Below are 288,358 nucleotides of genomic sequence, written 5' to 3' on the forward strand. Positions count from 1 at the left end.
TCAGCTGGCCACAAAGAATCCGTTTCCATCAGTCTGGCTGTCATTTAAGTCCCAAGAGCGCTCGTGCTTTCACTGTGGAAGCCAAAGCCAAGGATACACCAAATTCTTGGAAATGCCAAGTACAGAGAGCACCAATCAGAACAGAAATACTACCTAGAGCAATGAAGACACAGCAGAATTCACACTGGACGGCAGCCAGAGAAATTACCAGGGTGAGATATTAGTCTTTTACAAAAAGAAGACAAGAGGTATCTTTTATTTCCCTCCAAGGCTATTGCATATTATTAGGGCTTTGCAGTAGAGCAATCCAAATGAAACACATGATGCAGCTGTTTTTGTGATTTCACTTCTTGGCCAGAAGGTTTTTGCAAAATCAGCCATTTCTTGATAATTAAAAATCTTCAACCAGTCATAGAAACAGACCAGATAATCCAGGTGCTTGACCTTCCTGCAGGACGACTTCTAAAACTTTAGCAAAATACCATAAACTAACTTTTTTTCTAACAGGATCCATTGTAGATCTGTCTTCCAAAAGGACCTTACTATTACTAGAGCTTAGTTTTGCCACCAGTTGCATATTAAAAAATGCCTCTGTTACAGACAAACTGTTTTCCATTTCCTATTCCCATCTGCAATGAAACTGGAGGCTCTGCCAATGGAGGATAAGTCAGTGACTGGATGTGGTCTCCCCAGTCTTTGTGGCTAGACCAGTGGAATGCACAAACTGTTCCTAGAATTTACATGCTGAAAGAAGGATTTAGCTTTTATATATTTGATATTTTATTTGCAGATGGAGGTGACAGCTAATGAGCTGTCCTCTCTTTCCAATATCTTTCTGATTTAAGCTTTTCACATGAAAGAACCAAAGTATGCATTATACACGTTCCCTGTGTTTGTCCATATGAGGCAGAAAGATTAGCTGCAAACCAGAAAGAATCTTCTTGAAAAATAAATAAAAGCATCATTTTATTTTCTAGGAACCAGCTGGTTCCATGGTCCTGTCTATACCTGTCTTTTTTTCACTCCTCTTTTTCTTTCATTTCCTTCCCCACTTTTGATTTTCCCCACCCTGTCTGTCCTTGTGTGGACATGAAAAGGTACGTGAAGAAAGAGCAAGCTTGCATCCTTACAGCAAACCAGCCATAACTGGATACTGTTGTAACAGCGATATAAATCCTCTGAAGCCAAAACGAATACAGCGCAGCCAACAACAGCACAGTCACCAAAAAAAAAAGAGGTAAATAAGTGTCTACGGCATCTGCAGCACTTGGGCAGCCAGCAGATCTGAGGTGGGAGAGACGCAACAGCATTCCCATGAGAAGAAAGGGTTACCATGCTCATTCTGGTGACACTAGCCCTTGCCAGGCTTTCACCCTTTCCACCCACACACTCAGTTTGCTCCCAGGAGCACTTCTGCAAAAAGATTCCCAAGTACTTACACTCTGCACCTCTTTCTGTCACAAATTTGGGCTTAAAGAATTAAATGGATTGAATTCCAAAAATAAGATTAGATACCTGAATCCTATTTTGAGAATTAAAACCCTTCCAGTGGCATTCGCACATTTTTGTTTGCCTTTATACCACCTTGCACAGTTCTGGGTTGTCTGCAATGTAATAAGGAACAATTAATGCTAAACAGGCTGTCAAGACCTCACATCTTTAATAGAAAATGCATATTGTTTAAAGCAAAACAGAGTGGGGGGTATTGTGGGGGAAAAGACTGAAATATGTAGTCTGAAAAATCCTTTGCCTCCTTTGCTTACCTGCCAGAACTGAACTATAGGGACTTTGTGTTGCCTATTGTATTTGATGACTTCCCTAACACCTAAAGTACTCCAAGGAATGCAGCTCCGGGCTCTTTCAGGTGTTATTTGTGTCACCTGCTATTCTAGGGAAATTGGAGGAGTGCGAGGCCCTGAACTTAGGTCTTGTAAGGTAAGAAATTTTCAGTTCTCTCTTAAATAACAGTAATCTCAAAGGACTTAAAACTGTATTGTTCAAGGTGGTGGGAGTTTTGACATTGAATTTTTTTGAGAACAAGCCAGGGTCCTAGGAAGTAGTTAACAGCATCTCTTCAGGAACTCTGAAAATTTCCTTTCTCATGAACATTACAAAAGTATGTTGAGTGATTCTCAGATTTGCATGTCTGCATATGGGGTATTCTCCAGCCTTTGGCAAGACCAGATCTCCATTGCCATTACTTTAATTTTTTCAGTCAGACATTTGTTTTTGTAAACCTGGGAGAACTACATCTGTGAATAAATATTGTGAAACTAGCAAATCTCCTGAATAGAAAGGTTCTTTGAATAACTAGAAACAGCATTTTGTATTGTTCCTTTGTTTGGTTTTGATCAATTAAGAATTAAAGTTTGGGAACCTGAATAGGAAGTGTTTGAACTCTGATTTTCCCACTTCTCTTTCAGTCCAAGGCAATACTCTTGCTTATTTCATGCTTTCTTTGGGTAAAACACTGGCCCTGCTGAACTCAGTGTGAGCACTGCCATTTATTTCAGCAAAGCCAGCACTTCCTTTTCTGTCTCTTGGAAGATTCTGTGGGGTACGTGCAAGTTAGCCTGCAAACAGTAATTAACTGCACTCTCTCTCTCTAAATCATTATAACTTCCCAGGAGCATAAAAACTAGAAATGTTTATGCTTTGTTTCTTTCTCTAAGCTGTACGAAACCTTAATAGATAACCAACTGATACAGTGTGCAGGCAACTCTTAGGAATTTCCACTGAAAAGGAAGATAAAGCCTTAAACTAGCACTACTCAAACCATCGGGTTCTTCCAAGAACTACACCAACTTGGAAACAGCCTTTTTTTAAAACTGCCTGAAAAATAAAGGCAATCGCTTTCCACCCATGACCAGCTACTCTTTCTCTTTCATAAGGGCAAAGGTTTTAAAGGGAGCACCTGGGTCAGAGGCTCCGAGGCCACTGAGCGCATGCAGCCACGCTGGACACTTTTAGCCCAGCGTGGCCTATGGAATCTCTTTTCCATGATTCCTCACGTACCACAAAATATTCTCTCGTGCCCTCCAGCAAGCTGAGAAAAGGTTAGCTCCAACATCAAAGCATCTCAAACCATGATGTAAACTTTTTCTCTTCCTGTGACATCTTCTGTGTCCTACAACCTTTGCAGGGGAGCTCAACACACACAACCTCACTTTAACCAACCTCCACTTCAAGTTATTTTAACTAAAAGCCTATTTTACTGGTAGAACCCGTAAAACAGAAAAGCATGAAATTGAAATGGAATAAGTTATAAACACGGCTTGTTCAGCACAGCTAACCGGGCACAAAGTTTATGCTGTTACAATCTACCAAAATGTAACTTGCATCAGAAAATCCTTGCTCTATCCAAGTATCCAACGCATCAGGATAATTGTGTCACATCTCACAGCAACTATCTGTCAGAGTGTGATACCCGAGAGATTCCTTGCCCACAGGTCTCAGAGGGAACTAATCTCTGCTTTCTGTCAGATAAAAGGGTATTTATTTAGGAAGTGAAAAAAGCCTACAATGACTGTTGTTGTGTTCTGGTACCTCACTGTGTCATCATCCAAAAAGCATCTTTATCACAAGTTAACCTTCAACCCAGTCATCGCCAAAACAGGGTAAAAAAACTGATCTTCCAATTTCATTTGCCTAGTCCTCAGCCACACTGACCATCTATTCACACTTTCAAATTACAGTATTTTTGTAACAAGTGATTTCTCCCTAATGGAAAGCGGAATACACAGGCCCTTATCTTTACAAGTAATTAGTTTATTCAATGGCATTTTCATGGTGCTCAGTGCATTTAATGAGTAAAAAAATCAGCATTTTAAAAAAAGGCACAGAAATAAACCAGTATGGTTCCAAAACTCACTCTCTCTCTCCCCACTGTTCATCGGGCCTGATGCTTAAGTCATAATTTACAGTTTGGGGTGATCTCAGAACCTGTATGGACTGTATATATTCACAGTCAGGCTCAGTTTAGTTTCAACTTCTTGAAAGGAGACACATGAGATGTAAGAGGATGCTGTTACCACTTTAGAGAGCTTCCGCTCTCCAAACTGGAGCTTACTGAATCCAAGGAGACTAGCAACTCTACAAAATACAACTCATGTTTTACTTCTAACTCCATGCAAAGCGTTTGAGTCTTGGGTAAAATGATCCTATACTACGAAGAAATTGGTGGGAATTTTGCCTCAGAGATTTACTTTCTGAACATCCTATAGTGCAAACAGGCTGGTAAGTAATTAACAGTTGAGACAACAAATTTCTTTTACACGATGCAGCTCAGTATGTACTTTACAATCTGCTTGTGCCTTGGCTCCTGGGCCATGGCAGACTCCTTAGAGACTGCAAAGCAAATCCCGCCTCTCCTGGAAATTATTGCAAGCTGTTTTCATGGTATCTTTTCTCTGGTCCATGTCCTGGGATTTCTAGAGGTCGGTGGAACTGCTGAAGTAGGTGTTGTCCATTTAGGTCGGGGACTTTGTGTGCTTATCTAGGCTTTCATGTTTTCTTTCTGCCCCTGCCCTCTTCAGTTCAGGACTTCCTGAAACTATAAAAACCCCTACCAATTCTCCTCTTTTCAGGCTCACTCTTCTCAAGTATTCACTTGCTTCAGGACTTCAAGTTTGCCTGTCCTCTGTGACTTTTCCCAAAGGACTAGGTACTAACCTCTTCCTAGGAACAGCATGCAAGAACCTAATCATTACCTTAATCGTTCTTAAGTCAGCCTGAATCAGAAAAGAGCCTGAGTCAATCAAAAGAGTACAGTAACTATTTTGCAACATTTCCTGACTCAAAGTCCTCAAAAAAATTACTTTCCTTACCTAGTCACTAACTGTTCCTTAGGGCCATCCTTTTCTCTTCTAAATAATTTTTGAAATATTTGAGACAACTTGTCTCTCTCAAACATGGACCAATGGAGCCAAAAATCTTGCAAATCTTAAACGAATAGGCTCCCGCATAGTTATTTTTAGGTCTGCTTTTGAATGTACGGCAGTCAATAGCAAGAGTCAAAAGCAGCATGAGCAAATCATACTGTCACTGCAAGAAATACCTGAAATAGCCTGCCAAGTCCCCCTGTCTTGGATTTATTTTTATGCAGTCCAATATAGCACGAAGACATACGTGTATTATTCCAGCTATTTAATATATGACACTTTTTCTACCAAATTAATCCACTGAGATATTCACAAGCTGAAAATTCCTTAGAACGGCCACACTTCCATTGAAATACCTACTGATTCAATAAAAATATGTCTGGCTTATATATTGCAAGTCTAGTTGAAACCACAGAAGTCAGTAATTCACATGTTCCATGGACCAATGCAGAAATATGACGCTTATTTTGTGAGATTGTGACCTTACTAATATTACCTGATTAAATATTTGCATTCAGCTATATGTACTCATTTAGCCATTAGCCAACTAAAATCTCATTGAAGACAATGGAATTTAATGACTTAAGACTGAATTTCATATTCATTTACTCATTCCATGTACAGCACCTGCATCTTCCAGCATTTTCTGTGTTAACTGAACAGCTAGAGAGACTAGACAACTCATGTGAAGCAGAAGCTCGTAACAACCTGGCATATGAAAAAGATCAGCATTTGAGCACTGACATTTGGGTTTAGAAAAGGAAAGCATTAAAAAAGGTTTTTCTGCAACTTTGCAAAATATTTTACCTGCTAAGATGAGTTCTATTGTAACAAGACAGGTTGAAGTCTGAAACTCAGTCACAAAGTTTAAAATCAGACTTTTACCACTTTTTTGAATAACTCAACAGACAAGAAAAGGAATACATATATTCCAGAAAAAAAGTTGCTTCTCCTCTTTTGGTGGTAGAGGAACAATATTCTGTAGGTGAAGGAAGTTCTTGGGTCTTTGTACCAAAAGCAAGACTGGTGACTTTGACGCTATCAACTTCAGAACCATCAATGACAGAGAATGTTAAATCCAAGTTGCCATTTAAGCATACAAAACTTGCAGAGGTGGATGGGGTTCAAACAGAATTACAGCAGAAGGAGTATTCCCCTGAAATTTTATTCCTAATTCCAAAAAGTACCCTCCATAAAACATCCACTTCTACTATATTATATCTACTTCTACCGCCCAGGCAAAGGCTATGGAAGACGAGGCAGCCCAGATCTCTCTCCATCGCCCCACATGCATTTTCTGTGAGCTCCGATGTCTTAAGTCTTCACTAAATTGTGAAGGAGAAAGGGTTAGCTGCTCACAATCTCATATTCTGAAATACTCTATGAAAATGATAATTTGAGTGTTAATAGATTGCAAGGCTCTTCGTTTCAAATATCATTTAACTTCCACAGCCTACAACTGATGCCTGGGAGAAGTTTGTTAGTATCGAAAAGTGCTTATTTTTTCTGAAGAGCCACAAAAAATGGCTCACCCATATGATAAATATATGCATTATGTGAATACACACTTTCTCACAAGTTTCAAGAAGCATATACTTAAGTGCCAAGGAATACAATACTCCCTAGCACTGACTGTGAACATCACATAACAGCTTTTCAAAATATGTCTGGACAAAACACTGGAGAATTAACTACACAAAACAATCCTACTCTGGCATGTGTATTCGAATGATACTTCATAGTCTCTTTCCATCTGTAATTTCTAGGATTCTGTAACTGTTCAGGGATTCCAGATTCATAAATTCCTTGGCCAAATTGGCAACAGGCTGCAACGATTTCCCACCCTTAAATCAACTACAGACCACAGACCTCCCTGGGGAAAGTACAGGGGAATTAGTGTACCTGAGAATTCAACTTACAAGAGGATAATTTGCTGAGTCCAAGTCCTCAGATACATCCCATATACCTCCGGTGACGTCAACACATATATGCGGGGTGTAACAGCGCAGTCTGGGTTCAGTATCACAGTCAATGCTTCACCATGAAAGTTTGATGTACAAAGAAAGGAAGCATTTTATAAAAAGGGAAGAGGTGTTATCTTTGATATAAAATCAGATACAGTTACTGTGCTCCACTGATACATTAATTGACCATTATTAGTGAAATATTTAACCTTACTCAGGAATTCAACTTGTATTAGGACAACTTTTATGCTGATAAAAGCTGCGTTTTCAGAGGTAGTACAAAAGTAAGGCATTTAACAGAACTCATTAAGGAATTGTGATCCCCCTTAAGGTTAAGTCTTTGCTGTGCAGACTTTTGCCCATCTGAGGAAAGGGGCATTACAAAGCCAAATTCTGCCCCTTTATGCAGAAGGCTACCCCCAGCCCTAATGCGTAAGTGCAAGCAGTTTAACATAGCTTATGGGCTTTTAAGATACTGTTGGTTACAGGGGTTTGTTAGGTTCCTTATCTGCCCCATTCTCTCTCCAAAATAACCCCTCCACAACAAACTCCACAGTAACACACGCCGTATGTTGGGGCTAGAAGACAGCATCTATAGGGTCCAGAGTTGAAGTACGCCCTCCCAGAGTCCCTTGCTTGGGAGTTTGTACATAACTCCACTCCCCTTAATATTACTTCATGAGCAGAAACTCCACCCCCAAGTACTTTGCTTATTAAGGTCTAGAGCTTCATTATTAAGGTCTAGAGCTTATGCTATCAATTACATTAGTGCTTGTGAGCACAGGCCAAACAATCTTTAAATAGCTGTACTTCATGCATGCCTACACAACGATGTACACAAGTGTAAGCAAAGCCTACATCAGATTTTAGAGGGGGAAGAGCTATCACTATCATTAGTCTATAGCAGTAAGTATAGACCAAAAGTCTATTTGGCTTAAATACATTTCACACATTCTCCCTCTTCAGTCTAGCTACTTTTATAAAAACTGTAAGACCATATGAGCTAAAAGATCGGATCAGTCCAAAACACAATAGATACCTACAAAACAGTACAGAAAAAGGGAAAACATGCATTGAACATCCTCTAACACTCACAGTGATTTGTGCAGCAAGAACTCTCCAGTCTGAAGCACTTTCTTTGCACTTGATTGTTCTTGAGAGACTTTTCTTCCGTAAGTGTAGTCAGTCTCCTTTTTAAACCATGTAAGTTTTTTGTAGCCACTGAATCCTTCAGTAGGGAGTGCCACAGTTTATCGTCACATTATGGGAATAACTCACACTGTTTGTTTTGAATTTGTTACTTCAGTTATAGAAGTTCACGTCAGTATCAGCCAGTAGATTTAAGTCACGGCACAGGAAGTGATCTATTTGGGTGTATTGATGTTAAATAATAAAAGCAACTTCTGTTCCTTAATTATTTAAAAAAGAAAAAACAAAACAACAAACAACCAAACACGCACACAAATTAGTGTGCCTACACAAAATCCAACAGGCAGAAGGGCACACCCACTTGTGATATGGAAAATCACTGTATGGAAATAAAATTAAATGATATGACAGAGTATAGTACATGTCCTTGGCATATCAGCATAGGCAGTAAAACACTACAGTGTAAAGGGTGCAGACATGTTATTTCCTTCCCTTACTACATTTTGATGGCATAAAATAAAATGAAAGGTACTTTGTCATCACTATAAATACCAAGGAGAGAAACAAGTAATGGGATTAGCATAAGAATCATCTTTGGAACTAATGTATCACTTAAACACATCTATAGCATGCTGTATGTCAAACAGGAACAGGGAACAGAATTTGAATCAAACCTAAACCCAGCAAGATGATAAAAGAAACTGTCTCAAGAGAACCCACAGCTTGTCACTTAAAACTGTGACATTAAAGTATCTTACACATTTATCCATCATATTTTAGGGCGTTTTTCCTGGAATTTAAATAAAAGAGTCTGAGGCAGTGAGCGAAATTAAAGACCCTAACCAGAACAACATACAAATGCAGGATCTCTTAGCTAGCCCACCACACAATGCAGCCTACCTCGTAAATTATAGTTTAATAATACTTTTGTATATGATGATATGGGTTATTGGTCATTGGGTATTAACACAACGATGCCTGGAAATGGGAATTTTACGATCTTTTAAAATGCACTTATCACTTCACTTGGTCCAATTCATTGTTCCTTGCTGTTATGGATAATTATGGGTGCTGTGCTATAGTAGGCAAAATTACAATTGATGTGAGAGGTATTTTGATCAAAGGGAGCCTGTAGTTTCATGTCCTGTTTTACTTCATATAAATCGATACTAGAATTATTTAAGGAAAAAACAAACAAAAACCCCCCAAAACTAAACACCTGTTCCCATTCCTGAGCCCAAGAAATTCACATCAGCAGCAAGGTTTTCAATCAGCTTCAGTGAGTTTTGGGCTGAGCCCTTATACATGCACCTTCTGAGCAATGCTAATAGATACAAGTAAAGAAGCCAGTTTTTTATTCCAAAGATGTTCTCCTGAAATACGAGGTCACTACTTACCTACTTCCAAATTTGAAAGAGATTTACAGAGTTATCTACATGCACAAAAGGCAGGGGGGGTGCAGGGAAAATAGAAATTATGAACCCATTTTCTGTGGGGAGCTGGTGACACTTCAGTGCTTTGATTGTCCAGTGGTTGTCCAGCTGATTTAAGATGGTCATATTGTTGAATCAGTTGGAAAAAAAGGAATGAGAGTTCAAAACAAGTGTAAGTGGGAGGAAGATCAAACTGTGGCCTTCAGCGCTCAGTTCAGATGGTGTGCCTAAAGAAGCTCTTGGTCCTAACTATTGCTCAACACATCTGCTTTCAGTTACCGTCATCGTTGAAAAAGTAACAGACAGCAAAATGTGGCAGTGTTCTCATTTACTGAAGTTCACTGTTTAGCCTGTCAACTGAAATCAGCATCAGTTCAGCTCATCTTAATACAGGCAGTGAACTGTACTTGCTGAACAGAGACCATATCCTTGCTACCGTCTTTTTGGTAGGAAGAGCAAAGTTCAGGAAAGGGGAAGGACGTACAGCCACGAACAGTAACCTTTTCTGTTCCTGCCAGGTGACTCTCTAGAAATCATGAGTCAGAGCCTTACACACTCCATACACTTTGCTGATGAGGCTTTATTCCTCCCTGCATTTCATCATTTTCAGACTTCAGATATCTACAGGTACGCATTCATTACACAAATATTGTGAGACTGCAGCAGTCTATACCACCTTGAGCCTAGGTGTTCAAATATTTTAAAATGTTCAGTCTGTACAGCTTTGATTTTCCTAATCTGCCTTTATATTTGACTCTGGAGTCAAGAGTACTTCCCCCCGCCCCCCTTTTTAAACAAAGCAACATTTGCTGGAGTTAACACATGCACCGCATGTGGCTCAAGCTGCTAGTAAGCAGAAGGATAAACGTATTTACTTACACTCCCTCAAAAGTTGATCTTCTAGAATGGATTTTTATGTGGCTTGGTAGCCTTCCAAGTGCAAAGGATTAAATCACCAGGAAGTGCTATCTTTCCGTTTTCAATTCCCTTTTAAAATGTGTTATTTTGTGATGCCATCGGATATCAGTAGTGATGCTTGGCAACATTACATACTGTTTAATTGCCTTAAAAACTATTTCCCTAGTAGTATCATTAATAATACCAAGCCTAAATTGGATTAAGCACTACACCACTATAAAGTTAATTCACTGTGATACTAATGAAATGTCATGTGAAGCTTCCTGTAAATCCAGCTAAACAGTAACTGCCAAGGATCATTAAATCAATGGCATGTTCAGCTATTCTGCTTAGAAAGTGTTGTTTTAATTACTACCAGGTGATTTTCATTAATGTAAGCATCTTCCATTTGACTGGCTTTTTAAGTCTGATGGCATATACAGCCTTTTGTAGTTCAATAATGACAATACTTTGCCATTCCTAGGAAAGGAATGAAGCCCGCTTGAGAAGGTGGTTGAACTGGAATGGCAAAACTTCCATCAAATTATTCCACTGCATATTTATGAAGCACCCAAGACCTGCTCTAATGCTGAAGCAAGTTAGCAGCTTCTGGCTTGAACACCATCTGAAGCAATTCGAGATGTTAAGAATCTACAGCTCTCACAGATTTCCCATTGGACACCCAAGTTTGAAAAACCTCAGCCTTCACCTCTCTGCATCAGCTTACTCAGGTAAAAAATAGGAATAACACTTCCCTGCCTTTGTGAAATATTTTTAAATTCACTTAAGGGGAAGGAGCGCAACTGACATTGTAAGTGTTAGGCTCAAACATTGGCTAAAAATGTTTGCTAAGTGGCTAAAAGTTTGCCGCGATCTTGACCTGCACATCATGCTGCCTTAAGTTTAGCATTCATATTCTCAGAGAGGGGTGTCTTTGTTTTCAGTTTTGCCCAGAATCCCATTGGTTTTGTTCTGCTTTTTCTCTTATTTTCCAAAAAATACAAGCATATGTAAAACAGCCTTTCCAATTACAGTGTATTCTTTGTCCCCCAGGTTTGCTCATAGCAACAATTCAGAATCTGAAGATCTTGGCTACAATCTTAAACAAAGTTCTCAGATTGCTAACAGTTGGAGGGGGGGGGGGGGGGGGAGAAAACAAGCAAACAAACAAAAAATCCCTCAAAAAAAAAAAGAACCAAAAAAAAACAAAACCAAAAGGAGGACGACTACTTACTTAAACAGAGAGGAAAGGTCAACAGGAATGCCCAAAAGAGCTCAGGACACGCACACCAGCTGATACACTTTTCAGATTTATAGGGTAAGAAATACAGGTCAATTTACTGCCCAGAAGACAGGAGGGGAAATGTAGCTTTAGAAGACAAAGGTGAAGTTGTTTTACCCATCTCTGAGCCTGCCGGAAGTTACGCAGTGCCATTGCACTAAATTCCTCACTAATAAAGCTACCTCTCAGCAGTCTCTCGTATTAGCTTAATACCAGGCCCAGGCTGATGCAGTTAAATGGCTTCTTGGCAGAGTAAGCTTGCATCTGTCTGGAGAAGACTGTGCAAACATACGCTTTAGCATTGGCTGTTGGCTGATCCAGAAGCTGGAAAGACTCTTTCAGCCTTGAGTTACAGCAGCCTCTTTTAGATGTCCAGGAAAGGAGGATTTCCCAGAATCTCAGCATTACTTTCGGCTGTGCAAGTTACATCTTCTGAAGCACAGTCTTTCTCTCCCCAGACATGCACATGAGCAAGGCAAGGCAGCTTTGCAGTGTTGGCACGAGAGCTTAAGCAGGTCTGAGGTTTACAGAGCCCTCCTTTCCCACCAGCTGTGACAAAAAAAGCCAAAATTTGCATGATGATTCTCCTTGTCCCACACCATTTACTACTTACAAAAAAACCCTTTGACTTTTGATCTGTGTTCGAACTTGTATAACTTCAGATCTAGAGGAAACACTCAATAAACACTCGAGCATAGAATTTAAGAATGCATTCATCGCCACTTCTTTATTTTGGTCCATGTATTCTGTATTTTTGGTCCCCAGACTTCAATGGTAGCTCTACTCTAGATAAAAGGATATAGTTCATTCTGAATGTCTTATAAGCGTTAGTGGGAGAAAGCAGGATTTCACCCTACTTCACTGATACTGCACAAACAATGCAATGAAATCCATGTCTTCCTAAAGGAGAGGCTAATGGGGCAGAAATCTTACTCCCAATAATCAACTTCAGTTGCAAACACTCCTTTCTCCTTAACAGCCCTTCTGTATACTAACTTTCATTCGACTCAAGGCAATGATAAAACATCATTTCAAAGAAACCACATACATCCAAGGTCACTTTTGGTAATGACACTGCTTTAAATCTTGCTGATCTGACACATAAAATCGTTGCTAAAAATCTCCCTTTTCTCTCAGAGATATTCTTCAGCAATACTTACACTGAGCAGCAACATTCTTTCTCTTCTGTTATGACCCTGCCTGCCCAAAGCACTATTAACGTAGAAAAGCTGTAAATCACTACCAATCAGATCTCATTCCGTGTCTTTCTGCTTTGTAGCCACATTTCCCAATGAGGGGTCAGAGGCATTGGGCAATGTCTAGTAGTGGGGAAAGGCATCTCTGAACCACCTGTGGAGGATTTACAAGAACTAATATCTTTACCAGTGAAAATGTAATTCTCCTCTTAAGCAATAGAAGGACGCAGACCTGGCTTTCTATCCTCACATCCATTTGCCAACTTTCAGGGACATTTTAATTTTACATTTTAATAATATTTTTAGGGATTCCCCTAAGAAACCGAAGATTAGCCCAGAACACCATAAAGTCTGAAATCTTCTCATAATATTTCTTTGATCGTAAAAGTCTTCCTGGTTAAGCACCTGCCCTCTGAACTTATCAAGCAACTAATGAAAGTCTCGGGTTTCATACAGCGGAAGTCCAGTTCGCGTCAAGTACAGCAAAAGAGTCTCAGGGACAGCTGTGGCTGTTACAATTACTGCAAGCTCTTTGCTGGCCTGTGGATGTTTAGTTTGTCTCCTGAGCAGTCAGCATAGCCTCTTGCTATAAAGGAGGCAAACTGAATAACAAGAAAGTCAAGGACACTATAAAGGAGACTAAAAACAAGTTTTTTGGCACTAATTTTGACATCAATACTCCCAGGACAGGAAGGTGGCCTTAGTGTAAATGAGGAGCAGACGTTTAACGTCTTTGCCTTAGTTTTCACTTATGAAGCTATTAGATTTAGTTCATGTTTATAATCTACTATGCAAATTCTCTTATACTATACTACTCACATTCTATGCTGATTCTCTTTACTGATTTTTATATATACATATATGCTTGCTCACACTAGGAAAGTTAATTCAGAAGATAATAATCTAAGTATTCCATTTTCAGCACAATGCTCTTCCCTAGAAGTAAAGAAATGCTGGGTTTCCTTTTGATAGAGACCTATACAGTGGCAGTGATGTTTCTATTTTCCCATTCTTTTCACCAGGTCAGACTTAAAAAAAAAAAAAAAAAAAAAGAAAAAAGAGCACTCAGAATAAACACAACATCTATTTGTTTCCTGTGTTACCACCTCTTCAGTTCCATTTCTATGTAGCAGTTCTTCTTTTATCGTGAATGGCTTATCAAACATTGTCAACTCCATGTCTCTCCAGACAATTAAAGGCTGTAGATCGTATAATAAACTACTCCACTGTCAGCTGGCATCATAAACCACAAGGAGCCAGTTGTTCAGGATGTCATCCAGCCTCTGACCAGAGGCAAGGATGAAAGCTGAACTCTGACCTGAGCGAGTGATTGAGAATATACGGTTTATCACTGTCTATAGAAAACGTGAACTGCCTTCAGTGGCATCCAGACTTTCTAAATTTAGCTCCATGCTAAAGTCTTCAGATCAGTGAAACCTTTCAGAGGAGATGATAATGCTCTGTGTTTCACCCCAGGACAAAGTTTAATCATGTTCCTTCCCAGGGGACCTTACAGCACATTTCTGAAATAATAAAATTCTGGATGTGTAAATTTGGACAGGAGACAGTCATTCAGATTTTATGCTCATGTAAACGGGATCAGCAACCTAGGCTTGTCAGTTCAGGAATTCAGTCTACTTAAAACACTCCATCACAATATCTGGCAGTTCATCTTCAGATAATTATGGTGCTTTCTGTATGCGTTTTCAAATGCTGGCCTTCCATGCATATATTTTACACATTTCTTATGACTCGGGAAGAGCTGCGGTTATGAAAACATTTGAGTCAGAACTGAAAGCTTGGTGTGGTGCTTTGCAAGTTACTGACAATACCTGTCAGTCTTTGCTGGGCTTTAACATAATTTCTGAATGCCCTACCGAAGAGGATGAAAATGCAGTATCTCCTCTGAAACAGCAATTCTCAGCTGTCTCTCTCTCACCTTCTTCATCTTCCCTCCTCAGCACACACACTGGGAATTAGGCAGGGTGGTGCTCTCAGCCTTACCATTTGCTGCCTTTTCAGAGGGTAGCCTGTCGTCATTCTACACCACAGCTTGTCCTCCTAGTACCTACCTCTGTCCCGTTTCTCACAGCTCTCTCAAAAATAACTGGTGTAACCTTTAGCTTGGAATCCGCTGCTGTATAATGTGGAGCTCATCAAGTCAGAGACGGCAGTTTAGTATCATTGTACCATTTCTTCCCACACGGACAGGTCTACAAGATTTAAGCTAATGGTGAAACAGCAGTACTAGGATCCAGGAGCTTGATACTGTTTCACCTGCACCAAGAGCTATCCCAGCTTGTACATGGGATTTCAGCCCTCCTTGCTGAAAGTAACGGGAAGACTGAACTATGTTTAAAAATCTCGGATCAGATACACAGCTATAAAGGGTATCCTCTGTGGAACAGTCTACATGAAGCCTTCCAAAGAAGATAAAAGGAATTTTGTTGAATTTTTTACTTTTAAGTGGAGCCCAGTGGTTTTGAGTCCAACCCAGAAACTACAGAACATACACAATGTATGTATACATCTATAACAGATTTTTAATTACGCACATTTTAGGACACTGAGCCTATTATAACTCAGTATTAATGCTTTCTCCCCCTTCTCTGTGATGCTGTCTGCTTATGTGACTGCCCACTGCTGAAAGTTCAATATATAGAGATGGGTAGCACCGACTCATAGCAGCTTGTCACACAGTAAGAAACACTACAAAATACACATCTTTCTGCATGGTTATGCCATGAGGACTGACATCTGTGGGGCCCTGTGTGACTACAGGAGCCAGTCAGTATGCGTGAACTTGAAGGAGTAGAGTCTTCAAGTACCTAATTTAATGCACCCAAGCCAGTGGCTCAAGGCCAGAGAGAAAGTCATTGTCACTCTGACACAGAGGCTAAAGAGTCCTGACTCAGTCCTTTGAGCTAACCACCCAACCATGCTTCATTTCACAGCCTTCTCAAGAGCCATTAAATGTCTCTTCAAGTGCAACAGAAAATTTGCTGCATTCAGTGCCTAGTTTTTATTCTCATACCAAATTTATCAAATCTGATGTTTTATTAGGACCCCCAAAGAAAACCCCAAACCAAAACAGAAAATAAGAAATACCAAAAGGAGTGTCACTTATTTCCCCATTTTAGTGGAAAAAAGCAAAGGATACCTTCTTCCCCATAACATACTCACTAATTATATGCACTACCAATTTAAAACATAGCAAGAAACATTCTTTGTAATCACAGCAATAAAAGACGACCTTGCCAGATTTAAGTTGTACTTGGAACTCCAAAAATTGGTTTGGTGAACTCTCAAAAGATATTTCTGATACGAAAAGCCATTAAAGTGATCTGACACTGTATGTATAAAACTACTATGTTGCCTAGCAATTTCCAGCTGCTTCAAAATTAAGGTTTTAAACATCATTTCTTTCTGTTTGACAAGCTCAGCAAAATCCATGAGCAATGAATACTGAGTTGGTTCTCAAATTGTGAAACATTCTAGTGTTTCTAGTTTTCCACACATTTCTAAAATTACAGTATTTTGATTTCTATCTTTGCAGTTTTAATTATAAGACTAAAATGCTCTACTAAAAAAACAACCAAACAAAAAAAAAAAAGGTTATGTGCTTCACAGCTAACTTGTAATGCAATTGCACCTAGGTGTCAGTCAGGGACTGAGACTCCCTCCGCTACTTACTAAACCATAATAGGGAAAGAATATGTGTATATTTACTTTACTAACTTAGAGTCTACTGACTAGATCAGATCCAGACGACTGACCAGGCACCAGTTTGCTAATTCCTGGCTTCAGCACTGAGACCCCTACTTTGCACACCACAGCTAAAACATTAGCTGTCTGCTCTATGAGGCAATAGGTCCTAAAAAACTGCGGTACTAAACCTTACTCATTACAAAACAGACCTTCTGTGCAAGTTCCAAAGAAGACAAATCCCGTCTGATCTCCGTTTTCACCCTGATGTCCTATTCATCATACCACCATCATTCTATTATTTCGTGACCCAGCATGTATCCAGTGTGATTTCCACATCCACCATTCATCATTGCCTCTGTGGAGCTTAAAGGAGCAGTAGATGTTGCATACAGCTACAAGGGCAAAGGAAAAAAAAGAAAGATAGCAGGGGTTTGGAATCCCAAGCTGTTGCTTCCCTGTCAGTAAACTAACATCATTTGCGGTCAACTTTTCTTTTTTTCCTTTTTTGCCATTGTTGAATGAGTGACAGTATTGTACTAGCACGTAATCTGCAGATTATTAAATGAAGGAATTAGAAGAATTTTATTTTATGATGAGAAGTGGGCAGAGCTAACTGGCCAGAACTGACATGCCTTAAACTGCATCCTGCTGAAGGATACAGCCCCCAGGTTCAAGCAGTATGTTCATTTATAAATGTGTATTAAGTTTTCATAAAAATTCATTACTGGGAGTTACATGCTGAGGAGGAAGACTTGGGATTGTTAGTTGATGAGAAGCTGGACATGAGCCAGCAATGTGTACTCACAACCCAGAAAGCCAACCACATCCTGGACTGCATCAAAGGAAGTGTGGCCAGCAGGTCGAGGGAGGCGATTCTGCTCCTCTGGTCTGCTCTGGTGAGACCCCCTCTGCGGAGTACTGCATCCAGCTCTGGAGCCCCCAACGTAGGAAGGACATGAACCTGTTGGAATGAGTCCAGAGGAGGGCCATGAAGATGATCAGAGGGCTAGAACACCTCTGCTATGAGGACAGGCTGAGAGACTTAGGGCTGTTCAGCCTGGAGAAGCCTACAAGACAACCTTGTAGCCCCTTCCAGTACCAAAAGGGGGCCCACAGGAAAGATGGGAAGGGACTCTTTATCAGGGAGTATAGTGATAGGATGAGGGGTATCAGTTTTACGCTGAAAGAGGAGAGATTTAGATTGGATATTAGGAAGAAACTCTTTACTGTGAGGGTGGTGAGTCACTGGGAAAGGCTGCCCAGAGAAGCTGTGGATGCCCCATCCCTGGAAGCGTTCAAGGCCAGGCTGGATGGGGCTTTGGGCAACCTGGTCTAGCAGGAGGTGTCCCTGCTCATGGCAGGGGGGGTTTGGAACTAGATAATCTTTAAGTTCCCTTCCAACCCAAACCATTCTATGCTCAACAAAATAAAGCTAGAGCAGGGCAAACATTTTCAGTGAACAATTTATCTGACATTTTTACCTACTTCTGTGTGAGCAGTCTCTCTTCTTAGAGACAGAGTCACCCACTTCATTTTAAAATAGCATTTTGGTTTTGTGAACTCTCATGCATGGGTTGCCGTGTTGCCCCATATATTGCTTATTTGTACATGTGACATGCAATTGGTTAGACAAGTTATTCTCCAAGTTTGAATATTTGTACAAACACTTCCAACATTAGCAGGCCAGACCCATTCTCCTTCATTCACGCCAGCTACTTCACCTCCAGAAACATTATGCACATTCATTCCCACAGACGAGAAATAAAAGGGGACCAAAATATCATCCAAGGAAAGAAATGATCCTCATGCAAATACATATTTGCAAATACATCCCTGAAGAAAGCACACACTTGTGCATCAAACAACAGGTGGAGACACCCGATGGTAAGGTAATCATCTTCCTCTTACTTACTCATATCAGAAGAAACCGTTGTTCTGCAGCCACAGATGAACAACACAAGTGCTTTACAGCTGCAATGACAGTAACTAAAAGAAAGACCATGGTCGGGCGGCACCCAAATCCAAATCCGTAATTTCTACAAGCAGCAACCAAAACTTACACAGTAGTCGAGTAGATAATATCACTCTAAAACAGGTCTTTTTCATGCTGTTGAGGCATCAAGTGGGAGGTGTTCTGAACTGTAAACCAGCTCAATCTACTTCTGAAATCCCTTAAAATGGATTCTTCTTTCTCTGCCCAGAGATTCCCTTCAAATTCCCATTCCCTTCCAAAAAGTTTACTAACCCAAATGGTGGAAAATCAAGGTTATATTGACATCAAGAATTCATTCAGAAACGAAGTATTTTGAATTAAGAGGAAGCCACTTTCAGACAAAATGAAGGCACGAAAGAACTTGGCAGGGGGAATGACAAGAGGTGAGGAGGAAAAGAAGGGGAGGAATGAGGAAAATGCCCTAATACCTCTCCTGCATTAAGAACATATATCCTCATGAAAGAATTTCCTGCTCTTTAGGAAAGAGCTCTTTGATTCATCTGATTAGAAACAAAACATCAGTATGATCACAATATTTTCACTCCCATTCCTCCGTGCCCTAATTACAAACCCACTAGCTTTACTGACCTTAGCATGAAGGATGTCAAACGGTTAGAAAGGAGCCTTCATATTTTATTACGTTCACTCCAGTACACTAAACTAAATTACAATTAGTTACTACTCGTAAAAACTTAACAGCAGAAACCTGTTGCTGTGCATTCCAATGGTTGTAATGTTTGTCCTAGGCATCATATCACTTACAGGTCTGCTATTAAGCCCCTGACATTTTTGTATTAGGCTCCAACAATGCCACTAACCCTACAAATCTCTAATGCTTAGCTGTACTATGTACAGCTTTTAAAGAAAGGAAGGACTGACTTTGTGGAATCAGGACAGCAAACAAAAGTCTGGTTTTAACTGTAGAGAAAAAGAAAAAGCCCAATAAAAAGCATTTGCGCTCCACATTAGCTGTCCAATGTGCAAGGCACTGAAGTGTCTTCACCTGCCTTGTAACTCATCAGTTTGTGGGCTACTGGCCCTGTTCAGAAGCTAGTGGCTGGTCTACAAGGCATACTGGAGCCCTGACAGCGTGAGCTATTCTTGACCTCTTCATAGCGGACATAAGAGAGCAGAACTTTCTCTCTTCTGTTAGTCACACAAACTATCTGGAACTCATGAAATGAGAAGACCACTCCTCCAGAAGCATACAGATATATCATACCTCTTCTCCTCAGCAAGAAAACATTCATGAAAATTCATTGTCTTATCCTAATATAGTAAGCATTCCATATTCTGCTAACAAAACCTTAACCACTGTAAATTTTGCAGACACAGACTTCTGTGACAGTAGTAAGGCCTGCCATACCTCTGTGTGCTTCACTACCACATTTTATGCTGTAAAGCAGATTTATTCCACTACTGTATCTTATGCCAACAGCAACATTCTGTGGTGTACAGCATCCACCAATGTTCTGTCTTAGTCTTTAGCTATGGAGAGACAGAAGCTTTAGCTTCTGTCTAAGTCTTTAGCTTAGTCTTCCATAACTGCTATGGAAGTAGAAAACTACTACAAGTCACTCAAAACACACTTCCAGAAGGCTTCCCTGCTGAGTCAGTTCAAGAAAATGGAGAAATACCTAATAATATTAAAAATAAATAATTGAGATTTCTCTTACTTCTAGTATACTACAAAATCGTTTGGTCACACAAAACTGTGTCTAAGAGCAGCAGCAGGTCATGGTGAGAGGTTCATTCATTGCTACTCACCATAGCAGCAGTCACAAGCTCCCACCACAAAGCAAGACCCTTTTTTCTGGCCTCTGTACACATACAACAGGGAGATAGCAAAGCGGTACCTACTATTGGGAACATGCTCTACCAGCAGGCAACTGCATCATAGAGAAACAAGCTCAGCATAGTATTTTCTGTACCTTTAATCCAGAGGTGTTACTGCAGCTCTAACATTGGTCTTGAGATTCTCGCTGGCTTTGTGTTCCCATGACATCCTGTGGCCAGCAGGAAGGAGGTAGCATAGAAGGGCGGAGGGGGCAAGAATCATCCTCATAATATGTAAAACCTGTGGTGGAAATGATAAAGCACAAAGCAGCTGTAGTTAGCAATTATATTAAGCACCATGTGTCTACCCTAGCTGTTTGTTTAGCCACAACCACCTCCTGTGGGGAGAATTAAGAACAAATAACTCTGGGGCTAGGATTGGGGATTTAACAGTAAGGCCAGTAAGGCAAATAATGTAAGAGTCTTATGGTCCTCTTCCCTCACATTTGTAGAGAACAGTAACCAAATGATCTATTTACTGATAAATCAGACACAGATGTGGGCAGGCCCCTGGCAGCCAGAAACCCACTGCTTAGTTTTGCAGAGATTCCAGGGACACCTCACAGCCCCCTTAAGAACTAACTTTTGTTCCAGCTGCTTCCTTAAGGCCAGGTCCTCCGCAGGCATAAATCATTCCAAGCTCCAGTGAATTCCTTGTAAAACCACCCTGATTTACATAAACAGAAAAACCAGCCCTTTTTGCCTCTCCCTGCAATTCCAAGCGTTTGTTTCCTTTTTATCCATCAGTTGTGCTGCTGAATGCTAATGAGATGAGAGGTGATTCATTCCCAATCAACCATTTCCAGAGTAATTAGCTTGAGCATCTAACCTTCACTCCCCCTGCTTTTTCAGGTACTCCACAGCCTCTACTATCCACAGATATTGGGAAACTGCATAGAGTATTTCATCTGTAGCCCAGCTGTAATTATTTCCTCAAGCATTCAAGACATTTTGAAGAATCACAACCACCCCTTAGTGTTCTGATGGAAATGAAGTTGTTATTTTTCTATGTAATTATTTCATCATATTTATTACTTAAACCATCTCTGAGAACAAAAGCTACACAGCAAAAGCAAGGCTTCATTTCACCAGGTGCTCTCCTGACAGTTTGAGGAAAGCTATTTAGAAAAGAAAAAAAAAAAAAAACCCACAACAAAAAAAAACCCTTTTCTTTTAACATCACTGCTCTGACAACCACAAAGGCTGCCTGACAATCTTGATAGCTCTATTTATGATGTTACATTATCCTGCAACTGTGAGGAATGCTATTTCTACTAACCAGGCTTAGGTCTAAATAGAGCTGTGAGGCAAACTCTCTTTCCCTCTTTCCAACCGTGTGACCTCCTGGAGAGCGAACAAAAAGGGAATCGGAAACTACTGAAGGGTTGCAAAGATGAAAATAGTCAGTGTCCCACTTCTTCCCCCACCTGGAGGCCAGTGTGTCTAAGGGAGTCTCAGATTGTGAAGTTTCCCTGGTGGGGAAACAGCAAATCTATCACCAAGCTGTGAACAACTGCAACGTATAACACGATGAAGAAAGCCATTTCAGCAGCTTGTATTCTTTCTTTTATATGACTTCAAGTAGAAGACGTCTTGGACATTAGTGATGGATTGTGGCCTTTTGGAACTTTAGACAGAAAAAGTAAGGCAGTGGATTCCTGACCCAGCCAAAACAAGGGGATCCCAGCCTGTAAACCCCAGGTGGCCAGCTGCCTGCATTTACCAGATTTGCTCTCTCACTTAGGGATTTGTTGGGGTTTTTTTCATCAAATCCAAAATCATGCACAGAAGGTTTAGAAGGAGCTTCAGGATTTTCTCAGTGCCCACATTCATACAACATGTCTCTTAACCTCTCAAAAACTATAGCTACTTTTGGATGGAGCTCCATAGCCTTCTCTACAAGCAATACAATAATATTTGATGCTTATAAAGATTTTGTTTACGAAAAGTCCTTTACAAAGGACATCACAACCATTTATCACCATTTTACAAACGGAGAAAATGAGGTGAAGTGACTTCCTCATAGCAGAGGGCAACTGGAGCCAGATATTCCATGTTTCTGCAGGATAATGCTGCCAAATACTTCCTAGCAGAGATAACTTTTTGCTAATCCCTAGGGAGAGCTACAAGGAAGTTCTGTTAGGAAAAAAGCTGGATAAATAGAGCAAGTGAAAGGGATTAAGAATTTAAATCCCCTAACTTTAAGGCCTGTAAACTGTTCTTTTGGTTACACCCTTAAACAGGTTTAAGTCAATTTGCTAGCTTTTTTGAGCCTGACTTCTTAATGAAACAGGACTTTTGCGATTGTGCTGTCTATTCCTGCTTTGAATCTGCTAGCTAATTTAAACCAAATACAGAATAGGTGTGGAAGTTTCAAAGGTAATTATATTCCCATAGATCTTCAGACTGGTCCCAGATAGAGCAGAGTTGGAAGCAGATTAGTCCTGTCACTCAAAGACCCTGCCAGATACGGCAGCAGACAGAACTTAGAGAAGCAACATAACAGACGCATTAAAAAAATAACCTATTTTTTGGTGTTCATTAATCTTCAATTTCCTGTTGTTCACTGTATGTGTGAGTTTGTATTTCAGTGCAGAATAACAACAGCCTATCTACAAGTGCAGCAGATTGTCAGACTGGAACTGTTGCTTCAAAGCATGCTGAAATCCATGTAGGTGCGTAGTAGTAAAAATAACAGCTATTAGCTGGCTTTCTGGTTGATTACTTTCTTACCATAAAACAACTAATTCATCAAATTAAAATAATTAGTTGATCAGATTAGAAATTTCCAAAGAAATAAAGTTTTAAAGCTTTTACTTTTTGGTAGTTACAAGACAATTTACTACCATTTTTTACTACAATTTACTACAAACATTTTACAAATTCTATTCCATTACCTTCGGAACTGCTATAACACATCAGGAATTAGACCTTCAGTATATTATAAAATTTTTATCTTAATTTGATCAAGAGTTTCCCAAATTATATCTTCTTTTAAAAAATGACAGATATTAATATGCCAGATCTCTATTGTCATTTCCAGAAACCAGAATCAACAAAAAAGTCCATTGCTAAATTTGTGGAACAAAATCTGAACTCCCCTGTATGTTAAAAAGTAGCCCCTGTTGAAGCTGAAGCATTTGTAGGCCTATGGACAAAAATAAACTACTTCTGAATGACAATATAATCTAATACACAGTCTCACATAACGGCACATTTTGTAAAAAATACTCCATATAGTTTCTCCTATAGCTCCTGTCAATTATCACACAGCAAAATCACTCCCACCACAGCACTGAAGCTATTTTTAGTACTTCTGACTGTTTTCTATTAACTCTGTTAAAAACTGCCCGTTGCCCTTGAAGCTACATACCTAAATAAATGGAATAACTTGCTGAAACATGCCTAGTCCTAAACATTAATATACATCATTTTGACATTTGCATTTATCCACAAACAGTAATACCACAAGCACCCATGAAAATACTGCAAAAAGAGGACGGCAGTACACTTATCATATAATTATTCACAAATTAAAGAAAAGGTGCGTTAAACATTATTTTCTATTAGAAATGGTACAGCCCAGTCTCCTGTCAAAAACAAAGTTATCACAACAGTTTTCAGCTCCACATACACAAGAGAAATAGAAGCAACTGGTGATTTTGTGTAGAAATAACAACTACAACTACTCGCACAGGGTCAATATCCTGGACTCAGATTCTGACTTCCACTTCACTATAAAAAACCATGAAGTACATGTAGATGAGAAACTCTCCTTTCAATCCATGACAAACCTTCTTAGGCCAATAAGGCTGTGGCTTAAGTACAATCTTGGTATTTGAAATTCAAACGGGACGTGCAAAGTTTTCGCTTTCCTTCTTCAACCCCTCTAGAAGTCTGCTCCTTGCGTTGGTGACAAACTTTACACTCATTTGCTTTGCAGGAGAGCAGGCATGCAAAAATCCCACCAACCCATTAGTACATCCAACACAACACTCTACTAGGAAGATTAGAAATCTCTTGCCCCCTCAATTGCAAGCTACCTGTCTAAACTCAGGGCTGGATAGCCATTGCCTTACCGAATTCTCCCAAATGAAAAATTTTAGCAAAAAGATTTTTTTCCTCATAGAATATTCTGGGGTATTTATGACTTTTACAGTGTTTTCTACATGCATTTGATAGCCAAATAAAAATTGTAGCTATGGCTACCCATAAGTATTGAGGACTTTTCTGCCATCACAATCCTCTTGGCCACCCTTTGGGGAGGTGTCTGGTGTGTCACAGGTGGTTTGTCTTTTCTTCAGGATGCCATTCAGCTTCACTCATCCACATTTTTCTAAAGTGATAAAAAAACCTGAGTTTCCTAACCTTTAATAAACAGAAGTCTATTTTCAGAGTTTACAACCTACAAAACAGATCTACACCAATGCCTTGACTTCATCTAGTAGACTAACAGGTTTGCAAGGTATTAAGAACATTTAACTAGAAGCTGAATTACTGAATGTAATTATTTGCCGTTGCAAAACTGAGGACATCCATGAATGACTAGAACGGAAAATGGTATTTCTTCAGTGGAAGAATGCAGCTACATTCGTCAGCCCTCAGTACAACCCTGCTCAGTCCTTCAGGAATTCAAACCAGACAGGTTGAGCTGTAAGAACAGTTACAAGCCAGTTTGGAGGAAAATGCCTCCAACAATATTTACTTCAATTGTTATTTTAAAATCACGTTGTTCTTTTAGAATGTAGAATCTTTGTCTTTGAACTGCCTGCTTTCCTACCTAGGATCTAAATCTTAGTCTATGTATGGCCCAGAAGAATTGAGTGCATTATGAAAAATAGCAATTTATATGCAAATCTCCTGCTTTTTCCATGTAAATTATGTGGTAATATTAGTGTATGAAGACAAAGGAGATTTTCACAAACAGAACAGTATTCTGTAGCTATATGTAGATAAAGCCTACTTGGAAATTGTGATATTATTTTTTCCTTTCTTCCCATATTGTTTATCTGTAAAAAATAAATAAATCTGAACTATAAATATCAGACTTCCAACTAGAATAAAAGCATTCAGAAATGGAGTGAAACTCAACATTACAGGCAACATTTAAAAGTATTTGGTAAAGAATGGTGATACCTGACTTCCCTTTCATTTTTGCAGGAATCAAGAATTCAAATCTCCTATGAAGCTTCACAAATTCCACCTTATACACAGATGTTCCAGGAACACAAAAGCTACTGAATGTAGGTTATTGGCCCAAGAGCTTCACAGTTCATAAAAGTAGTTTGACAGGTGTAGCTTCGTATCTTGCTGTTTGTTTAACTGGTATCTTTTCTACCTCAGTTGTACTACTTTAAGACTTTATAAGAGAAAATCCTCTCTAATTTCTTACCCACTTTTCTTATCTGGAATCAGAATGGACTGCAGCAGATCACAGTTTTGTCAGAATGTGGAATAAAACTTATTCAGGATTACTGTGGAGATCTTGTGAAGTAGTTAATTTTTCAATTTCAAAAAGCTGAAGACACAGTCTAGTATCATCATCTGAGCCTGGGGCTGCGTGATCTGGTATGTTTTGCAACACTGATAGAGTTAAGCTATTTGCTCTTCAGACAGTTGCGTTCCTCTCAGCAGTTCTGACACCAAGGTGAAGAGTGGGACACAGATGCAATGCTATGTTCATTGACTGAGGTGCAGAAACGTGCTTTGTAGAAAGCACATTTTACTGGTACTTGATCCTAGAATGAAGTCACAAATGTCACAGACATTTTCTTTGTCTGTAGACTAGTCTTCCAGAGGAAGTGCCAGAGAGCGAGTTGTTTAGTGACATTTAAAGCTACGCTAGACAAATGGCTAGAAAATTCATTCCAGGAAATGATCCGCCATTGACAAGGGAATGATCTGTGTTACAGAATGGGGTAGATTCTGCTCACACTTATTTTGGATTAACACCAGTGTTGCTGAAATAAAATATGACCCCAAAGGCCATTTCCATCTCTCTTTCTCATGATCCATTTTCTTGCAACAGAGCTTTAAGGTTATGAATAGTGAGTTATCTGAAAGAGAAGCTGCTAGAGACAATGAAAAAAGTTCTTATTCAAACATATGGGTCTTCACTAAAAACAGACAAGGAGAAATTACTGTCAAGCTATTTGCTTTATAATGTGCTCCATTGTCTCTCAGAAATAAAGACTCCACTTTTCCACACTGGCATCTGCAATTTAGCCATTACTGTATTGTACTAGTTGGAATGGCAGTTTAAGAATCTAAATTTGTTAATTTTTTTTCTATCAAGGGGAAACAAACTTTCTGTCTCTCTTTCAGTTTCTTATTTCTTTTATCCCAAATTGTTCCATTTCACTGTAACTCCAGGTTTTTCTTTCAGTCCCTAGAAATTACCTTATTTCCCTTACTACCTAAACAAGGTTATCTTGTTCCGCCACCTAGTGAATCATGCGCAGAATAACAGGCTTTTTACCAAACAGCTAGAGACATCTGAAGAGCTGGTAACCAGTGTGATTTCTTTAAAATCTTTCTCTCCTATACATTTGTTGTTTCATAAAACCTACAAATAAAAGGTTCCATCGCGTTGTAGATTAATGTATCTTTTCCCTAAACAGCTAAACGTATTATTGTAATTTACCATTTGATTTACAAGAGGTTTAACGGGTTTCGTCTTGTGACAGGTAGTAATTTAAGTGTTACCCACCAATGTATTACAGCAAATGGTTTGACGCAGGCACAAGTGTCTCCTTTCAATAGGTATATTCCTGTGATGGGTACTTGTGGATAAAGGTTCTGTTGTGCTAAGGCAATTCAACTGACAATATGATGTTTCGATATTTACCAGGCTACATTGATGTTAACAAGAAAAGCTTTCTCTGAGGATATACCACAAAAGCAAAAAAATTTCCTGCAACACCCTGATCTTCCCTTTCGTTAGTAATGCAGATTTCAGCCTCATTTGGACTAGGTGGCCACTGGTTTTGTTATGTTAGATGACTGTGCTATACATACAACCTACTAATAAATATTTCTTAATACACTTACAGTCTGATCCAAAGCCCACTGCAGTCAATGAAAAGACTTTCAATGGCTTTAAACTGGCTTTAGTCCAGGTCCTTATTCTCTAAAGAATTTTTAACTGAAAATTGAAAGATGCAAGTAAAAAACCATCAGGTGGGAGAAGGGGGGAGAACGTAATCCTAACACGTGCTAGCTACTCAGGCACATGTTAGGATTAGATTGGAATTAAAACCTTTTAAGTAAGATCGTCACTCACAGAAAGCACAGTCAGCATGCAGCTCAAGGCACTTACTAACACAGTGAACTATGCAGTTTCTGTTACTATTGCAGAAACCCTTCTCTAAACAAACCTTGAAAACAACACAAAGGATCTAAGAAATCACTACAGGAAAAAAAGAAAAACATACCAAAAAGACCTCTCACGTTTTCTACCTCCTACATCTGAATTAACTTAAATAGAAGGTACATGGTCTTGGCCAATATTAGCAATTTCATCTTGCTGTTTGTGTGGGAATTTCAGAAACGCACCAGGAAATGTTTAAATGCGCAAACACACAGGAAAAAAAAAGAAAACTGATCACTTAAGTCTTTCATTATTACTATTTGTTTGGACAAGGGCAGGGGGAAATAAACAATACCCTCAAATCAAAAGATTTGGTCATTTTAGACATGCATTGCCATGTTAGCGTAATGCCTTTAGGGTCTGCCATGAGCTTTTGTTCACTGATAAAATCAGTACGCTTGAAGGTGTTTTCTGCCATAGAAGAGATTTTATAAGCAAAATTAGATTTTCCTTTGCTGTGAATGGCATAACAAAAGGTTTTGAGCTACACATATATACATAAATATATATTTCCCTAAGTCTAAAGATACAGGACAAACAGAGGGGTTAAAAAGTATGCTTGAAAATGTACTTCTAAGCTACTTCCAGAAAGATAATATCCTTAAACTAACTGCCTTAGATAATATCCTTAAACTAACACAGTTCAGTACCCACCAAAAACATAAACCAAACCCAGAAGCAAGCATCCATTTATCCTGCAGAAAAGTGCCCTGCATTATGCCTTACTTGCAAGCAATTCAGAAAAGCCAGTTTAACTCAAATCACCTTCCCCGTAAATGTGCTCTTTACACATATGTACGTATGTACATATTACCGTGTAGTATACAACCATGAGTAAAAATTACTGACTTTGTGGAACTCAGAGCTGCACTTGGTAATATACGGGGCTCTTTTCCTTCTCCATTTTGACCATAAAGTATTTCTATTTCTACTTCCTTCTGTCACATTCATTCGTAATGACATCCACGGCAGATTCCATTGCAAATTTTCCTGCATCAGACAGTTCCAGTTCATTCAAAACACAAATGATTCTTAGACTGATTTCCTAAAAATATGAGTTCCACGATCATATTCTAGATATACTTGTCTACTCTCTGTCCACTAATAAGTGTTGAACTTCTTGGCCAGTTCACGATTTGACAAAAAGGTAGGAATCCAAACAACACTATTTTTTTAAAATTACATCCAAAACCAGCTGGAATGAGGAGAAATAGATTTAGTGTCCTGGGAAGAAAAAGACTGCAAAAGGGATCATAGCCCTAACTATTAGATATCAGGTACTCTACTCCAGTGGTCCCATATTAGATATCAGGTCCTACCCCAGTGGTCCCATGCAGGACATAAATCTTGAGAAAATCAAGTTTCATCAGCTCTGCAGCTCACAGGAACTGTTTCACCTGCACTCTTGCTTGCGTTAACAACTCTTTCACGCTTTGGGCATGCCACTTTATTCCACGGCAACACTTGGGATGCAGCTGTGTGGGCCAGGCGTGGGCAGGCACAACAGCACAGGGAGGCATGCCTGCAGGCTCAGACACGGGAACCAAGATGCCAAGCATCTGAATCAAGCAGTAACTACCACTACTTCAGCAGCAGTTACTTTCAGTAAATTGCACATCTATCAACAGAAAATCTCTGAGCGCAGATAGTCAGTAACCGACAGCAGTGACTTAAGACACTCCAGTTGACTCTAGGAGCCTGGCAAATGAAACACAATGATATCAGATGCAGCAGGCTGTTTCCGGAAATAAATGCCTGCTTGCTTCAAATGCAAAATGTTAAACACAGAACTTTGCAATAAAATTAAAGTAAAACTCTCCTGAATTTCTCAATCACAAGGTTTTTTCCTCAAAGTTTTATTAACTTTTAGAGAAGATGGATATTGGTATCAAAGACATCACCCCAACCACAGATGCAGACATCTTCCAGCATGGGAGAAAACAACTAGCATCACAACATATAATATGCTAGTTTTCAGTATCTGAAGAAAGATGTTGCTAATGGATGTCCTACTCAGAGGACTTCTTGCCTGATCCTACTTTCACTGAAACCAAGAGCCCCATAGTTTTACATCAGTGGAGTGAGGAGATTCAACTCCAAGGGAGTGAAAGCGGCAGAGCAGGAATGCAGCCCCTGCACTCACTAGCGAAGGACGGCTGGTCTGCAGGGGCAGCATGGAGAGGAGCACATGAGATATGGTGATTCTGCAGGGTGGAAGGGACGGAAACTGTGTGCCTTGTCTCACACAAGCCACAAAGTTAACAGTCCATCTGACTAAATAGGCTGGATAATGCTTTGTCTATCAACAGTCACATTAAATGCGGAATTGTGTAACTTTAATTAATAGGGGTTTTATTCAGGTATTTATTAATGCACTGGGGATTTGCTTTGTTTCCATACAATTTGTTGAAGAGTCTCAGATCTAGTTAGAGATACGTATATTTTGAAGGTGTTTAATTTCTAGAATTTAGCCATTCATTTCTTCAAGTTTATGGCTTGAGGGAAATCCTGGGTTTACTAATCCACTAAGAAAACCCTCTCTTACTTCAATCTATCAAATGAAAACATAAAAGCATCTTGATAGGACAAATAAATCTAGCTGAAAAAGATTTTGCATATATGCAAATTTCAAACACATTTTATATACAGGAAAACAGTAATTGTGAAAAAGTCTATCCTCTTCTCAGGTAGAAATAAAGACATATTCATTTTACCACCCTCCCGTCACTTTCAGCAGGTGTAGTGGTGCCAAAAACCATGTTCTCACCTTTTAAGAATATAAATTGTTTGATAATACTAGAACGAAAAGTGGAATTTAAGCTTAAGTGCTACAATTCATTCCCAAATTCTGGCCAGAATCCAATCTACCAAACTCTCGATCTGGAACTGGAAAAAGAAAAAAAAAAAAAGAGGGACGGGAAACATGGACAGAAGGCAAGAGAGAAATATTTGTCTTCTGTGTTCTCCAAGGTTTAACATCATGTAATGTCAGCATCACGTCAAGCTGAAATTTGGCATAAATAGTACAACATATCAACCACTTCCTAAAAATCACAATACATTTTCTGTAGTTCACTATTCAATTCAAAAAACCAAAATACATGGAGGTTATGCTTAAGGGCCCTTTCACACATTACACTACTACATACATTATATTTTTATTGCTTTTTACTTCCTTATATTGTATTCTTTCAAATAAGTCAGAAAATATTCAGTAATTTTGTAGTTGGGACCAGAATACTAGGATTACGTAGGCTTACAAATTCAACTGCATCTTCTGTGTTTGTTTCCTACCACTGTCATCATTATCAGCAACAGCAAAATACTTTCTGAAAATCCCCGGTCCACACTCACTTCTTCACACTTCTCTACTGACAAGTAGCACAGAGCATATAAAACTATTTGTCAGTATTCGTGGCAGATAATGTCCTATGAGAAGCACCACAGCTCGATTTCAGGACAACATGACATAAATCAAGGTATGTATAGAGATACTGGAAATTAGCTAGTCTGGCATACCTGGTGATTAAAGGAAAATCAGTCCTAACCATAGTATATTTAGGACAGGAGGTACAGGGAGAAGAAAACCATCTAAATTTTAACTGAGTACAAACGCTGGGATCTATTTCTTCCCATAACTTGGAATGCAAGACTAGTCAGAGCTGATACCAGTGAGCAAAGAAGGAATCTTATTCCTTACAGCCCCTGCAGCAAGAGGGCATAACCGCAGTACTGGTATACTCGTAAGAGAGGTGCTAGGAACCCTGCATGACCCAGACAAAGGCCATGTGGTTTCACAATCTGCCCCAAGGATGGGGGGACCCTTCTAAAGGATAGTTGGATATTTTGCTACCAGACTGTTCAGATAAAAGAAAAGAATCCTTTTGTGCAGCGCTGGAGCTGATGTAGGTATTTCAGGTTTCTGGAAACACTGTTGTAATTATTCCAACTGGCTGGTACCAGGATCCTCTGCCTTGTAGAGACCAAGGCACTGCTGAATGGTGATACCACGTCCCTAGAGACAACCCACCTCAGTGATTTCAGAATCAAGTCTTTACTGTCTAGGCAGTTCTAGTTCTACACTTCAGATACTGAGTACTGTGTACCTGGCAAACTTTTGAAACTTTTTAGTGCCAGAAGGTTAAAAAAACCCACTAACAACAAAAAAAACACACAACACACAAAAAACCCCTGTACATTTTAATCCAATAAATGGCTGAAATATTCTGCACCACCTGATAAATGCACAAGACGCAGGGTCTGGAATGCGTCGAAGCAGTAAGAGCTGCTGACACAGCACATGAAGTCATTGCCGCTTGAGGAGATCCTGGCGCAGACTCCCACTGAGTAGCAGAGCAGGCTCCAGTTTCATGCTGATTGCTTGCAGCGGGAATGTAAATCAGGATGGTTCAAGAAAGGTGAATGAAGTCACCTGCATATCAGACCAATGTAGGAGATCACACTCAACACTTGCTCTCGTGTCCTCACCCAGTGCTGTGAAACACTTCACAATATTGTGTTCTCAGCGTGTCTCCTGGATACACTTCCTCCCAGGCAGCCAATTCTGCAATACAGTGTGAACTTTATCAAGGAATTTAAATAAGGAGCAACTGTACTGTAAATCCAGTGAAAAACCATGATGAAACTGAGCCTGTAGTTCCACTAGGACTGCATCAGTTCAGTGTGTTTGCAGGTGTTTCCATGTACTGTCATAGCAATGCAAAAGGAGAAGAGAATTAGGTGGGAAAGAAGTAAAGCAAATTGCAAAATAATTTTTTGCAGATCAAAATATTGATACTTCAATCTGCCATGCAGTGGCAGATTTCACATTAGAGCAACAAAACCCAACCAGCTGCACATTTCAGGAAACAAACATTGAGCACTCACCCCTTCTACCCCACCAATGCATTATAGCTTCTCGGTGCCCTTTCTCTCCATTACTGAAAATACAGTTGAAATCACGAGCCATCCCAGCAGCATTGCTTCCCAAGGCCTCTTGTAACTGATTCCTAACTTAACTGCCTAGAAGTGTGGCCAGCAGGGAGAGGGAGGTGATTCTGCCCCTCTACTCTGCTCTGCTCTGGTGAGACCCCACCTGGAGTGCTGCATTCAGCTCTGGAGCCCTCAGCACAGGAAAGACATGAACCTGTTGGAGCAGGTCCAGAAGAGGGCTGAGACAGATCAGGTTTAAGAGCGGGTAGAAGCAAACAGCATGAGTCTGTTTATCTACTTACTAAGAGCATGGCACAACAGATGACTATGGTCAAGTCATTTCTTTCTTAACAAACAAAAAAACCACCTCTGTCAGAGTGGCCTTACATGTGGAAAAAAAATAATCGCATAATGCATGCAGATGTCCACACTTCTTTCCTTCCCCCTTCCCTTTTTTTTGGTCAAAAGTAAAGCTTGACAGCAGAATAAAAACCCTGCGACTTCACAACTAAATGAAGAAAAGTGTGTCAGAACTCGAAGTGTGGGAAGCAGCCTGGTGTACAGTACTGCTGAAGCAAACAGCAGAGGCTTCCCCTAAAAGGCAACCTACAAAGTCTCCGCTGGCACGAAACGCAATTAGACAGGTGACTTCCTGAACCCTCTTCATATTCAAATGCATTTTTTAAAATGTCATGAGCTTGCGGCCTCCTGAAGTCACAGTCACAAGTTCAAAACTCAGGTAGCAATCTGATCTGCAACTTACAAACCCAATAAACAGAGAGAGACCCCTGCGCAGCCATGCCTCTCCCTGCAGGGGAATGGACGGTTTTTAGGCTAAACCAAAAGCCAGCAACTTCTCCACTAAGCAGTTTGGCTTCAGGAAAAACTATCAAAACCAGAGCCTCAAAACACAACAGAATAATGCAAGTTCTGTTTTAGTGTATTATTTCAGAAGCCAACATAAATAATTTTAATAGCGCTTTTGAAGATAGAAGGACTAGTCTTAAAGTTATAAAATCCATGACATTTCTCACTTTTGTTGCGCGGCAACACCTGCTTGAAGGATATGTTATTTGCTAAAAAAGTTGTAAAAAGACAGGGACATCAGGCCCTTCTGATCTCATCAGTTGCAGGCCACTACCCACACTGCACATTCTCCACTGATTGTCTCTTTAGCTTTGTTTTGTTTTAAACCCTTATGCTACCACATTAACTATAGCTTTAGACAGCTTCTTGGCCCGGGCTCTGAGACTTTTGTAGGGTCAGGGCAAAGCAGTAGAGCTCTTTATGATTTCATGACAGACCACAAAAAACACCGCATAGCTACCCGCTGGTTGTGTTTACACATTCTTTTACAAACGCCTAACAGCTCCAGTCGGCTCTGCTGGCTGTGCTGGCGTGGCTGGCATCACCCCCCAGAGGCCACGGAACCCAACTGAGATCTCTGAAGTGCTCTTTCTCATGCTAGCAGAGGGGACAGTCAGGACTGGAACACTGGCACTACAATACAGGATTGCAAAATACACATTTTGTGAATGCTTGTTCTAATCGCATGCAATTCCAAATAAAAAATAGGATGATAGCCTGGATCCACTGAGATCAGAACAGGGTTTAGCACGGACCTCAAGCCAGGCTTTCATGGACAGCATTACTTTAGTTCATTACTGTAAAAGAGATATACTATAGGAAATCAGTATCATGGAAGATTTAAGACAGCAGTGGATTTAGAAAATCCAGTATAACTATGTATCATGTCCTTCCTGGTCTGAAAACATGTTGCTAGGTTTTCTTATTGGAGTGACCGCACTGTGTGGGTTAGGACAGGGCTCCTCAGAGCACACCACACAACTCAAAATGGCTAATGGCAACAGAATTGGCTCCCTCACCCTTAATGAAAAGAAAACAACAAAATGCCACACAGTGACAGAAAAATACCACTGCAGCATGGAGGAGAGACAGTAGTAAACGTCATTTAGATGAGCAAAGGGAATGAGATAATGTGCTTTATGCTGGTGGCTGCAATTTTAAATAGACCTAGCTACTAAGTCAGCTAATTCTGTGTTTTAATTAAAGGTACATGGTAATCAAAGACTGTCTCTTACTTTGTGTTTTTTAAATGCCATTCCTGTGAGAATAATTAGCTTATAAATTGTCTCTTTTAACAAAAAAAGCAGGCAAATAAAACTTTGCTTATTGAGTGCCTCATTTTAGATATTAGTAGTTAATGACAACATTTGTTCTCCCTTGAAGGAATTTTGCATGGGAAAAATTGTTGGTAGTGAACTACTACGCATGAGAGGAAAAGCTACAGCTTCTTGCTGTGGCTCATAGTTAGGACTGTTTCACAGTAACTCTTCCACTGAAAATTGTTAGGAATTAATAAGCAATGCTTTTGTTTGCCAAGTTCAGTGTGACTGGTTTTTGTTAAGCCACTGTAAAATACAGTAAATAGATGACTAGATGAGCCAAGCCGACCATGAGTAATTTCCAGTTTTCCAGCCCATCTGATGGCACTGCCACCTACTATGGTTGTGTCAGGTCTTGCCTATAGCAACACATGGGACTTACACGGAACAAACAGACTCTGGGAGAAGACTTCACTAATCAATTACACCCGCTCTTGTATCTGGCCAACAGCTGAAAGACCAAAACGTGGTCATAAAGAAAAAAAAAGGGGGAGGGGTTGGGAACACACAAAAAAATTGGAAAAGCCTTGAAAGGAAATAATGAAACATCAACATCCTCCACTTCTCGAATTGTTTTATTTCACTTGAAAGCAAGTCTGTATAGAGTCCCATCTACCTACACAGGAATCAGTAAGCCTAAAGACAGGGGAAAAAATTAATTCTATTGTATGCTGAGGAAGTGCTTTCACTTATGACGACAGTAAGTCATCCACTCTCTAGGTAACTATGCATATCCTGTGTGCTGATAATTTTAATCGGAAAGTTTTATTTTTCAACAATATTTGCATTTATTTTTAGCAATGATTCCTCCTCTTCTGTATAATTCTCTGGGCCCTACGGAGAGCATTACCAGGCATGATGTACCCTTGAGATCTGTGTTTACATATGACCTGCCACCTTCTCTCTTACAGCCAAGGGGGGCCGATTACATCTGTGGGAGAATCGTGTTTTCCCTCAGAATCTGCAGGTGCCTCTGCAGAAAGTCCACTGGGAACTGGGATGCATCAGGCAGACTTGCAACATCTGCAGTCACCAACTTCCAGTTTAGTCTCCAGAAACACAGTGTGAAGTCAGTGGGGAGCAGAGCTAGGATAACTAGCCCATGCTCTTCACATAAATCTCCAGGCATCTCTAATGCCTGTGGTACTATACCCAGCTTTTCAAGCTCTGTTCCCCAACCGAAAAGTGGGAAAGAAGTAAAATATTTTTGCCCATCTATCCATTTGCAGAGACAGGAGATGTGAATACAGCCCAACTTTCCTATACTCAGGTGCAGTCAAGCACTCAGTAGGAACTGGCTACAGAATCCTGCAAACACTCTTCCAAATGGGAACAACACACAGAGAAGCAAGGAAAAAAAAAAAAGCTTTTAAACATATTATCTTTTCCCAAGAATCATGGAGGTTAGTAATAAGGCAGATCTACCAGTCCACTTCAAACACACTACCCCACAGACAGGCTACAACTGAAAAATGGTATGAAGCCTGACAGCTTGACTAAAAACCAGTTCTGTTTAGGGGCCAGTTTGGCAAGGAAAAAAACGGTAACTTAGTCTTCTAAAACATGAAAGAAAGATTTCAGATGTAAAAGATTATTTCCCGAGTGAGACCTAGTAAAAAAATTGCTCTTATAGTAGAAAGTCTTTCAATTTCAGCTTCAAAATGGTTCTTGGGTCTGTGATTACTCTAAATCCTTTCCAGGGATGGACACTTACAGAGTAGAAAGGATTAGATATGATTAGTGCTGATGTAACACCTCAGTTATTAAAGGATCCAGCAGTTGACCTGTGCTGTGTAGTCACTGTTACCTCTTGACAGGTATGGATTAACTGCAGCACACAGCATTTTGCCTCCCAACTCATACACACATTTTAGACCCCTGCAAGGTATGCCTGAAGCTCTGGAATAATCCATCATGTAACACATCCATCAGATACATATTACTGCTCATCTCCAATAAAATAAATTTGCTTTCAAACAAGCATTTTCTTTTTTGCACGCATCAGTCTTGGTGCAGTTATACACACGAAAGAAAATATGAGAGTAATAGAGAGCCTTGGAAGATCAAACAGTAATATATTTCACAGTAACCTCCAGAACAGATAAATGTTTGATGGAACAAAGAATCAGCCTAGGGCCTGTGTAAAAGATACAAGCCGAGTCATGACTGTCCCCCCACTACACTCATGAAGTCAAATTTATTAGCTGCAGGTTAGAACTTTAAAGGCTGTAAGAGAAGCACCTTACCATGACCCTCAAGGCAACCAGAAGTCAGACACACTGAAGCTTTTGAAAATCTTACTGGTAGTCTAACGTCGAGTGATTTTCAAGCTTCCTCTTTTGACAAGACAGTACAAGTGGGTCAGGATAAAACACCATTGTCGACTAGTGGAAAACAGCTTGTTTGAATTGATTTCAGTAGGATTAGGAACCCTGGCTTTTTTTTTTTTCTTTTTAAATATTCACACAAACAAGTATCAGTTGTTTCAATCTTTATGGGAACGTGCATATAAACTAAAGAGATGAGTTGACCCTAAACCTTTCAGTAGCCCTTAAGAAAATCAGCTCACTAACCTTAAGGAACAGTTTTCATTTCATCAGGAGGAGAGGGGAGACAAGAAAAAAACCAAACACAAAAAAAACCCCAAACAAACAAATAAAAAACCCCACAAACAACCAAACAAACCCACACATCCCCCTAAAAACTTGCCACACAATAGAAAATACTCTGTAAGAAATCATTTTTTTCCTTCCTTCTGCAATTTTCCCAGCAGACATCCAAATCTTTTTTTAGAAATTACTCTGCTCTGGGGTATCAGCAGGCACACCTTTCAGATGGGTTCCATTTCTCCTCTTTCTTAATGACTCATTAGCAATATGCATTCCTCCACATCAGCTTGTCCCTGTGGCCAATAAGCCAAAATGTAAATGTTAAGGTCGGTCATATTTACATGTCACCACTTATGCTAATAGCAATCCCAGTACCTTACTCTTTAAGGAATGTTATCAATCATCTTGAATATGATTAAGCAATAAAGTGAGCAAACAGCTCAGAAGGTGATCTCCCCTACTTCTCAGTCAATTAATGTTGCATTGTACTCCATCTGTTCAGAGAAATGCTTCATATTGAGTATTCCTTCCCTCCCCTCAACACACAAAGATGTAAACATGAATAGGACCATTTTATCATTATTCTTGATAGCACAGACATGTACCTCCAGCAAGCTGCAGTTCCCTGAGTGTGTGCTTTCCCAGATGTAGTCCAGATGCCTCCTAAATGCACATGGCAGGAAATTCTTTGCAATCTTTTCTGTTTCCCGTATATTATTGGTTTATAATTGCTGCTATCCATCATAATTTTTTTAGCTACTGACTACTGCCCTGCTTTGCAGGTGTGTAGAAGAAACACAGGCCTACCAAATGAGCTAGTTTTTACATCTGTCTTGGTGAGGAGCAGCATAGCTAGTCTTTAGTGTTAGCTTAAAGGAAGCCTTATTGGCAAAATCTAACATAAACAAGATGAACATAGTATTACACAGAGTCCAGAAGAGAAATGTATAGCTCCTAACAGACAATTAGGTTGTTTTCATGATAACTGAATTTATTTGACTGTTGCCTGGCTGGAATTGTGCTAATCCAAAGCTCAAGCACGCTGCCTGATAGGGAATAACAGCGTAACGCTACTCCTCTTCACAGATACACACTCTAGCTCTACGAGAGCTCACGTGTCTGTAGTGCAACACACAGATTTAATTTTTGATCCCAGCAGCAGTCTTTCTGTGTCAACATGGTGCTGTGCTCTAATTAACCTGCCTCTGGAGCTGACTCAAGGGTTCTCAGCAGATACAGGGAAATTATATCTGTCCCCAGGGTACAAGGCTGGGTTGCTCTTATGGCTGCAGGGAGCAGCGGGGAAGAGAAAAAGGACAGAAGTACTGTACAGGTACAGAACTGTATTACAGTACAGTCCTGGACATTAGAGTCCTGGTGAGCAAGGCTGGATACCACTGGAGTTGGGAGACACAGAGGTAGTTTATTGATGAGCCTACCACAGCTTCTGGAGGGAGGGACAGCTGTCGAGTCTGCTTGTTCCCAGCAGAGTACGCTAAGTGATGTCCTAATTTACCTTGAGCCCACTTGCTTCTCAGTGACTATTCTGATTCTGTGGTTTTTAATATGATTCCTGCTTTGTCTTGTAGTGCACAGTACAGACATACCATGAAAGTTATAACGAGATTCTGGTTTCCTTAGGTTATTCTATGACCTGCAAAGTTTTTCAGGATTTATGCCCTGAAACAGTAGCATCAGTGCATTTCTTGTGCTCGGAACCTGGAAAGAGTTTCTCAGACAACAATTATTCTGTAGTCTTCTCTGGAACACTTCACTGAAGATCCCACCAACCATTAAAACTTGTAACTATGGCTTACCCAGTTTTAAGTGATCAGAAAAGGGGTGAAAGTCTCACCAGGTCATTCTAAAGTTCTCAGTAACTGACTACGCTAAGATAAAACACCGGACCCAGTAAACACAAAACAAAGAAATATTCAGAAAGGAATTAACAGGAATAAATAAGATATCCATCTATCTCTGTAATTTTATTTTGTATAAAATCCTAAACTAGGTCCAACAGATAGCACTAGCTTCCTCTCTTTGAGAAGAGAAATAGCCAATAAGGGTTTGGAGTGTTCATGCTGCTTCTTCCCCATCACTTAACTCAGAAAGTTCAGCACTGTATTGACTTCTGATTGTGTCAGTGTACCCCTTACAAATCCTTCTCAGTCAACAGATTGGATAAGAACTGAGTGAGGACCTGGATCCATTATTAACTTTGCCAGGACCTTTAATCTTTCATAACCATAGGGGTTTGCATGACTAGCGAAGATGTATAGATTATTAATCAGAGTGCCTCTAACATCTTCCCCCCCTCATCAGATCAGCAAGGACAACTACTCAGCACTGATGTTTTTCTAATCTATTTCAGCTATTTTACATACACTTTTCAGAAGTCACAGAAGGTGTTTTTTAAGTTGGAAAGACATCTTAGAGTTTATTAAAATAAAATTTCTATACTTGCTACCAAAACAAATCACCCTCGCTAACATATCTCATGTGCAACCTTTACAGCACTTCCATAACACAAGTCATACACCTCCCTGGAGCACAATTTGTTCACCATGCTTATTCTGAACCAAGATCACATATTTGTTGACCACCAGCTTCAGTTCCTAGGTGAAATGATCAAAGCCTATTTAACATCCTGACAGTGTGCAAAGTTTAATAAAGTAGCATGGAGTTTCATTTGTGCCTCTCTTTTACCTGGATTCTTTTGAAGACTATTAAGCCAGGATAGACTAAAATATCATCCCACTCCATAAAAAATCCAGCCCAGAAGGCTTCACAGAGTCCTCAGTGACATTCAACAGCTTAGTTTGTCTCCTAGTGGTGCATATGTGGATGTGTGTATTCACGCACAGGTGGAGAGGAAGCAGTTCTCTTTCACAAAGCTCTTAGCAGGCCATACAGATAGTAAGTATGTGTAATATATATGAAAAGAGTTTTTAGGAATATCTTTCAAAAACTGCTTTCTTAGAAGAGAATTCTTATAGCAGGGTTTGAATTTACTGCTGTTTTAATATTCACACCCTAAGGTTTGCCTTTAAAATGCAACATTTACAGCTCTGCTGCCTACCAGAACAATACCCGCAGGAAATAGGCCTTTATGAATGATCACTGTCATATGCTCATGTTTTCAGTGATATTAGTTAGTTTTAGCAATCAGATAGGATGGCTTCAGAACTCAAAAAAAGATCATTTACTCTGGCGAAACAACGCTCATGAATTATAAAGAGAAATAAATGTGCATTGATTGCAAATCCTAATGTATCGTGGATGCACTGTGTTACAGTGAATTTCTTCAGTGTTGAGTTAATATAGTAACATTCTCCCTTTGGGGATCAAGTAGTAAGAATAAGTTACATCCCGCACCTAACCATGCAGTAAAAGATAACGAAGCCAGCTAGTAGTCACTCACCAGCATACATCCCTTGTCCTTGCTGTTTTATATTGTCACATAGGACATGCTGCAAGACAGAAGTCCAAGAAGAGTCTACCCTCTTCCCTCCTCCAGTGGTGAACTCTGCCATCACTGCAGTTCAAAAAAAAAAAATTAAAAAAGAAAAATCACTATAAGTAAGCAGAGTCTTTGGCTATAGATTAACACACACTTTAAAGGCAGCACTGCCCTCACGAAAAGCAGTCTTACTCGACAGCTGCTTCTTCCTGTCCTTCACCACCCCATTTCTCATCCCAGCAAAAGCATTTGTACAGCACCATGACAAAATAGACTGGGTAACAGATGCAGAATAAAAACCGGCCAGTCAAAAATAGCACTTAATTTTAACCCAGACTAGTTTCCACTAGTAAATGCCAGCTAAGAGTGCATATGGAATGACAGCCTTAGTCTTCTCCTAGTCAAAACCTATAGAGAAGACACAGACAATTCTTACAAGCATTCCTCATGAGCAAAGGCTTTCTAAGGGAAGGAAGTAGGCAAGGAATAGACAAAAAACTATGCTGTTTGTCACTGTTCACTAGAGTGGTCCCGGTCCCCTCTACTAAATCTAAGTAATCTCCTAAAGCTGTACAGAAGACCACTTTCCAGCTCCATGCTCTGCGGATGCTGCATCTCATTACCTGGGGGGTTTACGCTGTCTAATCTAAGGTAACTGATTTCAGTGCGAGAATTAAGAGCTTAATGCCCCCAAGCTGTTCATTAAGCCTCCAAAGTTATTTCAGGAAACACAAATACATGAGTATACAACAAGCTCTGGAGATTCTGCACCTACATAGAATAGGTAGGCTGACAATACGGGCCCCAAAGTGAGAGTTATATATATGCATGCATATCTATCCCAGTTAACATGCACAGAATACAGACAATAGATAGCCTGAAAAAACAGCCTGGACAATCCCAGAAGAAAAGCCAGCTTCACTAGAGGACAATTCAAAGCTCTATTAGGAGATTTGCCCTGACACACTGGTGTCACTTAGAAGTTTCCTTCAAGCCTTTTCATATAAGCCATTGCTGTCTTTCTCCTTTCCCTAATTGCTCTGTAACATCTTCCTGGAAAGGATCATCTCACTGTCATCTTTACCAGCCTAGTTGTGAATGCCTTTGTCTTTTGAGCCCTTTAATCTTTATTTCCCCTCACTCTCTTTCCCTCTTTATAGCACTTTGGAACATTTATTAATACCCTAAATGCACTTGGTTCTGCTGTTTGCTTGCCCAATCTCCCATCTATCAGCTCACACATTCTTTAATTCAGCTGCACATTCTCTCATCATTCACCAGTCCATTTACACATTCTTCTATCCGTCCTCACGTTCTCTCTCTCTCTTCTTCTCACTTGCTGTTCTGTCACCTCTCTCATTTTTACAGAGCTCTACTGCCTGTCTCCTGTGGGCTCTGCAACGCCAGTTCTCCCAGAGTATCAATGTGTCATTGTATACCATCTTGCACTCAAAATTACCATGAAACATTTCACAGCTAATCATACCTGCAAAGCGAAGTATGTTTTATACATTCAGTGGTCCTGATTCTGATTTTATTCACTTCACAGTAAATTAAAGCACTGCTTGTGGGAATATACAGGTGTAAAATTAGTTTAAGTAAGATGAAAAAGAACTCATATTTTCTACCAATAACATCAGTATTAAAGGGCTAAAAGGAAGTTGGGTAAGTCAAAATCCAGCAACTGATCTTTTGAGGAGAATGAAAGCCCCTGGAAAATTGGAGAATCATTGTTTTCTTAGCAGAAGCGTCATAAAAAAACACTCCCTGGGCTCACGTTATTTAGTCCCAGAGACTGTAATACAATGGCATATATCTAGCTGAATACAAAAAGCAAGAGAAAAACACACCGAAAATTTGTCCAAAATCCAGTACAAATACAATTGACTCCACAGAGATCCCTCTCACGGTTCACACACGAGCACCCTAACTAATGGAACTAACAGGCAGAAACAGTGCTTGTAACCAACATGAGAATCCATGGAAACAATGAAAAAAACAGAAGCAAAACGGACAACGTCAGTTACCTGCACGGGCCTTGCTCTGCTAGCAGTCAGGCAAGGCATGGAAAGGTGAGGCAGATTCTCCCCACAAACACAGATAAGAGCTCTTGAAACTGAGCTGATGGACTTGGCATCCACAAGATTTAAGAGACCAGATGAAGATTTAATTCGGACCTAAGAAATAAGATCTGAAATGGGCTGATCTAATAGTCTTCAGCATAGAGATAGTCACTGAATTCCGTTTGTACCAATAAAATTAACCAGGGACAAGGTTATTCACTGAAAATGTGCAAAGAAAACAGAGGGTTCTGTGTGCCACCCTCAAACAGAAAGGAAGAAGAAAGATCTTTCAAAGGGGGAGCTAGAGATGTAGCTGGAGTGCAAGAAAAGGACAGTCAGACAATATGGCACAAATGGGACTGACGGCAAATGAAAATCCAAGGAGGAAGAGAATGCAATGCCTACACGCAGAGAGTAACAACACACAGGAGGACTGAGAGGTGAAAAACACAACACAGTCTCAGAATGACAACCAAGGAACTGTGCAAGTGACTAAGAACCCATTCGGTTCCAATCACAAATGTAGAAAAGAAGAATATCCCTCAAATTACCAGGAAACAAAAATTTCTCATTAAAAAACCATGGAAAATACCACATGATCATGGAAAAACGGAGATAGATCTAGAGGTAATGTCAACACTACATAATCACTTATCATCAGGTTAAGAAAAAAGTATGATGAATGGACATTGCACATCACACTCCAAACACTGACCATAACATCGTGCAGAAGTTCTGTCTTTCTTCCTCTGTTTTACTCATGTCAGTAGTTTCACTGAATTGAACAGAATTTGGTGAGACAGAGGAATGAAATTAAAGTGGGTCTTTATATTAAAGAATAGAAAAACCAAACTTATCAATACCAGGAAAACTGAATGGGGAAAATCAAGACCACAGACAGACTAAAAGACGTGACAGAAAACACTCAAGAAACCAGATATCATCACAAAAGAAGAAATAGCATGATTTTGCTTCCACAAATAGCTACCACATCTTGGAGAGCTTGAAATGCATTGAAGTGGAACCCATTGGAGGCCACAGAGAGGAAGAGAGGGCAGCGGAGGTTACTTGAACCCAGGAATATGTGTCTTCACTGAGATACAGTCATGTTGAGCAAATGTTTTGGAGGTAATGGAATGCAGATTTAAAGATCATGGAAGAAGTAAGGGGCAAATGAGTTCAAAGAGACCTCATTGACTCTGCCATTCATTCTTGACCCCTGAAATACTTGCAGGTTATGATGAAAGCAGGGACACAGGCTTTGCCATAGCCTTGTTAATTAACTAATTATCTAAGGTCATAATCATAATGAGAGCTACACAAACAGCATTCAGAACATATTGTCATTCACCAGATCAAGTTACAGTCAAGGAAAACTATTTTTGTGGTTTATTTTCTCCCTTTCAGACTACTACAGAATTATGATGATGTGTTAATGGCTTAAAAGTACCTTTAGCAAGTTGGTACAAGGCTCAGCTTTCACTGATAATCAGCAGTTCGAATGAGCCCATAATGATGCTTTAGATTCAGTTCTGAGTGGCTGAGTGCCTTTTCCCTCTCCAGAGCATTCATATGGTTTTGATCTTGTTGCCTTCTCCAGAGGAGACTACCAATAGTTTGCAGGGATGGGGGAGAAGGAATTTAAGAGTGTCGTTTACATTTCTCAGGGGGTAGTTTTCTGGACTGAATGTTTTAGAAGCCTACACTTGCTTAATGCAGTTCAACATTTGAACAACAGAAATGACTGGGTTTTAAAGTGACCGTAACCACTCAGGAAGGAAAAAAAAAAAAAACAACAAACCCAACAACAACAACAAAAACCACACCAAACCAAACCCCAAAGCCCTATGTGTCAATGGATACCTCTGTTCAACGTGCATGAGTGTTTAAGAAAGCAAACCTGAGGCAGACTAAGGGATGGTAGGGATATGAATACTAAAAAGATTGCAAATTGCATCAGTTACCATTAACTTTTACCATGGATTAGTTAGTTATGTTCTGATTATGCTATGGACTAAACAGAAAGAAAAGTATTGCAAAGACAGTGAGGGGCACAACCACAGATACGAACAGGATTCTAAAGAAAGATCAAAATAACCAGAGCTACCCTCCAACGTAGCTGCTCCTTACCACATTGCCAGGCAAAAGCTGTAGGAGGGCCTATGGGGTGGGAATTGCTTCTTCATGAGCATCCTACCAGCTCAGAGTCACCACATACGCAGCACAACAGCCACTTAGCCATGTCCTTGTGGACTTCAGAGTGAGAGAGTCACACCATAGAGTTGGAAATCTTAAACTCAAACAGAGAGCACACAAATGCATACTAAAAGAAAAGGAGAATAATTAATAAACATTCTGAAAGACCAAGGGGGACTGGTAGAGGTTTTTTGCAGGCCAAAAAACAAATGAAATTAATTAAACTAAGCATAGAAGCAAGGATCTACCTTCCACCACCATGGCAGAAGTGGGAAGCAGTAGGGCGTGGGGAACATGATTGTTTAAATAAACACCTGACTTTGACACTATGAAGTTTTTTTACTTAAAAAGTTAAGTATCCTAGCTTATGTGTAATAGAACTTGTTGCCTTTGGTCTTCTTTGTGAAGAGGAGATCATGAGAGAAGGTCCTGGCATGTTTCTCTCACAGCTTTTGCCAACTGGGGTCTTGTCATTTCCCTTTACAACAGGAACAGGCGTCTGCAAGCCCACTCCATAAGGTCTATGGCATTTCATTTTTTGCACATATTCTATAATTGATGTCTCATTAAAAAAATGTTCTTTTGTGCTGTATTTCATGGCAGAGGCTAAAGGGGGGACACTTTCCTAGAGTTATGTTTGAAAACCAGTCTCAGATTTCTATTGCTGCATGTGACAGATGGAATAACAGAGATGAAAGGAGGCCATGGAAGTTTTGATGAATGAGGAGAAAATGAAATGTAGTTAGCCTTTGGAAATACCTTAAAGCAGCAAGCCTATATATTACTCTGTGTTCTCTCCTAGTTACACATAGAGTTTTTATATAGGATTTACCTCTGCATTACCTAAGCATTTTAAATACATCGTTTCCACAGCATTTTTCTGCGGCACACCTCACTTTATTTATCCATGCACACCTTAGACATGGAAGTGTTCTAGAAACAGAGTTTGGCCAGTGTTTCTGAAGAGAAGTCCACAACTGTGCCACTGGTTCCCACTGGAACACCATCCATTAGGGTGCTGCAGAGCATTGTTTACAACACCTCCCTCCAAGAGACACAGGAACTTGCTTTGGGACACACAGCAAGTACAAAGCAATGCTAGAAAAAGAAGTCCAACAGATTTAATTAGAACCTGATCTTTTAACCCTCTTTTTTTCCTGTCATCTTCCTGGACCAATGACTGAGATCAGGCATTGACAAAAAGAGCTTGAAACTGGTTCTAGGAGACAATTAACAAACTATCACGCTGCTAATTCTCTGCATGGCTAAGCAGGCATATCACCAACATAAACCTATCCAGATCTCAGGCTCTGTTTATCAAACAAGTTGTTTGAGGCCACCCAAATCACCTTGGGAAGAAGGCATGTTACATTAAAAAAAAAAAAAAAAAAAAGCATAGGTATTTTCTGAGAGCTGCACCTTCTGTGGACGATCAACATAACTTTGTTTCTTACCAGTTGTCAATACAACACTTTAAAATAAATATTTATTTTATTTAATTCACATATTAGGCTAAAACTGCTGGACTGGGATCCCGAATTTAAACCTGAAGTGGTATACATACTGTTCACTGTATTTCTGACATCTCATTTTCAGTGGTTGTTAACAAACTCATTTTTGTTCTCTCTGAAAGTCTGACCTCTCGAAAGTGCGATAACATCTTGGCCAGCCAAAATCCTCCGTTGCTCTCCACACTCTACATCCAAGAACATTAATATTAAATTTCACATTTCTCCTCACACAGACCACTGCTTACATGGCTATCAGCATGAGAAATAAAACAAGGAGTAATTTAACAAAGTGCAGTTTTGAAAAGAAGCAAAACTTTCATCAGTTTTTTCCTCACAGTTTTTTTTTCAGCAAAATCAAGGACTGTTTGAGGGGAACAAGTACCATAGAATAGAATCATAGAATCTTCATGGTTGGAAAGGACCTTTGAGATCATCAAGATCAACCATACACACAAAAAAACCCCTACAATCTCTGCCACTAGAACATGCCCTGAAGTGCCATATCTACACGTTTCTTAAATACCTCTAGGGATGGTGACTCAACCACCTCCCTGGGCAGGCTGTTCCAGTGCCTGACCACTCTTTCAGTAAAGTCATTCCTCCTAACACCTAATCTAAACCTCCCCTGCCCCAACTTCAGACCATTTCCTCTGGTCCTGTCATTATTCAGTTGGGAGAAGAGGCCAACACCCATCTCTCTCCACAACCTCCTTTCAGGTAGTTGTAGAAGGCAATGAGGTCTTCCCTCAGTCTCCTCTTCTCCAAGCTAAACATGCCCAGTTCCCTCGGCCTCTCCTCATATGACTTCGTCTCCAGACCCCTCACCAGCCTGGTAGCTCTCCTCTGGACATGCTCCAGCGCTTCAGTGTCCCTCTTGTACAGAGGGGCCCAGAACTGAACACAGTACTCGAGGTGAGGCCTCACCAGTGCTGAGTACAGAGGCACGATCACTTCCTTGCGCCTGCTGGCCACGCTATTCCTGATACAAGCCAGAATGCTGTTGGCCTTCTTGGCCACCTGGGCACGCTGCTGGCTCATGTTAAGCTGGCCATCCACCAGCACCCCCAGGTCCTTTTCTGCTGGGCAGCTTTCCAGCCACTCTTCCCCAAGCCTGTGGCGTTGCTTGGGGTTGTTGTGACCGAAATGCAGGACCCTGCACTTGGCCTTATTAAACCTCATACAATTGGCCTTGGCCCATCGATCCAGCCTGTCCAGGTCCCTCTGTAGAGCCTTCCTACCCTCAAGCAGATCAACACTCCCACCCAACTTGGTGTCGTCTGCAAACTTACTGAGGGTGCACTCAATCCCCTCATCCAGGTCATTGATAAAGATATTAAACAAAACTGGCCCCAAAACTGAGCCCTGAGGGACACCACTGGTGACCGGCTGCCAAGAGGATTTCACCCCATTAATCACAACTCCCTGGGCACGGCCATCCAGCACGGCCACATGGTCATAGAAAGAGATCAGGGTGGTTAAGCAGGACCTCCCTTTCCTAAAAGCATGCTGGCTGGCCCTGATCCCTTGGCTGCCCTGCACTTGCCGTGAGAGCTCACTCAAGATGATCCTCTCCATGATCTTTCCTGGTACCGAGGTCAGGCTGACGGGCTTGTAGTTCCCCGGATCCTCCTTCCAACCCTTCTTGTACATGGGCGTCACATTAGCCACCCTCCAGTCATCTGGTACCTCCCCCGTTGACCAGGATTGTTGATAAATGATGGAGAGAGGCTTGGTGAGCAATCCCGCCAGCTCCCTGAGTACTCTTGAGTGAATCCCATCCGGCTTCTCACTCTACTGCTTTACTCTTCTAAGTGACTTCCAGAATCCACCTCACAGTGATTGTTGTTCTAGGCTACCAAAAGATGCATTTCACCTCTGTCACACACTTCTTTCATTCCTGAAAGAGAGTACTGTATGTCCACCCCGTACTGCAACAATGAGACATGAATCTTTCACATCTGGACACCTGTGCTGCAACATGAAATCCCTACCACACCAGCTGAGAATACAGAGCCAAAATTATACAAAAATACCATGCATGCAGACAATGACAGAGAACAGTCATGATGTGGGTATAATAAAACACCAGCTGGTCTCAATGAGCTTTTTTTTTTTTCCCAATTTGTTCTGTTGTGAAATTTGTATTTTTGTGACTCACCTTCCCTTACAGACTTCATGACTGCGTGTCAGTTGTACTGAATTTCCAGCTGCCACAGTTCAACCCAGGGCTGTTGCATGTCAGAGTTTAGAATTAAACATGCAGAATGCAGCAATTACAATACATCCCTTATGATGAGAATGAAAATATAAATAAGGAAATTAAAAAGCCCATGTCTAAAAAAAAAAATAGCAGTCACTGCCATAGAGACCGTATGAGGCAAAATGAGAACTACATTTCAGCAAAACTGCACACACTCCTGTAGCCAGACAAGAAAAACCTTCTCCTTTGCTCAGTGGGATATTAAAGTTTATAGCTGTACTTCTTATTTTTAGATAGTTCTTTGAATGCATAGCTTCTGGCTTCCTTAATTTCTTTTGTATGTAAGATGTGGGGTTTTTTTGTTTGTTTGTTGGGGGTTTGTTTTTGTTTTTTAAAGAGCTGAACAGCCATAAATCAGTCCAGGCTGTGGAGGTCTTAAAAAAATGTAAAAGTTAAATCTGTAACATTCATAAATACTTTTATTATCCTTTCTAGGCTTGTCAAATGGCTTGACATTCGTGTCTCTAACTTGGCACAATTACCAGCATAATTATGGACATGAGCAAGCACACTAACACCATCTCATTTCAGACTGTTTAGCAAGTAGAAGGGCCTCTGAACACTCCTTACGTGCAGCAAGTGTTGTTAGTGCTATAAAGTGTGTGTGACATAACGCAGTAAAGGAATCTCATACTCATTTTTCACAGAGAAGAATCACAATTGTTAAAAGTCTGATTCATACTGCTGACAGACACATACAACACACCTACATGCAATCTGGTTGCTACTTCCAAAGAGTACAGGCATAAGGAGTACAGGCATGGTGGGGACCTTTGCTGAGTGAGTGCTAATGAACCTCTGGAAGAGACATCATCATGGTTCTCATAATGAGTTGGCTGGTGATCTTTCAGTTCCAGGAACCAAAGAAATTAAAATGAGTCCAAGTACAGGAGGTGTGATCCATATCCAAGGGTCAAGTGGGGGCCAGAAGGAGTGACCAGTTGTCTTAAGGTGTAGCATTATAATTGATGGGTCTCTTTTAGCTGTGAATGAAGGTCTGAATCATGTAATACACAGGATTTGCAAGTCATTTTCAGAAAATTGGTATTAAGCTCTCTCAGGAAATTTCAGTGAATTCAGCCAAGAGTTGGTTTTCCTCAAATGTCATCTTTTCCACTGGACACAAGTAAGCATAGGAATGTGTTTGATACCACAACAAGGTGAGTCTCTCAGCCACACAATCTATTAAATGTTAAGCTTTAGATGTAAAACAGGAGCATGCCACAAAACCACATCTAGTTCTAATCCTTATTTTAGGTTAGACAATTACCCTTTTATTATTTCTAAACTAAACATCTCCCTAGTTTTCAATCAAGTTCATTTGGTTCAAGTGAATGCTCTGCAGTTGTGGGAAATATCTGAAAGAATTAGTGGTTGCTTTGTAGGAATCTCAGAAGAAACATTCTGCATGTGGTCCTTTCAGAATGTCACACAGCAAAGGCTGGGGGGGAGGAAAACAACCCACAAAAGAAAAGTCCATGAGGAGCTACGTTCTTGTTCACACATGATGCAAGGTGTGTTGGCTGTTTCAAGACACGTGAGGGCAAGGATCAGGTTTAGCAAACAGAGCTAGAATTAGTGGAGAAAAACCCAAACACTATATACAACATTTGGAGAAACAACTGCAACACAATTTACAAGTACACAATGTAGGAACTGAAGCCAGCACATAGACTGCCATCAGCTAACCCTTTAAATCAAAAGAGTTGAAGAACTGAGTCTGGATTTGATTGCAGCTACAATTCTTGAGCCAAGTCAGAGCTAGTGCTTTGATTCAGGTTCTAATAATACCAACTTAAGTTACTTCCGTGACATCTGAGCACCAAAGAACAGAAGTCTTGAGATAATCTGTTCTTATGAGGTGACACAAGCAAGTACAGAAGACTTCCTTGATTTAGAACTTACACAGATTCCCCCAAAATTAACATTTACTACTGCAAAAATTAATTGCAATTGCCACGTAAGACACTTTATCTATCCTGAGAATGCTTTTGCAACATAATACCAATTATATTAAGGCTCCTATGACACAAACGGTGTTAGTACATGTACTATAGTCTACAAAAGAATGATATAGAACCAGGGGAAAAAAAAAAAAAATCAGATTACAGTTCCCAGTCTTCACTGCATTTGCAATTCATGCCAAATATGCTCACTGTCAAGCTGTCATTTTATATTAGAAGTTAATTTTCCTGCTATCGATCCTCTCTCTCTGCTTATTCTTTTTCTCATTCTTCAGCTGCGAGGATTTTGGAAGAGCAATAAACAACCAAAACTATACCAGAGAATTTGAAGACCCAAATAAATTTTGCACACATTCATTCCATAACTATCAGCCAGACTGACTTCTACAGCCTCATGCAAATTTTCATTAAAGCTGCCATACATTTGAATAATGAGTCACTGTTAAAAGAGAAAAGAGTAAAAAAGGCATCTTGCTTTCATGTTGAAGAGGAAGCTAAAATCAAATAAAGGTACTCCACAGCGTAGGTGTATATAATATAGTAGCTGCTACAGAGAACACGCCTTGTTTCTGAAAACGAAATCAGACGAGGACAGAAATATGGCCCACAAATCAGGTGTTAGATTTCAGTACGGAATTAATGAAATACACCATACAGGACGGATTGTTACATAAACAGAAAAGGAAAAAGAATTGTGATAGGTACAATTGAGACCAGTTCATCCAAGCTACATTCTATGTTCATTAGCAGGTCTCATCCAGATGGATATTCCTGGAAGTTAAGTGAAAGAGCCATACATACAGTCTTTCCATCAGCCTTTTCAAATACATCATTCTTTCACTAAGATTTGCACTTCAAGCTGGTTTTGGCTGAGAGATAGCACGGCAAAAAGTAGACCAAAGTATGTGTAAGCCCTAAGCATGTAAGATCTTTCTGGCCAGCAGTGATGGGACACCCTCTCCTGGAGAAACAGATACACTTTCCCTGCTCCATCAGTTTAAGAGTAGTAAACTAGCGATATTCCTGTAGTCTGGAGCCAAAGAGTGACAACAAATCTTGATATAATGACAGTAACTAGGAATGTTTCCCCTTGATATACATGAGATTCTTCCCAGGACTGGCAAAGGCAGCATTAGATACAGTAGTCATCAGAAAAAAAATCCCTCATTCACATTTAAATGATTAACAGTGTTAGGCTATATTAGAAACACAGTAGAGGAGAAGAATCTCTAGATGCGATCAATCATGAAATGAATTGACTCAGATTCAGACCTTCCACAAAAGGGATCCCACTGGTGACCAACTCCCCACATTTCAAGCTATGACACTTTGAACCTGACAGCATACCACCTCTCAGGTGGCTAGCTCCTGAAGTTAAAAACTAAAATAGCTCAGACTGAAACACAGGGTCGTTTTATTTGGCTAGAAGTCTTAGTCCTAGACATTTCCTCTTCCCACTTCTTTAGGATGACAAGGTTTCACATCTTTATGATTTATGGCAACATTCACTGATCCATTCATATTTGTTTAGAATGTCATCTGAAAAATTTATAAAAGTTAAGGCCATGAAGCTTCTTAAAGAGATGCTTCCAAGAGGCAACCTGAAAATAATTATCTATATGCTACTGCCTGTAGATGGATCACCTTTTAAAAGAACGCAAATAGAGCAGAGAGTCCTGGCTACTGGCACCACGAATAACTGTGACAGAACATAAGTTCCTGACTGATTGTAGCCTTCAAAAATGGAGGAACTCTACAAGTACAGGGTCCCCAGATGAGCAGCCTGCCCTCCAACGTTGCATATTTCCATTGGCAATAATATCTTATATGATACTGTGGAACAAACACCTAGGGAATTCATTTTTACACCCTGAGGTGGCTGGCTGCTATGCTATATGCATAAAGTGGGACATCTCTCAGTGAAGTTTCTGACCTGGACACTGCTGATTTGTATCTTAATTAGATGCAAAAAAAAAAAAAAAAAGGCGAGGAGGAAGACACGAAGTCACAGCTCAGTGTGGTCACTGATGTGAATTTTGGATTTTATTTGACACCAGTAACATTTCTCTCATTTGGAGAGCTTCTAACCGCAGCCTTCTGTGCTATGACACATTTTTAATAAAATACAAATGATCAAGCTCCAGGTACCTCTCTCAGTTTGCAGCCCAATTTAGAAACAGTCAGCAGAGAACACAGCAGCAGCACATTGCTCAGGCTACGTCTGATCAAAGGGGAATTATTCCTCACAGCTTAAGGAACGTTCAGTCACTCTTTACGGCAAGACAGGAATGAATAGCAAGGGTAAGGCACTGCAGCCCCTAGGAACTCCCTGAAGCCCTTAGAAAGTCTGCAGAGAAAATTTCTAAAATGCATTAAGCACAATGATTCTCAGTGCCCAAGGCAAATGGGAAAATATTCCCTCCCTCAAGTTACTTGAACACTAAAATAGTCACCTCCAGGCTGAAGCTGTCATTTCACTCTGAGTAGCATCTTACAGCGTCAGGAGTTCTACTCAAATCATTTACTCTCCTCCTCCCCACCCCAACATGGTGGTTTCTTATGGAAGTGTTAACCAAATACTGAATTACTTTAAGGAATAAGTAAGATTTACATTAATATATAACATACATTAAAGTCCTGATTAAATTCAGCCGTTGCCTTCCAGTCACTTCAAACAGTTCTACATTCAATTACAGTTTGGCGTTTATTTAAAAAAAAATATATTCTCATCATTTCCTTGTGCAAGCGCTAGCCTAAGAATGAGCGGTTTGTCTATAAACAGTAAGAATGGAACTTATTGATAAGATACTGCTGGTGCAAGATGCAAATTAAATACGACCGCATCAAAGATGCTTCTGTACTGCAGATTTTATAGCATCAAACTGGCACGAGGGGAAATAGCTGAGGTTCTGGTGAGGATCAGAGGACAAGGCTTTTTTTTTTTTTCTTTTTTCTTTGTTCACTGTCTAGTCAAAGCACTTTGTCCAGTTCATATTGGTAAAAGGGTCACCTCTCAGAGCATACACGCTGGTATTATGACAGTGGGATCTAATCTCACCTGGCAGTCTTGTGAGTAAAGCTACAAATACCTATTAAAAAAGGCAATAATAAGTCAGGAACTCAAATTATCATTCTTATCATGCAAGTTTTACTACTGGAGAAGAACCAACAGAGCAAACCACTATCGGTCTAGGGCAACAGGAAAATTTTTTTGAGTTACATACAAGAATTTAATGCAGTCTGTAATGTTCCACATCCAGTATAAAGCCAAAACTCAGGCTATAGACATTGGAAGTCAATGTTGGAAGTCCTATGCATTGCTGTGCTAGGAGTAGTGTTCAATTTGTAAATCACTATCCACAGCACAGTGAGCACTTACTTAAAAATAATGTAAATCTCTTAACTCTGTTGCACCATAAATTACAAACTGACTCCTTGAAGAAAAATCCTAAAAAAACCCCTGTAAAATTACAGTAAAGCCAAAGAGCCTGTCAGCAATCCACCGTGCAGACCCATCCTGTTACACCACGACCTACAGAATGACAGATACTGGGTAATGCCTGCATTTACAAAAACACTAATGAGAGATGGCACACGCTTGACATCACCCAACTGCAGATTACCTCTTTTTTTCATTGCCTTTTCTCAAAATAGAGGATTAAAAGCCTTTCTATTCAAGATAATCATGCAATGGGAGCACGTTCTTTCAGAGCTCGTACATACCTGACCAGTAAACAGACCTCAGCAATTGCTGGATCAATAAGACCTTTTTGCTGATCTACTGTCACAGGAAGAGTCAACCTAAGTTCCAGGACACTGGATTGATGTGTCTCTGTACTCATCATATGTATAGTGTATTTATGGTTTAAGTTTTAGCAAAACACACGATTAAGCATAAAACTTTATCATCCCAAAAAAGTTAACTCATCAACCAAGGCTGAGAAAATGTCTCTCTTCAAATAGTATCTCATTTCTGCTGTGTATTTTATCCTGAGGAATCCTGAAGTCTTTTGAAAAATGCAACAAAGCACTGTATAAGTTATATACATTATCATTTACCTCTCAGATGAACTCTAGCACCTGTTTGACACTGAGCACCATAGCTGCACAGCAGGCTACAGCTTGAAGAACAGCTTTGTATATTAAAACTGCAGGTGGAGTTCAGAACCAATGTAATTACAGAGTCTGGCATTTCATCAAAACGCTAGGGTTAAAATGCCTTTCACTACTTCTGGTAAAAGTCTGCAGAACTTGAATTAATAAAAAGGTTTCCCTCTAGCCACTCTTACTTTGAATTAACATTTCTTCACTCTACTGGCAATTTCAATGGTCAGTAAAATCACAGGTGAATCTTATTCTCAGTTAGAGCTTCCCAACAGACATTGCATGTTGGAGCGAGTTCAGGATTTTCAGTCGGGCTGCAGGTGAACCTCTTTATAGTTTGTTTCATACCTGTGAAGGGCCCATTCTTGTTTGCCTATACTGTTAGCGTCCACCAGATAAATTGCATGTATCATTTTTAATGCAAATACCACGCTAACACTTCCAGCAAGATTTGTCTGAAATTGCATCTTCTCTTGACACCAAGAAAGCAGACTGCCATGTCAAAAAAATAACTTGGAACTTACCCACCTGCTCTCCTTACAAAGACTCTTCATAGCAGGTCAGCTATCTGAGACTACAGTGCAAAGGTTGCACTACCTTTATGAACAAATATCTACCGATGGAGAACAACAAAGAAAAAAGTAGGTTTGGGATTTAAGAAGTCTGGTGTCTGTGTATTTTTATCTCATCTCTGATCAACTTCAGTGTCTTCAGAACATGCTTTAACTTCCCCTACAGATGGTGCAATTGAAGGATCTCTTTCCTCTGCCTGGTCATATATTGTCACAAAATCTGCAGAACTTGGAAACTTCTACATTCCTGTCAAACGTTGTTGAAATCAACCCAGGTTCAGAAGTTACCAAGGGGGAGACTCCTCCAAACAAATGCCAGGCGTGATTACAAAAAAACCCCTCACTTCTGTGTTAAAATGCTACGAATAGACCAGATTCAGCCAAGTACCAGATTAAAGTACCAAAACTTTATGTTCTTTTCTTCCATACATCCAACAAATAGGTGATTTATGGAGCTGCCCTAGCAGGGTAAAAGCAGCACATTGGCTGCTTTTCCATTGCAGCACATTCCACATCAGAATGAGGAAACCTCTTCAGTAGGTAAGAGAGCTGCTAAAAGTGTTTAAGGGGCACCTAACTCCCCCCTAATGGCAAAAGTCATTTTCTGTTCCTAACATCTCAGGAAGGCAATGAGCAGTACCTTTGCATAGCTTTGTGTAGATAAACTGTACACCTCCCAGTATTTTGAAAGAAACTGAATTGATAAATGCTGTAAAACAGCTTGAACATTTAGATCAATATTTAACAGGACAGACTGTAATCTCTTCTTGCAGGGAAGTGTCTTCATTGCAAAAACTACTTTCCCTACAGGGAACATTCCTGGAAAAATCACACGCAGAAATTTTGAAAATTCACATTTAGGAGGGCCTGAGGAAAGAAAACAGTACACACCAAATGCACCATTCAAGCCCGATTCTGACTTAACAGATTTGAGAGCCAAAGATAAAGCTTTTTTTTCCCCCCATATACTTATTTATAAGAATCCCCTATAAAAATTTGTACTTATATGCAGACACAGAAACAAATGCACATGAACTCACAGGCACCATTTGGATTCTGGAAAAACCAAACTTTGCATCAAGTTTAAATAAGTTTAAAATAAGTTTAAAAATGTGCAAGTAGTTTGCCAGGAAACTCAACAACATTTTTTCCCAGTCTTCACTGGCAATTATCTCTCCCCACACCCCTCAAGTGGACGGAATGCAAGATGTGGACTGGAGGGGTAAAGTCCTTCCCACTGTAAGAGAAGATCAGGTTTGTGACCACCTGAGGAACCTGAACATACAGAAATCTGTGGGACCTGATGAGATGGATCGCAGAGTCCTGGGGGAATTGGCTGATGTAGTTGCCAAGCCAGTCTCCAGAATATCTGAAAAGTCATGGCAGTCAGGTGAAGTCCCTGGTGACGAGAAAAAGGGACACATTGCACTCATTTTTAAAAAGGGTAGAAAGGAGGACCCTGGGAACTACTGCCATGTCAGCCTCACCTCTGTGTCTGGGAAGATCATGGAATAGATCCTCCTAGAAGCTATGCTAAGGCACATGGAGGACAGGGAAGTGATTTGAGACAGGCAGCGGTTTCCAAGTCCCCCATACAACTACCAAAATACCTTCATGATGGCCAAAGCTGGATGAAATCTATACCCTTATAGGTATAGGGAAATACACATTTGTACAAAAGCTGAGGACTTTCTTTCAAAGTGTGCCAGTGCTGCTTTACTCCCCCTACAGATACAACATAAATACTCTCGGGCAATTAAAAAAAAAAAAAATCATTTGAAGTTGGGGTACAACTTCAACACAGGATATGAACTCAACCTGCATCCAGATTTTCTGGATGAAGCAAAAGGCTGACTGGGGTGGCATTGAAGTTACCCAAAAGAAATACCTTCTGGGGATTTGCTGTTAGGGAGAGGAGATCCCCCCTCTCCAGATAAACCCCCGGTTTGTAAATTTCATGATAAATTACTGCTGCTAAGATTTTGTTTGCACAGGAAGTGAGCAAACACAAATACAGGGCACTGCAAATTCAACTGAAAGGAACATGCATCTTAGTCCACCATTTGCTCACAGAATCACATTCCACGATTTCTTTACTGCTGCAACTTAAACGCTAGCAACTTTGAAATGTGCTTAAGACATTATTTTACTACTATTTTCATACCTAAAAATTAAGCCCTAGTTGAGGTTATTATTTTTTTTTGCTGGTTGTGTTTTCTGACGAAGCTGTGCCAGTCCCGCAGCGGTGCTGAAGGCCCCGGCAGAGAGGCGGGCGCAGAGCGGGGTCTCTCAGCCCATGCTGGCCCATGGCTGCTGGCCCGGCCGGGCGCAGCGAGGGCCCACAGGCCTGCCCACGCCCAGCTCCCGCCTCGCGCTCTCTCACATTTTAGCAACAACTTTCCACGTTCCCCGTGGCTTCGCCTTTTGGATGACCAAGGCGCTATTATTATACGTCCTTACCAAAACCGTACCAGGAGGACGGACTCCATGTCGCTGCCAGTCACTTTCTTCACACCACGCGCCTCGCGGGGCGCTCCCTGACCGCTGGACGCGGCGCCGGCTGCTCAGCAGGGGGATGCGCGGGCCCGCCTGAGGCGGCGGTTGACGCCTTCCTCCTCCCTCCTCTCCAGTTTCGCCTCAGGACTTTCCAGCCGGCAGCTCAGGGCTTTCCAGCCCGGTACCGGCCGGGACAGGCGGTGACCGCCGAGGCGGTGCTGCCAGAGGCCCCGCGTTCAAGCGGGCTCGCCCGCCATCGCCCCGCGGCACTGCCGGTACGCTGGGCCGTGAGGGGAAACCCCGCTCCCCCGCCCGCCGCGGAGGGCAAAGCCTGGCAAGCAAACGGCTCCGGCGCTGCCGCTGCTGGAGCAGAGGCGTTATGAGGAGCGGCTGAGGGAGCTGGGGCTGTTCAGCCTGGAGAAAAGGAGGCTGAGGGGAGACCTTATCGCTCTCTACAACCACCTGAAAGGAGGGTGTAGAGAGGTGGGGGTCGGTCTCTTCTCCCACATAACAAGCGATAGGACAAGAGGAAATAGCCTCAAATTGCACCAGGGGACGTTTGGGATGGAGATTAGGAAAAATTTCTTCACAGAAGCGGTTATCAAGCATTGGAACAGGCTACCCAGGGAAGTGGTGGAATCACCATCCATTTAAAAGACAGTGTGGATCTGCGGCTGAGGGACATGGTTTAGTGGTAACTTGGAAGCACTAAGTTAACGATTGGATTTGATGATCTTAAAGGTCTCTTCCAACCAAAATGATTCTGTGCTAGGAAAACTGCAGGAAGGAAAACTACAGTTTTAAAGGACAGAGGAAGCCAGTGTATGCTGCAATTACAAAGCCCACAGGTAGCATTTTTCACACGCCCGCACAAACATCAGACAAGGGCAGAACTGAAAAGGAAAACAGCTACAAAAACAAGTGGGAGCAAATAAGCTGGATTTTAACTGCGTCACCAGCAGGAGCGTGGCAGGAGGCAGGCAGCGATGTGGCTGGTGAGATGCAGGGCAAGATCCCCAGCAGCTGCTGCCATCACCACAACCCCAACAGCCAGGGCAGAGGGCCAGACCGCTGGTGGCACAGAAGACCATCCTGCCAAGGAGCTATCAAGGACAGAGAAATGCTGTTTTCCCTCCGGCCACGTGCTGCCAGGATTTGCAGCAGTTTTTCCTCCCAGCGGGCTGCTGGACCGATAGACAGAAGTTAAGGTCTGTGTCCCGACAGAGTACTTCACAAAAATTAAAGATAGCAAGCAGTCAGTCCTTTGTGAAAAGGCAAGATTTGATCAAACCCTGTGGTTTCACATGGATACTGCTGTGAGAATTAACTCCCATTCTATGCCAGTCAGAATAAGCACTGTCAGAAGTAGCGCAGATGCACAACAAGCTCTTATAGTTAATGAGACCCTGTCTATCTCCGTGTATTTAAGCTGGCTGCCTTCCTCCTTATAACCACCACTTCAGAGCATGACTGCCTGGTTCCAGTCCCCTATTAAAAGCAAAAATATTTTTATCACTCTTCTGCAAGCTGATGCATTTCAGTCTTCTTTCTAACTGAAAACCCAATTACCACATCGCAGACTGAAGAAGTTAATAATTAACAGGCAAAACTTTCCATAAACCTACTTAACTGTGGGTTCACATCTAAAGTGTTGGGAACGCAGCTGAGAGCACAGTAATTGCTGACAAATGTCATCTTACACCAGCTCTATTACATAGTAATGGACATCATTTAAACCCCTATGAAAGAGGTTTAAGCAAAAAGATAACTCTCTGGCACTTGAGATAGGAATAAGAACACACTCAAGACATTATTGTTGCCCAGCTTGACAGCTAGTAATGTCAGTAGCCATTAATTATCCTTCTGATGCCTGAACTATGCATGTACGAATGCAGCAGAAAAGCACTATAGCCTGTTACTTACAAAGGTTTGTTTTAATTAAAGAGGCACTGAATTGGTCCAAATCCTGTTATAACTAGCATTGTCAAAGGAGAATATTCAAGTACATGACCAGTTCAAAAAGGAGAATGAAATTAGCAACCAGTGAGCCAATATCAGTTCATCAGAAACTAGGCTTGGTTCCCTCTCTGTTGCTCACTGCTTTTGTGGCTGACAGACTTTAAGGAAGAAACAGTTTAACCAGTATTACAGTCATCCTTCCTGTCATCTAAATCTGCAGAATTTCTTTTTGGATCACTGTTTCTGATGACAAAATTGTTTGGAGTTGCCAAATCCAGTAGCTCTACAGAAGCAAGACAGCCGCAGCTCTGCGTACCCAGGTCCAACGCCGCTCCAGTAGCCAGACAGCACTCAGCCTGTCTAGTAGCTGGCCCTGGGCCCTTTGATCTTCCAGTGACCTCACACACCCATGCGTACATGCCAGCTCTCACACCTACGCAGCACGGATACCCCCGTAACTGCCCTTAGATATTTAGTCTGGATCCTCAGTCTGCTGGCCGGTATGCTTAGAACAGCTGCCTGTTTGTATCTGTGCCAGGCAAGACGCATCCACAAATTTGCAACATTTTCCATTTCTGTTATCTATTTTCCTTTTATCTTGTGTGTCCTGTTTTGCAAGGGCCTTCAAAAGAAACAACTTCAGCTCAAACTTTTCCTCTCCACCTTCTCCAATGACCATTTTCCAACAGCATCTTAAAGACTGACAAACAGATGTGTTTTGGCTTTTTCCCCTACTGTAAAGACTATTCTTAGAGTAAAATCTGTATTGCTTTACATTTCAAATGAGACCACTCTTTTCACTTTTTTTTTTTTTTCTACTTTCAATAGAAGAAAAACTTTTTGTTTGGGGATCCTAAAGGAATACCTTAAAGACTAGCTCTAAATCACTTTTGAAAACAGCTGTCCAGGACTTTCGTAAACAAAGATCTTAATGGTATCTCTTTTCAGTTTGAGGGAATAACGACATAGTACACACAATGTGGCATAGCTCCTTTCATGCGGAAAAGTTGAAGAAACCAAACCGCAAGGCAAGCAAACTACCCGAGACCAAACCAGCAACTGACTGCTTCATAATTCCATGTACTATAGGCTTTACTAACTTCAAAACTTGCTCTGCTGGAAAGAGCAGGACTGAATTTGGTACAGAGGACAGCAAAGCTGTAGTGACCTGGAGAATACACCTGTGTTCAGCAATATGAACAATTTGCTTCAAAATAACCATCACAGCTGTCGTTATTCCTGCTTCACCGCAGAAGGTTTTGAGCATCTTCTATAAATAAATAACCATTCACTTAAACCATGGAGAAGGAGGCCTCTTTTTCAGTCTGCAGAATGAAATCCATCTACAACTTACCTGGTTTTAACTCTACTTTTCCACAGTGTTGCAATTTCCGAGCAAAGGCATATTTTATTCCCAGTTTAATTCACACAAACCCATTTTTGTACAGAAAACCGCCACGAGAGGGCATCCTATTTCTTTCTTTCTTCGAATCTTTTACTCTCAGCTAGCATTTTCAAAGACAACCTTCTTTCCGTACTACCTTGCACCCTAATATTTTGCATTTATATGCCTTCTCAGCCACTCCCAAATACAAAAATAGAACATGACAACTCAAACCAAGCCATTTGGCATTTGTAATGTTCAAGGAGCATTTAAAACTAAAGCTATTACACCTATCAGAACTGAAACAAATGGAGGGTAAAGAGACTGCGCATCAGCACTGCACTAAAAAATATGCTGAATTTTATGAGGAAAGACTGCACACATTTCACTCACACTACAAGTACTCAGCATGTTTAAACATCAGTTTCTAAATACTGTATTTAGCACACAAACAAAACATCCCACTCATACATCAATTTCAAGACAACAACACGATCTCCAACAGCATTCCTTAAAGCAGAAGCTTTTATTTCTGCTCCATCATTTGATTACACTGTGCAACTGCACAAGTCAATGTTTCCAGTTGGTAGGTCTCATTCATCGGTGCATCCCTATAGAAAGGGTATTCATCAATTCCCGGATAAATAAATTCCCACCGATTCCTCTTTCCATTGTTCAGGTGGTTAAATTTATTACTGTAAATAAATCCACTCACAATTGCAAATTGAATCATAAATTAGGCCAAACTTTAAAACCTAATAATTAATCAAGTTTTGATAATGCAGTTTGCTTATCATTTTGTCTTCATAGCCAAGCCAGAGGTTTGCGAGAAGGATCTCAGCCCTGCAGCTGTTTCTTTTAGCTCTTCCAGTGGCACTGGAGATGTATCAGGTCTTTCATTGCTGCAGATCCTCTGAGTATGTGACTTAGAAGAGGTGAGTGTATCTTAAGGAACTATGCATATACTTAGCATATAGCTTATTTTATTAATTAGCTTATTTATTTATTTATTTTACCTTAGAGGTTTGGTAATGTCCACCCACTGACCCTCAGATGTACAGGTAAGCAGGTGCTAGCAACATGGTAAGTTAGTTCTTGTTCTCACTGACTGCTACAGGAAACAAGGAAACTTATTTATGACATTAACACCAAAATACGAAAAGACAGGAAAAGATACCTTTCGCTGTAACTGTTCTGCACCTTCAGCCATCTAAGCAATATGAAGAATCTGACCCTTCTGTACCTTTGAAAATTTTGCCCCAGATTTTCCTTAAATTCCCCAATCCAAGTTTCTCACCACTGCCCTGACCATAGTGGAAGGCCATTTTGGCTGAGACAGCAATCGTGCTCTTTGTCACACCCAGTACAAGAGAGATGGAGCTACTGGAGGGTCCCCACTGAAGGGCCATGATGATGAAGGGGCTGGAGCTGGAGCATCCCTTACATGGGGGAAGGCTGAGAGAGCTGGCACTGCTTAGCCCAGGGAAGAGAGGGCTCAGGGGGGATCTCATCAATGTGTATAATTATATGAAGGGAAGGTGTAAAACCGGCATTTTTTCAGTGGTGCCCAGTGACAGGACAATAGGTAGTGGGGACAAACTGACACACAGGAGGGTCCACCTGAACATAAAGGAAGCTTCTTTTTTTTTTTTTTTAAACAGTGAGGGTGACTGAGTAATGCCACAGGGTGCCCAGGGAGGTTGTGGGGTCTCTACATATATATACATATGTTTAAAGTAAGGGAACTGTAAGAACACAATGCAATGACCTGCATTTCCCTTAGAAACAGCAAAAGCTACTTACCTGTTAATTTTCATGTAACCTTGTTTCTTCTTCAAATGAAGGACAAAAGCATGCAGGAAGAGCAACAACTGGAAACAGTCAAAATAACGTAGGTGCCTTTTCACTAAACTGCATGGACATGGCCCTGATCATACAAACTGTTACAGAGTGGGTGCCCAAAGAAAAACTGACAAAGACATCAACAACTATTAAGTGCACTGCTTCCTTCACCTTGTTACATTCCATTATGGCCACACACCTCTTTTCTTATACATTTCTCTATGCACAAAGGTTACATTCAGCCTGTGCTCCTCCATTTTTATACTGTACACGTGTTTGTTCTTCATAAGTCACTCAGCACCACACTGACTTTCTTAAAAACATGATGTCAGAGATCATGCCTTTATTCAGAGACTGTGCAGTAAGGAGTGACAGCAGGGGGAGCACTTGGCACGAACAACGCTGGAAAGAGCATGAAGTATTCCTACACCCACTTTTTCACCCTCCTTAAACAACAGAAGTTTGCGGGTGACAGTGACGCAAAGGTTGAGGAAGAAAAAACAGAAATGAGGAATGAAATACCAGTTCCCATATCTCTCTAAGCATAAAGAGGACTCTGGCTAGAGGTTAACAATACTTCATATTCATCATTACCACCATTACTAGGGATACCTTTCAACACAGCAGCATTGATTGAGATTAGACATCCAGAAAGGACAGACATTTGACATCTGGGTCAACCTGAGGAACTTCAGCTACTAAAAGAATCTGATCTTTCTGCATCTGTCTCACTTTCTTCTTGATGTATGACTATACACATGAACGCATTTCCTGGCATCCAACTTGACTGATTTACCTAGGGGGATTAATCCCAAGGTCTACTTACTTGAGACTTCAAGTAGAATGCTTATTAGTTGACCAGCAACCAAAGGTCCATAAAATCAGTGCATTTTTGCTGCTATAAAAAAGAGTTAAGCTAGAGGTTTGGAAAATACCTGCAATAGCCATTAATATCTGGGACCTCAGTACTTCTTTGAGCCCAGCAAATGAGAAATCCATCCAAATTCATGTCTCCTCCAATTTATGGCTGCATCTCAAAATCCCTACAGCAGACACGGGGGATCTTTCTGCAAAAGGAAAGCAAAACAAAACACTTCTACGGTCTGTCTTCAGAAGAAAATTCCTTAGCAGAGGATTTGAAGACACCAAGTCTGGCATTTGCAGAAGCTGTTACGGGTTCAAAGTTTCTAAATAACACACTTGAAATACCAATGATATGCCTATGGTAACGTTTTCTGCACTTCAGCATCATTCCTGCAAATGGTCACCAAACAGCATCAAAGCTCCAACTGGTAACAGTCTGAAGAGCTACAGCTGCCTTTTGCAGATAGCTCAACAGCTCTTTGGAATAGTTGGTACTGACCGTTGCACAAACGGTTCAGTTCACATAATTTATACAAAGCAAGCTGAACTTTCAGATTCTCTCTTCCTGCTTGTCCTCCAGCACACAAACATGTATGATGACTAACGAGCTAGTCTCTCAGACAAAACAAAAACCCTTCCAGAAGTTACACATTCTAATGTGGCACAGAAGCCCCAAATTTTCTATCACAATTTCTATTTCAACATTCATGAAATGTTTACTTGCTCCTTCTCAGATGGGGAACCAGAACATATTAAGTGCAGAAGTTACTAATGCAACAAGTAGCTTAACAATACACACTCACTTTGTTACTGCTAACAGCTAAGGAAGTCAGAATAAACATAACACACAAGTATACAAAGAGTCCCCAAAATTTTATTTAGAGAAACATGTTCGAATGCAGCATTGAAAACAGAGAGAGTGGAATGCCAATAGTCAGAGAACTTAGGCTGAGTTATTTTTTCTTTGATAAACTAGCACCATTGAATCACAAGTCACAGACTAAATTATTTCCAGAGGTGTACAAAACCTCCACCATTATAAAACTTCTTCTATGAGTTCTATTAAAAATTGGGTCTCAATTTACTAATCCTAAAGAGATGAAAGCAGTTTGAAGTACAAGTTTTCATATCTACTCATTGTTACCCATAAAAGACAGTTTATTCTTAAGTCTAAATATCCTGGAAGGGGAAAAATGTCTAAAAGTCAGCTTCACGAGTCTTTACAAACTAAACAAGTAAGAAAGATCTACTGTGTTATAAATAGACACAGTACAATATGTACAAGTCTGATCTTACAAAATAAGAGCTTCCTAGTCCATAAAAATACTAACTCAACTACAAAATTTTCTTAGTGTTTAGTCAAGCTGTCTCAAGCAATCACAATATCAAATTCCTAAAACATTGATTTGTTCCATAGCACAGCAGCTTGAACATGTTCACAATGGGAAAGAGCCCAACGCTTCACCATAAAACTGATTTCTAATCCTAATTTCCCACGCAAGTTTAGTGGTAATGTTAGTGTTTGCTATCTATTTTAATGTCACAAGACCTTTACATATTTCTAGACTGTGTTTGAACTATTCAAAGTGCTGAAAGTGCGATCAAAGAATAGAGTTTTGTATTAATTTTCCAGTACACCCTTCTCTGGCACTGGCAACAATAGCCAAGTATTTATAGGTCTGTGAGGTCAGAAAGGCACACGGTCATTTGTACATGCTGAGGGTAAGCATGCACGGATACACACATGCACTTTGCTTTAAAGACCTGCCCCTAAATATTAAAATTCTTCTTTTTGAGTAGGAATCTTCGAGATTTCCTTACAAATGGTTTAAGGCAGATGCCTGGAATTCATAAATACCTTGATACAAACTGCTTAGTATGACTGAGATGGTGGTGGAAAAAAAAGGGTGTTGGTTTTAAGCTTATCATATCCAAGTATTGCTCTGGAATACAGAGAAACAAAGTCTATGCTCTCTCACTCCATCAAGTGACGTCCAGGTTACAGTAGCCCATGTGATTTATCATTTCATTTCAGTTAACACAGCATTTGTGAGCATACACATATACGTAGCACTCCCTCGGTGTTTGTTCTTCTATTGGAGACCATCTGCAGTCTGAACGAAAGTAAAACTATTTGAAGAATGTTCCAAGCAATATCCTTTTGTACTTAACACATACAAGAAATAACAAAACTCAACTGCGCCTCAACCAGAATACAGACTTTCACTGATACGCAAATTAACATCGCTTCCTTTTCACTTTCCTTCCCTACAGCAGTCTTCTACGGCATGCATCATAATAACTAGTGCTGTTAAAAACTAAGAACATATCCCTCTTGACAAAGTTAACAAATTTTTCTAGTGGGCACATTGGCTTGCTGAAACGTTTATAATAATCCTTGCAAAATGAGGTTTGGAATGTGACATCGGCACCATTATACAGGATGCGGATAAAGTGTTCTTTGGGTCTCTTCCCATCCTGCCACAGCTCAAAAACTAATCTGGCAGCAAATCTTGGAAATCTGGCCTCTGTAATGCCCAAGGCACTAAGAACAGGTGACAGTGTGACATCATGTGCAGAGTAGAGAACAAAGACTTCTTCTTTCTTGCCTTCTGCAATCCGCTGCAGACGATTAACAGTCTGGTTGAGGAGAGGATGAGTTGCCAATAGTGCATACAAGAAATAAAGTTTCTTTTCCTGTCTTTCTCTCTCATCCTCCAACTGATGCCTTTTGATTACTTTGAAGTGTTCCATACTAATGCAGCCAGTTTTGGTACATGGAAAACTGACGTTGTGGCAAAAATAGCACAAGAGTGAATCTATTGGGTTAGAAGCCCTCAATTGCCTGGTGGGAATGCCTACAATCTTTGCCATATCCACATATATTTTCTCCAAATCATTGTTTTTCACCCGTAAACTGTACTGTCTGCGCTGTTCCTCTTCTAGGTAATGGTTTCGCATAGGACAGTCGCAGCTTCCAGAGCAAAAAATGGTGCTCCACTGATGCCTCATGTTAATTTTCTTCCAGTCAAAATCTGGCAAAAAGGTGTAGAGCAGTGCCAACGCACTCTGCAGGGTTCGACTTTTTCCTGTTGTCTCCAAGTAGAGCTGCTTTGCTGTCCAGTCACTCAGAAGCAGCTTATGTTTGTTTATATAAATTTCTCGTAATAGTTGTCCATTTCGCAAGTGTTGTACAACCCCTGAAAGAGAATTTTTTAAGAAATTACAACACATGATTAGAATGTTCTCAGTTTTGGAGAAAAAAAAATAATACAGCTAGCAGTCTTACTGAGAGATGAACAATTAGTTAAAAGGTTATGAACTTCAAAATTTAACTTCACCTATGCTTGACTATTAGGAAAATTGCATGAAATATAAGATACCTGCTATTCTTCAGTATCTCTCAGATTCTAGGAGCTAAACTGAGATATAGATGGTGGTTCTGTAAAATTTGTTTAAAACCTTAGCAGTTTAACATTTGTTCTTTGGACTAGAGACACAATATAGACTGAATGAGTCCAACACAACTATAAAAGTAAGACAGTTATGAAGATGGATCCAGACTGCACCTGAGTCAGGTTTTCAGACAGGCAGTGAATGCTGTGCTCCCCACAAAGTTATGGCAGCCAGTAAAACTACCAGCACTCAGGAAAAGAATACACAGAACGTAAACCAGTGTGTAAACTCACAAAGCAGAGTGGTGAGGTGTGACAATGGCACCAAACTTCCTTCTCCATCTTCCTTCAGGGAGTACTCAAACTGCTTGGTAATTTATAGGCTAACGCTCTGCCTTTTCCAGATGGAAAAGAAGAGGGTGTGCATCCCTCCCACACGCCAAAACCATTACTCCAGAATCCACCTTGCTTGTGTTATCCTTTCACAGCAGCAAAGCAACAGGCGTAAACCCTGTATGACTAGAACATCTATATAACTTGCTACAGGCAACAGGAGCCCCAAATATCGGCTCAGTTACAAGCTGTGTGCAACGATGAATCTGTTTTCACACAAAACATGCTGTGTTAGGAAGAGTTCCTTGGGAACCTGAATAGATTTCTCCCGACGTCTCACTCTGCAAGATCTGACACTGGCCTAACACAAATATTACTTCTGATGGGATCCCAAAACAGATGAGGACTTGACAGGCAAGTTTTGGACTAAAAAATACAGGAGATTCCTGGAAAGACAGTTGGTAAGAAGCAAACGGTGCTAACTCCCCAGATCTTCACCACTCTCTTTATTCTCCCTTGTCAGGCCCCAAACCCACTGACTACCCTGATCCACTGTGATATCTCTTTCAGTCATTGGTTTTTAAGATAAAAAGAGCAACACAGTAAAAGCAAGCTGTGGGAATACAATGGAATGGATCATTATTAAAATGTAAAAAGACACAGGAGAACAGAAAAGTATCATTAATGTGAATTTTCAAATTAAATTAATGAATGTTGAAGAGAAAAATCCACATGTGACTAACCCTTGCTGCAATCACATTTCTACCCAGTTGTGCAACAGTATGTTTCCACGTTTGTGGGAAAGCACTTCTGTATTTTTATTTTTGACCCACAAATATGAATACACGCAGAAAAACAAATGCAAACAGACACACACAAGCCAAGCGTGACCAATCTGTAACAGAATTGGCAAGCCTGGTTTCTAGAAATGTTACCACTTTTGCGGTAGAGAATCCAATACTTTATTCCTACCCCAGCATAAGCTAGGCTATCACCAACATTAGAAGCTTCCCATAAAAAAGCATTTATTTCAATATAAAGAAAAACAGAAGAACCCTTTTAATGCAGACTGTATTTAACAGGGCAGAGGAAAAGACAGAGCTGCTACAGAAACTTACCTGTCTGGGTAAGCTCTCCCATTTCGCACAAAGAATGGCTAGGGTAACGAGGCAGGCTGCTCAGGGAACCATCCATTTGAGCTGCAGATCCTTTGGACATATGTTTAATGAAAGCTTCAAGCTGAGGATGGGAAGGTTTCCTAGAGAGGTAGATCAAAATGTGAATCAAAATGTGAAAACTTCCAAAAGCATATGGGAAAACAGCTCAAGGGAGTCAAGTATTCTAAGTATGTCAGCTCAGAAATTTCACGGTGTGAGGTTATTTCCCACTGAAACAACACCTGCTCTTACTCAGGACTTTTGCAAGTATGCAAAAAAAATCTAATTACTTACTAACTACCAAAAAGGCACAGGGAGACTGACATCTTGTCATGTTAAAATTATGATACCTTTAGGTAAGTAATTTGGAAATATTTCTTTGGTTTTTTGTTTTTCGTTTTTTTTTTTAACTCAGTCGCTAATACTGTTGTGAATTAAATAAAAAAATATCCTTACCAAAAAAATACTCTCTTCAGTTTCTGAAGTACCATTGCACTTTAACACCACAGCCAAAGGCACTAACAATCTATAAAGGGGTTCAAATAACCAGTATTTTAAGTAGATGATCTTAAAGGAATTCTCAAGTTTTGCAACGTACAATGCTGATTATAATCTCAGCCTTTATTTCTAATTACTTCAGGCTTCAAATCAACTAGCACATGTAGCCTCAACTAAGTGGTACTGGGAAAGTAGTATCAAGTGGCCCCATTAAAGTTGGAAGTCATTGTTTTGGGTATTGTACTATTCCCCAGGAAGAACGAATCCAACACTGCTGGATGCTTAAACAGAGATGATACCCCCCCAATGCAAGTAATGAGTACCACCGGAAAAGAGATAAACGAGAGAGAAAAAAAGAGAAAAAAAGAGAAAAAAGATAAAAGAGATAAAAAAAAGAGAAAAAAGAAAAAAAAAGTCTAGGTTAACTCACTGAAACAGAGTTCAAGTCAGTGAAAGAATGTTTAGATCTCCTAAACTGTTCTGCAAGTTTCAAATACACCACAGACTTGGTCCACTCTTGTACTGCTGGGCTGAAAACTGCATATACGAAACAGTCCACAAACAATACAATCAAAAGGGATTTAAACCTTAAAAATAAAAATAATAATAAAAATAAATCTATACTTCTACAGCAGAAATAAAGTACACAGGGATTTCTTTGTTAAGTGTCAGTGTTCAACAAGCGTCGCACACTCAGCTCTCTACTTGTGTGCAGAACTGAATCAGAAACTGTCTGGCAACACAACTCCACCCCAGATCGTTTTCATTTTAATAGGACTTTCAGCCTGATTACAGTAAATATTTTTTTTTTTATGTTGCATAACAGGAAAAAAAATATATATATATATATAAAAGAAGATAAATTTGGTCAGAGAACTTTTACAGAAGTCTGGAGTTTGTGTTATTGTGCATATTTATACTTTGCTAAAATGATTAACTGTTTTGATACAAAAACTTCAAGCCTAAAAAAACTTTCAGAGTTGCAGGAACCACAAGAGGGAGCAATAACACTACTAAAGTATGAGTAAGCATCTGGAATCAAAGTGAACCAGGACAAAGACATTTATGCTTACACAGAAGAGCCAGCTGAGAAACTCTCTTAAGCGCGAAAGGCCCTCTCGCAGAGCTATGCTTGCTGCACGCACATACTGTGGAGGAGGGCTCGTAAGAATCAGTGCCTCTTTCAACAGAAAGGTAGCTCGTTATCGCATTATTTTATGAAAATTGAATTTTCCAATATTTAATTGACCTTCAGAAAAACAAACAAACAAAAAACCTTGGGAGGAAAATGTTACAATAAATTATGGTACTGATTTATGGTACAATAAATTCTGGCCTGTCAGAAAAAATACAAAATGAGACAAAAAGCAAAATGAGAAAAAATATCAAAGGAATTTTTTCATTTTTACTTCAAATTGAACTGAAAACCAGCCAATTTATGACATTCCAAATCCACAGCTCCTTCTATATATTATAATTTTAACAATGCAAATGAAGATGAATATTTGAGAAGCAGAGGTACATAAAAAAGGTTTTGTTCCTTTCTAAAGCAGTGGAGGCTTCCTGTTGTACTAAGCTTCCATTAGAAAGCTTAATCCGGCTCCAGATGGGAATTTCAAACAGAACTTTTTGTACATTTCCCTATTTTCACAGCCCAGCACTGCAATCTAAAAATGGAAGCATTAAGTTGAGAAAATGAAATTAAACCCATTAACAAATAGCTTTTTAAGCTTATTACAGATGTGGCAGGCTGAACTACCAATTTTCTAAATTTAGCACTTTAAAAAACTCTGAACATTAATAAACTGTCAATCATAATTTTCCTTAGATCTTGTTTACATAATTAGCAAGTTCTGCAAATACATGTGCAGGACAAATAAAGGAAGTGCATTATCCATTTTGCTTTTTTGCTTACAGAAACCTGAATTTTAACAGAATCAAACCTGTACTGATAAAACTGTCAGCAATCACTTGAAGGAAGACAGGAAAGAAGAAAGGAAAGTATTTATCAGTGCTCTGCAAAAAGATTTATCTAAAAAGTGGCAAGCAAGATAAACTGGCATCCAAGATAAAATGATAAAATGTATGATAATTTATATTCCAATGTATTAATATGGCTTTTCACACGCATATGCAGACGCAAGTTACTTAACTTTGGGTTGTATTATTTTTAAAGTGAGCGTGAGTTAAGCACATGCTTAAGTGAATTTTGAAATATGACTGTTAGACATATTTCTGACTATAAAGTCAAAGCTTACTACTTGTTAAATATATCCCGGGGGGGGAAAAACCAAACAACTCAAGCAACAGAAGTAAGAGCCATTCTGCCTGAAGGGGACAGACATCTCAGACTACAATATACTTCGATCCTGAATGTAACCCTCACGTATGTAACCAAATTCTGAACGTACCAGCAATTCTCCTAATTAACCCATACAAATGAGCAAATAAAAACTCATTTTTCTCAACAGCAAAATTTACAGCACCACTCAGGCTACTGCTAACAAACGGCTCTCCCGCCCCACCCCAAGATTTCTCTTTTCTTTAGAATATGAATCCTCCTGTTGAATTGGCTAATTTACAGATGCCGCAGGAGATGGAGTATCCAGGCAACACAGCTGAGACTGCTGGGACTGTTTGAGCAGGAAGCAGAGAAAATTACTCAGTTGTATAGTTGAAAAGACTGAAATACCCTTAAAATTTAATTTCCATAAAAGTAACCAGAAAATAAAAATGGGCTAAAGAGATACCTTTCTGTAATTTGCTAGACATTACGATGGTAAGCTACTACATTCGGGAAATGTATTAATAAAATAAATATTTAAAATTTTGTCAGAACGTGGAATAGCTTTTCACCACTAGGAATAACTATACTTTCTCCTAAGTTTGAACATTTATTTCCTATTTTAATATCTGTTAATTTGCCTTTTAAGGATTTCATTTTTGTAAAACAAGATAAATTTTGTCCGTAACTAAACCAAGGACGCTTCTTTTCCCCCAAACAATGAATTTCACTTGTCTTTTTGTTATTTACAGACCAAACACTGGGGTAATAGATCCCAGATTTAATAGTGTAGTTTTTATACGCTAGCATTAAAATGGACCAACATTTAAGCCTTTATTCATCATTAAAATATCTTATTTGCAAAGGTCATTAAAAGCTTTAATACTGAAATGTCATCTCTTTATTGCTACACTGTAACCAGCGTACATGGAAAGAAATCATACTGTGAAACTATCTGAACTACACCTATACTTCTGCCAGCAACTGAGCTGACATCCTTCAATAAAAATTTCCTTTTTCCTTGAGGAGTTTAGATACAAAAATACAGAGTTGGGGTTTTATGCTTTTTGGGGTATTTTTATGAGAAGCAAACACTAACTTGATGATTGTTCTGCACTAGCACAAAGTGAGAAATATAGTACCAGAGCGAGTATATGCACGTGACACCTCAGGAAATCTGCAGTAGATTTTGCATGGCTTAGCTATAACAGCACAATATACAGTGTCAGAAACACGCATGCAAATGCATTTACTGCATCTATTATATATGTGCTATATATTATATAGTTACATTAAATATAACTCGTGCAGCTCAACATTAAGTTCAAACACACTATACGGCAAAGCCTCAAATCTCACATACCAGCACAGAAACTTTGTTATAGGAGGTGTTTGCACCCCACCCCCATGAGACGAACTGAATTCAAGACTTCAAGGTCAGTATTTAGAAACTGCTATAGGAGACAGCAGGGCTTTCTGCCCCGGAAGAGGTGATGCTCAGACTGTTTGAGTGCATGGAAGCCTCTTTTAGTGTGGGGATAGCTCTTTGACCTAATTGCCTTTGTTTAAACAAAATGAAAAATAAAATAATTATTATAATAATTAATTAAAAAATAATAACAACAACAACAATGAAGAACCACCTAATGAAGACCATCGCCAGACTTGATAGCTAATTCACAGAGCAGGAAGAAAATCATCCTTGCTTCTCAGGGCTACTTGTCTCAGGACCATGCAGGAAAATATTGCTATTGATTTATATTGTTTCCTTGTGAAACCTGTTCTTCCTTAGTGATCCTTGTGAGCAGACACTGGTTTTATTAAAGAATTAAAACATAAATAGAAATCAGATCTAGAGCAGAGGTTTGTTTCTCTTTTAGACCTAAGCTGCAAATAGGACTCAACAAGGTCAATTTTGGTAAAAATTCTCCACCCCTCAATCCTTATGTTTATTAATTTTAGGACTACTTTTGATCAAATTAATTCCTTGACAGGAACAGGCTGAGATTCCTTTAACATTGTTTCCTATCAAAGCTATTGGACCACTGAACTATTGCCTTATTTCTACTGTGTATACTGTAAAATGAAGTACATCATAGACTTGTTTCATCAACAAACCACAGCATTCATGCTGTCCTATGACTCATTCAACAGAACGCTCTTTAGAACCACCTACAAATTTCAGATTACATATCTATAAAAATTCCAAAGTTCATCTAATTAAGATAAAGTACAGTATTTAAAAAACTGATGCGTAAAGACATTACCTTGACAAGACTACCTGCAACCAAAGTTTATTTAATCATTTACATGTTGATAAAAATTCAAGAGTGGCATAAATAATGTACCTTCACCACCACATAACATGCTACAGACAAAATAAAAAAAAAGTTGGTCAAGTTTATGATTAAAAGAGAAAAGCGATAGAAGAAATACTTTCATTATTGAGATCAGTCACTAAGAGTAATTTCTTTAAAAGCTAAAACTGAATAGTTAAGTAGAAAACTAACAGCAGATTATGGATGCTTCGCAGCATGAAGGAGGGGTAAATGTTTTATTGTTACCTCTGTTCCTGGCCAGGGCTGTCCTCTCACAGCTCTATATTCTAGAGTTCTGCAGGAGGTCTATATGCCCCAGGAAAGAACTTGTGGAGGTAGACATTGATACAAATGAGATACTGATTTTTATTTTTTTTCTTCCCAAATGGCATTCATCTATGCAAATGTCCCCTTTGTTAGCAAATGCAGAATGCGCAAAAGCCAAGAGGACCAAAGTTCTCACAAGGAGCTGCAGAACCCTCAGTGTGTCAACTTGGTGAGTAAACGTGACCATGCCAGGCACACGCCAACTTCCTGACAAATGAACATGACCTTTTTATAATTGCATCATACCAGATTCTGTCTGCTAACTGTACCAAAAGCAAGCCCCTTTTCTCTTTACTTAAAATGCAAAAAAATATTTTATAATTTCAAGCAAAAATAACGTGTTTTCTGTGAAGTTTAAGCTGACAAAAAAAATACTAGATCAAAGGACTATACTGTTTCCTTTTTGGAAGGCAAATGACTGGAAAGAGCCACTGAAAACAACAACAGATTATTGTAGTTTACAAAAGATCTCCTTAAGACAGCATTAGCACTGTTCGGGCTTATTTACTCATAAAGGTCTTACAGCCTTTACATTTTTATACCAAACTCTATGGTGATCCAGTCTACTTCACTGCTCCTCGGAGTCTTTAGAGAAGTCAGAAGAGGCCTCAGGAGACCTTTCTTCACCTAATTCTGGTCTGGATCATGCTTTGACCTCGCTCCAAGTCAAATCCACACTTCCTTTAGCTCACAGTATGATACTTGCCTCTCCCACACTTTTCTCTCTCATTTTTCTAGCAGTTTTAAGACGTGTATATTGAACCTAAAATTCAAATATTTGTTAGTAAGCTTCTTATGATTAACATCAACACCTCTCAAAATGCCTTAAAGCGTATGCTAATTAACCTAGCATACTATCAAATTATACCAGTCTTCTGAAATCATTTTAGCATCTTCCAAAAAGCGTTTCTTCTCTGTCTTGCATACAAACTCAAAGAAGAAAGACTGCTTTTTTTTTTTTTTAGGTTTTACACTATAAATACAAAGGAATAAAGAAGCAGGAGATTAATTTATTCCCCCATAAGCAAACACTACAATGAAAGGATTTTCATAACATCATTCAATTAATTTTCTTCAGGAAAAAAGTATATATTATTCAGTTCCCTTTGGAAATTTGCATCCAGAACAATGAAAATAATAATATTAATTGAAGTTTGAGATGGAAGAAATCTCCAAAGCATTTAATCCATTTGCTTATATTCATTCCACACTTACATGTCACAATCCATAATTCAAAAAACCAAAGCGTGACCTCAAGGCTATTTTGCATACCCATTAGAAGTCCATGGGGCTGTAGCATAATCTGCTTAATTAATGAATTCCATCAGCTGAATGCCAAGTCAAATAAAGAACAGACTGAATATGAGCAGCATACTTATCTGAAACTAAAGTCCAGAAAGCTTAAACAAGCCAGACTTTCAATCAGACATCTCAACTTAATTACACAGCATCAAGAAACCTTCAGTTCAAAGGTAGCAATTACATACGTCCTAATGGTCTCAGTATAAATACGTTAACAATCAAGCACCAAATTTACATCACAAAGGAATATAAGCCTGACAGTGAAACGCGGCAAATAGCTTCCTGATGTTAAAGTAATAAGTCTTCCATTCAAAACAATGGTAGAAACATAACAATTCTAGCTCTATTCAGAAGGGTCAGCTTTAACACATCTGGACAAAACGGAAGGGAGCCAGCTCCTCTAATCTTTCTGCTGCCCCTTCAAAGTTGGCCCAGGAAATTCTATTTTACGTAAACGTAGTTCTCAAGCAGACAAGGCCTTTTTGGTAGTCCACTCACTTTTAGTGGCTGTAAATGGATGTATCATCTATACATTGATGTTCCAATGCTTCATAAATCAGTAACAGCCAAGGGCAGCTACGCTGCTGGCGTCCTCACGCCCTGACACTATCCCCTCTTAACTGCTTGACTTGGTCATTCTGGTGGCAGTGACAAAAGCTGCACTACTTGCTGGCCTTTTATGGGTAGTTTTCCTGACTCCAGGACCTTCATCTGGTATTCCTTGCCTGAAACTGAAGTGGAAATAGCTATAAAAGCTTCTCTGACAAATACAAAACTGAGGTCTCGTCTGGCACTGTACTGAGAAATACAGCTATTCATCCAACTTTGTCCCTTGCAATTAACATCTTTGCATAAAGTTCTCTCACATACACTCTAACGTGACAGATATTGGACAAGATCGGAAGAACAGAGCCTTTAAGAAGTCCAAAAAGAATCTGGATTGTATTTCTTTATTTAGTATTTCATGCTGAAAATAATCTCACCCCTTAAAGGCAGGTCATTAAAAATGTTATCACAGCTATTAGCAAATGATTCATTTTTCATCTTGTTAGAGAAATTAATTGCCCGCTCAACTGTATGGCAGAGATACGTGGAGTTTTCTCTCCTGTCTGCAATCTCAGGGCTGCGTATCTAATTTCAGGAAGCCAGCTGGGTTGCAACATCTAAAGAGCACTGTTGGGGTTGAGCACCTCTCAAAGAATTCAGACTTCTCTTGGAGGATCTTAGGATCGTTTCTTGACAAAACATGCATTTTGGTGGAAGTTGAAGTATGAATAAAGAAAAGAAGCAGCCAACATTACAGCAGAGGAAAGCTGGGGGTTTTTTTAAAAGGTCTCAGACCACTATCGCTTATAAACCTTGTTTTGAGTGGTGTTCATAGACAGGCATTCCAAAAGAGAGTCTCCTTTCAAAAAAAGGAGGATTTGGTTTTGCTCTATCTGATTTGATACTTGTACTTAAGCAGCTAAGAAAAATGTAAGTACATATATACAATCTAAAACCAGTTTGAATCTATTTGAATCTGATAAATTCAATGCCGTGTTCACTGTAAAAGCCAGACTGCTTGTGTCTATTGTGCTTCCCATTTTACTCTTAAAAATGTATACATACATTTCTGTATGTATACCTGTATATATTCTAGACAAAATATATATATGTGGAATATTGCATTTTTCTTCTGTTTAGAGGAAAAAAAAAATTGTAATTTTTCCTCTATTTACATCTTCATACAAAATGTAGGCAGATAGGTAAGTAGCCCAAATATAACTTAGGAGCTCCTAAGTCTGTTTCCTACAAACAGACAGGCACACAGATGGGCTAAAACTGATGATGGTTTCAAACTTTCATAGGGTTACCCCAACCACCAGAGCAGCAGCTCGATTCAGCAATAACAGTTACTTTTCAATATCTCATGCCAGAATAGCATTACAACACTGACTGCAACTGACGACACCATTACAAGCCTTGCAAATTTCAGGACATCTACTAATAAATAACAACAGCAATTTCTTTTATGCAGTCAGACATCTGAAAAGAAAAGCAACATTGGCTGGATGGTCGCACTCAAATAGTTGCTGTCAACGGCTCGATGTCCAAGTGGTGACCACCAGTTATGAATGCCGTTCCTCAGGGGTCGCTACCAGGACCAGCGCTGTTTAACATCTTTGTTGGCAATAAGGACAGTGGGATTAAGTGCACCCTCAGCAAGTTTGCTGATGACCCCAAGCTGTATGGAGTTGTTGACACACTGGAGAGAAGGGATGCCATCCAGAGGGACCTGGACAGGCTTGAGAGGTGGGCCCATGTGAACCTCATGAAGCTCAACAAGGCCAAGTGCAAGAAACCTGGGTTTCTGCACCTGGGTCATGGCAATCCCAAGCACAAATACAGGCTGGGCAGAGAATTGATGGAGAGCAGCCCTGAGGAGAAGGACTTGGAGCTGTGGGTGGGTGAGAAGCTGGACATGAGCCAGCAATGTGCACTTGCAGCCCAGAAAGCCAACCGCATCCTGGGCTGCATCAAAAGAAGCGTGGCCAGCAGGGCAAGGGAAGTGATTCTGCCCCTCTACTCTGCTCTCATGAGACCCCATCTGGAGTACTGTGTCCAGCTGTAGGGCCCACAGCACGGGAAAAACAGCTTCTTGTCCATAGCAATTAGGTATGACACGGACCTGTTGGAGCAAGTCCAGAAGAGGGCCACAAAAATGATCAGAGGGCTGGAGTACCTCTGCTATGAGGACAGGCTGAGAGAGTTGGGGTTGTTCAGCCTGGAGAAGAGAAGGCTCCAGGGAGACCTTATAGCCCCTTCCAGTACCTGAAGGGGGCCTACAGGAAAGATGGGGAGGGACTCTTTATCAGGGAGCGTAGTGATAGGACGAGGGGTATCGGTTTTCAACTGGAAGAGGGGAGATTTAGATTGGATATTAGGAAGAAATTCTTTACTGTGAGGGTGGTGAGGCACTGGAACAGGCTGCCCAGAGAAGCTGTGGCTGCCCCATCCCTGGAGGTGTTCCAGGCCAGGCTGGATGGGGCTTTGAGCAGCCTGGTCTAGTGGGAGGTGTCCCTGCCCAGGGCAGGGGGGTTGAACTAGATAATCTTTAAGGTCCCTTCCAACCCAAACCATTCTGTGAGTCTATGAACATATTTTTAGCTTTCTTCAGAAAAAGATCCAATTTGCTGATCATTTTCTGCCAGCCTTTTTGTCCACCACTTTATGCATCTAGTTAGTAAACCTCTTTAATCAAGCTTCCCATCACCTTTACAAGTTTGAGATGAAGCTACACTTAATAATTAGTTTCAGGTATTCTTTCATATCACTTCAGCATATTTTAACAGCATTCCTACTGCACTATATTACTACTGCATTTGGGTTTTAATATACTTGAGCCAGAAATTGACACAGGACCATATATGAAAATTGGTTCACTTTTCTAAATGGAATTGCCGCAGACTAGCTAGTCACAAACCGAAGGGTGTACCGTAATCCATCTCCTCCTTCAGAGAGATTCTTTTGTTAAAAGCCCAGAGGAAAAGCTGAAAGGACAGAGTATTTCAGACAGAAAAGATAAAATCAGAAATGCTGTTGATGACGGTAAGCTACTAAAATTTTAATGAACACGGCCCATGAATCTATCAAAACAAGAAACACGCATTTGATATATCTAAGTCAGGAACGCACTTTCACTGTGCCATTAACACTTCCAGCGCAACAGAGTAAAGCTCCTTCTGAATAATTCTACACCAGAAAAGCATGAACCTCATCTCTTTGAAGACAGATTCCATGCTATTCTGGAAAAAGGTGTTTATGGTACATCTACGCTGTTTTGTGTACCAGTAGATGAGGAGACCCACTATGCCTCTTTTCCCAGGTGCACAAAGCAGATGCAGCCCCAACTCACTGAAATCTTCACACCTGACACTGTTGAGTGGGCAGCAGTATAAAGCTGTACATTTGCTTAGAGGTTTTGCTAACACATCTGATAGAATTAAAAGAAAAATCTCAAGAACAACTAAGTATTCAGTAGGTTCACTGGAAGGTCCTCTGTTTGAAAAAAAAAAAAAAAGTAATACCACAGATCCTACTTAAAAGGAGAAAAAAAAATATGTAATCAAGAAACCTAGGACAAAGGTTGGCAATTCACATCATCACTACACTATATTATTTCTACACTATAATTTATCTTTATCAATGAGCAAACTCTAAACACAAAGATTCTTCCACAAGGAAGAGAAGCAATTCAGACTACATCTACAGCTCAAACTGGTTCAGGTATGAAGACAAGCATCAGTAAGCGGCAAAGACGTGACATTAGACAGAAGTACGCTATACTGAAACAGAAAGGTAAATGAAGTTTTAATGGCAGTCAGACATAAATAACTTACCTGTGACAGTTCTAAACAGCAAGTGGTAACTACAGGAAAAGGGTAGTTTTCAAGTAGCAAACAGTGCACTTTCTGTTTTACTTGTATTTTAATACTTAAATGTAAAAACCCCTTCCCCCTCCCCTTAAAAGTGCTTTGATACAAATCATTAATTTAAGGAAACTCTGATAACCTCTTTTTCTGAAAAATCAAAAAAAATAATATCAAACAATAATTTTCCTACAGCAGTGACCAACTGAGATCTTTTTGTATTCACCCAAAAGGAAGCGTGATTAGCTGAAATGGAAGAGACACTCTCAAACACTGCACTTACATTTTCAAAGTGTGGAGAAGCTTATCTAAGAGGAATGGTAACCTAAATATTCAACTAAATAGCTTTTGCTATTTTTGCAGAAATACCCAGAATTTCTTCTGGTCTGAACTGGTAGCGAGTAATAGGTCCTGTTTCAAAGGAAATATTGTACACCAATGACACAGCGTTGTTGGTTTTCTTTTAATCCACCACAACACACAAACATCAGAAGTCACAACGTACTTCAAGCCACACAAATTGTTTCCTGAAGAGGAACAAAATAATTATCAAGCAAAACACAGGCTTGGTAATGATAAAAGCTGAGAATTTTACCTGCTAGGCAGCAACATACAGTCAATGTCAGGTCTCTTTGTCTTGGGAATGGCGTATAGTGGATACCTATCTCCATGTCGAATCAACACTTGAACTGACACCAGCTTAAAATAATGAGGTGCATGACCTAAAGAGAAGAGGAGGGGTGGAGGATTAAAAAAAAATAATGTAGAAAGTTAAGCCTAAATGTTTCCCTTGCACACTTTTTTCTTTTGGAAAAAAAAAGCAGGTATAATTGGCTTGATAGCTTTGGTGTTGCAATGAAAGAAAACCTCCATAAGAAATTATAGCTTACTATCCCAAGAAAGATTTCACTTTAAATTGCAAGACAACTTATTCAAGACTCAGGTTCTGAGCACGTGCTTCATAGTACCTTTAATGTCCAACAACCATACAAGTCATTATTCAAGCACTGCTCTCTGCCAGCTTGGTAAGGCTACTTTACGCTTACGATGCCCCTCTTCTGGACCCCTACCATAACGACAGATTTTGCAACATGCCTAATTTGGAGTTTTTTGATATACTAGTTTGTGATTTATTTTATACACATTAGTGGGAAATGCTAGTGAGGGAATTCATTCAGGCTAACCTGCTGCTGCAGCCACTATAGGGTGAAGAATACAAACATGTCTTCTAGCTGACTATGTCTAATGGTTTGGAGTTCCAAAATTATTTACTTGCGGTTGGGTTGGGGTTTTTTTCAGAATTCCAACTCAACTGTTTTTCAGATGTTAATAATGTAATTTGTAATGCAGCTCACTTGGAATAAGCATTATAATTTAAATATTAAATAACTATATCATTCCCACACCTTTCGCCTTTTATGCCTTCAGTTGACCATTGACTAGAAGCAGAATCATTTCCAAAAATCAAGACAGAAAGGTGAAAAGGGAAGGAAAGAACAGCATATTTTGAATGATTTAATGTAATTCAGCAACCAGCTGGCATTTGCTGTACCTTCTCCAGGCACCAAAGAACTGACAATGCACAAAGTTAGCGTTTCCAATGACAGCACGTAGAAGCAAGCAACTCAACTGTCGTTTGCATTCATGAAGCTTACCTTCCATGCTGCGTTCAGCAATGGTGGGAATATTGCAGTAAATATGAGCTTCATAAACAGGATCTATTGCAGGAGGCTCAGTCAGCAAATCAGGCATTATTCTCTTTCGGCTTTTAGGATTCAGACCATCTTCCCTGATGGGGTTTACTGGGATTAAATGCACTGAAAGACACAAAACGTAGAGCATATACATTTAGGAGGGTTTAAGGACATATAGGACTATGATGACTTTTTTTTTTTTTTTTAAAAAGTAATTATGCACAAAGTCTATGGTTCCCACGAAAGGATGCCACTCTACAGTTTAGATCTTTGTTCTGAATTTTTCATGATTTACATAGTCAAGAAGGCAAGCCCAGAGAGCTCTTTAGTAAAGTCAATGCCCAGCTAAGACTGCAGAAACCCATCTGGATGGAGAACTGCTCTGCCTTTTGCACTCCTCTTGAAGCTGCTTTTTCTGTCAATCTCTTACGAAGCTCTACGAGCATGAATAGGAAGAAAAGGGCCATAACAGGCTCCTGTCTCTCATCATTTTACTTAAAAACTGACACTGAAGGACATCAGCAAAAGACACAGCATGGTCATGACGGTACTACAAACCATCAGAAAAACAAAGTATCAAGATCGAAGGGGCTGGATTGTCCATCATTTTCCTAATCCCTGCCCTTATGTGGCTGCCTTGCCAGCCTTAAATAGTCTGACTCACCTAAAGGAAACGTACACAAAATGTATTTGTTAAAATGTAACTGAGACTACCACAAAAAATGTTAAGCACAAAGAAATGCAATTAATGTTTACACACAGCAGGGAAATCAGCAGGAATACCACCACTAGTCTTCCAACACACAGAAGCATGCTGAAGCATATCTGAATTTAAGGCCAGGGTTGTATTGATGTCTTTTTACCTTGTCTTGATGTGAAAGCATGAGTTAATTTATGAGCCTTACAAGACTACACCTGTCATAACGAATGCCCACTTTCTTTTTTTCCCTCTTACCACCTTCTGGTATTTGAATGGGGCAGATTTAGAGGTGAAAATGAGGAGGAAAAGTGCTTGTATTTTTACCTCTATGAGTCTTCTGTGATGAGAGGAGAAAAGAGAAGAAAGAAAGAAAAAATGAGAGAACAAATTTTGAAGCAGAATTTTATTAATTCTTCTCGGTCAGTTCCTAAGTTACATCTTGACTCCCAAACCTAATTTTAAAAGTGAATTTGTTCCACAATAGAGTCGTGCAGACAAAGAAAACCAATGCAGACAGCAAACTGAAGTGAAACACACTAAGGTTTTAAGAGCACAAAGCCGTTAATGTAAGACAGACTCTTCATTCTTACACTACAATACACTACTTTAAATATTTTTATGTGGTTTCTCTTTGCCTGCCAAAACCAGAATTAAAGCATTTTCCATACCCTTGCTAGCGCTGTTGACATGGCTAATACCCGCCAAGGGCAGCAACTTGAAACTTCTCCTTAAGCTGTTTCAGATTTTGCATACAACTGCCCACAGGACTGTGCTTGGTGAGAGTATTAACTGTAATTTTGACTTTGGCCACTTAAACTGCAGAGCTCAGCTGCCATTCCAGCATTTATTTTTCAGGTTCATTTTGTAGCTCCTTCCATGCTAAAACTCACGTTACCATGAGACATTGCAAACCACTGACCAAGGACCTCTGGCAGTAACACAGAGCCTTGGCAGTATCTATCAGAGGTTGGTAACTCTGGCTTGAAGGGGGCTTGCAGCAAATTTGTGTTTGGGGTACAACTCCCAAACCTAAGAATGTATTTACAACAGTTGCTGCCAATAAAGAGCATTACAAGACAGTACTTGCCTAAAGAGTATAAATGGGAAATTACAGCAGTTATGTTATATTGGTCAAGTTTCCTACGCAGAAAAGGTCAGGAGCAACAACTTTCAGCTTTCTGTTAACACATTTCTTTAGAACAATGCACAATGTTGCTACTGCTCACCTAATTTCATAAAAAACTACAGAACTGCCTCAAGTACTCCTGGAGGTACAGTAACTCAATTCAGCGTTGACCCATGACTGTTTCAGAAGATAGGGGAAACCATATCCCAATAGCAACAGCTACGAACTCTGGTGCTAAAATTTAGTTGGGAGATTTAAAAGCAAAATAAGGAACCTAATTATTTACCTAAGGCAGTTTTAACTACAAAAAAAAAAAAAAAAACCCTGAACAGATCACATTTTTGCACTGAGGCTATTAACTACAGCAGTCAACAGATGCATACGTTATCTTACTAAGATCAAGCGCCTATGAAGCATGAGGCCAAATATTTTGTTTGCAGATAGCAAGCTTCATTTCTAATCAAACTCGTTGAATAAATACTTAACACTGGAAAATAAATTTAAGAATAAAGAAAAGCACTAAATCTTAAAGAGAAAAATCTACTTTATTTAAAATATTAAAAATAAAAATTAATATTAAAAATAGCACCCACGGGATTATCAGATTACATGTTTGAAGTTTAAAAGGCCACTGACCGAACACGCTTAAAAGAGACTCTTAAGTCAACACAGCAGTTACGGGTGCAACATAAAACTATTTTGTGGACTGGAAACAGACTCAGAGATTAGGAATAACAATAGTTCATGTCATTAATTTAAAAAAAGTTTACTAAAAACTATCCTACTCTAAATGCTGCTGCTAACTACATTTATTAATTAGTTAGTAATAGTTGGTAAATATTGCAGTTATCATATAGCGAATAAGCTTGGCTTATACCAGGGAAGAAGGGGAGACACAGCCTTTCCCCACTAGACTATCACCCTGTCCACATCCAAGTAGCTCAGATTGGGACTGGGCTAAAGGAGCTTCTGACTTTGAACCCACCTGGGGCAGAACCACATTGTCTAGATTTCTGAACATATTTAAGCACCCTGATCTAGTGAAAAATGTCCTTGCCCATGGCAGGGAAACTGGGACTAGATTATTTTTAAAAGGTGCCTCCTAATACAAACCATTCTATGATTCGACTTAAATGATTCAAATTTTTGTAGGTTTGAAAAAGAAAATTATCAAGAAGGTAAAAAACCCCAGTCACCTAAGTAAGCACTGTCATAAGGACTAGTATTTACTTTGAGCATATCTGAAATAACACATATTGGGGAGAAAAAAAATAAAAAAACCAACAACTAAAACTACCTATGTAAATACCTGTGTCTTCCATTTAACTACGTTAAATAGAAAAAAAAAAAAGCATATTATCTGGGCACCAGTCTAGGCCACCCACTGGAAATTTCCACAAAATGTGTACCCACAAAAATAGCAAGTGCTTCAGAAAAAGGGGAAAACAAGACCAAGTACAGCTGAATTCTAGTTGGAAAGCTGCCTTCTGTTTGCTCAGCCTTTGCAGCACGCTGACCCTGAGCAGCCCACCCAGCACAGCTGGTCCTCCTCTCCCCTTCTTACAGCTCCACACGAGCTGGAAGAATCCTGGGGTTTGGGTGCTTTGGGATGAGGAGCCCAAATAATGCAGCCCCTCTTTGTGCTGCTGCCTGGGCCAAACAATGGCAGAGGTATTTTCCACACTGACAGCTAAAGTCTCATTGTCTCTCAAGTCTTTTCTTATCTTCTGCCATTCCCTGGACATTGTTAGCGTCTCAGGTATTTATGATGTTTTCTCCTTTCCCCTTCCCTTTTCGTTTCAAGTACTTGGGCGTCATGCTCCCTTGCCGTTTTCATTTATCCTGCCTCCGAGCTGCCGACTCCTTCTTTGCACACCTCATCCTCTCCAGTTCCCTACAGCACACAAGGCTCAATTTGTGCCTCCATTTTGGTACCCCTTATGCCACATAGCAGTTATTTAAAGCTCTTTGAAGAGCAGACGGTCTCTCTGTATCCAAGTTATTTCCTTAGGGTAGTCCTCCTCTGCCGTGTCAATCCCACCTTTGTCTCCCAACTGGAGTTTCTGTCCCATAAGTAACCAGGAAACCTACAAGTAGTGTTGGACTGACACAGCTCACAGGAGGAAAGGAAAAAAGGAAAAAAAAAAAAAAAAAAAAGACACCCTCATATGGAGTTGAAATTCATCTTTTTACCAAACTCTGTTCTGCTCTTTCAGCTGTAAATAGTAAGATCAGAATTCTATTATATAGTTTTCACATGACTTTTTATAGCTTAACACTATTTTATAGGATTTGTTCTATTAGTTTACAGTACCACCCACTTGCCCAAAACAGAAGTCTGACAATGTGCATATAGTCGTACTTAAAATCTTTGATTAAGGGAGTTTTTGAACAGGATCTTTACAGTACTGTGCCTTTCAAAGCTCATGTTTTACTATGACAGGAGTACAGCAATATAAACCAGGAATGAAACAGATGACTTTGATCTGCATTTCCCACAGCCAGGGCAGTTAATAAAACATATCTGAAACATATTTGGTGATCTAACGGGAAACTTTGCCAACACTGAAACTATAAAGAATACACAAGTAGTATTATAGAGGTAGTTTGACAACAAAAAGGGAAAGAAAATATATTTTATTTCCCAATATTCATAAACTTATTTTCAAAATTAAAGAGGCTACATAGAAACTATTTTGAAACATTAATTTTGAAAAAAAGTTATATCTAGGAAAAAAAGCCGGCGGCTTACAGAAACAATAAAATGAAAGATACCTCAATGCAACTCTGCTCGGTGTCCCACCAAGTTTAAAATTGTTTGAAACACAAAGTAAACCTAAACACATGGGCTGGTATCAGACAAAAGCAAGACCTGATCAAACAGCAAACCCAGTCCTGTGAGGGCCAGAGGGGCACTGGCCACACAGTAGAACAGCTAAATACTGCTGCAGAATCACTCCTTCAGGAATTTTTGCAGATCCAAACTGTGGTATGATTACGGTTTTTAAGTAGAAAAAATTATGAGGAAATAAAATCCAAACTCTGATATTAAATTTAATTAAACAAAAAACCTCCAGTAATTTTTATTTTAAAATCAAACCACAGAACCTGAAGATCAACTTTTAAAATGAAGCTAAGTTTCACTAAGAAACGTCTTTATGAAAAAAACCAATAGCGTCTGAAATATTGTGACATATGGTTTTATTCTCAGTGAACATTATATATGACCTATTTAAAGAGCAAGAGGCTAATTCGTCTGACCTCCATACCCACCCACCCACCCCCAGTTCCTGAATGCCACAAAATATACCCAAAAAGACAAATATTAGACAAGTAGTTTCTAAGTGAGAGACACAATCATTCAGAAGTGCTTTCCGTATAAGGATTGTAACAATTACTACGCAGCAACTAATCCCCTCTGGAAGAATGTCAAGTTTATCAAATCAACTATTGTACTCAGAAGCCCAAGCAGGGCTTCGAACTGATATGAATTAGGGTTACAAAACTGACATGAATTTGACAGAATTCAGCACAGCAGAAAAACAAACACAAAGCAAAGTGCAGTTCATGTAGAAGAAACACCAAATTGAACGCTAAATCTCTCCATTACCAGTTTCTCTCCCTCCTGGAGTCCTAGTTTCAGCTTAAAAACAAATGTATCACCATCGTTTACCAAGAAGAAAAAGATTTATCCATGAAAAAAAATCACTAACATTTACCTAAAACCAGAAAGACAGGCAACAAAACCATTTTCCGTTTCTGTTTTCCCTTGTAGCTCCAACCAGCCTGAGAAGCGGCAGCACAAGTAGCCATGTTAGTCTCAGTTTTCTGACTAAACAGAGACCTGAAGTTTTCATCTTCTATAAAACAGAAGGTTCTTTCAGCCCCAAGCAAACATACTATTTAAAACAGTCACGTGGAAATGAAGCCAAACAGCAGAAATGCAAAAAAAAACCCCAAACCCAAGCCACCCCACTGTAGGTAACCTTGTGCTAATTGGTAAAGAAAAGCAAATGCGCATGTCAGAGAGCACAAAAAGTTATTTATCCTTCTTCCACCTTTCCCCACACACACACTTTCTGCTCCTAGCAGGGCACTAACAAGGCGCCGAGCACAGAGGAGAACACTCAGGCTTCTGAAATTCTGATGATGAACATAGGCTTCTCTTCTAGTTGCTCGCTCTCTGTTAAAACGGATGCTAGAAAAGCAGAAGCATAGGGAAAAATACCCAGAAAAAGGCAGGAATGCTTCAAAACAAATGAGATGGGGGCGGGGGAGGGGGGAGGGAGAGGTGAAGATTTGTGCAGCAAGAAAAACAATCTGAAAAAAGAAGATAAGGCACAGGTGGGCTGAAGAGCTCGTAGTGCATCTGCGAAGGCAGAGGCTGCCAGTTTGGAAGCAAGGCAGCCCAGGCACAGCGTGGCAGGAGCCCCGACACCCGGCCACCCCGGGCTGGACCCCGGCCACCCCAGGCTGACGCCTGACGAGCACATCCCTAAGATCACTTTTAGAGCCCTACGTGGGATTACAAATGCATATTTGGACATCAATGAAGTTCAAATACGCCTGTGTGACACACAATCCACCTTCCTCATTTTATTCTTTTGTACAGTTAAATAAAGGCTTTGCAAGTCTCAGCGGTAGGATCTCTATTAACAGCGAGGGCCTTCATCCATAACGCACAATGCCACAATCACTAATGTGCTGTATTTCAATGCTGCATAATCACACAAACAAAAAAGGCTCATTAGCCTCACACCAGTCAAACCATCAAGTACTATTAAGAAAAACAACCATGGAGATCTTTAAAAAGGCTTTCTACACCTGTGAACATAAGCTTCTAAGCTTCAGATTTTATATTCATATAAAATATAAATACTAAACTTTTACATTAATTCGTCTTTTAATTTATTAGTCATGTGCAGTTAAACAAAAAACCTCCAGTAATTTTTTCTTTTAAATCTAACCACCTGCCCTAACAGAACCTGATGACAAATTTTAGATAGATATATATAGCTATATATAAACGGTACTGAACTAAACTGTCCACACTGAACTTATGAGGAAGTGACAGTTCTCAGTACCTCTGCAGTCTCTATCCCTTACTTCTTTCACCACGTCCCTGCTTCCCCCACCATTTGCCCTTCCAATTTCTCCCCTTCTGTGTCTTTTGCCTGTTGAGGAGCAAGTGAAGCAGGAGGCCCTGACGCCCAGATGTATTCTCTACAGAAAGCTCCCCATGCAGCTCCTGCCCCTTCCACTGCAAAGCAGGCTCCAAGCTTCAAGGTTTTCTTCCCACACTGCCGCTAACTCCTCTGAGCACTGCTCCAAAGAAAAAAGAAAAAAAAAAAAGGGTGAAAGGAGCTCAGAGAGGTGGGTAACAGAAAGAAGAAGAGCAGGGTCCTGGGGGACACACACCTAAATTCAACCTAGAATAGCAACAAAATGCTCTGCCGTGACAAATCCCTGACAAGTTAAAGAAGGTTCCTTGGAGCGTAATTTCTCCACAATAGTTCAACCTAGCAATAGTGTGATTTTCGAGGTCACACAGGTACAGCTTTCGGATTGCAGCTGTAGCTGGGCAGCAGAGGTAAGCACTTCCCTTCTCGTACACTTAAAAATGCTATGAAAGCAAGGCTCTGAAAATGGATGACCCAAAGTACAGATTCATCATCGGCAGTACAGAAGCGGGTAGGAATTTCCAACCTCACGGTATTCACTGAGCAGTCAAATGGGAGCAAACAGTGAAGAGAGACTCAGATCCCTTCCTCAGAGGTTCCAAGAATTTGCAAACATTCAGCACTAGCGGCGAGTTCCAGACCGAGACGTGCCCAGACACATAACCTATTTGACATACATTCAGTTTCTGGGTTGCTGCTGCTGTTCTTCCTTCTGTAAGAGAGATCAGACTAATTTAGAGAATTTTCAAGGAGTCTGTTGACTCACAGCACAATCCCATTGCCAGCACCCTATGCTTCATGTTCTACGACAGACTTTAAAAAAATATTCAGGAAAAGTAGTTATAAGGTAGCAGATATCATTGAATAAACATTCTTTTCAAGCCAGTGCTTCTAATCAAAAGCACAAAAATGCTTGCGATGGCAGCCTTGAATACATGCGGCTCATACTGCAGAACCCCAGATTTCTACAGTAGCCTTCATGACAGCATATTTTGACAGCAGAAGTTAAAGCCCACTAGAATAGTTCTATTGATCCCATCAAGTAAACATAAACATCTCCCTTCCTACAGCAAAAATATCATTTAGTTTTGAAGAAAATGAGAAATGCTGCAGCAGACTTGTGGAACAGAACATCATATTTTGAATTCTTACATACAAAAATTGACCTGCCAAGAGGAATTGATCAAATTCACAAAGTTGGGGGGAGTCCATTTTGACCCCTGAAGGGTAAACTTCTGCATTACCTGGGTCAATATTAGAAAAGTGCTGCTTTCAAAATTCTGATCTTTAGTGCTACGCTTGTATTTCCTCATTGTCCTTAAACTACATCTTCTGTTCCAAAGTGACAACACAGAAGTTACAGTCCCATTTCCTTCCCAAATTACTTGTGATTTACTAGAGACAAGAAGTGGACTCCCCTTTTCTTTCACTCTTGCAGGCCCAGCCACCACACAGCCTGAAGCACCAGTTCCCCCCCTGCCCTCCCTCCACCCGGAGAGCTCAGCCTGTCGGCCTTCAACCCCAGACGTGGTGGGGATGGGAGCAGGGCAGGCAATGTGAGGACCCGCTCTCCTCCAACTGGAAAAATACCCATGGGATATTTGAATTAACATTTAGGATAGATGGATATTGTTTTTTCATGGCAGAAGGGAGAACATCAGCATTGCCTTCAGCAAACGCGCAGCCCCCAGCGGGGACGCTCAGCCCACTGTCACACATGCTGCGTGACGCGGGTTTTACAGTCCTCATACACCGGTATAACATTTTGTCTATAAGAGGAGCAGTGTCATTCAAATTAAGGTACACAGGTAATGACTGTTGCCCAAAACTTCACCTGAAGCCTTGCTTCTTATTTTAATTACCCGAGACACCAGCAGCAGTCAATCCCAGTCCCAACTTGGGCAGAGTCTCACTAAAGCAGCACCGCTCGCACCCGGGAATGGCAGAACCCAGACAGCAGCTCGCCCGATTCTGCATCACCCACTGGAGCGAGCGCATTCGTTATTACTGTGCTAACGATACTCAACTGTCGCGTCAAATTATCATCAAGTTGACCACTACAAAACGTCGGTCCAAGCCACATGTGCTGTCAATAAATACTTTAAAGTAGAGGCAGTTCAGCTATCTTTTGAACACTGTCAAAGACCTCATTAGAGGAAAAATTGCAGCAGACAATACAACTAACAAGACCAACAGCTATAGCAACTCCCTGTATTTCAGCTCACAGTGAAAATAAAAAAACCCCGCTCTCTTTGGTTGGCCTGCTACATTCTCTCTGATATTATTTGTAACCCGAGGAAAATCACCTGTACGAAGCTGAGACGGACATATCTACTGGAAATACGAAATTTAAAGAAATGCTACCTAAAGTTTTCTATTTTCCTTCTTTTTTTTTCTAGTTACTTAAGCTTTGATTTTAATTTTTTTTGCAATAACTTTTCTGTACTGCAGGGCAACTTTCCCCCTAGAAGTCTGAGCCACTTTTAACTATTTAAGGAAATAAAAATGTTGTTTCTCTGTTTAAAGTGTAGGAAAAATAAGTTTTCAGAAGCATCCTGTATAACACAGGTTTACTGACAGAAAAAGGAAACTCAGGAGGTTGCGAATGTACCTCAGTTAATCTAGTGGAAGTCAGATCTGACTGAGGGGGAATGAGTGTGGGCTCTAAAGGGCTTGTTTTATTAATGTGTGTGTTTATAAGAAAACCTCATTTCTATTAGGCTACAAGGGAAAAAACTTAAGGACTTCACAATGGTCTCCTCCCATGCACAAGCTTAAATACAAGATAAACCAAAATTTTAGTTGAACAAAATGGAGGTCTATAGATATGCCCCAGTATGAGCTTTCACATCATGTTCCCTTCTTTCTCCCCAGAACAATCATAATATGATTGTAACTGCAACTTGTTCCATGCATCTTAACTTTACTAATCAATATTGACGTAATTTTATTGCAAGAAATGCAATCAAAAGCTAATTCTTCAGTCTAATGCTAGCTGAGTTTTCAGCCTTCTTGGTTTTCAGATCTCTAAAGTTCCCCACTGGAGATGCAAATTTCCATGCGGACAATTAAGAACTACTGCAAATTGGATGCTTTTTTTAGCTGTTTTTCACACGCTTGGTCAGAAACAGCAAAATCCCCTACACCTTTCCAGGAGTGGGTCAAGGCCTACTTGTCTGCCTATTTGCTGGATTGCAAGTTGGGAACTTTAAAGATTTTCCTCATCTCAGGACAATTACCAAAAGTAGTCTTCTGCCCACGGAGCCACAGTTCCCAGGTACTGACCCAGGGCCTTATTTCTTATCAGACGCAGGGGAAAAGGCCAGATTGCCCTGTCTGTGTGTACATGTTCGAAAATGAGTAGAACAGCTACACATGCCCACCATGCGCGGTAGCTCTACCAGCTTTAAACAAGTCACACCAGGCTTTCTGAGAACAAATCTCTTATTTCCAGCTGCTTTAAGCTGTGTGCTTTGATGATTTTTTTACAGGGTCCCAATCTGACTTACACAAGGAAAATAAATACGTTAAGAAAATCTTTTTTGTACCAAAACACAACATGGCAGGCCTTGTAGTGTTATGTTTTTGAGAGAATTTAATCAGACAAATTAAATTATACAACGGGTGCTTGCATTTATTGAGTCCAGACATGGCTCTGAAAAGAGCTTTATAGTTTGAGGCGTTCCCCCCCAAGTTGTTTTTCAGTTGACAATTCAGAAGGGCATATGGCACTGCTTAAATAGCTTCCAGGATTTTCAGCTTGACAGCAATAACACAGCAATGCTGACTGCAAATCCGAGCCTTTTCAAGTTCTAGAGGACAGTCGTTTTCCACTTCTCCTCCCAAAGTGAAAAATTACTCTCTGCATTTTATTCTATTTTCCTACCACAGTGAAACTCTACATTGTTTACCATGGAAAAGATTTATATTTCCCATCAACTAAATGCACTCCTTTAAGTTAAATATATATGCCTAATAAAGCTTTTCCTTACCAGCTCCCTGCCAATTACCTCACTGCTTGGCTCTTCAGTCGATTTGAAGGGAACAGGGGGAGGCTCTTACTAGACGTATCTAGACAAGCAGACAGATTTCCTGCTCTATAAACACATTACTCAAGTTAGACATCGCTCATGCTCTGGGTTATTTAGTGACAAGATGCAAAAAAAGGCCCACCACTGCTTAGGATGAAGCAGTTATGTTGGTCCCTTGCCTACCACAGGCTCATTAGGGTTCACAAATGAAAAGTGTTACATGCGCTTCACCACGAAGCTATAAAGAAAGCCATTCCTATCGATGCATCTGCGTAGCTGCCATGTCTCATCAGGCTGGGAGATGACTTCGACTATATCAAATCAGTGTCCTGAAGGCTACCAAACAAGACTTAAATATACAAAGACTAAGTAGGGTTTTTTATGGCCTGAAAGCATGTTTTTTATAAACACGGTAGATCCAGCCATTATTACTTACCTAACAAGATTCATGAGCGCTACCATAAGATTTTACAGCTCTGTCCTGCTTCTGTCTACAGAACTCAGCAACTGGTAAATGAACTAATCCAGCTGAATTGTCCTAGAACAGATTTTCAAAACAGCTTTTATCAGCTGTTTTCAGAAACCGTTGGCAACTCTTCCCATTTCCATAGTATTGTCTCAAAATAAAGGTCAACATGAAAAGGTAGCTGCAGGACACAATATACTGAATGCCACTGCCATAATTTGCCTGTGGGTGGTTACCTTTTTTTTTTTTCTTTTGTCCTGTATATTTTTTGGATCTCACAAATACTGGAGTGGGGAAGCTGTGCAGCAGTGATTATATCATGACTGCAGAAAAGACACTTGGCAGATTTCACATGCGAACACAAACACAGAGGCCAACCACACTAAGTGTTCTACATAGCAGAAAAAAACACAGCAAAAAGTATTTTCTCAAGAACATAGGCTGCAAATCCTCTGGCTTCAGTGATCTTTTCATTTACAGCAGCTGAGAATGATACAAAAATATGCTCCACACAGTACAGTTCAAGATAGTTCAACAGTTGCTCCTCTTCTGTTATCCAGCAATCTGTCGCTAACACTTTGCATCTTTGACAAGGGCTCTCTGCTGCTGAAACACGCGTGTTTCATGTGCTTATTCTTTAAGGAATTCACTAACATTTGCTACTAAGCTCTCGCTCCTCAAATGGATATGAAGAGGAAGTGTGCACAATTGTCTTCTGTCATCCTATATAAACTGGTTTTTTCCTCCCTTTAAAAGACCAGATGATAGGAGCATCTAGAGTTTCAAGTGCATGTCGTTGCCTCTTTTCCTTAGGGCTCCTTAGATTCAGAATGGCTTTTGAAACTCAAGTCAGCTTTTATTAGGTCATGTACTAGAACATCCAGCTACTGAAATAGAAACTCACAAAATACATAAGTAAAACCCCCAAAACATAAAAGGGCTTAAAAGCATACCTTTGCTCTGCCTACATCTTTACAAGCGTTGATCCCATGGTTTCAGAACACCAAGTCAGCGGCTTTCTGGGCCGCGACAAATTCTGTACATCTGCTCACCGCTAAGAGCATCTTTCTGTCACCTCTCAACAGAGCTGCTTTCTGCACTTCTCAGCAGCATCTCTGTGTCTGCGCACCTGGGCCACATACAGTAATCGCCCTTTCTCTCAAAGGGCTCGCACCCGAAAGGCAGGAAAACCCACCAGGTCTACAGTCCAGCCATAGCCTCTGCAAAGGCACAGGAGCAGACTGTTTAATATGTTAATGTCCTCAGTCAAACACAATCCACAGACATCTGGCACTTCCCTACACCCTTGCCCTTGCAAGATAAAAAGCCTTACAAATTCAAATCAATATTTTAACTACTGCATTAAATTAGCACCTTTCTGTTTCACATCTAATCCCAACTGTTTTCCGTCCGGGAACTGACCTGCTCAGGGAAGTGATCGCAACACCATATGCCACTGCCTACCCAAGCCAAGCCGGCTCACTTGTTTGTCCTTGTCAACACCAGGGCACACAAAGCTGCCATGGATTTGCTAGCAGCAAACCCCAAAACAACATATTTAATACAGTAGAGCCTGACAGATTTTTATGTTGGGGAAGGAAGCCTGTAATGTACACCCTGTACCTAGGCTTTCCATCTCTTTTAATCCAACTATCTCACAAAAATCATAAAGGGAGATCACTTTCACTTTCCAAGACTTCACTTGCAGCAAGTCCACAAAAGCCTCCATCTTTTAAATACAAACTATTTAGACCCTACCTCATTAACAAATAAACCACAATGCCATTTAGTATGTGCAAACACTGCTTTTCTCTCAGTAAGCGAGCTTTGAAAACTTAAAAGGGAAGTAACTTTGGGAACAGAGATTACTCTTATTTTTTAAAAAGCAATAAAAAAACTGCCTGCAGGCATTAAAATCTTCAAAATCAGTACAACTTAAGAAACCTTATTAATCACAGAAGATACACATGCCGAAGAACACATAACAAATTTTTCCAAAATCTTCACAGTCAAACGATGAGACGCTTTGGATTGTTGGATTGTGTAAATCACTGTATCGTTTCAGGAATGAAAGCCCAGCAAAAGTACAGATAAAAGAACACAACTGCCTAGAAGATAAATTGCAAGAGGAAAATTAAGAGGACTAAGGAGAAACTTGAGCAACAACTGTCTGAAGAATATTAAGCATATCTGAAACAGATACATAGAGGAGAACTAGCGCATCCATAAAACCAACCGTTTCCAACTCAATTTGCAGCAGCATAGTGGGGATTAAGGCAGGCACAAAGCAGAGTTCAGAAAAACAAACCTATCATCAAATCTAAAGTTTAAGTGCTCATCCATGTTTTCCTGAAGACATGGCCTGTAAACAGGGGGAGCATGACTGCACTATATTCACCGACATTAAGATAGTTTTCCTGGTAGTCTCCAGTTAAGAGTCTGTGCCTGCACTCTGAGCAAGGAGAGGAGGGAGATTTGTGTCAGAACATTCCTCTGATGAAGAAGCAGAACACAAATCTCAAACAAAGGCCAGCAAACAACTAATGTATGACAAATCCATACGCAATTAATTGTCCTAAAAGCTCTGATAAAAGTAAGAGGGATAAAGCTAATACAGTGTGAATCAATTGCAAATTCTCAAAAAAAATGGTCTAACATCTGAGTGGTCAGCAAAAGATAAACAAAAGGCTTGCCCTAAATGAAGCAGGGTGATAAGGCTGTCTTTCCCTCCTCAGCTTAAGGTTATGTTTTGATCCCGTCATCTCTGTAATGAAGCATGGAAAAAACAAAGGTCCAAACGAAGGCGGCTGATAGCACGGGGACGGGCAGCTGAGAAACTGCACATTGGAAAGAGAAAACCTTCAGGGATGAGAATGACTTCCCACCGCCCAGCCAGCCAGAAGAGGAAGGCGCAGCAGGGAGGGCAGAAGAGAGCGGCAGAAACAGACTCCAGCAATCTTTGCCTTTGCCAGCTCCCCCACAGGTGAGCAAAGACCAAAGCCGCCCAAAGCACATCTCGCAGACAGCCCTGGCAGTGGCGGCTGCGGGGACTGGATCCACCAAAATCTGTTATCCTGAAAATCCCAAGCACAAGCTAGAACGCAAACACCGCGCAGAGGGGCCGTTCTCCTGTGAGAACTGAGGGCTTATGTTGTGCAGACTTCACCTGCTTGAACCAACCCTGAATCACCAAACCATATTAAACATTTATAATGAATGTAACAGCTGCACATCAGGAACAAAACTCTCTTTACTATTTCTATAAACAAAATAAGGTAAGTATCAGAATTTAAAAACAATGTTACAGGTGTTAAAACACAGTGCAGGTCAGTATACAACTAACCTATGGAAAAATCCTAGGAATAATTTTTTTTTTTGGCTTTAAAAGACAGACATGCCAATCCAAACACACCTGTAGTTCTCTGCAAGGCAGCCTGACTCAGCATTAGAGAGCCAGGAAAAAGGAATAGCAGAGAACTGGATTAACGAGCATTGGTTGAGTTGATGAGGGTAACAATCCTGAAATTTTAAACAACAAAAAAGAATTTGCTAATAAATAAATAAGTAATTCATCTGATCTACTGCTACAGAATAAACTAAACCTTTAGGTTGGAAGGGACCTCTGCAGGTCATCTGCTCCAACCCAGCACTCAAAGCAAACCTAACTCACATTGGGTTGCTCAAGGCATCGTCCAGTCAACTATAAATGGTTTAAAAGCTACACATGTTGGATAAAACCATTTACAACTTAGAATAATAGTAGACAGACTAAAGCTTGATTATGACTAAGCAACTCTTAAAAGGAAAATAAAGTGCAAATTTCTGCATTGTCCCATGTCTTAACTGAAACTGGCCATCACCAAGTTAATACACGTTAAAGTACAAACTGCCCTTTTCTGAGAAGAGATTCAACTGACATAAAAAGGCAAGCAACTACTGGCTCATAGAAGGCAAAAAAGAAGAAAGAAAAAGTGGTACAGGAACAAGAGGTACACTCCATTTAAAAAAAAAAATTAAAAAAAAATTGGGGCCAATTTCCTCAAACTCTACAGGAAATCTGAGCTACTTATTCCAGGTAGTGTATCTCAAATCGTCTGCAACTGCAACGCCAGACAGACCCAAGCAATGGTTCCAAAAACACTGCTACTGAATTCATAATAGACTAATACAACATAAACAAGCTCACGGGACGGTCAAATGACTGCAGTATCTGAAGAGGTAGGAAAAACACTACAAAAAATTGTGAGTCACCAGAAGGAAACACTGCACAATCATCTTTTATTAGCTCCCCCAAAAGTCACGAAGACTTCCTCAGACTTTCATGCAAGGAAACTAGCAATGCACAGGGTTATAAGAGTTCAACTGCAGTAGAGCTTCTAGCAGTTACATTGACACATCGTTGATTTGTAAAAAACCCGAGTAGTCCAGGTCACTAAGGAATACACCCACTCCTCAGGGAGCCTCTTGGTCTAGAGATAATTCCACCATTTGGACCTCCACAAGAACAAGATAGAAGAGGAGGGCCCTTATCTGAAGAGTGTTTTAGGAGAAGCAAAGGCCTAACTCGTATCTTCACAGAACAAACCTACAGGTCTCTCTCCCATAGTCACAATGAACAAAACTTATATCCTTCCTCATTTCATATTTTACCCTCACTTACTTTTACAGCCCCATTCTGGTGATAAACCCAAATATCTCGAGATAGCAGGACTCACAGAATCAGAGAATCATAGAACCATAGGATTGGAAGGGACCTCTGGAGACCATCTAGTCCAAGCCCCCTGCCAGAGCAGAGTCACCCAGAGCAGGTTACACAGGAACGCGTCCAGGCGGGTTTGGAATGTCTCCAGAGACGGAGACTCCACCACCTCTCTGGGCAGCCTGTGCCAGGGCTCTGTCACCCTCAAAGGAAAGACGTTCCTCCTCATGTTTAGGTGGAACTTCCTATGCTCAAGTTTGTGCCCATTACCTCTTGTCCTGTCCCCGGGCACCACTGAAAAGAGCCTGGCCCCATCCTCCTGACACCCACCCTTTAAGTATTTAGAAGTGTTGATAAGGTCCCCCCTCAGCCGTCTGTTTTCCAGACTGAAGAGACCCAGATCCCTCAGCCTTTCCTCATAAGAGAGGTGTTCCAGTCCCCTAATCATCTTCGTAGCCCTTTGCTGTACCCTCTCCAGCAGTTCCCTGTCCCTCTTGAACTGGGGAGCCCAGAACTGGACACAGTACTCCAGGTGTGGCCTCACCAAGGCAGAGTAGAGGGGGAGGATGACTCCATGGTATGTAGAAAGGCAAAGGTGATACCCACGTCCTTGAAAGAAATGTAGGTCACATTTGTTTAAATAACTTAAAATTATGTTTTATGCAGGAAGCAGGAAGGATTTAACTACAACACAGGTATTCCCCCAAAGATAACTTAACTGTTAGCAACGAAACAGAGTTCACTCCCAGGTTAAATATATACAGAGAGGTAATTAAGATCAACTGGCAGAAATATGAATTACTGTAACCGTAACATTTTGTCTCCTACTGAGGATATTCATTTTCCTTTGCCCTTTACTATCCACTCAAAACTCCAACAGTTAAGGACAGGTACATACCTATGGGACTGTCCCTACCCTTTCACATGTTTAAAATAATTGCAATGTGTATCATTATAATTATTAAAAGACCGAAGCATAGATTTCAAAATTTCTTGCAAGTATTAGGACCAAGATTCGAGTTGGATTTTGAGAAAATGCTCATTATTTTCCAGGCTTGTTTCCTTCCCTCTAGAATTAAACCTAACACTATAGTAAGGATTTGCAGAAGCCTAACTAATGACTTGCTGCTAGTTTTTGCAAAGTCTTAGGCTTTAATTACAGTATCCTTCAACCATATGTTTTAACAGCTCATATTAATCTCTGCTTAAATATAGTTCAACTAGCCATCATGGATGAATCCAGAATTTATATTTAAAGAAGATTTAAATATATTTAAAGAAGATTTATGAAGTTCTGTAGCCTGCCAAGTAACTTCCGCTGGTCAAACAGTGTCTGAAGCAACTTAATCTGACCTATATTTAAAACAGGTATTTAAAAATGATTGCTCTATTTTTGTGGGAGAAAATAAGACTGTCCCATAGTATCATTCTCAACTACTCATCACGTCTCCTCCCCCTTCAAGGGTTAATTTCTGGACTGGTACATTATACCACCACTTTCAAGAATCAACAAAAGGTTATTTAAATCTCCAGTTACAACATAAAAAGCATCTTTGACAAAAATATGTATATTTACAGTTAGCTTTCTTCATTCACTACTAAAATGTACACAGCCTTGGATATATTATTTGTGGGTTGTTTTTCCCTTTAATCTTAAATTCAGATTAAATTAGTACTTTCAAAAAACCCAGAGAGACTTCTCATTAGTGGAAAATCTGTCATGCTTATAAGCTTGAAGGCAAAATTCAGGGAGGGAGATATCTGGTCTCCTTTTAATTTTGCATGCTGGTAACACTTGACAAAACCAAGTTCTTTGCATCAAGAATTCTGAAGTTGTGGCTTTTTAAATATAGTTAGTTGTATAAATCAGCAAAATGCAATACTCTAATTGTTTTTTTTTCTTCCACTGAAGAAATTATATTCCTAAAATATGAAACATGAGTAGGTACCATTTGTTGGTTAGGAACAGTAAGAGACGGTAAGGAATTCCATCCCTGGAAGTGTTCAAGGCCATGTTGGTTGGGACTTTGAGCAGCCTGGTCTAGTGGGAGGTGTCCCTGCCCGTGGCAGCGTGGTTGGAACTACATGATCTTTAAGGTCCTTTCCAACCCGAACCATTCTATGATGCTAGGATTCTATGAATTCACCCTAGAGTAAGGATATGTACTCTGTCCAGAAACAGCCAGGAGCTTATATTACCTTTTTACTGAACACCTTGGGGTTTTTTCCACCCCTTCTCCTTGAGAAATTAAATTCTGAAAGAAGCCAGCTCCCCCATGTTTTCCATAGACTTTGCATATCCCAGCTCCTCTGAGCATCCCACTGGCAGCCTCAGGGCAAGGGGCTGCGGAGGCAGCTCACACCCCCATTCTGGTTCGGAGTGGAGACAGGGGGACGGTGGCAGCTCTGCTGTGCCACAGCCACAGCTTTGCAAGATGAGGAAGCACATCCTGCTTTGCAAATGGAAAGGCTGAAGACGGATGCGGCACCCCCTCAGCTTCCACCTCTATTCCCACCGGCAAGTCCCTGCTGAGCATTTGGCAGTGGCACACGCTCCCCTGGAGCCTCCTCCCCAGACCATCGGAGCACCCACTGCACCGCAGCTTGCCCGGAGCGAGGAGCTGAAGCGAGCAGTGGCAAGGATACCGAGCTAAGCCCCAAAGGCTTCGGTGTTGCTCTCGTACAGCTGTATTGAGCCACCAAGCAGGGACGCAAACAGCAGCAATGAGACCAGAGGGGCTGGGACTATTAAAACAAACAAGGTTCCACAAGGGGCTGTGCAGCAACGCAGCACTCGCCTCCTACAGGCAACATCCTGGCGGGGTTGCATATGGTGTTCTCACCATCCTCATAAAATAAGAGCAGCCCGCAGCACTCCAGCCAATAAAATAAAACTGTACTACTTTCCTTGTGGAGAATCCTGATTTCCATTTCTTATGACTCATCTGTAAAACCAAAACCTCTAGTACAGACAGAAACTAGAGGGAAATTATTACTGGAAAAGCAAAATGTCATCTCCAGACATGGTGAAACACCAACACGCAAGCCTGAGCCATCAAGGCAGAGAAAGTATTTAAAAGAAAATAATAAAAAACAACACTACCCACACTTTACACAGGAACCAGTACCCTGCCAGGGTAGCAGCCAACATCCTAAAAAGCAGTGGCAGATACCAAAATTCTTTTTATCAAAAGACAAGCCTGAGGCACTGACCGAAATATCACAATATTTAAGGAAACAAACTTCAAACCAGAAGAGAAGATCCATGTGCAGGATTGCCTGAGAGTCAGGGACTTCCTCATTCTGCAACTGTTCGAAACAGACGGGCTCAAAAGGAAAGCCTGCAATTTATACTCGCCACAGGGTTAAAGAGCTAGTAGAGAGCACTGTTTTCCCACTATAGTTTAGTCCTCTTCTGTTGACTGTTTCTTGCGTTAGGCTTTCAGTAAACAGAAACAAAAATTAAAAAAAGGAAAAAAATATTTACTTTGTTGAAAAAAAGAATTATTTACACGCATTCAATTAACCAAAATAAAAATCCACAGTCATTGTCAAGTAAACTTTACAGACATTACACATGGCATCTTAACAGTTAACTTTTACATTTCCTTTCAATTTGGTTTAGTCAAGGTAGTTTCAAAGATAAATAGTTGAGCCATCCTGAGGAGACCCACTTTCAGGTTTCCACAGTCAGTCCCAGATGTTCTGATATACTGGAAGGTCTGTGCTTGCCCATTAATTGGGTTCTCGTGTATTACACCAATCTTAAGGGGGGAAAAAGAAAGCAGCTCTTCAGGCCAACCTGCAATCTCCTCTTCTTGAGCTGACCTATGGGCTAACCAGTGTAATTAACGTTGACAGGGCCCCAAATTATGCCTTTTCCCCTCAGTGTGAGGCTGCAGGACCACAGCCGGATTCTGACACATCCCTTACAACACACTTGAATCTAGCTGCACCGGCATCCTCCACCTCCGTACTATAGAAACTCCCCCAACCACTGCAGTTACAAGCCCTTTGAACGGCTGTAAGCATTTCATACAGAGTAAGAAGGAAGACCCCAACCACTGCACCTTTTCCTCTGGCAAAAAAGAAGAAAGTGTCCCAACTGGCATTCACTCTGTTTGTACAGAAGTAAACCGCCCAGTTTTAGTCAACAGCATTACAGATAATATTTACAGAGACAAAAATACATTCCACAATCTAGCCCAGGTCATTTTTCCATTCTGCAGTTTTTCTGACAAAGCAAAACATGAAGTCTTTTAAGAGAAAACCAACATAATTCCATTTTAGAACAGTCTAACTGAAAAGTCTATCAAAAACAGTTCTCCTTTTGTCTCTAGTACTAAAGTTTTAAATTGTTTTAGAACCGTGACCATTTACATAAACAGACAAAGAGGGGGAAAATAAAAACATGTGTGGAGTATAAATACTATAAGGAAAATACTTCTCCACTCTTTTCCAAAGATCTGGTCCCAAACATAAAACAAGAGGGAAAGAATGACAATTCCCAATAAAACTTTGAGTTGCCAGTCACATTTGGTTTGGAAGTCCACCAGTCACCCTATCCAATGGATTTCCCAAACAAAAACTCTCATTGCTATAATTATTCACCAGAGATGACATAGCATGCTTCCAGTCAGTAGTGGAATATTTTCAGAGTTTTAGCTTTTAATACTGTCAGTTTTCTATATTATTTAAAAATTAAAAACATACAAAATTTGGAGACGTTTGCCATTGAAGAGGGTTTCCCTCTATGATTGATCTGGTTCAGGTTTCACACTGGACTATTTGTTAACAGCAATTATTTCAGAATTTGAGAACACATCTGGCTCCCAGTCTTTTGCTTCAAAGTCCAGGCCACACAATTATATAAAAGATGCCTAGAACCATTAAGACTTCACTTTTTCATCAAGTATAAACTTCTTTTTAAAAGCCTTCTATGTGCCTACTAGGAAGAGTAAACCACCCTAGCAAAGTATGAATAGGTTTTGGAATATTCTAGTAATTTTTCAAACATGTCTCAAACCTCGTTCTCCCATCACCCACCAGATACGTTCAGAAACAAAACCTGAGGCATTATTTATGCAAATAAACACCCATAGCTTGAAAACAGTAGGACTTCTTGAAGAAAGCTCCCTTACGGTACTGCTCCAAGTGAAATGCCCAGGGAGCTGGCTGGCAGCGCAGGCAGACAGGCCTGGCAGCTGCTGCAGCGGGAAGTAGCATACAGAAAGACCGCACTCACTCCGTCCCCGGTGCCTTTTGCTCCTGCACAAGGCCATAACGAGCAGAACTGGTCAAGTTCCCCCATTGCCCAAAACCTACGTGACAGAGGACTCTGGGAGCAGGAAGAAAGGTATCTTAGGGGATCTACAGCTACTACTTCACCTGGAAGAATGACTATTAGAGTTTAAAAGTTCTTTCTCCAGTCGTTTGGCAAAGTGCCATCTGCTTATATGTTTCCTCAAGAGAAAGGGACCATCGAAATAGGACAGAAAGTTTTCTATCAATCCTGAGTCCACCCCCAGCCTACCAATACTGAAGAATCTGAGGTCCAATACCAGTTGTTTTCCCCAGTGTTTCTCTGCTTGTGTCGAAACCTAAGATGTGACAACTATTAGCTCTGAAACAATTGCCTTGGAACTTTGTCTTACAAGGCAGGAGGGACTTATATTAGGACTGCTGACACTTACGACACCCATCACCTCCACTTCATCGTGGCTGCAGAGATTGCTGCTCATAAAGCAGTTCCAGACCCTTCACAGCACAGTCTATTAAAGTAAAGCAGCATTGATTTCTGCTTGACTGGGCTGCAAACTGCTGCAAGCGATTCCTGAACCCTCACAGCTCAAGCACAGGACAGACTGTAATCTTGTCAGCCAGTGTGGGCTGGATGTAATATTGAGTCAGAACCTATGGAAAACCAGCTGAACTTGGCCTTCAGTAGTCCCTTCGCTTCAGAGTCCACTACAACTCACAAGTCCGGCTTCAAATAGCTGCAGTACCACGTGTGGACATGAGGGGATAAAATATCAAGCATTTACAGGAATGATGCTCTGCAGAAGTTTAAAAAAGGAAGATATGTACCATTTATATAATCATGCATTTCATACTACTGTTTAACTTTTCTAAACAAATTTAGCACAGAAAGGAAGAGACATTTTCAGCATTCACTGCTTAGAAAATAAGTAGTGTGTTTTAAAATGACCAGCCCTCCTCTACAAAGCTGTGCACTGCTTGCTAACAGAGAATCAATCTCACAGCAGCATAAAACATCCATTTCCACTCCAAATGCTTCAGGATATAAATCGCCTCAAACAAACAAACAAAAAAAACCCAAAAAACCCCAAATACTGAACAACAAAATATAAATCAGTGCCTTGGGCATTTTCCTAAGTCTAAATGTATAAACTCTCATTTTCATTCCATAATCTGACACAAATTATAAAGCAGTATAACCAAAACTTTTCTGCAGGCAGCTCAGAAGTGATCAAAATTTGTAAACCAAATTTTAAAGTCTGAAGAAAAAGAAAAGAAGCATACTGTTTTCAGAAAAAAGCTTTATACATGGAACAAGACTATATTACTACTACTTTGTGCAACAGCGAGAATCAAATCGCGAGGGATGTGTGCCTCTGAACTATGTCATGTGTTAAGAAGAACAGATTCAGTGCAAGGACAGACCTTCAACACAGCAATAGGAAACAAATAGTAAATACGGATCTCCTAAGTATGTAGTGTCTATGTCCCATGGAGCTGGACACTTCGATTTTCTGTCCTTCAGTGCTCTATGACAGTAAAGTGCTGCGTGTTGTGCAGTATCAGAGGGGCTGACAGATGTTCTCCGAAGGACGTTCTGAAATTTCTTAGGTGGGAGAATTTCCATGATAGTCTTACATGGTGATAGAAGAAGAGACTTTTGCCTTTGCATTGGAGATGGTCTTTGGTCTGAGTTTGCACTAATGTCTCTACAAGCTGAAGCACGTAGAAATTAAAATATCAGGCTACCTGTGCGTCATGAACTACTTGGTTCCTGCTACCCTGTATTGCAGATCTCATTATGTCAAATTTTCTATATGTATTTTGGTATTGGCACCAAGTTTTGTGACGGCTGCTTGCTGTAGCTTAAGTGTTTTTTAAAGCACCCCTCAAACATCTTTATCTCCTGGAATTCCTCTTGCATGAATGTTATCTTCTAATTAAGTGGAAAATAACTTCCTCTTTTGATGATTCACTCTCCTATATGCCTACCTCCTCATCTCCAAAAAAAGCTCACTTTTGTTAACAATTCAGTTTCATATTTCAGCTGAAGTTCCTCTAAGGGACCTTCACCCTATACACAATTCCCAACTAGCCATATAAAGTCAAGGGCAGAGCCATAAAGAGCCTAATGAGCAAACCAAGCTGCAATCAGACCCACTGGCACATACCCACAGAAGGCTGAAAAATCAATTTGGAGCCACAGGTCCCTGTATTACATGCAGATGAGTTTAAACACAAAAAATAATAAAATAAACCGACAACATTTCTTCCCCACCACCTTTATTGTTTTTTGTTTTCATTTCGTTTTTTGTTTTTGGTTTTTTTTTTTTTAAGTTGTCCATCATATGCAAAAGACACATGCTAAATCTAAAGCAATCCTCTGTATAGGTTTTGGGGTTTTTTTGTGGTTGTTTGTTTGGGTTTGTGGGTTTTTTTTTTACACTACGCAAAAAAAGCATAGACCAGAAGGCCTGCACTCTAACATTAAAACATGATGCAAGACAAGACGAAGAATGTTATCCTATACTACAGATATACGTTTTTCGTTGCCTTCTAACAGCAAGTATTTACATCAGCCTGCATTAGTACATATCACACTTACACACAACATCACTTTACCTAGCAAATGTTATCCTTGATGAACCAGGTGATGAGCTGTCATCTGGCACAATGCTCATTTGTCAACATTCACTAACCTGCATCCAGCACCACCTACCTGCTCAGTCATCAGTAAACATGGCCCTCTGGAATGACCCATGATTAATTGATCTGAAGCACAACTTAAGTTATCTTTTCTTAAACAAACCAGCCGCTTATGATGAGCCAATTCAACTGTTTAAAGTTTCCTAATGTGAGGGTACAAATAAAGAGAAGTTCCAACACACAACCCCCTCAGGTAGTTTTCTCAATCCCATCTGGTCTGATGGAATGTAAAATAGGAATTGCAGCGGTTTTTACTCAGGCATGTTCTGCCTGCTTTCATGGAAGAATTCAATCATTCAATTACTTAATTGCACTATGAAATTAAGATTTATTTTCCCTGACATAACCTGATTTGAAAAGTCTCTAGATAGTATAGATTCCTATACAGCACACAAAACTATTTTTAATCTTACAGTTATTTTCCTATTTAAAAAACAAAAACAAAACACGCAAATATTTAAATACAGAAAGAATGCTTTAAATAACATGCAAGCATGGCCATTTTTAAACACACCTATAGACCACTATATATAGAAAACAAAAGGAAAGGGCACTTACAGAATTGTAGACTGAGGCTCAGAAAGGCTAATAAGGCTGCCAAAGCCAGCAAGAACAGAAAACGGTTTCGGAAAAGCATTATTATTCGTTCTGCTTTCTCTTCATGGTTTCATCTTCATATATCAATGGTTCCTGCAAACAAGAAAACATTGGCAAATATATTTCAGATGTGGAAGCATCAGCTATAGCAAAGAAAATGCAAATATCCTTTTGACAGTGTCAAGTTATTTCTTAAAGGCAAGCACATGAGGCAATTCAAATTGGCAACAACAGTATCGACAAGTTTTCTTCAGCCTACTTATGAGATTAACTATATTTCCACAGGACAGAACTTTCACATAAATTAAAAAAAAAAAGCGATTCCCATAAAATTAAGTTTTCTCCTGCTAACACAGGGTTAATGCTCGTGTCATAACATGGTCAACAGTTCTTTAACAAGTCTCTTGCCCCCCTGCAAAGCAAACCACAAGAAGAATATTATTACTTAAGGGCTCACAAAAGCCCTTTGGTAAATCAACCCTAGAAACAAAATAATCCTGTAACAGGTTAAGAAGGTCCACACACTTTTAAACACAGGTTAAAAATTAGTTTCTCTAACTGGTAGCACTTTTACTGATACTAAGTTCACAATTCTTATTTAAGAGAATAAAGAGTAAGAAAAATTATAATAATTCTGTGTAACAATTCTTTAAACAACTATTTTGACAAGGATCAGGACACTATATTTCAAATCAATAGAATTTAATAAAACTTCAAAACTCAAATAACTTCTTGCAAAAGTTTAAAAAAAAATACAAAAAAAACCCCAGCCCTCGCCTGAAAATACCCAAATAAGAAGCACGCACGTTAGTAAAAAACACACTTTTCCTTGCAAAATGACATCCCGAAGTGCACAGAATTTGCTGAAGTGCCCTGTTCCCACAGATACCCGTTTTCCTTTGGAAAATGGCCCTGTATATGAGATGGGGCTGGGTGGTGTTCTCACACACACACACACACCAGCTGCTCTTATGTGCAAGAGATGCCTTTTGCTAGCACTGACAGCGTGTTGCAGGAAATTGGTTCATCTTGAAAGAAATCTTCTCAGATTCCCTGATCCTTTGAACTGAGCTCTGTTTATGACAGTGCATCCAAACTGTTGACAGAAAACAACTTTTTTCCCCCCCAACAATGTTTCTTTTTGCTCCAGCACTTATTTGCTCAGGGGAAGAGATCTCTCTTGCTTCTTTCCTGCTTCTGAGAAGGCATAAATATACATGTAATTAATACATATTTGTTTATCAAAACTCTTCTGCACTCCAAAAACTAACCATCCTGGCAAGATTTTAATCTCTATCTCTGAGCACTGATAAACCATGTAAAATCACAACCTCAAAATTCAGATTTCCCCCCCTTCCCAATGAATTTTCTCATTAGTATTTGAAAACATCTCATGAATCACTGAATTCCTTATTTTATCTGTTGTGGTTAGTCTTAAGAAGAGTTGGGGGATCTACAAGTTGGCCCAAGGTGACTTCCATAGCACAGAAAGCAATGGGACCCAGAGCATAAGTGATGATCTTCCAGAAATGAAGGCAGCGGGGCTTGCAGTAAGTGAAATATATTATGCATGTACATTTTGCAGGATTGAGGTCTTTCCAACTCATTTTACTTGGAGAATTACCTTTACAGCTTTTGGAAGCTGTGGAAAAATGGAAAGAACTGGAGATTCTGAGTAGTGAGAAACCGGAGCTATTACACTATTTTTCCAAAATGCCAATAGCACCATAAATGGCATGTGCAAGCAGCAATAAAAACGAAGTTTAAAAAATAAAAGGAGAGAGAGACAGAAGGAACGATTTTAACAGTCTCAGTTTCACAAAATCATAGCTCATCCTGGAACATTTTAGTGAAAGGCATGCTGAAGGTAAACTGAACTGAACCACTGAAACTAAACAGAGCTGCGAAGGGTAGAAGGTATAAGGATCAGCGTATACAAAACACCAGGAGAGAATAAAGCAGTCGAACCAAACAGATGGAAGAACAGAAGGGGAACCACAGGAAAAAGCAAAACTAGACTAAGCAGGGAGAAGGTAAAATCTATTAAAAAGCTCTGAGGAGCAAGAGGTCTCGTGCATGGTCTATACTCATTAATACTGTTGCTGCATTAAAAAAACCAGTTGCCACAAAAAAGGAAAAGTTACAAGACTGGAAAAAAGGAGATCATACGCACCTCATATAAGCAAAATGTTTTAGAGAAAAAGCTTAATTAGTTTTAAACTCCAAGTGCAAGATCAGAAGTTTTAAAACATTTAGTTTTAAATGCAATATTCAGGAAATTATAAACAAGGTGGAAAGATGTTTCTTTTAAATATTCTTTGGCCTGTCAACAAATTCAAAGTTGCTGTGTTACAGGTTATGAGGAATAGGAATAGCTTCTGTTGAGTAACTGTTAAAGAAGAGCCTGTCAATACAATTTGTCATCAGCTCCTACTTGACATCAAGCTGTCAGGAATCAGGTGAATGTACGTAAGACCGAGTACTGAAGCCTCTGCTCCTCCGTGCTGGCAAACGAGTTACTCCCGGGGAAAAGGAGCACTTAGCCAGCACGTATTAAGTAAAGACAGCACAATAAGCATTGCGAGCATTCACTGAAGTGAGCATTTGTAACCTAAAAAAGATAAAATTGAGCCTGAGGGGTGGGGGAAATAAGAAGCTAACCAACCTTATCTCCCCACAAAACTATTTTTACATGCAGACGGATCAAAAAACAAACCACACGGCAAAACACGTTTTGGGTCTTCAGAACATACTACCTCATAGCAAGAGGCTGCAGTGTTGCAGAGCATCTGCTGCTAACATGACATTTAGAGAATATTGATCTTGATCTATTTACTGTGCGCACACAGGCCAGAGTGCAGGTCATGCCCCAGCCTCCCCATCTCCACGTGGTGAGCCCTCAGTATGCAAAGGTCAATTCTTTCAACAACCGGCAACACCGCCTCCCTCGTCTCCAGGTATGGGCCTTGGCTCTTTGCTTCAGAGATAAGTCAATAGTTACTGTTTTCAAAGGTGAGCACGCACCATACTGCTGCAGAAGAGGTGGAACTCAGCACTGGGAGCAGCAGCGTTCTGGCAGCAGCTTCTGACATGTGCAAGAAAAGCAGCGATTTACATTCATCCCCGAGAACAGGTCTTTTGGTCAAGAACAAAACGGCCTTAAGCTGTGCCAGGGAAGGTTTAGATTAGATATTGGGAAAAATTTCTTCATCAAAAGGGTTATCAAGCATTGGAACAGGCTGCCCAGGGAAGTGTTTGAGTCATCATCCCTGGAGGTATTTAGAAGACGTGGCACTTAGGGACATGGCTTAGCGGTGGACTTGGCAGTGTTAGATTTACAGTTGGATTCAATGACCTTAAAAGTCTTTTCCAACATAAATGATTCTATGAATGCAGGACTTGATAAAGACAACCTACAGAACCCCAAACTTATTTTGGCAATACTAATTATAAGCACAACACGCATAAGCAGTCTAGATATTCTGAAAGACAGTCGTTAATAAAGCATCCTATATCAAAATGCAGATAATTAAAAGGCTACTTTTGAGACACCTTTTGCAGCATACCTACCTACCCACAGAATTTATCTTTTTCTTTTAAAAACAATGCAAAAGTCTGAACTCATCAAAACATGCCAGAATGACTCACAGGATTTAGAGCACCCTCAGCTCTTACCGAATCTCACAAGGTGGTGCTAACATGCGCTAGCGTAAGGTGCTAGGCGATTGCATGCTCACGCAAGCATAAAAACAGTCTTGCGACTGAAAGCAAGGCCAGGGAGTCAGGGGACTAGCCAAGCCTCTGCTAGGCTCTTGGAAAAATTTGGTCAAGTCACATTCTCCGATTTAGGCCGTTTCACTGAAAAAGTTAGTAACTACCTAGAAATGCTGGGAGAGTGGGAGGTCTGCTAAGAGCCCAGTCAAAGCACATAGCTCCCAGCAGAGCAGTGGGCACCACTAACCTACTTTTTGTTCAGCATTAGCTGGGTATTGCTGGCAAGTGCTCCATATGCAGCCTCCCCCCGCTATCCCCTCCTCCTGTGCAAAATACAAAGATGACATATTTGCAGGGTTGACTAGCTGGACTATTTTCTTTTTATTATTTTAAGTCAGGCCCTGAAAATAACCTGACATCGATGCTTTCAAAGTGCTCGTGAGGTTAGACGTGACACTAAACCACGACTGCCAAACTTCTGTGCCAATTGACTGATACTGTTACATCCTCTAAATCACCATAGCCATCTAGAATACAAACCTACTATCTCGCATGAAGCATAAGCACATTATTACACTGACTCACCGTGACAGCTTAAATGAATTTACTTGATTAAAATAGCATGTCTCCATAAATAATCAATAGTACTCTTCAAAGTCTGCCTCAATAAAATTACTCTATTTATCTGATGTGGTACATCAAAATGACATTGTCTACTGAAATACAAGCAAGTAAAAGTGGTTGCAATGAAACAGCAAAGAGAAATGGTGATTTTGCCCAAAAAAGAAGGTAGCAAGTCTGTGCCTATGCGTATGCCACAGACAGATAGAAGTATGTATATTTTGTGGCGAGCTCATAGAGCCTAGGAGGGAGAGCAAAAAGCCTACAATGCAAGCTTGATTTGGAGTAACAGTCATAGATAGTTTTAGAAAAAGTCACAGAAGAACACAGGGACCCACTTACTAGTCTCATGTCTCTACACTGCAGAAGAGAGTTTTTAATTGTAATTGCTTTTTGATGCATCTTTTATCTTTCATCTACATCTGCAGGCTTATTTTCTGACAAAACCTGTTTTGAAGTCTTCTGAAATGAAGGTGACAGCTCCTGCTACAATTATAATGAAGAACTTCTGCCTTACTTTCACTTTAACTCGTGATGCTCCATCAATTATTCCCCAGCCATTTGGCAGCAGACTACCAGGCAGTACATTTTTCATCTACTAAAACCCACAAGTCCGGCATCCAGACGTTCTCAGACAGCTGAAGGACTTCATACTCTTAAATTGGAAACTGCAGAAAATAGCTGTGTCAGCAAGTGGCATAAGCAAAACCTTTTCTTTGGTGCTTCAAAGGATTTGCTTTTTTTCCTGCAGGAATGAAAAATAGTGGCTGGGACATTGCGGTTATGACCAAATCAACCAGTGCTACAAAGATCTATGGCACACACCAGAACCTAGAGGAAACGGGAATGCTCAGCAGAACCAATTTTCCAGTCAGCACGACCTGCTTAGTTACTCATGCTTGTAATCATCACGATGAGGAAACCCTTACAAAACCCCTGCAGCTGACTGCAACATTAGCTATTTAAACTAGACATATGATTCCTGCAACACTGAAGTTGCATTTTGCACAGCATCACAAAGTAACAAAGCCAGCATCTGCGATATTGTTAGCCATAATTCTTCATTTTCCCATCAGAAAGAAACAAGCATTCCTTTTTTTTTTTTTAAAAAAAAAAAAAAGGCATTTCTCAAATGCATTGAGAAATAGGTCACATCACTTGGCATAAAAAACTGCATTTCTAAAAAAGTAAAACCAGCTCATCATCGAAAAAATTAAATAAAACCTGCTCAGTAAATGTTACTCAGGCTAACCCACGCCATGACTTACACTAGAAGTGAGTAACCACAGGAAACACAGAACTTGACTGAAAGCACAAACAGGTCAGCAGCCTCATAAAAAAAAAAAAATAATAATTTAAGTGCAGATAAGGAAAGCCATGGTAAAAAAAGGCGACATGTACCACTCCATGGTAATCAAGCACAGAAACAGCAGGAAGCAGCATCTACCCAGTAGAGCACAGCTACATTTTGATATGTAAAAAGTAATAGCTACTTACAACATAATTTTATTTTTAAGTAACTTTTTAGCAGCAAGTATCTGATTTTAAAAAAACAAACAAACAAACCAAGGAACAGCTAAGTTGCTAAAGCTTAATATATTTTAGTATGTCGAACATTAAAATGTCTACATCTAAATTTCTCTTTTCTCCTATTCCAACTGTCTTCCTTATCTAGTCAATTTTAAAATCCTCATACAGGGACAGCTGCCCTTGAGATGCGCGAAAGCTTTTGGAAACGGCACAGCAGTATTGCGCAGTCTGTCAAAGCAACCAACACAAACTCTCACTTCATTAAACCTAAGGGATCAAACAGGCCCCTCACTCAAACAATTTTGCACCTCTCTACAGCATTCATTATCTTCACTGTGAAGCAAATTTACCATTGGATTTAATAAGTAAAGAGTTGCTTATCATTCAGAAGGGATGAAGGGACCATTAGCCATACTGAAATTTGGCCACACCTTGAAGATGATCTGCTGTTCTCAAAATAAAAGAGTCCACTTGGCTCTCAGATCTTAGCTTTTAAATCTCAAGGTGTGCAAGCAGATAACATGGAGAACATTTTAAACATCTTTCTCCTAACCAGCTTTCAGGTTTGAGCAGAACTCTCATGCAGTTCTATGCGGCAAATTTTGGGAAAGCAGCCTTCAGCTTACACCCTTCAAAGGACAGTTTCCAGCTTTCCCATTCTGTCATGCTCTAATCACCATTTTGAGTTGCCTCTCTCAGAGATCAGCACCTAAGAGATGCAAGCAGAACAAGTTTTTACATAGTTTAGATTTGCATTTGATTTTTGTCAGTCCAAGTCTTTTAGAATATATTTCTTTTATTTAAATTACAACCTACAAGTCTATGAAACTCTTAAAATTGGTCAATAAATAGTCATGCAGACATACCTATATTCAAGTTACATTTAGTGCATTAATACTGTAGTTAATGTAACGTTATGACATTACAACTATACTTCATGGGTTTCCCAGCATTGGAAGTTGACTTATTTTGCAGCCAGAGATCTCCTGGTTTCTGGAATTTCCTTAGACGTAGGTCAGCTTTCTGATTAAATTATGCCCACGCTTTCTTGAACAAAGATAACTGAAAAAAGTGTGGGAACCGTTAAAAAACGTGAAGAGATCATTAAGCGTTTGATTCTTTCATCTTTTTAACACTTCCCCAGAACGCCATTCAGATGTATAGGCATACGTCCCCTGTGCTCTCACCAATAATCACCTCGCAAGGAACCACTTCTAAAACCAAATGCTTCTGGCAATTTCAACAACTTTTGGAAAAAATATCATCATTGTGACCTGTAAATATATGCTTTTTATTCAGCAACATTTAAAAATTGCATTTTAAAAAAATATACCAACACTGAAACACTATGTTTTAAGACCAAGCACAATCATTTTTGACATGTAGTCGCTAAAAGGTATTACTACTGCAGTCATATCTAAATAATCAATAGTTCCTATCACTAGTATTAAGGAAAAAAAATAAATAAACGCACAAACTAACTTAAAGATGAAGGAAACTATAGTGCCAAAATATAAGGTACTGTAAACATCTAATTCCTCTGGGGTGATGCCATTGCCCTAGACCACTCTTTTCCTTCTCCAGTCTCTCTGCTATTCCTAAAAGTATCAATGTATCAGGGAAGTTCTGAACAGCTGCAATTCAAATATGATTTCTATGTCCTGCACATCCCTCCTGAAATAAAAAGAAATAAATTAAAACATTTTAAATTTCGTCTCCTTTCCCTCACTTACCCCTTTAGAAATTCCATTTGAAGGCAGTTTGCTGCCGTTATGCCCAGGCTCTGGCAGCATCCGGACGGCAGACGCATTTTTCCTCCTACCAGTTTCACTAGTCTATTTATAAAGACCATCAAGTGTTCCTATCAGCCATGACACTGAGATGACATGCCCCCGCCTGGAGAAATTTCCAGGACTCTAAATCAGCTCTGACTGTAAACAAAGAGGAAAAGCAGGATTGCACACAGAAACAATTATGGAACATTTATTACAACCTGTCTGTAGTCTCCTTTATGTTCTACTTTCTGCCAGATTTAGACAGCTGTTTAGATCAGAGGACAAAGCGATGGTCAGCATCAAAATTCATGCTTGCCACCTCATGCATTCTCTCTCTTTTGATTAGTACTTTTAGTCATACTTGTTAGTCACTGATGCTCTGCCACACCACTTCACTCCAGGGGGCTCAGAACTGAGCCAAAACCTCTTCTGATGAATTCTGCTCCACATTAAGGGAAACACACAGGTAAAGTTCCACGCTGCACCCACAGGAACCCAAGGATTCCAGTCCTTCAGTAGAGAGGCATGTTGGCAACAACTATCTCAGTACCGACTTCTCCAAATATGAGTGTCTGTCCTTCTACAAGGCTTCTGGGTTACAAATTAGGCGTTAAGATGATCCTGCTTTCCATTAGCTCTAGAGAAGTATTCCTTTACTTTTAATAGGTGACACACAGTTCCTCCCCTCCTTGCTGCTTTCCAGAGGAAAACAGGATGAATTATTCTGTCCTCTATCACTGCAAACCATCTTCACCCTTTAATCTGGTCCCTTTTACGGAGTCTGTACCTCTACCTATTTTCAAGTCCCACCTACCCAAGTGATCTTAATTCTGTCAATACCTGTATATTTAAAAAAAAAAAAAACAAAAAAAAACCACACACACACAAAAAAACCCCAAACCTACATAATCATGTATACAACATGTCCCTATACCAAAAGTATATACAACACACACAGTATTTCTCTTTCCGTGGTTATATGCCAAAATTGCTGTAGGTGCACGAGTTGGAAACAAGTCGTCAACTCTTTTCGCCAGCAAAATGTTTTTATTTAAGTCTGTATTTATGTCATTGCTCGCAAGCACTAAATATGACCCAAGTTTTAATTTTGCTGTTGCTGGTTGCATCCAGCATGGGATCTATAGGATTGCATTCGTAGGATGCATCCAGGGAAGGAATGGCGACGGATGCTGTGATGCCACACAATGTATCCGGGTTATCTTGCTGGGCTTGTTTCTAAACCAGTATGCTACCAAGCAAGCCATTAAAAAATAGGAATGAAAACACACTAGAGCAGATTTCCATTGGGTTTTCCTGCTCCAGAGTTTACAGAGATGAGGCGCTAAGTGCAAATACACCCTCACTCTTGTTACAATCAATTTATATGGCTGCTGTTGCTTTTCAAGTTGTAATGTATGCATCATCAATTTCTACAAACATGAGAGCAAAACACGGACCTTCTTACAGCCCTGGGTTTCACACCTATGCACTTTAACAGAAACAAAAAATTAAACTCAATATGCAGTACCTTTCAGTTTTTCTAATTATGAATACATCATAAAGATTTGTTATACTCCTACTAGGTAAAAGAAAGAACATAAAGCCTACCAAATAACAGGAAAAAGCATCACTGAAAGCTGATTAACAGCATCCCCTTCTGTAGCAAAGAAAAAAATTTGGAAACAAATTGGAGTGATTTGAACAAATGTTTTTGTCTTCTGTCTGGCACTACAGAGAAACTGCATGTAAATATAAAACCTCACATTTCCTAGGTCACACACTAGTCTGCTTTTGACCACTGCTTTGGGGACAGGGTTTATACAGAAACATATTTGCTGCAGATTGATTCTGTGCTATAGATAAAAGATTTTATAACGTGTCCTTGCACCTCACTACCACAAGAAAAAAGCCCCATTAAAATTCTACTACCAATAGCATTAAAAATACACACATGCTGCTGCCATGTGCATTTTTGTAACATTTCAAAGATTCAAAGTTTCTCGTGATGTTCCCTTCCCAAACCTCCTTTCCCTCATCTCAGCCTGTCAGGAGTATTCGTTTTTATACTACACCTGCTACAAACCTGCTCAAATGAATCAAAAACGTAAAAAAAAGTCCCCAGGTGTAAGGAACCTACACATTTTAGATTACCAAAATAAAGACTAAGAAAGACCACTTCGTTCAACAGGAAGAAACCTGCATGTCTACCGCTGCTGTAAGATCTCTCAGGCTGCAGATAATACTCTGAAGATAGAAGCAGATTTGAATTTGAAGCTGCATTTTGAACACAACATGATAGAGCACGGACTACTTCCTTTCAAACCACAGAAACTTCACTGTTGTGTTAAGTCTATCTATAAAATACAGTCTATAATAAAATCTGTCAAATTACAAAGCCTTAAACAGTCTTTAAATAACTTTGGATCACAAACCATTCGCCTTTCTAAAAAGTCAGACTCCATGGCATAGCCAAATCGTTAAGTATTGAAAAGACTACTGCAATTCCTTTACTAGCTTAATACCTCTTCTCTCATTTTCATATTCCTTTCAGGAATTGTTGAAAGTTTCCATGCTTTGGGCTTTAGTTTTCCAAGTATGATGACTTTCTAGATCTCATTTGGTCTGCTTGCTTGAACAGCAAATGTATAAGAGCGTAAAACACTTCAAGGAGTAGGTGTCCTTAACTTTGGGGTTTTTTGATCCATTTAAACCCTTAGTTCAGGACATCCTTCAAACAAATTTCTCAGTAAGTGCTTAGATCTGTCTTTGACTACCTCTTTTTGGTTGGAAATAAGCCCAGCGTCTACAGCTGTGTTCGTTGCTCTGTAGAAATCTGAAAAAAGAATCAAAGTCAGTAACAACCCACCAGTCCAGCACGTCACTTTGGAGGCCCAAGGAAAATCTGTCACAAGTCCAACTCTTCATCATCCACTTCAGGAATGTCACCATATTCCTATTCCTTTTCCTATGCAATGGTAGGTCATACACGCCTCTGAACAGCATGGAAAGTAAAAACAAAAACAAAGGAAGTGCTTTTACTTCCTTAAAGGAAACTGAGCAACTCTTTTTTAAAATTATTATGAAACTTTCAAGAAACCTTATGATTTTGATGGCTCCAGGCCAGAACTGAGTATTAATCGAGAGCAAAACCATTCCAGAACATACAGGCAATTAAATAATTCTTAAAAAACAGCACCAGAATGTAATTATTTTAAACTCGCAATTTTAAAACAGTATACCATATGCTCGTAATTGTATAAGCTTAGATCCTAATCACACACAGATCACAGCCAGCGGCTGATCAGATAACATCACAGCTCCAAAAAGCACGCAAAGGCAAAGCAGTTAACAAGCCTGAATTATTATACTTGTGGGTTGTTTTTTTTTTTAAGGCTTTCCTTTTTACAGTTTTAAATGTTTGAACAATTCCCTCTCCTACTATAATACTCCCCTCTGCATGCATTTCCAACACAGACCTTTGAACTTTCCTCCGAACAGGAACCTGCCTCCCTCTGCTCCAGTCTCAAGGGTTGTACCCTGCTCCAAATACCTTCTTCTGGCGCTAACTCTGAAAGCAAACATTGCAGGGATGCACTCAAAGCTAGTTGCTATCAACCAGTGAAGTCACGCTGAATAAACAGATCAGGTGAAAAAAGCTCATAAATCTAGGAAAATGTTTATTTTCCCCACACCAGGTCAAATTTATCCTATCCAATGTTTGAGATTATGTTAGTATGAAAGACAATATTTTCCTCTGCATGTCTGCCATTCCATTCAGGGTAGACGGATTTGAGAATAGGAGCTGAGCTCTCAAATCTGTCCTTATTCTTTTAATTCCAGATGATCTTATACTGGGTCTGTTTAGAACCTGCCTCCACACGCATATATTCTAATGCTGAAAGGTCACACACCCACAGTTCCCAGGGGTTCCCCCCAGTTAGGCTGATTTACTTGCAGTATTCAAATTGAATGGATTTGGGGAGATTCTAGTATAAGCCGTAAGAGCTCACTGACTTAATTACTCCAAGCTCTTCAGCCTACTCGCCATCACATCCTGTATCCCCTCTTCAGCTGGTCCTTTATCCCTCACCCTCTGGAAAATTGCGAGAATCTGAATCCACTAAGTTCCCCTGGCAACTCAGCCACTACGCCACCTGTAACAAATAGCTAGCCATGCCTTCAGTACCCTAAAACCTAGCATTTTACATCTGGTGATTTGGCTGTTGCTGAGAGCTTTCCATGAAGTAAAACACAGTTTTACTCAATTATCTAAAATTATACACGCGAAAAATGGCAGTGCGACAACCTGATGTTAGGAGTGTTTGTGCAAGAGGGATGGAAGGGCTGACATTTGTTTCATTACTGATGACAGTTCTATTCGATCCTTGTGCTCAAGCTGTATTTTGACCCTCATCCTAAAATATTTTTTCTCCTGACTATGGCCCTGCTCCGAGGTCTGTTCCATCCTATCACCATACACCACGTCACCCAACACTTCCATATTCAACCACCTCTATACAATCACAAGGATTCAAAATTACAGTGTAGATACACTCTTCTGGTTCCTGTCTTCCAAACAGAAAACTTTTGTTTCTTTCTGCAGCTTATACTGTTACCCATTGCAGCACCAACATCTGGCAGCTCATACTGGAAAGGAAAAAAAAAAAGAAAGAAAAAAAGACTAAACAGACTTTATTCAGCAATTTTGTCATCTTCCTGCAATCTAACCCCAGAATAGTGATTACACAGATGCATTAGCAGACAGACAGCATTTTCTGCTGCCCTTTCTTCCCCACAACACTTCGTATAACTGCCAACTTGCCTGGCTGCTGGATAGCTGAATGCGGAATAATACAGGCAACATACTGGGAAAACTGCCGTGTGGCTGGCAAAAGGGCACGCCTGTTTTTTCCCTTGATCCTCACGGCAGCATGGTGAGCCAACCTCTTGTAACACACCATCTTACAGCTAGAGACAACCTGAACACAAAGGTGCAAGCAGGCAAGTTATTTCTTGGAAAAATAAAAATAGGTTTAGGTAATCAGCACTGGCATTAAACAGGATGTCCTAGAATTTCATTTGAAGGGCCCTTTGCCCATGTTTTTCTTGCTGAGTTCCACAAAGTTGTTCTCACAATTTATTGGCCCAACAGAAGCTCCCCATAAAGGTACCCAAAAGTCTTCACAGACAGAAATGCAAGTCTGTGTTCAGAATTCTGCTTCAGGGGCAATCAGCAAAGCAAAACCATAACCACAGATGTGAGGAAGATGAACAAAGCATGAAAAAATATGCCAATGCGCAAGATCCGGTGTCAGCATTGCTTTGTCCTTTTAAAATAATCATCAGAGTGTACCAGGTATTCACAGGGCCTCCCTTTTTATCACCAGAGATTATCAGCATTTAGGAAAACATAGTACGGGATCTTCCACTACGTAATAACTGTGGAATTTATCATAGCAGACATTGAGACAAAGTTATGATGGGTTTTTTTGTTTGTTTGTTTGTTTTCGCAAGAGAAGCCATGAATCACATGACAGCTTTCCGGGGGAAACTGGCTTCATTCTTGGTACATGAAAATGTTTAGGGTGGCTGTGGAAACTATGGATGAAACAGCTGGAAAACAGTCACTGGCTAATATTTCCAAACAGCATTTCTGAACAATATCTTTACCATGTAGTGTGAACAAATAAGCCTAATTATTTCAGCTTCCGCAAATCAGTTATTTTTAAGAAATATACCAGCTATCTAGCTTCTCAATGCCCAGTTTACCTCTCTAATAAATAGGAAATAGGCTGTCAATCTTGCTCTGAATTCTTTATCATCAGAACCACCTGGTGCATAATCACACACTCACCATCCACCTTTACAGCCCTCCTGGCAAATGTTCCTATTATCATCTTGCACAATGAAAAAAAAATGCTCTTTTTTGCTGCTTAGGATGAACCATTACATTTATGATTCAGGCATTACCTGAACACAGTAAAATTACATTATTTGTTGGTTTTTTTTAAAGAATCATAAACACTGATTGTCACAGTACACCTTCTCACTCTTTATTTCTTCACTGAGCAAGAAAATGTCTCACCCAGCTGTAATCAGAGACCACCCAATACTTTCAAGACAAACAAGAACATTAATTTTGAATTCTAACCTAAACCAAATGCCACAAAGCAAGCCACATGGGCAAAGCTCCCATGCTCCTGCACAGACATAAGTCGAGACTCATGTATCCTCTGCTACAATTTTTAGACAAAAAAATTTCCAAAGCTTTCTGCCCTAAATGGTTTGCAAAACTAAACGCTTGCTTAAGGGGCCCCCATTGGGGTTTCACCAAAGTGCAGCCTAATTTTAACAGAACATGAAGCGTGTCATGGACTGTACAACACTTCTAGTATCTTACTGGAAAGCTGCTACATAAGCCTTCAGTTATCATAATCCTATACGGAGCTTTATGATCAACTGTTCCCATTTCTATTTCTGTGTAATTTATACCATACATTGGCCTGCATTTGTTACACAAAGTGTTTCAAAGAAGAAGAAAAAAAAAAAGAGGTATTTTAAAGAACAATCTTTTTATCAGTACTGCAATATTTTAGTACAATTCCAGCAAAATTACCACAACACTAAAACCCATGCGAGTAGAGATCTTGTACGAAATCTACATTTAAAGTCTCCTCCCAGGCATTTAGCATTTCTTCCCTTTTTGCTGCACAGTTTAATTTTTCATTTTTATATAAAATTTACCACCCAATCTAGAGTATTTTTAAATACAACCTTCTGAATGCAAATCAACGCATAGCTCACTTGCTGACTCCCTCTCCCAGTGAGTCGAGATTGAAGGCTATGATCAAACACCTCCCAACCGCGACACACCGCTTGGACAGCTTTGATCCAAACCACGCTGTTTGTCCAATATTTGGACCATTGAGGTTCTTCTCGAGCAAATCTTTCCTCACCCTTGAGGCTGCTGCCTAGCAGTGTATGTGTGCTAGCCAAGCGCTTGCCGGTGCAGTTGAGCTGCCATGCTGTCTTTTCATGCATCTTATCGGTAACTATCCTAAGCATCCACCACTAACTCCCAAAATCTTCTCGTACTACCTATAACAAACTCCATCTTCTTCAATCCTCTCATACTTCCTTCTCCAAATGATTCCTTTAGCACCCAAAGCAACAGCTGCATGTTTTGTGTGCACTTCCCAATACTCCTTGAGAGAGCACCTTCAGCATTTTGGTAGAGGCAGACTTGGAGAATCCACCCTCTTGAACAGTTAAGGTACTACCAACTCCTTTGTTGCACTAATCACAAACCCATAAATCTAATCATATCTAAATCATAAAGCATATGTTAGTAGGTGGCTTAACATTTAATTCCTACGCTTGTTTGATGTATGTTTGTGAGCAACATGCATCTTGCAGTGGTTTTTTGCATATTAATTGCCAATATTTTTTTATTAGTTAAAAGAGAATAAAAACCTTGGGGAGAAGAAGAGAAAATGCAACTAGAACTGACGATAAATCCAGATAAAAGCCACACTTCGGACCACAAGAATTTATCTTTCAGGCAATAATATGCAGATACATTTAAGACACAAGCCTTTTATAACTGGAAAAAAAAGGAATAAATTCAAAAAATAATCTGCAACTTCAGCAGAAAAAGCATCCAGAAAAATTCAACCAAAGTCTAGTTTCAAAGGTCCCCTATAAGATTATGAAAATGAACAAAGACCTACATAAGAGGCCTCACAGGACACTTAAGGTTTCTTTCATCTAAGGAGGTCATGAGGGAAGATAAGTATGTAAAAATATACACCCCATTGTGAAACCATTGGAGAAAGCAAACTTCATGGGGGACAGTAGTTTTGCACACCCTGAAGCATTGCTTTTTGTGCGCATTCATTCCAAGATGCCTGCTTTTTAAACTAAAAAAAGCCCAAAAGACAAATGAAGGCCGTTAGAGAAAATCAAGTTCACAATGATGAAACTGAAGTAACAGAAATGCCTGAAGTCTAACCAGAGATATACCTGTGTTTAGGTCCACGGGTACAGGTACCGAGGTTTAGTTATGCCAATGCAGTTTTATAGCTCTGTTGTTGTCAGACCTTCACATGAGACCCTGCTATTCTTCAACGCTTCCTTTTTGGCAGAACAGGGAGCTCAGTTACTATGTATTGAATCTTACAAAAATTAATGTTTCAGCACTACTGAGTTTACATAAAATATTTAAGAAACTACAATTAAAAGCCATTAAAGAGAGGAACATATGTGTTTTAACCATGTGCACTACTTTTAGTTACCTTTTTGAGACGATTAAAATTAAGCAGCTTTTGCTTTTCATCCCACTCACACCCTCCCACTACAAATTCTGTCTGAGCTAATCCTCCTTCTACAGACGTCAAAACAGGACATAAGTATTACAGCTACTTACTGCCAAAATGTGTTCGTTTAATATCCCATTACTATTGTAATACTGGCACAATAACTTATTATATGTGACAGCTTTTGCAGTTAGTCAAGGATAGAGCCACTTACTCTGTAGTTGTTTCATCCACATGAAACTACATTTGTAAAATTTATAAAAGAGAAAATTTAAGGTCTGAACCAGATGCTCATGTCAGACTACAATGCCAGACAAAATAAAAGGTTTATAAGGTCATCACGCACATTCTTCCCACCCTGTCATTTCCATTGTCCCAGCTTTTATGTAAAGTGATCCATCCAGAAATTCAGGTTACCGTAATTACAAATCCATTGTTTAACCCCTTATTTCCTAGCATTTTAAAAGATACTTTCACGGATTTTTTTTTTATTTTTGTTATTTTTAAGTGCAACGCTCTGCATGAAGCCAAGACAATCTCCGTGTCAGAACACACTTCTGATGAAAAGTTCACGCTTGTCAAAAGGTGCAGGATTACTCTTCAGGAACCTGCAGCGCAGAAATACACCAAGAAGTCTGTTCAAGGCTCTAAAAATATTTAGGTTAAAGTGTATACAATGGAAGGGACTGCTCTCAGATACACCAAAGACAACAGACACCAAAAAAAAAGATGAAGTCTAGTAAGTTACTCCACTCCAGCCACAGCCTATCGACCAACAATAGACGACAAAGTATCGGCCCACTGGAGAGGCACTGCAGCTCTGCAACAGCACCGTTTTGTTTGCCAGCCGAGGCTGGTAAATCCGAGGTCTGTCATCACAGGGACTCCGCGGGGCTGCCGAGCCCGTGTCGGGCTCTTGCCTCGCATGACGCGTACGCGCACCCCCGGTCCGAAGCCGCTGAACTGCAGCGGCCGCTGACGTGCCTCGCGTTAAGCCCGTGAGTGCCGAGCCCGGGTCTCCGCCCGCGGGGACCGTCCCGGAGGCAAACTTTACCCGCCGGGGCCTCGGGGAGGCGGCCAGCCTGGGTGCGGGGTCAGCGGCCGCCGGCCGAGCCCCCCCGCCCGCCGGGCCGGTTCGGCCCGCGCTGCCGAGCCCGCCGCCGCCCGCAGCCCTCCTGCTCCCCGGCCCCAGGGGCGCGAGGGGCTCCCGGTGCGCGGGGCAGGCGGGACCGCAGCGGAGCCGGGCGCGGGGCAGCCGCTCCCTCCACCCCGCTAACGCCCGGGCCGCACCCCCTCTCCCCGGGCGTCGGCACCGAGGGCCCGCCGGAGCCGCTGAGTATTTAACGGAGGGAAACACCGTAGATACAGCCGGGTCCGCACCGGGGCAACCCGCCCGAGCGCTCCCCCAGCCGGGCAGGTGGGACGACGCCCCGCCGGGGGGACCCTCCCGCCCGCAGCACCCCTTTACCTGCCCCGCCGCGCTCGGCGCCTCCTCCGGGGCCGGAACCGGAGCCGCTGCCCGCCGCCACGCCAGGGCTGGGGCTGGGGCTGGCAGCCCGCCCCGCGCCCGGCTCCTGCCAGCGCCGCCCCCGAGCGGCCGCGCCGCCCGCCGGCGCCCCCTGCCGCTCGCCGCCCGCCCCGCAGCGGGGTGTCCCCGCCCCGCCCCCGGCTTCCCCGCCGCGGGACGGGAGCGGGCCGGCCGCGGTTCCCACAGCCGGGAGTGGGGCGGGGAGGGGCGGGAGGGGGCCCCGCCGCCGGCCGCGGCACACGCGGGCCGCCCGCCAAGGGGCCGGGCGGGGTGAGGCCGCCGGGAGTGGCTTCTTCAACGGGCAGCGCTGCAGGAGCCCAGCGAGGGGCTCCGGGACCAACAGCGGCATCGAGTCCCGGTTCCCACGTAACTGAGCCCCGTTTTCCAACTTCCTGCTGCTCCCAGCGTTCGAGTAGATGGCCGTCAGGTCCCTGGAGATGCAACACAAACGTCTAACGCAGCTGAGCAAAATGGTTACTGCTAGTGACTCCGCTCGCAAATTCTTCTCGACTTACCGGGAAGTACAGCTGGAAGTTGTCACGGCCCTCTGTAAGAAATGCCAATTTCAAGTCTCTGTCAAAGGAAAATTCCACGAATTTCAATAAAAAGATAAAACAAACATATTCCCTTGTATAGCTGATGCAAGTGAAGTCATTTCACAGCTTGCAAAGTATTCCCCAGGATTTGTTGCCAACAAAGAAGCTCCCAGCTGATCAGCCTTTCCCCTCGCAGGGGCTCATTCTGCTCTGCCAGCAGGAGCTCTTGTTCAGTCCTTCAAACTGATCATCTTTCAAATACACCAATTTTTCATGCATACCTAAAACAGGTTCTAAAATTAATTCTGCAGATTTGGAGAATGCCTTAATTCCCTTTCCACACCTACTTTGACAAGTCTATGCAGAACCTATGCAAATACTGAGTGATCAAAGCAGACGCACTGATACTAAAGAGTTGGCACCAGTGTTTATGGCAAATGGCTGTAGGGTTTTTTGTTGTAGTCAGGAGCCACCTGAAAGAGCAGATGTGGTTCACATACTCGTGTGGTTCCGCTTGCAACCCTGGATACTTCTGCCAGCTTCCAGCTGCGTTGTCACGCCGCCCTGCCAGCCAAGCCACTTATCTGCATGGCCTCTATTCTTGGGTCATGGCGACCGGTGGTCACTGCCCCGTAAATAGCAGTATGGAACCAAATGGTCTTTCTTTGATATTGCACATCCACAGAGGCAACATACCTAGTAAAAAGATCGGGCGTGTTTTTCTAGCTTGACTAGTACTTTTGCATGACTGGAACGATTTCGCCCAGAAACATGCTGAGATTCTCCATCTTTTCATTTGGGATAAGAAGTAGGAATTACTCTAGTTTTATCCAACAGACTGCGCAGTGGTGTGGGAAGTGGTTGCCCAGCTGCAGATCAGGAGACTGGAGCCTTTACCAACTGCTGCTCTTCAAAATCCATACCCAGAGACGCTCCGCAGCACGATGGTTGGCCTGCCAGCTACTGCTGCACATCAGATACACAGCCATTGCTCCTCTTCCCTGCTGCCAGCATCACATCAGAGTACAGCTAATCCATCATAATGATTTTCTTATTTTTCAGAAAGCCAGTGCTGACTATCTGAAAAAGAATGGTTTGCGGGAGAGTAGAAGACAAATTATGAGACCCTACATGTTGAATGGTGAGACTTCTGACTGCTGTTCACTAGATCACTGTAGGGCACGTTAGGCTTGCATAATGCCCGACATCAGCACAAAGAAATCTGGCCTTTCCCTACCCGGAAAGCAGAATACATGCTTTACAGAAAAATCATCTCCATATGGAAACAATGATTTACCATGATAGCAAATGCTTGCCACAGCAGTGACAATTCCCCTCCATCCCAATTCACAAAGGATTTGGGATTCGGGAACTGTCAATCTGTTCTCCATGTAATAAAAGGATTTAATTTTCTTCACAGAATGTTTTTGCTTTGGAGAATAAAATGCAGTTTTCTATACACACAAAAGAAATCAACTTCATTAGAGATAGTCATTATGATATTTATAATACAAATGACTATGTACTCAAAAGTTGTTCATATCCTGAAAATTTCTCCACAGAAACCCCATATACTTGGATTTTAAAGGTGAAATTAGAGGAGACAAACCAAATACTCACAGGCTGGAGCAGCTGCAGCTACTGTCCTTTGAGCAGACTTGGAGTTATGCACAGTCCTGCCATAGCCCCTCATTTGTCAGTTGGATCTACGTTCTCCTGTATGTACCATTATGCATCCAGTGATCCTCTCATAGTGCAAACAATACTTCATATCATCAGAATTTGCTCTTCTGGCAATAATTGTAAGGATGTCCTTACAGTAGAATGGATTAGCTATGAACTAACAAAAATTCTGTTGCATGAACTGAATAGTAACCATAAGCACGTATGGATGCTAAAACTGTGAGCTTGCTCGCTAACATCCACCGGCTGCTACTGAGAAAATTCACAATTATGTGTGGTCAAAACACTGCAGTGTTCCTGTGTCTGACCTCAATCCCAAGAGGTAAACTGACAACCTGAATTATAGAGGATAGGTCATAGTGAAATGCAGCCCCGTCACCCAGGGAGGACAGTTCTAATTTTATAGTTTACTTAGATTTTCAAGCTCCTGATTCTAGTCCTGGCTTTTTCTTGTCTTTTTTTTTTTTTTTTTTTAAGGAAAAAACACCAAACAGTTTCCAACTGGGTGGTAGGGGTTTTTTTCCTCCCTCTCCTTCATTTCTAGTCACAAAGTCAGAACAACTACACATCTTTCTGTTTGCCAGGGTTTTTGAATAGGAGATTCTTGGGAGAAGGTAACAGTTGGATCAGGGCTCTCCTGCAGACAAATTCTAACACACATAGTACACAGTCAGGTATGTAACTATACAGTATAAGTTAATTCAATTTCCTGTTTAATCCAACAGCTAATACTTGCGCAAGAAATGAGAATCAGGCAGTAAGCCCAAAGACTTTATCCAAAATACCAGCTTAGATCCCAGCTACTGCTCCTAAAAGCCAGGACAACCATGGAGTGTAGTACATAGGCACAAGTGAGTGGGAAGAGAGAGAGGCAAGTCACGGCTCTACAGACAAGTTTGCAGTCAATTTTGCTCATAAAAGAGGGTTTCGGGCACTTCTAAGCTCTTGTACATTTGAACTATATGAGTATTTTATACAAGGAAATATTTGAATAAGGTGTTTCAGTTCTAGGGTTACTTTTTCACTCTAACAGTTTCGTGCCCTATATGTTTGTAGGGTTTGGTTTTTTTCTTCTTTTAAGAACACAAGAGTTTCAGTGGTCTGAATCAGACTTTCAGTTCCATTGTTTGACTTTGGCTGGATTTCTCAGCTGCATGCCTGAATGCTTTAGAGAGCTCTGACTTTCTATCTAGCAAAAGGTCGCTTCTGACAATACCCCATTCTTAGCAAGCACTGTTTTCAGTTTGCTAATTACTGACTGAGATGCTTTGTGTCTCAGTCCTACTGCTTTTAAGTATTTAAAGAAACAGGTGACAGTTCTGGAAGGAAACCCCTTTGAAAACAGTTATTTCTGCCTGCTTTTTGCCACCATACATACCTGAAGTCTCATGTCACCTCTTTCAGTTGCTTTGTGCATGTTCCTGCGTCAATCCAAGTGTCTTGTGGCATATCTATCCAATGCCTGACAGAATTTGCCCTGGTTTTATAGCTTTGAGTGCCTTGATAACTTGTGTATATTTCAACATTATATTCCTATAACCTCCTGGGATGCCAATATTGTTACCCATTAAATTACCACACTCCCAAGTCTCATTGGATCTTTTGGAATCTTTTAATAATGTCATAACCATTGGTCTGGATATAGTGCCACAGCCACTCGCCCGGATTTCTGCAGCTCTTCTACTGCATTACAGCAGCTTCTGTTTTCTTCAGAGGCTGCCTATTATCTTATTTGTCAGCATTTCTACATATACGGCTTCACAGCATTTAAATTTTCTCAGCAGAGAGTCACTCAATTCGACCCTCAAACATGCTATTTTGCAGTGTATCATGTTCATGTTAAACGTTATGTTTTCATCTCTTGCTCTCAAGCTTAACTTCCTGATAGTATCATCACACTCAGCCTCATCAGTTTCAGCAGTAATCAAGCAATCAGCAATTAAAGTACATACAAGGAATATTATCACATATTTCATTATTTTTCCTCTACTCTTTTACTGGTTGATTAAACCTCAAACAATAATTACATATTCTACATTGTTTCTAGGTGGTATTAAACAGACACAGCGGAAGATGCCTTATCTGTCTGTACTTGCCAATATTCCCCTTTCTTCTGGATAGCATCATAAATAACCCTGTTTATTTTTCAGAGTGAACAGAAGACCGCTGTTTGCACATGACTATGTTCTGGAATATAAACAGGTATATAATACTCCTTAATTTGGAAAATCATCAGATTTAGTTGCAGGATTTTCAAAAATAAATTAGGACCTCTGAACAAATAACTTGAACAGTTAATTTGGCCCATTACTTCCTCCTCCTTCCTTTTCCAAGCCCCACTGTCATGAGGCTCGATGCATACCAGCCATGGGACTAAAATACAGGCATCTCATCCCAGCAGGACCCTACGTGGTCACAAGAGGATTGCCAGTGCATGTCAGAATAACAAGGACCAGTTAATCAAGTCGTTCAACAACAACACAGTCAGCTACCTACAAAGGTAGTTTTAGTATTCATGGGGTAGGTATCACGAAATGGCAATATTCCACATCGCGTTCCAATTGTGCTTTTTCTAAATGTGCAAACAGGGTGTCACATTTTGAAGAAAAGAGCTTGTTGCCACTTCTTCATGGAGAAATTACTGCTAGCAGCAGAAACCACAAACTAAATTTGGGGCTGAAGTTTTTGAAAGAGGAAGTCTGTGTGGGACCACACTCATGGAGGAATGTGTGCAATATAAATAGACTTTATAAGTACACTAAGAAAATACCCATATCATGCATTAGTGATTTCTCCCCAACAGAAAACCAAACACCTGTTTCCACTTTGCAGACATTTGGCAGCAGTCTTTGTAGCCAAATTTCTTCAGCACGGACATGCTAGCATAAACCACGGTATGGGAACCATAGATCTCATTTTGCCCAGTGCCACTGGAAAGGAAGCTTAAGTGACTTTTTTTTTTTTTTGGCATAACGCCTTATAACACATCATAAATCAGTTCTGATCAAAGAGCTCCTGTTCATAATTCACACTTCAAAGCAGTTCTAAATAAGATCCTACACTCATTTGAGAGCATAAACAAGTGACTCAAACTCTACATTTTCTCACCATCTAAGATCTGTTTTAATGAGTATTGGTTACACGGATAATCAGTTATTCTATTTATAGATTTTTATCCAGGTGTTTTTCTGAACACCTATCCAAGTTTGAATAGCACATATAATGAGACATGACAGACAACTTCTTGAACAGCAGCCTTAAACCAAAATTAAATGTTAAGGAAGTTTGCTCTTAAATCACCCCACTTTGCTACTCCAAATATTAGCCAGCAGTTTAGGGCTATGAGATGGAAACCAACTTGGAGAGAGCACCCACCTTTGCCATGCTAATAGGTGCCCTATTTGGCTAGCTTATTATTTCACCTATTTAAAGCTCCATTTGGCAATTTTCCACTAGGATTAGCTTCTGAAAAGAAACTCCACAAAGGCTTTAGCATAGTCCTCCGAAACACAGGTCGCAGATTGTCTGAATATGTATCATTGCTTTTATTTGCATTTCAAACAACTCAGATGAAAGTACAAATGCCCTAAAAGGCAGCAGGTGCTTAGAAAAAGCCTCAAAAACAACCCTTAAAATAACTGCATATATACACAACTACTCTCCAGTGTCATTTATGATCCCAAACAGCTCCTTCTGTCTCCCTGGAATAAGGGAAGCCATTCTTACGGTGCTTAATTGGTTCTAAGGGTAACCAAGTCCAGCTGCTCTGTCTAGCAAAGCTGCACAGCTGCCTTCTCTCAGTCCAGAGGAGCTGAGGAGAGGGAAAAAAATGGAAAGTACCCACCACTTCAAGAGCTCCATTCCCAGGGTCTCACAAACCTGACTAGAATCTGGATTGGAATTTTAAACAGATCCCTTAGGAGCAGCAATCGGCTTCCTAGGCAACCAGGGTGGCCGCATTGCTGCGTTGCTTACATGGAGATAGGAGGAAGGGGAGGGGTGTGGAAATATATATATAAAATTGCCCTTATACGCTCACAGGAGGGTTTCCTAGTTCAAAAATATTCTTGCTGCAAGCTGTGATTTTAAATTCAGACTCAACGTGCCAAAGTGGTAGGCAGTAAAGTTATGCAGAGTGACAGCTTTTAGCCCTTCTGTTGCTGGGTGAGTTGGGACCAGATGGTTAGATGCCAGCAAAACTGGCTTTAGAGTATTTGAATGCTTCCCAGTGCCTAAGGAATGCCCAGGTACCTAACTGGAGAAGATTTCTGACCCTTCTTGTGGGCAGAACTAGAAAGAGTTCTCCACGAAGCGAGGTGAATTTTAAGCACATTGTACTATTTCCCTGTTGTATTTTGTTCTCAGGGAAGCTGCCAACTTTAAAAGCGTAATTAGGGAAATGTACCTAGAAAAAAAAGCCCTCAGCACTGACATTATCACTGCCAGCTTCCTTATTACCTCATTCTCTGATATGCTTCAAACCTGCTCATGAGGGACCCTAGCCAGACGTGAAAAGGGAAGTGTGTCCCTCCTCAGCCATTGTCCTTCTATTAAAACCAATACCAAGGGTGCCCATGTAGCAAATCATGTCCCACACTCATGTCCAAAATCTCAAGATGGGAAAAGACTTGAAATACTTAATGGAGATACACACAGAAGCTCATGCTGACATACAAATACTATTCATACTGTACCCTTGTCACCAGGGAGGCAAAAAATTCACATGGAACAGGACATGTCAGTCTCCTTAGCCTATAGCTGGTAACACCGGTTTGCGTTAAAGCCAGCAGGTATAGCTGCATTTGGCATACCGACCTGATGTTCCATCAGGAAAGAACAGACACATGAATACAGAAAACATGGGTGGGTGTAGCAGAAGCAACATTCAAATAAGAATATTCAAGTTGTTGCTACTTGAAATATGAACACCACGTAATTTTGGTATCTGAGCATCTTAGCTTACTATTTCTGTGAACAAATCCATTGGCTGAGAATGCAAGACGTGTAGTCTGGAGCCATGTCCTAGTTTAAGTAAAGATAAGTAGTACTGCAAGACCCACCTTCACAAAATTTTAATCCTTACTGCTTAAAATTAACACTGACTGATATATTGTGAATCGGCAGAAGGATGCTTCTACACACGTACATGCACATACTGCTAGGGCAGATGAACTTCCAGTATAAACACATACAACTGCTCCAAGGCAGAAATAGTAACGTACTAAGCAGATATAAAGCCAGACACTTCAATATAATTTATTTCTAACTGTATTTAATATTCATGTCAGGAATACATCTCATTTTTAGGGCTCAATTCTTCTGCATTAACATATAGAAAGCACCTCCCCAGTGTGGTAGGAGTAAATAAGAAAGCATGTAGAATTTAGAGAGTGACAGTTGTGTAGTGTTTTCTCAGCGTGACAGAGGAAAAGCAGTCAGTGTGGCTAAGCCGGGCTTCTTTGTTTCTATACCTACATAGGTGGCATATTTCAAGTATTCATTTCCTCCTCACTACTTTAAGGTTTATCAAATGAACAAATCCAGTAACCTTAACAGTAGCTCAAATCCTCGGAGAACTTGCTTACAAGGAAGAGAAAAAGCCATATTTTAATATATGATTCAACCTAGATGAGCCTGCTGTGAACATCAGTGAATGAGCAGGCAAAAGACAGTATTCTGAGAAGATCTAGGTAAGGAAACTGCAATGTAACACTGCCTGATCCCTTTCAGGTCATTTAAGCCTCTTCTATTCTTACAGATCTTCACCTTGTACATTCTGGGGAGGGAAAAAAAAAAAAAGTCCCCCTTCTACTCTATGCCTCTGGACTCTTTAGCCAGTTAATTCCTAAACACAGAATCACAGAACGGTAGGGGTTGGACGGGACCTCTGGAGATCATCTAGTCCAACCCCCCCAAACCTTCCCTTGCCTTTTTTAAGAGTCTAGAATTCTTTGTTTTTCCACTAGAATTCTTTGCTTTTCAGACACTACACAGCTGAAGCTTCAGGGGTCAAAGCCAGAGCCTCATCAGAATTAGGTTTTGACAATATAACTGAAATAGAACAGAAACCTGGAAATAAATAGCAGCTGAAAATAAACGTGCACACAGTCAGATGCATGGACTTTTAGGGAAGAATTTCTAGACCCCAGTAAGCTTACTTAAATACTGAGGTGATGGGTCAGAGTGTTCTGCACTGCTTAGGCAGCTCAGAATAGCTGAGAAACTATCAAGTAGGGCCCTCTCCCAAGTGTGAATTCCTAAGCCCATTTCTAACATCATTTTCCTAACAGAAAAAGAAAAAGCATCCTAGGTCCAACTTGCACTAGTAAAGCCCTAGACAGATCTTTATTTCTGCTAGAGCATGAAGTAGAATTGGCAGGTCCAAGAATCATGATTTGGAAAGGTGTTTACAGTTTCTTGCCATTCAATTTTTGTTAATGATTTATTAATACCTTACTACAGCCTCATAGCTCATAAGAGTCCTTACTCTCCTGAACTCTAGAGAAAAAAAAAAAAGAGGCAAAGGGCCAAGATACTAAGATGAAATGCAATAGCAGGTCAGGAGATGATGCCTTCCCACAGCTGAAGATCCAGTACATGCAATGGGATGGCAACAAAATCTACTTCAGTGGGTCTGATGATTGCTTGAAAAAAAACTTTTGAAGTGCTCTGTAAAATGATAGATGCTAAAAAGGCTACTTGGAGACTACCCTTTATTGCATATGTCATAAAGGGAACTGTAATACTTTTAGTATTTTTTTAATGTTAAAGACAGCATTTATTTTTTTTAGGTTAAACGAACAAATAGGCCAAATGATGGCCCTATCTAGCATGAATACGGACTGTCAGTATTCAGTGTTCACGAAGAGTGTCTGCCAGTATAAATCACTTGTCATTGTCATCCTGAGAACTCAGAGGGTTGGTTTTTTCCGAAAAACTGTGACTTCTTTGTCTCGTTAGGTTTTGCATACAGCTAACTAGCATGTTTCAAGGGCAGGACAAGATCAAGAAAAGATGGGACGGTATTGAGTCAGGAATGTGAGAGAGACAAATGAGTTGTGCACTGTGTGATGATAAAAAAAGAACATTTGATAATAGTCACTCCGGAGAATAGCTAAATAACACAAATTGTATGCATGAGCATCATATTGCCCATAATGAAAAGAATCAACCAAGCAACGGCCCAAATGCTTATTAGCTCAAGTACGTGTCTGAAAACAAACATATTCATATGAAAAGAGCTGTCAGTAAGAAACTGATTAATCCCACGATCCCAAACGAAGAGTGACCCCAGCTGCAATAGTCTTAAGAGCTTCATTTTCAGATATAGGAGAGGCAGGAAGAATTTTACTAATGCTCCCCAGAAAAAGTTGCAGGCCCCCTTAAATGTGAATTAGGGATCACACTTGAGGGATCATAGGTCCTACCTAAGGATAAAGGCCTGAGCGATTCATCAAACTACTTAGTTATGTATAGCACGATGAGGAATACATGCCATGAACCTTACCAACCAGACAGAAAGTGGAGTATGAAATAACCCTCAGTCTGTCACTTGTTCAAAGGTCTACAAACATCTCCTGATTTAGAACCTCCTCTCCATGTCTGTGCTATAGGAGGACTGGGGTTCGGATCTTTATCCCAGCACCAAACATTTATACACATTGTGAACTGTAGCCCAAGTCTGGAGAAAAGAGAGCAAGTTGCCTCTCTCTCACTGACAGTCGTTAAAGGGAGCTCTCACTGGTTTCACAGCTGCAGGAAACCAGGGGGCTATTTTCCTGACAGCCTTCTAGTGGAAAGAGTTTTCTATTTTGAGACTTTCATTACCTTTCCCCACTTCCAATGGTTTGATATTCCTCTCCAGAAGCATGAAAATAATATTAGCCACTGAAATTTGTCCTTCTTTTTATTTTCTCAAAAAATGATATTCCAAAATTGAATTTGAAATTGAAACAGTGTTTAAGTGATTTCTTTTTTCCTGTATGCAGTGTCAGTCTTAGTAGATTCTTAGAGCTTTTTAGGTAGCCTGTATTGGTTGTGCTTATTTTGTAGACTGATTTCAGACACACAAAGAGAAATCTGCCATCTCCCCAGTGACCTCAGTGGGGTTATTTCAGGTTTACATCAGCATGACTAAAAGGAGGAGAATTAGCCCTTTTTAAAAGTCAGATAGGAATGAATGCCTCTTGCCCACAGCCAAGTGCAAGTTCTGAATGAGGAAAACATCCTTACATTATTTATCCTTACATATTTGAGTTCCACTGAACTGCTGCTAATATTAGGTACATGTTTAAAGACCATTAAAAAAAAAAACAAAAAACCAAAAAACAATTTTCCTTTAAATTGGCACAGATACAAAGCAAGCTGCCTCTTATATTCTACTCTCAGCTATGCTGGTGTCAGATTTACTTCACCTCCCTGTGTGAGAAGTAAAACCAAGCCAGATGGGAATTATGAAGATGAGCTGAGGTGTCCCAAAGGAACAATCAAAACCAGAGAGGCCAACTATGCCAGGTAGCTCAGGTAAATTCTTTTAAGGGCTTTATGGCCCTTTGGAGGGGACCATGTGCGACTGGGAAAAAGGACAACTAAAACCAGACCTACGAAACTTAAACATCTTTTTTTCTAACTGCCTGTACTTAAAAAAAGTAAAACCACTGTGTCTCAGTCAGGTTCATCGGCTAAACCTCCTGTGAGTAAAGTGAGATCATACTGTTTGTATGTGTTTCTTTATTTGATATCTTGCATATGAAGAGCAAATGCTTGTTTCTTAACAGATTATACAACAACCTGTGTTTTTTTAAAGGTACTATGTCTAATGCCTAGAGGCTCTTATTATAATGCATTGAAAGTATGTTTTCTTTTGGATTTTTCTACTCTGGTAAATTAGAAATCCCCTGCAGAGAGGAAAATATTTAACTGTAAAGTTTTAGTAAGCCTTCAAACTCTTACACTGAATAATTGGTTGATTAAATGTAGTAACCTTTAGCCTCTTAACTTTTCATTGAAAATGGTAACTAGGCAGCAGAATTGGCAAAACACTTTTCCCCAAAAATTTAGCACCAACAGCCTTGGGCATATTTTTTCCCCTCTCTCATGTCCATTATTACTTATTCTTATAACAAATGTGCAGTTCATAGTCCAGTCAGTAGAGGGTTCGATAGATTTTAGGCCCTTGTGATACTGGCTCTCATAATATCATCTTTTAAGATGTAATTCATCACAGTACTTGTCACAGCAGGCAATACTGTGTTAAGGCCTGTTTTGTTCTCAGTCGATAAATGGGTGGGGTATTAAACCACATATAGATGAGAAAGCTAATTTAACACCCTGGATGCTTAAACAAATAAGCTTATTAAAAGAGACAGTGATTTTGTATGGCTTTCCTATTGCTGATAAATAAAAAATGACAGTTTTCCTGTCCGGTTTTAAAGCTAAACATTTCAGTTCTGAACAAAGGAGGTGGGTAAAAAAATGGCTCTCAGGACAGGAGGAAAACATTGCTATTCTTTGCAATGAATGCCCTAAAGCATGAAAGCAGAATACTCTGCATTGTATCTGTGATACTGCTGTCTCCCTAATGCACAAAGGGATGGCACATGGGCTCACACAACTTTGACTGCAGCAAAGTAGCAGAGATCCCAACGGTGTTCCCATGGAGCTTTCATTAGAAACGGAGACTCATGGTGTGTTTAATCTCATCCCTGAAAGACTTTGCTATGTGTCAGTTGGCAGCAGCACATAAAGATTAGAATAGCAGTCTGGCAAAGTAGGTTTAAAGTTGCACAATTTAGTGTAAATCAGCACCCCCACCGAAAAAAAAATCCTAATAGAAATGGAAGAAGGATCAGACATCAGTACACCAAATATAAAGAGTGTGAATTACGATGCCTCTGCCCTTCCCCAGCATATCATTGTTATTACAGGACAAACTCCTGTTGGAGTTGCAGCCCCCATGTCACATGTGATTATGTACTGTTCTTTCCCTCAAAGTCAACAGAATGTAGGCACAAAGGCATTCATTGGCGAGCACCCTGATAAAACACAGATGAAACTTCAGACTCAAATGAGCTGAAACAGTAGCTGTACATTGAGGAATTTCTTGCCTGAAGAGGAAGAGACAACTTCATTGCCTGTCTGCTCTAAAAATCTGAAAATGATCAGGTCAGACAGAGCTGCCCACAAGGTTATTGTTTTATCTTATACAATCCCAGGTAGGGCCTCTGAAACAGCTGTTGTACAAATTTTCTCTCCAAAAAGGCAGTGTAACAAAAGACTGCACCTAGTATCTCAGCCTTGCTTCTAATGATTTCCGTTTCTCTTTGTACACTTCTCTCTTATGATACAGGTTACAGGTATAGCTAAGAAATTATTTGTTAAACCAGAATTCTATGAGTTTAGCAAATTCCCCATATCTATGTCCTCTTGCAGAGTTCACATAATTTGTTAATGGATGAAGAGCAGAAATATTACTTAACATCAAATATGGATTCGTTTGACTACTTCTTGATGTTAAAGAGTATTATAAGAAAAGAATTGACTCAGTCTTTATTCCTGTGCATTTCACACGTGTTTTAACACATTACCCAGTCTGGTGCTATACAGGCTCTTAACTTGAAGGCTTTTCAAATACAAGTGATGGCGAACATGTTTCAGCTCTATAATTACTTTCTGTTCTTTATCCAAACTATGACAGAACACAAGTCGCATATACAATAATGCTGATATTAAAATGTACGGGAAAAAAAAAGGTTTAGGATAATGATTCCTGTTACTCTGGCAAGAAAGTATTTCAGCATCAGCCAGTTAGTCTGGCTGTGAGAATAACTTTCAAAAGTTCCCTAAGTGTCCCAATGGTATCAGATTCTCTGCTTTCAGTTTTGCTTCTCACTTTTTGTCTTTTGGTTTTCCTTCATGAGACAACGGTATAAAGGGTTATTTAGTATTACCGGTTACAAAAATATTTTGTCTTCAGTCCACTGCTGTATTTTATTCTGATGGGCTTTTCAATGTTCTCCAGATGGATTCTGTTAAAATGTTTTTAATTGTACATATTTTGTTTGGAAAAAAACCCCTGATATGTGGAATATGAGAAATCATTATTGGAAAGAGTTCTTCAGATTTAGCCAATGTTTTATATTTTCAACACACTTAAATTGTATAACCTGAATGGTGTTCCCAGAACTTAGTATTCAAACTAAGCTCCACTGGGAAAATGCTAGTAATGCAATCAGTACTTTATGTAGACTGTATGTGTTTTGTCCACCGGTGATCTAATTACAAATCTGAATAAGATACGTGTTTCTCTCTCAGATCTGCTGGCTTCTGGCATATTGAGAGAGAAATCATAAAAGCTGAGTAATAATTGAGGTAATAAAATGGACTGTTCTGTGATGTAAATAAGCAAGGTATACGATAGAAATTTTGCTCACAACTTGAAGCAAGCAGATGAGAACCACAACCAGTCCAAATATCTTTTCTACTGCTTCCATCAGTTGATTTCTGCTGATTGATTTAAACATTTTGAACTATCAGTCTTTATCCATTATGGATATAATAGGTATTAAAAAAAAATGGTAATTTGATCAGCTGCTGTCAGGTTTCAGCAGCCATTTTGTTTACTGTGTTACTTCTGGGAAAGATAGAGGAACTACTGTGTCCTAGTTCCCAAAAGTTGCAAAACACAAGGTAAACCTCCTTAATATCGGGCATGCGTAGGCTGGCTGCAGCTGAACAGTTTAATAGCAACAGACAGAAGCAGCCAAGATGTGTCTATACAGCAAAACAGGGAGATCATTACTTTGGCGCTTACCTTGCTGGCTCTGCTAATGCTTGCTATGAAGATGTGGCAGCCAGCTCTGACAATAGCAAGCTTTAGTACGGCTGCTATTCTGTGCTGAAGAGCACGCCACCAAATCTCTGCTGTACTCTTACTGCTGCTAGCTAAATTAAAGTTATCACAGATACAGCCATCATGCTGTGATCACTGTAATACGTTTTATTACGCTCTGAGAATATGTGCAGAGACAAATAACCCAGTACAAACAGCCCCTATGCACTGAATACTGCTCTAGACTTGATTTGCCAAAATCCAAGCTGAGTGCTTTGAATATTATCTGAAAAGCCACATTAATATTGCCTCAGCTTTCAGCAATGTCTGTAATAAACGACACAGAGGAAAAGGTAGGCTTGATTCGAAGTCCTGTCTGGTAACTGCCAGTTTACATGTTTGCGATGGAATCAAAACTTAAATTGCTCAAAGCACACACAGGCCTTCGATAATACCTATTTATGCAAAGTCTACCTGGCAGTCAGCAACTACTGCTGTCCCTCAGGGATCAGTACTGCCTAATGTCTTCATTAACGATTTGGATGATGGGACAGAAGGCACTCTCAGCAAGTTTGAAGACAACACAAAATTGGGAGGAGCTATTGACAGACTGGATGGCAGTGCTGCTCATCAGAGGGACCTGAACAGGACAGAGAAATGGGCCAACAGGAACTTTGAGGGGTACAACAAAAGCAAATGCAAATTCCTGTATCTGGAATGGAATGCCTCCTTGCAACCCAGACAGGCAGGGGCCAACTATCTGGGAAGCAGCTCTGCAGAAAAAGATGTAAAAGTCCAGGTAGACAAGTTCACATGAATCAACAGCGTGCTTTTGGATCAAAGAAGGCTAGCTTCAACTTGGGCTGTATTAGTGTAGCCAGCAGGTAGAGGGAAGTGATCATTCCCTCTGCTTGTCACTTGTGAGACCTCTCTGGGATATAATGTCCAGTATTGGGCTCTCCAGTACAAGACAGACGTTGACATACTGGAGTGCTTCCAGTGGGTGGCCACCAAGTTGGTTACGAGACTGGAGAACATGAGTTAAGAGGAGAGGCAGAGAGAAATGGGCCTGTTCAGCCTAGAAAGGAAAATATTTGCAGGGAGTCCTTACTGCTGTCTGCCCGATCAGAGGGTACAGAGAACATGGAGCCAGATTCTTCTTGGAGGCGCACAGTGGTAGGACAAAGGCAACAAATACAAGTTGCAACATGGGAAGGTGTTTAAATATAAAGAAAATATTTTTACCATGAAAGTGGTAAAATGCTAGTGCAGAATGCCCAGGAGATTGTGAAATCTCCCTCCTCGGAGGTGTTTAAGACTCAACTGGACAAGTGCTGGCACAACCTGATCTAATTAGACCTGCTCTGTGCAGGGAGTTGGACTGGATGACCTCTGGAGGTCCCATCCAACCCAAATTATTCTAGGACCCTATGATTCCTAGATACAGAAAGAAATGCTACAGGGAGCTGTTGACAGCTAGCCTGCACATGGCTGGGAAATAACAGGAAGAAAAGCAATCTAAGCAACTATGAGCCTGTTGGTCCATCTTCAAGAGGTTTTAAGACTTTAGGATATATTTAAAAGGCAAGAAATACTGAAGACCAGGTAATGAATGGACACTGAGATAATATCCTGTATCAGATTACCAGCAGCACATCCTTCAGATCATCCTAGTATCTCCTTTGATAGGAAATTCCAGGTAGTTCAGACGTGCTGTGTTTAAATAGCACTTTATGTTGGAAGTTTTTCAGTGGGAGGACAATATTTAGTATAATAAGTATAAACCAGCAAGGGATCTGATTAAACTAAGGAACTGATAATTTGTGCCAAAAAGAGAAGGTTGAAAATTGTTTCTTAGCTGGTCTTTTCAAGGTCTGAAATTGGGACTACCTCTCTCTTTAATTTTGCCATTGCCATTAAAAAGATGCAGGAGGTAATATTTGTCAATGCCAAAAATGGGCCACATTATCAATATCAGAGAGGACTGAAATAACCTACAGGATGAAATGAAAGGTCTTGGGGATGACAGCATAGAAACTGGATGATATTTAATTGTACAGCATGCAAAGCCATGTATTTAAGGAATTGCAGCCAGCTGGAATTAACTAAGGAGAAAGATCTGGACATGCTGGCAAATCACCCACAACTCTGTGTGGTGAGTCAAAGGGGTACGATGCAGCTGCAGAAGAAATACAACTCAACAAAAGGCTGTAATTTTTACTGACTCTTTTGATGCTTCTAGATTTCCTACCAGAGAGCGACACTGAATATTACACTGTTTTTCAGAACCAGCTTTTGAATTTTTAGAAAACTTTTGGTTTCCCATACATACAGCAGCAAATGAAAAGTACGTGTGTGCGCACAGAGGGAGAGTGGTGGAAAAAGAGGAAGGACAGGGGAGACACTGAAGCAAAAATATTATTTTTAGGGGTTGTGATATTCTGTTTGAGTAAAAAGCCATTAAATCGAGAGTGCTTTTGAAAGGTTTTTGGCAACATCAGTTCCACTAAGTAAAGTACTACAGTAAGTGGTTTTAGAGGGTATGCATGCAGGGATAGCAGGTGATGTCTTATCAGCTTCTCTTTCGGCAATATTGTTATTTCTGTGCTAGACCTACAGCAAAGATTCTGCATGCTTTATATATTCAGTCCGTGTTGTTCATAGGCTGTGAAAGCCAGAAGTAACAATTTTCTCAAATTGAATCATATTAATAAGTTCTCTTATTCTGCTCTGATAGTTTCTTATTTTATTATTATATACATTATTAACTATGCTAGCAGCAGGACATAACAAATGCAAAATACTTGTTCAAGAACACTACTGCTTTCAGCAGGGAATAATTAAGAATACATTTCAATAACATTTAGGATTCTAATGAATAAAAGATAACTCACGCAGGCAACTCAGAGGCCTGCATAATTTTCTCCAAGGAGGTTAAAATGCATGATGAGTGCCTAATTCATAAGGAAGCACTTTTGGGTCATATATGTCAATAGCAGACAAGATGTGATCAAGGTTCAGGTAACATATAGGTCTGAAATGTCATCTTTGCTGCAGGAAGTCTTCAAAAGGGTGTCAGAACTCTTCAATGTAATTCACCTGAAAAGCAGAAAATATCTCTGAGATGTGGAATTTGAGACCTTCAGCACTTTGTGAACTGGTTGCGTATCAAACCCAGAAACTTTACCTCTCATTCATGGAAGCACTGATTGCATTTTCGCAGCTGGATCTGAGTTGGTAAACAGGCACTAAGCACAACTGCGTTCCCATCTCCATAACAGCAACATAATGAAAGCAGTAAAGAATATGACTATCAAACTGGCTTCCTTTCAGACCCTCCACCATTCGTCTAATTCTCCTAATTGCCAGATGCAGCTATGAGTTTTGTATCCTAAAATTGCCTTGATTTTACCTCTTCTAGAAAAATAACAAAATGTTTTTATGTGGCTCTGTCCATTCAGACTGCCTAATTTGGTTTAAACTTTGCTATCTACAGCAAGTGTAGGACATAGCAGCATCATCTTAATCCTCTTGGATTCCACACCACAATATGGTAACAGCCCAACTAGAAATGACTCCTACCTCTTTATTACTCTTTATTTCAACTGGCATTCTGCATGCATTTTGGGGGCAGGGGACGAGATGGGGATTGTAGGGAGAGAAAATAACAAAGAAAGCAACTGCAAGGGCTGTGATTGTGCAGAACAGAGGCCTTAGATAACTGGGACTGATAAAAAAGACATTTGTACATGGATCCACACACAGTGCTGCCTTTGAAAGAGCAGATCTGAAAATTATCAGAAATTTCTAACAAAGCACAACAAGATTAGTTTGTTGTTTTGGGATTTTTAGATGCCTGTCTCAGCCACTTGGTCTCGTAAAAGCAAATGCTGAAGTTCAGTTGCTGTCTTTGTACTCTCTTGGCATAGTCTCCTCCCTTATGCAACCACAGCTGAATGTTTTTTCCAAATTTTAAAAAAATCCCTCTTAAAGCTTGAACTGAACCTAGAAAATATAATTTTTTTTCGACAGGTTACACTGCCAATCCCTACCAAGTGAGCAGACAATAGCTAGGACTCCCTGTGAGGCACTCTGGGGTTTTCAGACTGACATTAGCATCTGGCAGGTAACCAGGCACAGCCAGGCCTCTGGTGCAGACTGATGCTGTTCGGGGCTGGTGCGAGGCACACAGAGCAAATAAGAGGCTTTGTGGGACCCATTTTATTGCCTATAGAATGAGAACAAGGATTTTTTTCTGCCACTTTTTGTCAGTGTTGTGCAAAATGCTTTTCAACTCATAAATCTGCTCACCTGGCAGCCTGCTTTATCTGTACACACACAGAGATTGCAACTAACCAGTTTCGTTCCTATTCCAAGTTGGGATAAGCTACACCGGAGCTAGATTTAAAGAAGCTTTGTACCTCTGTGCTGTTGCCAGGACTACAGAAGACAGACTGGTATTTGGCTAGGTTGGTTCCTATGATGGATGGGCACAATGAAAGCTCTTCTGCCTCTCTGGGTGCTTCTTTCCCCTTCAGCACAGCTCACTTCCTAAAGCAAGCCCTTTCCCTTAGCCCACTACTATGTCATATGTAAATAGCTTGTTTTCCTTTGTTTTATTCTTGCCACTATATTTCTTTCTATTTCAACCCAATTTTTTCTTCCTGTTACAAGGGAAACTAAATTTCTGTGTCCAATTCTGCAAGCTGTATTTGTCTAAAAGATGATGACTGTTTCACCCACGCGCAGTGATGTAAATTTAAGCTGCTGATCCCCCAGTTCCAGAGGCCTCCAGTTTTCTAGAGGTAGGTGATGCATTTCTAAACTTTTCAAGCTTTCATGGATTTAGAGCAAAACCTGGAAACATTATCAGAGCAAATCCTACGCTTAAAAGCCAGAAAGTGAGCCAAAATGGAACTACGAGCGTTAGTTTTAAACCCACAATTGACATGTTAGTTTAAAGTCAGTATTCTAGGTGCTGCTTGGCCACAGGAGATGTCATTAAAATGGTGTTTGTGACAAGGAAAACAAAACCCTAGAAACTAGTCGCCCTTAACTGCAATGATTTAGCCCAAGGAATACGCGGTGATGCTTTTACATCAGAGCTTTTGAGGGTATTTTTTAAAAAGCAAGCACCTGGTGGAGGCATATCAGGCAATTTGACATTGTATTATTGTCTGATCTCCACCAGCCATACTCTGTGACCAGCAGCAGGAAACGAGGCATCAGCTGGCAGCTCTAAGTTCATGTTCAAAAGGCTGAGGTACATCTTGCAAGCCATCTGCGGCCTGGTCTCAGGGGGACAGAAAACACACAGGAGTGCTTTGAATTCTAATGTGTGCATTGACTTCTCAGCGCCCTCTACACTGGCACCCTATTTCCCTTCGCAGTCAATGTCATTTACCTCGCACTCGCAAATACAGCTAAAGATCACAGCTCAGCTGAGGTGCAGCGCGTTGTAATACCCTGGCCATATATCTGCAACTCTCCCTTTTCCTCCCATTCTCTGAGCAGACGGAGTTTCTTGCTTGGAAATAACAATCTAATGAGGATAAGGAAAGAGCTTCTTTGCTAAAAATGGAGTTAGGTATGCGCCAGATAATATTTCTCTATTTTCTGAGAAATGCTATACAGCACAGATCTTGAGACATCGGATACCAGAGGCCAAGCAATAACTTACTTGATATATCTGTCTTTTCATTGACCAATCTAGGGAAACGATGTGAGATTTGCCACTCACTAGCTATTTCCTAGAGATGTTTTCATGAGAAACTGTTACTACTCCTGATAAATATTCTCTGCAAATCCCAAAAAGGGAGATGATTACGAGAGAGAAGGGTTCCACTACAAGCAGAATAATTACATTAGACTTACTGTGGTGCAAATGAAGTCAGTATTTGGCCCTCAGCCTCTGTTTTAAGGATGTAAGTCTAAATGTCTTTCTGAAAACAGCAGTTACAGTACTTTCCAGCAAATTAGGCAACATTCCAGGGGTATACTTGGGTTTACTGGAAATGATCCTTTAATTCATGGTAAATGAAGGACTAAAAATTATGATCAGGTCAAGAGACAAAAGGTCTGAGGTGCACTTCAGAATGTAGATCAATAGTCAGAAAAATTCAAAATAGACTCCCAGCTAAGTGTCAGTGCAGATTTTCCTCATGAAATGAATAAAGTGCTGCTCTATTGGCAACCTCATTATTCACTACTTAGCAGATGCAGTAATGACTTCAGGCAAATGTGAATATTGAACCTGAAAGGTCCTAGTACCATAAGCAGGAAATGAGCATAAATGACAGTTGTGTTATGCCGTGGCCCCTCAGAGGGCCAACAGAGCAGAAAACAGGAACTCAGAATTTGAGCAAACTGTTCTAAAGCAGAGCTGCTCTGAGAGTAGAGGGATGGAAAGTGAAGCAGAAAAACCCCTGTGAATTTCCTTTCCTTGTTTATTGTGTCTCTTTCTTTGAGAGAGTAGGGGCCCTGCGAACGTGACACATTTCTAGTAATGCGCAGGGTAGATGGATTGCATAGAATCCTGCTTCCCTACTATACCACTTAGGGGGAAAAACATGAACCATAGCTTCCTCCATAGGAATGCCAAGCTAAGCCAGGAGTAGAGTATGGGAAGCACACTACTGTATATAACTGCAAATTGTATTTCATCATCCGATGCCCCCTATATTGTTTAACAAGCTGAATAGCTACCGAGGTAGAGCTGGGTTATTCCAAGAGACAATGTTGTGCCCATTCTGGTTCTGATAGGTCAGAGTGGGTTCAGAGCTCCACAGAAGAACAGATCAGACTACATTTTACTGGCCCCAAACCGCTTTGAACAGCAAAACCTCAGTGTTGTGATAAAGCAGGTTCGGGGTGGCCATGAGACAATGCTAATGGTATCTTGTAGAACAGAAATGGTCAGTAGGGTTTAAGAGGAAAGGGAAAATGACAAGGAGTCATTTGGGATCTCGGGATAAGCCTGAGGAGAGATGTGAAATTCAGTCAGTCTGTAAGGTTTCAGACAAGAGCTCTCACATCAGCAAACTTTGGGGGCTTTGTAGAAGGCTTCAAAAGACTTGAGTAATATAACTGCTTCTCCTGGAGATCCAGCTCCTTGCTCTTCATTGCCAGTTCTGCAAGGAACCACTGCTCCTCCACCAGCAATACCCTGAGAGGAGCTGGGGCTTGCTCTGTAGGCTGAGAAAGAAACGGGGCTAGGAGGAAGATATCTGCCCATTTCCCAAAGTATGTGCTCCCTCAGCAGGGGCAAGGATTGTCTGTCTGGTTCGTGCTAATCCCAGGCTCCTTCAGTACAGGTACAGGAGACAATGTCCCACTACCCTACACTGCCAGCTTCTTTGTTAGTACTTTAAACTGTTGAAGTGGTAAATTACATATTTTGATAACCTCTCACCAAAAGTGGAAGTCACTCTGCTGTATTTCAGCCAAGAAAAACATTTCTCAGGAAGATGAGAATGTAAGTAATAGTTATTCTTTTTCAAGACTAGATGAAGGAGGGAGCAGGGTCTTTGTGAGAAAACTGGTTCTGGAAGACAGATATAGAAGTGTACTATTACACTATGGATATTTTAATGAGCTATATCACGTGTGTAAAAGATGTCAGAATAAATCAGATGGGGGCATACTGGTATTTTTTAAAAAAGAAAACAAAGGCACAATTGTCCTTTTCCTTTGAGGAAAAAGAATAGACAAAGTGATAACTTGCACTTACTTGAAGCAAGTAACGAATGTCTCACCATAACAAGGTGCAGTCTATTCAAAATATTATGTAGATGGTGCTTTTTCCTGCTCCCAAAAGCTTAGAAAAAGATGATAAAATGACAGGGTGTTATGAAGTTTAAGAATAGCTATGGCTATAGTTAAGGATACTGCTGCTATTTAAAGCACATGTGTATGATTAAAAACGTTTTAGAGCTTCCAGATTCTTAGATCTGTCTGCAGGGTAAGTGCCACCTTTATAGTGAGGAAGCGGTAGCTTGCCATCTCAAACAATTGTCTTAAGCAGCTACTCAGGAAGCCATTTCCATCAAGTGGCTCTAACATTTCCATTGCTACCTAAAGTTTGAATAAGATTATCCTTAAAACTTTCCCATAAAAATTGCAATTTACAAAGAATTCATAGCTTTTTGGATGTGGTGCCTAGTGCAGGCTGCACTGTAACAGGGTAGCACACTTCAATTAATTGGTGTTTCTTGTGGTTCCTTGGACCCTAGACAACATAATTCTTTAAGGAGATCATCTGGGAGTTCTTACAGTTTGAATACTATCTAGGTTTCTTAAATCCCTCTGGCACCTTTGAAACGAGTGTGATTGGAATAAGCTAAGATCTTTCTCACTATTTTTCATACTTAATTGTTGTCCATCCTCTGAATATTCCACAAAGGGCTGGATGAAAGGGCAACGTAGTAGCTCAATCTCTTCCTTAATGAGACCAGTGCGCATTGACAGGAACCAAGAAAAGGAACTGAGAACCGGAATTCTGACCATTTTCCTTATTATTTCTCTTCTCTGAAGTAGGAAAAAAACACATTTTTTTTAGGAGTTGGCAAATCTATGGACACCTAATGGAATTCATAGTCATCAGACAAGGAAAGGTGAGGAAAACAGTGTTTTCCAAGGCCATCTGTAATACACTGTGATTTCATTGTAAAATAAATGCTATCCACAAAACTTCTATGTTCAATGCTGTAAGCAAAAGTAGCTGTGAAGAAGCATTTCCAGAATTAAATGATGGAGCACAGGAAACCTTAAAATGACTATTTACTGTAAACATATATTGAAAAATCTACTAGTTAGTGTTTGTAAGAAGGTTTTTCAGCATCTGACAGTGAATTTTTTTCACAGGGTAAACAGTCATCTTCAAAGACAGTAGGTTTGAAGCAGTACATTTTTTTTATTTGTTCTTGGTTAGTTTGTTTTTTGGTTTTGGGGTGGTTTTTTTCCTAGTGTGGTTAGGAGGATTCATGCTTCTTTCAAGGTAGCTAAGGTTTGTAGATGAAGGTCAGTTGCCAACGGGGAAAAGGATCTAGAAAAGGTGAAATTACTTTGATTTAAAACCAATCGTAGCACCTAAGTCGTTCAGCCCAGTCCTCTGCCATGAAACTAATAACCAGATTGGAAAGAACTGAGGCTGTGGGTCCAAACACTTTAAGTATAAAGAACTGTACTCTCATTAGGATCCAGATATTAGGATCCAGAGCTCCCTTAACACTGCAGTTTAACACATCACCAGACTTGGAGGACAGAGGCGCTGGATAAGAGCAATCCTTATGCCACACCTCCTTTCTCCATTGTGCCCGAGACAAATTAAAACATTAGTCCTCCTACAGAAAAACACTGAACGCTAAGGAATACATAACCAAAACTTAACTGAGCAATTATTTTAGTTCTCTGGTACCACAAAACTGCCTTTCTTATTGTGCAACACATCCTGCCCTGTTGCTTTTACTTGCATTGGATTCTCTCATGTGAGAAGCTCATTATTTCCCTCCCATTACTCAGAGTGAGTAAAATTAAATTAGAAATATAACATTAACTGGCTAGTGAGATAAAAATATCAGTTCTTCCAAGTGCCACAACTTGAGCCTGTTGTATTTCAAGTCTGGGAAAAAAAGCAAACAATGAATTTCAATGACCTTAACATAGGCAGAGGGGCCTGTCACAGCCACTATCACTGACTCTCAAAAGCAACTTTCCTCTGCCAAACACTTACATATTCTCAGACCGACAAACAAATTAAAGGGGAAACTGAAGCAACTGAAGACCATTCCAAATTCTGTCTCATTCTTACTTGGTTGCAAGTGAAAACCCTTGTGCCAATATGGCATGGAACTGCCCTCAAAAATGTTAGATGGGGGTGTCATTTCACAATAGACTGAGGGAGGCTGCTCTGGAAGAAGCTGTCGGTTTCATGGCATCTGATTTGGTGTCATGAGAGGAATGTGTTGCAGATCTTGGCCTGTGTTCAATTTAAAATTGGAAACACAAGGACTATAATTAATTTAGCTAAGGGGAAGCTATAGTAAACTGCAACTTCTAAAAGTAGTTGTTTGTATGATGTGTGAGAGGAACCTTGCTGTTTGCTTCAACCCTACCGAGCAGAGAGTTTCAAAAACGAAAAAGTGCACGGGGAGGACCTCCCTGCAGCCCCCAGTTCCCTTTGTAATTGCCTATCTTTGCATTTAAATTTTAAATGCCTTTTGAAGGTCAAGGCATGGAAATTACTCAATGGGGCTGCTTATGTGGTCTCCTAAAAACCACGGTGTACATCACCATAGCTTCATCTGTGTCATTTCCCTTGCACATCAGCTAGTGTTCAGCTACGCTTAAAAAAATCAAGCAACCCCACCCCATCTCTCACTGTTTGAGTGGACATCTGATTACTATTTATATCCTTTCTCTGTGTCTTTCTTAAATGCACAAGCCAAATACGCTGTTATAGTAGGAACAGGGGCAATCATCTTTTGCGTTTTTAGGATGTGTTAAATCCAGCAACACTTGGCGTTTTGAAAATTTTCCTCGGTAACTAAAGATTGCCTGCCCTGCCTCCCTGTGGTTAGTGCCCTCCATAGCACATCACAGGGCCGAAGAGCACAGCGTGTCCTGCCAACCCCTGCCAAGTTCAAAGCAAAACCCCTCCTGCAAGGGTTGTCTCACCAGCTTTATTAAAAGGCTGCAGTTTTATCTGCTGTGCTCTGTGCAGATGGCTCATGGCTTCTTTGTGGATACTCTTTAGGGAGGGCTGGCTTAGCAGGATGTGGTGCTGGATGGAGAGAACTTGTACTGAACTAATAGCCCGTACACCTCTTGAAAAGGCAGACACCTAGCCCAGCAAGCAAGCTGCCAGGCCTGTAAATGGAAATTACTTATGTGACCACATATGCGGTCCCCTGCAACCACTTCATGCATCGTCAATGCTCCATCTGCGCCCTTTCCTTTACACACTAGCTAGTGCTCAGCTGTGCATAAAAGAAACATCCCCCCCAATTTGTAAAGAGCTCTCTAGACACAGCTCCTGCCTCTGTGCTGGCACGGCCCTGCTGAGGGGCTGGGTAGCGGACAGCTTGCCAGCAGCTCTGCAACTCATTTCTGACTTGTTTGAGCCTGAAAATATTTTGGAATAAGCAAAAGGGAATGCTGTGGAAGCCAAAAGCGTCAGCAATGGCAAACCAGCATGTCAGTAATCCTGGAACTTCCCTAATGTCTCTCTGATTATGAAGAGATATTAAAAAAAAAATAAGTGAAGACAGACATATTCTAGTGTAATTAGCTGAACTCTGAGCTCCACTAACTGAATTAAAATTATCCTAAATTAACATATTAATTTCACAGAGTAAGGCTTTTCAAAGGAGGTTTTTTAAATCTCTTGTCTAGAATTTGGTTAAACTTATCTTTTTCCAGTTTAAAACCTGATTATAACACTGGTGTATTATGCTTGTTTTCTTTCTGGAAGAGGTTAAAGGACATTTGTTATCACTAACCTTTCCCTTTGTTTTACAACAAAGACCACTAACAAAATTACTATGAATACTGAAACACTTCACATGGACACTTTAGAACTTTCATTATTTGCATAACATAATCACTTGTATATTGAACATTTTCAAAACTCATTAATTTTATTGGCTCACTGACCCTGGAAGTGTAGATCACCAAGGGTGAAGATCTATGCAGCTGATTTTTCGGTGTTTAAATGCTGAAGACTGCTTTTAACATTTTTAACAGCTCTTGCCAGGTCTGAGCCTAGTCTTACTTCTCTTAACCACTAGAGGGCAAGATGTTCTCATGCAACTGCTTAACAAAAGACTAATAAAAAAATATACTCAAGACGTTAATTTCAGAAGTTCACAAACTTTCCTGAAAACAAGTCGATTACACAAATAAGAAAAGGAAAGAATAAATATGGTTCCCCAAAACTTACACAATACTAAATGGTTAATAGTGGTACAGGGGGGAAAAAAATAAGAAAAGATAAGGGATCTTGGGAAAACTTACAATCTCTTCTTTAGCCTGACATCCTACATCTGCATTTTTCAATTATTCTAGAGTTATCAAACTAGAAAAAAAATCTTCTATAACTACAAATAAATATCAATGCTCTGTGGAATGTATGCCTGTGTCTGAACTTAAGAAAAATAGCTTTAATATAATATTTTGTTCTTTGCTAATGAATTAATGCCCAAAATATCAATAGGTCATGAATAAACAGATCTATGCACAATTTCCTATCTGTTACTGCAGGATAATGATTCTAAATCAGATCTGCACACATGTAGGGAGATTTTCCCCCACCCATGTTTTTATTAAGTTTTTGCTTAAAGGCCGTGATAAATGAAGAAAGGGGTTTTCCTCCCTCCAGTGAATTATAAGGATCTAAGCGTGTATTTTCAAAGAGCATAATTCAAAATAAGAGAACAGTTAGAAGTGCCACCCCCAAACAGTTCATAATCTGGGTCTATCTAGTAACCAAGTAACATCAAGGGACTGCTTCAGTATTTTGTATAAGTTCTTGAGGACCCAGTAAAGACATTAAAATATCTATAATTGTTCCTTATCCCATTTATATAGCTAGTGGAAAAATAAAACAAATGGATTTTTCTATGTAGGATCAGCTATACCATTAGTATTGATGGTGCAACTGGGACCAGACACTGGCTTAGAGGAATAACAGGGAAAGATGTAAATAGAGACAAGGAGTGGAAATAATTTTCTCTCCTGCCTTGCCATTCAGTGACCCGTGACAACATTTTGTTGAAATCAACAATGGGTTTGAGAGCTTGGCTGTGTGGTCTGAAGATAAGTGATAGCTGGATGATGAACAAGGCATAAGAATACCACAGCCAAAACACTTGGTTATCTCTCCCGTCCATCAATGTGATAAAAGCATTCATGATTTCTAACTCACCCCCAAGTCATCCAAGTTCCTGAGTATTTAACAGAGGTACCTACCATGTTGCAGAGTAAGAAAGATTATTTCAGTTGTTCAGTAATAACCCCTGAAGGCAGAAGATTAAATTCTTGCAAACTTATCATCTATTTTTCAAACAGGTTTGCTTTTTGAATTCATGCAACAGAGGTTTTAAATACACACCCATATTTATAGATGCAGATATGACAAAATCCTGTAAGCCTTTTATAACTAAAACATCTGGCTATCCTAGTTAAAATTAATTGATACAATAAAGGAGCCAAACAATTAGCTGTTGGGATTCCACATGGAACTGGGAACACACAGAGTAGTGATTTCAAATGTTTCCTCTGCAAACGTATCTCTACAAAATCAAATTGCCCTTTTTTAGACCTCTCTTCTTCCCACACACACACCACTGGCAATGAGGAAACATACATCTTCAGTGAAAGTTTAGTGCCTATGGCAAGAGGAACAAAGTATACGACATCTTTTTGCTATGATCTCTATCCACCCACCAGCTATGCACATATAAGAAGAAACATTGCATACTTCATAAGAGAGAGATGCAGAAACCAGCCTATGTAAAAGCAAGCTTTAAATTATAAGATGCACATGTAGTGAATAACATTCAGACAACATCTCATGCTGAAGGCCAGAACATTCTCGATCCTTTTATGGGTAACTCAAAATAGAAAGAGAACAGCAGGAGCTCTTCTCACAGTATATCTCACAAGGCCACAGACCTTTCTCGGCAAGTCCCAGGTTTTCTAAAACCGCACAAACCACGTAAGAAGTGGGCTGAAGTCACCTACCTCACTGTGAGGCACTGGACCTCCGAGGAGCTCATTTCTTGACTTTAATTTTGCTGGACAGGAGTGAATTCACACCACTCCAAATCACTGCTGCAAATATTGTCATTGAAGCAGCTTAATGGAGTAAAATTAAGGGTGCAGAAATTAGCATACAATCCAGATTTATAAAATTTGTTCATGCAATCTAAACATAACTTTAATTAAACACTTCTTTTTATAATTCACTGACAGATCTTTCAGGAAGTGCTGGTTCTAAGCTCCTTTCTAGTGTATTACTTACACCTAGATCAGAGAGATAATTGATCCACAGCTCCATCAAGACAGACTGCAAATAGAGATGACTTGCAGCTTTAGTTGTCCAGGGTGTGGTTCTTTACATTAAGAGTGCTGGATGCTACTTCAACAGCACAAAACAGCCATAAACCTAGATGATCTCTTCATGTGGGATACTTTCACCTAAAACCGTATACTATCTTCCAGATACCTTATCAGACGGACTGCCCTTCAGGGAAATAGGGAGACAGGAAATGTGTCTCACCACTGGCACTCATAAGGAACAAGTCACTTCAAGTACAGCAACAATGAAGTTGCTATTTCATCTCCTCCTGCTAATTACTGATGTAAGGGCCTACAATACACAAGGCATAACTGCTGCCTAATGCAATCTGAGTAAATCTTTAGATGCTTTTTTGCTTCCTGCACCTGAATCAGAGGAAATAAATCTGTGTGAACAACTGCTTTTCTAGGAGTCTGATTTCTGAGTGGAATATAAAAAGAAATGAGGTACAAAATATTTTGTTTTGAAAAAAAAACCCAACACTTTGAAAGTATCATTTTGCTGCTATACAAATCCTTGCTTTGCCCACATCTTAAGTATAGCATACAGTTATGGTGTATGCATCCCAAAGACATAGATGAATTAAGAGAAGGTAAATAAAAGGGAAACTAAACAGATCAGAAGGATGTGTAGTACTGTTTCCTAGATGTGCATAATTTCCCAGAGTTACATTGTTCACGTACAGCTTTTACAACTAGTAGCACAGCCCTCTGCTCTTTAACAAGGCAGGGAGAACTGTATACTATTTTACTTTATAAAAGCAAAGTGTTCCCACGAGCATGAGATTGACTTCATATTTTAACTTTTCTAATTCCTTCCTTTTCTCTGTCCTGTTTGTTTTTATGTGATTTTCCTAATGTACCATATCTCCAAGAATGGTGACTGACAAATGTCTGCCTGTGAGTGATTCAAACTAGTGTGGTTGCTTCATGAAAATTAGACCTTCTCATCAGCTTAAATCAATCAAAAAGAGGAGGGTGTTCTAAAACTCCTTCCATTCAGCCTCCCTAAGAGTATTTTCTCTTCTGGGGAAGTTGAGGAGTACATGCCTCAAACTTTATTTCCTCTGTGCTTCTTTGTGGAGAAATCCAAGCAAAATGAATGGAAGTTGTCTACACACAATTCTTCCAAACATGCAAAATAAACAGAAATCTTAGATTGTTTGTTGTAATCCACATAATCTACTTTATCTTCATAAAGAGTAACAAAAATGTTAAAGTGATTTTTTTTCCCCTGAAGTGACAGTGTGCCTTTTGTTCCTATTTCCAAATAAATTAAATAAATTACAGTATCTGTATGACTCAGATCAAAAAAGGACATAAGAATACAACTGGTTGGACTGAGCCACTCCCATGGAAATGGTACTGTTACTGATTTAATTTTGAATAGGCTTGCTCTCTCTTTCTCTAGAACATGCATTTTGCATATTTCCTCATATTTCAGGAAATCTGACTCTCCTTTCAAGAAGCTGGATATAAGAAAACAAAGATTCACCTGCACAGAAGTGGATACTGTCTAGGTAAGTGAGAGATCCAGTTCCAAGACTTTCTCAGTGCCTTGCACTTGCAGCACTACCAGCTGCTGTTTCCCTTCTTCCAAACTGCACCCAAATGTATGGCTTTCCTCAGAGCTGGCATGAACCCTTCACTGATGAATATGTTTCACAAAAAGGAACTGTTCTGCCAAAGTTATAACCTTTCATAAAGACACATCTATTGTACTTTAAGAAAAAAGAAACTACAGGAAAATTTCTGAGATCCAAGATAGGCGTGATTACTTCTGAAGGTCATGTAACTGATTTTCTTGAGCAAAAAGCAGTGGCTACAATAAATTAAATATCTGTAAGGTTTTAGGGTCTGTACCAATGAAGCAAGAAAACAAAATGCTGGAAAGTTGTCAAGTGAATTGTCCAGAGATTCTCCAGGACTAGATTTACGAACACTAGAGGAAATTCTGTTGTGCCTCAGGCAACAGCTCAGGTGCAAGAAGTGAAGCATGAAATCTAATTAGCCTGAGCTTCCAGGGCCCATATCATCAGTCATAAAATTATCCTGCCTTTTTGAATATTCAACCTCCTAACTGGATTGATTAATTCCAGTGCCTTCGTTTGTAAGCCCCCCTTCAACGGCACCCAAATTCATATGCACAACTATGTGTTACACAAGTAGGCCAAATTCACCACTGTGAACTGGAGATAACTTCCAAAGTTAGTAGAGATCTGCAGCAGCTGAGAATGTGGCTCACTAACTGTCCTCCATTAATTTAAAGTAATGTTATAAAATAGATACGACTATTGAAAAAGGAACTTTATTTTGAGGGTTTGTTTGGTTTGTGGTTTTTTTTCCTAATGTGTTAGCTTTCTCTACCTCATGGAAAGAGGACCGACACTGGCCCTACTCTGAGATGAAAGTGTTTGACACAAAGAACTGGGCATCACACCCGAATTAAGCAAGTCCCTTTAATGAGCATCACTGCACAGGGTACTAAACGCACATTGGCTACTCTGGTGTGCTACTGCAACTGTGAGGCAACTTCGGTAACACAGTAGCTGAATATCACAACCTCAGCATCTGGGGACGCTGGGAACTATTGCAAGGGAAGTTAAGAAGGTTCAGGGGCTGCACATACACCTTGTTTATTTCACAGTCCAAAGTTTGGTAGTTGTTATCATTCATACCATTTATGCCACTGTACATATTCTGGACTGAGACTTGTTGATCGGAGTAAGTGAAGAGAGAACCCATCCCAAAACTAAACATACTTTCTGTTTTCTAGCAGAACAGAGTAGGGGACTAGAGTGAAAAAATTCTCTTTAAATGTAACTGAAATAATACCATTCTTCCCATAACTACTTTCTATCAAGGGTTGCTTTCTCTCTTAATCCGGTGACCAGATAATGCAATCACAGCAGCACATTTTGTGCACAAAGTACCCTGTGATACAAATAAAACCAAGTATACGTGAGAGCAGATTATACCAGAAAGCAGAACTGCTGTTGTCAGAGCAACTTCAGTGTGCCTTCGGGATCAGCGAAGCATGGATCTTACTTTGTTAACACGTAGAGAACCAGCTACACTATTACATTTCCTTCCCTTTTGGTCAAATAGCACTACCATATACATGGCCTACATACATCAACATTACCAACGTATTCCGCACAGAACTGAAGGGAAATCACACAAGTTGCTCATCTTTGAATTGCCAAAATGAATCTTTTTCCTTACCTTGCTATTAACTCATTCCAAGAGCTGAGCAAGTCAGGCAGATCTCAGGCTGAGTCAAGGGGAGTTTTCAATAAGCAGTTGCATCTGCCTTAGTTCATACACCTCTAGTTAAACACCTGCAATAACACCTGTCTGGTAAAAGCTGGTCTTCATCCCAGTGAAGGCAAACAATTTATTTAGTTTTGCTTTATGTTTTCAGACTTTTGGAGACTCATGCTGTGAGGCATGTTTTGAGTCAGAAATTGGTCAATGTAAGCTCTGAATATGAATGCCTGATTTCAGATATCTCTTCTAGAGTATCCTGTTTTGCAGAAAGGGGAGGGTCAGAGATAAATTATGAGCACCTGAAAGTAATTCCATGTACACACTTGCAAATATTTATTCATCCTCTACCACAGGGTGAATAAGTAGGTTGAGCCTACTTGGTCTTACCAGTTACATTTCTCCTAAAGTATTCTCGGTCCATTTAACTGTGACCATGACTGATCTCATTAGATATAGTATCACATAGAGTAGCATAAAGTTGCACCATGAGGTCACCCAGGATGTGGGCACACGTATTTCTCTATTTCACCTACTCCTACCCACTGTATGCAGCCCCCTCTGGTGATGGGGCCTCATAAACATCAATCCCATTCCCTCCTGAGGTGCAGCAAACATTTACATTAATGTCAGCATTCTCCTAAGTGCTGGCAGAGTGATTTTTGCTCAGTCCACACTTTCCAGAGATTAGGGACTCTTCTGCATCCCAAATTCTATTGTAAAATGATTCTGTTCTCCATGACCACGATAAACCTGTTTTAAAAGAGATTATGAACTTCTGTTTCTGATGCAAATGTTTCGTGTTTGATGTTGATAACCCTTGGACAGCAGTTTTAACTATTGCAGCTAACTGGAAAGTTCTCATGACCAACTAAGCACTATTGCATTGGGAGCTGAATGCAAGACCTTGCCCATTTCAGCTATGTTTCACATCCAAACAGGTTTGCTCATTTGCCCTGTCCCTCTGAGGAAGCAGAACGCCTCCCTGCCCACAGAGTTATCCTACAGACTTTTCAAATGGGAAGATGCAATAAGGAAGTGATTAGAATAGCCATTGAAGTTTCACCCAGCATTACTGATCAACTGCTGCCTGCATGCCCCATGTCATGAGGGGATATTTGAGGCAGTATTTCACCTGCGGAGGCAAAAGAACCAGGCAAACATGAAGCTTTGTACACAGACAGCATAAAAACTATATTAGTCTAAAGTATTGCTAGCTTATGAACTGCCTTTTTGTTTTCCTTCCTAATGACTCAAATAAGCTTGGTCAGCAGAAGTAATATGGTCCTTTTTCCTGTGCTGCTGTGCATATTTTCAACTCTTCCATTTCAGAAGCACTTGAGAAACTGAGCTCTATGGTTTAATTAAACAGCATGTCAGTGACTACAGCTGCTTGGGGGTGTGTGGATTTGGCACCCTGGCAGACAGTATTACAGGCAGCTACCCCAGACATCTGTGCCAACACCCCTCATTATTAGAATGCAGTAATCCTCCTGCTGTTGTCCTGCTCACTGCTGTGCTGGGGCAAAACAAGCCAAACAGTGTGATAGTTGATTTGGACTAAGTAGGTGAAGCACTGCAACCCCTGGGAATATTTGGAAGCCCTAGACTTCAGAAAAGCATCCATGAAGCTGCACAACATGCCTTTGTCCTTTTTTTGTTTCTTGCTAAAAGATAAGTTTCACAGCATCCCAGCCACTACTAAATCTGTTTGGTTTTTGAACCTCTGCATGACATCTGATTACTCTGATATTAAGTTTACCTTGTTTGAGCCAAAATCTGCAGAAAAATATGAGTAGCATATGAATGGAAACTTTCTAAGCAGTCATTATTTGGGAAATGACATCTCTGATCCAGATTTCTTTATGACTCACACAACAGGGTTATATAATTTGTTACTAATATTAGAAATGAACTGTGGGATTATTTAAAAAAACCCTGCCTGTTTCCATCTTTACATAAACAATAATCTGTTAGACTAACAGAGGATGTGTATTTTTTAAAGTTCCTTGTAGAGCTAATTCTGTGTCTAATGCTTATGAAATATACAAATTCCATTTCATATATACTGTTATATCAAAGCCTCATGAAGTCAGCAGAAACAATCCTGTTGGCTACATGGACTCCACATGGACTTTGAAGAGCACAGTTTTCAAGCCCTTTCAAAGGGACCTTATAGATGAAACTGCTGTTTTTCCAGATTATAACGTGCATTATGTCTCAGATTTCATAAAACATGCTGTAATATAGCTTGTGCTTATCCACATATTTAGTCATCAGCAGAAATAAGTAGTAACTTTCCAAAAGGTACACTTGTTAGGCCCTCAAAATAAGATCTGCTTAGCGGTGGCATCAGTAGTAGCAGTACAGCAGTAGTAAATTTTTACTTACTGGGTGCATGTTTAGTAGCTAGATGGTACTGTTACAATGCTTTTGTAGCTATCCGCCCAATATGTGCCTTACACACCAATTTCAGGGATGGTGGTGTTTCTGGTTGTTTTACTCACCTCAGTGCTGAGGAGCCTTGAAATATACCATCTTGTGCTTTTACCCAGCATTGTTGCTAATAACAGAAATGGCTGTTTTTCACTAAATGGTTTTTAAAGCAATTATAAATAACACATAATTGCATTACTGTTTTTAAAAGGGCTAAAGGGTTTTAAAAGTTTTCAACTCTGCCTTGCTGGAAGGCAGCATGAAAGACTAACACTTAATAAAGCACGTCCATGTCTGCTTCTAGTCATATACAACCCTGCCACGCCAAATTAGGTTTTGGCCCTTTATACCACAGGCTGTGCCTGCTTGCAGCTGCGGCTGGGTTCAAAGGGGGTTGGTAAGCACAGTTCAAAGCTCAGCATATAATAACATGAATCATAGAATCACAGAATCATAGGGTTGGAAGGGACCTCTGGAGGTCATCTAGTCCAACCCCCCTGCCAGAGCAGGGTCACCTTAGAGCAGGTTACACAGGAACGCGTCCAGGCAGGTTTGGAATGTCTCCAGAGATGGAGACTCCACCACCTCTCTGGGCAGCCTGTGCCAGGGCTCTGTCACCCTCAAAGGAAAGAAGTTCCTCCTCACGTTTAGGTGGAACTTCCTATGCTCAAGTTTGTGCCCATTACCTCTTGTCCTGTCCTGGGGCACCACTGAAAAGGGCCTGGCCCCATCCTCCTGACACCCACCCTTTAAGTATTTATAAGTACTGATAAGGTCCCCCCTCAGCCGTCTTTTTTCCAGACTGAAGAGACCCAAATCCCTCAGCCTTTCCTCACAAGAGAGGTGTTCCAATCCCCTAATCATCTTGGTAGCCCTTTGCTGTACCCTCTCCAGCAATTCCCTGTCCTTCTTGAGCCAGGGAGCCCAGAACTGGACTCTGCACTCCAGGTGCGGCCTCACCAAGGCAGAGTAGAGGGGGAGGGTGACCTCCCTCCACCTGCTGGCCACACTCTTCTTGATGCACCCCAGGATGCCATTGGCCTTTTTGGCCACAAGGGCACATTGCTGGCTCATGGTCATCCTGTTGTCCACCAGGACTCCCAGGTCTCTTTCAGCTGAGCTGCTCTCCAGCAGGTCAGCCCCCAACCTGTACTAGTGTATGGGGTTATTCCTCCCCAGGTGCAGCACCCTACACTTGCCCTTATTGAGTTTCATAAGGTTCCTCTTTGCCCAACTCTCTAGCCTGTCCAGGTCAAAGCAAGATGGAAGACAAGAAAGCAAGACGGAAGACAAGAAAGCAAGACGGAAGACAAGAAAGCGATACAGGTAAAGGATGGGAAATGTACATTACAATTAAATAACAGCTAGCATCAGCCAAAGCGATTATGTGGGTGTCTTTATGCTGGCTGGTTTTTAAGCATTCAGGATCAACTACCATGTTCCATCCATGTTGTTGTGGATTCGCTTGCTTTGATGGAAAGCTGCAAGGACTTTGATAACTGGCTGAAAAAGAGAATGTTTCCAGTACAAGTTCTGCTTTGCTTTATCACAAGTCCTCGACACAACAATTTTCTTCAGAGCTGTTGCATGTCAGATAGGAGGCGGAACATAAAAGCCAAATCCAGATCCTGATATGTGTTAGAAGGAGGGGAAGCCTACATTATAGCTTTAACATTATTTCTGGCCTAAACTAGGACTTGGTTTCCCATTTTGCAATTTTTTGAAGAACTGATTATTCCCCATAACCTCTGTGTGCTTTTCCAGATAAGCTCAAAGATATATCTCCTGCTGAGAAACACACAATGTAACTTCAGAATGAAATACAAGCTTTGCATAAAGATGCAATCAAACTCTTAAGGGAACTCACCACACCACAGGGTAATCAAATCCAAGTGCTCAGTCTTAATCTTAACTTCATCCGTATCAGAGTCAGAACACTGCTTTCTTCATCTCTGTTATTTTTCTAGGCAGACCATACAACAAGTCTTTCTCTCTCCTCTTTTATTCACAGCAGTCATACTTTCAGCAAAGCTTTTGCCAATGCAGATGAAAGCACCAAGCTTGTTTTGCATCCGCTACCAAGGATTTTCTCTCAAGGATATCAGCAGGCTGTTATTATTAACAAATCCAAAGTTCAAACAACCGTCTCCATAGCATTATAGTTCTCCATAAATTCCTTTTTGTTCTTGAAATCAAACAAGCTAACCAAAACAAGGCCTCTAGCCACTCATTGCATTGAAGAGTTCTCCATTTTCTCTGAGTCAAAAACACTTTAATAAATAATTATTTGTTTAAAAATTTAAAATACTTTAATAAATAATCTCCCATATTGGCCATGGCTCTGTAAAACAAGTTCTCTTTCTTTTAAAATCTTCACGTTTTCCCACTGTTTTCCATTAAAAATGTTTTTTCACAGAAAAAGCAAACAATCATAGAACAGTTTGCCACCAAAAGTAAAGCACTGAAAGAAAGTGAAAGAACTCAATGCTCATGAACAAAAAAATGAAACAACAACACAGCATACTGGGATTCAAGCTGTCCGACTGTCCATCCACTACTTGACATTTTCTCTCCCCCTGCTTGTGTTATAGAGGTTATAACGAGAGGCTACCAAACTTTAGCCAAGCTAGCCTCTTCATTGTCACATGTTCCAGCAGCTCTGTCATTTAGAAATGACTACAGATGATAAAGGTTCAGGGTACTCGGCAGAGGTAGTACTTGCAGCAAAAACCTGCCTTTTAAGAAAAGTGGTGCAGCACAGACAGTACCTAACAAATGTGCTGTGACACCATGGCAATGGCTGTGTGCAGCTAGGAGAGGGGAAAGTGGCAAGGGTGGGGAAAAAACAAATGGAAGAACAATTCAGTCTTATATCAATGTTGTGCTGAAAAAACTACCAACTTTGGTACATTCTTTCTCTGAATTCTTTCTCTGAATTTCTCTGAACAGGGCTGAACTGTATCTACTCCATCTGTCCAGCAGAGCAGTGTAGTGACTGTTCCCATGTGCACTCTTCCCCCAAAGCGAGGAAGTAACTGAGTGACAAGTGTGGGGATAGAGTCTCCACCCACCAACCCATCCTCTGCTCCCTTCCAGCTCAAATGTTCCCCATGCAGAATGGCTGGTGAGTCATAGCATGGCCACACTCAGCAACTAAGTAGGACAAAAAGATGGGGAGGGGAAAAGTGTTAGCTCATCTGTCTTAAATTGGAAGTGCAAGCTGGGTCGCTGTGTTTAATAGGGTTTTAAATATTTCTTGGGGAAGCAGAACCTTTTAAATGAACCTAAGGCTTATGAATTTTGCTGATAACAAAAATAGTTTTTCACATTCTTAATTCTTCAAAGTACATCTCAACATAACTAATGGTACAGTACTAATCCTCCTCTCCCTTGCATTCATACCTTTCAGAGATTTATTGACAGTGTATTTACATTCAGCACTGCACTACAACTTAGAAAAACTTGGACTTAGCTCCCTACTATCCTATAAGAATTATAGGAAGAATATCTGCTTTTAGATTTAAATTTCCAGATATCAGACTGGCAGTTTTTATAGCACAATTACAGATCACTAAAGCTTTGTTCTGCTAGGTTTATATATATCATAATTTCAAGCATACTGGAGTCAAATGCATATCTGCAAAAATAAAAGTTTATCACAATCTAGTTGAAAAGCTAGTCTTGGATATTTTGATGGAAGTTTGGAGACCTACTTTTAATGCTGATCAATATGCGTGTCTGACTATGTAAGTGCCCACAGTGTGTTTCATTCAAAATGCATGTTTTATAGGTCTTCATAAAAAGGGCATCAAGTGATGGAAAGAAAGGCAGAAACTGTCTACCTTCGGTCTGAACCTTCAGGAATAACTCACCAAGCCTTCCTCAAAAGCATCTGCATAGTTATGGCTTTGGGGTCGGCAGGTGTTTGAACCTCTTTCCTTGCCGGTAGGAATAAGCTTACTGGTAGGAATGTTTTAAAAAGGAAAATGGGAAAAACGTCCTATGCACTGAGCTATTCTCTTCCAATAAAGCAACGCACTGATATTGCTTTTGCAATACACACGTATCTACTTCCATTACAGGCAATAACTTAAGTAAACTAATATTACAATAAAAACAAAAGTTTATGCAGTTATTGAACTGTAACAGTAGAGAGCAGCCACTTCACGGTTTCACTGCAGTTTTCTCCACGGCCTGGATTGTGGCTAGCATAGAGTTAAAACAAGGAGTGTGATCAGAGCTCCAAGCACTAGAAAGCCAGTCTGCACTGCTAATTCATTTGGGGACTCCATAGGAATAGTTCCATCTTCTGCTATAATATGTTAACATAAATGGAAGTGTCAGACATTAAACAATCCGGGCACTTGCTGTAGTCAGTTCCACTTCCTGGGCTCTAACAGAAACGTTATTACAATGGAACTCCATTTGCTCCAAACCTTGCCTCCGTCACTGACTAGAGAGAGGAACAAGAAGCCTTCTTGCTTGACATACTTGTCGTGAGTTTGGAGGAAAGGACAGACAGGAAGAGAAGAAACACCAGTGCAGAGAGAGGAAAGCCTTTATTGGCTTAGCACTTACAAAAATGCAGCCTGTCTCTTTGCTCCTGTCAGGAGGCTGGAACAAGAGCTTCTGCCAACCTCTGCACAGTCAGTAAGTTTCCACTCTCTAGCACCACGAACACGCATTTTTGCCTCCAGAAGGAATGCGAGAGCATCATGTGAATAGGAGTGGTGCAGAGTCCAAAGGGCTCCAGCAGACAGTCACTGATACTGATGAGAGCAACTTACCCAGACCGGTTGAAAACATCATTGAAAGGAAAAGGATTTTGCTTATCAGGGCAAATACAAGAAAGGGAACTGTTGTCAGTTATAACTGCTCCAGTTCCAGGTCATGGAAGCACTCAGCACTGAAACACTTTTTTGAATCCAGCTGGTTTTATCTGAGAGTAAATGCCAAGGAAGGAGGACAGGCAGTGTGTCAAGGCCTGAGCTTAGCTGTCCCACTTCTCCCCGAATTTTTTGTAAATTTAGAACCCCCTAAAAGCTGCTGTTCTCCTCTTACATAAAATTTAATAACTTTGTTGCTCTTCCGTATGGCAAAACAAGTTAACTGGTTAGACTCCCTGCATAACATCTATTTCTTAGTATCATGTCCTCATTTTTTTTATGCTACAGCTTCTGAAAATTATATGAAATGGTTATTATGGCAGCCACTGCAGAATGTCTTGAACCAGCTATAGATTTTTAATTCCCTGCACTGTGATTCCTATAGAAGCAAGAAGTTTTCAGCAATACCAGACAAAGTCTTGTCCAGCAGAACTGGTCTTGTGGCGGATGACTCAGCTAACCTGCAGTATGGCATGATAAGTATTTCACATACTTTGCCAAATGTATATTTCATATACAAATGCCAAAGGCATTTCTGGATGATAATTTAATTATTCCAAAGGTTACCACTCATTTCTTTCTGAAGTTCATCTTAACTATTTGACAGCATTAGTAATATCATTCCAACCTGCTAGTCTGAAGCACTGCTAGTAAGAAACAAGTTTTATTTACCTCTATAGGCATTCCCTGATGCCCACAATGAACTGCTATCATAGCATTGTAAAAAGGTTGTTTTGGCCTTTTTTCTTGAACAACCGCTTGGTAAGTGAAGACAAATAACTGGGCATTCTAGTGGTGATTTGAAAGCTTCTCATCAGCATTGAATACTTCACCCCTAATGGTATTACTGACTTGATTAATTGTGGTGAATATCATCACACTTGACCAATGACACTCCTGCTTTGAAACACCCTGGGGTTAAGCTGCTGAGCAAGATTTTTGTGGCAATGCCAACATCAGTTTCATATAGTTCCCTCTAACTGGATATAGGTGGTTTAGCATCTCGAGATGAAGGCACATTGTTTGGTATTACAAAAGCTCTAACAAGAACCACTGTGGTGTTCCCTCAACTACTAGAGTTTGGTAATGATCCTCGGTGCCTCTTTCCCTCTGTATATAACACAAAAATTGCAAGGGCTTGTTTCTGTTCTGGGCCTTGCCCTAGTTATCTGTGATTAAAAACTGAAGAGCTACCTCACACTTTATGTGGGGCGATAATGCACATATTGGAAACTGTGGGTGGCAACAAACTAAGCAGCCAGCCTATGGAGAGGTGTTATGCAGGAGCATGCTACGTTGGTGATACTGGCATTCTCTGCTGTCAGTGCCTGCACACTCACAAAAGGACAGAGTAATTTCCAAAGTAAAGAGCTAGTTTCTCCCACTGTCCCCCTATGAAGTGTAGTTCTGTCAAACATATTTCTCCTGAAGCATTCAAAGAGTACTGCAGGTGACGTAACTGCTGACTGCAAACCTCCAAGTTGCTTGAATTCAACTACATCCTTAAGCACAATTAAAAACTCCCATGACATTGTGGGAAATTTATTGCAATACATTTAGGCTGAAATACACTGCTCAGTATTTTGAAGATGTTTCTTACTCTGCATCTCGTAGCTCTAGTTGCTCTGCCTTTCCTATTCTTCTGGGCAGGCTCCAAGCAAGAGGACTTGATGCTGGTGCGACGGCTACTCAGCTCAGCTACCAGCAAGGCCAAGTGGGAACAAATATGACAGGTCACTGCAGTAATGTCACTGCAGCACTGCATTACTGTCACTGCAGGATCACAGCAATAACAAAATAGAGGCCAAAAGGGTAGAAAGCAAGAATAGAGATTGGTGCAAAAATATCAGGTGTTCAGATCCCTGTTTTTCTGTTACAGGCTAAAGGGAATCATATTTTTGGGGTAAGTACTTTTTTACAAGCTCTTCCTGAAGTAGGCAGAACTTCATGTATCTAGAGAACTTAAACTGCCTATCTAATACTAGGCAATTTAAACACTGGACACATCCTGATTAGAAATCAAGTGAGCTAAGCTACCACAGGGTTAATGTAATATTATATCTGATCTCTTATCCTCAGAAGTACTTAATAAATTGTGTAACAGGATGTAGTGAAAAAACCACAATCTACCTGGCTGGTTCTCTAGAACAACACTGCAACACAAGAAAGGACCCCTATACCTCCCAATTCTTCTAACACAGCCAGTGTGTAATGTCACATAGCAGAATCTGTATTCTCATATTTGTTCATTGGTTGTTGTTTCTAGTAGGGCTGTGGCTGGAAGAAAGTTCACAGCTAAACTGGGACACCATGACCTAATTCGTCTTCCTGAATTGTGCCTACACTTTTCAACAGTCACTCAATAATAGGCTAGGTATGCTAATATTTAGAAATAATTTTCAACCTCTTATCTGGCCAGTAAGTTTTCTTGATGATGTTTTACAATAAAAGCAGAATACCTCAGCCTATAGGGTGCCAACTTTCAAGAATTAATTTTGTTAATAGCATTAATATCTATCCCTTGCAGACTAGTCTTACCCAAGGCACTACAATCTCCTTCTTAGCAGTGCCAGTCATCTGCAGCTCTTCAATTTCAGCTTGAAGATACGCTTAGTATTTCTAAAGACCAACCTCTCTTCAAGGAAGTGCATGTGATACATAATAGAGAAATAAAAACAAATTATAGATCAGACGCATGTGATTTGTTCTAGGATGAATTAGAAAAGATATAAAACATCTGTCCTTAAATGTTATATTCTTTTTAAAAGTCACTTTGGAAATGACTGAATAACCTAGGAATGCAAGCTTTACAATTATGATTACTGACAACATTTGGCTTTGTAAACTTTACTGTCGTCTTCCTCATCTGAAATTCTGTTGCTTGCTTTAATCCCAGCAGTGACTTTTCTTACTTACAAAAGGAAGAAATAGTAGTCCAGTACCTTAGAATGACTGTAACAGGGGACGGGGATTTATCAGGAAGATCCAGATATCTACCCGCAAATTACCTTTGGTGCACGCATTCACTCAGCCCTCGACAGTTCCTAGCGGTATGCTCTCCAGGAGCTCAACTCCCTACAGCACTGTTCTAATTTTATGTTGGCATAAGAGGCTGTTAATAAGGCTGAAATGTGGATAAATCTTTTTAGTTCCATTGTCTCCAAAAAGGCAAAAGATCAAAGAAGGAAATTATAACAGAGAATAACAATCTGAACGCTTACTTTAAAAAAATTCTACTTTATCTAACGTACAGCACTCATTTTGCCCGTGTTGGCTATGAGATATCATGTACTCCAGGTGTCCCAGGCAATACCGGCACTCCCTGATCTGCCTGCTATAGCACTGACCAGTGCCCAAGGGTACCGCTGACTGGAATCAGATCAATGTTGAATAAACTTTCTTCTCTCCACTCGTGCCTGCAGCAAGCAAGCAGGAGCCTGGTGGTGGCTTGTTTTCTGCTTTCCTGCGTCTGCAACAGTTCTGTGCTCTGATTCATCTAAGGTAGAAAAGGCCCCACAAACAACCAACAAATTCATCCTCGCATTCAGCTGATCCTGAACACTCAGCACAGCAGCAGCTCTAACCTCTCTTTGCAGAGCTTTTCAGTGCTGCAGCAAGTGAAAGAGGAAAAGAGCATGGCATTTCTTTTCACACTAGACTTTTCTAGGTGGTGATGGTGGCAAGGTGCCATTGGTTTTGGGGAGGAGGAGGAAGGTAGCATAGCGACCCCCAGTTTGGGGAAGAGACCATGTGCATAAGTCATACAATATTCCTGAATTCAGACTGCTAACCAGAAAAAGCTCCAAGTACTTATTCATTATTTACTGCTTTATAGACTTCAAAGAAAAACTATTGTAGTCAGAAAGGTAACACAAAAACAACCAATCACCAATACAATCCAAGTCAATTTATCTACAAATCCAGACATCTCTGTATGAATAACCTTTGGTATCATCCACTCAGCCTTATTCCTGACTGTAGCTCTGTACACAAACCTCCCTCTTGGGTGTGGAAACATATGTGCCTCCATCTGTCTCACAGCTGGCTATGCCTTCTTGCATAATAATTGTGCAGAATCAAAAACAATGTAAGAAGTCACCATCAACTATCAGACAGTGTTGCTCTGTGAGTTTGTCTCACTTTTCCAATAAGACGCCTGGAAATTTTCCAAGCTACAGCCAAATGACCGCATCTGTTGTGGTGTGGAACACACCCCATAAAGCCCCTGATGTACTTCTCTCTCCTCCACAAGCCCAAGACTACAGGGCCTTAGAATCAGAACAACCAACCTGCTTTCTAACTTTGAGGACAAACTCACTGCCAAACCACTTCTCAACAAACATTTTGATTCAGCATATACTTCACCTGTTAAACAACAGCCTCAGTGATAGCACCTCTGACTACTGGAAACATCATTGTTTGGGGCCTTTAAAACAAGGTTGGTAACAAAAATATCCCCTTTGCCCTGAAAAAAGATACACAACAAAACCATATCTGAGGAAGAAGAAACCATTGTATTTACCACGTCCATTGGATTACAATGCAGTGGAGAAAAAAAGGATATTTAAATGAAACATCTGGATAAAAAAAGTCAATGGATAAATATTGTAGTTTCACCCCACAGAAGAAATTATCATTGTTGACAAAGACACTTAGGAGATAACACACTTAGGTTCAATTTAGAGCCTCAGGAACTCAAAGTGGCACATTGTTTGAGGTTTGCTAAGTTTTATTCAAATTGAATTATTTCCTTCACACATATGTGCATCACAACCAACTTTCATTCTGAATGTTGAAGTCACATTGATGTAATTGGAACACTGGAAAGGGAATGAGGTTGCAAGACCCACTGCTTTCTGTAAAGTAGGTTTGAACGCTGATGTTTTCACTCAAAATCTACACTCTGCTTTCTATAAAACAAGTCTGAACACTAAATTTTCACTGGCCATGTCTGTGATACATTTGATTTAAACATAACCAATGATTTGGCAGCTTGCTTGAAAGCTAAATTCACACGTCCATTTAAGAGAGGAAAAGGCTATTGCACTGGAAGAAGCCTGACGTTTATCCTGCTTTTAATTGGTGTCTCCATTATCTGACCTCTCAAAGAGACTACAAAAGCAAACATCACAGTACATGTTTCTGACTTGCCTAATCTCTCCCTGTCCAGACTGATTTATTGATCGCAGTTGAAGATTAGCCAACACTGAACTGCAACTGAGTACGTTCAGTGTGAATTAGGTTCTATATAGAGTCTGAGGAACTGGAAGTGTCACATTGTTTGAGAATTGCTCATTTTTACTCAAACTGAAGTATTTTGTTCATATACATGTGCATCACCACCGATGCAGTGTGAGAAGTCAATTGGTATAGTCAAATTCTGTCATGTTCAGTGCCTGGCCAAAGATCACTAACGTCAACTAAGTCAAGCCTCTATTGAAACTGCAACCCAAATTCCAAATATTGAAGTTCTCAGAAACTGTAGTCAAAATAGTGGATATGCTTATCTAACCTGGTAAAACATAAGCCTTCTGATCACCTAATAGTTTGTTGGTTTGGGATTTTTTTTCCAGTTGGTTTTGTGTGGTTTTTTTTCTGTTACAGACTGCTGCCTAATTGCATACTGTTGACATCACAGTACATGCTCCTTTGCAGCATTATACACCATTGTTCTTTAAATATATGAGTAACGTATTGCCTAAGCAATAATTTTGTTTCTTCTAAGCAGTGACAAAAATGAGGAAAAAATTGGATCTATATTTCTAAGCTACTCTTCCTATGTATTTCTTTCCAGAACTAGGTTGGGATTGAAAATAAGCTTCCACAGCAATCCATTCCGCTATCACAAGCAAAACTAAGTATGTTTCGGAAATGACATCAGCAGCTGGCAGTGCTGGAAAATTCTTCATAAATAAAGGTTTCAGGATATATTTGTCATCTGATTTTGAAAACACAGTTCCTTCTTTTAGAAAATCTGACTAATAACTACAAGCAAGAGAATGCATAAAGTGCAGAAGAGAACAGTTTTCATTCACCTTCATATCATCTTCATTTACTGGTAATCCAGCAGTTTTCATTATTTATTTTCTATAGTTTTTCATTATGTTTATAGAAGAAAGTTGCATATGCACAGCACAATTCATTTGCTGTTCTATGAAATTCTTAAAGGAAGAGAAAAATACCAGCATATCCTTGGATCTCCAGTCCTTTCTAATATGTGACTAAGTCACAGGGGGAAAAAATGTGTCTTGGGACTCAGTCTATGATGGAATTCTTAAAGGCAACTCACAGAATTAGGAAACAAAAATTCCATCTGTTCACACTAAATATACGTTAGGTGAAATTGAAAGTCTCACTTCTAACATTTAACATATGTTCAGATCTCAGAAATCGCACCCTCCGCCCCTCCAAACAATTTAAATATATCATTGCAATTGGTTTCAGTAACTCTCTTGCATGATATGGACTGACTGTTTCCTGTAAAATGCCACAGACCTTTTTTTCTTGTAATGTTCACCAGTATATTTTGAACTGCTTTTCATACATATATTTCAAAGGTGGTTTGGACTTACTCTTTAGCTCTTTTATAGGGTCTCAGCCTGATAATCACAGGGGAGTTGGATATAACCTAGAAGGTTTGTTTCATTGGTTTTCTTAAACGACGGGAAGTCGGTGTTCTTACTGTGATAAATCCTTGTTACTTGCCAAGCTCTGAGAATAGTACATTCTTAATTTAAGTGTATGTTTGCCTTAAGGAAGCAGCAGATATCATAATCTTAGATCCAACTCACCATTAGCTTACTGTTTTGGAAATAATTGTTGCAGAATGGACAGTAACTTTTCCTCTAAACACTATGAATTCAGTTTTGTGAGAAGACAGACAGCTATCCAAGTACTGTCATCCACTGCTTGCTCCTTAAAAAATCACTAGAAGATAAAGACATTCAAAAGAGATCTTCACGCATTGTCAAAATACAAACTGCCATTTTATTGTTAACATTTATCCCATAACAAAGTCAAACGAGGATCCGCTGTTAATGTCACCACCACCATACAACAGATGCAGAGTCTACCTATAAATTTGACAGTTACTTGAACAAAGTTCTGTGCTTCCATCCTTCTTTACATATCAGAATGGACCATATCCATTTCTGAGGATGACTCTAACATCCATAATGATGACTTCAATCATTTCAGTATTCTCATTATTGACACCATAAAAATCAGTAAAAGACCGTGAAGGAGAGCGAGACGGAGCAGCAAGAGCTAGGCTGCTCCTTAAGGGAAGGCTAGGGAGGAGTTGAGGATGGCCACAACACTGGCTGGGCAGCAAGCTCACCCACAGGGCACAATCCCAAGGTGGGAGATGACAACAGATCCTGTCAATGGTCCAGTGATCATCAGGCAAACAAGCAAAGTAATCAGTCAGATTCAAGGTCAAACTGGGAAATACAAAAAATAATTAATGAACAGGATTGGGATACATCTGCCACAAAGCTCAGGTCAGGATTGAAGGCCCAGGTCTAAGCTAAATAAGACTTTTGGACTGATGGATAGGTGGTGGGTATGCCCTATAGCTGGATCCATATCATCTCTTCTAGGACCTACTGCTGAAAAATCAAACTCATACTTCAGCCTTTTCTCTTTGACGTTCTTTCCCACTTCTAAAGAAAATAAAGTTGCAATACAGAGGCTCCTCTCACCCACACTCTTAATTAAGTCTATACCCATTATTACAGTGGGGCTGTCCCTTCCTTTCTTTGCAATGACAGGTGGTGGTTAGTAACTGGAGACTGATTTATAGCAACTGTTAGTAACTTATAAAAAAATTAATTCAAAACATCAACTCTAATGGAAGAAAGACATAAGCCTCAAGTTACACAACAAACCTCTCCTCAGACTCCACTTCATGTAAAAATTGTGGCCAAATATCTCAGAACTTCAACCTTATGCTCTAGTCAGGATAAAACACAGTAACAGACAAGGAACCAAACTTCTACTGATCTAGCCTCAGAACCTGAAGGACAACAGGAAACAAAGTCAGTACTGTACTACACAGCTGGGTTTAGAACATTTGAATTCTGTTTGGAGATACTTGAAGCACATGTGTATTACATAATGACACACAGACTTGGCTTTGTGAACACATAATAGACTGCTGCTTTGCTCACATGGCAAACTAAAATTAAGATAAGATTCAAATATAACTGGAAGAACATTGTGGGAAAGAATAAAGAGTATATTCTTAGCCAGAAATTCTTATCTTTTGAGAGATGGAAACTGAAAAGATTCCTTTTAGAAAGAGAGATGGAAAATTTCATAGTATGATTAAAAATAGGGGTTTTGAAATGTAGGTCACCAATCACGCTGGGTTATACAGAATTTCTGTTTCCTTTATGGGGAAAATACTTCCTATTAGACATATGTTTATCATTAAATCAAGATAATCAATGTCATTTCCTTATCACTTTATGTCATACATAAAAATTAAACATAATTCTTCCCACCACAGTTATGAACAGCACCACTCCAAATCCAGCCAAGACTTGAAAGATGAATTTGTCAAAAACATCTCCATCAGATCTCACTGAGACCACATCACAAAACCCACTGCTGTTTCCACAAGGCTGATAAGACTAAATTAATCCAAGCTGCAATTTCACCAAGGCTAAGGGACTTACAGCATGATATGAACGCAAGTACTTGAGGTTCATTGCGCAAAAATGTGCAAAAGATTTTCCAGAATATTTTCAAAGACCTAGGGGACGATAACTCATTTGATTGGATTGTGTTTGATTAGAGAACAGTTAAAAAAAAAATGAGTTTGTGCTCCATAGGAGCAGAAATCACAGCTCTGAGAAACGAAGACTTATTGTGGCTTTGTTTCTGGGGCCATGATGTATTCTCAGAATTTACATGAGCCTATGTGTGCTATATAGCCCTAGAAAAAGTGAGGATTTCACCTGTTTGACCTGATGCCCTGTCCCAGGGCTAGAATTAATTGCTCGTCATAATCTTGTTAAGATGTTATCAAAGGTCAAGTAAATCAGTATTCCATAAAGTCTTAAATAAAATAGAACAACTTGTAAGTTTCCTTTTTTGCACTGTTAAACATCTTTTAAACTGGCACTGCTTACACTGTAAGTAGGTTCTCTCCATTTCTCATGCCTTTTCAAGGCAAAGGAATCACTCCCAGAGGTTGTTCAGGGGCAGAAAACGAACTACAATCTAATAACTTATCACCCTTTAAAAAAAACAACAAACTTTGGTCCCCACAATCCCCCCATTTTGAAAGTAAATGAAGAGACTGTCAGAAAATCTGGAACGTGACAAGCCATTTCCATAGCCTATAGAAAATAATGAAGACTTCGTATACTGAAAATAAAATTTGAAACAATATTTGCCTTGTTAGGATAAACAACCTATTCACAATGTACAACATCCTCCATTTGTAACAGCAGCTAATCTAACAGTTTTCATTGTAATTATGGTTGATATACTTCAAAATTGAGGCTCTAATTGAGCTTTGTGTCATATACATAATGTCCAGGGTACAACCCAGGAAACAAAAACTATACTGTACAGCTACATACTGAAACTTCAAATGCATTATCTCTTGAAAAAAGCAAAGCCTCCTTGCAACCCTTCCTTAATTGGTTCATTAGCTATAATGAAGTTCAGCTCCCTAATGTACACCTGAGTCAGCAAATTCCTTGTCCAGGCTTTGACAAGCTAGGAAAGTAACATCTCCTCCAGATGGAATTAATTATTAAGCCACATTTATCAAGTGACAGCAGCAAGGTGGCTGACTACCTAGGCAACTGCTAGTGGCCCAAAAACACTTCTATAGTCTTCAGGCACATGTAAGACAGTTGGATGTTCTCAGTTGTCCAAATCAGGCTGCTTACATTAAATCCTAAAGGCCAACACACCAGAGACCAACACATGCTACTGTGATCCCTGCTCTCCACTTATACCCAGCCTCTTCCAATAAACACAAGAGTGAGGTGCAGTTACTAACCACACTACTATTAAGCTCCCTGGTGTTGCTTACTCCAGCTGTGCAAAACCTATGCAGTGACATGTTCACCTTTCTAAATGAATTGCTCTTCCTGCTGCCTTTAGATGAAAACCTGCAGAGGTTCTGCTGTTCTGCTTCATTCTATTTAGGAGTAAGTTTCTCAAATCTTTGAAAATTTTCACACAGGGAATCTCATTTCTGATCCATGGGTCATCATTTACGCAGCACTCTCAAAGTAAGCTAAGGGCAGAAGTCCAGTTTAGAGATGGGCTGAAACAGAATTGCAGGATGGATTGGCATCTTTCAAAAGCAAGATGCCTTGACAAGGTAACTTACCCATCTTCTCACAATTTGAGACTCATCTGAGCATAGGATGCACACTGTATTTTAAATCTTCCATTCTAGACTCCAGGTGCTGTAGAAAACCACGGCACAGACTCACTTCTTTTTCTCAACCTGAATTTACTCATGACCTGTGGTAACTCTGCTAATATTGACCTTTAGCTTATGTAGTATTTTACTTTTCCAGTCCCTGTAGTTTATTCCTTTGACATATTTATAGGCAGCAATCATATCTTGTCTTAGCTTTTATTTACCCAGTCTAAACAAACCAAATCTTTTAAGTGTTCTCTGATATGATGAGCCATCCATTTTCCAGATAACCTGAATGGCTCTTCTGTACACCTGATTCAGTTTGAATACACCTGTCTTGAAAAATGACAGCCTAAGTCTTGCAAAGTACCTTTGTGTACTTGGCACACAAAGGCCAAGTACAATAGAATTAACTACTTCCTTGTCTCTCTGGTAAACATCTGGATGTTCCCAATTCTAAAATCCAATTTTCAACACTTAACACACATTGATATGACCTGATGTTGTTATGTCTTCAGTCTTTGCAAATCATCCTGCCTTCTGTTCTTTCTCAGACTTACATACAGCGCTCTCCCAGTCCTCCTTTTCATGCTGTTGATACCCTCACCCCTTTTTTAAAGAAGGCCAGCTGCTCCTCTCTTCTTCTTTCCTTACTTATTATCCTTTCCCCTGTCATCTTCTGCTCTATAATCTGGATATTTCCAAAGAGATTCTGTAAGCTACCAACTTCAGATAAACAAGCAACTGAGCAATAGAAGTACAAATGTGTGTGTCCTCAAGGAACAAAGGCTGCTTCATTCTCAAGAAAAAGAAAGCCTACAGAAAGTATAGGAAAAATTGTTTACCATAGTTTCCCTGCTGGCTTTCTTGGTCAAAATGTTATTTCTAAATCCATCAGTGATCTGTCCAATGGTTTTGGTTAAACACCTGACTTGTCTCATTCCTCTTCATTGCTTGTGAAATGGAGTTAAAAATATATTAATATACAGATTGACTGAGGAGTATTAATAAAAATCACAGTGTTTTTTTTAATTTCTCAGAGTTAAGTGGTCAGCTTTTGCTAGGATGGAGTAGAGGTCCTCTAACTATCATACTTTACACCACTACACCAATTCACTTCTACCATTTCAAAACAGAAGTACAAACGCACCCATTTTATTCACTTTCAGGACCAGTACAGTTTATGAGCTAAAAACATTTCTTATGATATCTTGCTATGATTCGAGACCTACAACTTAAAATACACCTAACTCCTGGCAACAAAAAACCTAATCCCATCATTTATGTGAATGGTTTTTATCACTCAAGTCTGAGTCACACAAGTCAGAAAATGAGTTATTTATAGGACAATCTTAAGATTTTGGGATTTATATGTCTAAAGTTCTGTTCTCTTCATTGAAACTCTCTCAGAACATATTAGCAGAGAGAAAATGAACACTGTATGTGAAAGCACAACACCATCTCCCTCCATTTTGAACAGTTTATGGAAATGAACTAGACAAAACATCAGGAAAATGGTATTTGAAACAAACAACAAAACTGTCTTGATTTCATGTACCACATACTAAAAAAAGCCATTCAGTTTCTTCCCAGAGGCTTAGTTTAAACCTAAATTTAACCCTTCTGCCAGGTCTTCATTAGCAGTAATGAAGTTCAGTTTCTCAGTATCATTAATAAACACTAGGTCAAGCCTCATTTCTCAAGGAAATTAATGCTGGCTGTTTAACGAGCTGTAGTACTTCATCCCCTCACAAAGGTTCAATCAAATGACTTTTAAAAATGCACTTCATAGAACACAGCAAAGAATGTGAAAACAGGAAGCCTTAGTCACCCACTATTCCTTTTCCAAAGCACAAAAGTTGTAATTTAAAATCTGCTTTCTGTCTTCCTTGTGAGAGCAGCTCACTGTTTTTCCCCTTGGAGTAACACCCCACTCATACTTCGTTGCTGCCAAGTCCTAGGGCTTTACCTCACTTAGTGCACTTGTAAAAAGGCCTCATCTGAGCTGCACGACCAGCTACCTTCAGTCATTTTGGTTCCTCCCAGCAGTTTCCTCTTTGGGCTTTTAAGTAACTTCTACTGTTTAGCATTTTGCTACACAGAACCATCTACAGTCTCTGCCACCTTACTTGCTAAATTGCCTCCTGCACCTCCCTCTTCTCTTTGATCTAGGACTTTTGCACTCTAAGCTCCAAGTTTACACTTAGCTTAGAGTGGACCCTTCCTCCACAAAGCAACTACTCCATTTTTAAGTTGTGACGCAAAGCTGATAAATCCTATGTAGAAGTTAATGAAACCACGCTTAAAGAGACCTCAACAGAAAACTCTTTAACACAGTTCTGTCTTTCATTGTCTCCTTATAATGAATCTATCTTGTAATCCTTACCTCGTGCTTTGCAACTCTTCACCTTACAGCTGACTACTATTCACTTTAAATGAATTGACACTAAAGCAGGAAGGTAGCTGTTAAACATGCAGGTGATAAACATGAAGGGACCCCATCAGCTCAAGAGACCACTAGAAACTGACTGGATAGAAAAATCCATTCCTAATTTGCACAAAGACTGTGCAAGAAAACAAGTTCTCTGTTATTTTTGCCAGCAAGGCAGTGAAAATAGACTTGATTGTATATAAGCCTTTAAGCCCATCCTAGTTCTCACTGACAGATAATTTCATCCTACAAGATTTTGCTTTGCCTAGATGATTTAAAGGGTAGTTGTAGGAGGCAAGTAGCTAACTAAGGTGCAGGGCAGTACCTTTTGGACAGGCCTGCTCTGTGCTATGTATGTTACAGCAAAAGGAAGGAGAATAACTCTGGGCCCAGAAATGCTATGCATGATTGACTGAAATAAAAATCTCTTCCATTCAGACAAAGAACAAATACATCAGAAATAACATTCCTAGTAATATTACTTCTGGAAGCAGTGGAAATTCAGGCATAGCCTCCTTCTGTAATGATATCCATGAGAGAGGAACATTACAAAAGTTCAAATGTGAGGATTCCCTTATGGGATATCTTCCCAATACTTAATCCAGTGGAAATCCCAAACCCGACATCTGCAATAGGTCTTCAGGCATAGACACGTCGTAACTCTGAGCTAACTCTGGCCCTGCAACAGAGCAGCTATGGGTGGAAGGCCTGGAAAACCGTGCCTTTCAGCAGGCATACATCTCCACTCCCACCTCGCTCCCTATGGGGTGCACAATATACTCAATCTTATTCTTTGGAAAGAAAAAAAGGAGAACCTCATATATCCTCAGAATAGCCCACACCAAGTGTGATTACACAAAGTATCAGTTTGTGAAATATAAAGAAAATATACTGTATTGTACCAAATGAAAAGTGCTCTGACAGTTTCTCAAGTCATATGGGTTGAGTTCCTAGAAATAAAAAATACTTTAAAAGGAGAACATGAAGTTAGCAGCCACAATTTTGAGAATAGTTTACACATTCATTCTTCTATATGCAGTAAATAACAACTTAACTTCATAGGCTTGAATTCTGAGTAATTGTAATTTTTAATTCTACACTTCTTATCATTCCTGAATACATGCATTTTAATGGAATACCTTAAGGCATCTCCTCTAGCTTTTCATGAAGATTGGAGAGAAACAGAGCACGGTGGATTGGATGGTCATTTAAAGAAGGCATAAAATAAATCAGGAAACAGTAGCTCGTAGGAAGAAGAAACGTAGTATACCACAACTGTACATCTTACTGCATTTTGAGCAACCTCTGTAGATTGCCTTGGTCAAGGGAAGTTGGATTCTTCCATCTCACTACTCAGCAGCTCAGGGCCAGCAAGTTGATAACATACATTTTGCTTCACGAGGCCTTGAAAGTGCAGCTGGCCTCTGCCTGCAGCTCACGGGAGCACCACAGGACATACACAGCATGCTTTAGTCGTGAGAGACTGCCTGAGCCAGGGCCTTATGTGAGCTCTGTGTCACCGTCTTCCATTCCTCAGCCTCAGTTCTCCATTCATCAATATGAAAGGGGTTTTGGTTTTTCGTTGCTTTTTTATTTCATTCACACCAACTTGAGGAATTTGTCAGAGACTGAAGAATCCTACGTACTTTTTGAGACCCCTGGGGATACAAACTTCCCTCTCTCCACATGAGGATGTAATACATACATCCATTACAGCATGACATCAATAAATAATTTTATCCTACAGCAGGAGAATTTCATAGAAGGAGAAAGAAGTGGATTAAAAGGGTTCAGAATCAAAATTCCCAACAGAATAAACCTTGAGAAACCATTTCTTGAGAAAATACATTTCTGTGAGATTGGTCAGGAAAGGGAATAATGTATCACTTAGATAAAGCAAGCATCTAAGAATGTTCACTATTTTAATTTTAATTTTTTTTAGTACAAATATTACTTCACAGAGGAATTGTTTTCTATTGTTTTATGAGGGTTAACCTTGGCACTGGCAAAAGATAGCAAGTGTTATCTTAGTGCAAGAACACTGAAGGGCAAACAAAGCCAAGACTACACTAAATCTATGTTTCAAATGCGGAGTTATGATCTCATTTCCTATATATTTTTAACTTGTGTAACGTGGTCATATAAATATTAGAAAAACAGAGGGTCATTATAACCCTAATAAGAGAAGAATCCAACACAGTAGTTCAGAAGAGAAATTCAAATGCAATTTTTAGAAACCTAATTGAAAAATAGCAGCAAAAATTATGATGCATAAGAAAAATATATTATCCCACCTTAAGCTGCCATAAAAGAGCAGGAAAAAATAGCTGTATCAGGAAAGGTAGGAAAGGTTTTCTATTGCTCTTTTCTACACAGAAGGTCATTGATGAAAGGGTGTTTTCTGTTCAAAGACTACAAGAGGAAAAGTGCAGCTCATGCTGTGTGGATGGTACCCTGAGAAAAATTCAGATCTAGAAAACATAGAAACAAGGGCTTAATTTCTTGTCACACATTTTTCTCCTTACTGCAACTTTGTTGCATCCTATTACACATCTTAGCTACACCAAGCAGATAGGACAAGTAAGACCAAAACCCAACAGAACATTTTTTTTAATTATTTCTGAAGAATCAAGAGGTAAAAATGACAGAGGATTCAGTAGGAGAGTTTCTCAGGTTTTGCAATAAAATTATGAGAAAAAGCAGAATCTTACAAAGACTCAGATGAATAAGATCTTTTGAAAATGGGACCTCATGCAATTTGAATGCTTTTTTTTATGTTCTTGCCTCTCAAGCATGATCCCATGTGGCATTTCCTCTCCACACTTACCTCTCCACGATCGATGAAAAGGGAAACGCACTGTAAGAATCCATACCCATCAAACATTATGGGATATGCAGGCCAGCCAGAAAGTCCATCCTAGGAAGGAGAATAGAAGAAAAAGTAGTGTTAAAGACAGCTCTCAAGAAAGTACAAAATCATTTTGAATCAGAGTGCTTCAGACTCCTAATAAAAATTTATAATATTTAAGTTCGGGCCTTTTAAAAACACCAATGGAATAGCTAAAGTTTCTATTCAAAGATACTAAAAATTACAAAGCATCTAATTATGTAAATAAAATGTTTCAATAGATCTACTTATTCTTACCATTCAGTAAGCATTCTTAAAAGTCATCAAATGACCGTTTTTCATCTGTCACAGTGCTAGCCATAAACACCAGATAAATGTAATAGCTCCCAGATTAGGAGTTCACCTATACAGAGTCAGAATAAAGCAGAGTCTTTGTCTGGTATTTAATCTTCTTTTGAGTTTACTAGGACATGTGCTCACTGGGCGGCACCACATGACTTGCAGAAAACACATCTTCTGTTCCCTCTTAAGCTACCAAGGGAATTGGAAAAAATTTGGAGCCATGGCCTCAAACTAAGTATTTGGCATATGGCTCTTCATTTTTCATGCAGCATTCTGTAAAATCACTAGTAGAGTTTTCCAATGCTTTCAAAATAATTTACCTGTTTTAATTAACCTGAATATATTTACTCTTTCCTCTATGAGATCTTGTGCCAAACTGCACATAATCCTTTCTCACTTTTTGAATGTTAAGTTTAACATGTCTCATGTATGTATACTACAGGCTTTGGAGAGTCTTACCTGTCATTCTATTGTGGAACAATTCTCACTCATTTGTTTGCTAGTTTCAACTACTTGCTGCATAGAGTAGCAATGCAGAATATCAACTGCAAAAATCATCATCCTACTCTTACTTGTCTCAGTTCATGTAACTACTTTTTCCCCCAGCATTTCCACATCTCACACGTTTCTCCAAGTCTTTTCCCACCCAACCTCCTCCTCAACTCCCACCACTCTTGCAAAATTTCCCATTACATTTCTAGCTTATTTGTGCCCTCTACGTCATCTCACCTTCTTAGAGGAGGTTATTTTTGTTGCAAGAAATCACTGCTTCCAAATGCATGCTTGCTTTATTAATACAGAGATTAAAAATTGTTGTGCTAGTTACAAAATAGCTCCTTGTGTTTTGGAAGAATACTGTATTTATTATGTGGACATTCATGAAAGTTTTAGCTAGTCATTTATTTGCTTTTAGGTGCTTGGATTTTCAAAAAGGTAATTTGGACAACTATTTCATACATGATGTTAAGACTTTCCCTGCATAGTGTTATTTGTTTTCCCTTAGACATATACTTCTGAAGAAAAACAAGACAAAAGTGATTCAATGAGTCATCATACTCACTTCTGATACACTCCCAAGCAGCCAGTGTTTGGGTGCATCTTTGGGGGGATGCATTGCTTCAGTAGCTGAGGATACGACCTATAATGCAAAAACAAGGGGAAACAAAGACTGAGGCCACTACCTGCCTTGCTAATACCACTGCTTTTGGACCCTGAGGGCACAGGGGTCGTTTTTCACGTCCCTCTTCCCCTCATTTTCTGTGGCTGCTGTAGGTGACCTTCCCTCAGGGCCAGCACACACCTTAGGAGGGGAACCGGGAGCCAGCAGCCGCAGGCCTCAAAGGGCCAGGCATAAAGCCCACCAGAACGTAGGTGAAGAGGCAAGGCAGCCCCCAGGAGACACGTACCGCGGCCCCCGAGAAAGCCCTCACAGAGCAGAGGCCCCGGCCCGTTACACACGGCGGCACCACCCACACCGCGCGCACCTCACAGCAGCCGTCAACGGCCTCCCCGCCCAGCTTATGAGGCGGAGCGCGGCGGTGACGCCGCACCCCTCCAGCCAATGGCGGCCTCTGTTTACGGGGGGAGGGGAGCTGTTGCATATTCATGAGGGCGGCCCCGGAGCCCGGCGGGTGCCGCAGCGGCCCGGAGCGGGAGGCGGAGCCCGTCCCCCCCCCCCCCCCGCAGGACGCCGCCCGGCCGCGGTGCGTATTTATGCTGGCCCCTGCGCAGAGCAACTCGGCTGAGCGTGGGGCGGAAGCGCCCAGCGGTTCTCCCTCCTTCCCGCCCGGGCGCAGGCGGCGACGAGAATGAGCCAGAGAGACACCCTGGTCCATCTCTTTGCCGGCGGGTAGGTGAAGCTGCTACCCGGCCTGGCTGTCAGGCGGGGCCCCCCGCTCACCCCCGCCTTCTTCCTTCCTCAGTGGGGTGCGCGTTCGGTGCCGCCCTGCAGGTTCTTCCCCCCCCCCCCCCACCCCTGTGTCACTGTAATGGTGGAAATAGCTCCCGCGGTGTTCTCCTGTCCCCCTCCCCGGGGCTGTGGGGGTCCCGTCCCGCTGCCGAGCCCGCCTGCCCGCCATGGCCTAGCCTGGCTGAGGGCGGCCGCGCGGGCCGGGGGCTCGGCCGCGGCCTGGGGCGGGGGCCCCGCTGGGGTGGGAGGGCTGGGAGGGGCTGCTGCCCCACCGCTGTGCCTGAGGGGCCGTGGGGGAGGTGAGTAGGAATCCCCGCGGTGGTGGTGGGGGGCGGGGGGGCTTGTCGCGGTGAGGAGCTGCTGGCGGACCGCTACCCGCCCGCTGTCCTGAGACCCTTCCGGGCCTGCTCCGGGCCGGTGTTTCGCCTTTGGGCCCAGCCTCACCGGCAGCCCTGACTGCCCGGGTGGGCACCCCTGGGCCGCGCTGGGAGCCGGGCCGGCCCCGGATGGTACGCGGACCCTTGGAAAGTGGGCGTGAAGGTTAATAACAGGCCGTTCTCGCTGATCGCCCTTACGGCAGTTTGTCCCTTCTCTGGCCTTTCTGTGGAGAAACAGCCTGAGCGCTCTGTGCCCGGGCTCCCCCACCCCGCCGGAGGGGCTGCCCAAACATTCCTGTCCTCTCAGGAGTCCAGACATGGCTGGCTGGTAGCTCTGGTGTCGAAGGGCTGCTTGAATGCATTTCAACACTCTGGTGTGTACTGCTTTTAGGTGTGGGGCTTGACACGGTCATGCAGCTTTCCACCCACGAAGACAGAAGAAATCGGAGGGAAGAATATAGCTAGAAGTAAAGATGTGGCCCTTGTAGCCTTGGTTAGGTTTGAGGTAACTCATATCTTTGCAGGTATTAGTCTGTCTTCATCTTTGTAATGCTAGGTTATATGCAGTTACGCAGCCTGCATTCCCCCCAGTGATAAAGTGGGAAGAGCACCTAGCTCGAAAGAGAAGCTGGGGATCCTGTTTGGCTTAATGATAAAAGTGTATTTGGGTAGTGAGCATGGCTGTGCAGAGGTGGGAGAAATGCCAGACTGAGAACAGACTTTACATCCCAACAGAGAGCTTGAAGCTCGGATTTCTGTTTGTACTCACTGACTCTGGACTGTGGTATTTGAGGTGGAAGAAGAATGTAGTGTTCATTCTGAGCAGGTCTGGGTGAGTTGGATACACATGAGCACGTTCTCTGTTTCCAGCATGCTTTGCCGGTTTTCACTATTACACACCTGATCTAGTGCTTATATGGATGCTTTTTCACTCCCCCAATTTCTGGCACTCTGTTTAAGAGGATGAGGGAGGCCCAAGATGTGGTAGTGTGTACTTTTTTCTTCAGAATTCACATCCTTGTAAACACTCTGAAAAGCAGTAGGAGTGCTGCCTTATTGTAGCACCTTACCTTCATAGGGGGGACATTCCTAGACAGAATCGTATGTGATGATAGAGACAGGTTTATAAACCTGAAACTTAAAACCGGGTGAAGATTGCTCAGCTCCACTTGTTCATTCTTATTCTTCATGAAGAAATCTGGTATACTGTTAGCTGCTGGCCAGTTCGGTCAAGGGTTATACTGTGAGGAAAAGGCTGAATGCTGTTTCCTCATGTGCTAGCCACATGTTTCCTGTAACCTTAGTTCAGCAAAGCTAATGTTGTATGTTTGGTCACATTTAGCAGTAGGAAAGTTGTTCAGGGTCATCTCATGACTTCTTTGCAGGCATGATGGACTACAGATCACCCGAGTGATCTTTAGTCTTCAGGCAAACTTAAAGAAACAGGAAGGAAGCGTTGTTTCCCTTTAGGTTTCACTGGAGACTGCATGGAAACAACATTATTATCTTAATCTGCAGGTCTTTTTTTTGTAATGTCTAAGTTCAATCTTCAGTTCCTGCTTTCTGTAATGAAACTGTAACTGATGACATTGCTGTTTTAGTAATGTAGGTTGGGCCATCCTGCGATTTTTCTGTATCTGTGTATTTCTTTCATGACCAATTCAACAACTGTCAAACTGCAGTACTTCTGGGCCATTACAAGTTTATGCTGGGAGTTAGTTTCATATTTCTAATAATTTTTCTTCTCAATCCTTTTTTTCTGTCTCTGCATCCCTATCCCTTTCTAACAGATTTGATAGACTCTTTTAGCAGTGCTGGCTCCTGGGGCAGGGAATTACTCAGTAATTACTATTGCTTTGTTTTTCTAACGTAATTTTTACTCAAATAGTTTCATTTTTAAGAATCCCATCTCTGTTTCATAACTGCACATTGATTGTAAATACAACCAATATTTTGTGATAGAAATACTAATTCTAAGTCTAAAAAGAAATAATTTAGTACTCATTTGGAATGGCTTTAATTTTGTTTCTAGCACCATCATTGAAGTGGTGCGTTACTTGTTTTTTTTTCTAGAAAAGAAAGCACACCTAAATGATTTTGCTGGACTAGTTCATGTGTTTGCCAATACATCAACAAAGTACTACTTCACTTGTATGCAACTCTACCCTCATGTACTACTTGGACCTTCTGGACTTTTTTAAATAGGATATTCTCTGAAGTTTGGTATGTAAAAATAACAGCAATCACACTTATAAGTAGAAAATACATAGCATGAGAAGAGCATCACATTTATGGGAAATAAAGTAGAAAAATAAAGAATTCACTTTTAATAAAGAAAAAAGTTGCTAACTTTTAAGAACACATTCCTTAAAGAAAAGCAGTTTTAACTGATAGACTTGGTAAGTAATTGGTTCCATGCAGTAACTTCACTGTAGTGTAAAGACACTTAAGCATAGTTTTTAGGCTATATTCAAAACTGCTGTTTTGTTTGCACTCTACTGGAGAGTAATTGCAGGGAGCATACCTGAATGGATCAACAGTGTACCTGGAGTTCAGTTTCATGCTGTGACATGTTTGAAATCACTTCCTTAACCTGTATTTTGTCATGATACTCCTATTTGTCAGGTTCTGTTTCCACAAACCATGTAGTTACCACAGCTCCGTTTGCTAATAGTGGCTTGTCCTTGTGGGAGCAGGAACTACCTGGGCACTTGTAGTGTTTGATCATGATGGAAAATTGTGCTTCAGGTGAAACTTGATTTTTTTTTTAATTTTTTTTTCTTCTGAGCTATGCGATTGCATTGCTCAGAACTCTTCTGTTTCAAGAATCAATCTGCAGGGGTTTTTTTCTGTGTTTCTTCTGGTTTTCCATCTCCTAGTCAAATAGCAAGTGTTGTCACTGTAGACAGCATGTTGGTAGTATAAACTCAGGTGCTTTTGTTCCAAACCGAGAAGAATCAATTGAACAGTCTGCATCCTTAAATTACAAAGTGTTGTGATTGAAATGTACGCTTTTGATGAACACTTTAGTTCAAGTACGTAAGTTACATGTCTTTCTAGTTATTAGACTACTTAAACCAACAACAAAAAGTAGTAAAAAGACCTTAATGTTTTGTTCTATAGGTAAGATTAGTATGCTTTGATCATACCTGGTTGCAATCATAATTGTTACATCAGATGAAAATTCAGGTGTTGGCTACAAAAATAACTTCCAGATTTTTGTGATTTATTCTTCATTTCCAGAAAGCTTATGACAGTAATTCTGTATCATACAGACTTCCATCAGTACATGGGAACTTGCTTGGGCTTTGTTCCCTCAGCAGAAGGAGGCACTGTTAGGGTTTAGGAGGTGAACAGCTGCTTTTCTGAGTTCAGGGTTGGACTGTTGCAAGTTTACTTAATTATTTCTTTACTCTTGGTGTTCCTTGCAGAAAGTTGGTTATTTTCTAATTTAATATGTGAGCGAGTATAGGGAGGAGTCTCTGTTTATTTGTCCTGATTATAGAACTGTCTTGAATTGATCTGTGATTTAAATCACTCTTTTTCTGACAGAGGTTCTTGGCAAATCCCTGCAGTGGCTGAAATAGTTAAGACTCAGAAAATATATTCAAGATAAATGCTTGAATTCTTCAGAAAGATCACACAGTTTTGAAATGTATGAAGTAAAGGTGAAAGACCCTTGGGTTTCTTTGTTTTTTAAGAAGATATTAGTTAATAACGTAGCAGGTACTGTGATGATAGGGGCTTTTTTACTCCCTTTCAGAAAATAGCCACTTGAGCCAAACTGAGTTGCCAAGCACTTTGACTCCACTCTACCCTAATATACATTCCTGGCATAACCTGGGATGTCTTTCAGAATGAGTTCTTCCTGTTGTAAGGCACAGGAGAAGATCAGTACTTCTCTATCCAAACTTCAGGTTATTTTTGTGTTCAGATACTCTTCTGTGGGGGATAAGGCAGTGTTTGTTTAGAGCACTGAGTAGCTTGGGGTTTTGTTCCCATGAGGTTACCAAATTGCATTAAAATTGCTGTCAATACTTGAGAAACTGTGAAGCTGTTGTTTCTCATATTTCCTTCTAGATGACTGATGTTTTCAGCTGTTTTTACTTAATACAAATGCTGTTATGAATACTTATTTGCCCTGGTTCCTAACAGAAGCTACACTGTACATGTTGATGTTTGTTTTGGATAATGTATCCCATGATGCTTATTCTGCTTGTGGTGTTTTTCCTGTTTTCACTTGTAGGTTTCTATATGTCAGCACATCAGGGGAAAGTTATTTTTATGCTTTTAATTGGAAATAGCAAGTTTGATTAGTATTTTTAGTTCAGGGATGTTAGCTTAACTTACATGTCTAAGTTTCAGCAAAGAAACACAACCGATGAATAAGGAGGTTAAGTGTTTCTGGCTGCTAGTACTCTTAGTAATATTAATACTAAAGATGGAAAGGTGTATAACATACCAGTTCAGCAGTAGAACAACAGGAAAACCCTGCAAATACAGGATTAATGAGATACGTTCTTGCTGTTTCTAAAAGTTGCGCTTGCTAAAGCCCTTACCCTCAAAAGAGGGATACTGTAAACTTAATATCAAAATCTGCAATGTCGTCTGTTGATGTGAAAGTTATATGTGTAGTAAAACAGTTCTATGAAATTGCTGATAGATTTGGGATCTGAATTTGCAGTAAGTGGTGAAGAGATTAGAAGGAGTTCTGTTTGCAAGTGGCTTGGGTTTTGTTTCTTTTGACAGAGTTTTGAGCTCAGTTTTCTTGCTTTTTCTTGGTAGCCAATATTTGCATGGAACTTTCATTTTCATGCAGGAAAGAGAAACAGCTGGTAAAATGCATGAATGAATGTAGACCCAAGATAACAGGGTCAGGGGTTATCTTTGAGTCTTTGAGGCTGTGGTTACAAATACTGTGAGAGGTGAATCTGAGACTAGCACTATGCAGCCTCATCTTTTATTTGTATAAACTACATAAATATCTCAAGGAATAAAAAAAATTATTACACTGACAGTTTCAATTCTAGGTCAGCTGACACTGACATTGGGAATATTAATCTCCTTTGGAGCGTTTATAGACAGTCCAGTGGCTGAAGCGGAGACCCTCATCCATGCTGGAGCTGTCTCTGCTTTTACTTGCAGGGGTGTAAGGTAACAGTAGGAGATACTCTGCTACTCTGGAGGAAGGCAGTGATTCCTTAACCGTCTTTTATTCTTGCAAGTTATCTGCTTCCTTGTGCAGCCATCTCTGGAAATAGAACCTGGCATTTGAATGCCAAACAGGACTAGGTTTTTGAAGCATATGCATGTTTCTTTCCTTGAAGTGTCTCACAAATAATACAGATTAATCTGGGGAAAACGGTTGTCAATAGATACAAGAGATACAAAACTGAATCTGTGTTGAATTGCTAGGGGAGTTTAAAGCCCAAATACTTCCAGGTTTGTTTCTGTTAATCCGGTGAGGTGATGGACTTGTAAATGCACATTAGGGATCAAATGAAATATTTGGGGGATTTTTTTGCATGGGTGCTCTCCGGAGTAAGCTGCCATTTAGGAGAGCATTCCCATCTTCCCCGATTCTTCTGTCCAAGAGATGTCAAGTAAAGACAACTGTTCTTAGTTTTACTGTTTTAAGTTTGTCATGATCCTGCAGGTTAGATAACTGCCCATCTCTCTTCCACTGAGTGCAATGTCTGTTGTGCCTTCTTGTACACTTTAAGCTGCAGATTTAATTCTCTAACTTGACTGTCTTAATAGAGTGGGGTTTTAATCTTCCTTTTTTACCTCTGTGCTTATTTTTGTGGATTTATCTACTGATTGTTGATCTTCAAATTACTTGGGATTCTCAAGGTGGAATCCCAGGTGGATTCCCGTGCCCTTGTGTGATCAGGTGTTTTTCATGAAAGTCTGCTTTGCAAGTTTTTCTTATACTTACTTGGCAAAGCTGAAAAAGGCTTGTAGTAAACATTGATTAGAGGCAAATGTCAAATTTAGGATAGCCAAAATGAGCAAGTGGTTTGCCCCTCTGCTCTGCTCTTATGAGACCTGACCTGGAGTACTGTGTCCAGGTCTAGGGTCCCCAACATAAGAAGGATATGGACCTGTTGGGAGTGAGTCCAGAGGAGGCCATGAAGATGATCAGAGGGTTTGAGTACCTCCCCTATGAGGACAGTCTGAGAGAGTTGTGCTTGTTCAGTCTTGGGAAGAGAGGGCTCTGGGGAGACCTTATAGCAGCCTTTCAGTACCTAAAGGGGGCCTACAGGAGAGATGAGGAGGGATTGTAGCGACAGGATGAGGAGTCACGTTTTTAAACTGGAAGACAGGGAATTTAGATTAGACATTAGGAAGAAATTCTTTACTGTGAGGGTGGTGAGACACTGACATAGGTTTCCCAGAGAAGTTGTGGATCCTTCCATCCCTGGAGGTGCTCAGGACCAGGCTGGATGGGGCTTTGAGCAACCTGGTCTGATGGGAGGTGTCGCTGCCTATGGCAAGAGGGTTGGAACTAGATGATCTTGAAGGTCCCTTCCAACTCTACTCAGTCTATGATTCTATGATCTGAACAGCATTCATTAGAAACTGCTGTAAACATTCAGACACAGAAATGTCTCAGGTTTTGATCTTTTCCAGTTTATACTCTGTCAGCAGGAGTGTATTTGCTTACCCACTCTACCAGGTGAAACTCATCTAATCCTGGATAAAAAGTTACATGTAAGTGCTCTCACAAGTCACAGTTATTGGGGCTTAGGACATGACTGGAGATGCTGTAGCCCAGAGTAGTTTTAGATAGTAGAAATTTCTTAAGTAGTTTACAAAATCCCACTTGTGTTATTGAGGAGAAGAAATCTAGTAATTTTCTAACTCTTTGAAAATGTTTTTCCAAACTGTACTACTCCCTAATTTGTGTTAAGACACAAACTAAAAAAACCTCCTCTCCCCTTAATTTGAACCGGTGAGCAGGGTAGCAGGAGTGGTGGCGGCGGTCTGCTGGCAATTTATGGAACACTTTTGCTAAGCTGGAGCTGGTGGTTGGCTGTTAATGGCCTGCCAGGACTTGGGAGCACAAAGAAGTAGCTGTCTCTTTCATGGTATTTCTAGTAGTGTGTTAAATAAGCAAGGCCGGAAATATATTTCTAAGTAAAATACACTATCATTGATGCTGGTGACAGAACAGCTGATGTGCTGCTTAGAAGTTGCTTATTTGTACAGGGTGCATAGTTATTGAATTGTCCCTCATTTGTTTACCTACAAGCTATGTTTACTGACAGTTTCTCATAAACAGATTTTTGTCAAGCTTGGCACTGTTTATCTTAAAGTTCAAGTGAATTAGATAAATCGGTGTAGTTCCTAGATTATGCTTTCATGTAGTGGTTTGGTTCAAACTCAGTGGATCTTGTGATATGTGAGCAAGGTCTGGTTCCTCAACATTTGGGGACTTTTTCTTTCACTCCTTCAATTCCAGACACTTTCTCTATTATATGGGGCTTTTTGAAGACCTGGAGAGTGAGGTATTAAGAGGAGTAGAAATTGGGGATTTTGCAAAGACTCGTTTGTGAGCAATACAGAACCACATAGCACTATAAAACTCTTTCTTCATTTGTAAGTAGCAATTTGAGATCTTCAAGATAGAGGACAGAGGAGAATTTTAATCCAAACTATCAATAGTTAGTGGAAAACATTCAAAATATCTCAACTGAACCTGAGAATTTCTTAAACTTAAAAAAAACCAAAACCAACAACAAAAAAACCACAACTAAATAACACAACAGGAAGAAACTGCCAAGAATGCTGATTATTTGAAATTACTTGAATGGTGGAATGTGGTGTGGGTAAAGGGCGCCCAGTGCTTAAAGGGAGGCAGTTGATCTGCTGCTTTCTTATGAAGCGTGTAAAAATAGCTTTTGGCTGCTGTTACATCAGCTGGTTATCACTGAACAACGCTTGCTGTAGGCAGACATAGAAAGAATGAGCATTGAGTAGCTGTAGGTCTGTTCTCTTCCCTAGTAATCCATTGCTGAATGAAGTATTTCTGACCTGTCCATAGTGAATGTCTGACAGAAGTGCTGTTGCAGGCAGACATCCCTTGTGGTGATCTGGGTGTGGTGCAGGACACAAGCTCCAGCTCAGTGTTAATCTTCAACTTTGGAAAACTTTTCCAGTGCAATGTAGCTGTGAAGCCAATAGCATTAAAGGCTCCAAATTCCAAGCCCTGTTGAAGAATGCAGGCCGAGCTTTTCCTCCTCCTTTCTTCCCCCTTCCATAGTATTTCTCATTAATATAAACCATACCACGTGCTTTCTGTTGCCATTAGTGTTGCTTGAAAACATGTCCTCTTGTAACCTCTCCAAAATCAATCCAGAAAGATCTTAAAGGGAGTATGCTGGAGGAGATCAGAAACACAGGGGTTGCAAGAAAGGAAATAAACTCTAAAGCCAACTTCCTACATTGCCTGCACAGGCACATTACCGTACAGCAGTGTCTGCTGTTGCACTGCAGGAAACAGTAACTTGCTGTCTGTCTTCATGCTCAAGCTCTCAAGCTCCGTGTCAAGTAGTTTTCAGGACTGGCCTACCTGTGGTTCTCATGTGATACTCATGTCATGAACCTTTACGTGTTACAGGCTTCTGCTGCTTCCAACACTGGCTGAAATAAATATTAGCACATCTAGTCTGCCTTTTCCTGCAACTTTAATTTTAAAAAGTCTATTTGTAGCTTACCGTTAGAAGAGTAAGCAAGGGATTGCTTATTCAGAGATGTCTTAAACGTGCTACTCTAAAAGCTGTATCAGTCTGTTACCACATGTGTACAGCATACGCTGAAAGACTGCCTTCCATCTTCCTGTGACAACAGTTTTTCCAGACTGACAAAGAAACTTGATTTCTTTCCTTAATTAAAACTTTGAAGAGACTAGACTTCAGTCTAATGTTGGAGTTAGGGGTGGGACAAGATGCCTTTAGGCTTAATAATAGGATACCTCTAGGTCACTAGGCTTCAATGGAGCATGAAGTGGACATCATCAAACATTATCCTACTTTGCAGCTGTTTGGTATTGTCAGTTCAATACATATGAACAGATTAGTTTTTTAGGGTGCAGTGCTGTGCTAACAACTACTGTTATTTCTGGTATTCTCTGCAGTAGAAGAGAGTCAACAGACTAAAAGCTACCTTCCTATGAAAGCTTATAGGAGATCTTAAGTCTTAGCTATTACTTCTAATTTGTACTGGACTCTTCTTTGCATTTTGGAAGACATTATTTTTAAAATTCTATCGAACAAATCTTACAGCTTTTTTAAATTTTTGGGAGTGCTTAACCCTCTTATATGACAACAAAATAGCTGATAATTATATTGTCAGAATCAAACACCAGCTCTAGTTATTGCGTCAGAGAAGTAAAAGCTGGGCCATTTGAATTTAGTACGAATTGTACTTGCGTGTTAGTGGATTTGAGACTGTGTTGTTAGCATCATTAATTCTCTAATTTAAATCTGGGTTTGATGTCAGGGGTTTTTCATGGTTTTTTTGTATGTGGGTTTTTTGCCTTTTTTTTTTTTTTAAAAAGGGTGCATATAGTGTCCTGGTCATAGTTTTAAGAACGGTATTTGGCAAAGTTAATAGTGATCTTGGAAAAGGTTCAAGGGAACAGTTTTTTGTATTGGTAATGTCAAGGAATTTGGGGTTGTCTTTGGAGTCAGAGTTTGGATTTGCTGTTTTTCTCTGAGGCTCTATATGATTGTAGTTAAACAGATAAGACTGTAGATATTAGAAAATTGGTTTTGAACAAGCCCCTCTGAGAACATGAATCCTCTGAGCAGAGCTGCGCAAAGGCAGTATGTTCTTGGCTGTGTTCTGCTCTAGCAGAATGGGAGTAACTCCACTGTCAGCACAAGTCATGCTTGGCTTGCCTTGGCTTGTTCACAGAAACGAGTGACAGACTGAAGCAAAATCTGCACGTCTTCACCTGGTTAGCCACATAAAGCTCTCTTGTCTTCCCAGGTTCTACTCTACAGTATTCTGTACTCAGAATCTAGTCTGTTTTACTGTAATGGGTAGACTCAGGAAACGCTCAGAATTGTTGTTTTCATGGTACGATGCCCAAAATACAAATGGAGTTTTGAAGATGTCTTCATAAATATTTTAATTTAATAAAATGGCCGCACCACAGTTTTTAACCAGTCTTTACGTGTTACTCTGTGCATAGTGCATAAATCTTTTCTCCTCTGATGGATTTTTGGCACCTTGTTTGTGATCAGGAGCACACTAAACATTCAAAAGAAGTTAAAATTTACTGTAAGGAGTTAAACATTTCACATACTGAGCTACTTTCCAGAACTGATTTGAACAGCATGTACTGAAGACTGCACCTTCACTACTTCGGGAAACTTTATTTTTGTCTGTTTAAATTTTCACTCCATGTTGTGGGGTTAACGTAAGTTTGCTTCCCTTCAAGGGCAAATAACAGCAGCATTGTCATGCATGATCCAGTTTTTTCTTCACCTTTTGCAGTTTGACTGTGTTGAGTATGATGTTACTGTATCCTTCAGTTTCTTTGCAGTTAGGAATGTGATGATCCTATTTCTTTTTGCAGATGTGGAGGTACTGTTGGTGCAATTCTGACATGTCCACTGGAAGTTGTGAAAACACGATTGCAGTCCTCCTCTGTGACTCTCTACATCTCTGAAGTCCATCTCAACACTGTGAATGGTGCTAGTGTCAACCGAGTAACTAGAGTTTCTCCTGGACCTCTCCATTGTTTGAAGTGAGTGTACATGTTACTAGGTTTTTGTCTCAGTTTGGGGAGGGAGAAGGAAAGAGGCATGTTGGACAACTCCATGTGAAAGATTCAGTCTCTTACATCTGTCATGATATGACTTTCTATATTTTGCCTTTTAACTGTAGCTAAGTTTCACGTTCCACTTTTCCAAATGTCTTTCATGCTTGTGTTTGTACCTTGAATTAGACAAAATATATGTACCCTGCACAATTCACAGGTCCAAACTACATCTCACTGGGAGCACTGTAATGCTTAAATGCCAGGCTGTATTTTTATCCTGAAAAAGTGTTAGTATAAGACTTCTTAAACTGTCTTGTGTCCAAATCATAGATGTTGCTGAATATGGAGGCAAGAAGTCCTATGAAAATTCACTCAGCTTCTTAGTCTGTTTCAGCTTTTACCACCCTATACCCTTCCTTGCCTTTTGGTATCTTCTGGTGGATGTGTGACTAGTAACACTTTTTTAGAGCTAGTAAGAAATAAGTGAGGCCAGATTCTTACATGATTTGCATAGCATCTCACTGAGCTGGGACTGCCTTTCCTCTCCTTGCCACCAGTGCTCGTGATGTTCAGTAGCCAGCAGGAGACTTGTATGGCCACAGTTAAACTGACCACAGGTAGGGTTCACTTCACTCTCGGGGACTCAAGCTAGCCAATTATGGGGAGGTACCTTCAGTATTTGGGTATGAGAGGAGTGTTTTCCTCCAGAAAGGACTTCTTGCTTAGAAAGAATTTGATACCATTCAGACTAGCTATCTTCTATCCCCAATTAATCAGTGAGAAGTAGCTTGTATAGAGCTCCTTCTGGCAGTTGCGGTGCAGGATTTTAGGCTTAATCTGGTTAGAGAATAGTATTTGCTTAAATGGAGGTTGTACCCACATAGTTCCTTGAATGGAAGATAGTTCTTATCGTGGAAGTTTTAATTCAGTGCCTTTTTACATATGAGTCTGATGGTTGAACATGTTGAGAACAGGTACGTGGGAAGGAAGGGCTCAGATTGTGACAAAGAAGGACAGCTCCATCCAAAACACTTGCCTTACTGGCTTCTCTTGGTGGAAGTTGAGCCCTTCAGCTTCTTCCCTGCATGCTTGATTATGAATTTATCTTCTATTTAGAAATGTGTCTGAATGAATAGCATGATGAACAGCTGTTGGTTTTGTATGCCCTTGTTCTGGAAGTCTGCTATGCTTTAAACCCATCCCTAAAACAACTTGGTCTTCCCAGGAAGCAAATTCAGACTGAAGTAGAGGTAGTCCATGACGAACTTCATTGGTAGGTCTTGTTTGTTTTCTTGTTTTGTTTTTTTTTTTTTTTTTAAATCTGCTGCTTAGACATATAGTTTGTTTATTTGTGATACAAGAATGTGTATCTATCTCTGGTTTTGTTCTTTGCTTAGATGTGTTTTCTTCCAGGTCAGCATCAAACAACTGAGATGCCAAGTAACTTTGGGTTTCAAGCTCTTTAAATACAGTAAATATGAAAAAAAATCCCAAATGACATGGCAATGGACTGTGATAATAAAAATGTGTAGGTGCAGGACATAATAATTCTTAGTGTCTGCTGGTTAAGGAACTAGGTCTGTTTAGTGGCGAAATCAAACTGGGTCCCTCTGTCACTCTCGTGCCTTTACTGTCACTTGGTAGTTTTTGACTTGTCAGGGTTTGGTTGTCTCTTGTACCAAATTCAGTGCAGTGCTCTAAGGCTTACAATACTCAGTATAAAAGTGGGGTGAATCAGGCAAATGATGTCAGGATTTCAGTTAACTGACTGCTGTGGAATTGCTTCTGCATCTTAAGTGTCAGCAGAGGTGACTTCAAAGGCATCTGTGTCAGGAAAGAAACTCAGAGGAATTTGTACAGATGACTGCATTCTCTGGCGACAAAATCAAATTCCCTTAAATATCTGTGGCATATATCATATTGCAGATGCATCTTGTAACTAACCTTGCTGGGTCTTGATAATGGAAATCTGACCGGCCTCCCAGTGTAGGCTTCCCCATGTGACACAGGTCAGCTGAGTCCGTACTGAGCATTTGTGCTGCTCTTCCAACCATGGATTTGCCATTTACTGATTTCAATAAACAGTGCAGGCTCTGGAATCTGCTCTTTAATGCAAAAAGTTTGTCTTATTTTCAGTGTAGGCTCTGGAACTTGTCCAGCTGGTGTCTGTGAATGCAGAAGGGCATCAGTGACTGCCACCCTTATAAATCTTGCTGCAACCTCTCTTTTACTCTTTGTTTCTATGTCAAGTCTTGGGACACTGTAGATCCAGAAGAAACAAATAGACCTGGTGCACTTTACTCTTAAGTTTCTCTTAAGACACTGAGCTTGCTGAGTGTTTTGTGTACATGTGTATGTTATATGTGTAACACATGATGCTGTGGTGGTAGTGATTTTTAAGTAGTGTTTGAAGTAGGTACAGATCATGTTAATTGGGTTCAGCTTTGCTGTAATCTGGTGCTATGCCCATGCTGAGCTCTGGAATATGGCAAGATTTTTGGAATAATTCCTTCTGCAAATGTTAGAAATGCTTTCAGGATGACAGACATGTCTAATTTGTATTTCCAAAGTGCTTTTGGGTATGTGTTCAATACTCCAATTATTGCTGTGGAGCAACTGTACCCACATAGTGAAATCATAGACTTGTAGACTGGTTAGAGTTGGAAGGGACCTTAAAAGATCATCTAGTTCCAACTCCCCTGCCATGGGCAGGGACACCTCCCACTAGGACAGGTTGCTCAAAGCCCCATTCAACCTGGCCTTGAACACTTCTAGGGATGGGGCATCCACAGTCCTCTGGGAAACCTATGCCAGTGCCTCACCACCCTCACAGTAAAGAATTTCTTCCTAATACCTAATCCAAATCTCTGCTCTTTCAGCTTAAAACTGTTGCCCCTTGTCCTATCACTTCCTTCCCTGATGAAGAGTTTCTCCCCATCTTTCCTGTAGGCTCCCTTTAGGTCTCCCCAGAGCCTTCTCTTCTCTAGGCTGAACAACCCCAACTCCCTCAGCCTGTCCTCACAGCAGAGGTGCTCCAGCCCTCTGATCATCTCTCTGGCCCTCCTCTGGACTCGCTCCAACAGGCCTATGTCATATCTAATTGTTGTGAACACAAAGTGAAAATGTTGCTGGCCACATTATATGCCAGCATTCTTAAATAGTGGTGGTAACTGTGAAGAACAACCATTTTTAATTTTGCTTACTGAAAACAAACGTAAACTTTCAATTTCATTTAGCAACAGAACTGTGGTGAATCAGCTCCTGGAAATCAGAATAATTTTGGAATCCTTCAGTGCTGTAGATGGTTTTCATGTGTTTGCTCTGGTAGTAAATTTAAAACAAAATAGCCATTTATACAATGGTAGCTTGCTTTATTGAGTAATTGACTTGTCATTAACCTGCATGTCTCTTTGAAGAAGAAATATACAGGAGAACGATTTGTGTGTATTGGCCGGTGTTTCTAAATCAATAAGCACATAGTTCTGTGTTGCAACATCTAATGAAGTAGTTAATCCTTAACTTTAAATCTGGTTCTAAAGCAATTGCTAGAGCAGTTTGTAGCGATGGGATGCAAATAGCTGTTGTTTCTCCTCTCCTCCCATGTCCTACCATATTTCTTAAAATACTATATCTGATTAGCATCTAGATTGTTGGACAGATTGATTTCACTAAACCTGAATATTAATGGATATCCTCTTACTATGCTAGTGTACCTTGCTGCATAATGGTTTTCAACTCTTTCTAAAAACCACAGTTACGTAGGATAGGTATTAAAAAAAATTTTAGTAGTGCCTTATTTGAGGTATCAATTCACTGTTTGTATCCCTATGTTTCTCTGTAAATCCCACAAAGGTGGAAGGTGACACCCCCCGCCACCCAAGCTGTCTTTCCAGAGCTGTGTTTAGACTGGATATTTTTCAGTTAAGCTCAAACATGAGTGCATTACCTTGCATGAGGAGGTAAAGATTGTCTTTTCTGGAGCAAGTCAAAGAGGAAAAACCATTGGCTGCATAGCCCAGCAACAGTGCCTAGGTAGGAGCACGCAGGCAGTGGTTCAGAACTGATAGGAGGGAATCCCTGCAAGCCTCAAGGAGGGGCCACTGCGCACTCTGGAGGTTTCCCTTTCCTTTTACTGTAGTCAGAGTCCTCACAGTATCTTGCAGAAAGAATAATGTGAAGGATGGGTTCCTCGTTGAATGCTTCGTGGATTTAAATCACGTATGGAGATGGGGAAGGCAGGCCTTGTATCTGAAAGGCTGTTTTCCTCTTAACTTCTGACATGTAGCTTAGTGTACTGTTAGGAGACTTGTAGAATCAAACCAGGGTAGCACATGCAAAGCCATGTTTAGGGTTCTGTGGTTTTGAGAAGATTAGATAATAGATTGTAAAAGATGTGCCTGGCTGGGCATGACAAGCAGTAGACCTAACATCATCTTGAGCTGCTCTTGGAAGGCGTATGACTTGCTGTAACTGAACCTTCATAAGTCACTCTCCTCCCTTGCCTTTCACTCCCTGTCCCTCCCACACAAAAACATTGGGAGATAAAGGGTAATGAAAGGAATGTAGAACAGAAACAAATACTTTTGTTTGTCGAACAATCTAGAACCTACAGGAATATGAACATTTCCATGCTTAGTATTTTCTCCCTGATAAAAGGACGCTTTCTTTAACTTCCTAATATCAGATAACTCTGTGTATGTATGTGTTCCTATCTCAAAGATAAGGTAAGGTTCCTATCTCAAAGGTAGGTCTGTGTTGACAACATAAGGCTCTACTTCTGCATTTAGTTTCTGGATTTCTATGACATGTCAAGCAATAATGGAATCTTATTTTATGCTTATCTAGGAAATGACTAATCTTTTGTGGTCAGCACTGCATTGTCAGATATGATGAAAGTTTTATACAGAGTAAAGCTTAAAGTGATGTAGTAATGGTGGTCAATACATTCCTTAATTTTGATGTGAATGTTACAGTATTGTCACTTTTTTGTTTTCTAGGATGATCTTGCAAAAGGAAGGTCCTCGTTCTCTGTTTAGAGGGCTGGGTCCTAATTTAGTAGGTGTTGCTCCTTCCAGGTAAATGAAATAATTTTGATGACATTTTGGTTGCTGTACATTATTAATGGGATTTAATATTTATTTGAAGTGAGTTTTTGCATCTGCAGTTCTAAATACTTAAGAGCAAATAACCTCTGGTTCCTGGGGTAACTTCATGGGGTCTGAGAAATTGAGCCACTTGTACTCCACAGCTCCAGTCCCACATCCCTGCACCAACTTTCTCAGCATTTACTGTCGTATATGCTACTGTAATAGTATTTACTATTGTATACTGTCCCTTGTGCAGAGTTTTGTCCAGTTAAGAAGGAAAATGCTTAAGGAGTTGCACATGTAAACAAGAAATCTGTACCTTTGAAAACACAAAGGTAGATTTAACTTCCAGTTAATCCATCATCTTTAGGGAGCAATTGTGTGACTGTAGCCTTAAAACACTGTGTCTTTCTTCCTGAATTCTGGTGAAGCAAAGGCTTCCTGCAGTAGGAAGCCTGCTCTGAAACTTCCAAAAGGGCAAGACTGGGTGGAATGACACCCTTATAGCTGTTCCAGAGGAAGCAGATCCAGCGGTGGGCTGGAGTCCGAAGGGTACTGGGGCAGTGTCAGAGTGCAGTGGATGAGGGTGTAAATCTGGTCTAATTGGCAGTGGTATTGCTGCTGTCAGTTGCTCTGCATCAATACAAATGCTCTAGCTGCTTGGCTGGTGCTGGCAGCACGAGAGAGATGCAGGTTATGCCTGAAGCTGAACTGATCCTCGTGTACAAGTTTTAGCCTAAGTTCAGTCCAAAAATAGGAGAATACCTAATGAAGAGTATGGAATCAAAGTTGTGTAAAACTAATATGAATACTTAATCCTGGAAGAGGCTATAGTCATCTTTTGGCCCATTTTTATTCCTTTCTATTCTGTTTTAAGAGAAGTGTGTTTATGCAGAGGGGACTATATTCCACAAAGGTTTTATTCTTCCCTTGACTTAGTGCCCTGCTTTCGTTTATTTTTTCTTTTTTGGTCTGAACAGAAGATGTTATTATTCCTGTCTCCTGCAGGAGACAGGACTCCCCTACCCCATTTGGAGAGTATCCTAACTTTTCTGGTTTAAGGTCTCTGGATGCTTCTAGAAAACTTTATTAAACTGGACTTACCATTCAGCATTGATTTGTCTTCTACTTAAATCTGACAGATGAGGTGTTGCTTTATATATCCTCTGCATGAATAAGCAAAAAACATAATTCAGGAATTGGAGGACTTTTAGCAGAATTTTTAAGGAATTAGGAATACTTGAGATATTTACTGATCACTAACTTAGCATTGCTTTTTGGAGAAGCTGAAGTAATTCCAGTAGCTTTCTTTTTTCTTGACACCAGTGGGGTACTTTTAAACTGAAGAGCCTCTTTGTTTGACAGTCCAGTCTGGATCTGAATGTTAAATATTGGTTTTTATTTTTTAACAGCAATTTTTATGTGGCAGTGAGTTCTATTTTATAAGTGGCTATCCTCAATGAAAAAAATCCTCAGTTGCAAAAAATAAACCCTATATGTCTTTTCAGGAAATTTTATGCTGTATGTTACAATTCCCTTCCCTTCTTCCCCCAGGGGAAATACTTAGCTTGCTTCCCTGCTGCCCCTGCCCCCAGCCCTGTGTTCATACTAAAAGTGTCAACTTGGTATAATGTGTGAAGTCTTATAAATAAGCACATCCTCATTCCCCTCCGGCTGACTCGGGCTTCATCCTGTACTTCATTTCAATTAAGCATTAGCTAAGTGGATTTAACAGCAGCTCTTTGTTTAAATAAGCTGTAGAGAAGCATGTTTCATAATACATCCAGTATACTTAACTGAGTTCAGATTCCATTTTAGAAATTACACCCATAGAAGCAAGCATTTTATCTTTTTTATAATAAAGAAAAACATGTTTGCACAGCTAATGAGGTTAATGTTCTGTTCATGAAAACTTGCATGCTCGTTTTTCCTCTTGTAGACGGTTATCTGTGAGTTTAAATAACTGAGTTAGAACCTTAAATGTGAGGTTTAGATGTGCTTAAAATAATTTTTTCAGCTTTAATGGATGAAAACATGCTTTTTTTCCTAATATTTTACACTGATGTGCTGACTTTTGTCTAGCTTTGTCTTGATGCCAGCTGGAATGTAGTATAAGTTTACAAATATTTTTTGGTAGTGTATTCTAAGGAAAAAAGCTATGTCTAGTTAAATACAAAACTGAAGAAACAGCTGTTCTAACATTTAAAATACAAATATTTATAACTACACATTAGGAAGTGTAACGACAAGGTATCAATATTTACATTTTAAATGTTAGAACAATTTTATAAATATTGTGTGCTGTTTAGTTTATAAAAAAAAAAAGCTACATACTTGCTAGTTTTTTGGAAATTGCAATGCTATTGAATTGAGTTTATGCCTATTAGCACAAATTTGATCCATTATTTGAGACATACAGAATTCTGTAATTCCAGTTAATTCAACGGTGTTTATCTTCCCTGGCTAAACTTCCTAGTGTCACAAAAACCACTGCCATATTTCTAGTTATCTATCCTTCCCCTCACTAATTGTTAATTGGAGCTGTTGTGCAAGGAAAAGTTGTGAAGTATGCTGTTCCTCCTTCCTAGAATAGTCTCACTAATTTGTAAGCATAATTCCTTGAGTAGTTTTCTATTTAGGAAATAAGGCTTGAACCAAGGTCATCTTGATTTAGTGAAGTTAGTGGCGCTGCTTTTAAAGGGTATCAACATGCAAAACATAACTTGGATTTTGTTCTGATTTTAGAGCGATATATTTTGCTGCTTACTCAAACTGCAAGGAAAAGTTGAACAGTATTTTCAATCCAGATTCTACCCAGGTACACATGATTTCAGCTGGTGTGGCAGGTAAGGATCTGTAACTTTTTAGCTTCATTCTAGAGTCCTGTCTACAAATGAGAGGCGGCAATAGATGTGGAAAAAACAAAGTTCAGTGATTGAATGAACTCTTTGTAGTGTTACCTTCTTTGGCCTCTCATTAAACAAGCTATCTGGAGAATATGCGTGTGAAACATTGCACTTCGTGTTCATGAAGATCTTTAAGTGTGTGAGTGAATGGTCTTTTCTAGGAAAACTTGCATGCTTGCTTTCTTGATTGTAAACTTGTGAAATGTAAAATGAAAGCTTTCAAAACAGTAACTTCTTGCTCTGCAAGCTATAAACAACATTGTTTGCGCTGAACTCTGGCATAATGCTTTTAATCTGTTTTTTATCATAACTTTTTCTGTTACAGCTTTTTTGTCTTTCTGAAATTCACCTACAGATATTTGTATAAATCACATGTAACAGCCCCCCCTCCTTTGCTGAAATACCAGTCTGTGTGAAGTTTGCTCTACCACTAAAGTGACATAAACAGATTTCTGTAGTTTTCATGTATTTTCATCTCTAGAAATTAATTCCTACTTTATATCTGCAGTGTAACTTTGTATTTTAGTAGCTACCAATTTTTGTTGCTTGATTTGTATGTTCTGTGCTTTGGTATTATTAACAAGGGGAGCTAAAGGCAACTGAGATGAGTTATGGTCATGGATTTGTGCTGGGGAAATCAAAACTTGGGCTGGCAACATTTTACCTATTGTTGTCTGTGTCTTTCCTACACAAAAACAAAATTTCAAAAGTTTTCTTCTGTATAGGCCATAGACACTTCACAGATGAACTGTGACAGTTTTATATTAGCCTGTTGAAGTTTCTAATTCCTGTCAAATTTTACAACCACTGTTATGTGAGTACTAGTGATCCGGAATAGACTGCCAAAGGTGATGTCAGAGTAATGAATACGATTAGTTTTCCATCTAATACTTGCTAATAATCTGATACAAAGAAATTTTTATATAGCATGGAAAATTGAAGTGACATTGGCTTTGTACTTTAACACACTAATGCTCATCTCTAGCACATGAGAAATGCAATGGTGGTTTTAAATCTTCTGACTTAGAAATATAAGAAGAGCTATTTTGTCTTAAATGGGCAAATAAGCTACTTGGCTGATGCAGTATTTTCTTATCACCTGGAAATGTGTGTTTTGTTTGTAGGTGAACAGCATGGGGAATGAGATGGAAGGGGATTTCATGAAAAGTTTATCCTAATCAGTTAATTGCTCCAGAAACCCTAATTAAGTAATTAATTTTTCTTGTCTTCAGCATTTTGTCAAGGGGATAAAACATGCCCTTAAATTGGGGGGGAGGGGGAAGTACGGGTGATAGAACCAAATCTATCCTCAATTGAAGACAACTTGTGTAACTCATGCAATGCTGCAGACAAAGGTTGAGAGTGTTCCTTATCTTTGGAAGTTACTGCCCTCGTTCCATAATGAAAAGAACATTTATGGAGATACACTGTAGTGACTTTTCCCAAGTGCTTGCAGACACAGACTGTAGTTTGTCAGAGTTCTGTATCTGCTTATTGACTTGCTTCCCTTCCAGAAGGTTGGTATTATGCATTTGTAATTTTGACTGTAGGAGACTGGGGTAAATGTATTTGAGCCTTAATTGCTGTCTGACCTTCTTATATTTGCGTACCAGCTTTAATACTGAGCACTTTTTGTGGTTGTTATCTCCGTCACACTTACCTAGTTCTGCAGTTGTATTCCTAAACCAGATAGCTGGTGAAACTGAATGCCCAGGGCAGGTTCACACTACAGGTCACAACTTTCTTTCTCTTGAAATGGCTTGGCACTGTCTACTACAAACATTCTCTGGAAGAGCTTTGAAAGAAGGTTCTTTGACAAACAATTTCTTGGTACTCATTACTGGCGGTATTCTGATTTATATGTAAAGGACTGTAGCTAAAATTAACAGTGCTTTCTTGGGAACATGCTAACCATGTTTTTGTAATTCTAATATATTTCAGAAAATGCACTTAAACCAGCTATTAACAGTTTTACCTGCAAGGTTTGTATTGCTATATGATGCAAATCACCTTAAGGAAATGGCAAAATAACAGGGACAAGATTGAATGTGAGCTCTTAATTGGTTAACTTACAGGTTAACATAGAAGATCACCGTAATATTTGCTTTGGAACGTAAGATTTCAAAATTGGCAAGGTGGATAAACACTTCTACTAATTAGCAAAAATAATCAGTATTGGTTTTTTCTTTTGCAGCTGCCAATGGTTTCAGTAAGGAATTGAGTAACTCAGTCTTAAATGAGGGATTTTTTTTGTTTGGATTTGACCTTTCTGTTACATAAAGGTTTCTAATACCTAATGAGCATGAGGTGGTGTTTGCACTTACAAAACTTTTCCTGTAGGTTGCAAAATATGATAATGATGCAAAAATACAATTAAAAAAAAATCTAACTTACTGCTATATGAAAGTAGTGTAAGTAGTGAACTTCAGTCACTTTAAATACTGTTTACTTGTATCACATGTTAGTACAAAAGTATCTCAGGCTAGACTGATGTCATTGTTAAATGAGGATTATTTTATGCACATGGCACTTTTGGGAGCAAGAATCTGAGGTATGGCATTTTAAGCATTTTTGTTTGGTTTTAGGCCTGATTCTTCCTTCTTGAGATAAAATGTGTGGTTTTGGGTTTGTTAAGATTCTTTTAGTAAGTTTGTTTTATCCCAAGGAGGGTGAATTATGCTACATGTTAGTAACTGATGCCTTATGCAATTAGAAATCAATATTTTTCTCTCGCTGTGTGCTAGCCTCCCACAATTCACGTCACCGTCGTACATAAAATATCTGTATATTGACATGAAGAAATACTTGGCAATCTTTTTTGCTTACTACTTGGCATATCACATGATTCTCTTTTTGCAAACTTGGACAGTGAATATATCTGAAGCATACTACAAGGAGAATGTTTGCATGTGTGAAGATAGTTTATCTCTGTACATTTCACAGTTAGGCAAAATTCTCAGATTTGTTATAAGCTCTGCCTTCTCATTGCACTTAATCAATCTCTTTTGCCACAATGGAGAATAAAACCTTCTGTGGAGAACTGAATGAAATATTTGATTCCTGTATGGCTTTCTGATTTGCCTGTTTGATGATTCATAGCCTCATTCAGACAACATGGCTGCAAAACTACTTTGCCTTGTATACTATTGCTGTTCTTTCTGTAACTCTACTGGCAAACCAACCCAAGTGTAGACTTTTTTTATTTTAAAAAAAAAAAAAAATTGGGACCACTTTTTTTTTTTACTTACAGAGGTACCATACTCTTGTAAGTTTTTAGTAGTATGTACCCAGTTACTTAATACAAAATAAAATCCATATATAGTTCATTGGTTGCTGATATTAGAAAGTTTGATTTCATAAGGCATCTATCTCTTTCAGTGTTAAGACATGGCTAGCTTTTCTGAATTATATTTGGGGAGGGAATGGGGAATAAGGAGGGTTCACTTGTAAATTTGATATATAGGTAAGTATTTGGAGATTAAAAAATTGAACTGCTGCAAATGAGCAGAAATTTCAGTACTCAGTGTATTTTACACAACTATTTTAATATCTGTGGCCTGTTCTGATTATTTTTCTTTCTTTTTTTTCCTAAACTTTTACCTGAAAACAGTTAGATCTCACAATAACTAATTCACAAATCCTTCCAGTGGGATTCGATTTGTACACATGTGTCTGTTGAGGTCACTGCTTGTTGTTATGATACAGAAAAGCCTGTGTCTATTTTAGGCATTTACTGTACATTTCTCCCGTGAAAAGAGTGAGATCGTGTCATCTCATGCTCCCCATCCGCAGGTCACTTCCTGCAGAAATATGGACTAACTTAAACCTCGTGAGTACTGAACTGAGCGTCTCTTGCAGCCTCTAGTGTAAGAACCACACATTGGGTTTGTAATTATCTATTAAATAAACAAAATAAGGGGAATTCACTTTCTTTATCTTGAACTCAAATGATGTGCATTGTGCAAAGACATCACTTCTTAACTCAGTTAAGAGTTATTTTTTTCTGTGCAGTTCAGGGAAAGGTGGCAAATGCCTTTCACTGATGGCTGCTACTTTACTTAGCTCTGGCTAATTGAATGTCCCTACTGGGTTCAGCAAGGCCTTTTATCTTTTTTTTCAGTGTCCCAGAGCTGCCTTTAAAGTGCTGCAGCCGATATTCTGTGTTGTCACATTATTTCAAAGACCTCTTTTCTTTTTCTTTTTTTAATATGTATACAATCTCCTTTCTGTCTCTTTTGTTTTCTCTTTTGGTTTGTTTTTATTTTACTACTTTGGATTTTAATTCAACATTTCATATTCACATGTGTCTGTATCAATTACATTTTCTTATAGATTAAAAAAAACCCCTAACCTTTGAAATGTGATGCATAATAGGAATACCTGGGATCTTACCTGTCAGTAGCTGATACAGCTCAAAAAGTAGATTGAGATAATTCTTTCCATCTGAAACTGGGATACAATTTCATAGAATAAAATGAAACATAGAAAAGTACAGGAGTTTCTGGTATTGCCATATTGATCTATACTTCTAATGAATCTGTAATCTTAATCTTTCTTGAGGATACAACACATTGAGCATTGTAAAGCATTATAAAGTTCACTGAGACTTCTAAAAAGGAAAAAAAAAAAAAGAAAAAGGAAACAATTTATACAATTGGTAGCACTTCGTAGTAGCTGTTGAAAGCCCCCCATCTTTATTTTTTTAACCAGTACTTTTGCTACAGTTTTTCTGTATTTAAAAAGAAAAGCTTATCTTATCAAAGATCCCAAAATTCTGGATGTTTCATGTTTTGCAGTGCTTTCTTTGGGTGTTAGCATCACTCAACTTTTAATTTTTCTTCTTCCACTGGCTGTATTTACACTGCCTGTAAGAATTGAGCTGTTGCTTCATCCTGAAACCTGAATTATTGAAGGCTCTTTGATTTGAAAGCTTTGGCTTGAACTGTCACGCTATTTAGGCTTACGACAGCCCTAGGGAAAAAAAATTGGCTCTGCTGCTAAGTGTCTGATCCTGCCAGCAGGGGTGTGATGCTTAAGTCATATTTAGAGCAACCCAGGGAGTGCAAGTTCAGAGTAAGTCGCACCCTGTGCCAGCCACGCTTCACCGCCAATTTCCAATATACTCTTCCCAGCCTGCCGAGAAGTATCAGGCTGCTGCTTGGGGCAGATACTGCCTTCCTGTTCCAGGGTTAGGATCTAGAGAGACCATTTTTTGCGGGGTTTGAAAAAGAAGGAGAAAGGGCTGAGCAGATAACACTAACATATAGTCTAGCAGTAAGAAAATTCCAAATCATGTCATTAAATGGGAGTGCAAAAGACTTTTTTTTGTCTTGTTCACTTTTAATTAAGAACTAGTAGAGACTTAAGAGCTAATTTTGTTTTGTTTTCTAGAGACACGTCTTTCCTGGAAAATGTGTTGATAGGGGAAGCTAGGTATTTTTCCCCACCTTATTGAAAAGCCTTTGCAGTCCTGTGTATTTCTAGTGCCCTTGACTGCGCTATAGATATGGAAAGATTCTGTTTTGGAGTAAAACAAAATTAAAACTTTCTTAATGCTAGTATAAAGAAATAAAAAAAAATATGCAAGAACAGTGCTTCCTTTCAGTTCAGTTCAACCCAGGGTGAAGTGCTGCTGGATCAGTGGAGTCCCTATGGCATTAAATGACAGGTCAGAAGGGCTCTGGCTAGTTGAACTGCAGAACCTTCTTTTGCAGGTGCAATATGTTTTAAAAACATTCTGTGCCTTGTTATGGCAGACTAGTTCCCTCGTGCTTTCAGTTTTTACATAATTGTTTGCCTACATAAAATGCACATAAAAGATGCTTTTGGCTTGTTAGGATTTCACTCCATCATATGAAGGACATATACATACCTAGGCATAGAAAAGTAAGTAATGTATCAGGGGAAAAAAAAAGCCAAATCCAAACCTTTATTATTAACCCAATGAATTCATAGGAAGTTATTTAGTTAAGAGGTTTGAGTCAGTTTAAAAATCTATTTAATCAAAAGATTAAACTGAAATCCCTAATGTGGTTTTGCTATTCTGGCACAGAAATATAGCTAAATCTTAGTAGCTGCTAAACCTCATAGCGTGTCTTTAGAACTGTAACTGAAAATCCTAATGACCTATTTAAGATTTGGGGTGGGAGGTAAAGAAACCTTAAAACAGTTAAGATCCCCTGGCATTTCTCCGAGTATTGCAGTCATTTGTGTGCAATGTAAAGCTAGATTGTGATTGAACAGAAGTAACACGTATGCAAGCCGTTCTGCTAAAGACATATATTTATGTAAGCTGTTAATGATCTCCATAAACAAGCTTATCGATAGCCTGTTTGTTGTATAAGTATTGTGCACCAGATATGCACTGAACAAGATAACTCCTTGTTGCTTTCCCACAACCCCAGTCCATTCCCCTGCAGGAGGGCAGCATGTCTTTGTAGAGACAGATGAGTAATGTGTGTCACTTAGAAAGCAAGTGTCTAAATTTATCATCTCTTGCCTGGCCATGTTCCAGCTCTTTCCTTTTCCTTTTTTCTCCTGCAGACATGTCACCTCATTAATGGTGCACGTGTGGTATTACAACTCTAGATGGTTTTTTTATTTGATTTTTTTTTTCAGAGCTGCCTTTCACTCTGCTCTCTTTCTCTCCACGGTTGTGCAGAAGTAAGAGTGATTCTTACTTCTTTTCTTTATTTTTTTTATTTGTTTCCTTTTCTCTTTTTCTTTCTTTTTCTTTAGTGGACTGAAAATCAAAGCTTTAACCCTTATGCAAGCCCGAATAGTTGCTGTCTGTCTGGATAGTTAGAAGTCATACTATTTACTTTAACAATTTAAACACTCATATCCTTGTAAAAGTATTCCTGGGCCAACCAACAATCTCTGCTTTGAATACTAAATAAAACATTAGTGCTCAAATTTAACTGCTCTTCATAGTTCAGTATTAAAAGGTCTCTTAACTTACAGTAACACATGCCTTTTAACTGCACCAAAAGTATTTATTCAGTCTGCATGCTTTTAAACTCGGATTGTATTTCAGGTAGCAAATTAAATTGACACAATGTTTTATACCATCTCAAATTGCTATAGCTGTATCTGTAATGTGTTCTTATTGACATGTTTTCTAAATTGGCTAATACTAGTCTAGCTAGCTTTGCTGTTCTATGGTGTCAAAACAGGGTTGGTATGATTAGATAGGCTGAGAAATGTACACAATTGGGCTGATTTCACATGGGGCGTCTCTTGCTAAGAATCAAACTTACTCAATGTAAAATTAAAAAATAAGCTAAATGTTTATTGGCTGTATGGATTTGTAAAATATCAGTAAAGAGCTTCAATGGGTACTTTCTAAAATTCAGTATAGTCCGAGTTTTTGCATCCATTGTACCTTACTGTGTGCATTTTGAACTTAGATGCAGTTGCTCTTATGATACTATGACATCTAACTTTTCTTTTTAAATATTTTAGGTTTTACTGCGATCACAACAACTAACCCCATTTGGCTAGTAAAGACACGATTGCAGCTTGATGCAAGGTAAGAATCTCAATAAGAGAATCTACTAGTGACAATGGGAAATCTCACTGCTGTGATAAGACTTCACTTAAGTGTTGTGAATCTGTTCTGCATCCCGAAATGGAATGATCCTTTAAATATCCAAGATTTCAAATTACACTATCATTTTTCTCTATTTTAATCTCTGTTCTGAGGCACTCTTGAGGCACTGTAGTAGACTGGCTAGCGAATTTGGAATTAATTACAAGGTTACAGCCTCATTAAAATAATGTTCTACCAAAAATGTGCTTACATTTTCCTTCAGTAATACATTCTCTCTGTTTTTAGCTGTTGAGCTAAACATCCCTGAAATAAGGATTTAAGTATTTTAGCACAAGTTTAGAAAAAAGCCTGAAACATCCTGGTTTTCATTTTTTGCGTAGAATGAGCTCTAGCCTATTATAAAAAGGGGAAGGCTGCTTTCGTGGATCCAAACACAGGAATTGTTCTAATGTGAGATAGTCAATAGTTGTTTAGACTTATTACAGAATTGATTACAGAAACTGTTTATTATTACAAAACTTGTAAAGAAGTAAAATTTTATGCAAATAAGGAGGAAGAAAGACTATATTCTCATCTATTTAAAACTCTAGGGAGAGACCGATATGATGCAAGTCTCTCAGTGCAACTGTCTTGTTCATTTTGTAGACTTTCTTATTTAAAACTTAGCATGCGATATGAAATTCTTTCTTCAGCCATCCTAAATACATTAATGAGCCACATATTCCTATTTTGGAGATCTGTTGGACTTTCTGTATTAAGTGCATATTAGCTTTTTTCCTCTTAGCAGGTATATTGTCAGCTGCAAGGTGACCACAGTAAATGTATTCCAGAACTAGCTTTACTGTGAGATTTTTTTGTAATGCCACCGTATGATTGCCATGATAATTTCATGGCTAATTCCAAGGGGGTTTTGGTGCTACATGCAACCTGATGGCATCTTGTGCCTCTACTTGTTTTTTTACTGATTAATCAGTTAAATTGCTTAAATAATAGGGCTTTAAGGAAATTAGAGAAAACTATGAATTGCTTGTGCACGTTATTTCTGTACATTGTATCAAGCACACAGTTCATGTGGGAGACCTGAAGGAAGTACCTTCTGTCTTTGTGTAGGACACTACGATTACATGGGCTAATCTAGCACATGCTGTATTCTCAGCTCTTCTAATTCAGTTGCTGTTATTAGGGAAATAAAAACACTTGTCGGGTGGCATTGTCCTGGCTTGATCTTGTTTCTGTTGAAGTTCTCAAAAATCTCACTGATCCCAGTAAGAGCTGGAGAAGGCATTTTTTTGTTTCCAAAGTGACATTGCTTTGGCCTTCACAACAAGGTTATGCATCTTGCGCATCAGAAGAACAAGCTCTTAGAGCAGTCTGTGTCAGTGCACCCATCCAGGTGTACCAGGGACCTGGGGATTGGGGTGCCCCTGGAGCTGGCAGCTGTAGGTCCAACTGTTATTCTCACCAGTTGTTCTTGACTCTTTTCTTTTGCTTGTCAGCAGATCAGCACCAGCCCCGCAGTCCTCTGCAGCATCTACCACCTAGCTTATTCAAGATCTGATTTGCAGCTATGTGTGCCCACTCTTTCTCTTAATTGCGCTTGGTACCTTATTTCATTGCTGTCTGACGCTGCAGGTTCAAACCATCAGGACTTAAATTCTGCATCTAGTGATGCCTCATTCTACTTGCATAATAGCTACTGCCACTGGCTGTCTTGCTTTGTCAGTGTCCATATGAGTTACTGTAACTTCTTACAAGGTTTTTTTGCTGTTTTATTGTGTGACTTGCTCACTCGGGAGACCTCTGCTGGCAGAATCCATATGCTTCAAGTGTCTGCGCTTGCTGCTGCAATTAAGCATATTTTATTCAGTTTCATGATGGTTTTGCATAGCTGTGTACGGTATGCTAAGTATTTCAGTGTTCACAAATCAGTTCAGTAAGCAAGCTTTAGCTTTGGGAATAAGATTTTGTTTACCAAATATTGGTTGATATAGTCTGTCTAATGAGCTTTTTCCTTGACATCAGCAGTGTCTTAATGGAGTCAAATAAAAGCTACCAGTGTTGTATTGGTTGGTATGCTTCCTTTGGATATCCTTGTTGTTTGCTGATAGCTGTGATGCTGTGAGGCCTGCTGTTTGAACTCTTAGCCACGGCTTTCAAGTGCATACACCTTATAGCCATAGAATCATTTAGTTTGAGCTGTACTGCAAGACCTGCACTTCTGGAACAGGATGGGAAATTGCCATGCTTTGGAGCTGTTTGAAGCAAAACTTAGGGAAAGTCCACTCATTACGCAGAACAAAATGTTCATTTTTCATGGGTCATTGACATTTACAGTTCATTTAGGAGTGTCTTTTCAAGCCATTTAGTCCTTTATTCTGTAAGACTTGGGCAGTCCTAGAGCTGTTCAGCTTGTCTACGTGATGCTTTTTCTGTAGTCACCGTATGAAGTTTGGCTTGGATTCAGTGTAAGGCTTTACCTGTGTTCAGTGCCGAAGGCCTTTGAGACTTTCACTTCAGGTTGTGTGTTCTTAAATGTATCTGAATTGGAACCCGTCAGCATCAGTGAGAGATGTTTCCTGAGTCCTCTTGTCACTCAAACAAAACAGTTTAATTATTTTCCTGTCTCAGGTTGCACCAGCTTCATGTCTGTCTTGCTCTCTCCTTTTTAGGAATCGTGGAGAAAAGCGAATGAGTGCTTTTGAATGTGTCCGAAAAGTTTATCGATCAGATGGTATTAAAGGCTTTTACAGAGGAATGTCAGCATCCTACGCAGGCATATCTGAGACTGTAATTCACTTTGTTATTTATGAGAGTATCAAGAGGAAACTACTGGAGTATAAGACTGCTTCTGCCATGGACAGTGAGGATGAATCGGCAAAAGAAGCTTCGGACTTTGTTGGAATGATGATGGCTGCTGCCACTTCTAAAACTTGTGCAACATCCATAGCATATCCCCATGGTAAGTGGGGCATGTACGGCTGACAGCCTGAGTCAAACTTATCAAAGGGAGGCTTTTTGGTGATATTTGTAGCAAACTTTGGCTTGCTTGCTCAAGAACTATTTCTTTGTCTAAAGCTTTTCGCATTAGATTCAGCAAGTCAATGTGAGTATAGTATTCGTAAATGGAAGTATTTTTAAGTGGATATCTAGCATGGGTTCTTCCTAGGTAATGTTTATTTTTCCAAAGGATTTGCCGGAGTATGGCCCAAAGTACTTAAGGAGAAAGTCTTTGTTCACTTGGAATCTCTCTATATACTCAGCAATTTCACATAATTTGCCAGCAAGTTCTTGTCCCCCGTTTAGGAAAACAGTCTGTCTAGTTTGGTTTTCAGTAGCATGTAATTTTTGTGCAAGGTAGTTGTGTATTCATTGAGTATGTTAATGGATTGAGTATTTCATTAATGGCAACTTTCAAGCTAAAACGTGAGCCCAAAGAAAAGTCCTTTTCTGGATTTTTAATGAGCAGTGAACTTTGCTTGCATATCTAATACTGCCAAAAATTTAACTTGTTCTTTTATGCATACTTAGTTTGCTTCTCTGTCTTCCTCTTCCTTTTTTAAAGAGTTCTTCTGAGACTGAAAACTTGGGGAGGGGAAGGTTGTAATGTAAAATCACTAAGATAAATAGAAAGATAATGGAAAGTGGTGAATATAACCACATCTGGTTTTCTTTGTGCAGAGGTTGTACGAACAAGACTAAGAGAAGAGGGAACAAAATACAGATCTTTCTTCCAGACATTATCTTTGCTTGTGCGAGAAGAAGGGTATGGGTCCCTCTACCGAGGTTTAACTACACATCTGATCAGACAGATTCCAAACACAGCTATCATGATGTCAACCTATGAAGTGGTAGTCTACTTGCTCGATGGATAGCAGCGTGACAAGGCTTCCTAGAAGAAGGTGGAAGATTGAAAGACTGGAGTGGACCACTGAATGTCAGTGCCAATGTGGTGGGCAAAAGGAAAGTTACATGAGGAACATGCAGCTATGGACAAAACAGAAGGTTGATTGTGGGCAACCATGAATAATTTTGCTGCCTTATTGTGTGTGGTCTCCTGGCAATGTGACAAATGGGAACTGCCCCTTAGGGAATGCCTTTATCCATCTCTTAATTCAAAATTGTTACTTTCCTTTTCATCTATTGATCTAGACAAGACCATTCAGTCATTTTCAGAGACCTGATGGGTGAGGGAGGGGGCATAACTACATTCTTGGGCAGCCTTATTCACCTCTCTTAGTTGTTGCTCTCAACTACATCCTTTTTGTTCTGTTTTACTGCACAGTAACCTGAAGAATGGGGAAGACAGTACTTCCATACCCAAAACTTCCATTCAGTTGCTCTGAAGGCTCATAGAGACTTGAGGTAGTAGTCAGTGTATAGAGGTTTCCATGTTGCTACCTCAAGACAAAATATGGCGCAGGGACCCAGAACAGAGTTATTTCTTCACTAAAAAGGTGATACTTGTTTTCTTTGAAGTTTGAGCAGTGTTGTAGGTTAGTTAGAGAGGATCTGATTGTTGAACTCTTCAGGTTATCAATCTCTTGATATTGGTGTATGTGGATTTCTAGTTCTGCTGCATCATCTTTTTTTCTTTTCTGGAACTTTTCCTTTCTTAGGCAAGAGAGAGACGTATAAAACATTCTGCTATATCATCGGTTTTCCTTGCCAGCCTTCAGGTCACTCGCACAGCTAAGGAAGAACTTGCTGAATGCTACTTCATGGCCTTTTAAAGGTTTCTTGATGTGTTGAGAAATCTCAACTAGTCCAGCCTGCCATTTGTGAAGACAGGATTCACTCAAATAGTTTCATGCTACCTAAGAACAAGCTGTATTGTCCTAAAATGTCTGCCAAAGCCTGACTTGTATTAGCAGTAGCTGTATGGGAGTGCAGGGGAAGAACACATATCGCCATGGTTAAGGCAACCAGAAAGCAGAAAACTGTAGAAGTTGTGATAGATTTTTTCACTGCAGACAGCCTCTGTGCAGAATGATGGAGAAAATCGTAATTGAGATTTTCTTGTAAGCATTCCCCTTGATAATTGCTGTATCACTTCTTCCAACTTGAGCCCATGTACAGAACTGCAGCTGACAGTATAACCTTGTCCTCCAAATTGTCTGAATATTCAGATACTGTTTTTGTTGTTCTGTAAGCCAATTGCAAAACAATGGCATTCAGCACCAAGGTTTAGCTAGTTTATTCTGTCATAATTTACAGGGTTTTCCAAAACATACAGTTCGATTGTCAAAATAACAAGTTTAATGTTAGAACTTGTACAGCTTTGCAAACAAATCTTATCTGCACCTTGAGAACTTCTTAGTCTGCATCCATGATCCTTATGAGGAATATGATCATTATAAATTTGGGGCAATAGCTTTCTACCTACAAATGCTGCTACACTGGTGTGGACAGAACTGTGCTATCAACTCTTCCAGTGTGGTACTTTGGTTCACTTAAACTGCATTGTGTGCAATGGCTTTATTTTACGAATGACTCTGTATGCACTTTGTGGCCTTCTGATGGCTTGTGACTTTTTTTTCTTCCTCTTATCTGAAATCAAACTATGTTCAAAACATGCAGTTTGCTTTTACACAAGGCAGGTAGTTTGATTTCTATGTGAGCAGCGCAGGATAAAACATTTTATGCTGTAGATCTATGGCATCTCTGTTGTGGTAGTTCTGTGGGCTGTATGTAAAAGCTTGAAGCTTACAGAACAATCAGTCTGGGCTTTTCTCATTTTCTTTCCTTTGTTTTGACCCTTGTCATATTCTCCACATGGTGTCAAAGTATTGGAGTACTTCATGTAACTTGCTCTACTAGTTGCTGATACTTCTAAAAGCGACCTATAGCATGTACAGCGACCTTGCAATGGAGGCTTGGCTGTATTAACTTCCTTCTCTTTGGAAAATGTTATCTTACCTTTTTAAAGACAGAGAGCATGGTCTGTGGTGTGCCTGTAAAGGTGAACTTGATTGTTTTAAACGAGTAAGAGGAGTGATTAAATGTGTGCTGTAGTGGGCTTTTTCTAGTTATCTTCCTAGGAAAAATCTGGAGCACTCGTGACTGACTGAAGTCTTGCTGTGATGCTGCTGTTGGGATAACTAAGTGCAGGAATAGCTACTGACGGTAATTTTTTGTTCTGTAGGAAGTGGATTACTCTTCAGGCTATCCAGATTATTCAGTCATAGCCAAAACTTAAATTGGCAAAGGCAATATTCAGTTTAGGAGTTCATGAATACAGTTAACACTCAGGTTAACCTAGACTTCATGAGAGTTGCTCTCTGTTTATTGGATACGTTCTCCCTTGATTACATGTTCATCTCCCATTAATTCACTGGGTGCCATGTGCGTGCCTTGTCTGGGTGAGAACAGACCCCCTGGAGTTGCTAAGTACAAAAAGGTTGATGGGGACAATTGAACATAAGAGACAACAGCTAAAAATAGACAATCAGCTTACTATTCCACCTTCTTAATGGGCGTTTAAGCAATGTTTTAAACTTCAGGGGTGATCTTTTTGGCTTGCTTTTACCTAACAAAACGTAAATCCAGAGTTTCTTGGGATTTTGTGTTATTTTTAAACTACTAGTACATACAAAGTTACCTCTGAAATATTTCCCAAAGATCTTTAAATTATTTATGTAGTTTTCATGATATTTATTATAAAAACTCAAAGGGAATAAGAAGATGCTACATTCAGTAATATCCTTAACTACAGAACTGAAAGGAGTGCATTTAAACTTCCTTGTAATTTAAATGGTCATCTTGATTTATAATTCAATGTAATGTATTTATGTCACGCTTCTCTGTGCTAGGGACAAAGGATGTCTGAAAAACTCTCAGTAATTAGTTTCCACGTATTTCCCCTGCCTCGATGAGGCTCAAATGTTATTGCAAGATGTTAGTTTTGACTTGGCAACCAGTTAGACTTGGGAAACGCTGCAGTTTGCTGAACCGGTCAAAAGATGGCACTGGAGCATGCGTTCACCACGGGCAAGGGGCTCCTCTGCCGGGGCCTGGCCAGCTCGGTGTCTTACAGTGCCCTGGTTGCCACCGAGTGCCCGTGCCGTGCCGGGGGGACATGGCAAAAGCGGCCTGAGTTTGGAAAGCCATCAAAACACAGACTTCAGCGAATGCCGTCACACTTCACAGCCCCATGTTACCCCTTCGGTCCCTGCAGAGCCGCGTGGGAAGAGGCGAGTTGCGCGTTGCCGAGGGCTGAGCCCAGCCTTCAGGCTGACAGGTGGATCTGCTGGTTCTGTCGGCATTTCTGATCTGCTAGCCTGTGTTGTTTCAAGTAGGTTTACACGAGGGATTTATGGAGGTTTTTTTGATTTAATTGTAACTGAAACATCAGCCTGTCCACTTGTATATCGACATTGTATGTATCTAGTTCCCTGTTTACATAACGCACTCCGTATATTTCCTTTCGGATTGAGATGTTTGTTAATGACAGTTTCTGCTATTCTGTTTTTCTTCTTATAATGACATTTGTAACATTCCTCAGACTGTAGCATTTTTAAAAGAATGCTTCCAGAGACAAAAGATTGGAGAGCCTCTGTAAATGTTGCTTCCTGTTTAAACTGTTTAAATTTGGAAAACAAGCTGAACACTGAAGTGTGCCTAGGTAAATGTACTGCTATTTTTTTTTTTCAACTTTCTGTCTGTTAAGACTCAGTTAAGTTTTCAGTTCTTCTATTTAAGAGAGTCTGCCTACCCTGCATATGTGAACATAATTATGCCCTCAGAGTCATAGCTAAACGCTCACAAATGGCAGTTTGAGAATATTTCAGTGTTCATGTGAGGTTTGCTATTATTCTTACATACATGTAGTTGGCTGTAAATTATGTGCATTTACTCTGTAAAAGCTGACTTTTTTTTGTTTGGATTGCTTTACATTTCAAAGAAAATTAAAATGATGTGCTTCTATTCATTCAAATGTTGCCTTCTGTGCTAAAATGTACACTATTTTTAACCTTTTTTTTTATTTTATTATTGATATATACCAGTGTCTGGACAGTTGAGATTAAAAATGAGTAATTCATTAGGGGATCCCAGTGAATCACTTCACCTTGTGTCATTTTATAGTAGCTGAAAGTAATGTATCTGTATTGTACCTATAACATGTTCTTTTTGGAGTGGTTCATGGATGTCTTAAAGTAGTCAGATGTGTTCTTGCGCTTGGGATTTCAATACTGTTACCTTTTTCACAACTATATATTACTATCTGTCAACTGAGATTCAGTAACTAATGATCAGGAAATTCATGTCCATTTAAAGTGCCAGGTAGTACGAACCACTGCGGACAAAAATGAAGAGCAGTAATTCCTTAAAATGTTCAGACTTAATTGCATGTGCAGTTATAACCAAGTCCTTGAATCTGAAACATTATTAGATATCCTTTCTCTCAACAGTAGGCATTTGATCTGAAGTCAGAACTTCCTCAGAAATCATTCTGCAAATATATACGTAGATTTTGGGGTGGGGTGGTGTGCTGAGTGTTTTACTCTCAATGTGTGTTCTAAACTGAATCCTTTGCAGCCTTTCATACGGAGCTGGGTTTAATGACTCTGATTTGATTCTTTTGGCTATTTTGAAACTTGCATTAAAACAGCACATCTGTGATGACTTTTCTATTGTGTTGATGGGAATTGACCTGCCTTGCTCTGCTTCTGAGACTTTCTAGCTTCCAGGTGAGCCAGGTTTAGAGTTCATCAGTCTTCTGGAATCAGTCCAGGCAACCAGTGTGCTTATCCCTGACACATCCAAAATTATGCCTCTAACTGGAATAATTGTAATTGTCTGTAATTGATCTTTGACTCTTGGAGAGAGGCAGATTGGCAGGGCAGAGCTCAGGTTAAGTGTTTGGGGATGTTTTGACGCTCGTGCTGCTTTACAACCCCTTTTGCTGGAGGGGTTGTATTAAGCTTGCCCTGGACAAAAAGCATGTCTGTAAAATGAAGGTCTCTTTAAAGTCCTAATTGATTTAGGGCTTGGCACTAATGCAGAGGTGTAGTCTGACATAGATGCAGCCTAAAAGCATGTGAGGTTTAACAATGATCTCTTTGACAAAAGCGAACCTTTGAATTTGGTAATGCACTTAACACTAAAATAAAAAGGTACTTCGGAAGACAAATACTCCTCTCATCTTGTATGCACTCTTGCCAGCCCATGTGCTTGGTGCTGGCTCAGAACATCATTATCTTGCTCAACTCCTGTCCAAGGCAGGAAACGCCAGGACAGAAATCTAGTTCTCATGAGCAAATTGATGCAAACAAAATGATGTATCGAACTGTGGAAGATATATTGGAGAGGAGGAGCTTCTGGGTTTGTAGATGGAATATTTCAAGGGATGCTCTTAAGGCTGTTTTCATTAATGCAGAGATGTTTGTTAATGGTAGAATTGTGTGAAGTTAAATAGAAGCTTTCAAAGACAAGCTCCACATAGTGAAATTTACTGCTAATTCTGGGTAGATTTCTACCCAAGAAAGCGTTTTCTCTCCTAACTGTGCTGTTCAGAAGTCAGTAGCTTTTCCAAATCCTGCTCCTGCAGCAGACACTTGGTCATGTCTGTTCAGCCTGGAGAAGAGAAGACTGAGAGGGAATCTTATCAATATCTAGAGGGCGGGTGTCAAGAGCATAAGGCCATGAATTGAGGAAAAACTTCTTTCCTTTGAGGGTGGCAGAGCACTGGCACAGGCTGCCCAGAGAGGCTATGGAGTCTCCGTCTCTGGAGACATTCCAAACCCTGGACGTGTTCCTGTCCAGCCTGCTCTGGGTGACCCTGCTCTGGCAGGGGGGTGGGACTAGATGATCTCTGAAGGTCCCATCCAAGCCCTTCCATTCTGTGGTTCTGTGTAATGGCACTGAGGATGTAAATATTGAAATTATTGTGTCTGGAGTGTAAACAAAATTCAAAGCAATCTGTTCTGAGACTTGATTGTCCATCCAAAATTCTGAAAACAGGTAGGCAATGTGCAAGTGTGGCAGAAAACACTTCAAGGATTATGTTAATTTAGGACTGTCACTATATAATTAGACTATGTAATGTAGTGCCAGTATTTAAAATGGAAGACAAGTAAATGAGGAAACTCGTGTCTGTAGCATGCAGAGTTCTAAGTACATCCCTCTTCTGTCAAGTATGTTATAGACACAAAGGTAACTGGACAGTAGGCAAGAATTGTCGATGTTAAAATAAGATGATGATTATTTGTGATCATCTGTATTTTAGATGAAGTAAATTCAGGAGATCCAATCCATATGGTTTTTGTGGAACTATCTGATGCAGAGCCACAAGGAAATCTCTAGATTATTCCAACACGGGTAAGATCTTAGCTTAAGAGACTGGTTTGTAGTAGGAGCTGTTGGATTGGTGGTGAAGCCTGTGAGTACTTGATGACCTCTGAAGACTTTTCAATAAACTGGTCTTGGTATTGTATTTACTATGTCTGTCAATGGTTTTGGCAGAAAGACTTGGGCTATATTAGTATGACTTGTGGATGATCAATTTGAAACAATTTGCAGTACAATGAAGTTTTGAATATGATTTTTTAAACCAGATTGCTTTTAACTAGCAAAATAAGATTAAGTAACAGTGCAAAATGCATATTCAATTGGTTACAAAATACTAATGAGAATTTTTGCTATAGGCTGGGAGTGTCACTTCCTCAGTTGGAAAGGAAAGAAGAAAAAGATTACAGGTACAGTCTATTCAACGATGATCACTGTTACTCACCTATTTTTTTAAAAAAATATTTACAGTTCCAGGATGCTAAAGGGAAGCATGAACAGCAAGTGTGTACAAATCTTGGGCTGAGCTAACTTGGGGTACCTGACGATGAACGTGCCACATGCTCTTTCAAAGCAGCTATCCACATCCATGAGGTCCAGCAAGACTCCCATGAAATCATGCTCTGCTCATGCAGGTTAGGCTTTGGCTAAAGGGAAAAAGAGGGAGTGTGGCAGCAACAGGTAGAGAAGAACAATCTAGCACTTCCAAGGTGACGCGTATATGTAGTGAGGGCAAGTAGCTGCATTATGCAAGGGCTTGGGAATCTTGAATAGGGGGTGAGAGGGGATGCTGTAAAGGTGTCAGTGGGAATTTGTTGGTGAGAAGCCGTCCTTTCCAAGTTACAGGTTAAGAATTTATCTGGAAAGCATAAAAATGTGGAAGTTACTTCGACACATCTGAGTCAGAGCAGGAGTAAGTAGTGTCCTTGCCATGACAAGAAGACATGTAAAAATAGACCAGAAGGAACGAGAAGGCGATGTGATTGGGTTTATTTTTATTTTTGTTTTCATGATCTGAGGTTATGTGTATAACATTTTTAAAATGATGTAAAAAGTCCCCTTTGCCAGCAATACTACCAAAGGGAATAGAGCTCTCCAAGTACAACTTTGCAGAGTTTTTATCCCAATTTAGCTGTGCTAGATTCTTCCATGGAGAAGGTAATAGTATGAATACTTCTCAGGGCCACATCTAGCTTTGTGCTGTCTCAACTCCTCAACATCTCCAGCAGAACGTCCAATAGGAAAGTTTCTGTGGTCTCAGTTGCCCTCCTCTTCAGAGAGATCAGTTCTCATAGGACTGTTCAATATTCACTCAGGATAGACTTTGGCTAAAACGAGTATTGGTGAGAGCCTTGTGGGTACAGATACTGAAGGGAAAGCACACCTCCTGAGAGCAAATTCTCCCCAGTTTCTCTAGTTTATCCTTTGGATAGAGAAAGGAATTAAATGCTGAAAAAAACAACTCTGTTTTTACTAAGAAACCCCAGTAAGTGTGAATCTCTTCCCACAGGTGAGACATTCTGCAAGGAATTCTGTGGGAAGTCACAATGGATTTCCCTAGGCATTCCCTGTTTTCAGCCATATCCAGGAGCAAGGTCTTCTGGGGAAGAAATTGGGATTTCCTTCTCCATCCTCTGGAAACAGCCAAAGACGTGTATCCTTTTATTACTCCTTTCACTGTCCACAGGTGCTGTTTCCTACAAAAAACTCTTACTGATGTGCAAATAACTTGTTTTCCTCTGGCTGCTGAAGGCAGGCAAGCAGAGTCTGTTTCTAAGCTGGTAAATTTTCATGATAGTTCTCAGGTGCTTTCATTCTGTCATTCCTTGAGGTATTTGTTTCCCTTCTGTCTCTTCTGAAATGCAGCTATCAGTAAAAGTTTACGGAGTTTGTATTATCTTGCTCCGCGACTACAAATGTTTCCTGGCCTTTGCAGTGATTGAATGACTTGCAAGTTGCTTTGGGGAGCTCCAGCTGGATTCATGCTGGATATGGTTAAAGACTTGGGAATATGGTTTGAATTACTTGAAACAAGAATGATGTATTATCATTCACACATTTTCCTAAGAGACTAGTTGAGGGAAAATACTGAAAAATGACAACTATCCAGCTATGCTTGTAGGGTGGTCCAATATTATTCCCTAATTCATTCAGGCAATAGACAAAGATTTAAAGTGCTTTCTTTGCAGTACTAAAAAAATCACAAAACCAGTATAAAAAAATATTGACTTTTCCCCATTAGAGAGAAGAATATCTGCCCTAGTCCCTAACTGTTATAAACCGGGGGGACTATTGCCAAAACTTTATAGCTTGGATGTAAATGGAATATTACCTCTTGAGCAACAGCAGCTCAGAGCTGTTAAAACCACACACACAGAAATGCCTTAACCACACAGGGGTGAACCAGTTTGAGCTTGCGGTTCCCCATAGCTCGGTTCAGCCAGAACTGCACTGACTCCCCATCACCTTCTTTCCCAGGGTAAAAAATTGTTTCCTTATGGCAGGGCAGGGACGCTGGAGCAGTCCTCAGACATGATGGTATATTTCTGTGGGACAGCATTCTGATAATGCTCAGGATCTGAGCTTACTTGGGCTGTCACTTATCTCAGCCTTCTCCCCTCCCGGAAAAGGTGCGCAGAATTAATTTGGGAGGGATGGGATTTTTAGAGATGGCAAACATGAAAAGACACTGAAAGATAAGTAAGAAAGTATGAGGTTTTTGGCTTACCGGAAAAGACCAAAAGACATAACCACCACCCCTTCCCAAATATCTCAAGAAAGACAAACCTTTGAGAAACTTAAACCTTTATTCTCCCTAGCTATGAATTCAAATGAAATTTGAATTCGTAGCTATTCTTCAATTCTAGCTATTATTCAAATGAAGAGTTGGTAACATGTATCTGCCAAGCTTCCTTTTCCTTCCTAAAGTTGAAATAACATTGGGATTCAGCGCTGTAAATCCCTTCCTAAAGAAGGATACGGGCAAAGAGACAGTGTCTGGGGAAAACAGGGAGTTGCTATGGTTTGAACTGCTTGTTTGAGTCCCTGGGATGAATGAGGCTCTAAACTGAAATCTGCATTCAGTGTTACGTGCTATATGCATCTCGTTCAGTTATACCCATCCAGTCTTTCTAGTTCACGTGTTCTGGGCAATGAGTAGAGGACCTTTCCTAATATCTGGTTTCTCCTCAGCCTTGTGTCCAAATGCAACTTTGAAGGGAGATGAAATAAAGCTGGAGCAATTCCTAGGCCTATTTGTGCACTCAGTGTTGCCCCTCTTTGCTCAAGCCAGATATAAAAGTAAGTTGGAGAAGGGGGTGGGTTTAAACCGTTGACAAGGAACAAACTGCCTAGCTCTTCCTCCTGACCTGGCTTTGCATCTGTTTGCTAGAGGCTTATTTCCTTGTGTGTGGTTGCACAGTTTTTCTTTGAGTTGCAGACTTCTGGTGTTTAAAGGGGCAATGGATGGAGGAAGCAAGATTATCTAAGGATATCAGTTTTTCTACAAGAAAACTAAAGTCAGCATTGCAAAAAAAGCTTCTAACTGTAACATCTACAAACATCCTGAGCTGACAGACTAAACAGCATTCTTGTGAGTGAGCAAGAAGCCTGGTAGTCTCGGCTAAAGGCAGGGCAAGAGCAGAATGTCAGCGGAGTCACCCTGAAAAAAGTTAGGTGGGCTCAATGTAAGAGAGGCTGAGTGATTTTCATATTGAACCTGGATAATTCACTCTTATGTGAAATTAAGGCCAAGACAAAAGGAAAAAATAAATGACGTATTAGTTAGTTCATTTTTCCTTATGCAAAGCCTGACTATCAGCTCACTCCAGAGCAGGGAATAGTGTAAGACTAATGTTCTCAAAATGGCTTATTATGCCTAAGGAGGTTTAGGGATGAAGTTGTATGTTGTTTATTTGGAAGTCAAAAAGCAAATTTGCGCAGAAATGAGAATAGTGCTGTATGCAGTAGCCCCTAGCATTTTTCATGTGCAGTATGCCAATATTAGCTGTCTACTGGAGTGTTTGGATGAAGGCACCACTGAGCAGACTGATGAACGTTACCGTTTTTCTTGAGCTGTGATGGATGATTGCATTCAGGTCTTGGCATGTACCAAACTTGGAGCATTTTGTTACTGACATGATGATACTGCAGCATAACATGATGATACAGCATGATATAGATCCTCATGATAGAGTATCTCTTCCCGGGAAGACTGCAAATGAGAAACTTTCTTGTGCTCTTCTTCTCCCCGTGTCTGAAGTTGCCTGTACTACGTCAAAGTGATAGATTACAGTGCAGCTTCTAATGGTTGATTTAAGAAGAATCACGTATTCTTTCATTTTGTATCAAAATAAAGAAGTTTGTTAACTTAGCTTTATGTAATTTGCATGCCCAGATTCCCTTGTACTTGATGGAACAAGATGCAGAAGGTGAAGGAGCCTTGCCTTGCTATTCTGATACCCCTGGAAAGAGGTTGTTTCTTAACAAAGCACGTCAGCCCGAAGTAACTTGGAAGCTGGAGAGCTTCCTTTGTAGCATAAGCATTGAAGCAGAGATATTTCCAGGCATTACATTCCAGAGAGAAGATAGTTATGCAAAATCATAAGCCTCTGTAATTGATGGATTTCAGATGACTAAATGTCCAGTGCCATAACCAAAGCTGAAACTTCACTGACAAACACCGTTGTGAAAAGTCGTACGTGCTTTTACAAGTTGTTGCTATTGGCTCATCACTCAACATGAGCAGAAAGCACAACAGTGTAGTTGTGCAAAGCCAGAGATACCGCCTGATGATGCAGCACAGGTAAAATCTACAGTTAACCCCTCTTAATCTTACAATTTAGGGATTGAAGAGAACCTATTTGGACATTTGATGCTATGAACTAAAAAGGACTCGGGTATATAAAGTGAGACTTAAGCACTTATGTTTAGCCGGAGACCCCTTGCTGCTTTGTCTTGAAGGTAGATGAACTCCAGAAATCCCCAAGCATTTTATTTTGCCAAACATCTGGAAATTATTCTGTGCTCATATCCACAAATGCCTCGGTGGGACGGGAACATGCAGCTCAGCCCTAAGCTCAACTGAGATCCTGAAACTTAGCATTCCTTTTTCCAGGTTTCTTAAGGAGTTGGCCTGGAAAAAGGTACGAAATAAAATGCAAGGAATGACCGCTGCTTTCCTCACTGATAAGGCTGGTGTCGTTCTGCTCCAGTGGGTTGGTTTTTTTTGCTTTACAAAAATAAAATAAAGGTAAGAGTGCTCAAGGAAGACAGAGGGGACCCAGATTCAAATTCCTTCTCTGTCTAGAAGATTGTTGCCTTTCAAAAAGTGTCTGACAGGCTGGTCCTTGTTCAGAGGAACCTTTTCTGCTTATCTTTCCAACATGCATCACAGCTGTAAAGAATTGAGGGAGTTTGGAGAAAAAAAAGGAGGGAGAGATGGGGATTGTGCTGGCTGGTTCTGGCCTCTTTGCTCAAGTCACTGGCAAAAATGGAGAACAAAGAACAAAATCATGGCTTTGCTTCCAAAGAGTGATTTGTCTTTTGCCATGAAGCTTATCTTCCTTCTTATGCATGCTTTCTGACTTCCCTTCTCCAAAGATTATTTTTTTTTTTCTGCACAGCAACTCTGCTTTAGCAGTGGAAGTTGAGACTGTCTCTCCCAAGACAGATGAGTTTATATGCATTTGAATTTCCTCCAGTGAAGGAGAGGCTTTGATTTGCTGTGCCGCTGCCCATGGCAGAACGCAGTCTGCCTTGCTTGAGGTGCTTTGAAATAAAATGCATCCAATCTCCCAGGCTGTTGCCTTGCCTGGATGGATAGTGCTCTCTGTATCGATGGTCTCCTGAGGTTTGGTGCTTAAGGCATTGCTTCAGCATTTGCTCTCTACACATATATGTGAATATTCTGATTTTTGATGGTTTTAGTCTAGACTGGGCTTGTGAGATCTTGTGTGTCCATACCTGTATGCTGACTGCACGGGGCCCTCTGGAACTTCACTTTGAATTCACAGTCCTATTGCAGGACAAGAAACCAGAAAAGTGGCAAACTAACTTACTGGCACCGAAGTCCTTTACTGGGCCTGATGCAAGTAGTTTGTCCTTCTGTTAGCTTTGGTCAATAGTAATGTTTTGTCAACCGGAGTGTAAGGTCTTAATACTGCTACGTTTTTTCTGGTTCCTTATACTGTGATCTTAACTACTTTTGCAGGTATAGGATGTGATAAACTTCAACTAGTGTATGTGAAAACACCAGCTAAAGAGACTCCACAGAAAGAAAACACTATATTGCAGTGGGAAAACACCAGCACCGAGTTCAGCTCTATTCTGCCAGAGCTCTCTGTCAGCGTTTATTAAGATTGTGCTGAAATGCTTAAAGCTGATGCGCAACAGAAGGAAACAAGTAGGGGCAGGGAGGATATGGCAAGAATGCTACATGTGGTTTTCACCTTATGCAAACCTTCCTTTACTCTCTTCCTGGCATTATTGATTGATTTTGTAGGTAGAAATTGCTGCAGCATGCAGGAGCGCAGCTGCATCTCTATCGGCCTCTACAGAGAAATAATTACTTGCTAGTCTCAAATCGAAAAGTCCCAAACTGCCACTGGTCAAAAAACGTTAAGACATTGCTGTAGTTCAAGAACACAACTTTCGGATGGGCACGAATCAAATTAAAAAAAAAAAAAATCCAACCCACTGAGGTATTTTGCAAGCTACGAGAGTCTTACTGAGGAGGCCTGCTGGAGTGAACGGTGGCGGTTCAGCTCCCTTTATTTTCCTCTTCAATTTTTACAAAAAGGACTGATGGGGTGACCATAACATGAGGTGACTTAAAAACGCATTAAGCCAGCTACAGTCTCTCATTGAATTGTGTTGAGGGAGTTTGGATGATGATAAATGTTGTTATCCTAACACTGAGGAGTGTTAGTTATAGATCGGGACCTCTTCATGACACCCACCTTTTGAGAGGAACGTCAGTTGACTTATAAGCAGGCCCCAATTAATGTAGAATATTTTAGGTTACTACTAATAGCTGCAAATTAATTTTCTGCAAACTAAGTCAGGTTAAATGGTATAGTCAAACTAATTCTTGATTTAGCTTCCTCTTGGTTTAGTTTTTGAAGATTTAGGAGTCTTAATGGGAAGAAAAGCATTTCCACCTGTAAGGTCTGATTTTATTTAACAGAGCTGTTATTTAGCCTGTTAATTAAAGTGTTACAAAGTGGTTCGCTGTGGCAAAAGCAGTGTAACTCCAGGAGACCTAAAGGGACTAGTGAAAAGATGCCTATTTTTGTCAAAGGTCGTTCTGAACTTTTGACTCCGCAAGTGGGGACTTGTTCTTGACCTTGGGATTTCTGGTCCCCGGACTGATGGCGATCGAGAATATTGAAAAAGGAGCTATAGAAAACTACCAATTTTCACTTAATATGAAAACTGATAGTTTTGCAAGTATGTGAAAATTTGATCTGGTGTACAGTTTGCTGTTTCTGCCAGCCAACACTCCTATTCACGGTGTAAATGACTGAACTTCTCCCCCTGGGCAAAATGGGGAATTTGTTCAGGCGCAAATATTTCTTTTCATGATGAAATTTTATCCCCCTTCTATCAAAAGCAGCTTTTTATACAGAAACATGGTTTTCCCACTGTTTTTCTAGTCATAAGAATTTCTGTGCAGAAATAGTGGTATGGTCTTGTGGGAATTGCATACCAGCTAAAGCAATTCCAGCCATTGTTCTCCCTCCACGCACCCCCGCTTAAACTTTTCCAGGTTAGTAGGAAGTCAGTAAGACAGAATTAATGGAGGCAAAATTACATGAATGCCTAGAAGATTAATTTACTCTGATTGTTTCCTTGTTTACAGGCAATCAAAAAATCTCGTAATATGAATCGAAGGTATGTAACAGGATGAAAAGCTCCAGACTGTCTAAGAAAGCCCTTTGAAGGTGAAAGACAATGGTAACATCATCTTACACTCAAAATTATATGCAGCACAGGTAGGGTCACCAAACAGTAAATCATGAATATGTCATAACACTCACAGAAGTACCACATAAATTCACATTCATAAATAACAACTTTCCCCTTCCACAGAACTGAAAGAAGGATGTTTGAGCTTTCCAGTCCTTTCCCTCGGTGTGTGAAACATTCTGGCAATTATTTCTTATTTAGGGTGACTGAGTGTAAGGAAATGTACGTATATATCAGGAACTTCAAGTTCTTAGGGGTTGGATTTTAACTTTTTATCGAGCTTTTATGATGGAGGATTCATTCCATATTTGTAATTTCTGATCGATAATTAAGTTGACATAATCAAAAAAGCCTGACCCACACTACTTAAGGGAAAAAAAAAAAGGCATTGTAGGTATTTGTCACTAAACAGCAAGTTTTAAATTAACAAATGAAGTGAACTATCTACTCTTCTTGTTGCTGAATTGATTTGCAGAGCTGTCTGCCTAAATTACCCCTGCTCTCCAGAGATGAGGGCATAAAACTCTAGAAAGAGGTAAAGTTGTGTAATATAACTAATGTGCAGGTGTGATTCAGACCAGGAATTTTAACAAAAAGCAACAAAGCCAAGACTAAGGTCTCACTGGAGCTGAGGTATCAAAATATTATGGTGTTATACATTGGCATGAATAGCTTGGAAGAACGTGAATACATCAATGTATAAAGATGTTAGAACTTTTCTTTACACAACTAATAATAATTTGGAAGTGGATGTATAAGTCGAAAGAGAAAATCCCTTGTAGGAACCTTGATACAGGTGCAGAAGGTCACACTTTTTAGTAAAATTTCATTGCTGATATTTTGCTGTAAGTTGATATTAAGGAGAATTTTTGTAGTTGGTAAACTTAGTAGATTCTAGTAAGTCGGTAAGTAGCTTATGAGATGAAACCATCTAACACCTTGTCATGCTGTCCTGTGGCACTGCTGTTTGTATAGATCATCATGCATCTCTCAAGGACTTTTAAAACTTTCAGAAATGGAACTTCAATGTGTAGGTGTAGCATTACTCCCAAGAAACAGTGTGATTTGCAGGCCTTTTATGGTTTAAAGGTGGCCTGGAAATGGCGACTGCAAATTACCTAGTGAAAGCTTAGAAAAGAGCATTGAAAAGGTAAATAATTTGTGCAGTGCAGAAATATCCTCACCCAGCTCTCAAGAAGGGGATGCCGCTCTTAGCCTGGTGTAAACCTGTGTGATTACTGTTTTCTGTGGCGTTTGTGGAAGGGCTGAGTAGCAGCTATGGCACTCTACAGGCACAGAAGAAGAAATTAGTCCCCACTTGCTCAGCAATGCTGGACAGAAAAGGGATTCTTGTGTGATTAAATCCAAGTCCTTCTTACAGGAACTTGTGGCCTAGAATATCATTCATAAATCTATCAGGCTTCATCTTTAAACTAATTAGGTTAGTTCTACTGGGAGGTTGCCTCAAAACCTGACTTTCTTGTGTTGAAACTGTGCTCTTATTTACTGTTGTGGCAACAGTCTGTATAAATTGGTATAACCGGTAGGAGTAAGTGCAGCCAGCCCTCTAAAGAATTGCTTTTGTCATATGCTCTTTAATATTGGAGACAAGTGGTTTCCTTGATTTCCTTTTTTTTTTTGTTTTTTAATGGAGTTTCGTTTGCTTTCAAGTAGCCTGGGGAAGTAGCTACATATGGAAAAGCAACTTAGGTTGTCTTGTTCTTTGATTTGCGCAGTAATAATGCTGTCTTTTTGATTATCATTTTAAAATAGTTCATCATATTTCTGCAAACAATATGAATAATCAGTCAGCTATTGCATCTTCTAGTTAACGAATAGCACAGCTGGCTCAGCTTTTCTGCATCCAGAGCAATTAGTTCAGCCTGACTCTTGGATTCTTTCTTCTGTATCTTCTCTCTAAATTGCTGGTTTGCAGCCGTGACGCATATGTTTTGTAGAAGTTGTTCTATTGCTCTATAGATGCTAAATTTCATTTTGCTTATACACAAAATTATAATACCATTAAATACAGCCTTGTAATAATCTTACTTGCATCCTTCTGTAGGCCTGATTCTGCTACCCTAATTTGTCTAAGTAAATATTATTCATTTGATTCTTTGACACAGGAACACCACTGAGCGAGGTGCTGGTGCCAGCCTACCATCGCCCACTGGCTTTTTTGGGAACGCGGTGTAAGGCTATCCTGAAATGAGTGCTAAATGCTCCAGTGTTTATCTTTCTCTCCTCATTGCTCTATGCTTACAACTGTTTCTCTAATGCAGGGGAAAACTGTCCTAAATTTATTGCATAGTGTTTGTCTGACCTTCAAGACTACAAAATACGTTGGTGGTTCGGTTGTTAAAAGTCACGAGAGAGTCAGGCCGTCCATTCCCGGCTGTGCCACAGACATCAGTGTGCCTCGTAAATCCCGTTGCCATCTCTGGAGAAGTTAGCCACATACTGACAGGCAGCAGATATAAATAACAATATGCATGTAAAATAAGGTGGATTCAACTGATCTGTCTGATAATAAAAGAATTCTGTGGCAGCCGGTCTTTATTACAAATTTTATCACTGTTACTGAAAAGCTAGCTTTTATCCTCCCTTTTTTTCTGAGAAAGTTTTCCCTTTCCCATTGTTTGCTGCTGGGAACTCTATCATTCATAAAACGGGTGACTGCGCTGTATTCATTGAGGTTAATGCCAATAGAAAAGACTTGGGGAGACAGAGGGGAAAGAAAGCACTTCCTGTAGAGTTAAATTACCAATTATCAATTTAAAAAAAAATAAAATAGATGGAGAATCTGTCTTTATTTGCACTACCGTTGATACTGAAGAAAAATGTATTTACAGATATGATACTTTAGTGAACTACCTAAAAAGCTGTCTCTTACTTTTCCTTTTGACAGGAATAGCTTTCTAGCCATTTCAGAAGGGCCTTCTGGAGACACTACACTTGTTTCTAAACTTAGTCTGGTTTCCCTGACTCACCTAGATGAGAATTTGTTACTTTCAAATGGGATTATACCTCTTGGGCTCAAAAAGGCTTTAAATTAGAGCCGCCTAAGTACAAGTTAATTTATGCCAGCTTCCTCTGTCCCTCAGGATGTTATTTTTTGCCCAACCATAAGTCTTCATGCTGATAAGAGAAAGAAAGCAAGTGTGAAGGCAATGTGCTTAACTGATCTTGAGCTCTTTATTGAGGCTGCGTCCTCCCCAGCGACCCTCCTGATGGCCACATGTTGTGCTGAGGTTTCTTCGCGCTGCGCCACAGAGAATGGTTGGTGCCGCTCTGTCTCACACCTGCTTGTCCGTGCTACGAATGAGACGGAGAGCTGAGCAGTGGGTACCCCTTCAGTGTGCCCGAGAGGCAAGCTGGTGTGCTCCACCTCCTAAGGAAACAGAAAATGCGGTGGCTGCTCCTGCCCCTCTCTGCCAGGTGGGGACTGCACAGGAGATGCGTGGAAGGGGGTTGCTGTGGTGCTCAGGGGGAGCAGCTCAGGGCCCTACCATGAGCACTTTGCGCAAGTCATTTGAGTTGGGAGGTTTGAGCTTGGCTCTTCTCTCCTTTCATCACACAGTTCACGTTCTAGAACTGTTTTAGACATTCTTCACCCTTCTCAATGTAAGCTGCTTACCTTATTTCTCATGCTAGTTTTTAATATTTTTTCAGGGAGGCCATGTTGCCTTTGACAAAGTAGTAGTAGAATAGGCATAAAGGATGCAGAAATCCAGTTACGATCTCTGAAATCTCCAAGTGATGTGCTCAAAATAACTTGCATCTCTTTTATATTGCGTGAGGGAAACCATTAAACTAACATGACCCAATGGGAAAAATATTACAGATGCATAGCAGTCAAATTATAGGCTTAAATGAGCCAATTCATAGTTAATTTTCCTTTTTATTATTAGAATTTTGTTTGGATTATCTTTGGGATTTGGGGAATCCTATGAAACTGAGGTGAATCATTTGAAGTTTAACAGTTAATGAACACTTTCACTGTGAAATCTAATTACCATGCTCATGCTTTGAATTTATTTTCACGTTCATGATATGAAGTTAGTTTATCATTGACAGAGTACAAAACCCAAATAAATGACAGGCTCTGTGGTTCTAGTGCTGGACTACTTTCAGTAAGGATTTTCTTTTTTTATAATTCAGTTGAGATTTTGCAGATGAAAACCTCTTACATTTTTGCCCCTGTTCTGAGACAAAGACGAAGGGATGTTTTGATATAAGCAAGAATTGCTTCAGGGTCTGTGATACGCGAGTACAACAGAAATGTATTATAATCTCTGTTTTCTCAAAGCAGTACCTTTCAGAATAGGGCTGACTCTTGTCTCTAGCAATACTCGTCATCAGGTCTCAGCACGCTTCTCCGATATGTTTCTCTAGGTCAGGCACTACTGTAAGGACTTGCGCTGTGCAGGAAGGTGAATTGGTATGCGGTCGAGGTACTGCGAGTGAGAAGCAATCAGATATTTGAAAGACATCGTGCCTGGTTTTGAGATAGTAGAACTCGACAGCTTCATGGGATGGACCTCCAGGGACAGGGAGAACAGCTGAATTTATTGGTATTTAGACCATTTATAGGCTTCCTTCCAAATCTTAGTTGGAAGGCTGGCTTTCTTCGTAAATCTTAGTGAAGCTATCTGATCAGCTGTATCACTTGTAAGGATTTTTATTAATAGAACTTCTGGAAAGATTTTTGGTTTCTTGTGTCATAATGTAAAGAACTGTCACCACAATGTAAAATGAAAACCAGGCTTTTTCTAAAAACACCACACGAAAATCAAATGGTTCTGAAGTGAACATAAAAGTAGACCCAGATAATAAGTACGAAAGTGTAAATTTTGTTGCATGAGGCATTCTGTTCTGAAGGGGAGTTGTGAATCCAGCTTTGATACTGTCTTGGTGTGGGGGTGGTTGTGTCCTTCACAGCAAGGAAGGGGCATGAGCTGTAGATTGAAGGGAATGAGGATTTCTTTTTCCTGCATGAGCGTCTCACGTTCTCCAGTTCTCTAGTTTTGGTGGAGGCTGTGTTTGACCACTCTGCACTCAGCTCTGACGGCCCTGGAAGAGATGTTCCTGGAGCTGAGTGTTCCTTGGCCTGGAAGCAGCTGTGCAGAAACAAAGCCGTATTTGGGTGTGCTGCTTCCTGGGCCGGTTTGAAGAGATTATTCTCCAGAATGGTCCATCTGCTTGTTACCATTCCCTATTGAAGGCAATTTTCCTCTCAGGTGTGCTGGCATGTGCATCTAGATGAAGCTGCTTTCTAACACAAATCATTCAGAATAATCTGTACTGGGTTTTTGTTTAGCGGGTTTTTGAAATTGATCATTTTGTCAGGAGAACATGAGTATGATTATATGTGGTGTCATGCTGCAGCAAAAGCAAGGGATGGTGCAAGCAGCTGAGAAGGGATTTGGAGTAATAATGTCTTTCAATGGTCCAGATGGAACTGCCTACCTCCTGAGGTGTACGGCAAGAGCTACCGCCCCTGCAGGAGGGTATATTTTAGCTGTGCTTTACTATACATGTTACATTTTCTTTCTCATACATAAATAGTAGTTACGTATTTTACTCCCATTGAAAGTCATCCTGAAAATCAGGAGCTGGATGTTTAACTTGCTTTTGTGTCTTTGAAAAATTTATTTTGCCGCTGTGCAACAGCATTAAAGTCCAGCGGGCCCAGCTAATTTTGAGATACCGAACATAAGAGGAAAATTTATGGTGTGAAAACACTGTTAAATTTTACAAACCTGCTTTGCAATGCAAAACTCATTCATAGCAAAGAAGTTGAATCAAAGGCTCACCACTGCCAACTAATTATTTAATGTTCTCTAGCTAATGTTGTTACGGTGCCAAAAATGTGTGCTTCCATTTCTTTTTCTTTTCTCATTAGGAGCATAAGCTGATAAATTATTTTTCTGCTTGAGCTGTGTTTGATTTGCACTAAATTTTCTTTTGTGAAACTAAATTTATGTTCCTTCTCTTCATCAGCAAATTCGGAAAATGGCACATCATCTCTTTGCTGTATCTAGAAGTAAATACATTTTTAATCAGGTTTTATCACACTCTTCAAACAAAAGACATTTAAAAAAACTTATTAATGTATGAGAATCCAGAAACCAAAATGAATATGTGACACCTTGTCCTTGCAATTTAGTGATACAAAATAAGGTGGTTGTGAAGTTGTTTGCCAAAGATTTGAGAGATTTGCCTTCAGTTCCCTGCTGTTGTAAACCATTACAGGCCCTGTAAGATGGCTGGCAGGTAGTTTTATCTTTGACCATCATCTTTAAAAAGGCTTTTCTTAAACAAGTGTTAAGAGGACAAACACTGGAATTCAGGTGCGGTTCACAGGTGTTCAGATATCAGGGTGAAGCAGGTAGTTTAAAAACCTAACGCAGAGCACCCCACCAACTCAGTGCCACTGTCTGTGTACTATTACTAAATAAAGGTTGGCATTCTCTCCATTTGAGTCAGTGGGAAACTTGCTGTTGGTGTCAGCGCAGGTAGGATTCCCCTGGAGAATTCTTCAGTCTGATCACAATGTAAATTCACTAAATATTCACATCTCCTTGTTGCAATATCCAAAAATAAGCAAATTTTTTGGTACAGATTTATTTTTTGGGTACAGTAACTCGTAGCTATCCCATCTGGAGCTGTGATTTCATCAGCGCTTGCAAACAAAGCATATTTCAGTCTGGTTGAGAGGCTGTGAAGGAAAATCCAGGATGTTAGTGCTTTGATTTAGTAAATAGTGCTATCCTTCTGTTTCAGTGCTAAATTGTGCTTCCCTCAAAATGGACAGGATATTTGTTGGATTAAATGCCATTTGAGAGTTGGTTTCCTGACGGTATGTATTCCCCCGTGTTGCATTGGTGGGATCCATGCCCGACGGGTACCCCACGAGGCGCTGTGGTGAAGCTTGCCAGTCACGCTGTTCTGTGCAGGAATTCAAGAAACCCTTGCTGACCAGATTCCCAGCTTTAATTATCACTGCACACTGGAATTTTTCTTCTGAGTCTTGCATCCACATACTGACTGGCCCCTGTGTTAAGCTTATAGGCTCCCTGGAGATCACAGATGAGAAGAATACATGTGTAAGGCGTGTTTACAGGCTTCTCCTGCAGTATTTCAGTGGCAACAGGGCACAAAAGTGCAATGGTTGTAAACAAGAGCAGATCACCTGGGGGAAGACAGGAGAAATTTCAGTTTTCATCAAAACAGGTAGTGATCTCTTACATATGCTTAGTGCAGAGACAGCTTGCAATTACCATTTGAAAGTAATACCACAATTCGGCTAAAGCAAACCTGAATTTATTGAAATAGAGCTGTTTCCACAACTACGAAGCATTTGTATTCGTTTTGTGGAGAAGCAAAGCCAGCCGGAGGTCCCCTTGGGCTTAGACTCAAGGTTTGAGATCTTCAAACTGAGGCCTCAGGACAACGCATTTCTAAAAATGAGTAAATAATCAGTCTGTCAGATTTTTGGCAGAGCTTTTGCTTGTGTCTCCATAGTCATCCTGGCAGTCTTAGTGTACAGAGCTGGTCAGTCAGTAATTGAGGCATTAAACTATTGTACCTCAAGATATCTCAAATCTTTCATAGCTGTGTTCTTATTGGCTAAATCTAGCAGAAAACAGGCTATGGAAATACATGTCTTCACAGCCATCCTGGAAAATGGAATTAAGAGAGGCAGAGTTGGGGTTTTGGTGGTGGTTAAAGAATTTGAAAGCAAAAGCTGGCAAAGCTGTAGTAGAAGCTTGGATTTAACAGATATATTTCAGCAAATGGATGTGTGAGGCGTTCCTCTAAATGCTAGAATTTCATTAGGGATAGGGGAGAAAAGCAACTACTTAATGCTGAATTTCTGTAAACAGGGAGATGCCTTCAGGTCTCAGATGACTTCACGCATTGTAGTGATCCAGTGGCAGTCTAAAGGGTGGCAGGGAATGTCAGATTGAGCTAAATCCCAGTCCTAATAAAGGCAAGAGGAGGGGTTTTTTTGGTTGGTTTCACAGGGTTTTGGATTTACCCCTGTTCTATGGCTTCTGAACAATTTATTTACACAATATGTTTGACCCCCCACTATATAGAAGTTGTAAATCATGTTTCTAAGAGTCCTTTGTCTCCAGTTGGGATGCTCTGTTGGGGCTCATTGCAGTATGAAAGGAAAAAGAAAAAGAAAAAAAAGAAGAAAAAACCACCCCAGTTAGACATTTAGATGGTAAGTTAACTTTTATATGAAACTTTCACTATATATAATGGGCAACTTTAAAGGCCATATACACACCACCTGCTTTTTGTGCCTTGCTCAGGTCTCAAAACTATGGTGTCATGATGGTGATTCAGATGGCCTTTGCCCAAGCCTGTGGAATTCTGGCTCTTTAGGAGCATTACAAAAGCAATCGCAGCACCCAGGAGAGGAGCTTGTGTTCAGTAGCCGGAGTACAATCCTAAATCATTATAAAAGCCTCCTGGCAGCGTGGCACAGACTTGGGGTCTTGATCTCTTGTTCTCAAGTCACCATATCCATCCTCTCAGCTGGAACTACGCAGGCTTTTTGATAAACAATAGAAAATGCTCGAAGTGGTAAAAATGTTTAGCTGCTTTCAGAGATAGCTGAGCTGCCATGTGTGTAGTTGTCTTTAACCACGGTCCTGCAGGCATCTACGTATGGCTGGCTGGCCCAGAGGGGTTGATCAGTGCTTGCATATAGACTTGCATCCACTTAGGTTCCTGGCATTAGGAGGTTCTGTGCAAGTTCTGATCTTAATGCAGCTTGTAGAAGGTGAGGTGACTTGTAGAGCTAAGCAATTGGGAAATTTGGCTCAGTAAAATATCTGCATCCTCACCTATACTTCTATCAGCATGGGTGTGTAGATGCACTCACTAAAACCACCGCAAGTGTAACCTGAGAAGAGGGGACAGCAATCGGTTATATGCAAAAGAGACAAATTCCCTCTGGGTCCTTTCAGGCCCCTTATCGGAGTTTAATTGTCACCTTCTTTCTCTGCATCTCCATGACAACCTTTCCATTGCAGTGGTCATGTCAATATCTAACAAGCCAGTGAATGAATCAAAAGGTCTCTGTACAGTGGATATTATACAGCCTGTGCACCAGGCAGTAAGTGCCCATTTCATCACTCTTCAGAAGGCTTAACTCTAAAAATAATTTTCAGAGGAGCTGTGGTAACATCAAGTCAGAGCTGTTTTATTTGCTGTCCTAAGGTTCTCCTGCTGCAGCTGGGATACTCTGCTTGCTCTAGGAAGAAATAAGAGCAAGGACAGTTAAGAAGCCAAGATAAGGATGCAGATGTGCCTATGAGATGGTGTCACTTCTGGTGACCTACACAGCGCCTGGCATTGTTTTCTCACCACTCTTCCAGCTTGTAGCATCTGTTTCCCTGAGCTGATGCTCCTGCCTGGATGATGACTAATGAAATAATATTCTGAGCAGTACCAACATATGGCTCAGTGATGCTCTCTTTGTGCTAGAACCCATCATCTTGGGGCAGTAACTGTTCAAAGGGTAGCTACAGATATAACAAGGCATTTCCTATCAGTGTGAGTAGTACTTGCGTAACTGTATCCCTGACGAGCTGCTGTGAACATAGTCCCCATTCTGAGTTGTGACTTAAACTGACAGAAGCACCTAAATTTGTAATGAAGAACGACAATCTATCTTCCATTCATTTTACTACATAACTGTGTCCCATCTGTCTGCCTGCCTCCCAACTGCAAGGCCAGCACAATTCCTAGATTTTTCCATGCATGCTAATTCTTAAGGGCAACAATTCACACTGTTAATGACAGCTAACATAAAATTTGGACACGCAGAGCACAAAGCAATCTTCCAGGTCAGGCTCAGACACTTGTGGCACTTGGAAATCTTTTGTTTCCTCCCAATTGAGCACTGAGTAAGTGCGTGAAAATATTGAGTTTTACTCTATCAATTCAATTCTTGCATTTGTTTGCTGTAGCTCAGCAATAAGCTTGTGGAGTTGCTAGTCTTACTTTTCGTTTGCAAATGCAAACATATAGAAGCCAGTTTGAAAATGCAGAAAATAAAACGTGCTTTTAAAAAGTTGAGAAATTGCAGGGGATAGATAATGACAAGAATTTCATTGTGTGAACTGCATGTGTTATTGTAAAATGCAGCCAAGTGTTGATTATTGTCTTAAAAAAAAATCCATAGGACTAAGTCAGGGGCAGGATATTAATAGGTATGTTACCGGGTAAATATAACAAGTAATGTTTGGAGAGGGAGGGCACTTCCCGTTAGTTCATGAAATGCCCAATAAGCAATGCATTAGACTCATCTCTTCTGTTCTCTTGGTTTTTGCTTTTGACAAGTGTCTCCCTGGTGCGGCCTTGGAAGACAACCTAAGGCAGAAATAGCTGCAGGGTTTGCATCAAACCCCTTTGTAGCCTTGACACCTTTTTGTGTAAAATTTGTGCTGTAGTATTTGCCAGATATGGAGGTCTGCCTCCAGGTAACATGATAACGTGTGCTCTACTTAAAGGTAAATGTATCTGCTGTCCACGTCAGTTATAACGAGTGAGCATGAGCGCCCCAGGTTGTGCTGGTGCAGGCGGCTTCAAATTGTTAATTGCGTGGTTTGCATTGTAAGAAATTGTCCTGTCGGGACCTCCCAGCAAATCCACTCCACTGCAGTTGCTGACATGGAGGAGTGCTTAGCCTGGTTTTCAGCGCTCCCTTGATTATCTTACAGGTAAGATAGTGCAAAGAGATTTAGAGTTATGGACTGTCCATTCTCTGTAGGCACCAACTGGCTTCTGATCACAAAACAGGAACCTCTGCTAAAATTGTTATGGTAACGTAACGAGTTACTGCAGGTACAGATCTTTCCACTGTAGCCTTTTTAACATGCGTATGGGTGTTCAGCCTTGTGAAGGCATACAGTATAGCTTAGTTCTCCTTTGCAAAGATTTGTAAGGAAGCAGTGCTCCTTCAAAAGAGAGCTATGTCAACGGTTTGTTCTCTGGTCTCTTAATTAGTCCTTTCTTCAGGCAGCCTTGCTTTCTGGGAGGCATTTGCTTGTGCCAAGCAGAGGTTTTTACGGAAGATCTGATACATCTTGATGTGCTGAAGCACAATCACTTAAAATTGAAAGATAACGCGCTTGAGGTTTTAGTTAACTGAATGCAATTTGAAGCATAATCCAAAACTGACATGAGCCAAGTTTAGGATGGTGGCACAGATTAAAATATCAAGGTCAAGAGCAGAGTGGGTCCATTAAGGGGCTGTGAAAACTTGCATATGGCTTTTTCCCTGCTGATAACACAGATGGTGCTACTTCAAACTATTCTGTTGGCAATACCGCAGTGGATTGTGATGAAAGAGGATTATGTTAAAACTAAGGGCGTATGTTATCTAATTAACATAATAGATATATATTTTTGTTCTCTGTATTTCCAGTGATTGAGAGGTTTGGCACCATTTTCAGGTTCATTTTATGTTAAATTAACTGTAGCTATTTTACTTTTTAGAATTATCCACATTGATTTTCACTTACAAAGCTTGTGCATTGTCTTAGCCAAGAAAAATACATTTGTACAGATTGAAAACTCCTTCTGAACTGAATGGGAATTATATCTTTGGAATGACAGTGCATCACACAGAGAGCATTTTTGCAGGGAAGATGTCAGAATGTTTCATTTCTGTGTGCATTCTTTCATGAAAATGTATCCTTGATAATGTCTTTGTTTAGATTTAAAGCTGGAGTTTAGAATAGACTTTCAGAAAAGGACTGAAAATCTGCAGCCTGTGTTGCATTCTCTGTGTCTCAGACGTCTAACTTGTCTGTACCAGCATGCACCCATGACTTACTTACACTTAAATTTACCTCTGGTATTAGCTGACTTCTTATTGTTTGGTTGCAGTTTCACGGCATAGAGATACGCAGCACAGGAGTCTGGCTGGATTGTGTGCGGAGTTCTGTGCTAGGATGAGTAGATGATGTCGTGATAGGTCCTACCTTAGGTTTAGGTCTGGAGTTCGGTCAGTGCTGTTTTTTCTTCTCCAAAAGCATTTTTAAGAATTTCAGTTTTACTGGATTATAATCTTCCATAAATTTAGGGGATGGTGCCAGTTTACATTGAATTTCAGGGAGATATTGGTTGTCTGCGTAGTTGCTAGGGCTACTGTAAGGGTTAGGATTTAGGATTAAAAGGGTAGAACCTCCTAGGTTGCAGATGAATCTTTAGTGTAGAATAAGCCATGGTATTAAGCCTGTGCTTTACATCATAGTTTCACTGTAGGTATTGGTCACCTGGGAATGTGGATGGGTAGGGTTTGGCTTTTAAAAATGAATGAACAATTAGCCCAGTCTCAGATGGGCTTGAAGACCCAGGATGAGGGCTGATGTCAGCACCATTCGTCTTTGATGAAAGAAGTGGCTACGTGCTTTTATTTCCAAATAAGGTTGATTGAAAGTTAGTTTCAGAAAAGGACTGAAAGCTTTTGCTACTTTTTTTGCTCAATTCTATTTGGCTCAGAGATTAAGAGCAACAGCTGGAGTCAGCAGGGTCCCTGTTTTCCCTCAGTACCAGTGACATGGCTTTATCAGTGGCTAGCGTTAGGTTTGACTAAGGGCTAGGAATTTAAGGCAGAAATGTCTGTAAGGATTAAGGTTTTGCTTTATTTCATATGATCTTTGCAGCCTAGGATGAGACCTCTTGTCTCCATCGGTTGATGACTAGCATTGAGTCTAAGCATTAAACTGCCTATTAAAGAACTCTGAAAACTGGTCACTTGGTTACCAGGCCCAGCCTACCAGGTAAGTGGGGAGTGATATGGCAATACTACTCTGTAGCGCGTGAACTATGTGCTCCCTCCATAGGATGTTTTTACTTCTCCTTTTTTTTTCATTGCAGCTGACAAACAGCAAGCGCACTGTGACCTCAGAAAGAAGAAGAATCATCAAACCCTTAAACGGTTTAATTTTCTTGCCTTCAAAACTTGCCAGCTGATACGTTAGATAACCAGAGACATTCCTCCTGGGACACTCTTGTTCCAGGTGCCCCTCTCCAAGTCTTCCTCATTCACTGGTAGAGAGGGAAGTGTCTGTGCAACCAAAGCATCAGGCTCACTTGAGCAGCTAGATTTAAAAAAAGAGCATTTATCTTCAAGCAGTATCCTTAGATGTATGTACATACAGAGGCACTGGTTTCAGCAACACAAATAGTAAACCGCATAAATGTGCATTTCATGGGCCTGAATAACAGTTACGTCAGGGAAGCAATAATAAAGCCACCAATATTCTTGTCTAAACAGAGGCAGGCAATCTTTTAATCTGCTAAATAATTGGAAAAGAATGTGTGTTAATAGTAATTAACACTGCCAGTGGTATCTTGGAAAGCATGAGACTTTGTTGTGTAGAGCCACTGACTAATGTCTGGATGTTGGTCCTCATTTTGTTGTAGAACTAACTGACGCAGTCAAGCTGACAGTATTTGGCTGAGAGCAAATCAAGAGAAAATGAAATAGTGCACATTGGATATTGTTGTCCATGATGCTAGAGAAATTGTCCTGCTTTCTGCTGCTTTTAGCCTGGCTTCTGAAGGAAAAGAGTAATGAATTCCCATTATCCTTGACAGTGTCTATCCTCTGTCCCTCAAATGACCTCTACCAATCTCTTTCTCTCCCTGTTGGCTAATTTCAGTCAAATTTGTCTGAGGCAACAGTGAGAATTATGGTCAAACAAGTTCCTTCAAAATAGATGGTGTTTGGGCAAAGAATCTCAATGAAGTGCCCTTAGAGAGGGGAACACTACAGCTTGAGTTTGCACATTACTAGGCATCAGAGAAGCCACCAGGGAGTGAGATCTCAGCCACCGCTTCCGTTAAAGCTCCGATCAGTCATGGGAGATGAATGTTTAGGAAAGCAAACTTCATTAGCTCTGCGACTCACCAGGAAAACTGGCATCACTGTGAGTTACGACTGGGTAACACTGGATATTCAGATGTCTCCGTAGGTGACTTAGGGCTCTCATACTTACTACTCCAGTAGCTATCCTATGGAGCTGAATGTTACAGTATTAAATGCACCAGTAAGATGGTGCTGTTGGCATGATAATAACAAATGTCTTTCAGCAGAAGAAACTTTTGTTTTCCAGGCTTTTAGTTTACTGGCTTTAATGGTAACGATTCCTTAAATGCTTTTTCAGCACTTAGTCAGAAAAGCAGTGTCTTCAGACTATCAAGGAGTTGCTGCTTTTTTTTTTTTGTCTAATCCCCTGAATTTCTGCCCATCTTCGTTGCATTAGACTAGGGGAAACTTCCCTAAATGTTCATCTGGTTTAACAATGATTAATCTTGAGTAACAGCTGAAATAATGCAGAAAGCACTTGTTATGCAAAAAAATCTGCGAACAAATGACAAGTACAGCTCTTTGCTTCGGTTCCCACAGTTGAAAATGAAAAAGCTTTTGCAAAGTCATGGAAACAAAATAGCTGTGCTAATCTGAAAACAGCAGCCCTGCATATGGTTTCAAGGAGAAAAGAGAAAAGAAGAAACATGATGCCTGTGAATGGCTGAGTCTGTCACGTATCAGCCTTGGACTGGAAATTTGGCGCTTTTGCACCTCTTTCCCAAAGACTCACAGATGAGCTCATGTTCCATCAAAAATAGTCTGCCTTACTTTCTGAAAGGCAGCTATGCTGTCATTTGAGAGGAGGAGTTCAAACACATTTGTTTGCATGTTTTTATGCATTTGAAGAATATTCCAGAATCAGGTTTGCTATTGAGAAAATCAGACTGTATAGAAACAGTACCACAGCAGTCCTTCTTACAGAAATACATACTTGTAGTTCTTTTGCGTCCAGTTTACTAGTTTAACAACTAGTTTATCTCCAAGAATCCTCCTCTCAGTTGCATGAGAGAGAAACAAATTTGCCCTCTGATTTCCTCAGTGATAGCACATTACTGATGGCTTAATAGCTATCAAGGTTTCCAGATGGATTCATCAAAGCATTAAGCAAACTTTCAATATATATCTCTTTTACTCCTTTCTCGCCACAGAAAGGTACATATGAATAGAGATCAGTAGCACACAACGAACATGCAAATAGTGTTGTAAGAACAAGGTCACCATGGCTATTGTCATATTTAACATGGTTAAATAATAATAACATGGTTATTGTCATAAGAGGCATCTTGATTTCTCTTTTCTGGCTCCCCATGCAACTGGTGTGGAAGTTCTCATAACCTCACTGGATTTATGCTAAAATGAAGGTGATGGATGGATATTCCATCCATCTACAAATCATGGTCAGTAAGTTTATATATACCGGTCATACTAGACATGGGCTCAGCTCTCTACTTTTATATAGAGATAATTGGGGAAAAAAGTAAACATTAAAACTTCCCTGGTGAAAGAGGTATCTCTAGCAATATATAGTAAGATAGGACTCAAACCAGGGAATAAGTACTGTTTTACCTTTCTGCAATTGGTATTATAATTTGTACTGTGGCAATGATTGATGTCACATTTAGTTGGCCACTAAAGGAACAAACAGAAAGCCTGTATCCTGAAGAGCTCAGTTCTGGGATTTTTTGTAACTGTCTCCCCACTTCTTCCTTAAATGGTTTTTAAAATTTGTCAAATGATAATGAGAGAATTTGTCTCACAAATGAAACATGTTTTTAATGGGGGAAATATTAATGCTGACTAACATTAATCCTTTTTTGTGATATAAAGGGAAATTTTAAATGGTGTAAAGTGTAAATTTTTCAACTCTAAAACATCTTTATACCTTTACAGCGCTGTAAAATAGCTCTATTGCATGGGAGAATCCTAAGCAAAGAAAAACTGAAAGTGTACAACAAGAGAAGTGCTTGCTTCTTTGAAAGATACAGTGTCAGTGATGGATTAAATTAGGAAATGAAATCAGGGCACTATTTGCAGGTATCTGAGAGAGATGCTTTGTCACCCAGCGTAACATCCATAGACTGACTAGTCTGACACACCTCAGGATTTCTGCGTTTCATTTTCTGTAATTCTGCTTTGCTCAAATGCTGTCAGACAACTCGTGCTGTCAGATGACACTCTAGAAAAGCAGGAAAAACAGAAAATAATGTTGTTAGATAATGTCCCTGTTGTTTTTTCCCATGTCTTAGAAAGTGACTTTGCCTGTGAATCAAACTGAAGTGTTTGCATCTCCTATTCCCCTTTAAGAAATAAATAGGTCAGTTGCCTGCAAGAGGCTGGAAAGAGCCATCTATGTTCATGGTACTGCCACCGGCATGTGATTATGTAGAAAATGTGGTCATTTACCAGATAATTGTGTATTTCTACCATAATTTTCCTGTGGTGGTCTTGTTCCGTAGGCTGTTGAAAATGTGCCCGGTACAGCAGAAAGAAATGCACTGATAAGGAGGTCCCTGCCTAGCAACGCAGTCCTTTCTGGTTTTCCTTAAGGTCACCTTCAGCTGCCTCCCTGTTCACGCTTCAGTTTCTCCCTGTTCCATTTCAGTGCTCTGTGCAATAACAGGTTGCAGAATTCAGTTTCTTAAATTGGCATCTTTAAAAAGCCCCACTTTGAAAAACTAAACACTTTAATGATCATGTGTATCCACCCTGCAGGCTTTTATATAATAATTTTGGTTTTCCTCTTGTTGACATTCAAGAACTAAAGCAGCACACTGTGCTCTGAGAATCCAAAAAACAGAAGCAGCAAATTCTTCTTGTTCTGAAAGCTGTTCAGCAGCAGCTACTTCACTCTAGGAGCTTTCTTTTATGACACCCTCAGAGCACTGCCCAATTTTTTGAAATGGTACTTAAAACTTGATGATCAAATGCATTTAATGTGTCCCCCATCTTCACAGAAGTGAGATGTATGAATGGAGCCAAACTACACGATATAAGTAGCTGAGTAACCCCTACAAGTTGCCTCAGAGGAAGCGTGCGTAAGTCTAGTTGAAGCCAGCTGTTTTCATGGTTATACTTTCTTTTTAAATTATGCTTATTTAGCAAATATATAATCTATAATACTTAATACCTTAATTTCTTTCCTAAATTTTTTTGGGGGTAGATAGTGAGGGAGGAAAGGATTAAGGAAGTAACTGTGTCAAGACTTTGGGTATTCATGAAAACTGCAGGTTTTATGTGGACTCCAATTGGAACAGTTGGGCACCTGCTTGATGCACACAACTGAGCAGCCTTTTGCTTCTAAGCCCAAGAGAGCGTGCCTGTACCCCAACACGCCTCACATCCACATGGGTTAGATACTGATGCATAGGCTTAGGTCTGGCACTTGTGAACTAGGTATTAGAAGCATGTGTTATCCTTTCCACTTATCCCCTGTGTGAGTGGATTGGGTAAATCACAGCTGTGCCTGCCCGTGGAAGTCCATCACATAACTTGCAATGTCTTCTAGTGGCATCACATTGCTGCTGAGGTCTCCCGAGATGGCACTGAGCCTCTCCTGGGACAAGCAATAGGGAGATAGGAACACTGTAGATAGTGTCTCCCCTCACCCCTTTTTTTTAACAGATGAGAGGGATTTCTCATCTGGCTCAGGTATTGTCTCAGAGTTTGCCAAGCCGTAATGAAGAGAGTTCTGGTTCAGCTGGGGCACCCTTTGGACTCGCTCCAAGACTTGATGGTTTTGGGAAACAGAACATCAGGCCGTTTGGAGACCTGGACTATATGGCCCCTCTCAGTTGAAAGCTGGAATTGGCACCATGCACTTGTCCACTTTACACATCTTTTCATTGATTTAACTAGCATTTCTCATCTGGCGTGTATTAACACTTTTTCTGTACCTGATAAAACTGGAAACAGCAGTTTGGAGAACATGCAGCGGATGCTTTAGAGCTTTAATTTCAAGGCATCTTACATTCTTAAAATACTTAAAGGGACCTAAACCCATTTATATAGCTCATTTAAAGTTAGTTCAGATTTTTCTGTGGTACACTGTTATCTGCATTATAAATTTAACTGAAGTTGTGCACTTCTCTAGGTTTGCCATTCTTCCTGACCTCTAAGAATTTGCATTATGATTCCTTGCCCACATAATGCACTAATATATTTTCTCTTTTTCTGTTACGGTTCTGTCCTGTCTGGGCAGACACTGTAGCAAGATGCTGATGGGGTATGAAATGAGAATTGTCCCACCAGGAGCATAGGAAGGACGCTGGGCAGCAGCAGCTGGGCTGCTGACTGCGACCGTCTGCTCAAAGCCTGTAGGATAAGCTCCTGAGTCTCTGACTTCCATGGAAGCAGAAACCTAGCAGAGCTGGACAAACACCTCAGCTGACAGTTACATGTAAGCTGTTCCGTGATTTTCTTCTGCTTCTGCTTTTGTATTTGCCTCTTCTAAAGCTTTCAGACACAGACTGAACACTACCTGGGTATGCTGTATTTAACACAAATGTGTGTCTAACTACCTCAGTGAACAAGAGTGATGTTACTGACAGAAATAGTTGCAAAATAGTAAATATTAGGAAATACACTGGTAAACTGAGATCTTACTGTATACATGTTTGAATCCTAAAGCTGTTTAGTCATTTACAGCAGAAAGGTGTCCAGAATGAATTGCTCATTAAAGATTTGGAGACATTAAAGCTCCAGACCCTTCTGTTACTGCAAAACCAGAGTGTTTCTCTGACAAAAGGTAGGAACAAGGCAGGTAAAGTGAATAGTACAGAACACTGCATAGTAGTTCTGGAACAGACACAACAGGAGAAATGCCAGAAATGTCAAAAAGTAATTTGCCACCAGACAGCTCTTAAAGCAAGTATACGTTGGGGTGAGATGCTGACCTTATTAAAGTTATCTATCATCTGTTGTGTTTCTGTTGGCATTATTAGCAGAGTTTTGCCTGATAAAATGAGGATGAGTTTGTGGGGGTGGGTTGCATTCAACTGATATTCCCTTTATTTCTCAGGTTACTCTAAGGCCTGGGAGGCCTCATTGTGAGAACCGAGGAAGGAACAGTGGTGAACTTAAAAGCATATGAATGAATTCTTGAAGTGCATCACGCAGCCAAGGTGCTGGAGTTCAGGCTGTTTGTATCACTGCTGTGCAAGTATTTCCTTATATATAGCCATACTTCAGTTTCCCCGTGGGGTTCTGTGGTTCCTGAAGTGCACCAGGGCTTAGGTCAATGAATCTCCAAAGAGGACTGGAAACCTGACTTTACTCAGCTCTCTAAGAGTACTTTGTGACATTAATTCTACAAACTCAATGCAAAGCAAAACACTAAATCTACTTCTTGGAATAATTTTCACATACCTAGAACCAGAGTTTAAATGATTTTTTAGATTATCAACTTAATAGATATTGCTTAATATATTTTATTGTAGTCATAAAAAAAAGTCCTTCAATTACTGATGAGTCCTAAGTAAAAAATGAATTGCTGCCCACAGTCAATAGTTTAATAGTGGAAATGCTATTTAACTTTATTACTCAAATTTATGCTCAGTTTTCTCAATTAGCATATAAATGCTATAAATCACTTATATGGAAAAAGCCTTATCCTGAAATATTTCTAATGATTATAGATATCTGTGTAAGGCAAAATCTTGTCTAACATATAGCAGTTAACACAAATCAGGCAGAACAGGGTTATTGTACGATGAAAATTGTTTGGTTTTTTCAACTTTGTTTCTGTACAAGAATTTGTGAACCCTTATGTAGGGATCAGAATCTTTCCATCTTTAATATGCACATGTGAATGAGTAACCGTTTTCTTTTATGTATATGTATTTCTTTGGAGTTGGTTTGCCAGCCCGTTCTTTAACAGAAGTCTTTTTTTAAGGATCAGTCCAAGCTCCTCTTTGGCATCTTTGAGAACTGCTGCTGAAAGTATTACTGTAGCCACCTTTTGCACAGCGTATATATAATTTAGTAATTCAGCTGAAGAAAATATGCTAAATTATTCTGCTCTGTCACTAGAGGGCCAGAGTAAGGAAATAGATTCAGCAGCATGAAAGTTTATAAATGAGCGCTGGTTTAGATCAATGGAAGAGGAAGTGACAAAGCTAGTAATTGATTAAGAAAAAGCTGTTTTCATCTTCATTTTGTGTGTTTGGACTCAAGTCCCAACATCTTCAGTTGTAACAGTAGAAGTACGTAGCTTTTAGGCCATTTAATGTTTTTAGGTTAATATTAACACCCTAATCTTTTTTTTTCATTCTTAACAGAGTAGACAAAGGAATAGCAATTTAATTTCCTCCCAGAAAAATACTCAACCTAAGAAATAACCTAATGATACCATGTGTAACTTCTGACAAGAAGGTATTGACACCTTCTGTAAAGTACATTGCAGTAATCTAATCTGAAAGCAAATTCAGCCTGGAGTATGTCCAGTGTCTTACTTCAGAGGTGTGAATTTAAGCCTCAGAGTAGACTTGAAAGCCAACGCCAAACCCCTGCTGAAAAGAGGCATGTGCCAGAGAAGATGCAAGCCACCTCATTCCTTTGGATATTCTTGCCCCTGCAGGTGAGGGACGTTTTTCCAAGGGCCTACCCATCTCTGGGCTTGGGTGGACTCTTGCCCTTTGCATCTGCAGGTGACACATGCATGGACGACACTCCACATCCAGAAGGAACCACTGGAACTCATCACTGTTCTGGTTGCATCGGCCGGTGCTCTCCTAACAGATGCTAGGAACCAACCAATCTCCAGAAGGTGCACCAGTCCCACAGGCAAGTCCCCCCAGTAACAAAACACTCTCTACCATATCTTCTGTCTATTTCATCAGCTCTCAGCCTGGCTTCTCTGACTCTCAGGCAATAATGGCGAGAATCCACACCCTTGCTTTCCTCAAACACGGTTAATTGGTTTGTTCCAACACTCTCTTCCACTGTTGGAACTGAGAAAGGGGATATTAGTACTGATTTCATTGGGGTAATATGAAAGTTCACGAGGTTTTTTTTTTCAATTTATATGTACGGCGGTCGCCATTTAAAAAGCTCTGAATTTGACAGTATCTGCTTTGCAACTGCTGTTGTTATGTCCAGTTTTAAAGGAAGAATAAATATTTCATTGACAACTGAGAATTAGATGATGTTCATTCACACACACATTAAAAAATGTACTGGTAACCATCCAGTGCATAGTGTTGCTGGGTCCCTGCCAGGCAATAGTTTGAAGGTGTTTGAATATTTTGAACTGAGGTTTATTCTTCTTCAGATGCATTCTTGATCAGCCAAATGATTCAGAATGTCCACTTTACCTGTTAAACCTACTTAAGCATCAGTCGTTTCATTTTCTTGACTCTCATTATTCAGGGGTTATAATTAGTAACTCTTACATTTCTGCATGAATTTTTAATGTGGGATTGGGCAAGGACAATTACCTAGGCAATCTAGTAGAGCAAATACATCCTTTTAGCCTCTCTTTCTCAAATAAAACCAGAAAGAAACCTTGTGATTCCAATTTTCCAGCCCAGCACAATCATGTTTTGTCCTTGTCTCTCAACTGAATTAACAGCATTATATCCCAGCATCCTGGATACTTTTGACAGGAATTGTAGTTGGACATGCTTTAAGTTGCTTTATTTGGTTTATTGGGAGTTGAAGCAAACACATCACGTAGTCATGTTAATGTAGGAGTTTAACGGGCTTATGTCATTTTCCTGGTTGGTCTATGTCTGGCATGCCCCAGGAAGTTAGCAGGGAGTGTTTGTATTGGGAAAAAAGTAAAACGAATGCTATGTTTGATCTGGCTGCTTGCAGAGTATCATTGGGAATCACTCTGGATGTGTGAAGTGCGTACACAAGCTCAGCTGAGGCCCGACTCTCCGAGGGGTGGAACTTCTGTCGCTCTAAAAGCACCGACTCTGTTCAGCCAAAGTCAGACCAGGGCACATTCAGATTTTCCTCATGCTTTTTAACCAACTGAATTTGGAAGGAGAGCTAATTAAAGATGTACAAAGCTTTGTGCCTATCTTTATTATAAAGGCTGTAACTATGACACAATTTTTCAGGTGAAACCTACAATAGAAGGGAAGGAAACATGCATTTCAAATGAAGTAGGTCTGCACTTTAGACGAAAAGCAAGCGAGATCTTGACTAGACAAATTAACCTACTTCCCCATCTATTGTGTGCTAAGAAATTATTTTTAGCATGTCTGTGACACTTTTGATAATTACTTTTCTATGTAATCAAAGGCTGTATTTAACAAAACAGAGATGAAACGGGGAGTTCAGCATGAAAGGAGAGATGTCTATGTAATCATCTTTATCTTCCTCATATTAATAACCCGGGAAAGCACTGTTACAGAACTGATAGTTACCTTCTGAAAGCAGAGGATAAATAATTACCTGTATTGAGTGCTTGTTAATAGCATTTTAAAATCACTTGTGAAGAATCTGGCCCCAACAGGTGCTTAGTAGGCTGCAGAATCATAAAAATGGTGTGTAAACGTGGCTACCTGCTTTCACAGGTAGCTTCTCCTTCTCTTCCATACAGACGTTGTCTAATATGAAGATACTGTGGAATTCCATGAGTTGAGTCAGTTGCTTTGTGGCCTGTTCCTGTTGGGTCATTCAGCCTGGATTGCCCCCAGAACCTGAAGGGTAAAATTTGCAAGAGGAGAATTGTTAGAATATCTAGCAATGTGGAAGCCACTTTCTGCTTTAAGCTAGTGCTGTGCTGAAAGCTATCAGAGCAACCAAGTGCCACTCCAAGCATCTTCTCGCCTTCGGTTGCTTGCAAAAGAAAATATCGGCTTGGGGGAAAAAAACCAAACAAAACTCAAAATAGGATAAAGCCCAGTAATTCACAGAAAACTATCAAATTAATAGAACCTAATTTAAAAATCAGCATGAATCTTATATTGTTCAGTATGCCTTGTCCATTTGTCCATTTAACTTTTTCTTTTCTTTTTTTTTTTAATTAACAGCTTTCAAATAAAGTACTGAAAAATACTTTGACTGGAGGGTTTTGGAATGAAATGACAAATTTAACTTGCAGTTTGTCAGCAACTAGGAACAGAATTTCTCCAGCCCCATTTTGCTGAGGGCATTTTCTCCATTGTTGGTCTCTTTCTGATCATCTGTACTGCCTGGGAAAGGAAAAAATCTCTATTTTATTAGCTTCGCTGAAGAAATTGAATGGGGGAGGGGGGTTCCGTGACTGGCTGTTGAGTAAAAAAAGAAGTTATGGCAAGATTATGATTATTTTCTCCTGCTGTGATGAGATTAGAAAAAGTTAAAGTCAGCACCTGGTTGTGGATAACCATCAGTAAAGATGATATATACAGTAAAAATGAAATCTAGTATTTCTTTCACAATTCAAGCAGCAATCAGTTTCTGAGCTCACTTCCTCATTAAGGAACTTCTCTTCAAAGAACCATCATTAAATTATGTTTCTCTGCTTCTCAGGATGATGTGTACTTCCTAACTTAGCACTTACACAGTACGAAAGAAATCATTAATTTTGAGCTTTTCAGTCCTCTCCATTGATTTGCAAGAGGAAAAAAAATAATGGAACGATTCCTTTCAGGTCTGAAAAGAAGGTGAGATGTCTACTTATTCATCAATATACTTGGACTGCCTGTCCCTCCACCATGAACATCTACTGTGCTTTTTAAAGTTTGTCAAAAACTGGAGAAGTTATAACATAAGTTTAGTTAAGAGTTAAAATATTCCTCACATCTTCATCTTTTCTGTGGACTTAGCTGGCTATATTGGGAATGACGCAGGAGTGGATTTCACTTGAAAAGTAAACTTAGATATTTAAAATTTATTTTGAAATATCTGAAAAGTTTTGAAAGGCCTTGGAGTCCAGTAAATTCCCTCCACTGTGTTTAAAATTCAGCACTTTTCACAGGAGGTGTTTTTTTAGAACTGTGTTACAAGGCTTTACAAGTCAAGCTTCAGATGAAATCTTATAATTGGAATCTAATTTTCTAAAAATAAGCATAATTTGAGCGTGATACCTGACTCTGAAGCACTGAACACGGATGGCCTCTGTTGCACATAGCTACCTCTATTGGTCTGAGCTGTTGAAACCATATGGCTGAAACATTGTAGGATGGTAAAGAATAGTTAAACATTCTATTTTTAGTGTTAAATATTGAGTCATTCACAAGCTATTCATAATAAGCACTCTTATCTTACTTATTTTGTCTTTATTTTGAGTTAATGTTTATTATCTGAATGATTCTACCTACCAGAGGAAAATGGAAGTTAGCTGATCCTGTAACTCTGTGAAGAATCTACCGGGAAGATTTCACTAAGAGGCATCAGGTATTTCATTAACTATGCATTTGAGCAAATTAATTTTCTTAATCTCATTTCTTGAGAGTAGGCAATTGTGCTGCAGAGATCCTGTTGGTGTTACTGCTCCATAATCCAAACGTTTCTCTGGTGTGTGCTTCCCAGCCTACAGATTTGTCAGCAGACTATTCTGTTCTGCTCCACTGTTTTTTCTAATTATACTATATATTCCTCTTCCTATAACTTCTATCCCATACAAACAATATATTTTAATCAGTTGAAAGAACATTATTTCAATAGCTTATTTGTAAATTCTGATTGCCAGTATTATTTCATGACACAAAGTTGATTCAAAGTTACATGTTTCAACTTTGATTAGTACTTCTGCTTTTCTTAGTTGTACAAAAGACAGCTAATATATTTCAGCTGGGCTTCCTTTTGCTTCAAAAGCTGGGCTTATGACCATGGTATATGGAAATCGAGAGTATAACAAATACTGATTTATCTTATCTGCTAAATATCTGCTTATTACATTAATACTGGGATGTTGTGTTGGAGTTTGGTTCCTGTTTATTCATGGCAATAATCCATCTTTTCCTCAGCAGCTGAAGCATATCTAATGCCAATTACAGCTATTACCCTGATTCCGACTGTTTGAAAATTCATGTTGTCATATTTACTCTTGACTATTTATATGGCAAGCACGGGGGTATGGAAAAAAAAAGTATAGGTCAAAAAAAGGACAGAAAGAAAAAAATACACCTGTTGAATTAGAGGGCTCAGTTGTTTCTTATGTGAATTGAAAAATTGCAAAGTGTTACATAGCCACCTAATTGCTATCCATCAATATCAATGTCCAGTTTACTCCAACTAGGCATGAACCACCTTGTGGGAAAAGCAATTAACAAGTGAAATCATATACCTCAAATTCTCAGGGTTTAGGCCATTTTATTATAATCCAGTGATGGTTACCACACAGACTTTACTTCCATTCAGATAATCTAGTTTACAAGCTGTTTGGAAACTCATCTTCAGTTTATACCTGATTGTTCTGTATTTGAACAATATTATTTTGCTATTTTCAGATTTGGCTTCATTTATGATTGTGTTACATAATGACACCATGATAATTAAATCACTCTCCATGACGGGATCGGTTTCAAATTTCCTAGTGAAACATCTCAAAATGAGCCCTCTGCCTGTTTTGTTACTCCATGCAGGCGGAGTCTAGCTCTGCCTTCAGTGTTTCCTCAACGAAAAAAAAAAGGCCATTTTGGCTGAATAAAGACCATGTAATATCAGAAGGAGCAAATTTACATATCTTGCATTCTCTTAATTTCTCAGAGGGTTGGTGTGCATGAACTCGTTGGTACTGCCTCCATCAACAGCCCCAAAGTCGCCTCGGGTCTCAGACAGATAAACGGAAAATCAATACAGCAAAAAAGCCAATGAAGGGTTTAATTAAATTAACCAACGGCTGCTCAGGCTTCAGTGTACTGGCATCTGTAGAAGGCATTCGTGGGTGTGCATAGGTTTGCAGCTGGTGCTAGACTAGTGTGATTAAATCCAGCATGGGTTTACTGGCAGCCGCTGTTAGGTTCCCCTTATCAGTGGTGTGGTTGAAAGAGATTCAGACTGTCCTCAGGAACCTCTTCTGGTACAAAGGCAGCCAAGCCCAAAATTGTCCTACAGGATCAGTGTATGGTAAGCCTTTGTCGAGCCCTCATCCTCCCCAGTCCCTAGCCTACATGTCTTCAGCTTCACTCCTGGGACATCTCTGAGCCTGCAAAATGTTCTCGGTGGAAGAACACAGGAGGAGCTGGACCATTCTCCATACATAGTTGAGTCATAGATGTTGTCTTATGGATAAAGGAACAGATTTGGCTGCAGGTAAGGTGCCCTGGGCATTATTATGTCCTATAATGAGGTAGTGAACAGAACATTTTCATTTCCTGTTCTTTCCTTTCTAAGTGAATTTACAGGTGGCTGACTCCTGCTTCTATTTTCAGTAATTTATTCTTTTACTTAAACCAGCAAATGAAAATATGAGTTATCTTCCTGGCTGACATTTGCATATTCATTAAACATTTCATTAAATTATTTCACAGCGTTTTTAATGATTGCTCACTGACAGCTCAGGATGTGTCTATCTCCTGGCAATCTAAATTGGCAGAGCTGTACCGTGGCTGACTTGAAAGGGCATGATAGTTCTTACCCATTGGTAAAATGCAGCAGTGGCAGAGAAAGGCTGAACTTTTAATAGGCAATTTACCGTTGCAAGCTCTCTCCCCTTCATTTCCAAATTCCTTTAAAATATTTGCATGTTCAGCAGCACCAAAATTATCTCCACTAGCATACAGGCGTAATGGGAACACTTATAGGTCCTGACATTTCTTATTCTGATTTGTATTCATGGTTTTGACATTAGGGTTTATTTTGTATTTGTATTCAAAGACAGCATGAATGGGAAATTAACACAACATAGTCAAATAATAGGAAGAATATAAACTGGTGGATTAACTGTCTTTTTAAAATCTGACTTCAACCCCTCTGCTGAAGTCAACGTTTTCTAGAAAATATCCCTATTGAATACACTGGATTATATTATACAATCCTGGATTTTTAAGGACATCTGTGATAGCTGGAAGACTAATCCATTCAAAGGACAAAGCATGAATTCTCCCCACTATGGAACTAACACTAGTAATTTATTGTGTTTGGCAAACTATGTGAAGGACTGCCATTTCTTGGCTGTTATGTAGAAATACGCATTGACGGTGTGCAAGTCAAGAACTGCAAGGTGAGACTTGTGTAATCACAAGGTAGTTGTGAAATCAAAAAAAGATAGCATAGTGATAAGACTTAATTCTTCACTCAAGTGCTCATTGACTTATGTTTATTTTCTCATTTCAGCTCGATACGCATTTTATGAAAAAGCTAACTGCTCGTGACAAGATAGTGTATAGGATTTGACAGTAAATTAAAACTTGTTTGGCACAGGAAACCTGGCACTGAACAGAACTTACTGCTTCAAGTTTAGATGTGACACAGAGAATGAGGTTGGAGCTATGCAGTTGAAAATTAAAAAGCTATTCCTTTAAATTCACTGGGGGTTCAATTTTTATCTAGGTTCCTGCGTCCCCTAAGGATTTACAACTCTGGCCCCAGCTCTTGGAAATTTAGTAAGTTATACTCAAGTGAAAAAATAGTACGTTATAATAGAAGTATTTGAAAACCTTAATAAAAGGCAGCTCTATCTGCTCTGCTCTTAATAGGAGTAATAAAATAGATGGCAGTAGAAGAAATGTGCTAATGTATGTTTATAAGTCATATGCATAAGACAAGGGTAGTGTGATAAGTTGCACATAGCTTTTTTTCCAGTGGGATTTACTGACTGTGAATATATGGCCATGCTGGAAAGCACAGATGAAAACTGTAGGAATGTGAATCATTTCCTTCCTCAGTTAAAATGTGCAAAAACTTAAGCTGCCAGAGATTTGTAAAAAACCAATACTTTATAGGAGGCTTTTTTCCTACTTTTTTTGCCACATCTCTAATTTTGTTAAAACACTTTACAGAAACATTGCAGGAAGCAGTTTCTGGTGTTGGAAAACAAATATTTCGCTTTTCTAAGAATCATACATTAAAATATTGCAAAGTCATCCACAATAATGTTACTTTAATTGGAAACAGGGTTTGGGTTTTTATCTCTTACAGTAGTCATATGCATAAACTTGACTTTTAGTGATGATCATATAAATATAAATCAAGACAAATGGATCAGTAACACCAATAAAGTTGACTTCAGAAGGCTCTCTACAGCTTTTAATAACTTGGGCAAAAAGCATGTGCTACTGGGGATGACCTGGTCTCCTAATACCGCTTCTATTTACTGAGTAATAGAGAAGTTGTAATAGATTTATTATGCAAAATCAGTAACAAACAGTTACCGATGGTATGATTTGCAAGAATGCTTAGCAGTACTTTAAAGATTAGATTTTGTTCCTAGCAAAACTTTGCTTAGGTTCAAGAAAAAGGCTATATTTTATCTTTAATGTGGCAATGGAATATTGTGCTAAACTTACAATTTTTTTTTTAATTATGTGCAGAAACTACAGTGACGTGAGCATTTTCTAGAATTGGGAAATTAAACAGGTTATTACTCTCTTTTTGAAGAAATTTATTGTGATTGCAAGACTGCTATTTCTATTCATTTTCAGTGCAATAAATTGGTTTTGCAAGATTTTGTTATTCTTCCTCCCCACACCGAAATCTGTCTTGTCTCCTGCTAAACTTAGCTTAAGGAAGGGCCAAATGCGTTTTGCCTATGTAGAAAATATACAGATCTCTTTTTATTCTCAGAAATAAATTTTCTTACAAAGCATATCAATTATGCTGTTAATCACACAGAACGTTTATAACTTTTTTCACATGCTGACTGTATTATTTTTGGTTATTATTCTTATGATAGTATGCCTAATTATTCTTTGAATAACAGACAAAATTACGCATAAATTTATTCATTCATGATATTTGAAGGCTTCTGTTTCCTAATGCAGGTATACATGGTTGCTTTTTATAACCTTTTATTTGATTTTTGTCAATGAAAGGTGTCATTGTTATTAAGTAACAGACAAAAAGCCCCATCAGTAAGAAGACTTTCCTGCAGATGAGCCTCCTTTGTGTATCGCTAATCTGCATATCTGTGTTGAAGAACAAAGAATGTTAACTTGCTCTGATAAATGCACTGAGTAACTGTAAAAGTTAGAGCAAATATAAAAATGAACTGGCATGCATCCTTGGTAACAATGGAAGGGTTTGTTATTACTGGTTTCATCTCTGTTCTCTGTTGTCCTTTCCAAGATCGCCTGGGTATTTTCCTGTAACCACTGAGATGCTCTTGATTCTTCTTCATCTCTGTTGTGGCATATGGAGGCTTTTCATCTTCTTGGACAGCCTTTTAAATAGCATTTCTTCTGAAGCGTTCAGCTAGTTTTTGGTGTGCGGCCTGTTAGGGTGCATAGTGCGCACCCTTGAAAACAGTTTTGAAATTCCCTCTGACTCAGCCTCTACTCGGTGGCAGCTAGGGAATGGAGAGGTTGGAACTGGCTGAGCCAGGGAGACTCTTCCCGTTGTTTTCCTCAGTTATTTTCTGAAGGCAGCCAGTAAATGCAGCACTGCCTGCAGGTGCTTTGTGTGGCTCTGTGCTCCTGCATTGTGTGTCTCTGTCCCTTCTGGTCACACAAGCCACATACAGCCATCTGCAACTGGCTTCTCAATGGTTTTACAGACCTTGCTGTACATGCACATAATATGCACGTACGCAAACATACACACCCACGTATACGTAGTGCTTTCAGATTTGTTCTCTGCATGTAACTGATCCACTGGTACCTTTATACGTGCCACAGGGTGATATTCCCCAGTGCCAGATTTTGGATCAAGGTGTCACAGGAGTTCTGCTGGTTTCTGTCACTATGAACCATGTAATAAAGCAACTTGGAAGACTGGTTATTTGGAGTGGGTTTCATAACATCACGATACTGTAATTTTTGAGAGGATACTTCTACACAGCTGCTAGTGAAAGGAAACTATAATAGCTATTAGCTATGAGTTAGCTCTTTAAATTAATCTCTAGGCTAGACAAGGCTCCACTAACAAAGTTGAGTTCTCTTTAAAATACGTTATCACGTTGTGAGTGGCAACTAAAATACATCTTAAAGTTGATTGACTTTAATACAGAACTGTAAACTTTTAAATTCTGTAATCGTACATGTATTGTGTACTAATTTAAATTGGGTATGCAGTACTTGGGTTTAAAATTTATGGCATCCCCATGTTGTTTCTTAACATGAAATTGTGAGCAAATTTTCTCAGTCTTAACTGCCGTGTAAAGTGACTTGTTAAGAAACATATCCTGCTTCCTAACTTGGACTATGCAAAATTCATCAGGAATCAGAATATTTGATTCTTTTAAATACTTAGAAGATATATAAAAAACAAACAAACAAACAGGCAAAAGATCAGTATTATTTCCCTTTTTTTGTGAATACTTTGCCACTTAAACTACTTGCTGCCCTCTGGACCATTTCTAGTACATTAGCATTCCAAACTAGTGAAACTTTCAAGCCTTCATTACGTGTTAATAAAAATAAATGAGATTTGGTTTTTATTTATTTCTTTTACTCTAAATACAGAGTTTCCCCTTGGGAATGGGGAAGGTTCAGGACAGGAATATTCAGCCTTTGATCAGTGAAATTCTTAGGTTCTGGTATGTCATGATTCATCAGAATTAGAATCATTTATTACCATTTGAAAAAACAGATATACTCACGCTTTCGAAACATCAAATGCCCCTTTCCCCAGCTGCAGTCCTGGTATGAAGCATCACAGCATTTTCAAAGTTAAAAGCACAGCATTATTTATATCTATAAAAGCTATTTTGGGTGATTTTTTTATAATGTTCTAATACAACTGATTGGATGTAACTCATTCCTACTTTCCAGGACACTATCATTGGATTTGTAATACCAAATTGGCCAGGATTTATTGTGGTAGGATACACAAATGCTAAAAATATCAAAAAATTGTAAATCAACAATGTAGTGTATGTGTAAAATATATAACTTCCATGGTAATATACAGTAGTTTTATTGTGCCTAATTTGGAATGCACACAACCCCGCTCTGTCCTTACACAATTATCCAGGAGGACTGAAATCAAACCCCAAGCTTCAAGCATCAAATGCCACTATGGAGCTGGGGCGAAGTGGTTTTGATATTTTAACTGTGCTTCAGCATGTGAACAATGGATGCGTTTTGCCAAGCGTTAACTATCAAAAAGATACCCACCTAGCGTAGGACAGTTGTCCAGCTTTCTCATGCAGGTAAAGCAGAGGCCCACAGTGTCTGCACAAGGTGGGATGAATCACCCTCTGAAGGTCCTTCTTCCTCTCGGTCGGCAGCAGGAGGGATGGATGATGGGCAGAGACCCTCGTCTCCTATTTATACCGCTTGAATCGCAGGTGGCTCTCACTAGGTGTCTGTGGGTGCACTCGCGTGGGTGCTGATGCCTGTGCATGGACTCCTTTCACTTTCGAAAATGGAACATTTTAATTTTTTTAGCATGCAAGCTCTGAGCATTTGTTCAAAAATCAGGGAAAACTTAGGCAGGTTTATAATAGGAGTATATGAAAAGTATGTAACCTGCTTTTACTTCCCTTCAGCGTATGTTGAATTTCCCTAGTGATCTCTGGGTAACTTCTTTCATTTGTATATTACTTGATTTTTTTTTCTTACACCTAGGAGGATAAGTTACGATGGGGATGGATGTTCTTCACTGAGATTTACAAGCTTAAAATCTTCCTGGAAAATGCCAAGCCATTCCATACTCCTCGGTATCTATTTCCAGTACCTGTGCCCCTTCTGCTTCCGTGGACAAGAGGAATGCTGTTTCACGTTGATCTACAGGTAATTCAGTAAAACTCCTTTTAGTCCATAATTAAAAGCTTTACAAGTTTTTTTAAAAGTTTGTAAAAATGTTAAGTGCCATTTTATGCTATTCGCTGGGGAAAGACAGAGAAGCAGAAAAAATTGTGCCTGATCCAAGAGGAAAATGCTCATTTGGGATTAAGCGGTGCCTGTCTCGACGTGTTCATCCGTGACAGCTCTGAAGGGAGAGATGGGGAGCGTGGCCGTTAGCCCTGCTTCACCCTTGGGCTGTCACCTCCGCTGCCCGGCCTCATCACCCGGGGGAGCTGAACGAACCCGCCATCGCCTGTTTCTGAGGGGTCGCCTCCCCTCACGGCCCGGACCGGCGCTGGCCGCCCACTCGGGCCGGCTGAGGCCGAGCACCCGCGGCCGGCCGGGGGCAGCTGCCGGCTCCAGAAGGCGCCTCTTCTCCTCGTGAGCCCGCCCAGGTGAGGGGAGCCCGCCCGGCGGGCGAACATTCCTCCGACGGGAAGGAAGGAGGCCCCGCCGCCCCCTCAGGGCGTTTCCCGCCGCCCCCTCAGACCGGCTCCCCCGGCCATTTGCCGCTTCCTCCGCAGCGCCCCCTCACAGCGCCCGGCGGGAAGGGGCGGCGGGGGCGGTGCCCCCCACACCCGGAGCGTCCCCGGCGGCAGGGAGGGAGGTGCCGGCCGGCTTTGCTGTGCCCGGCCGGGCGCTGGGCACGGCCGGTCGTGTCGGGCAGGCCCGGAGCGTGGCCGGCTGCGCTGCTGCCGCCGCTGCCACAGGTAATGCCCCGGTGTTAGTCATTCCTCCGGCTGGGGTTGTGTTTTTCCCTTTCTGTCACTAGGGGAAAGAAAAATATAAATTTCTCTGTTCCGAAGTCTTGACAGTTATGTGCTAAATCCCTTCGGTATCAGGGATGAAGGTATTTGATACTGCCTACTTAATTACCTTTTTTTTTTTTTTAACACTGCACTTCATTAACATTATCTGATTTATTCTGCTCCTGTTTTGCTTTTATTGCTGACATTTGTTACCTTTCACATGCTAAGTAACAATGTCTACGACATCTGAGGAGGGTCCACTGGTTTTATGTCCTGGTGACAACCCAGTGTGGAAGGGTAAGGCCCAAGCCGCGGCGAGGCGGCAGCATCCTTCAGACAGTAACGAGTTCTGCAGTGAATTATTTAAATGCCGCTAACGAGGAGGCTGTGTAGCATTGCCTCGTAGCACCACAGGTGACCTGCTTTTACATGGCCTATAGCGGCTCTCTGGGATGGTGTTTCAACGTTCGCTCACACTCGTGGCAAAATGGTGTTTCAGCTGCCCCATTTCTCACAGCGTGACACGTACTGCGGCGCAGCTTGGCGCTTCCTGTAGCGCGCTGAAGAGATGTACGGTTCCATTCATCATTTTCTTCAATCTGTCATCTCCTTAGCTTTTTTTGATTGCTGGACAAGGAAGTTAAAGTATCTTAATCTTGTGCTTTTATGTTGCGTTTCAAGACACAGAACATAAAGGGCTTAAAAGAAGATACACAGGATAAAAGCAAACATTTGTTTGCAGTGTGTTGCAGATACATTTTAATGAATAATCCCGGTTTTCATTTTCCTTTTGTCACAAATACGATAGCTGTGAGATCTCAGAGAATCTGGAAGAAGCAGAGACCTCCACGTGGAGTTGCTTGATCTTGTGTTTACTGCTCTCAGAGCCCACACGACTCTTGAACTGTTGAACCCTCGCTCCTCTCTGGAAGGGGTTTTGTGGCGCAGAGAGTCCTTTGGATTTTTGCCTTTCTGCTTCCCTATGGGTAAGGGCCCATGTGCCCGATTGAATAAATGGTTGATGGTGACACTAGGTGCGTTCTAATATGTATTTTAACATGAGTGTATTAAAACCTACATACGACTTACTATTCTGTGGAAGTAAATGAGAAAATCAAGTGTTTCAGTAAGCACATCTTTTAATAAATCAAAATTAGGGTCTTCCTTACATAATGCCTTATAATAGTTTAGATGCCTTTGTACCATTAGGAGAAAGAGGCTGGTGTCACTGAGAACTTACGCTTAGATCTGCAGTTGACATTAGCGGCGTTTAATCCTGATTTAATTCTGGAAGGCCTTAGAAGTTGCATGCTGTTGCAGAAGAATTTGTAGAGGGTTGTGCTTGTGTTTTGATTCTGAGCTTGGCAAATGAAAAGTGAGTTTTGTCAGTCTTTGTGGTGGCAGCAGGATCAAACCTGAAGAGGAAAGAGTGGATCCTTAACAAGGATGTTCTTACTGATTATGCAAAGTAAAAAAAAGCAGTAGAGAAGCAGGCAGAAATTCTGTTGCTGTGCTGTTTATTTTACAGTGAGCAATTTTGTAGTTGTGCGATATTATAAAAAAAACCCTGAACAGTACTGTTTTGCAGTGCTAGTTTCTATCTCTTTTTAGAATGCGAGTCTACCAATTCTACTTTTTTTCTGCCTTAATTTCATAAAGAAAGGTAGTGAATTGCCAAAACCAAGACTAACTTATTTTCTAGGTGCAGGCCTGGAATTGATGCTTTCTACATGTTAACTAATTGTAGAAGAATTAGAATTTACTGATCAAAGGGACAGGTTAGGTGGCATCAGGCCGTAAAACTTTCTTTAGTTTGGTTACTATTTGGCTTTTCCTTGTGCTTGTGTCCTTTGCTTTGGTTTATAAGGTTTGGTTTATTATGTAGGCTTGTTTTATTGTATGGGTTTCTGACTATTGATAAAATAAATTAAACTCACACATTAAACCAGTGTAAAGCAAAGTATTTCAGCTATCCATCAGAATTAAGTATTTGACTGTGACTTTAAACATGCACGAGTTATCAACTTTTAAAATACCAGTGCTACATCCATTTATCTTTGGGACTTCTTCAGCGTTAGAGATACATAATCCCTGATTTTGAGACCAACACAATTTCTTAATCTTCACAGATAAACTGCATGCAGTTCTGAGTGCCTGTTCCAGATGCTGAAGTAGGTGAGAGAGGGATCTCTCCCCTAGTTCAGAGCTTGCTTCTGGGAGGGTCAGTTCTGAATGGGATACATCCATCCAGGTGTTTTAGATGATTTAACCGCATTGCTTTAAATTTGCTCTTAATTAGTCTAATTTAAAGTGCTGTCCCTTTGGTTTGTATTAATTTTAAAAGTGCAGGCTACTTTAATTCTAAATGAGAGCAACCACTCTGGGATTTAATAAGCTCACCGTTGAGTGGTTTTGCCTAATCAAAAATGTTGTAAGTTTGTCAATCTAGACAAATCTGCAGATTCTGATGGTGAAAAGGCTGACCCCTGTTAAAATCGCTGATAAAGCTTCTACCAACTTCTGCAAAGTTTCTGTCTCAAAGCCTGTTTATCGGACATGTGTTAAGCAGCCATAAGACAGAATTACATAGGCAATAGTAAGTGTAAAGGAGAGTTGCTTTTACTGAGCACTGGGGCAATGTAACTCAGCGCTCAGTGCAGGTATTCCAATTATATGTAGTAGTTTTTCTTCCTGAGATAAATGTTGCGTGTGTTAAAGACCCTGATTTTGAAGAGTTTACTGAGCATGGTTCTAATTTCTTTTATATTTGTCTTGTAATAGTCATATGAATTATGTGCTTTCAGTGATGTTACTCTTGATCTTCTCTTAAGGAATATAAGATAGAAATTGTATTAAGAATTTACTTATCTGCGAGGCAGACTCTGATTAAGATCTACACAGATCTGTGTCTGCGATACCAGACACGGTATAGTGTATGCCTGCAATTTGGTCCTGTCTCACTTTCTCTTTGGGCACAGCTTCTTATACACGTGCTCTGACCAATACAGTAATAGCAAGTATTCGCTCTGCTCTTCCTAAGCGTACTGTGGGTATAATGAGCCTGAGCGACAGCTGGACTAATATCCAACAATGTGAGCAGCAAACACGTTCTTCCTTGGGCTTGCCATTTTCATCACTGCAGTAAAGGAGAGATTACTTCAGAGACACTCCAACGATGTAAATGGACCCCTTCTTACATGGGTTTATAGGAAAAATTAGGCTTGTTACAACTTAATTTAACCTTCCTTCTTCTCAAAACAGCATTAAAACCAGTAAGTTGGTAAGTCTTCATTTCATTTTTTGACGTTTCACTTTCAAAGCTTTGGTGTAGCTATTGCATTAAGTCACAGCACAAAACAAAAATTCCAGCAGACATTTCCTAAATTATCCTAGACACCTGTTCTCGTGCATTCCAGTAGTCTTGTAGTGTTAGTTGAATGTTGTTTGACTTTTTTGGCATGCTCTATTATATGCCTCTTAAACCTAAAAGTGCGATTTCTTGGTGAGACTATTCTCTATTTATAGAGAAAAAAAGACTATTGTCTATTTATAAAATTCCCCTTTAAAACTCTGCTGAGAAATGGTCTGGTCACAGAGTACTAGTTGAATAATCAGCTTTATAGTCTGCAAATGATTTTAAACATCTGTTGAACAAAGTAAGTGTGGAACTTATCAGTTACGGCCAAATATGCCCTAGATGCTTCCCTTTTGCCCTTGAAGGAAGCTAATGTTTTTAGTCTTCCAGCTTTGAGACAAAGGAACAGAATCACTTTATTGGACTACAGTTATATTTTATTTTAGCAGATACCATGAGTTCCTGAAAGACCAATTAACCTTAATATAAACTGACTGTGCCATGTTGCATATTGCCCTTTGGAAGCTCTGTTGAAGTTTGCTGATGTTTACAGTGGCTGCTCACAATGATAATTAGATGTTAAAGTGATGATCCTTGGATAGCCAAGAGGCTGCAAAGCTTTCTCAAGGGATCAAGGCCCTGCAGAAGGAAAGATGATAGCCTGCAATCTGAAGGTGAGGTAGAGCAGTGCTTAACCCATACCCTTCATTTTTATCTTGTTGGCTGAGAAAAATATCCACTTTAGAAATAGCTGAATGCTTCCTGATAAGTAGAGAGTACATTTTTAAAAGGTGGTTAATTAATCATAGGTTGTTTCTTTGAACATAATTGCTTCTCCTAGAAGAATGAAGGCTGGGAAAAGATGGGAGATTTCCAGAGAGACTTCTTAAGTCCTGACTAAAATAAAGATTATCTAAAATCTGTATAAATTGCTCCAACAAAGCAAACTCCCTGCTGATTAAAAAACAGTACTCAGATGGAATTAGTGTGATTTTTATTTTTTTTTTTACATTTGTAATTACTGTTTTACCAGCCTGTCTTTGTTGTCAGCCCTGAGTTGCAAACATGGTAGAAGTGCCTTTCCCTTTCCCTTTCCCTTTCCCTTTCCCTTTCCCTTTCCCTTTCCCTTTCCCTTTCCCTTTCCCTTTCCCTTTCCCTTTCCCTTTCCCTTTCCCTTTCCCTTTCCCTTTCCCTTTCCCTTTCCCTTTCCCTTTCCCTTTCCCATATCCTTTTCTTAATATATCAGTAATTCTGTTGCACTAACAATTAACCAAACTTCACGGTAGATGATGTTAAGTTTACCTGAATGCAGTTATTCGGGAAAAGTTTATAGTTGTTCTGTGAAGTTGCTATCATAAAATGTATGTATATGAGAGAAGAGTAAAACTTCGGTATGGGATGAAGTTGGCATGAAGTGCTGTTTATTCTCTTTCTTCAAGGTAGGATTCTGTGTGGCACGCTGGCTGTCTGTTCTTTCCTGTATAAGTCCTTTTTTTTCTGGAGTTGGCTTCTCTTACATAGCTCCAGTTTGCAGTGAGCCTACATTTGAGGAGTCTTGAGAAGGGAAGTCGATGGGTGCCCTGGCCACTTGCAGGAGGGCATTGATGTGGTTTGAGATGTCAGCTCATCTTCAATGTTGTATGGTAGAGCAGCAGACAGAAAGAAGCAACGGGTATATCTTCATGAGGACTCTCTTTCAGATCTGCCACAGGGCATTTAGTGCACAAATGTATGTCAAGTGAAAAGCTGTCCTTTTTGTCTAGTCACATTTTTACATAAGTGATGACCAGTGTCAGAAGTCAGATGCTACAGATGTGAAGTAGCTCTGATTTTTAATGTATTTTCATCTACTTCTCATTCATTTCCCAGTTAGTTGTGTGTGCTCAAGACTCTTGACGTTCTTTGTCCCTCAGACCTTTCTTACTGTTCCTTTTTTTATTAACAAGTCAGACAATCCTGTCAATCCTGTTAACAAGTCTTTCTGGTACTTAACTAGCATACTTTAGTCAGTGCTTATTTCATCTCCCTTTTGCATAAATAGCATAGATATAAGTTTATTCTTCCTTCAAGAACTATTATAACATTTTTGGTTTATGCATACCTGTATTGTTTGCTTGGTGCCCGGAGAATGTGAGTGAAACGTCAATGGATGAGGAGTGAGACTGTTGTCTGTTCATGCAGGGAGCCTGATCAGCAGTTCAAAAATACTGTCAAGGGAGACTGGGTTTAACACTGCAGGGTAGAGGTTCCTGCAACAGCAAATCCTATGCAAATTTGGTTTATCCAAAATGCTGCATTAATTCAATTACAGCTTGAATGATATTTACTTCTGCCTGTAAAGTCAAATAACATGTTATTGACTCTTCCTAGGTAATTTCATGGTTTCTTCTTCCTTCCCTATATCTCACCTGGACAGCTGAAACAAGTTTGACACTTTATGTGGTTATTTGTCTCATTGAAAGCAGAGGTGATACTTGCGGAAGAAAATTAGCTGTGTGCACTGTCATCGCAGAGAAATACCACAGTCTTTTTTTTTCCCTTCCTCTGACTTGTTGTGCAAGTGGATGTTTGGGTTTTTTTTAATAGGAAATCGCTTGGAGCAGGTTTCTCTGTTTAGATAATACCTGGAAGACAACAAACTGCCTGTGAATTGGCAAGTTTCAGGTGCTTTTCATCAACACAGTGCTGGCTATTTATGACTATGTAAGCAAGTATAATTTCTCCCTGCAGCTAATTGTGCTGTCGGTGGACTGCATGTGCAACTTTCAGCCTGTAATTTCTTAACTTTTTTTTATGCTGTACTTTGTTACTGACATGTTCTTCAAATGACATTTTAATTAGACATGGAAGTACCCATGTATGTATCCTTTATTTAGATACAAATGTGTTTGGTGTGTACACACAGAGCATGTATGTCATGTTTATTACAGAAGCTTTCAAAATGTGTCTTTTGTTATTCTAGGATGTATTTGCAAAGCATGTGCTTTTATGAAATAGTGTCATTTCTTGAGCCATTCCAATACCCTTATTTCTCTTAAAAGTTAGATTCTTCAAAAACTGTATGTGCTTGCAGTTATGCACACTGAGATGGCCTTACAAGCTCTGGTGTCTTTATCCACAAGTGACTGCTTAGAAAATGTGGATGTGGAATTAAGCACGTATAAATTTTGTAGTAATGAAGACAGTAGTAATATCATGTATCCATTTATGTCAGGGGGACTTCCTGCACAATGAGTTATTTGTGCACCAGTTATTGGTCCATGTGAAATCTTGTCTGTTAAGTGCAAGAGGAGTAAGAAGTATGAATTAATATTCACAAATCAAAATATGTGAAGGTTTTGGAGCTCAAACAAATGACCTCCTGGCACATTTAGATGATTACAATGCATTTATTTACTCCAGAAATATCTGAGTACTCAGATTTAAAAGACCTTTGGAAACCAGAAGATAGAAAAAGTTAATGAAAATAAAACCTTTGCTTCTGAAAACTGTACATCATGAAATATTCATAGTTCTACAGATAGGATATAGTTTGTGTAGAGGAATAAAACACTTCGTTGCAGACTTTGCAGCTTCATGTCTGATAATTAACATTGGAATGTAATTATTTTACATAATCAGATAGCATAATACTTCGGGATAGCAGATATATATGGTTTTGACTGAAAAGGTTATTTCATAAAGATGAGGATGTCCTGCCAGCATCCGGTAGGGTCTCTGCTGGTGGCCTTGGATGAGAGTTGGAAAAGTGCATTACCGTTTCATTTCCTTTACAGATATTTTCATCGTGAGAAACATTTGCTACTTTAAATACTCTGAATATACTCAGTACCCCACCCTGGTTTTGACTCTGTTTCTTACTACCACTCATTAAAATGATTTTTAGTAAGATTAATTTTCATGTTTAAAAAATAAGTAATTGTCTTTAATTTTTTCTGGAAGGATACAACTGCTACTTTAGACTGCTGTTAAATAGAGCCATTAGTCTTACCTGACGACTTTTCTCTGATTGTCAGCTCAATTACAGGTTGTCGGTGCCAAAGAATATGCTCTTGTCAGTGGAGGGGAATAGAGGGACATGTTAGCATCTGCCCTCAACAGACCTCTTCTTACTGCTGCACAGACCCACTTGGTTTTAGAGAAGAGGTTGATCTATATCAAAGCTGTCTCACCCCCACCTCTTTAAAATTGTGTTTACTGTATGTTAGAATAAAATATTGTGTCACTTCAGGTGGGGAAATAAGACGTTTAATCACACTTTCTTGTGTCTTGCGTGGTGGTTTACTGATGTCGGTTTTTCCCTCTCATATAATTTACATTGGCAACAAACTATACTGAAACAAATGTTCTAAGAATGCATTTATTTTGCTACTCCAAAGGAAATTGCAGTAAAGCTAATTTGCAAATGAGTATGTTTAAAAATTCTTCTATTCAAATCTTGTAGTATTGGTCTCACGAGGCAGTCTAAGAGCCAAGTCCTTGTTCAAGGTATTCTTTTGAACAAGGAGGAAAAGAGAAGAGGCAGTAATTGCAACAGTGATTATCTGTGGTTAATTTGAAACGCTTCCAAAACCACCTTAAAAGTCTTCTGAAGATCAGGGGGACTTGGGGATAAAGTACCAAAGTTGCTTGTGAAAATGGCACTTGGGAACCTGGAACGTCTTGAATGCAGACTTCTGGATGTGCTTGTATAACCTTCAAAAAGGTTTTGGCACAGAGTTGTAAAACTAGAATTAATTTCCCCAACTGTGGAATCTAAAAATCATTTTATACCTACCTAGAATAACATATAAAATGTAAACTTTGCCATCTTTATGCCTTTCTTTGTTTCAGAGCTATCTAGGGTCTGATCATGGATGCATTCACAGTTATCCGTGTTTTTGCAGCTGAAGGGAAAGAGAAGGTAGTCTGTATGTTTTGGTCATGTTCTTTTGTTCCTCACTAAGCTTCCTTCTCCTCATGTCTTCTGATAAGCGTCTTAAACTGAACATTCCTAATGAACTTACTGAGCCTCAGGTGCTAGATGTTCCTTTGGTTGCTGGTGAGCCTGGTTCCTTTAAGTAACCTGAAGAGATAAGTAATCCAGTCTGCTGACTCTGGCAAGACTGCTGTGTAAACTCATGCTAAATTCATTCAGTGCAGTTCATTCAACAGAGTCAGGGCATTAAATACTTAATAATTCTGTCTGAGGCCCAGCACTGGATATTATTTTAAAATAAATATCAAACTTGTATTATTTTATCAGATAAACAACAACATCCTTAGCAAAACAAGTATGTGTTTTATTGGAAATTAGTACATCTATGAAACTAAAGCTAGGTCTGTTTAGGATTTTTAATTTAGCAAATTTTTAGTTACCATATACACTCCCTGTGCTAGAAAGGAAAGCAGTACATGTGGTGAGTCCCTGTTACCTTGAGGTACATTTTAAAAATAACGGTTGTTTTCATGGAAGTATAAAGTTTTATAATCCCTATGTTCGATCATTTATTTTTAATGAAACAGATGTGGTGTCAATGCTTTGCTGTGACTGTGGTGATAGTAAGACAGCAATCGTCACGGTGTTATTTGCCTGTGTTGGGGCAGAAAATATGTTCAGAGTATGTTGTATTAGTTCCTTCTCCTTGGTTACCTGCCTCAGATTACTTCAATTTTTAAATGTTCAACTACTTTTGTCCCAAAATTATATTCTGTACGCTCCTTGCTTCTTTGTATTGTTTCACCTATGATTCCTGTTAATCTGTTGACTATTGACTTTGAAGAATAGGAGGCCAGGGGCCTTGCTCAGAGTTTTAGAAAGTAGCTGCTGATTTTGGCCTTTTTCAGGGCACAACTGATACCTTCTGTGGGCCCTGGCTTGTTTCTTTCTTGTGGGCCTCTTTTTGTCGGTTTTAAACACTGGGAGTTTGAGGTTATCCCAAGCACTTGGGGGGGAACTTGAGGAGGTGTATACTCAGTTGGGTGTGGAAGGACTGCTTATCCAGTCGGACAAGCTGGCCTCAAATATTACAGGCTTTATAAAATTACATATTTGTTAACAAATGTTATTTTTTTTTTGTAGGCTTGTCAGTCTCCTCTTTTTCTATGTCCTGTGAAAACTTACCGAGGCACCCACTGCATACATCATTAAGGCGTGAAATATCCATTTTCTCTTCCCTTTTCTCCTTTTGTTGAAGTTACTTATATGTGGTCGTAAAGACACAGGGTGGATTGCAAAATGATTGTAAATAATTGCATGAGTAAATAATTCAAAATCAGTTTCTTCCACAACAGTAATAAAGTGCTGTCAACCCATTGGGCTGACAGCTATTCATCCTGACTTTTAAATGTAACTCTATTTGATCTTTTATTTTGAGGACTTAGAACTTGAGGACTTTGGAATCTGCAATTATTTGCAGGTCCAGGCAGCACTTTTGCAGGAAATTATTAATTTTTTTTTTCAGTTACACTTTGATATGTAGGCTTTATCTCAACCCTGCCGAAATCAATAGAACCTTTTTCTATTGACTTCAGTAAGTATTGGGTTGGGCCCATAATTTACACTTGGACATAATTGTGGGCAAAAAAATCACATCTGCAGAAATGGAGGCAATTCCTCAAAACTATGCTGACTTCTGCTTGGGAGGTTTTTTTGAAAGGGAGTTCTGTAATTGTCTGTGTTTTTTTCCCTTTTCCTCTGGGGCCATCAGGAACACAGTAATTTTTAGACATCGTCAGATCGCAATGACATGATGTATAGTTGCCTCCTCAAAAGGAAAGCTTTCTCTAGACTCAAGGAGTTCTGCTCCATCATTCCTGCCGTGATGTGTCACGAGGACCTTCACCAGGGAGAAGCTGCCTGTTTAGCGTAGATTGTGAGCGTTGCCCAGGGCTTGCTTGGGTTTTCTGTTTGCAGTCATCAGCCCACAAAGCGTTTGATTCTTTGTAGCAAATAGCAGTATAATTAGCTCAGGTGTGATCAGAGGTGTAAGGCAAAGGTGACTCCTGCTTGTAACAGAAACAAACAAGATTTTGTGCTTTCAACCCTCTCCCCACAAATTCAGTCATGAAACTGCAAGGATGTTGGTGGTAGGGTTAGTTGTCAGACACCAAATATTTGCAAAAACAAAAGCAAAGCCTCAGTGTGCTGATTTGAATGTTTGCAAGAGAAAAATCCAGTGTATTTCCAATAGATTGTTTACCTCAGCTGAACTGGAAACTGACTGACAACTTGAAGGCATACTTTAGAAAAATATTTGAAGTACTTCTTTATTCTCAAGTAGAACTTTATTTAGAAATACTTTGTTTAGAAACACCTACTGCTTTTGAAAGTTCAAAATTTATAGATGACCTTTAAATAAAGAGTACAGTATCAGTGCAAGAGACAAATGATTTGATTTCTCCTACATGCTGGCGTAGAAAGAATTATCGTTAGACAAGAGATACCTTCTCTGTGGGATACCAGTGGGCCTGAAGCTGGAAGGCAGCATTATGACCATAGCATTTAGGGCTGATGCTTTTCAGTGTACTGAATTCTCCTTTATGACCTTTATAGTTCAGGAGGAATTCATAGTGAAATGTTTATCCTCTAGGATGGGCTATGAATGGCTTACTTAAAAAAAAAAAATCATATTGCAAGTTAGGGGAAGGAACTTCAAATGTTCTAAAAAGCATAAATGTCTGACGTTTTCTTTGTACTGTTTCTTGCCTGCATTAATTCCAACCACGTAAGAAAAACAGCACCACCTTCCTATACAGAGAATAAATAACTCTGTCAGTGTTATGACTTTCTGAAGATTTCTTTTCTTTGCAAATGCTCAGTGTTCATGAGCATTTAACTGGAATGACTTTCATCATACTTGGTGTCTGTAAGATGATTTGTAATTATTACTGGCAAGCCTCAAGTTACGGCCCTTTTGTGCCTTGGTTGATGCAAATCAAATTCTGCTTCACCATGTGGGAGGTTTTGTGTGGGTTTTTTTTTCATATTGCTCTTTGCCTGTTCACAGCTGTGAAGGATATAACCTTGGAAGTAGTCCAGTGATGGTTTACCTAATGATATGATGTGGTGTTCACCCAGAACATGTAGGTGAAGAAGTTAATACCTATAGAGTGGCTGGTCTGTGACTGTTGGTCTGTCTCACTTTTCAAAGGATCAATTAAAATTTGAGCTGTGGTAATTAGGGTGATGAATTTATAATTTTTAGTTATTACTATTTGTCTGGAAATGTCACTCTTCAAAACAAGCTGGGTAGAAATGCCAATCTATTTAAATGTTATTAATAGATGGGGCATCAATTAAAGATGGCTTCTTCCCTAACTAACCTGCAAAAGAAGAAAACCAGGACAGCCTTGCTAGATTGAAAAGTCTGGCCTGTGACATCCAGCTCTAACTCTGTCAGGGAATTTAACTGAGTTTGCCAGCGAAAAATATTTAAATCTTGCACTTTTTAGAGTTAAATGTGATTAAGCAGCAACATTTCAAACCAAAATGCTGTGCCAATTTCATCTTCAAGTTACAGCATGGCAAAATACTGACTTACCATATTTGCCTGTCTGAAATGCCTTTAGTGTACTCACTGTTGTTATCTCCCACCCAGTTTGAAAAATACAGGCACCTGAGAGAGAAGAGAATCCTGTGAGGCTACTTACTAGTTCAAGAAAACTGAACAGAGAAGTTTTAGACTGTCTCCTCTTCTACATGCCACGACTAAGAATAATTTTGGGGTTCCGTTCATGGATAAAACCAGGATGTATTCAGATTCCTGAAAAATTTAAAAAATGCATTAGTATTTTACAGTAATGGAGAAGACCCTTCGCTGTCTTCAGAATGGAGCAAAAGTGTTTAGGGAAGAGACAGAGTACAACCAAACAGGGAAACTCAGTGTGACGAGAGACTAAATCCTTGAAGGTCTATGTAAAACGTGAGCACTGCACTCTGGTAAAGAGGGATCAAAATCTGTTCGTGTAAAGGTAATTGCTCTTCATGCCTGCATGGATGTGCACTGTCAGCTCTGTGCTTATCCTGAGGTATTCAGGGACAAGCCCCAAAGTCCTCAGTGCCTCAGTACAGGACCAAATTCTCATGCTGTGATGGATGAGGAAGAGCTGCAGCACACTAGTGCAGTAGCAAATTATGTTAGCTCTGTCTTGTGTCCTTCATAACACCAGGCATTTGCAATTTTCAGATTCTCTGTTCCAGGCTCTGACTCTCAAATCCTGTGAGCATGATGGAGGGAAGTAAAGGGAACCTGCAATGTTGTACAGACATAGAGGAAAGATCCATCGCGTTGCATAACTTAATGCTGTCTGGACTCCCCTTGTGTGGGGGCACTGGGACTGCAAAGCCCCCTTTTTGGTTGTTTGGGTTGGTTTTTTTCCCCACCCACAGCTTTGCATATGTTCAGACTGGGCAGGGTAGGAAGGGGCACAGTGAGGATCTCTATTACCAAGTTCTGGTGTAAAATCTTACAGATACAAGGGACCAGAGACGTAAGTTCAGGTGATTACTCCAGGCCCTTTTGACTCTTTGGTTCCCAATTGTATTTTTTTTCAAGTTTGGCTGCAAAAATATAAAAGGCCTGGTTAAGCAGTCCCAATTTCAGTAGAGTTCAGAGCAGGAATTCGGTGGCTTGGGGGTGTTTTTTCTTTTGATTGGTTATGGGGTTTTTCCACAGACTGCCTTAAAGAAATTTTGGAAAAATTACTAGTAGCATGTCAGCCAGTTCAGTTAAAACAAACACAAAATGGATGAACCATTTGAACTGTCGAATTGAACTATCTCTGCAAGCTGTCCTGACAGCTTATCCTTCTAAGTGTTTCAGAGAAGTGTGGTGTCAAATGCAAACTATGCTGTAGTTTGTGGAAGGAAACTGCACTCAGCATTTAAGCATGTTTTTCTTTCCCCTCCCTTGTTTCTAATGGGAAATTAATTCAGCACAACTTCTTCTGTTTCTTACTGTGCACAGTTAAACTGGTCTGTAGAGGGTATGTATACCAGGCTTCCTGGGGCAGAACTAATCCAATAATTTATGAGCTCAGCAGATGTTTCTGCTTTTCAGGCCAGGTGTAATCTTATGCACCTTTTTTTTTTTTTCTTCTTCCCTGGAGTAAATGCTAACTGGGCTGATAGCCAAAAGTTTAATTAGCTTTTTTCTTTTTTTCTTTTTTCCTTCTTAAATGTGTTTAGTGTCACCTTACATCATACTTCCCCTCTTTTAGGAAGAGTATGATGTTGCTTTACCTTTACAATGCATTTACCAAGTTGTATGAATGTGTTTGGCATAACTGGAACAGCTGAACTAGTGGGGTTTGGTCATAGAGAAAGATTTGTGTTGTACATCCTAATGGAAATGCTTTTTTGTTGTATTCGTGTTATTTTCTGCTTACTCCACCAAGGGCTTAATTCATCATTTCTTTACCCTGGTTTTACTCGGAAGTCAGTGTAAAACTCTGGTTGGAACAGGACTGGGAAAGTGAGACATCAGGGCTACAGACACTGAAGAAGTACTTTGAGATGTGCGCGACTACTCTCTTTGGAGGTCTGCATTCCTCTGAGAGCCATTCACTCATACCCTTCAGGGTAACGTGGCTGCGTAGCTGCTAATTCACTCTACCAGTAGTTTTGACCAGGAGAAAAAGAGTAATGACAGCAAGAAAAGTATTGAACTGTAGGGAGGCAGGAATGAGATTGCGGGGATCAGTGTTAGGTCCGGACTGATAAACTGTCTTGTGACTTACCTGTAAGGAGGAAATGGCATGCTAGTAAAACTTAGAGAAGACATTAATTTGGGAACAACTATGTACCAGTGTCAAGCCATACAGAGGTTAGAATATGGGCAAATGATAACAAAGGCTCACAAAACACATAAAATATGAAAACCTTGCCTGTGGGGGGCTAGAATCTCTCTCCCCAGCAATATCCAAGGTAATTGTAAAAATTAAACGTTATCGAGATAAACAAGATCTGTCAACTTTACTGACAGAAACAAACTGCCAGTAGCAGAAAGAAGTATTTATTTTTTTAGATACTGAATGTGAATTCTTTGCTACGGGACGACTTCTTGCAAAGCTGTGGTGGTCAAGGGCGGGAGAGAGTTTTCAACCGTGACTATCTTGTCTATGCATGCAGGAATATTGGATATAGTGGTAATTACATTAGCCAAACTCTGCCTTTTGGCAATACAGCTTATTTTGCTGGAGAGAGGAAGCATATGCACTCTGCTGGCTAAGGTGTTGCAGGTAAAAATATTTCATGGCTGTGATTACACAGTCAGAATTAAACAAACAAATAAAACCTAGTATTGTCATACTGGCAAAATGATTCTGCACAGAGCTGGCCTTGGTTAGTTTAGGAAATGAATTTTAGGTAGTTTGAATCACCACTATTTGTAACTAATTTTACGTAATGAACTGTGGTCCCTAAATTAAAATCTTGATTGTGCTGGCCTCTGAAGAGAGAGATGCTTTCAGAAGCTGGTTCAGTGTTTTGGTGGTTCTGGATTGCTCTATAGGCATCTCTGTTTCTAATCAATGTTCAGCCACTTTTCGTTAGGAACTTAGGTAGTCTGAAAGTACATACCTATATTTTAAGCCAAAGATGTGAATATGGTTCATTTTGGTTCGCAGATGTGCTCTCTTAGTAGCTAACTTGCTACTGCAGTGTCGGTTAGCGTGTGCCTGTCAGCTAAGGGAGGATGGCAGCTGCTCGCTTGGGCTAGTGAAGGAGGACTGGGCAAAACCGTAAAAATGTGGGATGATAAATTAACACCCTGATGAATTTATTCTTATTGACAAACCCAGTGCCCATGTTTCTAACGCTTTTAACCATCTGGAATCTTAGCAAATATGTTTTCTAAATGAGAAAGTACAATTTTGTGAGGTTGCTGTTATTACTACAGGTACTCAGTTGTCAGAGCAGCGTGGCTTGATGGTCTTTTACGTATGAGAAAATTCATTGCCTGCACCAACATAAATGTGCAGGACGTGGCATTTTAAAATGTCAGTAAGTTAAGTGGGGTTTGTAAACATTTCTAGGCAGATTTTGATTCCTTGGCTAAGTATGTACTTACTGTTTGAACATTCTGAATGGAAACATCCGTGTGTTTTTATTACATCATGACTTGATTAATTACAGCCAGTTGAACACTAAATTACAGTACCAAGATACCTAAACACTGGAGAGCTTTTAGAAGAGAGAATTCTGAATACTGACAGAATTAAGTGTTGCATTTTCTGATTAACATTGCTATGGTGCAGATGCTAACGCTGCCTCTGCTGATTAAAACAAATTGTAAATAATGCTTGTAGAAAATTCTCTGAAAGCCACAATTGCCTTAGTGGTTATTTTCATGGCCATATGTATCCATTTTAAAGGACACTTAAGATCTCTATAGCTGACTCCAAAAATAGGAAATAGAATAAATCACTGCTTAATCAGTACCTTAATTTCTTCAAAGACAAAAACCTTTGAAGTATTTAAGATGGAAATGCTGAATCTTCCAAAGCATTTCTTTGTTTAAACTAAAATTTTATATAAAGATGAAAAATACTAAGGATCTCAAGGCACAGTTACATTGTGGAGAGTCCAAGATCTTTTTACTTGCCTCTCTGAAGCACAAATATATCTATAAAGAGTCTGATCTCTTGGCAGTATCTAGTCTGTCATGCTCATGATATGCATAGGGCCCTCTTTTCATGTGGCATGGACGCATTATTTTTAAAACTAAAAGCACCCCAGCGATGGTGAGCATTCGCAGCACCTTCAAGCAACTCAACCCACAGTAGCAGCCACACAAGGGAGCCTGGAGCTCTGTGAATTTTTGCAGGTCCCTTTGTTAGTAGCTTCTGGGCTGGCCTCAGCTGCTGCTTTCATGAAAAGTAAATATGCAAATGTGGGTTTTGCCTCACTGATAGGTGCCAAGTGTTATATAAAAAGTATTTCAGAAAAGTAATAACTTTAAGTTGACATTTTTTGAAAGGGAATGAAGATTACATGGGTATGTAGTCCAGAATATGCTGTATTTACTGCTGGGCAAGAGACAAAGGAGGAGGCTAAAGCAGTTCAGATGTGGTGGCTTCCATTAAAATCTTGATGTTCTGCATTATCAGATAATTAATGGTACTGCAACTTCCTATACCAAGTATTATTTGGTGGTAATAATTAGGAAAGGAGTTAAACTGTTCAGTTTCAATGGTAGCATAAAATGAGGCAATGATAAGTTTAATGTGCGAAACTAATAAGCTTTCAGGTGTTAAATTAAACAGCATAACTCTCTGACTGGTGGGAATCTTAACTTTTTACTGGTGTATATAAAATAGCGTACAACTTGGTGTGATTTTTCCATATATACCAATTTCAGTATAATTTCAGCAGCTGCGGCCTTGGGAAATGCAGGGGTTAGAGATCGGTGGTGTTACTCTCTCTGGTGCCTCCAAGGCAGAGTTCAAGGCGTGACACATTAATGTCAAAATTCAATGATTTGATCATGCCAGTATCGAAAGACCAGGCTGTTAAGAAGCTTCCTTGCTAATGTGTCACATTCATCATGTACTGGGACAAGGTTCTCAGTCAGTGACAGACTCGCTCATTTTCTGGAGTAGTAGTAGCTTATTTGAAAGCTGTGCTTTAATAGCAAGACAATATTAAATCGTGCATATATATGGTTTTGCTTTTTTGTCTGCTTTGATTCAGCTGTTCCTAATAGAACAATCAGTTTTAAAGTTGAGTTGATCAGTGATAACAGCTAATGCCTTAAATGCTTTCCCCCCATGAATAACAAAATTGCAATTATATAAATAACTACATTGCTTTGATGCTTAGATATGGTTGTGTCTTATAATGAATTCATTTTCCAATAAGAAAACCAATTTTAGAAAGCAATAGTTTTACTTATCTGTCTTTCTTCAAATGAACTTAATTTCACAGTAATTTAATTATGTAACCACACTTGTTCATTGTTAAAGTTATTACAGTAAATATTTCTAAATTTCAAATCTCCCAAATTTCTCATTTAGCCAGTATTTCAAATGAGCATGTTAACTATATTTTCATGTTTTCTGTTTCTTCATTATTTTTTTTGTTTATTTTTTTTTCTCTTTTGTTAGGCATTAGATCTAAAAAGTCTGCTACGACCAGCTGGACTTTGCCTATCTATCATATACTCTTTTTAGTTATTCTTGTAAAGTTTTGAAACATTCATGCTGTAATGTTGCAAAAGATATATGTGGATGCTTATTTTTTTTCTGCTATGAATTGTATTAATCACCGTCAGTGGAGCAAATTACAGTATGTAAATTGAAGCATATGCTCTTTATTTAGGATCAAAGCTTAACTTTTAACTTCTGTTTTGGGAAGATCTGTTTATGGTGATTTTTGTTTATACGGGGTAGGTATGAGAGCAATGTGTAAGCTAGGAAGTAGCCTCAGTTTCGCATTAAACCCAGTTCTTGAGGTGAAGTAGTTCCATAAAACTTCTACTGTTGAGCTGAAATTCCTAACAGAAGTGATTGCCTGCATCTTGTCAGATTCTAGTAAACATGCTATGGGATAGATACATGAAGGTATGTCCAGACTCTGTCACTGACTGCTGCTCAACCAAAAAACCAACAGGCCATAGCTGGCTCTTAGTATTGCTTGGCAGAGGTGTGATGACAGAGTCAAACTGGAGACCGCTGTCAGGAAAAAGGGCAATACCACAGGTACAAAAGCACTCTTGTTATACATTATAGCAACAGCAGGACTGAAAGCTGACTTGTTCAGTGCTAATACTGGTGGGATCTCTAACCCTGAGGCTTAGAAACCTTAGAGTAAATGACAGCTAATTTTTTCATTCTCCAGATGTATCCTCCCATGTATCTCTAGGTGTGTTAAAAGCTATTAGATGAAGCCTTTGTGTTAGGTGAGGCAGCTTAATGATGTTGCATAAAGCCAAAGAACTATCAAAGCATTTGTTTTTTAGAAAAAACACTGATAGATTCAGTAACTAGTGTTTACAAATGGTAATTTATGTGTCTCATTTGTATTGCAGCATGTTGCTTTAGACTATGGCAGGCCTTTGCCAGGAGGAAGAAATCTGCATTCTCCTGAGGACCGGGACAAGTCCACTTCCTTCTGTGATGGAGAGCTAATTGCCACCAACAGATGGGAGAGCAAATTAAAGCAAAGGTAGTGAATAAAGCTTGGGCCCTGTTTTGCCCCAGTTCCTTTTGTTTGGTTTGTTTTTTTGATACAGTGGCAAAAAAAAAATGGTACCTGACTGGTAATATTTAATGCAGTTCTTTGATGGAGAAAAGGTTCTCATTGCTGTACTGATTGCTGAAGCTTTTCTTCATTCTCTTCACCCCTTACAGCTGCATTACGAAATACCTTTTATCTTGACTGAAAGTTTTATTTAGTTATTCAAAATGAACTTTTTTTACCAAGTCAGAGACAAGAAAAAAAAAATCAATTATATTCATTCTTAGAAGGTAGTTGCTTAAAAAGAAATCAATATCAGTGTTTGTAAATGAGCTGCTGTCCAACTGGCAATGTAATAGCCTAGTTTTGGAGAAAACAGAAAAAATACAAAACAGAAATAAGTGATACTGAAGAAAAAGAGTTAGGTTTAGGCTAAAGAGAATTGGTTTGAAAGCTGAGCTACTACCCTGATGTATTTTCCTATCGTAAACCATCATAAAAATCTTAATCTTGAGTATAACCACTGACTTGTCATATAGACTTTTGATCTGTATGAATTTTGATGAATTCTCAAAATCCTGTTTGTAAGTAACCTTTCTTTTCCATGTGCTTCAGCTGTTGGGAATACCACCAAGTTAGACAAAACATGTTACTATTAGTTTTTAATATTAGTTTTAGGAAAAAATATTATACTAATTGTGTCAAATTCTTTAGCACTTTTTCAGGCAAAATATCAGTTTAAAAATGAACAAACAAGATTCTAACATAGAATGATGAAGAGATTTAAAGCAAAGAAAGATAAATTCTTGGGGAGCATCTTTCCCTTTTCTTTACCATTGTCTCTAGGAAATTGAAGCTGATTTTTACTTTTCTGTGTATATATGATGGACATAATATTTTAACTCCCACTGCACCCCTGGCCCCACTCTAAATTCTGTGCTTGCATCAATTGGCTTGGGGAAAACCAAGGGTGATCAGAGCATTAGGGTCTGCTTTAACTTAATGAGTAGTATTGAAAAAATATATGCAGCCCGCATAGCTTGTATTGATTATAGTTTTTCTGAAAACAAATGTCTGCTACTGTATTTTATCTGTCTAGTAATTATGCTCCAGTTTAGAGGGTTTTATACAGTAAAATCTATCAAATACTGTATTCCAGAGGATCAGTGGTAAAATCCTTGCCCTGTTAAAGTTGATGTAGATGCTGTGACTTCAGGAGTAGAACCTGTGACTCCCAGTTGAATGAACATGTTTCCTTCAAGAAATGAAGACCAGACAGCATGATTGCTGTGGGCTGGATTCAACTGGGCAGACTTTTGCAAATCTTCTTTGTGTGGCTTATTACCAGAAGGAAGACCACTGGTATGCTGCCATCTGGCAGTCCAGTAGGTTTTTTTGCCTCTGCATCTCTCCGTTTTCAATCAAGTGCAAGTCATAAATGTACATAAATGTACAGCTTTGTACTAGTAATGTCAAGAGATGCCAAGAGAGAGGTTCATTGAAAACCTTAGGCTTGCAGAGACATCAGCAATGGCAGACCTGTTTGCAGGGTTCCATGACTTACAGACCTGTAGTTGTTATGTTGCCATGCAGGATAAAATTATAATCTTGCTTTCTTGTTTCTCCTGTAAATTTACAGGAGATATTTTTTTTTTCTCTGCTCTATTTCTGTAGATCTAGATCTACATCTAGATCTGTGCATTTTATAAAAACAAAGTTTAAAATGAACCTCAGGTAGTCGGATTAATTCTAGAAGTTTTTTTGCATATTTTATGGAATTTGGAATTTGAGAATGGTTATTCATCAGTCCTCATCAGGGAAGAGTTGTCAGTTTAACATGGAAGAGAAACTTGACCTAAAAGTTTTTCTTTATTTTTTTTTAATTAAGCTTAATGCAATGGCAATTGATTTACCTTAATAAGATACCATATTAAGGCAGTTCTCAGTGTCATCTCTGAAACATTTAAAAAGAAAAAAAAAGTGAATAGTGAAAAAAGAGTTTCCATGGAGTATCAAAAGAGATGCTTAGTATAGCTGCTTAGTTTACCTGATTAGAATAAGCTCTGGACTCCAACCTCTTTCTTGCTGAGTTTCAGCAAGTGGCCAAATTGCAATAGTGTTCAGATTTTAGTTCAGGACCACAGTATGTGTTTCTAATGGTTTCTTTCTCTGAAAAGTTAATGTTTGCTTTGAGACAAGCAACTAGCCTGTGGTGAACAAAAGTGAGCATGTCACAACTGCGGGATTCAGCACTGGAGAAAAGAGACAGTGTTAGAGAGCTTAATTTTTGTGAACAACTTTTTGTAGCATTAGATGTCTTCTCTATCTGCAGTCAATTAGATCCATGTCCACATTTCAATAATTAAATCTCTCTGATTAGTCTTTTAAATCCAATTTGAGCTGTGTTTCAAAGAACATGGCTTCTTTGCCTGACGTCTGGATATTCAGTTAATCTGGGCTCCGATTTGGTCATGTAAATTGAGTGTCTCTGGTTTGGATCTGCTTTTTGATGGATAAATACATCCTTGCAAATGGACTACAGATCCATGGCTTGAGCGCTGCGCCATTTATTTGCTCGGTGTGGTTGGTTGTTTTTGTTGTGGGTTTTGTCTTTTGGGGGGAGGTAAACAGGAAAGATGGGGAAAGCAGCGGAGGGCAAACAGCTTAGGAAGTGGTACTGGGATGCGAAACATATATCCTAAGGTGTCAATAGCTATTATGTGGTCCTGCAGCATGCAAGTCAGTAAATGCATTTCTGCTACCTACACAGGGTAATTACCCTACCGTTTATGATGGATAGTTCAGTTTTTGCCAGTGTTTCCATTATTAATTTCTGTTTTCAGGGATTTGTAATACAGAATGAGTCTGTATTTGGGTAATTTTATTAAAGCAGTTTTCAACAAGCTCTTTGGCTGTGCAAGCATGGAAAGAATATTAAATAAAAGGAAAACTCTGAACCCAGGGAACCTAATGTTCTGATAAGTGATGTTAAGCTATCTGATTGCTAATACATTGTATAATTTCTGTTTTGCCACTTATTGCATGTAAAGTCAATGATTTTTCAGCATCAGTAGCTTCAAAACCAAATGTTTTAACCATTGCAATATTAGCCTGAAAATCACAAGATCTTAAATAATGAGTTCTGACATTCTTTTTTTCTTTTTTTTTTTAAACTTACATTCACTAAGCTCATGCTTTTCTCTTTTTTTCTTTTTTTTTCTTTTTTTTTTTTCCTTCTTAACCACCATGAGAGCTCAGTATATATCTTTTTTTATCAATATATGCTGATTTGGTAGGTGAACATACCGTGAAGCGTCAGTAGCATTTTCTGCTTATTACTGGCACTTAAATTCCCACATTGGCTGCATCTACATACTGAAAAGGAATGGGAAGAGCAATGCTTTCAGTGGACTGCACAGGAGTGATCTGTAGTGCGTTACTGTAAACTCTGGTATTCTGACAGCATATCGACATCAACGATGTCCTGCCAAGACCGTTTATGCACATACCTGCCCCTCCTCTCCCCTCTGCACACTGTCAGCAGATAACTGATACAGAGCATCCTCCAGCCCCACTGCTGCACGCAGTTTCAAGGACTTGTCAGAAGCCTGACTGTGTTGGATTTAGGAGTGGAGCTTGCTGTTGGCTCTCCGGCTACCTTTGGAAGGGATGTTTGATAATAGAAAGTAGCTGCATAGACCCAGCATTGCATAACGAGTTTTGTCTCTTAGCTGAAACATTGAAAGGGTGGCCTAGCCATTACTGTGAGCTCAGAAGATGTCAAACGCAGCTCCTGTGCAACTGTCAAAATTTTGGTACTGGTGTCACAGTATTTACAAGCTTATTTAGAATATCAGGTATAGAAGTAAACTAACTAGACAATTGATTTAATGAATAGTTTTTCCAAGATGGTAGCTGGTTAGTGATGTCCTCAGTTCTTGTGTCTGGGCTTAAGCAGAATCCCAGGATATAATGGGTTGTGGCGAGGGAGGCAGGGTGACCTGAGAAAATCCTACCAAGATCAGGGGAGAAGTTTTGGCCTTTTACATCTTCATCCATGTTTGTATGTGATATAATCTACGATGACGAATCTGAATTATTTCATAATGCTCGTCAGCACAGTATCTGTGAACTGCTCATAATGACTCCTAAAGCCTTTTTTTTATTCTCTAAATGAGCGTAAAATCTGGGAATTTGGCTTTGATTTCAGTATAATGAATCTGAATGAAGTTGCCTAATGCAAAGCAAGAAGACTGTGATGAATATGTATGCAGTGCTGCTAGCCTTTTTTATTGTGTGGATGCCTGAGGAGATGAAATGGATGAGCTCCAGACTTCTGGTCTTAGGCGTCAGTTCTTGATGAGGGATGCTTGATAACTTATTTTTGAGGCTTTTAATTGTTTGTTTAGTTGTTTTTTTTAAAGAATTCTTTAAGACAGCTTCCTAGTGATCTGTGATTTTACTAGTATACAGCTTAGTAGTATTTTTCTTTCTCCAGATTAGGGGTTTAGTGAATTAAGCCTTCCTGCTATCTAAATAAAGGAATTTTAAACTTTCTAGTTCTGTTTTTTTAAATCTCAAAACTTCCTATTTAAAAAAAAAAAAGTCAGCAATGGCACTGATATGTCTGAATTAACTGCCTTCCCCCTCCTCTTACCTCCCACCCCAATATATGAATTATATTTTGAGATAAATTAGTTAACTGGTGAGAAAGATATGGAATTATGGTGTGCATTTTACAGTCTTCATCAGTACTTAGTGTATTTTTGTGGCAGTTATTAGAGCTGACGTGGATTTACATTATTCCATTGCAAGCTGTACTTGACAAACACTTTTTGACCTATTTTTTTAAATATAAATGTGATATATATATTGCCTAGTATATTCTGCCATAAAGTTCAACTACATTCTGTAGCTATAAACATTGATTCTGACAATCAAATGCAGCATTTTGATGGATTTTGTGATTTATTTTAGTTTTTCCCAGCAGCTTCAGGTAATTATTTTTTTTTAAATGCTATTTTTTTTCTCTCTCAAATAGAAAACGAAATAAATAGAACCAAACGAGTTTTTATTTTCAATCAGAAAGTAAACAAGTGTGTGCTGTACTCAATTTTTTTTTTTTGGAGTACTCAAAGTATACTGGCTTCTTCCAGAAATTGTCATGGGAAAGAAAAGGTATTTTGGCAGTAGAATAGAGTTCAGTGGGTCTCTTGGAAGTCACATGGGGTGACATGGTCACATGGAAGATAGCTGGCACTCTGGAATAGTCAGGTTAATTGAATGGTTTTGCTTATGCTATGCAACTATGAAATAACCCATGTTACATTCAAACAGTTGTTATCTGAGCTTCAAAATCAACACTTGAATTTAAATAAAGGGTTTCTTTATGAATATTTCAGTTTCAGGTTGTCTGCATGTTCAGTGGGAAGCTGGTGTTTTCAGCTGTTCCTCATAGTCAAAAGGGCTGTGACAGTAGGCTTGGATTTTGCAGTTTGCAACTTGTAGGCTGTTCCCTGCACCTGTAGAGGGATCCACGAAAGTCAGTGGGAGAAAACTGGGACTGTGTAGAAAACAGCAATCGTAAAACATTCTGTAAATAGGGGCACTGGAGCCTTAATTTTGTAGAAAGAAGATGGAAGAGAGATTGTATTCCAACACATGAAGTTTCCTTCAGTTTCACGAACACAGCATAAAACTACAAAAAGACTCTGCTTATTAAACCCTGGGAGAAATTTATTGCTTATAGAACTCCGGTCTGAATGTCACAGCTGTTACTAATTACAACTAGGAGTAATTATACCATCAAAGATTAATGTAATCATACGTTTCAGTGCATACAGGATAATGGAAACACAGTGGATGCATACAGGATGATGAAAGTGTAATGTAATGCACACATTCTTAGCTGGTTATAATAATTTTATGCCTTTATGTAATAGTTTACATGTCTCTATCATTGTACATGTCTCTAATCTGTAAGTCTTCAAAACATCTGAGGGAAAGAAACTGGTTTAACATCCCAGGTCTGCTGCTATCTTTGGATGTTGTCAATGTGTGTTAGTAAAGATTCTTTTATTGGTAACTCCTTTTGCTTTTTTTTCTTCATAATGTATCTCACCTTGGTCTGGTTTTGTGTTTTCCAATAAAACTTTCCAAAGTAGTAGATCCTAAGAGGTAATAACTGTTACTAGATGATGCTGTGTTTCTATTTTTCACTTGTTAAAGATACTACTGTTAGGTTTTAGCTAGAAGGGATTTAATGTTTTGATGCTGTTTTTTCACCATGTGTCTTTTTGAAATCACTCATTTCATTAGTGATTCCACGCTGCTTCTAGACGCAGAGTTATGGAACTCTGGTCTGCAGACTGCTTGTACCTGCAAGGCCGTGGTAAATGGTCTGCAAAGGCAAACAGTCCCTAGGGCCTTTTGGCTGAGAATTTGATGGTGAAAAGGCATATTCGTTTGGGAAGAACCAGAGCTGACAGAGGAAAACACAAGGCAACGCTTTTCTCATGATATTGAAGCCAATGTATTTTTATTTTATGTTTCCCATGAGCTAAGAATGTTTGTGCAGTCAGTTCTTCAGATCTGGCAGTGTTTGATAACTTGTTAAGGAATAGTAAATGGGTCACCTGCTTACCATTTCAGCTGGTTTTTAATATGTTTTCTTATTTCTATCTCTGCTGTGGACCTAGCAAATCACTTTCTGAGACTTTTCCAGTACTCCTGGCACGGATGTAACAGCAGACTTTCTTTGGTGCCCAGATTCAGCAGTTTCTTGAAGGTGTTTCACTCTCTCATCTTCTTTTTAGGAGACAGCCTTAATTATGCACAGTAGTCTTTACCTTTTTTCTCTCTTCAGTGCCAGACTCGGTCTTGCAGTTAAATAACCATTTTAACTTCAAGTGTATTGTTTCTGTCTATTCTTGGTGGCAGTTTAGCATGTATGTGAGGTCTTTACTTTTCCCTTCCTACCAATTGACAGGAATAAATATAAAGTCCTCTCTCTTTCTGTATCCTGTTAACCATCGTTGCATGCTTTCTTACTTTTTTTTTATTATTATTTAAGCTCTGTGATGTTCTGTGAACCTCTCACACCTTATAGGAAAAGGACTTGGAGAACTTTTCCATGAGGAAAATGGTATAACCCAGCTGTGCTTCCCAGGCTTGTTAATAGATCTGTTTTATTGTCTTCTGTTCCAGTGCCAGAGAATTTTGTCAGGCAATCCATAGTGATTGATTCTAGGGAAACAAAACACCATTTCCTCCTGTTTTCAGTCTTGAGTCACATTGTAGCTCTCTCACCAGCGGCACAAAGCAGACAGTCAGGTTTTTTCCCAGCAACTCCAGAATTCCTGCACTTGTCTACAAACAGCTGTACAAGATTAACTGAAAATAACTTTCAGTTCTGGTCTTTATGCCTTAAAAGATGGTTCAGAGACATAGAAATGGCCTGTCATCCTTCTGGATTTGATATGGGACAAAAAAGCCACATCCCAGTCAGTGGATTTTCTGTAACATCACGAGTTTCACAGTGTTTTTCTTGATGTAAGATGCTCCAACGCTACATGGAATTATTTTTTTTTTTGTGACCCTAACTGCTGGTCACCAGTAACAGAGCTTGTGGTTTAGTATTTGATGTATTGTTTACAGTTTGCTCTGTCTTATTTTTCCTTGAAGATGAACATTTACGCTTTCAGCTATCAGAAAATGCTGGAGAACATGAATGTTCTTTCCATTTGCAAACTCCGTAGAAAGCCACGGAGTTTTGTCACTAGTAGAAGCTGACACAGAAATACGTGGAATGGCAATACATTGCTTTTATTCATAAATGCCCAGTATGTTCTGCTAGGTAACAAAAGGAAAAATTAGAGGGATGGCTGCAAGGACTAGCATACTGTCTGTTAGGCAACTTCTCACTTAGTCAGCTTTGCTGTTGAATTCGTTATAACTAATGCTGAAGTATCCCTCTGTTCAAATGCAGAAAATGGCTCGGTCAGTAGAATGTAGTCTTAGAAAGAAATGAAGTAAGATCTCATTCCATAAGTATTACAAAATATGGCATTCCAGATTCTTTCATGTCTTCGTGCTGTGATGTAAACACCTGATTATACCATTGCTGTGTAAATACGATTTTTGTCTAGCAGTTGGGCAGAGATATGATAAGAGGCTATAGCAAAGAAAAGAGAATTTGAAAACTGTTTTCTAGTCAGATTGCCCCCATCATTACGCCGTCTGAGTCTGTGTAGGGCATTCTGCTTTACTTTCGCTGTGGAAAGTTTCTGATGCACAGGAATGGCTGATCTACATAGTTGCAAAGCATTACATGGTACTTGCTACTGAAGAGAATAGCTACAATAGTCTGTTACAGGAAATTATATCAAACACAGATGGCATCCTTCTCCTTCCTCTAGGACAGGGTATTTTTGTGTATTGGGAAGTCATTCAGACAGCATGGATGCACTGCTCTTCCTAGAAATACTGCTCCTCTTGAGGATCTCTGAAAATGACATTCATTCAGTTCTCTTCCCATCTGCATTCTCCATTAGTTGTCTGCAAGTCTACACGTGCTTCATACTGAACTTTTTCCTCCGTGGGACTGTGTGAAATAAGTCAGATATTTAAAAACAACATGAGAAAGAGGGAGGGCGATGAGTGGGGGTTGAAAAAGGCTGCTAGGACAAGTACGTTGGATGGAGAAGAAGAGGTGATGGAAAGGCATGGTTGAAGTAAGAACATTCCGGTTGGAGTGGCTTGCTGGGGAGAAGTGAGGTCTTGTAAAAGAGTTACTTCCTAATAAAGCACATCCACATTCCAAAATGTGGGCATCCACAAGGCATGTGAGTCCTGGTAGGCCTGACAAAGTAAAGCCATGCTGAACTCTCTTCTGTCACAACCTAAAAACCAGCCAAGGTGTATTCACCCTTTCACTGCAAACAAATTCCAACAGTTAATCTTGTCTCGGAGAAACCACCACAACTCCATCCTCTGGTCCTTAAGAATATGAATGACGTCCATCAAGTTATTCAGGTGTGTCTGTATAAGGCAATTAATTCTGTGTTATATCAGTGTCATATTACATAATATGAATGATAGCAATTTTATTGAAAATGATGACTAATTATTTTCAAATCTTAGGTGAAGATACGCATCTTAAGTGAAGTAGTTTTCAGATTTCTTTCTGTTATCTCCTAATCTCATGCTGCTACAGCTGAGTGAACACGGATGATATACTGAAACAGTAACTGAATATCCTACTCCCTCTTCATTGTGTTTGTACTTCAGGTAATATTGTTTTGGAATCAAAAACCTTGGATATCTTTATTTTGAATTTGTTGCATTAGGTCATTAGGAATCACTGAACCGGCAAAATCCAAAGTAGATTTGAATCACTGTAATGAAATCTATTTAGCCATAGCAAGAGCTTATCCGATGAATATCATGTCTTCTTGGAACAAGAGGAGTAATGTGGGTTAGCGTGGGTCGATTTTATCCTAAGTGGTTGGAAATATACTACTGACTTAGAATATTTGTGAAGCTCACTCCCCCTGAACAAAAAAAAAGAAAAATCTACAAAGAAACAGTAATAGTAGCAGTATGCTGTTTCTAAAGCAGTTTTAATTCTATGGGTAGATCAGCCACATTATTTGCAGTGCACTGCATGTTTTGATGTATTTTGTGAAGGGTTTAAGCCTTCAGTATTTCTCTCCTTTTTGGTTAAGATCCCTGTTGATTCATTTTCAAATTCTCCATGAGCGAAAGGACAAAAATGTCCTTGATCAAAATATTTTTCTTCTGATAACTATCCTATCATAATGTAATGCAAAATTAATACTGCATTACTTAAAAAGAAACATTACCACCACATTTCCTTCGTGGAATACTGAAATATTTTGCTGTTCTCAGAAGTTTCGTCCTTTGTTTTTTGTACATGATAATTTTATTTTTTTTTTTTTTTCAAAATTGGTGCGTTTTCCCCAAAGCACTCTGACTGCTAAGCCAGCATCCTTTTACAGAATATGGTGCCATTGAAAACTTTCTTACTGGCTCTGCATCTTTGGCTGGGTGCAGACAGCTGACCTTTGGGTGAACTTCTTGTCATTTGCTTCCCCTATTTGTTAATGATTTGAGATTTCGTGGAGGATTTGTATGGCAGCAGAACAGGAGATGAACAATAATGTATGTCCTCATTAAATCTTCAGTATTTCTTTTTCATTGGACTTCTCTTTGAATGGAAAGAACTAAGCCCTTATTCAACAGTTACTGGGTTCAGAATTGTTCTTCTTAAGTAACCAAGTGCCTACTGTACTTCTTAATTTGCTTTAGTGAAAGGATTACACAGCAGCATTATTTGGAGTTTAGCATAGGGGCTAGCAAGCATATGTTTGCTTGTTTGGGGTTTTTTTTTCTGTTTTCCCTGAAATGGCTTTTTCCACTTTCCAGGTTGATGGAAAGTTGCTTGATTATATGCTGTCCAAACAGAATAGGAATAGCCAGAGATCTTTTTTATCACTTTTCAGTCCAGTACACTAGACTGTTGCCTCTGTTTCCCATCGATAACCGGCTATTTTGTCACTACCTTCCAAATTCCTTATGTAATTTAATATCAAGGGTTTTTAAAATATTATATGAAGCTTCTGGCACTTCTGCTTCTTTCCCCTTTCTGAAGACTTAGTGTATTTTGCTGACTTCTGCAGTGGTTTTTAATTTTGTTTTTCTTTCTCCTTGTTTGTTCTCCTCACTTTCCTGCCCTCCTTTTTTATCCTATAGCAGAGTGTTGTTTTTATTTCTGAGCTTGTATTGATGGGCTTCTATTGATCTTGCTTTTTTTATATGAGCATAAATAAATTTATGTACCTCACTTATGAGAGGAGTAATGTTTTTGCTGTAAAATCATTGTTCAGATAATATTATAAAATTACTGAAACTGATATTAAAATGTCTTTTTGTATCACCCCACACTTTTTAAAGTGAAATTGCAGACACTGGGGAACTTTGAATTCAATTCTGAAGTGACATGTACCTATGCATTTAACATATGGCAGCAGCTTTGCTTTTTCTGGCTGGGGTTCAAACTCTTGAGTCTCCATTCCTGTTTCTTTGCTCATTGAAACTTCCAGTCACTTTGGATGGATCTAAGGAAAGGCTATTAGGAAATAAATGGCAAAATAATGGTTAATGTAATCAAAAGTATATGAAATGTAGTCTAAATGGGGTAGTTAACTGCTTTCTGGTGCTTTCCGTTTCTGGATCATCAACACCATTCCAACAGGGATTTTTTTTATTTTTTATTTTGAAAATGTAAAGATACTTTGCTTTGGGTTTGCTTTTTCCATTGCAAATGAAACACTTATTTTTATCGTCTTTGCCATTGATATCATAAGAAATGAATGAAATGTTCCGATTGAATACCTCGTGTGCAATCACTATGCAATGTCCCCTTATAATCAGTAAACAAATGTTAATGGTTTATCACATTCACATCACTTCTAGGATTATGCTCATGAGTAGCCCTGTTTGCATGTAACTTTTTATGTAATGAGAACAGCATGACAGCTCATAAAAATGTCTTTTGTTTTTATTAAGCTTCATTTTTTCTCTGTAGAAAAATAAGTCCTATACAAAACACATCCTTTTTTGGTTTTCAGTTCAAATATTTTATTCCCATTTACAGCAAAGCACTGATCTTAAGATATACCCCATGC

The 288,358-nt window shown here is 39.8% G+C and overlaps 3 protein-coding genes across 11 annotated transcripts in view; 2 read left to right on the plus strand and 1 right to left on the minus strand.

The window, feature by feature from the left end:
* Nucleotides 1–64,963: 64,963 nt before the first annotated feature.
* PXYLP1 (2-phosphoxylose phosphatase 1) lies at nt 64,964–180,261 on the minus strand. 5 transcript variants are annotated; one of them, XM_063339748.1, is made up of 8 exons: nt 180,211–180,261; nt 179,865–179,942; nt 178,442–178,531; nt 106,555–106,686; nt 81,791–81,952; nt 80,731–80,857; nt 68,956–69,095; nt 64,964–67,309 (listed from the first exon to the last, which is right to left on the minus strand). In XM_063339748.1, exons 4-8 carry the CDS (start codon nt 106,631–106,633, stop codon nt 66,378–66,380), a joined length of 1,440 nt encoding a protein of 479 aa, XP_063195818.1. In that variant the 5' UTR covers nt 106,634–106,686; nt 178,442–178,531; nt 179,865–179,942; nt 180,211–180,261; the 3' UTR covers nt 64,964–66,377. The 5 variants fall into 5 exon arrangements, with proteins under 5 accessions (XP_063195818.1, XP_063195819.1, XP_063195820.1 ...); XM_063339749.1 differs by lacking the exons at nt 178,442–178,531; nt 179,865–179,942; nt 180,211–180,261 and adding an exon at nt 124,017–124,137; XM_063339750.1 differs by lacking the exons at nt 178,442–178,531; nt 179,865–179,942; nt 180,211–180,261 and adding an exon at nt 117,100–117,226.
* Nucleotides 180,262–180,455: 194 nt separating this feature from the next.
* SLC25A36 (solute carrier family 25 member 36) lies at nt 180,456–215,336 on the plus strand. 4 transcript variants are annotated; one of them, XM_063337875.1, is made up of 10 exons: nt 180,459–180,653; nt 181,826–181,922; nt 183,164–183,313; nt 191,679–191,849; nt 196,862–196,939; nt 199,697–199,797; nt 206,476–206,520; nt 207,322–207,388; nt 210,079–210,368; nt 211,088–215,336. In XM_063337875.1, exons 5-10 carry the CDS (start codon nt 196,863–196,865, stop codon nt 211,279–211,281), a joined length of 774 nt encoding a protein of 257 aa, XP_063193945.1. In that variant the 5' UTR covers nt 180,459–180,653; nt 181,826–181,922; nt 183,164–183,313; nt 191,679–191,849; nt 196,862; the 3' UTR covers nt 211,282–215,336. The 4 variants fall into 4 exon arrangements, with proteins under 4 accessions (XP_063193942.1, XP_063193945.1, XP_063193944.1 ...); XM_063337874.1 differs by lacking the exon at nt 181,826–181,922; XM_063337872.1 differs by lacking the exons at nt 181,826–181,922; nt 183,164–183,313 and having other exon boundaries at nt 180,456–180,653.
* Nucleotides 215,337–249,118: 33,782 nt separating this feature from the next.
* SPSB4 (splA/ryanodine receptor domain and SOCS box containing 4) overlaps nt 249,119–288,358 on the plus strand; it is a 185,027-nt gene continuing 145,787 nt past the window's right edge. For both annotated transcript variants that reach the window (XM_063339901.1, XM_063339903.1), the window contains exons 1-4: nt 249,119–249,163; nt 249,824–249,896; nt 257,171–257,335; nt 276,502–276,638. The gene's annotated coding sequence lies outside the window, so the exon portion shown is untranslated. The remainder of the gene's footprint in view (nt 249,164–249,823; nt 249,897–257,170; nt 257,336–276,501; nt 276,639–288,358) is intronic.

This window comes from Chroicocephalus ridibundus, chromosome 6 (genome assembly GCF_963924245.1).
Source record: "Chroicocephalus ridibundus chromosome 6, bChrRid1.1, whole genome shotgun sequence".
NCBI classification, from domain to species: Eukaryota; Metazoa; Chordata; class Aves; order Charadriiformes; family Laridae; genus Chroicocephalus; species Chroicocephalus ridibundus.

Coding starts and splice junctions, on each gene's coding strand:
- SLC25A36 (XM_063337872.1), top strand. CDS start 180,613: ATGAGCCAGAGAGACACCCTGGTCCATCTCTTTGCCGGCGG. Junction 199,798..206,475: donor GATTTCAGCTGGTGTGGCAG/GTAAGGATCTGT, acceptor TTTTTTTTTCAG/AGCTGCCTTTCACTCTGCTC. Junction 207,389..210,078: donor CGATTGCAGCTTGATGCAAG/GTAAGAATCTCA, acceptor TCTCCTTTTTAG/GAATCGTGGAGAAAAGCGAA.
- PXYLP1 (XM_063339748.1), bottom strand. CDS start 106,633: ATGCTTTTCCGAAACCGTTTTCTGTTCTTGCTGGCTTTGGCAGCCTTA. Junction 81,953..106,554: donor GAGCCTCAGTCTACAATTCT/GTAAGTGCCCTT, acceptor TGTGTCTTTCAG/TGCATTTAATCCCAGTAAAC. Junction 80,858..81,790: donor TGCTGAACGCAGCATGGAAG/GTAAGCTTCATG, acceptor TCTTCTCTTTAG/GTCATGCACCTCATTATTTT.